Source organism: Euwallacea fornicatus, chromosome 24 (assembly GCF_040115645.1).
Source record: "Euwallacea fornicatus isolate EFF26 chromosome 24, ASM4011564v1, whole genome shotgun sequence".
NCBI classification, from domain to species: Eukaryota; Metazoa; Arthropoda; class Insecta; order Coleoptera; family Curculionidae; genus Euwallacea; species Euwallacea fornicatus.
Window position 1 is genome coordinate 2,701,668 of NC_089564.1, and position 210,568 is coordinate 2,912,235.

The window sequence follows — 210,568 nt, forward strand, 5'->3', positions numbered from 1 at the left end:
GTTAAAACTATTTAACAACTTCTATTCAACTTTAACTTAAAAACAAAGATATTTCACTCAGTTCTTTCCTAATTTAATGGCATATTAAAACAACAACAATTGTTATTACTAATTCCATTTCATAACCGAGTTGCGAAATAAAGTAAGGTGCTTTCGTTAAGTAACCAGTTGCGAAATTAAACCCGTTTAGTCGTCGGTTTAGCTTCCAAAAACTGTCATTTTACTTGTCTGTGGGACTACGTGAAATTGTCAGAATAGTAAAAATTACGCGTTTATATCGAAAACGGCAAATATCGACCTGTTGCTTAAGTATAACTCAAAGGGAAAAGGTCGGAATTTTTTCTATCTCTCCACTAAAATTGCTCTAAAAAGGAGATCGAGAATATCCTATCAATTTTCCTCTTTGATATTTACTGAGATTCCCTATATACACATCGAAAATTTCTGTCTCTATACTTACTTACCTAAATATTCCTGCAAAAAAGGTTCCCAATATTTTTTTGGTAAAAAGTCTTTTTTCAATCAGTTTGAACAAAGAGCTTTTCTGAACTTCCAAACATTGTACCCGTCCATTGATGGGTTCCAACTCAACATGGTTTCTAGTCTTGTAATTTATATATTATGCAATCGAAATACATTGTAATACTTGTAAAGCCTTGTTAATCTCTACTATTGATGCTTTCAGTAGCTCTTAAATGTGATTTGCTGACAACTTGACCTGTAAACTATTGGACTATAAAACTTGGTCGTTTGATAATATTCCTTTCCTGCCATATTCTTTAAATTTCTTCTTGACTGAATCTATAAGAAAGTATTCACGAAATAATTGACCTTAAAATCCTATTCCTGAATATGGGGCTCATATCTTGCAAATTTGGAGCAATTCTTCAGTTTCATTTTTCTCACACACATTTTAATCGTTCCTACACTACTGTTACAAAATGAACGAATGCTTATTGTATAAGTTATATTACTAGAGAGCAACTATAAGTAAATGAAATATATCGCTTTTTTCTCCTTCAAACATGCTCCTTCATTTTATAATCAACATTTTTTTCCAGGGTACGCAATTCCACATCAAATACTCCATCAGTTTCAGTTATTTGATCCTAAAAAGACACAGAAGTTCGGCTTAAAATATTCTACACGAAGAATTCTGTTAACGTACCGGGGAAAGAATCTTCTCTTGTTCCAATTTATCCTTATAAATTCTATCGAAAAAATGGCACTAAAATAATTTTATTACATTAGAAAAATAGGAACTCAAACCAGTTCTGTCTCAAATTACCCTGTAAAGGCCGCAAATTAATAAGATCAAAAGTATAACTCCAATAATAGGGGCCACCAGGTAGACCCAAAGGGAAACATATTGTACACCGTGGACAAATATTATAAACATGTTTTGTGTATGAACTCTGAAATTAGATCTCGAACAAAGGTATCTTACCACAAATTATTGGAAGAAACTTACGTTTTATGTTTACTTATTTCACGTGCCCTTACCACATATCCAATCAAGTCTTTAGTAACGAACGTGCTCTTATATTTTAAAGCTAAAAGTTTTTTTTAAAATAATATAAAAACTATAATTTAAAAAATGAATTACCTAATAAATTCGAGTCTATACGAGTGTGCACTGATATTTCTGCTAACTGTGATGAAGTGAACAAATATTCCCCTTTGCATATTATTTTGATACATTCCTGACCAACTTGGCACCTTAGCATGATAGTTCTGTTGAGGAATATTTTTGAAGATTCGATCACAAACTCGTCTTCCATATCTTCGTCTATAAAGACCACATCATGAGAACATTCTATTTGTATGTTTTCGATTATAGCCTAAAATGTTTTAATCTCAATAAAGCTTCTGTAATAAGGAGAACTTAAACCATACCGCCACTTGAGTGACTATCACAATACTTTTATCATCCTGTTTCTCAATAGGAACTAGTATTTCCACTTCGATGGGCAAAGGAGAGGGTCCGATTTTGCTTATCGAGAACTGGTGGACAACATTTATATCCTCAATGTAATTTCTCAATTCCATTTCTGAGTATTCCGGTATTGATTTTCTGAAATATGAAAATGTATATTTGCTGACTCTGTTTTGAATCTACAACGTACCGAGTAATATAAGGAGTGCTATCTAAAACCACAGGAAGTTGCAGCTCCTTAGTATTCTCACTCTCTGGCAAATTCATCCCTAACCAACTTACTTGAGCTCTAAATTTAATTTCATCAACATTGGGCTTGATTCCGATTATATCAAACACAAAATGGGTCTAAAAATAAACATAACTAAACGATTTTATAAATAAAAAATATATACTTACCTCAACAGACCCAACGAGTAATTCACTAATTAAGCACGTATAATTTCCTTCGAATTTGACGCAATCTTTGATATTTCTGAGCTCTAATCCACTGGGAACTACAAGTTTGACTTTACACTGATATGCAGGTTCTCCATTGTTGTTGGTAATAATTTTTAAGTCCATCTGCTTGTCTAATCCCAGAGTTAATTTTTCACTGGAGTAAGAAGAAATCATAAAAATACATTATAACTCGTCGAAATTAGGAGAATGTGATAAGTTTTAAATTTTTTGGAGCAGGGAACTGTGATATCAACTATGATTCCGTAATAGAGACATTGTATAGCAAGGGAATTCCAATTCGTGTATAAATTTAGTTGAATCTCCCATCTTTAGTTCGCTGAATTATTTAATAATAAAAAGCGAAGAAAAAAGGAGAAAAGGGCAATCAGCTGTCCTCAGTAACTCTTATAATAATTATCTGATTATAAGAGCCACTTTTTAATTTTCAGTAACATTGTCAAAGTTCTGTAGCCCGACTAAGGACTTGTATAAGGAGTTCATTCGACGAATACTAGATCCCCCCCCCCCCCTTAAACTTGGAAAATAACAACTTTTCTAGCTGTTTTTTTCAAAAACCAATGAATAAATTTTAAATCTCATTACTTCATCGAATTAACTACCTCAACCAACCTGAATTTTGAAAAACCTTTAATTTAAGGTGTATAAATCCTTGTATTATTTAACATTTTTACATTTTTGACGGGGTTGCTGTAACGCGTATAAGAGTAAAGTTTGGGGATGAAATTTTATACAAAAATCTGTCGGCCTCAAAACTGTTTGACGTATCTGGGAATTTTTCCAAAAAATCCATATTTTTCAAGATTAAGGGTGGGTCAAGTTTTCGTTGGATGGCTACAACTCTGAGAATTTTACCAACATCCGATTTTCTCCATATACTGGGAAGAAATATACTTTGATAGGTGATTGTAGAGATTAAAATAATAAAAGAAATTCCTATAAACATATCCGAAAAAGTACTTCTCAGAAAAGCTGGAACCCCTTAAAGGGGGAACTTTAAAGATGGTTTTTTCGCAATATTTTTAAAATAGTTTGCGTTAAAATTGTGAAATTCACCACATTTTAATAGGTTGGAATGGGAAAACTTTTTTTTGTGAAGAATTGAAAATTTTAGTCGTCACCGACGGGGGTCACACACAGATGTTCTCCAACGTAAACGTTGCCCTAACTTTTTATTTGTGACATTTTTTAATATTTTTAATCACATTACCGAATGGCAAATGTTCTTTAGTAAAAAAGATCTTATTTCATCTGGTTAACATGGGCCGTTTTCCAGAAATATTAATTTATAAATCGATGTGACAAAAATATTTGTTTATTAATCAGTAATAACAAGACTAATATTATTTAGCTAGCTAAAGCAAATGTCGAAAATAGTCTTTGTTCGTCTCAATGCATCCAAAAATTCGTTTTGAAAATATTGCAAAAAAACATCTCCAGGATGTCTCCTTTAAGGGGTGTTAGTCTTTAAAAAGTAATTTTAGGGATACATTCATAACAAGTTTTTTTAATATTTTAATCTCTAAAATCGCCTATCCAAATATTTCTACGTTACTTCCGGACATCCGTAAATGGAAAATGCTCAATTTCTCCAATCTTTACTCTGAATTCGTCGTATGTCTACAAATCAGCTTGTTGGTAAATTTATCAGAAATTTGACACATTGGCCCTAAGTCGTGTGAATACTCGAATTTGAAAAGCCAATCGATTTTCGGAACTAGTTCAAAAATGTTTTGTTTTGTATTATTTAAATTAACCTCATTAAAAGTGATTTATATCTTTATTTTTTACTGGCTTTAAATAATTTTTACTTAGCTATCCAGATGCTTATAGCTGTTTAAGAAAGTTGTTATTATGTAGACGACAAAAGGGACAGGGAAAGTCCGTTAGAATACACTAACTACACAATAAATCACCTTTCTAGAAATTTCTGAAATAAATTCTTAGCGTAGTGTATGATGAGCAATGAGAATATGTGCAGCAAATGATTATTTTCATTTGTTTATTTATTTATTTATTTTTTCTAACCAGAGACTGTTTGTGAACACAAAATGTAAAACAAATCAATTTTCTGGTTGAGTGATGATTTTGCTCTACATGGAGTGTGCATCTTTAAGGAAGTACTCTTTATTTTCCAGTGAAGCATTCCAATAAAGTCTATATGTACAATGCACCTATTTCTTTTCAAGAGTTTCCCTAAATTTGATTTTTCTTCTTTTCCCGATAAGAAATTTTCGTAAAGAATCGTTGTGCATGACTGATCTAAAAGTTAATATTATCTGCCAGTATAAGTCCAGAGGAAAACTTCTTAAGGACCGTATACCTACGTAATATTTTATTTATTTTAAACTTTGTATTTTATAAATTCCAAAAATACAAACTATTACGTAACTTTTTCTAATCAATCTCTCACCTGTCTGTTTGTAACTGGATCGACAACTCAGTATCACTTTTATTGTCAACACTGTATTCATAAGAATATGGAATTTGAAAAGCCAAATATCTTTCACCATGAGAAACAATGTCCTTTCTCAATGTACTCACATGAAAATTAATTGCAAAATTGGTAATATCCGCCGACATTTTCTATAACCCAAATTTTTTTAAAGCTTATAATTAGTGAGGGTATATCAGATTCCATATGTACCCTCAATGTAACTGGGTAAGTCTTGCACTCTCTACGACCTAAGATCACAACCATTTCATCGTTAATAGTTCCTTGCGGTGATCTATAGTCCAACTGAATGGAAATATTAAATACAAGTCGGGACAATTTTTTTTTCTCACTTCTTTGAGTACAGAGTAGACAAAGTTCAATATTGAAGCTTTTGGTGGTATTTGTAATAGTATGAACATCTTGACTCCCGAACAACCTGTAGTCAACAATACTGTAACTTTTGACAATAAACACCTGATCTGTTTTGTAAGCCCCAATAGCAATATCTGTAATTCGGAAATTATACATAAACTTGTAACTCAAAGGGAGGTAAATATACCATTATGACCATTTCCATCAATATCATTACCCCTTGATATGCCACGCCCAAACCCTTTTATTGTGATCCCCCCGATATTGAAATCGGAAGGAGAGATTCTTTGGCTATATTTATCGGTTAAACCTTCACTACTCCCTCTATAAATATAAACGGCACCAGTACCACTGTCTTCATACGGAGCCGATATTGCTACATCTACAGACGAAGGTTATACTATAGCATCTTCATGGAACAAAGCTTGGGAGAACTTACCGTTATACCCATCTAAGTCAAAATCGCCTAGGGAAACTATAGAAGACCCGAATCTGCTTCCATTTTTTGAGGAACCAGTTAGTTTCACAGCGTTGAGGTAGGACTGAAATACGAACAAGTAGCAAAGAAGATAAAAGAAATTATTGAATATTAATCATTACCCTTTCGTTGACACCTTTAAAAAAGTAGACGCATCCTTCATCCCAAGTTTTTCCTGCTGACATTGGTGCCCCAATGAGTAAATCAACAAATCCATCGTTGGTAACATCAGAGGCTGCCAGAGATGCTCCGAAATAACCTCCAACTTCGTTTCCTTCAAAGATCGCTACATTATACATCTTTTCTCTAGCGTTGACATCGTAATAGAAAATTGTGACCTAAAATCCAACATCTGAGATATCACGTGAATATCATTCTATTCAGTGTGGGAAATTGAAGTCATTCAAAGTTATCACAATTAATGGTTCCGTTTATAAGGATTATAGACATATATCAAGTGGAACAGCGTGCTCAAAAAGAATGGAGACGATCAGTTATTATCTCAGAAATCGTTGGAGTAATGTGAATAATATTTTGTAATTGAGGGCAAAACAGTAGTTGTTGAGACGCACCTTAATGAAAGAAAATAAAATTAAAATTAAATATTGTATATATGTTGATGTATAGCAAATAGGATTTCAATATCAATAATAATATACACGGTGATTCAAAACTCACAGTTGGTATTCCAGGAAAAAAATATAGAATAAAACTTTTGCTGGTAGGCCTTCGTTTCCGAAAAATTACATTTCAAAGTTTTTACATGTTATTATTTTTTATCATTTTAATAAATAATGGCAAACCATGAAACAAATAATAATTATGTTATACGTGAGAAATGAAATAATTTTTGAGATTTTCAAAACTTTTTTGCTGCTTGTTTTGTTAAATATGCAGTTTTATTGCCATCTGATTAAACGAAATTTTTAATTGGAGATGATTTGGTCGGCGTTTTCAAGTCCTATGGCCTGCGAGATCACCTGACGTGAGTCCTTTCGATTATTTAAATAGGGGCATTTAAAACAATTGGTTTATGCAGTACATTAATAATCGTGCAGTAAATGAGAGCCATAACCAATTAATGCAAAAAATAATTAAAGTAATCGAATACATTCAAAATAGACAAAATATACGTATAATTGATATATAAGTCGCTCATTTTACGCTGCCAAACTTGTATCCGCTCTAGTGGTGATATTTCTGAACACTTGTTATAATGATTTCATAATTTTTATTGTTTAATTATTAATAATAAAATATTATTATTTTTTTTATCTAATTATTATTAATAATGAAAAGTAATAACATGCACAAACTTTGAAGTGTAAAAACTCGGAAACAAAAACCTGCCGGTAAAAACTTTACTTAGAATTTTTTAACCAGAATGTCGAACTGTAAAAATTCCTTAATTTTTCGTCTGAAATTTTGAATCATCCGGTAGATACATATCCATATACTTATAGCCTTGGAAATTGAATATTTGAGCCAAGAACCAAGAACCAATAATGCATTTAAGTTTTAAGGGTTAGAGGCTGAAAAATTGCAGCAATTCAGTTTTGCATGAAAATAGTTTGTTTTTATTCTACAGGATGTCAACTTTTTTTTTTTTAGTTATGTAAATTGGAAATAAATATCACATTTTTTTACCTCTTAAAGCAACCGGTCATTCAATTGCTGATTGTTCATAGATTCTTAGCAATATATTGAAAGAGTTCATTGAGAATACGTAGGAAACGTTTAGAATATATACAGGGTGAGTCGGGAGGATCGTGCCAAACTTCAGGAGCGTGTTGTACATGAAAAATAAATGTAAAAAAACTCAAATGTTGTTATCCGATTTTCGTTTGTTTACAAGTTATAGCGTAAACGAAATTAAAACATAAAATTTAAAAAAATTATAAATTTCATAAGAAATTCCATAAATGAACGTTTGGATATCATAGTAAATGTTCAAAAATATTGTCATTAACTTCTAAACATTTTCAGCTTCATCTATGAAGAGCATTCGTTGCGCTCCTGATTGTCTCATCTCTTTTTTTAATAGCAGCTGCAGCATTAGAAATGCTGCAGCTGCAGTGCATCTTGAGTGTCCACCTTTACTCTGTACACTTCAGTTTTAAACCAACCCCACAAACAATAGTCTAGTGGTGTGAGGTCTGGAGACCTTGGAGGCCAACTAATAGGACCACCACGACCAATCCAACGTATTAATTTATGGAATTTCTTATGAAATTTATATATTTTTAAAATTTTATGTTTTAATTTTATTTACGCTATAACTTGTAAACAAACGAAAATCGGATAACAACATTTGAGTTTTTTTACATTTATTTTTGATATACAACACGCTCCTGAAGTTTGGCACGATCCTCCCGACTCACCCTGTATATAATACGAGTTTTTTATGAAATATCTTTTTAATGCAGAAGGATTGGTATTATGAGAATTCAGAGAAAAATTAAAATTATTTGAATAATAAAAGAAAATTAAGTACTTTTTTTACCACCGTAAGGCGCCGGATGAAGAATTTTAAGTCTCTAAATTACAACAGATTAATTCACGATTCATAGAATAAAAAAAAACATTCCCAACAAAACCCCTGTAGAATGAAATAAGCAACTTTTATATAGAGCTACTTTAAGTAAATGGTTTTATTTTTTAGTCCTCATGGTCCAATCGTCATTTTGACTATTATTTTTGGGACACCGTGTTTACCAATTAGAAAACCTACACCTACTCTAAATAAAAATAGTCTAAATACTTAATTTATAAAATTATTGTAATTTTTGGCATTTCTAGTTCTCAAATGATGGACCGGAAAAAAGGAGAATAATGTGGCTGTTCATTGTGGTATTTATTAGATTTAACATAATGAAACATTGATGATTAAATCGTAAAAAAATCAAGGTACTCTCTTAAACCTAGTTAAACGTACCTTTCCTCTTAAATTATTCGTACGGGGGGCTCCAGCAATGTACCAGACATCTTCCCGATTTCTAAGAAATTTGGCTGTGGCAACGGCATAACCTATTAAAACAATGCATTGTGATATCTTCATAAGGGGCCAATTTATTATGCAAAAAATTTGTTTATGTCTGGTAATATAAACATCTTCTTCTCACCCAAATAGGAGTTTTGCTCATTTGCAAATGGCATTATGTTGTTAGATCGCGATGGTAAAACGTTTACTATTCTTGGTTCATCCAACGAATATTGAACTGCGGCACCTAAATTAGATGTTGAATGAATATTTAGTATCATATTTAACATTTGCATAAGTAAACTACTCATGAACAAGATAGTCAAAGTAAAATTTTTCATCTTTTTGTAACTGGTGTCTCGGAAATGCCCCAACTGAAATTCATAAATTTAAGAGATTTTGATAAATCGTTTCTTCTACCATCAGAGACGATGATTGATCTTGAATGTAAGCTATTTCTTCAAGGATATACTAGCCAAAAAAAGGTTCTGTAAAATGGGTACGTTTTAACCCATTGCTAATAGTAGCTATTGTAATTTTAGCCTTTCGTTATTAGGACAACTAATTGTTTTAGTTGAAATCTCGAAACGGCACCCGTGTTTTCAGTTTTGTAATTTGTAAAAAAATTACAAGGTGTTTCCGAAAGTTTGCACTTCCCTATGAGTTCTACTGTAGCGTGAGCACACCGTGGCCTTATGTTATGAAATTCTGCTGCTACATTCTCATAAAATCACTTCTCAAAAAGCGAGCATTTTAAAAATATGTAGTCTATAATTATTAGGTGTATACCTATGACTCCGCGTTGTTATTTCTGGTTCTATTTTCTTTGAAAAAATATTTTTTTATTTAAGGAATTTTATTTCATTTTTTGCTCCGTATTACCAGCTTTCTATTTATATATTATATGATAATTGCTATAAGACCTTTTAAAACTTTTCAATTAAGGTTTAAATATGTCCAATTTTGTGCCGAATAAACATCATTTGCGGGAAGCTTTGCTCTTCCTTTCCCATCTTAAGAAAAACGCCACTGCCACTCACCAAATGCTCGTTGAGGCTTATGGCAATGATGCTGCATCTATAAGAACTTGCCAACAATGGTTTCAGCGCTTCAAATCAGGTGATTTCGACCTCAACGACAAGGAGCATGGTAAGCCATCGAAAAAATTTGAAGACGAAGAACTGCAGGCTTCGTTGGACGAAGACGCCGCGCAAACGCAAGAACAGCTCGCATCTTCCCTTAACGTCACGCAGAAAACGCTTTCGGTTCGTCTTCACGCTATGGGAAAAATTCAAAAGGAAGGAAAATGGATGCCTTATGAATTGACGGAAAGGAACAAGGAGCATCGAAAAACGACGTGTGAGATCTTGCTTGAACGTTTTCAAAGAAAGTCTTTTCTACATCGTATCGTGACCGGAGATGAAAAATGGCTTCACTTCGACAATCCAAAGAGGAAAAAATCATGGGTGAGCCCGGGTGAGCCGACAACCTCGACCGCAAAGCCAAATATCCACAGGAAGAAGGTATTGCTCTGCATTTGGTGGGACCATCGCAACATACTGTATTACGAGCTTCTCCAACCTGGCGAAACAGTCACTGTCAATCGTTACGTCCAACAACTAGTGCAGTTGCGTAACCAACTCGCAGTAAAGAGGCCAGAATGGGCGGATCGACACGACAAAGTCATACTGCTTCATGACAACGCAAAGCCTCATGTCGCTCAACCAGTCAAGGACACCTTGAAGGATTTCAAATGGGAAGTCTTTCGCACCCGCCATACTCGCCAGATATCGCCCCGTCGGATTATCACCTTTTCCGTTCAATTTTTGCTCACGGTTTGGCAGAGCAGCGCTTCCAGAATCGCCAAGAAGTCCAAGAATGGCTTGATGAATGGATCGCTTCAAAACCGACGAGTTTTTTTTACGATGGAATCCATAAACTGCCTAATCTCTGGGAAAATGTTGTCATTAACGATGGAAATTATTTATAATAAACATTGTTAATAAATTTATATATAGTTTCAAGCAGTTGAAAATGCGTAAAAAAAACGCGGAGTCATAGGTATACACCTAATAAGATCGACTTTCGATCCTGATTGCAGAAGAAACGGCCTTTGAAAATCTGTCAGTTTACGAACTTCGACAAACAAAGTTCCGAGATACAAACTCCCAAAAATTTAGACCAATTTAGCAATTTTATTTATTGGAAATAAATAGGAAGATTAGTATTGTGACAGAGCGCGAATTTCCAATGGGAAAACGAAACATTTTTAGGTACTTTCAAGGAATATTTCAAGTTTAATGATGACCTTCAGAAATAGTAAGAAAAATGAACTTTTAGGTGGGTTGCTCATGCTCTTATAAATAATTCAAAAAACGGAAAAGTTTTTGAAAAATCGCGACCGATAATAGTTATTTGTTTTAAAAATCGAAAATGTAGCGAGCTTACTACCGTGGCGAACTTCACATCTGAATTGAGATAACCAGTCTATGAAGTCAGCTAGATTTCTTTTAGATTTTTGCTGCCTAGACAGTAAAATAGTTACTTTACAGGCTAAGTATTAAAAGTGGCAATTTACTGACTGTTTTGCGACATTAAGGTCGCTTTTTTGCCAATCGGGGAAAAATTGCTTGAACGAAGGATTTTAAATAAAAATTAGTGAATGTCATCAGTTAGTTATGTACCAATAATAATAGAAAAAGGAGATGTCATAAAATGGGGATTCATTTCGAAAAAAATTCACCCAGCAAATTCTATAGAACTATAGAAAAGTTGTAATCAGCAAATAGAAAGTATAAAAAACCAAAAAGTTCTACTTGAAAATTATCCATTGAAAGTTTAAAGTGTTAACACTTTAATAGGAATCAATTATTAGTATACGATTGAAATAATTATGCTCATATGTTGATTTAATAAATTATATTTAATTAATAAGAAATAGTTATATCGAAATCTATGGAACTCCGCAGTAGATTAATTAAAAACTTCGAAATTAATATTCTTACCCATAAAACTCCGGACCCCTGGTGCACCCAATAGCACTTCCCTCTAATAAAATAAAAAATAATTAAATTGAAAACCACTAAAATTATTATCCAGGAATAGTTGAAATATACCTGAGAAAGGTATGAAATATCGAAACCTGCGATAGCATATGCAAACTCATAATAACTTGTCCCTTTGTAAGACCGAATATCTAAAAAACCTAAAAATAATAGTTAAAAATAGAATAAATGTTTGATTAATAACTAAAAATATTTCTTGCCATTATTTTCATGAAAGGGAACAATGGCAAGTGACTGGATTCTAATATCTGAGCTGTTCTGCACGAAAACACAATATCCTCTGAGATAGAAAACATCTGCATTTGATTTAGATGATGGGAGACTCCGAGGAGCACATACCTAAAAAACGATATTTGTTTTAGAAATATCATAAAAAGAATAGTTGACACTATTATAACTATACTATTAGTAGATATACAAAAACATTAATATACATTATCGCGCTTTAAAAGTGCCTATGTATACCATTTCGTCTTCAATCAATGTACAAAAAAAATATCTTAACATAGCGTACAGTTATAAATTGATCCCCCCCCCCCCCCCCCCCACCAAAATTTTTAACAAATTATTATTTTTTAATTCAAAACTAGCAATCAATGGACAAAAAATGCCATTTTTTTATATTTCTTTATTTTTTAAAGTTACTATAGTCACCAATAGCGCAACCTGACCGATTTTTCCAACTGAAATATGGGTCAAGTGAAAACTCAAATTAAACATCTATCAAAATCACATTCAATGGTGTGGTGCGATTCAATATTTATCGATTGGTTTGGGAGAAAAACAGCTATAAATTTCGTAAAAAATACAACACTATTTCAGTTAAATAGTAAGTAATGAATGGAAAAACGTGTTTGTTAATAGGAAATTGCTTTATTTCGGATTTTGTGCTCACAAAGAGTATTTGGTTACTTTTATTATTATTTTTTTTTATTTTTAACCAAATACTTTTTGTGAGCACAAAAACAAAAAAAAATTAATTTCCTATCAATGCAAAAGCTTTTTCATTGTTCAAATATTATTTAACTAGAGTAAGAGTGTATATTGTAAGTATGAGTATTATTTACTACATTTATAGTTGTTTTTCCCAAAAACGAATCGATAGATTTTGAATCACAATACACCGTTGAATTTAGATTTGAAAAGCTTTAATTTGAGGTGTAACATGACCCATGTTTTAATTTTTTTAAATCAGCAATTTTGTATTACCGGTGACACAAGTAACATTTTAAAAAATAAACAAATGTCAAAATATAATATAGTATTTTTTGTCCTATTTAATAATGTTTTGAATTTTTCTTTAAATCGTTAAAAAGTTTACAAAGGGGGGTTACAATTTAGAGCCGCACGGTATAATCACGTGTAATACAACAAGTGTATCAAACGTATGATTACGCCTTACCACTAGAGGTCCATTAACCTTGTCATCTCCATCTAGACTCATACCGAAAAAATTCCCATTTGGTGTTTTCGTATCTATGGTTCTTCCTACAAAGCAAACACAGAAATAGAAAAGATATCTGAAAGATTAATTGCCTCTTAACAATCATTTACATATATCATAATATTACATGCGTTAATTTTTATGATGGAGTAGGTAGATAATTTAAAATAGATTTTTAATGGTATTATGTAATTGCAAAATTTGCTGGTTATTGCCGAAGTGAGAAGATCTATGTTCTTTTTTTATTTTGTGCATTTTTTTTAATAAACATGAAGTACCACAATACAATTTTCTTTAGAGTTTTTGAATGTTTTAAAACATTTTTTGATCTTAAAAATATTTCGAATAGATATCTTTTATGTAAACTACAAATAAATAGAAATAAATAGAATTCTTTATGACAAAGAAATGTTTTGAAAATTTTGTTAGACTATTACTCTTTAATTTTTTTTTATCACAAGGTAAATTTTGCAAAATATTTTACAATAATTCTAAATATAAATGAAAGTAAATATTTTAGACATTTCAAAATATATTTTTGAAATATGCGGTCTGCTGGAGAACTAGTTCTTGAGGGACTCCATAACATTAAGACATGAGGCATGGTAAATATACGCGTAAATAAGTAGAATAGAAACGTTTTTTTTTATTTTAATATACAACACCATTTTGAAAAAGAACTTAAAATTTCGTTATTTTTCTGAGCAAATACCAAAATTGGTTAACGTAGCTTTAGCGGTTTTACAACAATGTAGTGTAAATCAAATTTTTAAACGGCAGTAACTGGTAGTACCGAACACATTTGTCGATTAAAGTTAACAGGAACTTTTTATTAAGCAATTCTTTCTAATTCATAAATAATTTGAACTGAACTAGTAAAAAGAAATTAAATAAAATCTTTTAACATCTAAGTGTTACTTATACTTGTAAACTATATAAAAGGTTCTAAATCATCACACTATTCTCTTAAACCAACAACAGCTTTCAATTTAAATTAACTTGTAAATTTGTTTATCCTTTGGTACTAAAAAATATATTTAAGATAAAGGTGAGAGCCGATCGAAACTAAAATCGTGTAAAATTTTAAAAGTTGAATACACCTAATATTTTAGCTTCTTCAGCAAACCTATATTTTGATCCAATATCGAGATCGCAAACTCTCCTTTCGAAAAAAACTTTCTAAAAAATCTCAGTTATCGCTAAGGTAATTTTTCTTTTTAATATTTTTAAAAGGGAAATTAATCACGTATTAGAGATTTTTTTTACGTTTGTTAAATTAACTGATCGCTCTAATTAAATAATCTAAATAAAACAAAATTATGTTTTAAGTGGAAGAATCGACCCTTAAAAGCCCAGCTATCTGGAACGAATTGAATGTAGCTTTCAGAAATTAAAGAATATTAGGAAATAAGCACCACAAAAGTAGCGTCAACGCTGAATATTTTCCATTTTTTTGGTATGTAAAATTCTCAATGTCAATATGTTGTATCCATACCATATTCAAAAAGTCCAAACTCGTCTCCCTCGTGAGTTCTCATTGCGCATTAACTTTTATGTACGGATTCGTCAAAAGCTCATTCAAGATCCTTTATTTGGCACTAAAATTTTGTTTACCGATGAAGCAATTTTTTTATGCATTGCTATACACATGTAACTTCCACAATATTAATTTAGAGTCGCAAGAAAACCCAAATTCACTAAAGAAAACAAATTTTCAAGAATAAATCTCCATAAACGTCCGGGCGGGAATCCTTAAGGATTATTTGTTATGTCCATACTTCCTGGAAGACTCAATGGTCAAAATTATTGTCGGTTTTTAAACCAAAATCTGGCAGGAATTGTGCTTCTTACATGACGGAACCACCGGCACCCTTTAGCGGTCAAGCACGAGAATTTTAAATAAAAATTTCAATAATCGGCGAATCGGTCGGGGAGAATCCCGAATGTGGCCGCCTAAAGCACCAGATCTCAACAATTTGGATTTTTTTTTGGAGGAGACATCTAAAGACTTTAGTGTACCAATTATTCATTCGAAACGAACAAGATGTCATAAATAGGATAATAGAATTATATCAAGCGATTCAAAATACTCCTGAAATTTATCAGAGGGTTGAGAATTCAAGTTAGGAATTCAATGAGAAGATTGAATACGTGCATAGCACAAGGAGGAGGACATTTACAACACTTATTGTAATTTTGTTTATATATCTAGCTTTATTTGTTAATATTGTAAAACAAATTTAAATTAAAAAAATTGACTAAACACAAATAGTACTTAATTTTTCAAATGTTATTTACTTGTTTTTATGGATAAAAAGCAAGGTGATAAGTTATTTTAGCACTTTTGCATAATTAGCATGCTTTATCAGCTTTAGTTGGGTTTTTCTCAGAAACCGTTGCTCCTAGCGATGGCAAGCAGGTGCACCTATTTTAAACAGACAATGTACAAAGAAAGATTTTTCTACTAGAAAGTGGCATAAAGAGCGGCACAAAAAAGTTGTAGCAGTTTAAAAGTTGTCGCTTGAAGCGCCTCCTGAAAGATACAACTAAATGATTGAAAAATTTGAATTTCTCATCTCAAAAAAACCCCGAATACGAAGTTTCGTAAAATTAGCTGGAAGAAATCAAAATATATCGAAGAGTATGTAATTTATTTTTTCAAATTTAGTACCCTGTATGTTGAAAATTAAAAGAGGTGGGACACATGTTCATGAGAATGTCCCGTCTTAAAACTGCTCGAAAAATCTCTCTGAGAGATATCGACCACTTATTCAATGACACCCTGTGTTAGGTGATGCATTAAAAATTTACTGTTATTTCGTATTTTTTTAATATCACTACCAACTTGCTTTGATTCATGGAATAATATTCCCTGGCAATTTCTGAGAAATTGTTTATCGTTAGTATTTAAAGTTATTTTCTCCCTCTTGTAATAAAATCACCAGGAGCGGTCTAAATATAAGGAATCCCCTAATACATTTACTGGTTGTTAATACCTACCAATTGGAAACTGACTACAAGATGACCCCTCATCACCTAAATCACATTTATAGATATTTCCCCCAGCATTCGAATCTATGGCACTCTTAGGGGCTGCCACTATCAAACTAAAAAATTCCTGTTTGCCCCAAATTCTTTACATCTCCCTCTCCCCTCATATTTCCCATAAAATTACACTTACGTCGAGGAAGATTCGCCGCTCTGCAACAACAAATTGTACGAAAAATGCGTATTTTTCACACTGTTCTCACTAATCACTTGCACAGAATCTATATTGAAACTGTAGCAACTTGTATATTTTAGATTCACCATCACGAAAATCCCAATGAAAGTCCAGGAATTTCTCATATTGAACTCTTTGCCATGGGTGGTATTGACTGACTTAAAGAATTACATCTACATGCAACCGGTACCGATATTAGTAATTTCACAAATGATACCACAATAGGTTATTAAGTGGTTCGTTAGTAATTTGAGAAATATATTGGCGTATGACTCAACATTCCTTTATTTGCTTACAAAACATATTGTTCCGGCAAATAACAAATGTACAACTTGAAGCAATCAGATAAAGCAAAAGCGGAAACAAACTTATGATAAACTAAAGCTAATCGGTTAATTTTATTAATGTGATATTTTGCTATGGGTTGAGTTTATACAAAGTGTCCTAAAAATATACCGATAAACTCTAAGTGGCGGTGGGGGGCACGAACATAAGCTTTTTTCTTCAACGAACATATGCCCGCAAATCAACCGTTTCGACAGGAAAAAGGAAATATGCTTTTGGTCATTATAATCCCTTTGTGTTGGTGTTACACTTTATTTTAATGATAAATAAATGATGATTTACAATAATTGTTCAAAACGTTGATCATTTGCTGCAATACACAGAATGCATCGTCGATTTATTGACTCGCGGACCCTATGGAATATTCCGGTAATAACTACTATAGATTTTTACAATTGGCAATTATTCTTGCTTCAAGACAGATCTTCCTCGTTACGAACAGGCGTTTCGTAGATGAAAGAATTGAAATTACCCCAAAGGGAAAATTCAATGGATCCAGATGAGGAGAACGCGCGGGCCAGGCTACAGGACCTGCTCTTCCAACTTATTGGTGGGGAAATCGCTGTTCCAGGTACTGGCGCCCGTTTTAGCCTAAACGTAGAGATGTTCCGTCATGTTCAAACCACATGTTAACTCTAACGTCTAAAGGGATATTTTCTAACAGTTAAAGCGAAAGATTTTGTATATTTTGATATGTGCATTTATACGATCAGCAACTCAACTATTAAATAGTCTCCAATAATACCAGCTTACATGTTCACGGAAAATTGTTACTGATGTCTCGTAGAGACCAATGCGGGAGGATTCTCATAGTGCCAAATGTGGCTCTTTCAATTACTAAAAGAACGATCCCACGAGAATCATGCCTCATCAGTAAACAAAACTATTCTCCTGAAAGGAGGTTCTATTATGACGTGTCTCAAGCACTATTGGCTAAAAGCAAATCGATGTGGATAATCGTCAGGATTAATAGTTTGTGCATACTCTAAACGGTAGAGGCATAGGAGTTGTTCCTACATGACATGCTGTCGACTTGGAGGGGCCCACATGGTATGCACTTTCGATAACACTTGTGGATTGATTTCCCTCCACACAGTGTAAACTCCTTCAAATTCAACGGTATGAGTTGTTCTTGGTCGACCATCACCACCGGGACACTTCAGGTTCCCACTTTCTCTGAAGGAACAGTGGATTGAAGCAAAGGTTGTATGATGAGGTTGTCGGCGTCATGAATATCTTTGCTTTTGAAAGCATGAAACTTTTCTTCCATTACAATTTGCTGCACCATAAGCAAGGTGAATATCGATAATTTGTTCAAATGAGAAATTTACGTCCATTTTCAATACAAATTTCGAATTAACACCCAACAAAATTATTGTTACTATGCCAACTGAATAATCATAATCTACAATTAATATTTCTCACCATATTAAAATTGGCTTCTGTGGAGTTTCTAATTGGCTCAACGAAATATTGGTTCTCCATAGCAACAAACGTTTTTAAAATTAAAAAAATGTCCAACAAAAGGTAGTAATGTCCAGCTAAATTAAGTATTAATTTAGTTTTTTGATATGACTTAAAATATTTTATTTACTCTATAGTCCAAAGGACTTATTTGCGGCATATGTTTATTAAAGAAACAAGTTTGTATCAATGCCGCCTCCCACCCCTTAAAGTTTTAGGATATATTTTCGGGACACCCTGTATGCTCAGAATGTTTGTTTGTATTGCTCATTTCCTTTTTAAAGCTCATCAGACGCCGAATTAGATGGGAAATCCATCGGCAATAAAAATGTTATCTGCTTCCGTGCTGATATATACTGCATACACATATACGCATAAGAAATATACACAGATCTATGTACATGTATGTATGCTTCTAATTAGGCATGACAATTATAGCACAATTTGGTGTTCGACAGAAATATACTCATTCCCAAATAGAATGAATGCGTTAGGAAGTTCTGTAGAGACAGGTACTACTACAGATTTTCCTAAAACACACGAATTCCAGATAACGAAATTTCGTGGTACGTTACCTATTGGTAAATTCCACCTAGATTTACTTAACGCAGTATTTCCAAGAACTACAAATATTGGAAAAGTCTAACGGTATTTTGACAAATAGATAAAGTTTTTCTGAAATTAATTAGAAAATAAAGTTATGCATTTATGGTGTTTAATATGCAATAAAACTAGGCTTTTATTGATAGATTTCTAAATTATATTGATTTATTCATAAGTTGTAAATATAACTAAAAACGCCCATCTTTTAACTTAACAAAACATTCTCAGCAAAGCAAAAAGGATTAAATTTAACACAAAATATAGCGCCCACGGTTAGTAATTACAGCCCTAATTCTGCCGTCTATATTCAAAATGATATTGTTAATTTCCGCTTGTGGAAGGATCCTTCCCTATTCTTCTGACAGTAACTCCCGAAATTGAACAGCACCACGAATGTTGATCATATGCGGCGTAACTCTTTGTTGAAGCATGTCCCAAACAGGCTCAATTGGGTTCAGATCTGGCGATTGTGCTGGCCATGGCAACGCGACGATTCATTCATTAGTCAACAAGTCTGTCACAATAACGCCGACATATGGACGAGAATTATCTTGCACGAGGCGAAACTTTTGGCCAACAGCACCAGCAAATAATCGGACTGAAGGATCAGGAACGGTATCAATGTAGTGTTGAGTCAATAAGAATCGATTTGGAAAAACCAGATCGGTTCTGCCGTCAATCGTACCGGCCCAAATCTTTGTAAATATCTAGCTATCTATCTATATAAATAGACTTTCTAGTCGTGTCGGAAACGTTCAACATTTCCAGACAATCTCCACACTTTTATTCTACGAAAATCTGGGAAAAATCCAAATCTGGATTTAGTGAATGAAACTGTAGCCCAATCAATTTCATTCCAAATTCGATATTTTTGATACCACTCGAATTTTCCAGTGCGATCGCCACTGGAAAGAGGTAGATACCACAGCGGTCTTCGATAATGAAGATTTACAATACACGCGATGCGCCAGATGTAAATTTGCAACCTATTCAGGTACCGTAATTATAGTTTGCGTTCTAGTTGTTAAAACTCAAAATCGATCTTGAACCACAGTTGTAGTGCGTCCACGTCCTGAGTGTTGTTCGGCCAGAATTCCAGTTATCCCAAAGGGCCGCCTTAATCGACTGATAACCCTTTGGGAAACACCCATGCACTCAGCTATGTCGATTTATCTCAAACTAGCTTGAAGATCTCCCGCTCGACTCATCTCGTTCAGAATTAAATGTTGTTCCACGGTAAAACACAATATGTTCTATACACCTGATAAAGACCGGCTAGTATCGAAGGGTGGAAATTGAATCAATCTGATAATGTAGCAGAATACAAAATTCTAACTTTTCCGTAACTACAAGAAAACTGTTTATTTACTTTTAGATTTTATTTTTTATTCATGATCTCATTTACATTCTCTAACTTAACATGGGACACTTAAGATTTATGAAGTTAAACATAAGGATAACACATTAGTTGTTCAGGTTCGGTTTATGCTCACTATTATTCTATTATCTAAAACCCGCTACTTATGGAAGTGACCTAGTAGTTGAAATGACTCGATACCTTGGCTTAACTCGATTAACCGGGTACGTCTCCTATCATATCAGAATTGTCATATGACTTACATGTATAATTCACTCAATTCGTGCGCTGAATGTGAAATGTGTTAAGTCGAGTTTCGGGCCGAAGTTTCTTAGGACATGCGTGTGGTAAAGAATATTTATTTCAAATCACTCTTGGGAATAACACGTGAAATCAAATCGCATTTTTCAACTCTTGATTAATGAGTAACATACGTTTAGTGACAACACATTGTTGATAATTATTAAATCATATCAGATTTTACGTTGTCTGTTTTCGTGGTTTTTCCATTTTTGCGCTCTGGTCATGTTTGATGATCACACTGTGTGATTGGGCCAATATTTAGAAACATACAGCGTATTCAGTATAAGAATCTCCAGTAAATGAAGACATTTTGTTAAAAAATTACGCAATTGAATTAAGTAGCTGCACGATGAAACAGATCTACAAAATGATGTTCGGTTTTTCAATTATTTTGAAATACCAAATTTTCAATTTTTTTTTCTCCCGAGTTCTGGTGACATACAAATGAAAACCAAAACCATTTTTTCCTTGTAGTTTTTTACAAGCTTAAGCGCAACAGTTTTCGATCAATGGCATTTCATTCATCGATAATAATCATTAACTTTTTTCCTAAATACGACCCTGGTAACACAGTACTTCTGCTTGCGTAAAGGAAAGCCAGATATTGATGTTGGAATACACGTTGTATATTCAACTCCGAAATTTTCAGTAATCGATAAGTCATTCATTAGTGTTTGTTGCGGCTTGTCCTTCGACCATATTCTTTCGGGATAAATATCTTCATATATACGTTCTGTTGCATAGCATCACAATAACACAAAATGTGCAGACTTCACAATATCGAACTTTCCTTAAATGAAAAATATTGAATAATTTTATATATAACAACCGAAAACTAAATGATCTGTCAAGATTTTAAAAAGTTTAACGAGTATTATATTTAACACGAAGATCGTAATCCATACTCGTACAAAACTCGTATATTTTTTTCATAAGAATATTCAAAAAACAACCACATTTTTTAAGACAATTGAAATCTATTGAAATATTTTTAAAGTTTTTGAGTGAAATACATCGATGAAAGTGAAATTTCAACAGCAGAACGTTTCTAGGCCATCGCCACGACAAAAATGTAATTTGACGATTCGGAATTTCGGTGTACGAATGAAATCAAATTTTCGACATTTGAACTCGTTTCAATTTAGCTTTGTGTTGATTTACCCTCACAAATTGAAAACTAAACGAGGTCGATCTTGCAGGTATTGGGGCTTTTCTAGTTACAATACGAATTGAAGTTATAACTTACAGTATCATGAATTTAAAAAATATTTTTATTTTTTTTAGTTTAGTCACTGAATGCGAGGTACTCAGTAACTGGACGTAAATTCAGTTTGGTGGAAAGTAAAAAATTCAATAAAGATGCAGCCACCTTTAACTGTAAAAATCGCATTTTCTCTGAAGCGGTGAAGTTTGCCTGCATTCACCTAGGTATTAAGAAAAGTTGCAAAGCAAACCGATTCTCTGTTTACCTATTTCTACTACTCAATGAAAATTATATTTACCCAGATTATTGAACAATAACTTGCACATCTGCTCGTTCCCCTTAGTGACTGAGCCAGGAATTTGACATTTATAAACGACATTTCTCTGAATACCTAGACCATTTATGATTTTCTGTTTTGGAGCTCCTACTATAACTCTAAAAATGGACATAATCGCAATTATTGTTCATTTATATTTTTTTAGAATAAATCACTTCAAAAGAGAGAAAAATAGCTAATTAAAATGAAAAAAATTATTAAGGTCTTACGCAGAATTTTCTTTTTCACCCCTCTGAAGCAGCAAAGAATATGAAAAGTAACTGTTGGCTCCATTTTTCAAAGTAATCATAGACACGTTCTTAATATTAAAACACTCACTGCATGTTTCACTAAAACATAAAAAGCATACTGACATGAAACCAAATCCAAATTTTGTCATTTTAACGCTTAAAACTAAACGAAGAACTTATTACCACTTTGTTAGTTACCACATATTGATTCTTTATGCAATGCAATTCATAATGTATGTACCTTTAACGTTTTAGTGATATGGCCACATCCGCAAATTTCGATAAGCTTTCTATGAGTAGCATACATTTTACTATTATAGATATTTTACAGGCTACAAGGAAACATACTTTTTTGTAGTGAATATTTTTCATTAACATTTCTTAAAAAACAAGTGGTTATGAAACAATTTTTCGATAGTGAGCAAAAATTTCATCAATTTAGCAAATTCGTAGATTTAGAACGTATAAAAAAAATCTGTATTCAGTTTCACGCAATCAACATGTAGTCTATTGGTAAAATGCCTCTAGGTCGTTTTAAACTACTAAAACCTTAAGAGTTCAACGTAAAAGATAATGCATTTTTTTATTTAGACTGGGCCAAAGTAATTGGTGTTTTAGTAACTTTGAAAGTAATACGTGTCAAGCCATTAATTTAAAGAACATGTTGTTTCATACACAAACCGATGGGAAGGCACCAATTAAGTTTTAATTAATTGGATATTAACTTTATTCAAAGGGACAGGATAATATTAAATTTCGGGGCTTTAGTTCGGCGCAAACTTTATCTTTTAAACGTCATTGTGCTTGCAAATTACGTACCTCTACATACTAAAGGATTTAATTTGAAGTAAAATTTTAATTGCGTTGATAAGTCCACCTCCATTTGATTTTAGTTCCGTATTAATTCTGTAAATTGCTGAATAAACAAATGATAAAAAACTTGTACACTTCGCACAACAGTGAAAAAATTTAATTTTAATTTGTGAAATTTCACCTAGATACTTCAAGGTTTATAAATAATATTTACTACAATGTGGAAACCTAGAAACATCAGTCTGATTTTTTATCTGAAAATAAAATTAATCACGAAATAAATACTTAAAACGAGACCACACCTTTTGAAAACCAAACATTAACACTAGCACAAACACTAACCAAAACATTTGAAAACACCAAAACCTGAACTATGAATAACTTTGAAACAACAATCCTAAACCTAACAAGTTAAACCTAATATGGAATAAGTATTAGGAATTTATTCTAAGTAAATTGAGTATTTTCCAACATTAGGTTGAGTCAATAATGGAGTATATATGACGCATACCTGGAATGATATACAATACCAAGTGACAACTGTAAATTAAATTTAAATGTTAATAAGTGGCAGTATGAGCTTCATTGAGATGGAATCCCCAAAATTTAGGACCAAACTTCCTAACCAATTTTTATTTAATCATCGTCTTCCTCTTCGTTGGCACTTTTGCTATTTTCTTCATCAGAACTTTCTTTTTTCTTTTCCTCTTTCTTCTTTCTGCCGCGTCGACCCTTAGTTTCGGATTTAGAAGTAACTGAAAGACAAATGATAATTAATATTCCAATTCAATAAATGAGAAATTTTAAATTGCTAGTTTTGAGCTAACAATGAAAAATCATTTTAGGATTTAGGAAACAAAATTAATATAATAGCAAGTTTTATTTTACAAGTTTTTCTCAAAGCTAATATACAAAGTTGTAATAATGATGTTGGTATTAAGTAGCTTTTCAAATTGTTACATTTTTGAGAGGGTTCGCCTCTCGTAAGTTGAACCAGCATTGGGGATACTTCACTACCTTAGCGAAAGTGGAACACCCGAGATTGGGACAAGATGGAATTCCAGGATCAACCTTCTTTAGTGAAGCAATTCTATTAAATATTTGCTCCTATTAAACCATCAGAAAACTACTACGGGACTACACTCATTTATTATGTGCTCCATTATAATGAACACTCGAATATAGTGGATAACTTTTGATTCCCCATTTTCAAGTGCATTTTAATCAATATAATTTAATTCAAATATAATGAACATAAAATATAATCAAATCTATTATGAACGAGGTGTGTCTTAGTGAAAATCCGGATTTTAGAATCTATCCACATTTATATTTTGCGTGTATTTAAATGCTAGTTTATGCTAGGAATTTAACCAACAGAACGTTTTATCGTTTGTATTTTTTGTGTTGTATGTGTAAAAACAATAATGGAAAAAGGCATCATGCAATTTCACTCAGTGAAAAACTATCAATTATCAACGAAATTGAAAATGGAAGTCCGCAGGTCGAATTGTCTAAAAAATCATCTTTAAATAAACAATTTCAAATATCTGGTGGCACCGGGATGATAAAATTAAAAATCATCTAAAAAATAATTGTCAAATAAAGGAAGGTGCGAGGAAGGACATATTAAAAAATTGGTCAAATGCTTTGTAAATGGTTTCTTTAAAAACACGCAAATAAAATTCTTATATCAGGCTAATGACATTAAAAGTCAACAGTTGTAGATACTATGAACATTTTAATTTGTCTTGGAGTTAGTTTCTTTAAAAATAATTCAAAATTGTTTTCGACATGCTTGATTGATAAAAAGAGCAACTGTAGTAGTAGTACAAAGAGAACAAGACGAAAATTGGTCTCCAAAAAATGAAATTCAATTAGATGAATGGATGGAAATTCAAAATCTATTGGTTTTTAACAATTCTGATCATCAGTTTTTAGAACTACTCAAGAATTAGCTGATGAAGAAATTGTTGAAAATATTTGTTCCAATGAAAATAGATATGAACGAAATAGAAGTACGTGATGATAAAATTAAGTGAATGAATTAGAGGCTTTGGAATTACTTCAAACCTTACGAAAATACATTAAGCAAAGAGATTTTCAAGAAGTTTTTAAATAAGTTGGAATTACCTTTGATAGAAAAATATTTCAAAAACAAATTGAAGCAAACGAAAATAATAACGTATTTCATTCAGAATTAACTTTATGTCTTACATATACAGAGTGCGGCATGGGGATCGAGTGTTTTTGAAATAATCATAGAATCGTTATAGTTCTTGATATATAATTTGTGTTTTTATTATAACAGCATGGTCGAAAACAGCACTTTATAATCATGAACAGAAAATTACATCTGGCATGTGCTGTCCGTTCTTGTTGACGCAATGTTGAAGACGTTCAAAAAAATTGGCTCTCACCCTTTTCAGGTCTCCGTTGATTTCGTAATTCTTCATGCAAAATCCGTCTTACAGTACGATCACTTATTCGAAGAGCAGTTGAATGTTTCCGAGCAGAGCGAAATGGGCTTCTCTGTATCGCTTGCCTCACCCTTTCAATGTTTTCTGGAGTGCGCACAGTACGTTGAGGGCCGGGAGGCTTTTTTTTCATTATTGAACCTCCTGTTCGTAGATTGTTAACCCAACGTAAGATTGTGTCACGCGTGGGAACAGAATCATTTCGATTAATATCGAATCTACGACGAAACTCACGCTGAACAACAGTCACAGACTCACCACTCCTAACAAAACAATCATAAACGAATATTCGATGTTCTAATGTCCACGACGGTTCCATGGTGACAACTGAAAGATAATAATAAAATGCTATGAGCCAAGAATGAAATGCCTGTTGAGGCACAACCCTTCCATTTGTGAACAGTCGAGTACTACTCGTTCGAAAAACTCTTGGTTCCCACGCCACGCCCTGTATATGTATGTTTTTGTTTTTGTATGTACATAGATAGTACATATATAAACTTAATAAATGTATATGTACTTTTATGTATCTATGTATAATTGGTTTGTTTTGTTATATTGTATAATACATTATTACAAATTACTCTAGGTACATACTACAATTTTTTTTAGTATTTGGATTACTTAGTAAAATAAAGTTTTTAACTTTTTAGCATGCATTTATCTATTTTTTTAGCACATTTCAAAATTTTTTGGCTTCTACAATAATGGACTTGTTTTGGTGGATCCTTAAGGTCCATTATTACTGAATTCAACTGTATGCCAAAAAGCAAAGAACCTTATTAATTTCAGTTAATTAATTACGTACGGCAAATGGCATTTGACTTAAGTAAGAGATATCCCACACGACACCCAGCAATTTTGTTATCAATCCATGATACAGAGGAAATTTCCATGGGTACAGGGGAACAAAAAAATTTATTGTCAGCAGATTTTGGTCGCACGGTAAAAGCAGATAGGTTCATTACATAATTCAGTTACAGTGAATTATTTATATTCATTTTAGATTTCATTTTATTCTTGAAGTCGGAATTGTCACGGCCCTTGTCTATTGGGTATATTCTTTTCTATCAGTAATTAATAACAGTCTAAGATGGAATAAATTCATCAGATTGTTATTTGTTACATTTATAGTTTGCTATATGTATTTGGATGGGCAACGTAGACCTGAATTGAGTTCTGCTACAGAGATACATCAAAATCTCAACACAATGTATGTACATACATTAAATGTCATAGCTTCAGAACAAATTCTCCTCTAAGATGGTAAAAACTGCGAAATACGTTATTATTGATATATTTTAGAATTGTTTGCACGTTTTTGCATACCTCCATTGGATTTGGCTGCAGCAGCCTTCTTTGGTGCAGCCTTTTGAGGACGTCCACGTCCACGCTTCGCTGGCGGAGCATCTTCTTCATCAGCATTTTTCGCCTATTGAAAAACAATACATAGGTAGGTAAAAACGGATATATAATTAAGATAACTGCAAAACACATAATCAGTACATATGTATCATCTTCAAAATGAAATCTATTAGAGTTACGTTTATGATTAATTGGAAGATCTATACTGAATAACCATGAATCTACTGAAACATGTTTGATTTGTTCAAATATTGGTGGAATACAAGGTTATAAAAGTTTGCAATTTGAGGACATAAAATGAAAGACCGACCCCGTGTTTCTCGAAATACACTTTCCCAAAAAATTAACGCACCACTGAAAAATAACCAAAAGTTTCAAATAATTTTTTTTCTAAACTACTTGTCCGATTTGAACGACTTTTTTTAATGATAGGTTATCGCTTCCAAAACGTTGATGTATTAACTGCATTCACAAAGAATGCCTATTTTTTATAAATACCGGGTGATGCAATTATAGCGGTTTTTTTTTTATTTATAATATCCTTTAAAGTTTAACAGTCGCATTATCGGGTTAGAATGGTATTCACATTTTAGCCCTATGTTTTTTTAACATTTTTTAAAATTTATTCCATTATCTTTCCTATTGCACGAAAAACACCATTTCATAGCATAAAATGAATTTATTGATTTTATTTATCATTATAAACATTAAAGTAAGTAGGAGGCCATTAAAAACCTAACAATGACACTAATTGTTAAATATAGATGCAGTGTTAGTCATGTCATTTTTAGCAAGTTCTCCTGATCAATATGCAAAGTGAAACACTAAATCTCACTCGCGAAGAATGTGCTCAAATGCCAATATTGTTTGAAGAAGGTTGGAGTTACCGAAGAATTGGAGAAAGATTTAATGTAAGTCTCACAACCGTTTCACGAGCCATACGAAGATATAGAGACTGGAAGTTACGGTCGGAGGCCAGGACAAAGAAGGAATCGAATAACAACTCCAATTAAGGACCGATTTTTAAGAATCTTAGCATTAAGACAACGTTTTGTAACAGCTCGAACCCTTCAAATTCAGCTTCGAGATGCTAATGGTTTATAAATTTCTACAGAAAATCTTCGTCAGTGACTAAGAGAACATAATTTGAGACCTAGAATTGCTGCGTGAGGTCCAGCTTTAACTGGAGTTCATCGGAGAGCATGGTTAAATTTTGTCAGGGAGCATCATGATTAGAGGTTCAATGGCAACAAGTATTATTTACGGATGAGTCTCGATTTTGTTTGTACAAAAATGACAGGCGTATCCGTGTAACCCAAGGTAATATATTGGCGAAATCTCTTTGAAAAAACACGTTTAGAAAAATCAAATTTTCATAGAACACTGTATGCCAAAAATATTTTTATGGGATGTGCTTAAAAATTTTGTGTAGCATACAATAATTTCCTAATCTTAAAACATGTCTAAATAAAAAAGTCTTAGTTTCAAAGTTATCAAAACACTAATACGAAAATGGAATTAGAATTATCAAAGACGCCTAACTTAACAACGCAACAGTCAAAAGTAAAAAATGCGGTACCAAAATGTACCGAATGAAAAACCCTTTAAAAAATATATATTACTTAATCTCTTTTATCATGTACAATATTTAGAAAATGGCTCTCGAGTGATAAGGGACGAGAGAAGAGCAATAAATTTTACATAAAATTGTTCCACCTTGATAACAAAATCGACATGTTCGGGTGATTTTTTAAAAATATACCTTATTTCAAAAATAATAAGGATAAAAAGTTTTCAAATTGACACCCTGTATATTTAAATGCAATCAAACTATATCAAAGTAATGGAACAGCCTAAATGTCTATGATCAATTACTATAAACATTTGTATTATGTGTAATGATTAAAATGCGGTGATAGTAATTTTACGGTTAAACTGAAGTCAAGCGAAAATTTGAATAAAAACGTATTTATATGAGCAGTCACAACTTCTTTATCCTACCTTTTATCACACATTATTAAATATTTGCAAGGTTCTTGTCAATTTAAGAAATTTCTACAGTGTCACTTGTATGATTTCATTTTCAACTTTATCTTCATTAAAAAAAAAACGCAGATTTTAATGATAAAAAATTGGGTACATGTACGTCAAAATTGACGATTAACGTGCTTATAACCACTTACAGCAAGAAATTTTAAAGTGCTGTTAAAACTAGAGAAGAAATATAAAATGCAACTGGGCCTCAATCCATTCCTTACCATTCTCTGCAATTTCATCATAATACTAAGATACTAACAATTCATAAAATGTTCAAGAAAAAATAACTAAACATACATCTCTGACTTAAAAAATATAAGATGATCTCACAAATTTTGAACACATGTATGTCTTTAAACCTATTAGAAAACGTCTTATAAAAGCACATACCAAATTAAATATAATATTTGCAAAACTACTATAATAGTGTAACTGCCAAAAAACAAGAAATGAAAATTACTGATAAACTTGAGTTGATAGTTATATGAATTTCAATATATCTCAGATCTCAGATCAATGCATATTAATTAAAATTTCTTGAACTGATCAAAAAAGAAAAATTATAACAAAAACAAAATGATTACCACTTCTTTCTTGGGAGCTGGTTTTTCGGGATTGGGCTTGCGCCCCCTCTTTACTGGTGCCTTAGTTTGAACCTCTTCGTCAGACATACTTGATTATTTCTTGTACTGTCATGGGAAAGAAAGAAAACATATATATAAATATCCAGAATATCTTTTTCTTTAATCAGAATTTTCATAAATTTCATGTTGGTAATATTGATTGTAAGACTACACCTTTACTATTATTTATGAAAACAATTAATAAAAAAGTTATGGGGCATTTGCGCCAAACATATGATTAAAAGATTCCTAGTCAAGTATTAGTAACTTCTTACAATTTCAAATTAATAACTTAAACATGTTGTCTGTTTATAGTCCGAATTATTTAAAATAAGGACAAAACAATTCTAGTGGAAAACAGAACAATGCTGTATGTCTCATCTGACGCTTAAAAAAACATTGAAAAAGTCTTTTCAAGTAACACTTGAGACAATTCTTTTACTGCTGCTATAAAAAGTAAAATTAGTGTTAGCTCAATATTTTAACTTGATGCAAAGAAAATTGGACCATCTATAATTTTTTGTGATATAAAAGAAATTTTTGAAAATTTAATCATTTTAGATTCTGCATTACATGTCAATCATTTATTAAATTCATAAAAATTACACAGAAACACTTAAATTTTTTATAAAGTTGTCAGTTTTCAAGATATTAAATGAAATCTTTTTTTGTCCAAAGTGAGACACCTTATATATTTCTCTATCATTAAATAGCATTTTTTTTTCTTTTTTCAGTGATATATTAAATTTATTTATCAGAAAAATATTTATAATTTAAAAACATATATGTATATCTTTTTCATCTATAAGTTTTTCAAAAAACTTCTATATATTTGACCTAGTTAAACAACAGAAAATATATAAATCAATATTTAGATAAATCAGCTTAAATACATGAAAAAAGAAAAATAAATGCTTTTTAATGATGTAAAAATATTTAGTGTCCCATTGACCAAAATATTTTTATTTGTTAATTTTTTTAACCTAATAACTTGAAAAGGAACAACTTAAAAAAAATCTAAATACACCACTAGATTTGATGCAAAAAAATGACTATATTAATTAACAGTTTATGTTCTTTAGGTGTCTATTTATTATCATTCAGTTAAAGCCATGTTTTGGAAAATAAATAGATGTAATAATAGCACATTTGGACTGATAACAATGTTGGTTTCTTGACACATTAGTTTTTATCGATATAGTTAATTGTTTATTCTTAAAAATTAAAAAAGTAATTACAGGTCCATATTTTTTTATTAAGACTGAAAAAAAAACTAAAACCCAATTAATTAAGTGTTATAAATCATTGAAATCAGAAAAAAGAGTTTTCAGAATGTGATATCAGTACCTCCATATTGTATTTAAAAAAAACGAAGTTAATGATTCTGCCAAGACAAAATATTAATTTAAAAAACTGATAAAAAATTTTGGTATAGTTCCAATACTAACGCTAGATCAAAATTATATATAATATTGAAAAATAATTTTTTTTTTAAATATCTTAAAAACCAAAATATATTTTGTTGATTTTTAAATTCCACTTTCTTAAACTTTAGTTTATGCAACTTTACCCCCATTTAACCATATCTATACCTCTCACTATTTCCAAGATCCTCACAGTAACAACAAATTCATATTGCCTATCCCTATTCTAATTTATCTCCAAGCTGACCAAAATCAATTTTCGGTCTGTGAATATTATTGAATATTTGGAAAATATTTATTTTCCTGACAAATGTACAAAGTATCTTTTAATATCTCTGAAATGGTGAAAGAGTAAAATCGGTTAAATCGGAGAGAAAACGACATTTTTCACAAAATCCTGTTCAATATATAAAAAGGAAAACAAATATTCAAAGAAATCTCGACAAACGAAACGCAACAAAAAGGTGATGGCGATTGACAATTGGCGCCAAAATTCAGCATCCTGTATGAAGTCGTTATTTGAGAAACCCACATTTATGAAAAACATTAAATTCAGTCCTCAATTACACGTAATTAATTAACTTGGAATAAGAAAAAATTAAAAACGGCAAATCAATACAGAATTCAACGAAAAGAGCAGGGTGGATTTTAGGAACGTCCATTTTGCATGATTTTACCGAAATTTGCAAGAAAAGTTCTATGAGTCTAGGTAGCAAGTTATCAAATACTGTACAAACAAACTATAACAAATTTCCTAAAAAAATTAAAATAAGTTTATACTTACACAAATCAACCGGGTAAGATAAAGAACTAAAACGTTCCTTGTAGAAAGTCGGCGTCCAGGTAACACCTCTGCTCGTAGTGGAATGAGACCTCAATATAGGTGGGGGATTGCTACACTATAGAGATGGGCAAGATTCGGTATGCGGTGAATCGATAATCGATAAAGTAATCCGATTCCCTATTCGATTATTTCTATTTCAGTGTGGACTCCTACATTGGCAGTTACGACAGTTGCGAGGAAGCTGGAAGTGAAGTAGAGAGTTGAATATAGAAGAAGGGTAATTTTTGTAGGGTACACTTGTTATTTGGCATGTTTTATATTTTTATTCGTGTAAATCATAATGGTAGCTATAGCTATATATCTGGCTTGGCTGTTTTATTATCTTATTTACACCAAGAATAACTTAAATCAGAATTCGGAAACGCAGTACAGGTAAAGCGGGCTAAAAATTTCGATTTTAACGCATGGAATTATTAAATTTTGATATTTTTTCATTTATTATACATTGTTATTTTTGGTTCCAATATTTTCAAAAAAATTCATCGCCGCGAAAGCAATAAAATCGATACTAATCTAAACATCGAGTTAAGACGTCGGCCGAATTAACTCCGATGACTTCCACTGTACCCTCTCAACGCGCTTCGTTAGTCTCTGTCGTAGTCATATCAAAACTTATGCGATCCTTCTCCCACTTGCAGAATCCCTATATGCCGACATGAACTGATGATATCGATATATTAAATTCAATGGTTCAGCAATGATGCTACATCTTTTCAAAATGAATATGTAGCAGGAATTTATCAGGTATTAGTTCAACGCTATGAGTATTTAGCAGTATTTAACTGTATTAATTGGTAACAAGGGACCATCACTTTCCAATTCCAATATTGAGATTTTATTTCAATGTCTTTGTTGTTATTACAGTAAATGTTGACAGCATACTAATAATTTGGCCCTTAAGTTTAATTAAGTAAAGTAAGTAAAGTAATAAATGTTAATTCAAGTTAACCAGGCGACGTGCTAACAAAGTTAATAATGAATAAACATTATGCACAATTGAACAAAGAATATCCATTTTATTACAAAACTTCTTATTCTTGTATATCTTAGTGCTAACTATGCACACTTCAATCACTACATATACTATTATGATTATTCTAGTCGCAAGAGTTAATCGTACATTTTTATTCCATTCTATATATCTTAATCAGAATATTATGTCTTAGATCTAATCAATCAATATCTAGTTAGGATGTTGGAATATAAAAAACAACACTACTCTGAAATTCACAGCAACTTGATGGTCTGTCCCTCAATAGAGTATGTAGAGTACTCTATCCGGTGTAGATCGAACTCTAAACAAATTAGAAGCGCCTAATGTTGCAGCTTTAAAATTTAATATTTTACTACCATTTAGGGATTTTCTCACTTGTCAATGTCATTGTCGACTGACCGCACTGTTCCAAATTAATTTTTTTCGTTTTACGTTTTTTTGCTCTGGCTGCGATTTCGTGATTTGGTTTTTAATCGAAAAACGGCAAATGTCTTGATCTTTGATGGCGCAAGATGTGTTTAGCAAAATGCCTGAAGAACCGTGGTTGCTGAACGAGGACGGTTACTTAAAAGTGGACACCGATGTGAAGGAAATTATTTATCACCCATCCCTCAATGTTATCCTGATTTCCACCAACAATGGACTAGTGCGAGTTTTGGATGTTAATTCTGGAGTTATTTTACAGTCTACAGATCTCTCAGGTAATGACAAGGATAATGAGAATGCCTAGATTCGATTTAGATTGACGATGTTGAACATTTGGTTTATAATTCAAGCATATCCTCATTTCTTCAGAAGTTCATCACTTTTCTGAAGTTATGTTACATTTGTTCATTTTGTTCTATTCTAAAGAGAAAAAACTGGATTTCTTGTAATCAGTGTGGCCACTTGAAATCTTGCCAAATTGGCGAAAACAATAATAATCATTGTTTGGTTTCTTTTATCTCTTCTGCAACTGACCAAACCATTTTCCTAAACTAATTTCCTTTCTTCCTACTTTCACTCTCTTACACAAATTTCTAGCTGGGATTTGGATAAAAGTTCATTCCTCAATTGTCTGTTTTTCAGTACTTAAGTTCATAAGTCAGGTAGACCAGACTTATAGATATAAATACCATTTTTTTAACGCAATAAAATCGAAATGGTATTAAAATGTCTTTATAAAAATTAACTTTGCTATAAATGACAGAATAAGAATGCAGACAAGTAATGTACCTACTGAAGTAGCTGCATATTTTACAAAATTTTAAAAGCATTGACATTAGTAAGAAAGTGCCACAGTTAGGGCCTTGCTAGATAGAGAAGTCTCATTTTAGTAACAAGTCTGCAAGTAACTAGTTACTAAGGTTTCACTTTTACTCATTATCACAGAAAGAGTAAGATGACAGAAATATTAAATAACATTTCTATCATCAGATACGCAACTTGATTTTTGTCATATTTTGGAATAATTGACAAGTGAAATCGACATGAAAAATCTAAATACTTCTTTTTTCATATCTCATAGTTAATTTTATTCTTCATTTTACATTCATCATGAATAAATTTGTTTCAAAAAGAGGTATAATTACCATGCCAACTTAGGATTGCAAGTAGTAAAGTACAGGCCCTTTCTTTGATTCAGCTTGGTACAGGTTGTACATAATATGTAATAAATAATAGAAAATGGATAATTTTTTATTCCCTTTTAAGCAAATGATTGAAGTAAAATGGTTTTAATCATTGTTCTGTGTCAGTTTGTCAAAATAACTTTATAGTTTTATATCAGCTGCCAAATTCAGTAACCAAACCAAATTGAAGATTGTAAATACCACAAATATAGTGAAGAAAAATGTGATGATGTCAATATTGGTGATTTCTTAAATACCTTGATCTGCAATTTTAATTTTGATTATTTAATTTTGTTGTCAACTAATAAATGTTAAAAGTAATATTTTCTTCGAAAAATTAAATGCCTGATATATTTAACAGTCAATAATATGTAAATATATACTTGTTCTGGAATTTAAAAGCACTCATATTTCCTTTGCCATTGAAATGCAAGATAGCATTTTACACCTTATCTGAAACTTTTTTAACATATTTTAAGTTTAAACTTTTCAATGTTCAAATTTCTCCTGTTAGTAATAATATGGAAATAAAACAAGTTTAGGTTAAAAGCATGAAATCTCAGTGATCACTTTGATATTTTATATATCTGCAATTCTCTAATCACCGTCTCTATAAAGTTTCAGTTAAAAGTTGTCAAAACTCCATTGCCTATAATCACTTAATTATTATTGATAGGAAATTAAGGGTTCAAAGATATACATTTAAAATCTGTTCTTCAAAAAACTATTTGTAGTGAACAGAAGAAAAGTGCAAAGGACCATTAAATAAGTACATAATTAAAGTTGAGAACAGTTATATATTTTTAATAAGCTTTAGGCAATAGACCAATACAGATGCACTGTGAGAAATACTAGTTCTAACATTTAATGGTTGAAATTAAGGAAATACCCAAGATTAAAATTAAAAACGACGTCACCATCCTCACAAGTATTGATGGTATTAGACGTTTCCACACGATAACCGCAGTCGCTACTAACTTTGATTAGGACACATATTTAAAATCAAATAAAAACAAATTTTTTACAAGTTTTGTTAGCAAATCTTAAGAAAGTTAAGTATTGATATAAAATAATGACAATGCACCATTTAAATTTAGGTTTATTCTCACTCATTGCGTTATTGGTCGCTGGGTCAATAGTTGATTGACAGCATATCAACAAACATATAATATCTGTGTTTAGGTACGATTGCTAGCGCCTAATTTTTTTTTTGAGAACCGTGTTAACAATACGATTTTCTTAAGAAATTCAGGTTCACGACTACAGTTTATAATTTTTGAAAATATATAGGGGTTCTCAAAATTCACTATTTATTTTCTGATAAAAAAACTAAGCTGGTAACACCATACGTTACCTTTATTTTTAATAGGACGCCTGCTTTTATTATCTGGGCTATTTCATTAAGAATTTTATGATCATAAAAGTTAAAGTATATTTATACTCAATTAATACCTATCACTGAAAGAGTGAGGGGTTAATTAAGGGTACAGGGAATAAACAATTGAAGTATTTTTTATTAATTTTTATTAATAAGTTTAGTTCAATCTTCTTAAATAATCATTTGAAACAATAAAAAGTTTGGTCTGACGACGCACTGGCGCGACATGTATCTTATATGATTCTTTCTATTGAAGCTGGAAAATAATAATACAGGTCATAAAAAGCGTAAAACCAAATATGCACACTTCTTTAATATTTATTTTTCATTCTCCAGTATTACTAAATGTACGTACGTAATCCTCACAGGTTTAAGACATATGTTCATAGGTTGGGTGGTTCGGGAGCATATCATAAAAACTTGGTGTAAAATAATATGATGTAATTAAAGTTCCCATCAGAATATTCTGAGTTGTTTATACATATATAACTTAGGAGTGTTGCATGTCGGCAATATCCAGGTTGAACAAAGTTTCAGTTTCCACTTTGAAAAGATTTGCGACTCAAGTAGAGTTTGTAGAGGGACAAGCTTGATATGCCTTGCACTTTTGGTCTGCAAGTAAACGTCTTGTCTATTGGTATCCTATTCTAGCAAAGCAAGGTTTTTGGCTCATGTTCTTTACTTATGAACTAGTTTTTATTATATGATAAGTATAACAAGAGGAAAGTATGCGAAAATTTATCCCTACTCACATTGTGCCTTTCTTAATCCTGTTACATTATGAATGTAATTTTTCTATTACATGCAATGTATATAAAATCTCTGATACGACATGATAAGATAGATGTTTGTAGGTAACTATAAGTTTAGGTGGTATAATTGATACGTAAATAAGCAACGGGTTATCATTAAGAAAAACCTTGCAGTAGATTATGAATCATAAAGGTTGGGCATTGATTAAACCATTTTCTACTACCATTTAGCATCTGAAACATTAATAGTAACAGATCAATATTTTGAAGAAATACCTCTGGTCTTTCAACGTCTACCTACAACTGTTTTTTTTAATGATCACTCTTTATTTATTTTCATTATAATTTCTTAATTGACTAATTGCAAATAATTACAATATATTTGGTTTTTAATGTTATTCTGGGTGTTTTAATAGTACTTTCATTATGAGAATAGTAAGAAGCGTATTACGAGCGAGCCGAAAGTGTGCGACTGAGACTTAGGCAAGGTTAGTAATTTCGTCTCGCAAAGTAATATGTTTCGCTTTCAAATAATGTACAATTCCTTTTCTATAACTTTCAAATTCAATCACTTTAATAAAATAAGAACTGTACAGGCCATTTGACTATCAACTTAATAAAGTGTCAATAGTTCTACGAATCTTTAGGAATGACGTTTATTCGTTTTTACTCTGAAATCAACGACATGTATACACACGCATCGTGACGTGATTGTCATGGTTATGTTAATCTTTCAGTTTGTCCCAATTGCATCCTGTTATGTAATAATATTATGCATCATTTGAAGCTCCATTATTACACACTTACTTGGAAATGCTGATTTTCCGTTATAGGTTATTCTTATGTTATTTGCAATTCATTAGTATTAAAAAAAAGAAATCTATCTTTAACTTCCAAAATAAAATTGTATTTTCTTTATCTTTCTTTATTTCACCACCCTTAACATGCTTAAATAGTATTCAAAATATGTGTGATTTTCTATTTATTTCTGCCAAGGTTCAAATCATTTAGTATATTCAGGAAAAATGAGAATTATTTTATTAATTCTAAGAAATTTCTTTAATTGTGCCTTATTCGTAGATATGCCTTATTTAATAATGTATTAATAAAATATTTAATTACTGTTATAATTTATAAGGGGAATTACTTACTATAAAATGTTCAACGTAAATGATTGATTATTTAAGTCAATAGGTATTCATTCAGAGGAAATTTAAATTATGTATAATTATATTAATAAAATGTTATATAATTGTAACGTTGTCAAAGAACTTTTGACTTGTAGATCTTGACAGAGATTTTAGTGCAATGTAATATATTTATGCAGGGTGCGTCCTAAGTACATATAATTATTCCAGGGGGTGATTTTAAAATAAAAAACGAGACTTTTTCCTATACATGTATGGTCTAAATTCACCCCCCACCCAGTAATGTTCACTTAAATTTAAGGAGAAAATTTATGTTTTTTTCCTGAAAATGGAAAAGTATCACGAAAGCTAAACTTGCTACAATGTATTGTCAGTCAGAGACGATTCTCTTCCATATTTTATTAGATTTTTTTTTGTCTAGAAATAAATAAATGATCATAAAAACATTTTTCATCCAAAAAATTACAGTTTTTGTGTTTTTTTTGTTATAAAAAAGTATTCAATGGAAAGCCTGTTTATTTTGGAAACTTTCTTACCTCTTGTTTTTTTACTTAAAATCTAATAGTTTTCGAACAAAAACAATGGTCGCGCCTAAAGTAAATGTTGAAAACATGCACTAAGTGCATCAGTACAGGTTCGACTTCTCCTGAGTAACAATTTGCGAATTAAATATTCCTAATTATTCCGAATTCCTTCATTATCTAATTTTTAAGTTCATCTTCTGTCTCTATGGGTGTACGATACACTAAAGACTTTAAGTATCTCCAAACGAAGAATTTTATTGGGTTTAATTCGGGTGACCTGGAAGGCGGGGTGGGGGGTTGATTTAGACCTTACATGTATAGAAGAAATTTTTTTTTTTGCCTTAAAATCACCTTCTGGAATAAGTACATGTACTTAGGAAACACCTTATATATATATCGCAAATAAAAATATATATGTCTTAGTGTCTTATTACTGCAACAAGGATTGTTACTTAATAATTTAATACTTAATTTTTAGTGTAAGTGGAGAATGAATTTATTTTATTAATGACACTTCTTGGAAGTTCAGATTTAGACATATTCTTCTTTATTGTTATTGCAACCATGTAATACATTTTCTCCCTTTTCTTGGCTTTTCATTACCTTTTTTAAGAAGAAAACTAAATTAGTTGAAGGACGAGGTCAAAAACACGTCAACAGAGAAAAAAGGCGATTTAAAACGAGTATCCTTTAGTAAGATGGTTTTACTCTTCATAGAACCTCTTATCCCCCAGCTAACTTACACAAATACGTTGAGAGGCACAGATACATACATATATGATATTTTAATTTTTTTATTTGCGCTGCTAATAGGAAAATGGATCATTTAATATTAATTTTGATTATATGCTTGACATCATACATATTACACCCGGATCTTTAAGACCAGAAATCAGACATAAAACTTAAGGTGATAGTGAAGTTGGAGGGGGAGAACCAGATTACAAGGGGTTTAGAGTCAATTTTCTTTGCGTAAAGAAATATATAGTTTATGTAACTAAGTTTAAAATAAAAGCACTGACATCTGGAAATTTGGTGGTGCTGTAATTATTATGTCACAGTAATTTAAAATATAATTTGTCGCATTTTAACAGGCATATCTAATTATTTATAGCCGAATTAACTTTGTGATTAATTTGTAATGCAGATAAATTGTCATGCAAGTTTCTGTAAAATTTCTTAAATTATACACCAAAAAGAATTTTTAAAAATTATTCACTAAGTAAACAGGTATTCTTACACAACGGAACTTTTTAATTTTCAGCCATTCTCTAAAAAAGATTATTTTAGCACATAAATTTAGATTAGTTACTGATTTAGTTAGTATTACACATGGCTAAAATCAAATTGTCAAAGCTGGAGCAAACATCGAACTAGGTTTTTATTATTAGAAATTATACTGACAATGTGTATTTAACCCAAACTAATAATGCTCAATCATTCTTACTTAAAAAATGAACATCACTGCACATCATGTACCCTACTTACATTAAAACATTTAACGATTTTTTATTGTAAAATAATTGCTTGCTTATTTCTTAATAATGTATATAAGTGCAACAGATGAGTACAGGAGATTTCTACGAGAATAAAGAGATCTTCTGCCTTGTTATTATTCAGAGTATTTCATCTACGATTGGTACGCATAAATTTGTTTCTGAGAGGGCCAATATTTAGTGCAAAATTTATAGTTTAAATTACCTTTGCACCCAACAGTGGGGGTGTTCCATAAAATGACTTAAATAAGGATGAGGGTCTGGTGATACCTAATTGAAAAGTATAGTGATGTTTAGTGTTTGATATGTGCCAACTCACTTAGAAAATATGGAGAGTCCAGAAATTTCAGTAATTTCTAAAAAAATGCTAACATTTAATCTATTTTGCCCAAAAATTTAACCACATCCGCGAGTTAACTGTTGTCCTATTGTCCACCAATCTCCTTAAACAAACTTGTTATGTTTCATTAAGATCTTTTCTGGATGGTACGTACTCGACGTTACATAAATTTTATATTGCGTAATGTATGAATTAATGATTTATTGCTAATTTTTAATGTTGTTTCAGCGAAAAACGGGAGTGAGGTAAAATGCAAATACATTCCAATCGAAGATAGGGTTTTGTTCTGTGATGGACAAGCCATTGGGGTCAGGACTGACTATAATGGTGTCTTGTTATTGGACAGCGTCTTACAGAAGATTTTGACTGACTCCAAAGAAAATGTGAAGATTGAACTGCTTCTGTCCGAGGTAACTAAATCTGCTAATTGATAAAAAAAAGGAAAACAGTTTTTTTAGCCTTGATACTTTCAATGCTATTCATTTGTAGGCTGTTATCCTGAAACAGAGCTTAAGCAACGCGTCAGTCACCAATGGCGAGCAAATTGTTAATGAACTTCAGAATGTTATTGCAGCCGCTCAACAGTCCCATAAAAAGGGTATCAAGGCACAAAAGGTGGAAAGTTTCAATTTTGAATGTGATTTAAGTTTACGAAGTCAATTTAACTTTTAGTGGAATACTGCCTGTGTTACACTGCCCGTGGGTGACATAAAATCAATAACATCCTCGATCGTTTCGGACTTCGTTACCAAGAAAATCCATAACCCAGAATTGCAAGTTGCATCGGCGGTGAAGGAACGGATTTCCGAACTGCTTGGTGACCCCACAAATGCCACCGATAGGAAGATGATGGCCAGCGAAGTGCGAAGGAGGGAGACGTTTTCACAGTGGCCACATATGGATTACAAGTAAATGCAAATAATAAAAAAAAATATTTTTAAATTATTGAACATTCATGACATGATATTAGAATTAACTTTGAGACACGAATGCTAGTAATATTTAATGCAAACATAATTTATTGTAAGCTGCTAATTTACTTCTAATTGTTACTGGAGTATTCGTTTCTCATAATGTTGTTTGTCCGTCTCTCATAATCTTATTTGGCCCTTTTTCAATCTTCTTGTTACAATTTTACTCAGTCCAAAACGAAAGATAGAGAGAATATGAGTATTCAAACTTGGTCTTACAAAATTAAACAGAAAATGATCTCATTTAGGTACATACAGGTTTATTTAGTGAGGTCTGAATATTTCGCATGTTGGTGCTTCCCTGTAATCAACGAAAAAACTAAAATAGTCATTACGTATATTAATATTCCGACAATTAAAAAATACTGCTAAAAAGTTAATTTTATATAAGAGCTACAATGTAATATTTTAAATTTTGTAATGAAATAACCTATATTATTATTTTTGCATTAGATGAGTTTCTTTATGCTGATTTCAAAAATAGAGGGTTTTCTGTTATTGTCTGTTTGTGGACTTACTGATAATAAAGAGATTATTAATTTTGTGTTGAAATCCCATTTGACGATTCTAATTCACATGTCAAAACTTCAAATTTGATTAGAGAGCCATATTACTGCAAAAGCAGCACAACGTATAAAAAGCTGGAAGCGAACTGTCGCCGTTGTTTAAATATAGACATCGAAACTAATCTGTAGTAGTCTTTACTAGTGTACAAAAGTACAGTTTTTTAATTCCTTATCAATGAAATAGGTATTTGTCAGTTAAGCATGTTGTATTATCAAGTGATAGACAAATTGTGTGTCTGAAGGGGAAGCATTGGTTCAATACGTTTTTCATTTATTTATTAGATGGGCTCTCCCTGAGCAAATGGCCCAAGCTGGATTCTATCATCAACCAAACGCCTCAGGAGATGACAGAGCCATGTGTTTCACTTGTACGGTTTGCTTGGTCAGCTGGGAACGCACTGATGAACCTTGGAGCGAGCATGAAAGACATTCCCCTTCCTGTCCATTTGTAATTGGTGAATACACACAAAATGTGCCAATATCCGTTACCAATGCTACAGGTAAAAGAACGGCCTTATATATTTTTTCAAAACCCCCTGGTTACTATAATTCTTATAATTTCACTTAGTAAGTTGCTAATAAATTTAAGTTGATATAAAAGCAGGTAAAAGATTATTAAAATTTTATTGGTAATCTTTTTAAGATCAAATGAACATATATAAGACTATCGACATAATAGTTATGATCACATTAGTTGATAGATAATAACTGTATGAGCATGGTGTACTGCATAGAGGAATCTGAACGAAGCAACCCAGGAAAAAAATATATTTTTATGAATGTATTTCGCGATTGAGCGAAATTTTATACTATTAGGGGTACAAATAAGTTTCCGCCGTTTAACAAAGCATGGTCCCACCAGAAGGTTATGCTGAAATTGCTAGATGTAAATCTTACTATCGCAAGTTTGATCAACTAGTAACAACATAACCTAGAAGTATTAGTGGTTTCGTATCAGCATCACATTTTTTTTTCTTGCAAAAATGTCAAGTTTTGTGCCGAATAAGCGTCATTTGCGGGAACTTTTGATTTACTTCTTTAATTTGAAGAAATCTGCAGCTGAGGCGCATCGATTGCTTGTAGAAGCATATGGTGAGGCTGCTTTGAGTGAGAGAAGTTGTCGTGAGTGGTTTCACAAGTTTAAAAACGGTGAGTTTAACGTGGAAGACAAAGGACGCAGTGGAAGGCCGAAAACGTACGAAGATACGGAATTGGAAGTGTTATTGGAGGAAGATTCGTCTCAAACACAAAAAGAACTTGCACTTACATTAGAAGTGACGCAACAAGCAATTTCACATCGTTTAAAAATGTTGGGAATGATTCAAAAACAAGGGAATTGGGTTCCTTATGAACTGAAACCCAGAGACGTCGAACGCCGATTTTGCATGAGTGAAATGCTGCTTGCCAGGCATAAAACAAAGGGTTTTTTGCATCGTGTAGTCACTGGGGATGAAAAATGGATCCATTATGATAACCCAAAGAAGAAGAAATCATGGGGTCCACCTGGCCATGTTTCAACATCAGTAGCCAAATCAAATATTCATGGAAAAAAACTCATGTTGTGTATTTGGTGGGATCAACTTGGTGTTGTATATTATGAGTTGCTCAAATCGAACGAAACTATTACTGGAACTCTCTACCGAACACAATTAATGAGATTGAGCCGAGCACTCATGGAAAAACGCGCTCATTACTACTCTAGACATGACAAGATTATTCTCCTACATGATAATGCTCGTCCGCATGTTGCGGCACCGGTTAAAACCTATTTGGAAACACTTAATTGGGAAGTCCTACCCCACCCGCCATATTCACCAGACCTTGCCCCATCCGACTACCACTTGTTTCGATCAATCGATCAATGGCACACGGTCTGTCTGAGCAGCGCTTTACATCATATGAAGATACCAAAAATTGGGTCGATTCATGGATAGCTTCAAAAGATGAAGAGTTTTTTCGCCGTGGTATCCGAATGCTGCCAGAAAGATGGGAAAAAGTAGTGGCCGTTGATGGGCAATACTTTGAATAAAACGTAATATCCCGTTCTTTCACAATTAATTCCAATTTTTTTATAGAAAACGGCGGAAACTTATTTGTACCCCTAATATTTCTAACAAAGATACCAAAAATACACCTTTCCATTCAAAATTTTCAAAAAACTCATAAAATATGAGTGTCTTTTTAAAGTGTCCTCGAGTGGGATCTTACTTTTGAATATCCGATTATTTGTTCCAGAGATATTCAAGTATATCTCGGGGAACATTGGGAGTGCTACTTAATGAAAATTTTGGATGATATAAATAAAAAATGTTATACAAAAATAATCCAGAATTTCTGTACCAACCCAACTATAACATTTTTCCGTCTCCTTTTCAAACATTTTCTTCATTTATAAAAAAAAATCGTAGTCTCTATGAGTTGTATCACCTTACGGTGGAGTTGGGAATTAAAAACCTATTTGCAGCATTTTCTATTGGCTGCTTTATCTTCCGTAGTTTTAGAGATATTGTCTAATGACCTTCGTTAATAGAACACCTTATTGACTTAATGTTAAATTTATTCAATAATTAAGTCGTTTGCTCCGGTGCCCATCTATTCATGCATGTCCTTTTAATGCAGTAAAAATAAAATCTTTGTCAATTCTAGATGCTTTTATCTTTTGGATTAGAATCTGTATCTATCTGTTTTAAGATTAAGAAATTATTTCTCTTAATCGTTATTTTAAGATATTTTTTGTGGAAACTTAAACGAAAACATCATAAACTTGGTACGATATATTCAAGATTGTTAGTTTAAGCTAACGATCTTGAACTACTCTTTATTTCAGCTCCTGCTATAGACGCAACATTTCGTGGCTCAAACATTACCATCTTAGGAACGAGTAGTATTCCCAAATTACTTCCGACTTCCACTAGCGACGGTTTAGTATCAGTATTTGACGTATCTGGAAAAATAAAACGAACGCATTCCTTCTTTGTAACACAATTCGATTCGCACATTCTAGAGAGATTCACCCAAGATTTCGGTGTTCCCGGATTCTGGAATGATGAAAGTATGTATTTTTTAAAACTCTTAATTATTGAATCAATTGCTTTTGTTTTTGCAGAAAAAAGTTCTGTGGACAAAAAAGTTACGGCTTTGTCTGTAGTGAGCGATAAAAGTGTCAAAGATAAACCTGGTTCTAAAATAGTTCGACCAACGATTGTGTGCGGTATTACCATCGGACAAGTGAGTGACAACGTAATTAACGGTATGACTTTAGGTAATGATTTTACAATAAAACTATCGTTCAATCTCCTTTAAGTTGGTATTGAGCCATCATCCCCACCAAGTGAAAACTTGGCAAGTAGCATCGTAGATTCGGGAATTGACAATTCGAACCACAATAAGCGCGCTTATTTGGTCGTCTATGATTTCATGTATAACAAGGAACAAGAAAAATCATTTCAAGATAAAAGTCACGACAGTAAAAAGAGTGAACTGGATTTCGACAATCAATTTGTTGAGGATCCTGTGATCTATGATCAGTTGACAAACATCATAGATATGGTACAGCCCGATGAAGTCTCAAATAGCGAGGAGTATTCGTTGCTGAAGGAGCTGACTTCATTTTATAAAACTTTAATACCAGGTAAGTGTTTGTTATTATCTGTATTCTATATTAAGCAAGAATAACAGCGCTGATTGATGTTGTTGAGAAGTAGTTTCTATTCTTATACAGTTATCTGTTTCCGAAACTCAACCATGGGGATCTCAATAACTATAAATGATCCGAGGTCGATTAAATTAGGGCAAAGTTACGCAAATTGAACTTTCCGAATATGTTGCTTTAAAATTTGAAAAATTCCAGTGACATTCTGAGACTTTTTATTTTTTTATTATCTTCACGTTTTTTAATTCACCTTTTTTTTTATGGTTACGAGAATGTATCACACGTTAAGGACAGTTTTGCAATTTAACAGAACTATCAAAAATCCAATTCTTGTCAAGAGTGCTTGGCAATAACAGAATAAGAAAAATGTAAATAAAAGAATATATAAGATATGTTTGAAAGGTTCCATCTCCACATCCAAGTATTGCTCTTCGTTTTCTTAAATTCTGCATTAACCTTAAAATATCCCTTCTAATTTTGGTCCTTAAAGGTGAGATGATTTTTTTTCGCAGCTCATTAATATCACTGGATACAAAATTATAAATAAAGTATTTCATATTTTTTTTCCATAGTATTATAGTTCAAAGAGAAGTAAAAGAGCTCTTTATAACATACATTTCTAGGCTGAAGGAAGTTTTGTCAGCTCATCATATTTTGAACAAAAATCAACAGTACAGTTTTGAACAGATCATTTCGGAACACGTTGTATAAATCATGTAAAATGATTCTCTTGATAACGATACCACCAGTTACGGTTTTGCGTTTTAACTGTATGTTGTTTCAGGTGAAAGTGACTCAGTTTTTCTACCACCGGTAGTGCCACTTCCAGTCAATAACATAACTAAAAAAACACATTCAGGACCTCGCCTTGTAGCTGTCGATGTTCATACTAGCGAAGCGGATTCATCCTCAGCCAGCGACATTCTCGGCTATTTGCCCAACGGCCCTTTTATAACTGAACCAAATGAATCCAGCATATCTGATCATATAGTTGATTTGAAAAAAAATCAGTCTAACAAAAAACTTAACTACTCCAGAGCCGTTCAATGCATTCCTCTGCCAGATGAGTGTAAACCATACACAGACTTGGAGGTTACCAGCATTTTGTCCACGCAAGATGAAAATCATGTTTTAGTAACTGTTTGCAGTCAAGCTGACACCAAAAGCTTTCTTTTGGTGTACAGTTTAGATTTCTCGAGTAAAATGGTTAGAATTAATCAAGAGTCTGTGGTTGTAAGAGAATTAAAACCACACGAAAAGCCCTTAGAAGTAGATGTATTGCCCGTTTTGGATAAGCTTAAAACTCCATTCCCCAAGGTTTCTAATGGAGTTGACGGAAATGCTGTGATGGTGTGTGCTGACGGTGTAGTTAGAATTGTCGATTTATCAACTTTAAAGACGGCTTGTTTCGCCACAATCGAAACAGAGAAATTTGTTTCAGCTGCCTATTGCAATAGTAAGTTTTGTGTTAATGCAATGACTACGTATGTTTCTGGAAATATATTTTCTTTTCTCAAACATCAGGTGTAAAAGTTAATAAAGTAGTGCTTATTCAGCCACTGAATGAATAAATTGATGCAAACCTGGATGTTTCTAACAAATTGACTCCTATCACAAAGTAGTGTTGCACTTAATACAATTTAAGATATTGTATAATCAGTTAAAGGGAAATTTTGGAAAAAAGAAAGGGGGGAATTGTTTGTCGGGAACACCAAGTATAACATACAGAAATATGGTCATTTTATGTCGGTGTTCTTTATATACGAGGGTGTATCAAATATAAACGAAATTGACTTTTTCTTTAATTATGGAGAGGTTCGTGACTTTAAAAGAGTTGATGCGTAGATGGTCTGCACTATTGGGGAGAGGTGATAATCAACTGCAATTCGCTTGTTTGGTTTTAGTAAACAAGGAAATCATGAGCGTGTTAAAAGTGTTTTCAGAAAGCAATGGATTATAATTAAATTTTTGGCCAAGAAGGGGATAAATCTAACCGAAATTTTACGACGATTACAAGTACAGTTCGGCAATAATACCCTGTTAAAAACCCATGTGTTTGCATGCCGCAAAGAATTTTTCTGGAAGGCGTGGAAATGTCAAGAACGAAAGCTACCTTCGTCACCGACTAGAGACCAACATTAAAGCGGTCAGAAATCTTATGGAGGGAAATCGATGTACAACTCTCTGAGAAATCCTTAAGAAACCGAACAGTAGTTATGGAAGTGTCCATCGTAACGTGACAGATGACTTGAAAATGCACAGTGTGTGCTAGGTGGATTCTCGACCTGTTATTGAAGCATCACAAGCAACATCAATTGGAAATTTTGCAGCGATTTCTCAGTCGATTCCAGCAAGAGGGGGTGAAACCTTTTAGAATAGAATCGTAACCTGTGACGAAAGTTAGGTACATCACTATATGCCCGAGTCGAAACAGGCGAGTATGGTGTAGAGAAGCGACGAGAAGGGACGGATGAAGGCAAAGATGCGCTCGTCGACCGGAAAAGTAATGGCAACAATTTTTCTTGATCTGCAAGGTGCTTTTCATGTTAATTTTCTTCATGATTAATGCGCAATATTATTATGAGTTATTGGATGCAGTGAAGTTGTTATACCGAAAAAAAAGGAAGAAACAAGCGGTCAGAAGTGTTATTCTTTTATATGACAACGTCAGGCCTCATACGGCCAATGTCATAAGGAAAAAATTGGATGCATTAGGTTGGGAAAGCGTGGAACGTTCACAATACAGTCCCGACTTGTCCCCTTGTCACTTCTATCTTTTTGGATCATTTAAAGAAGCGCTTGGGAGCTAACGTTTCAACGACAACGATGTGGTGGAAGCATTTGTGCTCCAATGGCTGCAGGAACATCAGAAGAGTTTCTATGATAATGGAATAAAGAAGCTCTCAATCCGATGGGAAAAATGTATTTCTAGCGCGAGAGACTATGTAGAAAAGTAATATATGTTTCTCACTTTAATTAAATGAAATCGGAATTTGTTACAAAACAAATCTCATTTATATTTGATACACTGTCATATATGAAAGTTTTCATTCAGAAAACTTCTGTTCCATAAATATTGAAATTTTTATTTAGGTCTAGACCGGCTATGTACTTCTACGAAAGAAGGTTCTTTGCATTTCTTCGCCTTAAATGACAGTGATAATGAGTCAGTGGACGACCACGAAGAAGACGATCTCTTCGGTCTCAATGTAGATAATTCTATGAAGGAAATTTTGTCTCTGGACAAACTGGACACTATCAGGTGCTTTAGGGAACCGCCGATTGAGATATCGTTAAATGATTTAAGGACTCTGCAGAAGTTGACTCTCTTTAGCCCAGTTCGGTAAGTAGACAATAATAAGTTCATAGATGACGCCATATTAATTTAAATATATATTCGCAAATTTTACATATTTTTGCAAAATTTTGAATTCCAATAGCTTATTTCTTTTTTTATGACTTACTTTATTACAATAAGCCCTTCATTTGAATGTTTTGGTCGTAATTGATTCAATTACTGTTTTTCTTCCATTGATATCTATTCATTGGAGTACGTGATCGCAAAAAGATTTTTTTTTAGTTTCTAATTTTGTTTCTTTGGTGCAATTTATACAATTTTCAATACAAGTTTCAATTACTATTTGTTAAAGTATTCTCAACTGCCAATAATTAGTAATTATTTTATGTTTTAAAATTTGTATAAACATCACAAATTTACAGGTTCTTTTTATTTCAACAATCTAAGAAGTGCTAAAAATTATACAGTAAAAGCAACTTATTTGTGATTAACTCTAGTGGCCTAGATACATAGAAGTGATGTCATGTAAGCGGAGGAAAAGTTAGTACTAAATTGAGAGGTTAGCTGATAACGGAGAAATAAAACGATTATCTAAATTTTAAACTTTGTTTCTGTTAAACAGCTACACGGTCGTCTATTTTTTTTCCCATTTAATTCGTCTATTTTAGATTTCAACCAAATTACAACGGTATTTTTACCAATATTTTTTCAATTTCTCACATATTGCGTGTTTACAATGAATATTTCGTGTATGCTATATTCTGGAACACTTACAGTTATAGATTATTTTTCAGGTTTGCTTACAATGTTGTTGTACCTCCTTGCTGGAGTGAATTCCAACAGGCAATGAGGCAAAGACGAAATTCCTCGATAGTTAATACAGAGGCTTTTACGAAAACTTGGAGGCTTCAGACTGACACGACGACTTGGGAAGAACATATTTTTGAAATCACTCTTCCATCTGCGGTGGTAAGCATTTGAATATATCCTTAATAGCAATATTTCAACTAGAGGTTTTTTAAGACCACTTGAATGAAAGGTGAATTGGATGATATTAAATGTATCTAGAATTTCGTGTAAATTAAATTTGTTAATTAATTTTATTGGGTTATATTGTTAATTAGTTAGTTAATTGTATGTTAAAATAATAGTTGTTAGTTAATTGTTAATTAAGACAATTTGGCTTCATGTTTGAAAAAGTACTTAATTGAAAATAACTTAACCGTTATTTTTGGTGTGCATATAAATTTTGCACACTAAAATCTTACGTATCTGAAATATTATATTCCGCATTGTCTTTAATTTTGCATTGCTTTTTATTATTGTATTGAAATTTTCGATCATTTTTCTTTTAGGTTTTGGGACATGTAGACGTCCATTTTACCCTTCAAAGTGGATGTACCAAACCTTGCGTTGAAATATCTTTGCTGCGTCAAACGAAAAGTGGCATAGGTCACAACAAAGACGTCAAATTTTCAGTAGACGATACAGTCACCATAGACATGTTAAGGCGAGTTGAAAATCCAGTGGTTTCCGAAGAGTATTTGCGAGCGCATAATGCAGATATTCTGGCGGGGCCTGTTAACATAGCTCATTACTTAGATTTGGCTGAGCAGGGCGGTACCGTGACATTAACCAGTCCTCGAATGTTTAAAGTTAAAGTATGTCATTGTTTTTTCATTTATAATTGAAACTTAAATATGTTTTTTTTTCTGCTGGACAGGTACGAAATTTGCTCCTTCACGTTCGAGCAGTATACGACAAAGATGACAAGAAACCTAAACACGACAGTAAAGGGAACCCGTCTTCTGACAAATCCGGGTTACCTAATCGTAAAAGTGAACAATACTTGGGATGCGATAGTATTCACGAATTAAGTATCGCAGTATACACATCCACAAACAACATGCAAAACGCTCATGAAAAAACTTTGAGAAACTTAATGTTAGACTCGAATTCGTTCGTCCAATCTCTTATTACTACAGCTATTAAGAACAACAATCGAGAAGTGCTTAAGCATGTGCTGGACATTTTAAATTGGATCGCCGCTATCCGCTTGATTCCTAATAGAGGTAATAACGGGGAAGCGCCTAGCGATCAGCTGGAGTTCATGTTTATCAATGGAATAGAGGAGAATATGTCTGGATTGTTCCGACAATGTCTTTTGTTGGGGAGCCGCAGTGTTGCGCATAAGTGTATGAATTATGTGATGATTTGTTGTCGGTAAGTTACAGTTAGATCATATAGTTTGTAATACACACACACACACACACACACACAAATTCATATATGGATATTTTAAGTAATCCAACATTCTTTCGACCTGCAAAAGGCCTAAAGTAAATATAACATTTAAAAAGAATAAATTCCAACATTTCCGACCTTATCTTTAAATGAATAATCTTATAAGTTCATCTAATTTCCGGACAGGCAAAACTGTCCTCAATGATTACATTTTCCTTTGCACTATTTCACAAGTTATTGTTTTTAACTGATTTCACAAACTCAAATATTTCAAAATAATGGACGATGAGCATTTTGAGGCAGATTTTCAATTAGGGGAGCAAAGGACAATATTTATATTAGTTAAAATCAAATCATACTATATGTATAGTGTGTGTATAATGTATAAGATCGCTATTAATATATTTTTGGCCATCTTTAAAGCAATGACAATTCAAAAAAAGTAGTAAAACTCAAGTAAACTAGCATAATTGAAATTTTGATCACTTGAGATTGTGGTAAAGAGTAGAAAAAAGTAAGACAAAATTGTTCATACTCAGAAGTTCATTCAAAAGGGGATTCTGATTGCAGTCAACAATTAAATATTCAACAGCCAGTAAACACGGGGTACGGAATTTGTTGTTGAAGATGATTTATTTAAACACAACATTTTTCGTCAATTGTCTATATATTTTATTTTATTATGTTTCAGGCAGCTTTATGATCAATATTATATTATTTTAGGGGCGCTAAAAACATCAACAAATCATTAGGTGATCACTTCAATAGCAGTGTTTTAAATTCATTATTGTCAATCATGTGCCAGATTAAACAAATTAAATCAGCTGCTGGACTACACTGGCTTCTTTGTCTACTTCTTAAAGTTACCAAGAAAGATAACGAACAGCTTGTTACTAATAAATGTGTGGAATTACTTACAGAGGTGAATTTACTTTATTTGCAATTACTGTTTAATTCATCAGCTAATTAAAATGGACAGGTTTCTAACGATCTGATTCAACGATCAAATCCATATCATCTTCTGTTACGCAGCCGGTATGGGTTATACGGGGTTCCGACTGAGCCGGAATTATTTGACGTTGATCCACCTCAATTCGCCAAAGGTTCAAGTACTTCGTCTACCCCTTCCCCTTATATTATTTCTAGTAATGTGATTCCCGCTAATGATGCTTCTTCATCGATTACAATGGGGCCTGAAATTTCTCAACCAGTGATTCCCAACAAAGAGAGTAAGCTTTGCGAACACTTTTGTTTGGGTCATTATTCTGCTCCTATTTTTAGCATTCGGTTCAGGGGAACCTTCCTCGGAAAATAAACTAAAATATAAGTCAGCCGCATTTCCAAAGTTGGTCAAGGGTCTAATCGAAGCAGAGCCGTTACATTTTACGTGTATAAATTCTAGTGAAGGTACACGCCTGGAAATGGCAGATTCAGTATCCTGGAGTGTCCAAACTAAGAACAACGTGTTTCCCGTTGTATTTGCTGGGGCGCCGGAAATTAATACATTGACGGATGTGCAGCAGCTATTTCAAAAAAATCATACTTTCACAGCTGATGCAGTTAATCGTTTTGAAAAATTGGGGTTGAGTAAAATGCTGGAGGAGGCAGAACAGGCTTTGGATCAAAAAATGGGTAAGTTTTGGAGAATTGAAATAATTTAACTGATAGTCTCTGCAAGTGAAATGGAAGCAACTTTCTGAAATGTGATTTAATAGCCCACCCTGAAATGCGAATCAATAACTCTCTAATTTCAGAAATCGTTTACAAAAACTTGTTGGACTATGAAGAATCAATCACGTCTAAAAGTTCTAACAGTCAGAATAGCCAAGTAGCTTCTGGTTCCGTTTCCAACCAACCGCCTGTTGGAAATCGACCAAACCAAAACTCTCACCTCAATCACAGTCACAACCAAAGTTTGCCTTGGCAACAGCTTTTGATTGCTCCTCCAAAACAAGTAATCGCTGTTGATAGAATGCATTCAGGAGCCAGACGTCATGTGACATTAGATTTCGGAGATTCCGTTTTGTTGACCGATATTCTGATTCCTGCCTGTCCAGACTTGGTGACTTTGACCATCGATGTATGGTTGTTCGGTGAGGAAATCGACTCAGTTAGATTGGTATCCGCAGGCGATATTGGAACGAAAAATTTGGTATTAAACGATTTGCAACCGCCGCCACTATGCCAATACATGAAAGTGAGTTGATTCTCATGTATTTATTATTTTTTGTTGTTTGTTAACTTGATCATTAACTACAGTGCGTTTATTTCAAAAAACTAAAGTGATGTCAAGTAGAACAAGACGAAACTGATTTTTAGCAAAATATTAGGGGAATTGAACTGTAGTATACTGCATTGCAGGTACAATGCATATTTTAGATACTAATAATTGTACAGGAATATTTTAGGCTCATATTCGAGAAGTAATTTTAATTAACATCCATTTGTGGCCTCAATTATAATCAAAATATATAAGTTTTACACTTTTTTGGTTTTTGTAGTTTTTCTGAGAAATTGTCTGTTTCTGTAAAAACTGTGATTTTCTGATAGGGGATCAAAATACTAAATTGAACAAAAACAAAATAATATGCTTTAAAGGTGTTCCAAATATTACTGTTCAGATCTTCCATGTAAATTACTAGAAACAATAGCAATTCTACAATTAATGCTTAGCGTCTAGTAGTGTTATCAATCAAATTTTTCACAATGATAAAATTAATAGAAGCGTCAAATTTATGATCGATTTAATTTTTATTTGAATTTTTCAACCTTGATGGAAAAAAAACAGCATAAGCTACAATTTCTTCAGTTTATATTTACATATTTTTTCTACAAATCTATTTTACAGATTACATTAGTTGGCCGCTATGGAATGTCAACAACCAGATGTCGTATACCCCTGGGCTACTTTTATGGTCACGTAGTTGTGCTGCCCGAAGAAATACCTCGAGACCTAATTGTTATAATTCCAACCGATTGTGATAAACAATTAGCCATTCTGTCCAAACTATTGGAAGACATAAGCTGCAGATACAGCCTTGCATGTTCGAAACTGAAAGACTATCTTCAGCCTTTTCTTATTGCTGATATGAAGAACACTCTGCACTTGTCCTCATATATTAGTATTCTGAAGGATAAGAGTCAGAATATTACAAATGCCGAGTATAACAAAATTTATACAGCTTATCAGGTATGTGGAGTCGTATGTATTGATATATTTTCTGGGGTTTTCAATTTTTTTTAAGTGTTCAAATGCATCGTGAACGGACTTTTATTAGCAGTGGTGGGAGTAATATTTTTTTAGGAAACATTGACGTATCAACACCAATTGAACACCGTAAGAAATGTGATGTCGAGGATCGAATCTTCAGTACCTGAATCTGAAACCAATTCTCCCTCCACCCTTTCTCAGTCGGTTTCAACAGATAAATTAACTTCAATTGCCGAAGGTCTCCTTGAAGTATTACTATCCATCGACGGCAACCCGGATATAAACCAAGAATTGTGCCAACACTTCTTCCAGGGTTTGTGCGTTTCCCAGACTTCCCGACTGCAACTCCTTGCCGCAGTATTCCTGGAAAAATCATGTGGCAGTGGCAGTTTTTGGGGAAACTTTCTGGCCGACACTTTCGTTAATCTATTTTCTACCTCCTGCACAGAGATTTTCCCTCAAGACCGTCTGTTTGTGCTCTTAATCTATTTGAGCCGGAAAAGTCCTGAAAGGAGCGCAGTGATAGATGCCGCCATGCGAGTGGTGCACAACACGTTGAAGCCAATAGAAACCAATAGATCTTTGTTGCTGGCCGTGAACGTTGACTTGTCACTTTTGTCTTGGCTGTTAATGTATTTGTCTCTGCAATTGACAGGCGATAAGAGTGAGAATGATCGGTGGGATTGGGTGTTGGGAGAGATGGTGGGAAAAGTGAATGAAGATAATGCCAAAAATAATGCGAGGAAGAAAACTGTTAAAAGAGTAGCCCCGACGTTTGGGACTACTGGAATATTTTGTCATTACCCATCTGTAAGTATATGTTTTGATTTTTTTAGTGTTTATGTAGAGTTCTTTAATTTTGGTTAGCGTTATAGTTTCTATTTCTCCGATTATTTATACATGTGAATATCCAGGTATAATACAGGAATTTTATTATACATATTTAATTCTGGAATGCAATTTTATTTCTTATTGTCAGTGGTGTCAGTGAATTACATTTTTTGAAACCGCTAGTTTAATAAGTGCATAAAATGATATGTTTAACTATTTTCTAGGATTGAGAGAAATTAGCATAAAACAGTTACTAAAGGAGCTTTAATATTATTTATTTGTCTACTATATATACAACATATTAGCATTTTATTATATAAAAAGCTTTGATAATCCATTAGAAGGATTTATTGGAAAATTATCATTGACTACATTAAAGGGTTGTATTTTGATGAAATCATATTTTCATAATTCAAAAGTGTTAGGAAAGTCGTTAAGATGTTAATAGTAATTGACTTGGCCTTTATTAAAAATCGCTTGCCTTTTTAGACTTCACCTTATTTATACAATAAAATACGGGCTTTTTGTCATAATGTCCAAGACCAATTTGTGACACTACCAGTTATATCTACTACATATTTAAAATTGAAAATGACTTGAAATTGTTATATTTTGATTTAGAGCCGCCTCCCTGTTGCAGGCAATTTTGGTCCAATTTTTAAGCAATTTAAAAAAACTAAAATCCGACTGTAGGAGGTGCCATAAATATAGACATTACATCCTACTACTAAACATCTTTTTGTGATCAAGATCTCAAGGAAATATGTTCTCTAGGTTAAAATCGGTTTCATATATAAATTATTTAGTATACTCTTTAGTGTTGGATGTTTTGAGTTGCGCCAGGAATCTTGATGTCACTTCGGGATGGCAGCGTAGCCTACATAAGATTTACCGTTAATTATAAACTTTATGCTATATGCGTTGTGCTTTAGATTGTATTTTCACTAGAGGTAGTTTCATTTTTCATTCATAGCAAAATTTAACTGGTGTTTGAAAGCAACGTTTCTTTCCAAGAATTTTTTTCTGTAATGTACTAATAATTTTACCGGCATTATACAACAGAATAATATTTCTGAAAACTTCACTGTCAAGTTTTTTTAGACCTTTAAAATAATTTTTTTACGTTAACTAGACAAATTTACTTTATATCATACATACACTGGCTGAGAAAATAAATATATTGCATCCAAATTGTGAGTGAGACCATTTACATAAATATCCATTTATTAAACTTCACTGATAAATAGGTTAAATATACATGCATAATAAACATTTTAAAGCATAAATAATGAAGAAAACACAAGTTTATTCATAATTTGTAATTATTCTGATTGAGATCTAGTTTTTATCTAGTATAATTAATTAATTTTTTTTAGCCTTATACTGTGTCAGATACTCAGGCCAAATCTAAATTACTGGCCTGGAAAAAGCATCAGTGGTCAACAAAAGATTTCAAACCTAGCAAATCGTCCAACGTTTTAAAGCGCTCTTTGATTGTGGATATGTATAAAACATGCGAAGGGCAGGGAGACCCTACATGTCTTAGGGATTTAATTACTATAGCTCAAAAACCACCACAGTTTGTTGACACTGCTCATTGTATAGCAGTTTCGAAAGTTTTGCTGACATTTATTAGGACTATGGATCATTCAGGGAGTGCTGACATGGTCCTCCTCTCATTTAAGGTAAGATAATTTTTATTATAATTATTGAAAATGTGTTTTTTTTCGGGCCGAGTACATTAGGTTTATTGAAGTTGATGTTATTTTTATACATTTCTTTTTACTTTCTCATAGTTTTTTTTGAATTCAAAATGTTAAAAACTCTTCGCTCTATCTAAGAAACATGAAAGTTTTGTTTCATTCAATTTATATAAAATTTAATATTCTGAGGTCCAGTTGTGTATTTTTATTTTAAAATTTCCCTCTTATTAAAATAATGATTTGTCAAAAAAAACTGATATATACTTATAGTCTTCGACCTAATCTCCAGGTGATATTTAAACTTAGGATATATAATTAGGCCTTAGAAGGTAACATAAAACTTAATCTCATAATATTGCTAGAAAATGTCGTTTTTAGATCATATCAAGATTAGTAACGATGGCGAAGCTCCAACTTTGTCAGCTACTGAAAGCAGATGAACTGTTGGATTTAATCAATTTCTCGTTAGCATGTAAGGTCCCGTGGGCTCCCTTTGCGTTATCCTGTTTTCTGCAAGATGCATTAGATTTGTATAAGGACAATCAACCTAATGTGACAGAAATGGATACAGATGTCCCTACTTCATCAACGTGGCCATCCGAGAATGTTGGTAAGTTCTAAAAATATTATTGCCCTTTTTCTGTGTACTTTATGGGAATATCTAGAGCTAGCTAAATACTTTTAGAAAGTTTATTCCTGAAATCTGAAGAAATAGTAAATTATATAACATAAACACAACTAGGCATTTTAAATATTTTATAGGTTATTTTTCAGTGAATTTTATCTTTTGTACTAGAAATTTATACTCTTAGGAAAAGTAAGTAATATTATAAAAGAACTTCATACGGTTCTGGGTAAAGTTCCGCGCACTTTACTTTTTCGTTACTCTATCTTTGAATACATATGACTTCTAATCTTCAAAAATATAAATTTCTCACGTGCCAGTTATTTCCTCAATTAGTTTACATGTCATAGAAGTTTTTATTAATCAAATTATGTGTTATTGTTTAATTTACCTGTAAATTCAGAAAAACGGTCTATATAAAACACACAGTTCGTAAGAATACCAAAAATGATCATTTACACCAAACAGTCTACTGACCCAAGTTTGAGCATATCTTTTTCTATAATATGTAAAAAACATTAATTCAAGTAAGACAATTTACGTTTGGGTGCGTAGGAGTAGCAACTTATTACGAAGGTCCTAATCCATTCGGTTTTTAGTGTGTTATGTCCTTAATTAAATTTTGTAAACTGCAATATCGATTGAATAAATGCAGCTATAACAGTACGTACATATGTTGGTGTGCCATTTAAATAATTTGACTGAATAAGTATTGCAAATGAATAAGTATACACAAAAATTTATACCGCTGTATAAGCTCTCGATAACTTTAACGAAATATGTCATAGCTGAAACCAAATTTCACACATAATGATTTAAAATTAGGTTTTACTTTAAATGTTTAGAAAAAACGATACATTTTTTTCTAATTTATGACGTAAATAGCAAAGTACTACAATAATGGGAGAAAAATCGTTTCTTTCTGAAAAATAAATATACTTTTATTCATAACATATTAAATATTTAAATGCAGTCACTATGTTATTTTTGAGAAACAATATATGTTACAATAATTGCCAGAAACGAGTAAATTATTCTTAAATTACGTAGTACGCTCAAAGCGAAGCATTAGTATTAAAATTAGACTTAATTGAATTCAATGAATCTATTGATGTTTCTTGTCATTTTTACACATAATATTATATGGAACTCAATTCAAAAAACTGAAGGAACTGTGAAATAAAACGTTTTAAAAAATCTGAAAGTTTAACACTCTGTATGTCGGGAACAATTTTTTTTATTACAATAGTGCTAAGGCATTACAGAGCGAGCTACGCTCCTCCCCTCGATACGCCTGACTGGTCCCAGTAGTGGTATAAATAGAGTGCGTTAACGTCTCCTAATCATTTCACGCAAGTTCGCTTAACTGCAAACATGTATAAATTATTGCCATTAGTAAGTGTTTATGCCAGTGTCCTCCCAACAATTCCAGTTGAACTATGGTGCCTAATATTGAGGATGTTAGATGGTAAATCACTTATATCGACGTATAAAAACTCTACATTCTTTAAAAACATCGTTGAAGGAGATCCAGTTTTAAAGAAGAACGTCAAGGATGCTGCGAAGAAGGAACGGCAGGAAATTATGAACCAACTGATGAAACCAGGAATGTCCGCTACGGTGACCCGAGAAGAACGTGCCAGACTATTCGGATCTAATATTAGAAAAAAAGTGAAAATTTCAAAATGTCCGTCGATCATTGAAGCTGCGCGAGTTGGCATAGTGGCAACCAGACGAGGATTAAAAGCTGAAAAAATGACTAAACCATCCAGGTATGCTCCTTATAGAATTTAAAATATGAATAAATGTTGTAAATTTTTTTTATAACAATGAATTATTTAAGTTTGTACTTCATTTCTTTAATATAGCTCATATTATATAAAATAAAATATTTAGATTAATTTTACTAATTAATTGTTACCCTAGTGTCTACATAAAATTGAACACCAAAAATTATGACCTGGAACTCAAATTAATATTTATTACTAGTAATAGAAATATAATATCCCTGAGGGAATTTCGATTGCAAGTGTTGTAGCAATAAATTCTAACAAATACGATATTTTTAAATGAAATTCGAATACCAACGACTGGAGAATAAGACTGAAAATGATACTTATGGATAAATCGATTGTCAATAAATCTAAACGAATAAAGAAAAGCAAAAATTAGTTTTACGTTTTATAAGCTTAATCCGCTGTGTAGGAAATAGTATTTACTGTAGTAATCTTGGTAACCATTTTAAACCATACCAAATTAAAGCGAAATAATGCTTTTTAGTGGAGGTGAATATTCAGTTTTAAGATGTTTTTATTCAATTTAATTAATTAATCAATTTGCAATTAAGAACTATAATATAATTAACTCGTTTTGAGAATACGATTTTATAGAGTCTTCAAGAGTTTAATATCAACTTTGAAAATCGAACACGACATCATGGTATTATAGTTCTTGATTGAAAATTGACAAGGCAAATTTTTCCCTATAGAAACAGTCCAATCAATGCAGTAAAGGTCCCTTTGTGTGCGGAAAATAGTTTAACTGCACGAATGGCAAGTACCCTCAAAATTATTGATGTCTCCACATTTCACGTTGATTAGTATGCTTCGCGTTCCACTTTCGATTCACATATACGCTGGTAGGAAATAGTACATTTGCATGGCAAATGCGGAAGAACTACAATAATTCGATGCTAACTTTTATTATTGTAGGTTAGGGCTTATTACATTAGGTCTTAAAATCTAAAGAACTTTTTGTTTGACTATTTTTGCCCTTCTCCATTTTTTTGTCGGTTTATCTTTTGAACATGTGAGAACATTTTGCGGTGACTACTTTTCTGGCATTAGATCTAAACAGCATTTCTCTGCTCAGGGCAGTAGGTATTTCTTCTTCGGGGCCTTCTTGACATTTTTCTTCACAGCGGGACTTCTTTAGCGATACTTTTAAAATAGATGAATCTAACAGCTTAAGCTCATAAAAAGAGAAAATTTCCATATTTGAGATAATCAGTACAATCATCGTTAAAGAAAGCAAATTTATTTAAGCAGTTTTTGTATCTTTGACTTTCGAACATTAGCATATAGAATTCTAGGTGAATTAAATTATGTTTTAGTCTCGTGATACCTGTTTTTCTGTTGCTTAATAATTTGAGGGTCTGAACACAATTTCTGTTTTTAAATATATTATATTACCTTTTATCAATAATTGTACGAAAATTGAGCACATTTGAAATACAAACTTGAGTAAATTTATTGTCATATATCTTAAATTCTATAAGGAGCGTATCTAGAAGGTTTAGTCATTTTCTCAGCTTTTAGGCTTTGTCTGCTTACCAATTTGCCAACTCGTGTAGGTTCTAACATTGAACCAAATTTTAAAATTGTCACTTTTTTCCTGATATTAGATCCAAACAGTCTGGCACGTTCTTCTCGGGTCACCGTAGCAGCCATTCCTGGTCTGGTTAAACGGTTCATAATTTCCTCCTGTTCGTTCTTCAGATCATTCTTAAATTTCTCTCTTAAAACCGGATCTCCCTTAACAATAGTTTTAAAGAAGGTACAGCTTTTATATGTCGATATAAGTGATTTACCATCTAATATCCTTAATATTAGGCACCATAGTTCAACTGGAATTGTTGGGAGGACACTGGCATAAACACTTACTAATGGCAGTAACTTATACATGTTTTCAGTTAAGCGAACTTGCGTGAAATGATTAGGAGACGTTCACGCGCTCTATTTATACCACCATCGGGTTCAGTCAGGCGCATCGAGGGGAGGGGCGTAATTTTACCTCTTGATGCGCCTAACTGGCGACAGCTCGATGAGCCATTCTCCGTAATTATCTTAGATGCAGTTCTGGGTACCACTGGTGCGTGAATGTTGAACTGACTTTTCGTATCGCCTAAAAAGTTTTACTTTTAAAACAGTCCTTAATATTATTTTATTTATCATCTTAAAAATAAAACCTTTGATAAAAATTAATGTTTAATAACTTACCCAATCGTCTCTTATTAGTAACTTTAGCAAAAATGAATGTAAGATTTTTGTTGTTTTTTTACATCCTTTAAAAAAAATTCCCTGGAAAGAAACGACTTATTTTTACATGTTGTCTTTTCGTCAAGATATTCATACCTAAAATTGTTATTGAATTTATTCAGTAATTTGTTTTTGTTTGGCTTTTTAGTTAAATTAGTCTATGTTGTATAATCTTTCTCCTTGAGATAGTGGAGTTCAATGTCAGTAAGAGTATTAGCCCTTTTTGTTTCCGTTTGTTTCCTTTTCACTTTATTTTCTACCACAGCTTTTATTACAATCTCTGGAATAATGGCGAAAGGAATTTGCTTACAAATTTCTATTTTGTAATTTTTACTCGTTTCATATTAATTTCCGTCCTATTTCTTCTATGACACTTTTAATAGTTTTTTAAGAGGATTCAAAGTCGAACATAATTTATTTTTTTTTTGTTCAAATTTAAAACCATTGATATTGCAGGCGTAATTATGCACCTGCAGTGATTTTACAACCACTTTGTCCAAAAACTGGTAAGTTTTTTATCTATTTGTTTTATATGTGGACTTTGACTCACATTTAAAAACTAAATCTAATGTTTTGTTTTATTTCTTCAATTATTTTTTTTGTGGTCAATTATATTCAATTTTATTCCTTATCTATCTGTAATAATGGATTTTAATCAATGAATTAACCGCCAAGCACACGTGTTTGCAAATTTTCACTTTGTAATTTTATTATTTACGCTATAGTCCATGCAAATAATTTTCTGTAGACGTTAAAAACTCGTAACTTAAATGAAGGACTAAGTTTTATTTTTTTGAAATGCCATTATGTTAAGTCGCGTTCGTATCCTTTAAATAAAAAAAATTGATTGGATAGAAATAACACTCTGGGCCAGAAGATAAATTTATAAATGTTACGATGGATATAGTATCTGTAATAATCAACTTCGTGCGTGTACTGGATATCATTATCCTGGGAATTTACTAGGATTTTTTTCTCATGTTATTCATATGTCAAATTTCCATGGCCAGCAAGACAATCATTGTTAAATGACATAAACTTTACCAACAATTTTGTATAAATTCCTTTAAACGTTTTTCATATCGTATATTTCCCTCACTTTTTGAAGATCCCTCTTTAAGCCGAATTCATGATAAATCTCTGTGTATTTATTACTGAATGTTTTCCATAGTCATTAATTTGACTGCAATTTTTGAAAATTGATTAGTTAGTTTCCATGATCTGAAATTATTTCCATTGTTAAACCTTACGTCGCCATTTCAGAAGTACCAAACGTCGAGGGAACCAACGACAAATTAATGAACTCCGTAGTATTCATCAATTTAGAAGAGAACGATCACACTACTCACAAAACAATGAACAATATGCCATTTTCGTTCCCGCCTCTACCATCCGTCTTCGAAACCGATTCTAATGATTCTGACATCGACGACGTTCTCGAAGCTTTTGAAAAAGTCAGATGTACAGCAGGCAAAAATAGTAAAACTTCCATTCCTTCTGCATCCCCCCTCTCAACAACCATCGATGCTAGACTAGAAACCGGTGTATGCGCAGCATCTGAAATTGCTTTGCGGAAACTCACTGCAAGAAATGCTCAAAAGCTAATGCAAAACATGGGAAATGACAAATATAAGCATAATGAGAATCCTCTAACTGCATGGCCGGACAGCGTAGGACCTTTTTCAGCCGAAAGTACCCTTGGAAATTTGAAAATGCTGTCCTATTGCTTCGACGAGTTGTTTAAGAATTTGCAAACAGTTAGCCCTAATAGAATTGAGAACATTTTAAATTTGTGGTTGACTTTGAATTGTGCGAGAAGAAATGAGAAGTTTGACTCTTCTGCAATGCCGGTGGTATTTATTAAAGTAGAGTCTGTTAAATCGTTAATTTCAGCCTTGGCGTGGACGCAAGGGATGTCGCTGACCACTTGGTGCCTTGGGCTACAGGTAAGCTTCTAAATTAAGGAAAAAAGGCACCTATTATTACAGGGAATTGTTTTACAGGCCCTTACATTGGTGTGCAATACAAACAATAGTGGAAAAATATGGTTCGATCTTTCCGGCATGGCAGACGTAATAGTTAGCCATCGTGACTTTGTCCAGATGTTCGTTAGTCTCTTATCCGGTAGTGGAATAGCTTTCACAGAAAAGGGGGTGGTAAATATTATAATTTAATCCAATTTAGAAGGTATTAAAATATATTTTATATTTTAGGCAGGGCCTAATTTATGCAAGGCCCTACATGATTTTCTTGTTAGATTACAAGTGAGATGTGATATAGTTAGTCAATCCAGTAGAGTAGGCAACCTATTCAAAACTCTTCTACTTAATGTTGTTTACCAAATGGCGAAGCCTGGAGGTCCTATTTCTACAAGAATGGGACCCTTGGATGCGCAATGTAAATTGCTGCAATCAATACTGTTTCTAGATTTCACCAATATTGACATTAGTATTGGGATGAGCACTTTGGAAAGTACAGGTAAACGACTTTAAAGCCTCAGCTATGCTGTAGCCCAATTCATAATTTGTTGTTTTAGCATCTCTTTTAAGCGCTTATTTTTTGAACATAGACAATATCAAATGTGTAACAATGGGTGATAAGCAATATGTGTTATCGAATACGTTCGGTGATATATTTGCGAGCGTGTTAGGTACAGATTCTAATAAGCAAGATCGTCCAGTGTCCTATGAAGATTTGCTTATTAGCTTGTTAAAGTTATTGGGCAAACTGGTGCAAACGCCTATTATGTGCAGCAATAACAGCGTAAGTACTTTGCTTGTAGTTTTAAATTTGTCATATTTATTCTTTTAAATTTGTCATATTTATTCTTTTAAATATGCTAAAACATACAATGTGTTTTTTTTCGCAATGGAATCTTATAAATGCAAGGAAGATACAGAGTTGATTAAATTATAAACGAAAACTGAAATTTTGAAAGAAAACGATTTTAAATTTATAATAAGAACTATTTTGAATGAAATTGGAAATATTTCAATATTAAATAATTTTATACGATGAAACACATGAATTCAATTTGGCTAGAACTTGGACCACTTAATTTTTTTTTAATTAAGGCTCTATATAACGATAATAGCTACGGCGCTTTGTCACACCATCTTGTTTTATTATATAGCCGAGAGTGCTCTGACGATACAAATATGTTCAGGACCAGAATTTGATAGTTACCTTCTGTTCACTTTTGACACCTATTGTTTTATTTTAATAGGTGTTCAATAAAAATAGTATTGTTGGTTATGGTTTAATTCTGTGTTGCATTCAAAATAACCTAAACAGTATGATGTTTTGCAGAGTTTCCAAAAAAAATCATGTTTTCATATCTGTGGAAAAAAATTCTGCAGATTTTAAAAACAGCATACAAAGCAACCTTCTTTTTCTCAATTTTTCATTAGATCTAGTGTCTCCCACATATATTTTTCGCTTTTAGTTACTTCTACGTTTGAATTCAACAATTTCACTAATAGATACCGTTGAAATTAGCTCGGTGTCCGCCCTGTTACTCATACAGCTATTACCAGTGTCAAAACAATGTTTTATGTGTAGATATCCGACATTCATGAAATAGCTATCGTAGAAACTATTATGAGATTATACTTTGTATATTTAATATTGTTAACTTTGGAACATCTTAAACGATGTAAAAAGTTACCACTTTGTATAAAAATCGAAATTTAGGTAACGTAATGATTGCAAAACGTCATGCCGTCCACAGTTATTGTATAAAATAGAGAGTCGGGTTATACTTAATGTCACTTTTTTATTACATAATAGTTAAAACAAAACAATATGGATGAAAAATAAATACAGAAGAATCGTCATGTTGTCGGTCTTGTGCACGATTACAGTAAACTAGATAGTTTTCATAACTATTTTAAAAGTATTCTCAAATATCTAATCAAACGAGATCGTTTGACGGTACAGTCGCGGCAGTTTGACAATTTTCGTGTTGCCTATACATTGATACCTTTTTGAGGTAGTTGACATTACGGTAGTAGCTATAATAAAAACTTTTATCGTGAAAACGAGCCTAATATTGCGACGATAGCCAAATAAGGATGACTCTAGGCGTTATTTCCTATGTTACCGATAATGTATCTTTGGAAAAAGGATCGCTAAGTAAAAAATGGTCTGTAACAATCACTAAACATTAGTTGAGTAAGGTTTCGATACAGGTAAAGAAAATTCTTCGAAATAAATTAAATAAATCCAAAAAATGTTTTTTTTCAGTACTTTTCATTTAATTACTACTTCCAATAGTTTTTTAAGAGAACTGGAAAATATTTGTAAGAAATTTATCATGACCGATTTACTTGTTTTTTTCCGATACTTCACGTTGCTTAGTTTGAAGAAATATAATCATCGTTTTTTCTTGGTGGCTCACTTGGTACAAAACAAATAATTTATCATGTAATATAAATTTAGCATAATTATGTTTTAAATTCTACAAAGTGAATATTGAGGTGGTTTAAAAATTTTGAGAACCAGACTTCATATGCATTGTGTTCGTCAATTACGAACAAAAATTAAAAACAATTAAGTACCAATTAAAATAAATTTATTGTCGAATAAGAATTTACATTTTAAATTTTATAAGGTATATATCTATAAGCTTTAGTCATATTGTGAGATTTCGCGCCTTTAAACTTTGTTTTCGATTTGTCAACTTTCGTATATTCAAGCATCGACGGACATTTCGTAATAGTCACTCTCTTCTTCGCATTAGCTCCAAACAGTCTGGCACGTTCTTCTCGAGTCACTGTAGCAGCCATTCCTGGTCTGGTTAGTCGGTCCATAATTTCCTGCTGTTCTATCTTTACAGCTTTCTTGATGTTATTTCTCAAAGTTGGATCTCCTTTAATAACACTCTTTAAAAAAATGGATCCTTTGTACGCTGCTAGTAGTGATTTTCCATCTAGCAGCCTCAGTACTAGACACCAGACCTCAACTGGAAGTGTTGGCAACACCACGGTATAAGCGTGTACGAAAGGAAGTAATTGATACATATTGGCAGTTAAACGACTTAACGCATAATGAATTCAAAATGCTAAGCACTCTCTCTTTATACTAGCCTCGAGTGCTATCAGGCGGAACGATCGCGTGACATAACACGTCTCGCCATCCTTCTCGATGACCTTCACTCTGGCCAGATTCTGGTGGACAGAGCGCAAGTACCTATTTGCAACTTAACTGATATCTTGTACCTGATGAGCCACCAGAGAGTTTTTAAGCCGCTTTTTCCACATTAACCTTATACCCACATATTTTTGATTTTGTCGTTAACGTTAACCTAATTAGTGTTAACGATGTCCGATATATACTGACTAATGTCGATTACCTTAAGCAATCCTTTAACATTATGAATGATTTTGTTATTTCTATATTATATTTATATATTTATATTTTTTTATATTTTTTCACAGGAAAATAGGGGTTATTGTTAGAAAATTCATTTTTTTCAAAAAGTAATGGTTCGGTGAGTTTTAGTAATAAAAATAAAGGAATGGATCATTTTTAAAGGGATTTAGAAATGTAACATTTACGTGTTGTCATAAATATAGACATAGCGATGTACGACTATAGTTTAGATGTAATTAAAAGTTACCCCTAACTGAAAAAATAATTGTAAGATTAATCGTGACATTCCATTTGAACCGGATGTTTCATTACAACATTTGAAATTAAGTGTCATAGCTTTTTTTGTGAAATCATTTATTTAACAGTTTTTTAAATATAACTTATATAAATAGAAAAATTATTCATTATAGTGTTTTTCCTTAAATACAGAAATTAAATACGCTCTCTGTGACTACAGATTTGTTTAGGTTAGTTGAAGTTACTTTGTGAAGAGTAAAGAATTGAGTTTCAAATTCTTTATTTTCAGCTACTGTTATGGCTTAAATTTAAAATAGCTATTATATTGGCATCTCAGACGAAAAATATTGTAGTAGAACTTTACACTTACTTTATAGTAGAACATTTCGTACGAAATAAAATATTGAAGTGGTTGAAATTTGCTCAAATCGGTAGCATTAGTGGTTGGTAAATAAGCTGCTTTTAAAAAGTTTGGCGTTTCAATTACCTATTTCAAAACAATGATTTCAATACTTTAAATTATTTTTTTCGAAGGATATGATTCCGAAATTCAACATTGATAGAGAAGCGCAGTAAATCTTCACAGTAATTAATCACAACCCCTGGATTTTCTTTCTGAACGCCTAATTCTACTTTTAATTCTTTTATTGTATAGTTTTATTTACTACTTTTTTTGGGAGTGTTTAGTTCGATTTAAATTTCAAATGTTATAATATGGCGTTGCAATTTGGAAAGAAAGGGCTATGTTTCTACCCCGTGTCTACCTGTTTCAGGCGGGACGTTCAGCAATGGAAGTTGATGAACCTGCAGTGTCAGTATCCCAAACAGACGAATCTAAAGCTGAGCAAATACATCAGACTCAAACCGACAACTTTGTAAATCCACCAAGTACACCCTTCTTTGCCGACACAGTCCTACAGCACCATCCTACAATTGTTTCCTTATGCAGGTGTCTAGCAGTCTGTAAATCATCATCGCTATGTATGTTGACAAATTTATCTCAAAAGGTACACTTTTCATCAAGTCACATAACAATTTGAAAGCATCCTTATATTTGATTGTAGACTTTCACAAATTTCGCTGAACCTAATTCAGTCGGAGACGCAATCTTTCATATTTTAAGTTGTTTGTCTAAAAAAGCAGCTCGGAAAGAATTGATAATGGAACCTCTATTGATGTTCCTTTCACAGACACCTCAATTAAGCGAGCCCCTCATTTGGTTCGTTCTGCAAGTTTTAGATAATGAGGAAGCCATTAAGACGTTTTATACTGCGGGTAAGTTAATGATTCCAATAAATGGATCAATATGAAAAAGATTTTAAATGAGAACTAATGGCCAAACTTAATTTTAATATTGTTTCAAGTATAAAATCTTAGAAAAACTAATTTTGTAGTTCGTCTTACTTACTATTTTTTAAAAAGCGCTTCTTGAAACGCGCGACATGAAAATTATCATCATATTTTAGGAGGAATTAAAATACTGTCTTCAAGTATAGTAAATAGCAGCAACACGCCTAGTACAATTTCAAGAAACGGTACCATTTCAACTGTGATGCAGCACTTCAACGGATTTATGTGTCAAAATGATTCGCATTCACATCTTGCACCCTCGTTAGCCAATAAGTTGTTACAGGCCTCCATGGAGAATAGTTCTCTGATTAATTTTGCTCCGTATTCTACTATAACGTGTCAGTCAGTCACGTCTCAACCTCCTGATATTCTAATTCAGGTAAGTAAATAATTTTATTTTCATATTTCACTTTGATGCCAATAAACGAGCGTGTAAAAAGTTATTTTATTCATAGAACAGTACAGTTATTTATAATAATTCTCATCATAGTTTATGATTTCCCAAGGGTTTTTTGTCCTCCAAACAGGGCCTAACTGGAGTGACTCACCGGAGAGCACGTACTCCACTATGGTCTTACAATTATTACCAAGAGGAGACTCATACGGAACTCTTATTACAACTACCAAGTGCTGTGCTATTAAAAGAAGTTCAACTTCAACCTCATGCTGGTGGACTCGCTACTTGTCCATCATTTGTAGCAATAGAGGTAAGCCAGTAGCAAATGTTGTTTTTTTTTCATGCAGCAGTTAAGGAAGTTCGACAGTTTCGAATATTGACTGCAGGTGAATCTGTGTTCGATTTATTTCAAATATATTTTTAAAACATTAAAAATCTTATAATAAATTGCTGCTTAATTTACCCATTATTATGTTATAGACTTCAGCCAATGGGCCTTCCAGATTAGTTCCCGCATGCAATCCGCTACCAACTAGTGGCCTTACGTATATAAGGCTACATTTACCCACTGCCAAAGTGGTGAATTGTGTGCTAATTAGACTGTATAAGCCTAGGGTAGGAAACAGCATAGGGCTCTTACAGATTAGACTACTAGGCACTTACGCGTTCGGGAAAAATGCATCCACTTCCAGTATCGAGAATGAAGACGACGTTTACTGTAATCACAGTCTTGGTAAGTTATCTTTGTGAAATACAGTATTGTGGTTTGCCATTCGATTTTCCTTAATAATATCTAACACTAAACGGTCGACATGGCATAGTTTTTCTTCAAATTTAAGCGCTAGGATCTCTAAATCGAACTAGTAGATTTTCGTAAACTTAAAAGGTTTTTTTTATTTCCTTGGATATCAACGAGAGTCATTAAATATTTTGGGGATGATGAAAATGAATTTAAAAAATTGAAAAAGTGTAAACTTAGCAATTTTCCAGTATTACTTTTTACTTAATTCTCTATCCCATATTTAAATAAACAGCAATCGCTTATATTAATAGTTTTTATATTTCTTATATTTTTTTAAATTTTCACGCCAATCGTTTTAATAAAAGTTTCGTGTTAAACATTTTCCCAGGTTGGCTAAGAATACTTCACCATTGTTTCACCATATCCATCGACTCAGAACTTCGTCGTCAACTAGTGGAATCTGCATCGCAAGTTTCAAACCTCCTAAATACGTGCTGTGGCCTTCTTCTAGTGCCCTCATACATCTTGCCAGTTTATTTACCATGTCTAGAGAAGGTGTTGCGTGAATTGGCTCTGCTCACCCCAGAGAATGGGGTAGCTACTATCAGAATACTGCTTGATAATCGATTAAGCATTGTAGAGCCTATGATGTCGTTGGATAATACATGGCAAGAGAGATTAACTGTTAACGTGTCTGGGTATCAGTCAGCTTGCGAGTTACTGTACCAGATATGCGAGCATCAGGCAAGCAAAAACAAATGTTACATTGTTTTAATATTTAAGAGAATCTTACCAGTTATTGGCCATATCAACAGAATTTTGTGATTTTTTAACTTAAATTTAATCATAATTTGGATAAGGAAAAATGTGAAAAAAATTGAAAATTGAATGTGAGAGTCAAGCTTTGTTAAGCTTGGTGTTTATATAACTCTGTTATTCATATGGAATTTGTCAGTCATATTAATTTCAGTGCATACAAGGTTGGTGCTTAGCAAACTGTAAACTTAATTCATAATAGGCCAATGGGCTTGAGCCCTACAATATAAGTTTGAAGTAATACGTGCCACATATAGGGTGGTTTAAAATATCCTACGAATTTTTCGAAAATTTAACCATGCCTTTTACAATACTGAGTTTAATGTTTTCGCATTAAATACATTTAAAAAATCGAAAAATGCGAACTATTAAGTAATTTCAGCGATTTTTGATAATTTCGTACTTATTCGATCAACAAGACTAAAATTTTATTATTCTTTTTTGACACAAATGTATTAAAGTTGGCAAAGAAACATTTAATTTTCGATTTTTTTGATAAATCCTAATTCTTATATTGATAAATACTAATTTCATAACTAGGTATGACATATTTTTGTGATAAAATAGCCCTTATTGAGGAAATTTATTGAAATCTAAATTTTTAATACAATGGCATGACATACTGTGAAATCTAATTGCCCCGGATTTATCTATTTGGAATTTATATTATTTTTCACTAACATTTCCAAAAGAAACTCCAATTGAGAAACTACCTTGGATAAATACTGAGAATACATTTTGTAAACGCAAAGATTTTAGAATTATAATGAGCGTCATCCTTTCAGGAGAATTACAACACGGGCAAGTGAATTTCTCCTTTGGGGATGATAGTCTGTACTATACAGTGAGGCCCATAAGTGTTTCATTATACTTCAAGGGATGATAGTACATTGAACAATTATGTGGTTCCCCATATAAATAATTTTTCAATAATACCTCATTAGGAAGATATAGGGTGTTAAAGTTTTATTAATAAATCGAAAAAACAAATTTTATTGATATTTTTAAACCTCGTAATATATGTAAATGAAGATTGGCATGTTTTGACAGTTAATGTAGACATATTTGTTAATACAAAAAGGTTATTTTTAATTTAATCAGTGGCTTGTGGATGGACACATCTTCGTACATTTTTAAAGAAAAAATTGGTACGCTACTGATTTTTCTCAACATAAAAATTATTTTTTAAAGATTCATTTCATTTTGAAGAAAAATGCTCGCTAGACTCTTTTTATCCTACGCTTCGTTTGCACGTAAAAAAATAAAAACAGTCTATATGCACGATATTCTTTAAATGGTCTTAATAATATTGAATATGTTCGAAGAATTATTTATTTGCCATAAAACTATAGAAATTTTGTAAGTTGGAGATCATCTTGGTCAAGACATAATTAGGCTCGCCTGGTCATCGATGCCCTCATACGTTAAAATATTCCAGGTGTGTTGGATTTGTGTGCAGACGACCATCGCCCTTATTCGCAACCCTTCTACATGTTTAATATTTTTCCTGATAAAAGATGCGTCCGATGAAAAGTGATCGAGAAAGCATTTTTCTCTTAAATGAAATGAAATTACCAAACATAATTTTTATTTTAAAAAAGCAATGACATACCATTTTTTCCTTTAAAAATATGCTGAGATGTGTCCTTCCACACACCACTTTTAAAATTAAGAACAATTTTTTTGTATAAACAAATGCGTTTATATTAATTGTCAAAACATGTAAGATTTCATTTACATATCTAATGCCGTGTTGAAGATATCAGTAGGCATATAAGTTTTTAATAAAACTTTAACACCCTATATATGCCTAATAAAGCATTATTGTAATATAGTTTATATGTGAAATCGCAATATTTTTCAATGTATAACCACCTGAAACAATGAAACAGCTATGGGACATTCCGTATATGCTTGTCCAATAATATACTATTTACTGCAGGATTCTAACACCGGATATCGAGTCCAGATGATTTTAGAATGGCTAAAAACCACCGCCGAAGAATGTCTTCAAACGGAGAACACCAGCAAATGTAGTGCCGCCTATGTATCGAGCATAGCTTCAATATTATGGTTCGGCAATCAAACTTCAGTGTTGTATGACCTAAAATCGCTTGTTACGTTGGGATTATTCGAAATAATCTACAATTTAAAAATGCGGACTACCAACAACAGCCTAAAGTACGCGTTGGATTCGTTACTCTGTTCATTGTGTTATACGCGATCGGAATTATTCCCAATTTTGTTGCAAAAGATCGGCGTTTTAGTGCCAAATTTGTCAACTGACCGCGCGGCCTCTATAAGCGATGATAGGAAAGATACGAAAGGAATGACTGATGATGGGAAACAGGATTACTTTAATTCTGAGTGGTATAACCACTTGATAATTGGAGAATTATCTGAATTGAATTTATCGAAAGAACAATTGGAGACAGTAGCTCTAGCCAGTCGGTCTCCGACAGCTATTCGCCAGCTTTTAGATTCAGGATTACCAAAGTTGCTCAATAGTGCAATTTACGAATTTTGCAACAGTAACGACCAAAATACCGCATTTCCTATGGCTAAACTAGAGAAAGTCACTTCAATCCTGCAATTCTTTACTGACGTCTGCGATGAAAAGATGTTGCGCGACTGGTTGGGCTCGCCCGATGGTTCTTCTTTCTGGCCACATCTTTTGCATTGGCTCTGCAAGAAGCCCTTCAGCAGTTCCAATATACAATCTGAAGCTCACGTGCATTTGGAGGAAGTCTGTGTGAAGTTTTTGGCAAAATGTTGTCTGTGTCACTCGACGAACCAAGCACGATTGGCAGCGGTCTTATGTGAAGTAATTTCACAACAGCAGAACGGAATTTCCGGGTTTTTGAGACGACTCATTCTGCAGTTGCTGCTTGAGAATGAGAAGGTTCCAGTAAGCATCGAAGCTGATGAAACTCTATATAAAACTTCAAGGTAAGTTTTGAGCAAAAATTACATAAATTTGCTATTACTTTAATGCTGGTGGAAGCTCGTCAGTAAAATAATAATATATGTGGTGTTTCTATTGCAAAAATTCAAGTTTCGTATAGTAGCATTTTTGGTTTACATGTATTAGCTTTTTTAACGATATGCAGATAAAAATATTAAGGATATTGATACACAGCAGAGATATTTTTAATTTTTAAAATAAATACGAGTTAACTTACAAGAAATTCAGTTCTCTCTATTTATCAGTCTATTTGGAATACTTTGTAATAAAAATGCATTAAAAGGTCTTTTCTGCAATCAGTAAACAGTAACTTTTATTCAGTAATTCTAAAAAGTGGAGCTTCAAATGTTCAATATAAAAGAAACTACTTTTACCACTATAAAAAGAAGTGAATTGAGTCTATTGATAGTATCACATTATTACAGAATGGCTCAAGCTTACGTTCCAGCCCATCCTGCCTTCAAGCAAACGTACAATCGCACCATGTTGTATTTAAGTACTACGACCACTCTGGGGGAAATCTTGGAGCAGCATTTATTTTTCAGCACCACATACAAATCAGACTCTGTTACGGACAAAAAATCTTCCAACTCTAGCAAAAAAGACATGCTACAATTCAAAGTGATTAATGACTTGTCAGATTTGAGTGTTGCAGCTGGTGTTACTGCTAAAGATAAACGAGCTAAGGATCTTCAAAATGGTAAGCAATGCAAGATTCTACTTCAAGAAAGTACACAAAGTTTCTGTGGCAACTTTAAACTGAACTAAAGATTTTCTGGATAGTACCTAGGGTAATTGTTCTAGCTTGGACTGGTAGTTTAAGAAAACCCTCCGCTACTTCCCCTCAATCGAAAAAAAAGCGGTATACTCCAGTGTCAGCAGTAATGAACGATGTGATGCAAGGAAGATTGATCAAATGTTTGGCTTTTCCCGATGAATCTCTGCCTTTGAATTTAAATTTGGGCCAACTTTTAAAATTGATGGAGTCGAAGAACTCTACAAACAATTGGCCGTATATCCACCTGACTATTTGCCAAAGCAAGGGTAAGTACTTTATTTTTGATGTTGCCTAGTGTAAAAGGAATGGCCAATTCAGGCAGTGTTATGTGAGAATATAGGGTATCCCCAAAATAATAGTACCAATAAATATTGGACGCTAGCGGATGTTAATTTTTTAAATAATATATAACCGGTAATAAAATATAACCGACCTAACTTTTTTTAACAGTGCTGATAACTTTTCTAACAGTCTTTAATATATTTTCAATTAGTTTACTCCGTGCATAGTATATCTTTTGTTAATATTATTTTGTTGATGTGCTCCTTCCGCCAGGTAAAACGTGAAAAAAATGTGTAAATTTTCAAAGTGTTTAATGTTTCGTACCAATGCATTTCCTAAATCTTAAAAAAATTGTATCGTATCTTCAACAAATTTTCTTGTTGTTGTTCCTGATTGTATTTGCGCTTTTTTTAATTTTATTCTATAATTACACTCTACTCTGTGGTACAGAATTACATAAAGTTAACTTCAAACTCTCCCACAAAAAAAAAATTAATAGATGTAAATTGGTATTTCGCGGCGGGTACAGGTGTTTATTAATTGGCCCAAGTCATCTATGTAGAAAATTCATATTCCAGAGGTCATTTCTATAAATAAGGTAATGAGTAATAGTGCCATCTTACATAAACCAAAAACATTATCTTGAGATTGGAAACCCATCCACCAAAACTACAGGTAAGTGTTTTCTCAAAAACCGTAATTACCATTCTCCAATCTGTTTTGTCGGAAGTTCAATTGGTACCAAAATCGTATCTCCGAAAATTCCACACCCCACATTAATTGAACCTTCATGTTGTAAGGGATGTTCTTTCATTAAGTGAAGATATCGTGTGTTGTAAGAATTGCTTTTTTCATACCCCATTCATAACATTAATCGAAAATGAAACTACACGGGCCAGTTACCGCCATTTTTACTCTTTTGTAAGTTCTTCCACAGCATATAATGGCTCAATTACCTACTCCCCTAAAGTAACTCTAGTTTGTTTCTTAAGGTTAAATTGCATTGTTCATTATGATCTAAATCAGTATAGATTTCAACATTCATTTTTACATAGTAAAAATTAAACATTCGTATTATATTTTATGCATTTAAGTTGTAAATACGGTAATATCAATGATCTTTTAGCTAAATTCAAATTAAAATAAATATTTTTGAGGTTATGATGATACGAACGAGAGAGACATTTGGGGGAAAGTCACCAAAATGATCATCTTGCCCCTTTCTGGGTAGTATGACCTGGAAATTCAAGACAATGATAGGTATATGGTTTAAATTGTTCAACTCTGACGATCGAAGCTGAACAATTAATCGTAGGATCAATGTTACACATATGCCATCGTTATCTGGCATTCGTCTCGACATTTTCGTATTCTCTCTTACCTCCGGTGATACATACATTAACCTATTTTCTTTAGAACTTTTCCTCTATCAAAATAGATCATCCCCTTTAGCTTACACCAAAACAATTTGTAGTGGAATATGTAAAATGTGGATATAACCGATTCTTGGAATTAGCATCTTTTTACCCTTTAACTGACAATTGATATTCACCTTGAACTGACCTTCGTAATAGAACATGGAAGTAACGCGAGCATTTCAATATTAAAAGAATTAATTAAATTAAAAAAAAAATTGGTTTCGTTTTAATAATTTACAACACGTATCATACAGTTTTATTTAAATTTTTAGCTGTTTAGAAAGGGTATACAAGGTGTTTCTCAAATTGAATATACCTCTCGTTGTAAATATTGCGTCGTCGGTGAACAATGTTCTATTTAAGAATAAATAGTCATTACGTTAATTTTGAAGTAACAAATACAGAAATCAATTCATGGTGGAAAATACCTTAGTAGCTTGTGCTAAAGTCGTTTCAAAAATTCAATGATCTGGTTGTTTATTATTGGAATCAGCTTTCAGATACCCTTCTGCAAAACAATTTCTAAAATTTGTTTACCCATGAATGCAAACTATACTTCTCATTTTAATATTAGGGAATTTATTGTGTACAGGCACTCGTGAAAGTATGACACAAGTTACTAATCACAGTAATGAAGCAAGCTCTTCGTCGGTATACATATGTATATTTATTTATCTATATTGCAAACCTAAATAAAAATGAAATAAATGGTGTCCGTGTAACATTCTGTTGTTTTCATGGCTTACCTCGTAATGCAAGTAGTTAATGAATCAATGATATTCATAAATCCTAGGCAGTGCACCGAAGAACTTAATTGAAAATATCTCGAATACTGATAAAAATTAATAATAAAAATCATTGATTGGTTTTTTGTACCTTGTTATCAACTAGTTTGAAACTGAGAGTTTTATTAACAATTTAAAAATGGAAAAAACTTAAACATCCTGTAGAATAACAAAATAAACAACGTTTTCATAATACATATTTAACTGAATACTTTTGTCATTAAGCACGTTATAATAATTTGTACCAATGTTCTTAGGGCGTCCTGTAAAAGCAAATATTTTACTGCCAAATCAATCAAGAATTGTAAGGACTGGCGTTTATTTCCATCTGAAGAGAAATACATCCTAACGGCTTAGACATAATTGTAAATGAGGAATGAATAACAAAAGTGATCCACATGCATCTTTTCTATGTTTTTTTATCAACGACTTTAAAAACGAACAGAATTCTATATTATCTTCAAACGTCCACCATTAAATTGCACTAGTGCAATAAAGTAAGTGGTCACATTCCAAAACAATCGAAACACCGTGCTCCGGTTCAAGTTTATAAAGTTTGCGGCTGTAAACTTAATTATGTTCCTTGATATTTTTGACTCAAATATTTCCAAAGCTAAGTGCTCTTCAGTCGAGGAACCGAAACGCTCCTGAACAGTTTCACACTCCATTAGTAATTTCTCAGCTGCCCTCTCCACTAAGTCGCAGCTATAACTTAAGAAAAAATGTATAATCTGAAATGAAAAAATGAAGTTTCTTTTACTTTTTCCAAAAAATTACTTACAAATACAATGACAATCCATGATATTGTCATGTAATATACACCTGAAAGTGTACTGTAGGATTGGTAAATAAACCACCATAAAATCAAACTTTGTGTTGAAGAGAGCACCATAAAAACGCAAAGTTGCTTGCCGATTAGGATTTGGAATAGTTGAATGGCTTTGATAAGATGCAAGTACTGTTGTAGTGAAATTGTTATAATTTCCATTGCCGGTCCATGTTCATTAACAGTGGAAATAATCTTAATTATGTTGGTAATGACAACTGTGAAGTACCGTAATACGGTAATGCTGAAGAAAATCATGAATATCTCTTGACACATATATATCCATTGAGATATGAAAATCGGATAGTGAACATGAAGAAATTTTCTATAAACTATATAATCTAAAAGAAGGTAGCCTAGGAGAAGCATCTCGATTGTGACAAACAAGACCGATCTGTTAAAAATGAAAAGAGATTTTTTATTCTCGTTTTTTCCAATTATTTTAAAGTTATCGATTTCCAAAGTAGTTTTGAAAAACTCTTCCCATGTACTTGAATAAACCCAAGATGAGTACACAGTGAATAAGTAGAAAAAGAACTGTAAGACCGATTCGCAAATCAAAGCTATTTTAACAGGGTACGTTGCAGCCGATTGTAAATACAGCTTACTGGTTTCCGTGGTAGAGTAACAATTTACCCCGCTGATCAAAAATCCCATAATTAAGAACCAATGTTGTTTTTCCGTCTTTTTCCGATCGAAACTGTAATTTGGAACCAAGTTTAAGAATCTTAACTGCTTAAAAATTTGCGATACATTAGTTATTCGATCAATATGGTTATCTCGAAGAAGTACATCAGAAAACATACTTTGAAACATTTTAGGTTAGTGTCTGGACAGTTTTTATGTTTCTATCTAATGTACGAATAACTATGAACAAATTTCTGAATTAGTCATCATTGCCATCAAATGTATTGGATATTGACATTTGAAATTAACGAAATTACCATTCGTTTTAATTAAACCAAATGATTACTTGTATTCCAGGGAAATGCTTATGAAAGACCAACTTTTTCTATCTCATATCGGTTTTACCCGAAAAATGAAGTTCAAAGGGTCGGTTATTATAGTACCGCATGTTCCTGAAGATTACTAATTGTGTAGTTAGTTATTGCATAAGATGCCTTACGTGATAAAAGAATGTACGGAAATTACCATTGGGATTAATTGAATGGAATGAATGTTTGTGTACACGGGGAGGACATCAATTTGTTAATATATTTTATTGGTTTCCCTAGGGAAATTAAGTTCAAACTGTTGATGATTATTATTGTAGTGTTGATATATTATAGAGTAGCATCCTTCCTAAAAATTACTAATTGTGTAATTAGTAATTATGCAGTGTGTCTTTTTTACTTACGTTCATTTTTGAAGTAATGAAATTACAAAATTGATTAATTTAGACAAATTTCTCGTTTGCGGAACTCGCTTAACAAACGTTTTCAATGTTGCTGCATATTGGGAGATTTCATACATATTTGGAGAAATACACTGATGGACGAAATTAGCGCACCATTTATAAATTTCAATGGAATTTTCACAAAACTCACATACCGAACAAAAATTAATTTTATTTAATGGAAAAATGAATAAAGGACTTAAATCAATTCTTCTTCCCTGCGTTAAATTGGGTAACTTTAGATAGTTTAATTTTTTTTAGTGTTTCAGATTTTTAGTAAAAATTTAGGGATAACAAAAACTGAATTTACCGGTTTCAATATCGTATATTGTCGTCTCCTCTTGTTCGAACAAATTCCCTCAAACGTATTGGAATGTTATTAAAAAGTTTTGTGATAAATTCTTGGGGCCTGTTGTGGCATTCTTGAAGAACCGCGTGTTCCAGCTCGGCCAAGTTGTAGGAAGTAGGATTTCGTCGTTGAATATGTCATTTGGTATAATCCTAAATATGTTTAATCACGTTCAAGTCAGGTATACTCGCTGATCACACCAAACGTTCAATACCAACCACGTTCGGATATTCGCGCACGATCAGAGCTCGGTGCGGTCTCGCATTATCGTCCATAAGCAAAACATTGTCGCTAATGTCAGGTGCAAAAGGTACGACATGTTCTTTTAAAATGTCTTGAATATAAATCTGAGAGGATAATGCTATTCCTACAATACAGATCACTGCAAGGTCGATACGGGCCTCCAAAGAATTGCCACCCCAAGATTTGGTATCTTCCGAAAAGCCACTTGTAGAACAAACAAAGAATATACATGCTTGGCTGTATCTTTCATCTGGCCTTCTCCAGATAAAAGTGCATTCATCGGAAGATTTTAAGTCCAGTCTGACTTCATCAGTAAGCAAGGTTCTTCCACTCATCCAAATCCCAATCGACGTGTACCCGAGGACATTCAAGCTTCATTCATAGACTATGAAACATTTGCGAGTCATCACTAGAACTTTGGAAAATTCAACACAGCTTTGAGAATTGAGCAACTCCCCTGCTTTCGTGGGTTATGAAAGCTCATCTGGATTGTTTTAAAAAACTTGTGGCGTGTTCGGGCATTCCCACCAATACACATTTAGTGCTGGAATATAGTCTGGCTCCTTTAAACTATTCTAGTTCCGTGATGGTTCATATTGACATATTGGACAGATACAAATAGCGTCTGATAATGTCCAAAAAGCACAAACTTGACCAACACACCTAAATAACAAATGATTGAAACGTAGGATTTGGTGTTTCGATAAAAAAAAAACCTTCTTTCACTTTTTTTCGGTGAATTGAATCATAAACATGTTCAAAGAAGCAGTCGTCAAGTCGAATTTTCGGAGATTGTGCCACGTGAATTGTCAACGGCATAATTTCACATACAATCACATTCTGAAATTGTAAAATAAGACTACTCGTTTGGTAATGTCGTCGGTATAACTGATACCAAACTCAAATTTAGTTTTGGGAAAAAACTGTCTTCATTACACATCCAAACAATACAAGGTCTGCAATAGTTATTTACATTCGAATTGCAAGGGGAGTTAAGTGGATTCCAGAACAAACCTAGAGCCGTAGACCTAAAGCTTGCATAGCCCCGTAAAACACACTTTTGGTCCCGTGATTTGTTTTTTTTTAACAATTACATTTTTCAAATTTTGCATCATTATTTTACAGGCTGAAAAATGGAAGATAAAAAATAACATGGATTGGGAAATAGTATTGTTGATTTCTTATGTAAACTTTCTAGTCTTCGCCAGCAATGCGTTACGTTCAGGCAGAAAATTTAACTGTATTGAACAAAATAGGCCTATCAGAAAGATTCACTCTCCCGTGTTTTATTGTACTTGTCCATATGGATTTAAGACTTCAACAAAAAGCCTGTTTCTCGTTCATGTAGAAGCAACCGCACCCAATTTTAATTTTGAAGAAACTAAATTTAATTTGCGCAAGCAGAATACTTTTTAATTAGACTTTGACTTTGAGAAGAAAAATTACTGTACTGTTAAGCGATCGTGTTATTATAGCCATTATTCCCTATTTCTCTTGGAAAATCGTTCGCAAATCCCCCGATGGAATAATAGCTCTAAAATCAAATACAATACCATGCTTTTTGCATGGCATTATCTGCTGCCAGCGATTAGATCTGTCACGTAACCACCGCCCATAACACGTAAATATAATATTAATATAATAATAATATTTAAAACTAAAAATGATCGCTATGTCAAATTGGTGTTTGCCTTGCGTCGCCTGCACAATTAAGCAACGGTAGCTGATATCGCGTCATTGTGCCGCATAATGAGCGACAGGGTTGCTGGCAACATTTGCAACTTAGATTGCCAGAGGGAAGATTTTACATCCCACAGGCCCATTATTATTCCCACTGACGCTATACGACCCTTATTTGATTTCAGTCTACAGCCTGAGCGTTGATTTATTATTGAGAGGTGGTGGATAAAAGAGGTTTAATTTACATTGGCGTTAACGAAAACAAATACGTTATAAAAAATATAGAATATGTTTATTATATAGGACATTAATCAACACTAACTTAATCCTAAAAATTGTGAGGATGTGTATGAGGTATTTTGGGTATTATTTTGAAAACGTCCATTTCCATTATTAAACTGTACCAGTGCTATAAAGTAAGTAGTGATATTAAAAATCAATCCAAATACAGTTGTTCGATTTAAGTCGATAAAGTTAGCTGCAGTAAACTTGATTTTCTTGTTAGTGATCTTCGTGGCCAACATTTCCAGTTGTTGATATTCATCCGAATGAAAACTGAAGTACTCCTGAGCCATGTAACATGCCATTAGCGAATTCTCGGTTGCCCTCTCTACGAGGTCACAATAGTAAGTAAGAAGGAAATAGGCGATCTAGAAGTCAAAATCCAGAAACTTAAATTATATTGATTGATGTGATTTTTTTATTATACTTGCATAGATTCCTATTATCCCAGAAAACCCCATATTGAAAGAATTATATTCCTTCTCTGTTAATCGAGAATAGTACGTATACCACCACATTAGCAGACTCTCAATCGCAGAAGTTATAATTGAATATAGGAAATATTTTCCAAATAGACCGTTAAACAGCTCAGTGGCTTTAGATAATTTTATAAATGCCTGTATTGAACTGGATATAGTTTTTAGCGTCACTCCCCGTCCTTTGTTATTGGAAATAGATTCACTTATCCCATCGACAGTAGCTTTGAAATAAAGTAGTATAATAACAGCAAAGTAAATAATACATATTTCTTGATAAAAATAAGTCCAAAGAGGTATCACAATTATAATATAGCTCAACATAATTTTTGGGGTCATCGCAATGTTTATCAATATACAGTTTATAAACAGAACCTGCCACACAACCAGCAGAAATATTCTATTGTATATAATAAACGATTTTTTAGCTTCATTGTTTACCCATTTAAGACTGTCAATTTCTAAGGCACAATTGAAAAGTTCTTCCCAAGCATAAGAATTTTTCCATGACAAACAGACCGTCAACAAGTAGAAGTTTAGCTCAAGAACTGTTACAAGAATCAAACCCATTTGCATACAATGAGGCAAGTCCGCTATCAGATAAACTCGGATCAATACGTATACTAGAAAGCAGTGAATTAAATAAACCAAAATGCCCATAGAAAAAAATCGATGTTGATTTATAACCCGTTTTTCACTGAAGCTGTAATTCGGTACCAAATGGAAGAATCGAAGATACTTTACAATAGGTGATATGTGTATAATACGACTTGCTGGATAATCTGTGAAGAGCCATTTGAACGCTCTTGGAGACATGATAAATGTGCCGTAGAGAAACTAACTTTCAACTTACTTTCCAGACTGGCACAAGAAATGTATGCTCTTCTAGTGAAATACTTTCCGGTAATAAGCATTTTAATTTAGATTACTAATGACGCAAACAAAATAATTTTAAGTGAATTATCGTACATGTATTATCACGATGTTATTTTGCTTGATGACCAATATCAAGAATTAACATAATTAAAAGTGGGTATCATTTAGGCAGCACCAATATCTCATAAAGTTAATCGAAATAAATCAGTAGCTTTCCATAAATAAGTCTTTCTTCAATTAAACTTGAAAAATAAATAATATAAATCACACTCTGCCTTCGAATGATCGTCAAAATGCAAAAAGACCTCAAAGTTAACAAGCCTTCTTTAACAGCGTGTAGGGGAAGTAGAGAATATTGATAACTAGAAATACATTAAATTAGTTTCACTTTTTTCATAAGAGTTCGGAGGGGAGAAGGGAGAACTACTTTATTATTTTAAGAAAATTGTTCAACGAACTTAAATTTATTCTTTTTTCTCAAACGTCCAGTATAAAATTGAGAAGAAAAAAACTGCATCTTATAAATATCTGAATGGTGTTTTTGGGCATTACTTTAAGAATGTCTCTGTTTATTATTAAACTGTACGAGCGCTATAAAGAAGTTTGTGGTGTTTAAAAAATAACTAAAAAGCAGTAGTTTTATAGTCAATAAAATCAGTTGCAGTAAACTTGATTTTCTTGTCAGCGATTTTTGTGACCGACATTTGCAGTCCTGGATATTCATTTGAAGAAAAGCTGAAGTAAGCTGCGAATCAAAATTTTACAAGAATGAAGAATCTAGACAACTACATTGACTTTCAAAAAAACCGCAACACCAAGAAGAACGCATTGTATGTATTTGAAATTTTGGTATGATTTTAGACTTGTAAAGAGAAAAAAATGGTAAAAATTTCAAGTTCGCATTTTAATGCGATATGAAGTTTTTCTTTACTTTTTTATCTGTGACGATCGTTTTTTTTGCAAATTTTTTTACAGGCGGATAGCGATAAAGGTATCATTGTTAGCACCATATTGAATGTGTGGTAGTGCAAAATTCCTCGTGTACGCCAAAATGCAGTTTATCGGCAGTTAACTTCCTTTGAAAAGGGAACAATTGTTGGTATGTATGAGGCAGGTTTACCTTTCCGCGAAATTGCACGTAGATTGGATCGAAACGCATCAACAGTGCTAAGAGCTCGGAGAGATTGGTCTAACGAAGGGTCAGTAAATCGTTATCGTGGTAGTGGCCGTCCAAGAATGACGAACCAACGAGAAGACCGGGGACTTCGTCGTTCAGCGACAGGTGCCCCGTTTGGAACAATTCCGTCTCTTGGTGCTAACTGGGCAGCCACCCTTAATCGAAGGGTCTCCCTTAGTACGATGTATCGCAGAATTCGAAGTTTTGGACTACATTCATATCGTCCTATGCATCGGCTCCATTATCACGAAACCACAGGGTGGCCCGACTGGAGTGGTGTCGTCTGAGAGTGCAATGGGTAGATGAGTGGAGAAGAATCGTGTTCAGTGATGAGAGCCGATTTTGTTTATGGCGATCTGATGGACGGTTACGTGTTAGAAGGCGCAGAGGAGAGCGATTGAATTTGGACTTTTTGGAAAGGCGTTATTCTGGTTTAATACCAGGTGTCATGGTTTGGGGTGACATTCAGTATGGTAGTCGGTCTCCTCTTGTTTTCATTTATGATAGATTAAATGCTCAGAGGTACATTAATAGCGTCTTAGAACCGGTTCTTGTACCATACATGCACGACCATCCTGGAAGCACATTTCAACAGGATAATGCGCGACCACACGTAGCCAACGATACTTTGAGGTATTTGGAAGCTGAAAATTTGGATACTTTGTCTTGGCCAGCTCGGTCTCCAGATTTGTCCCCAATAGAGCTTGTATGAGATATAATGGGTCGGAGACTTCAACGTTTGGCTAGCCCTCCAGAGACCATAGATGAACTCCGCGAGCAGGTGCAGATTGCCTGAGATGCAATACCACAGGAAGATATTGACAATTTAATTTTAAGCATGCCACGTCGCTTACAGGAATGTATTAATTTAAGAAGAGATACCGCCCATTATTAAATTATTATTAAATTTTTTCACTTATTCACAATAATTTTCTTTTTATATTTTGATCGTTTTTATCTATTACCCGACCCAACGTGATGCCAGAATTTCAAACGTGTACGATGTGTTCTTCTTGGTGTTGCGGTTTTTTTGAAAATCAGTGTATGTTAAACTGCAACTATAACTAATTTAAATAACTAAGCAAATGGACCATTAGTGTGCGCAAAAAAAGTTGAGAGGAAAACATACATAACCACCCATTTTCCCCATTGTTTCTTCAATTTTTTTCACTAAAATCACAGAAAGTGTGCACCTAATACATCATTAAAATTTCGTTAAAATATGCGAAGAAACGCCCAAGTTATTAACAAAAGTTTCTTTTTACCAACTCTAACACCCTGTGTGAAGAGTATAAAGCGCCAAAGGAAAAAGTGCCATAAAGAGAGTCTAATTATTTTCGCATAAGAAACCTCCGATTAGCAGATAAGCCTAGCAATACGAGACACCCTATATATATTCTTCAATACAAAAAAATTATGTTGTTATATGCCAACAAGTAGAAAATGGGAATTTAAGTTATTTAATTGAATTTCTCGAAAACCGTTGCTCCTAGCGGCACCAATAAGGTATAACTTTTTTAACTAGAAAAGGTAGGGGAACAAATTTTATGAGGACAAAATGATGTACGCCGTGGCACAAAAAAGTTTAAATGACTTAAATGACTCCTAATTGTCGATTGTGGCACCCTCTAGAAGATACACCGAAATCGTCGATAAATTTGAATTGATCATCTCCAAAAACCCCTATATAAGAAATTTCGTGAAATTAGCCCGAACTGTTCCAGAGATATTAAAGAAAATTTGATTTAATTTTTCAACTTTGGCACCCTGTATCTCGGTTATTTTCAACTTTTGGTATAACATAAATTTAGCTATATTGCATTATTTTTATGTCATAAATCCATCGTTACTCTGTGTCCCATTACTTAAGACTCACCCTGTATAATGGTAACAGTTCCGTATCGTAAACGGCATAGAACCGAAGGCCATAATCCTCAAGTGAAACTGTTCGTGTCCGTTAACAGACGGTGGTGGCCGGCCGCACCTATCAATCCGATCATGGACGGTCGTTCGACTGTACGTGTATGGGTACCTTAAGAAAATAATTTTTTTCCTTCGCTCACAATAGAAATGCGGCATATGGAAAAGTAGCCAAATGTGACAACTTGGCCTCGTCTTTTTGTGCGTTTTGTATGATTGTATTAGGCGCCATGAATTAACGTATGGCGTTTGTGTAGTTCACGTAGTCAAACTTTGAATATTTTGATTATAAAAATGTAACTGCAAGATACTCCCGTAAAATTTTTCTTTAACTTGCACCATGGCTTTAATAGTTTATTTTAAAAAATATTGGGACACTTTCGTACACTGCAGCATGTTGACACCAGTTACCTTTTCCTTCAAATTTAGTATTAGGGGTACAAATAAGTTTCCGCCGTTTTCTATAAAAAAATTGGAATTAATTGTGAAAGAACGGGATATTACGTTTTATTCAAAGTATTGCCCATCAACGGCCACTACTTTTTCCCATCTTTCTGGCAGCATTCGGATACCACGGCGAAAAAACTCTTCATCTTTTGAAGCTATCCATGAATCGACCCAATTTTTGGTATCTTCATATGATGTAAAGCGCTGCTCAGACAGACCGTGTGCCATTGATCGAAACAAGTGGTAGTCGGATGGGGCAAGGTCTGGTGAATATGGCGGGTGGGGTAGGACTTCCCAATTAAGTGTTTCCAAATAGGTTTTAACCGGTGCCGCAACATGCGGACGAGCATTATCATGTAGGAGAATAATCTTGTCATGTCTAGAGTAGTAATGAGCGCGTTTTTCCTTGAGTGCTCGGCTCAATCTCATTAATTGTGTTCGGTAGAGAGTTCCAGTAATAGTTTCGTTCGATTTGAGCAACTCATAATATACAACACCAAGTTGATCCCACCAAATACACAACATGAGTTTTTTTCCATGAATATTTGATTTGGCTACTGATGTTGAAACATGGCCAGGTGGACCCCATGATTTCTTCTTCTTTGGGTTATCATAATGGATCCATTTTTCATCCCCAGTGACTACACGATGCAAAAAACCCTTTGTTTTATGCCTGGCAAGCAGCATTTCACTCATGCAAAATCGGCGTTCGACGTCTCTGGGTTTCAGTTCATAAGGAACCCAATTCCCTTGTTTTTGAATCATTCCCAACATTTTTAAACGATGTGAAATTGCTTGTTGCGTCACTTCTAATGTAAGTGCAAGTTCTTTTTGTGTTTGAGACGAATCTTCCTCCAATAACACTTCCAATTCCGTATCTTCGTACGTTTTCGGCCTTCCACTGCGTCATTTGTCTTCCACGTTAAACTCACCGTTTTTAAACTTGTGAAACCACTCACGACAACTTCTCTCACTCAAGGCAGCCTCACCATATGCTTCTACAAGCAATCGATGCGCCTCAGCTGCAGATTTCTTCAAATTAAAGAAGTAAATCAAAAGTTCCCGCAAATGACGCTTATTCGGCACAAAACTTGACATTTTTGCAAGAAAAAAAAATGTGATGCTGATACGAAACCACTAATACTTCTAGGTTATGTTGTTACTAGTTGATCAAACTTGCGATAGTAAGATTTACATCTAGCAATTTCAGCATAACCTTCTGGTGGGACCATGCTTTGTTAAACGGCGGAAACTTATTTGTACCCCTAATACTTTCTAAATGCAAATATAGAGTCGCATTTTCTTGATAATGGATATTAAGTATTTAGAGCACAAATAGTAGTTTTATGACTTACATTTACATAGCGATTATCAACTTCTCTAATCATCGCAATTATGTCTATATACCTTAACAAACGACACACGTTAGAATCCAATTGCATTATCGTTTCTTCAATTGTTCACGACAATTTTCATTCTTTTTAATTAAATATTAGTATTAAAATAGTCCATACTGTTATTAGACTTCAGTATCAATCACAATACAGTACACGATGTTAAGAAGAATATCTAAAAGTCTCTATGTAGAAAACAATGCTCATCTCATCACGCAACTTTCACCAATTATCAGGTACCTCAAATATTTCAGTTTGATACCCAATTACAGTTTCAAGAGCAAAAAAATAAAAAGTGAATATCGGTTATTATTAATTAATATTTCAGTGCTCGTTCTCAATTGTTACATAACAACCATGAGGTTGCAAACATATTTAAATAATCCAGTCCACAGCTCGACTCTTCTTCACATAATTACATTGGCATTGATGTTGTGTGAGCTCCTCCTTAATGGATTTAGTTTGTTCTTCAGATTTAATGCTCACATTTGGGAAGAGTTCTTTGAATGTGCTTTGGAGATCGATGATCTTAACTCCATCAATAATGAATCTGGACAAACTCTATTCATTTTTAACAGATTCTCGTTGATGGTAATGATGCAGGTACTCATTATAGCAAGTAGCCTGCTTGACATTTTCGAATATCCTTCTGAAGAAACGATGAGTTGGATATATCTTCATCAAGCATTGTTCCTTATTTATTTGGCAGTTATTATCCTTATCTATTTCAAGATTGTTCTTGACAGCATAGGAAAATCTCTCTCAAATGGAGAAAGTAATTCCGTAACATCGAAAAATATATCCACTCTTGTCAAGATGTACTTAAAACTAAGTAAAACCATCGATTTGTTTAACATCTTATTTGGGACTCATCTCCTTATGATGTTGACAATTTCTTACTTGGACTGTTTGTCGCTGTGCAACTATAAGCATACGATGCGTAGCTCAGCGAATAGTGATCAATCGCTTGTTACGTTGATATTTTGGTTTTTATTTATATTCGTAAGTTTACTTTTTGTGTACTATTTCGGAATGATTCTCAATAATTATTCGCCTTTTAGGGCTTCTATGTTTTGTTGACTTACTCTTGCGATCAAGTTCAAATGGCAAGGGGGCGTTTGTTGTTGGCATGTGACATAGCTGAAGAGAATTTTAGTTCATCGTCGGAGCAAGCTGGAGCAATTTTCAGGGAAAATTGCAAGCAGAAAAATCAAATTTAGTGCTGTTAATATTGTTACTTTGAATAGGGGTACTGCGGTTCGCATGTTTTGGAGAGTTACAACTTATTTTATTGCGCTTGCGCAGTTTCCTATTGGAGACTAAAATAAATCAGGTGTAACTGCATTCTATTTATTTATTTATTTTTTCAAATGTGCATTCAAAGTTGCCTTATGTAGCTCCTATCCTGTAATAAACAATAATACTGTTGTCAAATTTTTAAACGCCTTTTCGCAATTTTTCGAATATACTAAATTAAGCAGATACGGACACATCATTGCCTTCCATGGCGACCTTAAAAAGATGTTTCTGCTCAGACCCGTGTACAATTTATAGAACTTGTTACCTGCTTTGCCCCCCTTTTTTAATATGGGCGAGTTTTTGGCCCACGTAGCCCCCGACCAAGTCATTTTTCGCCTTCTCTCTTATTTAAAAAAGCTGAAAATCACGATGGTCGTTCGAACAGTCGTGTGATATAGTCTCTGAATTGGATATGTATGCCCAAATGACGTAGGTGCGGCTATTTTAGGAGTTTAAATATGAAGTAACGATCCAATTGCTCATTTGACAAAAGATTGGGTGTTGATAACGATTACTCGGTTATTAAGCGTCGTATGTTTCCATTCTTACTAAAAGTATTACCAAGGAAAAGAACCGCGAAGAGAAGAGCCATACAAAGATGTTAGTGGTAGAAAGGTCCATTAATGAGAATCCGGGTAGAGGTATCATCCTAAATTGCTTTAGTCTAAAATTGAGGTTAAATATGGAAAGTAAAACATTCCCCAGGAGATATCTCTAAGGGGTTTATAATGGTAAAAGAGCAGATATGATCGTAACTCAATGATTCAATGAGGGAATAACATTAACTAGAAATTAAGACCAAAACAATTACAATGCATTTATTAGATTGAAGCAGTAGCGCACTCAGATAAGATACCTCGTAACTGTCCACAGGGCATGTATAGAAAAATAAGCGGAATTAGCCAGTTCCGGGTTCCAATGCAGTTACAAAATAAAATTTAAATTGTCCAAAATCTCGTTGTTTCACACTTTATTGATCAAGATGTACATCACTTTTTACTGATTGGTGTTGGAATTAAAGCAACAAAATCTATTTTAAGTGCGGCACTGGTGAAATTAAAAATAACCTTTTTGCATAATTAAAATGCGTCTACATTAACTCTCAAAACGTGCCAAATTTCACTTACATATCTCAAGCTGTTTTGAATATATCAATAAAAGTTGGATTTTTTAAGTAAAATTTAACACCCTGTATCTTCTCAATGAAGTATTATTGGAATATGGTTTATATGGGGAGTCAGATTATTTTTCAACGTACTATTACCCACTAAAACATAATGAAACACTTATAGGACACCCTGTATATTACCGAACATGTTTGGTGATTGAACCGTCTAAGATATGAAAAGGATTTAAACTAGAATAGTTTTTAGTCTGAAAGCTCACACGTATCGATTCTGTTACTTTGATTATATTTTTAATCAGGAATTCCTAGTAAAGTTATTTTGACGTTGGACGCAAAGGAATGAGACGTTTCTGGTAATAACGTTGACTTTCACTTTATAGAGGGGCACAGACCTTCGTTTCCCAAATATACGAATCTCAATTCTAGGTGTATCCTAGAGTTTCCAGAATATTCTGATTTATCGCCCAGTATCAAATTGTATTAGTGCGATAAAATAAGTGGTTAAATTCCAAAATAGGCTAAACACAGTTCTCCTGTTCAAATCAATAAAATGAACAGCGCTAAATTTTAACTTCTTATTAACAATTTTTTCCGTAAGCGCTTCCAGTTCTTTCTGTTCCTCCGAAGAAGAACTAAGTTTCTCACCAAGCGTGAAACAAGTCATTATCAAACGCTCGCTGCTGTTTTCAACGAGGTCGCAGCAATAAGTTAAGACAAAATAGATGCTCTGGAAAGTAAATAATGTTGATAATTGAGAAAGTGTGACTTATCGCTATTAAAAAAGTATGCTTACGAATAATAGTGCAATCCAAAGCAGCGAAATTCCGATTACTACTTTCTCTTGATTCGTATGATAATTGGTTTCCAAATACACATAGCTGTACATCAGCAAACATTCAATCGATGAATTTGTTATCAAAAAGAGGAAATGTTTCCCAAATAAGGAGTTGAACAAGTTTGCAGCCTTAACTACTTTTAAATACTTTGCACCTGCATTGTACACATCTTTCGTTGTTATACTACGTTCCTTACAATGTGAGAGAGACGCCGTGATGTCCTCCATGGTAACTTTGAAGTAGAAGAGTATGTTTATTGCCAGAAATATGAGGAACATTTCTTGGTGAATATATATCAGTTCCGGTATTACTATCTCGTAAGTACAAAAATAAAAATCGCTCGCGTTTACAATTATCAGAAATACTTGAGCCACTGCGAGTAAGAATATTTTGTTGAAAACGAACAAGACTTTTTCGGGTTCTTTAGTCAAGTACTTGAGGTTGTCCATTTCCATGGCCAGTTTGAAAAATTCCTCCCAAACATACACGTTGTTCCAAGAAAAGAATATGCTGTAACCATAAAAGAGTAGCTGAAAAACTGCCATTGTCGCTGAAGCGAACTCAAGAGTAGACCTGTCGTCGTGTTCAAGTTCTCTTCGAATCTTTTGGTAGGTTAAGTAAGAATTCCCGAGGAATAGTACAATGCCCAGTACCAAGAGCCTGTGTCGATATTTCGTGTTTCTCTCTTTAAAATTGTAATTTGGGACCAAATTGTAGAAGCTCAGGTATCGAATAACTGGGGACAAATTGGTAAATCGCCCCGGCGAGTGATGTATGTAAAATTTCGTAGAAATCCTTCGAAACATTTTTTTGGTAATATTTGCTAATTGGTAGTTTCCTCTAAACCAAACGCCACGTGTGGAGAGAGCTTAAAGCTTCAAAGCCTGTAACTCGATATTACAGTTACAGTGCAGTAAAACTAGTAGATTACAAGGGACGGTAGATTATCTTCTGTGAAACTAAACAAATAATAATGTCAATTGACCTATTGTATTTATAACACGGCGTTGGTTTATTTGTTTTTGTGTATAGTGAAATTCGTGAAAGGTGATTAATCTAAACATGAATTCTATTAATTTTTCAATGTGTTATTGCCATAGTAAGAGATATGCATCGTATTATCGCCAACACTTTATTTTTATTGAATATTTTTAGACCCTTGTCGGGCAACACTCATGGTTGGATAACTCACATTTTCGAATGCATTATTTACAATACGATTTTCGAAATCCTTTTTTTTTGCAAAAATAATAATCGCCCGCTGCACACCATTAGTTCCCATTAAACTAACTGGCCATTAATGTGGAACAATGAACGGAGAAATTGCTCTCTCAAGGGACTCTCTAAAATGGCCCTTTATCGAACTGAAAGCCTTAACCCACAACTCGTCGTAAAATGAGGGATATTCAGATAATTAGTTCATCATGTGTATTCACGAAAAGTTTACCCGTTTTTATTCGACACTCAATCTCATAATTATTTTTTTAATTAACGACTTAATGAGCGCCTAAAAAATTCAACATTTTGGTGAACGCCCTGTATATGGTCTACGTGTCCCAGTTTCATGAATTATGTTTTTATGGTATTATCTCCAATCGTGTTCCCTGAAGCACGATAGGCTGTATTACTCGTTAATTTTCCGGGATCAATTTTCCTCATTTATAAGTGTGCATTATTCAAATAGAAAGATAATTCCGATCAAAAAGCGAGTAATGCGTAGAATGTTCCATTAGAAGAAAAAAATCCTGCAAATAGCCAAATTTCGAGATGCAATCACAAATTTCCGCCACATACATAGTTCGCTGTATTAAATAAATAAATTGATTAATTCTAGGCCCCAAATAGAGGCTAAAACTCAGTAAAATATGAAATTTTCATCTTATTTTGGGGCGTACAAGACGTTAATTTGTTTTATTTATTTTTTTTTGTTAATTTGTTTGTCGCATTATTTTTAAACACCCTATATAATGAGATTAAAACATCTAACGAGGGTATGAAGAATATGTGAATGCGATTTACTTTTAAAACTTATTGTACTGTTTTAGGATAGGTTCTTTTGTTTTTCCGGTTGGTTGAGATTTTAATTCTAAAATTCAGAAAGGTACATAAATGCATGTATATTATACAGGGTGTCCAATGAATATGGGCCACTATCCGTACATTGAAAACTATGACTAGGAATAAGTTGACACTTGAGTATCATAATAAAGTAAAGGTGATCTATTGATTAAAAATATTTAAATGAAAATACCACTTCCGGTTATAGCGGAAATGAATGTCAACTTGCTTATTTTAAATGGAACACCCTATATATTAAAACACATTTCGATTCTGTGGAACATCATGAATATTCCTCGGGTATAGTGTTCTATTCTAGTTTTTACGGTTTTCGAGATATTTAAAATTTTCTAAAAAAAATTGAGTTTCAGTCATGAATGTATTTTCCAATAATTCGCAAATGGCGTAGTATTTTGCAGTGAAATTCTGCGCTATTGTACAAAATGCTTTACAGTATTTGGATCAGTGAGTTAAATCAAATTTTTTCATACAGGGTGTTCAAAACGAGAGTTCAAAATTATCATTCAAGAATTGTAAAAAACTTAAATTTTTTAAATATGAACCCCCTGTTTTTTCAACAAACACATATTTAACACCAAAAATAAGTGCTACTTTCAATTCAATTCTCTATGTCTAAATCTAACTGCTTTCATTTTATTTTGAAAAAAAAAACACTTTTCAACGTTCAATACTTAACAATTAATTTTATTAGAAATCAAGCTGCTGGTGGCCCTAATCGGCAAGTTTCGTTTTCCACATGTCATCTCACATTGAACTCAAAAGTGACAAAGAGTATACGTAGGACGTTCTGAAATCACCGATTCAATTATAATTTATCACTAGTACACGAAAATAGTTGAAGATACGTATTTTTCTAATTTCTAAAAGTAGAATGACGAACGTGCCACAGTTTCTGTACTCGACAGTGATTATTAAACGAATTTCATTTCACAACTAGTTGTGTAACGAAAGCAATTACCTTCATTTCGGAACAATCGGCACCAGTAACAGCAACGGTAGCTGCAATTGCAGACACAGCTCGAACGCAATTTTCTGTTTGTCTCATCGTACAGCAAAATTTGAAAAAAAGTCATGTATGAAGCTCTTTTGGAAATGTAATTCTGTGCAACCCGGATCATATTGCGGGAACTGGTACCTGCGTTACGTACAATTCCTCGATTTGTACATAAAATATGCATTTCCTAAACAGTCACATAAATATGTGTAGTACCACATTTTGATACTGCCGTAGATACACATATCTATGAAAGAAATCGCAGGTCACGAAGAAAGATTATAATTGTGAGTTTATTAATGCGAAATGACGACACAGCGGAGGACAGAGCGCGGACACAGCTTCTGAGTCACTAGAGCCCGACGGGAAGAAAAAGCTCTTGTGCATACTCTGCGACTCCCTTAAATATGAAAAGCTTATGGTGATAAACCATGGACGTATCCTGGACAGAGTGCCGCTAACGCAATCTACGCTAACCGCCGCATTAAGCTGTGGCACTTAAGCTTCTCCACCAATTTCGCCAAACGGAATTGGGCCTGCAATTCTAGGGCTGAGAAAGTTTGTTGCGGGGAAGTCCGACCTCGACAAAGCAAATGGTTGGAAATTCTCATCTATCACCTACTACCTACCACGGGCGTACCCTTAGGGGGATATTAATGCCCGCGTGCCCTTTCATTAATGCCACTTAAAATTAATAAGTATTATCTATAGCTAATCACTGCCCTAGACAGGTATTTTATTTGAAGCACTTACGTGCTTTCAGATTGTGCGTGACCAAACTGCACCAATGCTATAAAATAGGTGGTAAGATTGAAAAACAAACAGAACACGGTACGCCTATTCAAATCAAAATAATTGGATGCTGTAAACTGTATCCTCTTATTGGTAATCCTTGCAGCAAATACCTCCAAATCCCTGTGTTCCTCGGATGAAGAACTGAACCCTTCTTGAACTGTATAACAAGCCGACAGCAAACTGTCTGTAGTCCTTTCTACTCGATCGCAATTGTAGGTTAACCAAAAATGTATAGTCTACAATTAACATTGTTACAAGTAAGTTGTAAATATCAGGTAACAAATCAACTTACCAGTATCGAGATTATCCAAAAAACCGTAGTACCATAAACTTGTTCATTCTGGAACTTAGAATTCATATTCGTATACACCAAGTACCACAATAGCAAGCTTTCGGTGAGAGATATTATTAGCAAAATCAAAAAGTGTTTCCCAAACAGGGCGTTAAACAAATCTACGGCACGTGTTAATTTTAAGTAAGTTTGTGTTGCAGTTGAGATCATTTTCATTGAAATCATCTGATTGTTTAAAAGAGTTGCTTTAATGTCCTCAAGCACAGCTTTGAAGTAGCGCAGAATAGTAATGGCTAAGAAAACCGTAAAAGCTTCTTGATAAAAGTATATCCAAGTAGGAATCAGAACCGGCCAACGGTTTTCAACTATCGCGTGAGATATTGCAAAGTCCAGAACAGTGAAGCCAATAAGAATTGTCTGTACCACCACCAACAGGAACACTCTGTCGAAAATAAACAATGATTTTTTGGACTCGTTGTTCACCCACTTGGCACCGTCAATTTCCATTGTGCACTGGAAGAATTCCTTCCAAGTTCCGGAGCAGATCGATGATGAGATCACTGTGTATATGTAAAATAGTAACTGACTCCAAGTTAGGACCAGCACAGCTTTTTTCAAGATATATGAGCTATTAGTTCTAAAGTATATTTCATTGCACGACTGGTCCGTCAAGTAGCAGTTCATGAAGAATACCCCGACACCCAAGAACAGAAAACAAGGCTGAAATGTTATCTGGTTAGTTTCGAAACTGTAATTTGGTACCAGGTTAAAGAATCTCAGGTACTTTAAGATGGGGGACAATTGCGTGATTCGAGTTACCATACCCTCAGTGTAAAACAGTTTTTGAAACATTGCAGAGCAAAATAATTACAGCACTTTACAACCAAGTACAAAAAGACACTATGCTTGATTACAAAGGGGAATTAGAAATATGCCAGGTAGATATCGCGATTGTTGACCGACTATTAATAGGCGTGTTAATTGTATCAGTAACACATCAAGGCTAGAAGGTTCCCTGTGGAATTGCAGATAATGTTTGTTAAAACAATGTATTTTTTTATTTTCCACATAACAGTAAAACGTTGGTTAATCAGAAATTGTAATTAAGAAAGAATGCAGCAATTTTTGATGCGAGTGTTTATGCAACTGCCGAATAAAAATAATATCTACTACAAGAAAACAGTAATTTTCCAATTAGCGCTAACCGTAGCAGGTCAATTAGTGGAAAGTGTAAATTTTAACCTTAGCAATTCATTTACGTGTTTCAATTCCAACTGCAAACCTCCCAGGCCTCTCGAAATCCATTAAATACAGACTCTATCGAATGGAGGCAAAGTTGACCTTTTCTGAGAAGAATAAGAAGGCTAAAGGCAAAAGGTGAATAACCCATTTCTCACGAAAAACGCGTGAGTAAACGAAATTACAAGCGTTAATTACTTGGTGTAATTAGGAATTGATTCAAATAACGTAGTATTTCAGAGGTTTTGCCTCTTCAATGCCGTCAACACTTATTTGCTTGAATCTTAGAAGCGCATATACAGGGCGTCTCTAAAAGGTGCGGAAAAAATGCTGCCACAAATTCCTGAGGCTAAAATATGACGATCTAACCCGACTTACCTCGATCCAAAAGTGGATGATTTCGGAGATACAGAGTGTCAAAAGTTCAATTCAAATTTTTTACGACGTTTTAATCTTTGCACGCACGAAAATGGAGGTTATTTTGAACATTTGTTAAAAGCGTTTATTATTAATTGACTTTTCGTTAATAAACCTTTTGTTGACTATTTTTACTAGAGAATAAAATTAACGACAAATTTACTTGTTTTTGTAATTTTCGGTGTTACTCTTGTGGCAATGAAATACGATGGTGAGTTTGTGTAAGAATCAAGTTAATTTTCGCTTCAAATTGTGTTCAATTATTAAAATTAATTTAGACCTGCTCATACACGAAATGAGCCGTTTAAATCCAGATATCTCAGAAACGATTGCTCAAACCAACTCTTACCGGGTATACTTTTTTAAGTTAAAGACGTTGGAGAATAAGAAATTTTATTTAGAAGTAAAATACAGTGTGGCCCAAAAGAGTTATTTCGTTTTAAATGTGTGCAAAGTACCGCGGGTGGCGCCCCTTACATTTTACAATGAAAATGAAAGCAGATTTCAATTTGTCACCCCAAAAAACCCCCCTAGTCGAATATTGTGATTATACACCGGTTATTAAAAAAATATTTATGAAAAACTAAAACCAAATTGAACTTTTGACACTTTGTATCTCCGAAATCATCCAATTTTGAACTGAAGTAAGTTGAGTTAGATCATCGTATTTTAGCCTCAGGAATTTGTGGTAGCATTTTTTTCGCACCTTTTAGAGACACCCTGTATATAAACTAACTTTTTACAAAGCTCAAATACTAGACCTAGAATGGCGATGACACTCAGTAGAGTACCCTTAACAAATAAAAGATGATCGGTATGCCGACTATCTATCGTATTAAAGGGTAACATTTGGATAAGTAGCCGATGGGTCTTTCATTGATCAATGTCGGTGAGGCAGCGCACAAATTAGGCGCAGGCTTTAAGCCCGACAAAAAATATTGCTGGGAATTCCCGTCCCGAACTGCCCTTAATGACTGGGAAAACCCAGTGATGATAAAAAAAACGGTACTGCAGGCTACACCATGCATAGGCGTAACCCCAGAGTGCATTGAACTATATTAAAATAAAATTAAATTAAATATTAAACAACAAGTTTAATGTGTATTCTATTGGTATTACTTTCGATACCTGACAAAAACAAATAAGATCTTCTATATTTCAATGCTTCAAATCACCGATCACCTTGGATGGATGGAAGGTTGGTGAAGCCCTGAGTCAGTGTTTTGCCATTTTTTTTCGAAATCAACGTAAACTGGATTTTATGTGTTTTGCTTGAAATTCCCTCGGATATTATGGATTTTTAATATTTAGAAATTTCCGTTTACATCTAAACCATTAATTTTGAAAAACGTTTGCAATATGTTACATGCTTTATCTATATACTGGTTATGTTTCGATTCGCTAATAGCTTTTCGGCAGAGATTTTATTAGTAGCGATTGTTACTCCTATAATGTTACAATTTGTTGAAATCCGTAAAGGCACGTTTTCTCTGACCGTCATATAATTTCCAAAGGAACCCACTATTGACCCATTCAAGCGGCTTTTGCGAATTGCACTCAAGAACAGATGTCTACCTTATGTGTTTTTTACAATAACTAACTCCAGATTTCGATACCAATAAATGGTTCCTCCCACCTTTTTACGGATAAGATTCCCAAATTGTCTCAAGTAGAACTCACTTCTCAACAAACATCCTTACGGTACACATCGCAACCGGGCATTCACAGTACTTTAACACACTCACCAATTATCTTAAGGTACACTACCTTATAGTGATATAATAATATATATATATATATACCTTGTATTTAGATCCACTATTTTCAATAACTAACAATTAATAAATAAGGTTAACCGACATTGTGAGTTAATTGAGCAACTAATATCATTTCGTTTTGTGTCACGTACAGAATTTTTGCAGATTTATTCATATTATTTTCTCGTTTCAGGCAACGAAGAAAAGAATCAGAACAAAGAAGCACTTCAGCTCATCAAAGAGCAGCAACCCGTCTGCAGCGCCCTACAGGTCTTTAGCTCCATAGGTGGTTTAGCTTTACTGGCCCAGAACTTACCGACGATATATCCGGAGGCGGTGCGAGTTGCTAACCAAGAGAAATCGGTTTCCGACCAGTCAGATTCGGAATGGATTAAGTTAGAAGGTGAGTGATGTCATAGATATATAGCGATCAACAGCTGTTTTATCACCAGACTCCGTCACAAATCTTGATGCAAAGGCGACAACCCGCAAATAAAAACAAAGTGCAAGATTTTCTGAAATTCTTATTCTATAAAATAATTTAAAAAGCTACAATGGGGAGGGGAGGGGGGGGATAACGCCTCACACTCCAGGAAGAGTTATTGAAGCGGTGATATTACACACTATTTTGAATTAAAACCGACTTTGAAAGTCTAAAATAGGCCATATTTATATATATATTTTTTTTAATTTTGCCGTATAGAATCTGACGACATTTACGAAGACATGGAAGAAGCAGTTAGTAGCAGCTCTCCTTCAAAATCATCGGGAACCATTTCACATATACCTCCTCACTCACTAACCGCCTTCGGTCTATTTCTACGTCTACCGGGTTATGCAGAAGTCTTGTTGAAGGACACCAAGAAAGCACTCTGCCTCTTACGGCTAATGTTAGGAGTGACAGACGATGGAGAGGGTAATAATCTTCTTGCATTTAAGTATCAAATGATTATCAAATCCGGTTAATAGGTGGAGACATATTTCAATCCCCAGTGGCTTCTTCACTACCCACGCTCCCATTCGAAGTGCTCCAAAAACTTTACGATTCGTCCCCGTTGTGTTCAGATGATGGCTGCCTTTTGAGACGGATCAGTATAACCACTGGAGTGGTTCAGTTGCTGTTAGCATGTTTGGGTATACTGACTCATCATGCCGGAAATGGCGGTGATAAGGACAGTCAAAAAGATGCGAAGACAAAAGAGGACAGGCAGCTTTATTGGGCGAAGGGTAATTCATATTATGCTGCAAAACTTGTAAAAATTTAATCGTGTGATAATTTAGGAACTGGTTTTGGTACCGGATCCACTCAACAAAGTTGGAATGTCGAGCAGGCTCTTATGAAGCAGAAGAATGAGGAGGAACACGTGACTGTGTTACTTCAGGTACTGGCGAGCTATATTAATCCGAATGATGAGTCTGGTGAATTGCTGAGCTGCAACGTGCTGCCTTCTCAGTTTGTCGAGTTTCTCGCTAAGAGGTGAGATTAACTGTAGTCTTATTTGCTGCGGTAGTTGAAGTCATCAGTCCAGTTTTCGTTAAAAGGAGTTTAATGTATTTATTTGTTTCAGTTCGCTGCTGCCAGCCATAAGTTCCTACTTAAGAAACGACTCAGTATTAGACATGGCACGACATATTCCTTTATACAAGGCCGTGTTGAAAATTCTGAGGGCGCTTGCACTCAGCGCCCAATTAGTGAAATTACTGTTACCTCAAAAAGCCAAATTCAATGACCCTTCAGTCAGCTCTTTGCTTAAAAACATGAAAACTTGTGTTGATACCTACGCCAATAAGTTACGGTAAGCTAAAAAACGTAATACGAGGTCTGCTCATTTGATACGCGAACTGTTTGAATAACACTGGCTCAATTAGTTCCAGGGAAATGTGTTTGGTTTCGTTCGTACATATCTAGCTTATAAGGCTGTCCCGATTGCAGATATTTTCATTGTGCTGAATAGCTATTGAGTCTTTAGTGAAGTGCAATTTTTTCGCTTCTTTGATTTCAAAATTAATATCAATATCATATCAATGTTCCAATGGCAGTAATTTGCGTGCTTACGCTGATATTGTGAAGCATACATGTTTCAAGTGGCAGGAACGTTTTAGAGATTATCAACAGTCGTTTGAAAACGATGAAAGGCCTGGACGTCCTTCCTCCTCAACTGACGTCCCACACCTCGCCAAAATCAACATTCTGATACAGGCAAATCGTTGTCTGACCACCAGGGAACTTGCTGAAAAATGTGAGATATTAGATGAACTTTATCGCAAAATTTTGACCAAAAAATTGGAGATACACCACGTTGCTGCGAAATTTGTACCACGCCTGATGGACGACCAAAAAACCCATCGCATCCAGCTTCGTCAAAAACTACTTGATCGTTCAGAAGATTAACGCTTCTTATCAAGAATCATAACTGGTGACGAATCGTCGGCTTACGGTTATGGCATTGAAACAACAATCCAATCGCCACAGTGGGTGAAAACTTCCTCTAGATCCAAAAAAAGCTCACCAAGTTCGATCCAATGTTAAGATAATGCTAAGAGTGTTCACCACGAGCACCTCCCCCACAGCTCCACAGTAAATCAAACTAACTACACTGAATTACTGAAATGTCCAAGGAACGTCATTCATCGCAAAAGGCCAGAAACGTGGAGAAGTGGCGGCTGGTTTTTCCATCACGACACCACTCCAGCTCATTCAGCAATAAGAACTCGTCAGTTTTTGGCTAAAAACTCGATAAATATTCTTTTCCACCCCTCCCACTCACCTGACCTTGCTCCTTGCGACTTTTTCTTGTTCCTCAAATTCAAAAGATCCTTGAAAAGAAAAAGGTTTGGGACAATTCTCAAGATTAAGGTAAATACGATGAAGAAGTTGAAGAATATTTCAAGAGAAACATACCTAGACTGTTTCAGCTAGTGGAAACATCGTTTAGATAACTGTATGCGTCGAAGGGGACCCAAACATGCAACTTCAATATAAAGCACATTTTGTTTTAGGACGTCAGTCCGCGTATTTTTTGAAGCGACCTCGAAGCATACAAGCATCATAAAGTCGTAACTGCCTATCTTTTATTGAAAACTATTATATGAATTTCAGCATTCAAAACACAAAATCCGAGAAAAACGGCAAGGCTTCCAAGGGACTTCTGATAGATAAAATTGATGATCTGGAACAGGGTGAAGGTTTGGCGACTTTAATGCCAGACATTCAGAACACTGCAAGTCTGGTGGCTAAGGTGACATTTGGCATGGTAGAAGAGACTGACTCCGATAGGGACAATTCTGTAGAACGACGACTTGTGATCTCGGCAGAAGAAGAATACATAAGAGTTATGAAAGATCTACAATTCGGCAAGTGTCATATTTATAGACATTATTACTCTTTTTGTGTTACATCTTTTTGCGTAAATTATGTTAGATAAAAATGAGTTTATTTGTCCTTTTGGACATTATTACCTATTTATCTAATATTTAATCTATTGCGCCGTTGAATTTACAAGAACGATCAAATTTTCAAATCAATTGATTTTAAAAGTCAATTCCAGCTTCTCACGATATGATAGAAGAGCAAATCGACGGAAGCATCAAATTTGTGGTGTCCTACCATTTTGAGTCGATGGCCAAAGCAACTTCCGATCAATCGCATCCCGCTAGAGTAAAGCGAATAGCTCAAGAAACTGTGACGCTTTCCACTAGTTTACCGTTAAGTTATAGCAGTTCAGTTTTCGTCCGATACGATTCGTCTAGGCTGGATGTTATGAAGGTAAGAATAAGTTGGTTTTACATTACTTTTCATTGATATTTTGTTTAAAATGGTCAGTTTATTCCTAATAATTTTGGTTTGATAATATCTGTATTAAATACCAAGACTTGTCGCAAATGAAATTATTTTTATGATATTTCACTATACACAGGATGTTTCATAATGAAAGACAAAGCAGAACTACATACAATGGGTCCCATAATCAGTTTTGTGAATGGAGATCTAACAAATTATCAAGTTTCGATGACAATTGCGACAAAATGTTTGGAATTTCTATTTGCACCTTTTTAGACTCTACGAAGTGAAAGTGATAAAAAAAGCCCCAAGGTTTAGTTTTTTATTTTTATCAAATTGTCGATTATTTTTAGAAATTCTACTAATTCCAATGAATGGCAAATTAGATTTTATTTTACTTCGTGCTGAGACACATTCTACATTGCATTCAGAGAATTCCAGGCCAATTCGTTGCCGGTTTCATGTTCTCAACAGCCACTATTCACTTTATCAATGAGTTTACATTTTGGGACAAGAAAATACATTTGAACTTTGACTATGATATAACAGCGAACACAATTAATTAAAAAATTGTTTCTGAATTCCGCATTTTTTCGTAGGTTTTAATAACCGGACCAGCAGACACTCCATACGCTAATGGGTGTTTCCAATTAGATGTATTTTTCCCACCAGACTATCCGTTGTCACCCATGCAAATTAACTTGGAAACCACCGGTCATCACACAGTTAGGTTTAATCCTAATTTGTATAACGACGGGAAAGTATGTTTATCGGTAAGTAAGTGACTCACAAATGCAGTACTGATAGGTTCTCAATTGTCGGAAACAATGCAATCGTACGTTTTGATCGCATCGTTAAATGTTTTTATTTTTTAGGTGTTAAATACATGGCACGGCAGACCAGAAGAGAAATGGAATGCCCAAACATCTAGTTTTCTACAAGTTTTAGTTTCTATTCAAAGCTTAATCTTAGTACCCGAACCGTATTTCAATGAACCAGGATATGAGAGAGCTAGAGGTGAGTTCTTATATAGCTTCCACTGGTTTTGTAGCTTTCTCGATGTATTTGTCACAGGTACACCTGCCGGGACGGTAAATTCGAAGGACTACAACCAAAATATTTGCCAAGCTACAGTGCGGTGGGCAATGTTGGAACAAATTCTAAATCCATGCCCCTGCTTTAAAGATGTGATAAACACCCACTTCTACCTAAAGAGGCATGAGGTCCTGGCCCAAGTGGCAAAGTGGATTGAGGAATTGGAAGTCGAAGCGAAAAAAGAAAAAAAAGGCGCCAGAGTGAATAAGAAGAATAGGAGTTCATCGTTGGATAGTTTTAAAAAAGTAAGTTTAAGGCGGAGTTTAATTTCAATGCAATTATATTTCGAGTTTTTACCATTTTCCTCTCTGTAGACATTCAAGCAATTGCAAGAACAACTAGCCAAATTGAAACCTCCAGCAGGGGATTATGAGGACTGTTCTGCAGAGGCTCTGGAAGAAGATGATGAGGAAGAGAGTCCCACAACACCGACAAATAGTATGGAAGTAAGTGTGAACCAAGAACAACCATTAGATCCAGAACAAGAAATGGAGATATTACCCTTCAGCGAAGAAGAGTAACAGTAAAATTTGACTTGTTAAGTAAAATAATACAACTTAATTTTTTGTGTAAAATCTCAATTCTTCGTAAATATATTCTTCCGTTGACGTAAATTAACGTTCGTAATTTTTACCGTTAATTCAAGAAATATTTTGTACACTCTGTTTGATTGACGAGTTAGTTACCATGGTGGTTCTTCCTGTGTCATAAAGGAGCTTGTTTTTGAATGGAAATGAATGATTTTAAAACTAATGTAAATTATTCTTATTTAAATCTGTTCATAACAGAATGTGATTTAAAGTAATAAAAGTTTTTGTTTTTCAATTGTTTGGACTTTTTATTAACGACAACGCAAAATTAGATTAAAATAATTTCTATGTGAATGTTATTTACAATCATATAAAATACTTTACTTGGTGGAAACACGAGTGCGTTTATTCCAGGCGAAGTTAATCGCATAAGACTTAGGTTTGAAGTCTTTCTCCAGCTTACTCTCTTGAACATACCAGTCCCAACCATTTTTCTCACAAAACTCTATGGCGTCCTCCTTGGTTGCAAATTGCACTTTCATGTTGGAAAGTGGATCACCGCTGAAAAAAAGTAATCAGTGTGATGATAAAAAAAAATATTCATTTAAGGGGTTGGTTCTGGTGGTGTGGTCCTTTGCGAAAAAAGAGACGAAGGCTTTGAGACCTATCAATTGTTGCTGAAAACTTCGTTTATTAGTGTGCAAAGGGTGACACCGTCACACCACAAAAATATAATAGGGGTTCAACAATGTCGCAACGTTTCCAATTTATAAGTGCTTACGGTCCCGCACTTAATGGAACAGTATAGACCTTTTTTTTTAGAGAAAATGGATGTGAAAATTTGGTGAAAACCAGAGAATGAACATTTTCTACATTTCTAGAATATTTTTAAAGATATGATATTGCCACTTCTATGGTGAAGTAAAACCAACATTAAAATAATTTGAACACGCCGTATATATTTTTAGATTTGTCATCAAATTCTAAAATTTTCTTATGTAGTATGCACTATCCCGAATTTCAACGGTATTCAGAACGTGACAGTTCTTGTATTTTTCAAGGTCATAACTTCAAAACGGATTAAGTTTAGAAGAAATAGTTATTCCTATTTTTTCTTCCACTCCAATCTTAATTTTTCAAAATCTGTGTGATGGCATATTTTTGCAATTTGTCATCTGTCAAAATACGACATTTTTGGCATCTGTCAAATTAAGATATTTAAATTTTTTTTGAAAAGTTAATATAGGAATGTAAACATTGTTTCATTCAAAATTAAACCATTTTGAAGTTCCATCCTACACAAGTTTCAATACTGTCATATTTTAAATGTCAATAATCCGAAAACATTTACAAATCGAGCCAATTTCATTTAAAATAAAAGAATTTTCAATTAAACGTTTACAACAAAATTGGTAACACTACATCTTTTAAAGTATATTAAAAGTCTAGAGCACTTTCAATGGTTTTCGAAAAACCTCTATCGAGTGTGGGACACCCTGCAAATCTCAAGAAAACTTAAGTGCAAACCATCACGATCATTGAATCTATTTGATTACAATTTTAAATCTTATCGAAATAAATTAAGAGAGAGTTGTACGGTGTCATAAGACAACCCAAGGTTTTCAGAATAAACCCCTGATAATATGTGTAATTGAGCAAGACGTCAATTTTCACAATTGCGAAAATGCAACTCTATTCTTCTATAATGATTCGACTTAAAAAATTGGAATGTGCCTACTGAAATTAAATCTCATATACTTATACTAATTCAACAATTTATGACCGAAATTAGTCTATTTTGAGAACCTGCAAACTTACGTGGAGCTCCATCCCATAAGTGGATTTTCCCAACGTTCCTTGGTATCAAAATCCATTTCCCAGTGACCAATATTATTTGTACCGCTTTGCATACAATTTTTCGGAGGTTCATAAATCCTCACTTTACGATTTTTAAGTTGTTCTTCAGGAATGTCGTTCACTGGCGATAAGTCGGTCTGGGAAAAAATTACTATTATTATAAAACAATGTTTAGAAAACTCCAAAAAATAAAATAAATAAGCATCGCATTGGTGAATATTCTTTCGAAAGGGTTGATTATGTGGAAGATTTCATAGAGATTGTTGATAACGCTTTAAGATTCGTCCAGCAGATGATTTTAGCAAGGAAGAAGGCTATGAATTGATTGGGTTTAAGAACCGTACCTTGAATGATTTCTATATCGTATTACTTTCAACACTCTCCATACTTTCTGTATAAGATCTGAATTTATACATATTTTAATGTTTTTTCAATTATCCAACTTTTGAAAGAATTTAACCATGGATCTTTAAAAATGATAAACCATAAATTTGATATTCTTTGCGTGGGGCTCGACCATGGTCAAGTAAATGATTTATTGCCGCTATTGCAGGCTAGAGCACAATTTTTTTATATTAAGTTCTTATAGCAGTAGTTGAATAATCTAGTAGAGCCCTAAGCTGCTTTGTTGGTTTCTTCACATTTTTTTATTGCCCAAAGAACAACCAAAAAGTGTAAACTTTTTCCTAAACAGTTTCGTAAAACTAATTATAACATAAACTACCTGGCAATAAGGATGTGTACTTCCTAACTTATACTGTCTAGATATTGATACATTTAGTGTGGAATTTACATGGTTTAGAAAAAGCTGTTGCTTAAAATCAGGCATAGTTTTTTGTGATCTTTTTTTTAATTCGATTTTTAATTTAATCGTAACTTTACACAGTATACTTAAAATAACAACAATTAAGAGAAATAAAAGAAAGAAAGAACAAAAATACAAGAATATTAAAAAAAAGTTGCGCTAAGTATAGGAGGTACATTCTGTTTGTACAAATAAATTATGTACACTTTTTTATTAATTATTTGAAAAACTCACTTTTTGGAATATTGAGTATATATAACATATATTTTTTACGTAATTTCAGGGAATAACCAAAAACAGAATACCTCCTCGTTGCATACTTACTTATACTACTTGCATACTGCATTATTTGCAAATGTATTAAAGAAATGAGAATTCCGCCAAAACTAAAGGGAATGCGTATAATGTTACCTTAACAAAAGTTGAAGAGGATTCAAATCTCAACAATATAGGATTCGTAAATACAGGGTGTCCCATTTAAAAATTCCAAGAAAAATGAATTTGAATATTCCCAAGTTGCAGGGCCTGTAGAAAGTATTCTGAATAAGAAACCGACTTATTCGTTGAACAAGGCACTTGAGCATCCCTTTGTCTTCTGTTGTGTCAATTTTTGTTAAAATAATTAACGTGCTTTGAAAGTTATAGCGCATGTTATGGAACCATGTTTTGCTTCAAATTTAAACATTTTTCGACATAAGCAAACAACGTTCCAATTTAATTTAAAACTAATTATCCTACCATGGAGAGAATTTTACCAGGAATCCGAATATACAATAATATATAGGGGGTTCCGTTAAATAAAATGAATAAATATTTTGACCTGTCTTTATGCAACACCCTATATGATAAAACATATTTTCAAAATGTAGGCTGTATGTTCACGTATAACTTTTATACGAACAGTTTTTTTTAATCTTGTAAAATAAGGAAGATATGGTACTTTGTCACACTATTGCGCCACCCTGTATGTCTACTATTGCTAGCGGGTGAGAGTTACATTAATAATTAAGTAGAACAAAGTTACCATTTTTGGATACTATTAATATGCTGCTGATAACATTTACAAATTGTTTTTGAGATTTCACCAAAAACATAAAATTTGACAAAACCTTCAATAGTAAAATATTTCAAAACTTGTCAGTTCGACTAAAAAATGTTCAATATATTTTTTGTTAATACCTTCCTCTCTAGAACACAATCATATTATTATTCCAATTTTAAGATATCATGTAGCTTTTAAGGTATTGAAATCAACTTATTTTTTGCAAATATGAACCTTCTGTTTTATTCCATATTGCAAAGGAATATTTTATTTTTAAAAGATTAATATGGCATTTTCATAGTGATGAAGCATTCTTTTTACAAGTGGCTACAAAGTTCTCCTGATAGGATTACAATGGATTTTTCTATCTGAAGAAGAGACTGAGACTAGTCTATGTGCTATGTACTTTAAGATAATTAAAAATAAAGCTCAGCTTACTTTATTTATAATAAGCCAAATTATGAACCATAGCAAGAAATTGTCCTCTCTGGATGTCAACCGAATCAGAGCCATTGCTATCATACCCCCTAAACCAACATTGCTATTTTGATATTTCATTCCTTTTAGGCAAACACTATTCAAATGTACCTAGAAATTGGTCTGAAAACTACTTACGGTTTCAACTGTTATATAACCTTGCAACTTCTTCCGATATTCAGATTCTTCTGGCCTCAACAGTGTTAAATCATTACTCTTTCGGGGGGCATCCTTTAGTAGGGTAGCTGAAGTTGAGAGACATGGGACAGAAACGTTTCTGTTATAAAATACTTTTAATTAATTGTTTTAAAATCCGTGCGAAATACTCTTACTTTACACCTGAAAAACTTTGACGTATAAAGAGAGATTTGGTTAATAGGGATGCCATGATAAATGAACTTGCTTCCAGATTCCACTAACACTAGTGAATATGTTTCAGCTTAAAATGAAATCAAATTGTCTTTCTATAAAATAATTTCAAATGAATTTACTTTCGTCTTTTTGTTTACATATGTGCGTATGACAGATGTCAGCTGTTAAATGTCTTTTTGACATTATACGTCCATTACTAAACAGTCAGTAAAGGAGCGTAATGGGGGTCTCCTAATTTCCAGTTTGATTTCTTCAGATGGGTGCTGCAGCCACGATCAAACTTTCCAGAAGTGAGATTTTTTTATTGGATATCTGGGTTTTCTAAGGTAATTTCAAAATATTTTCTATAGTGTCTAGAACATTGAAGAGTTAAAATGAGACCCCGAATACCAAGTTACTTCATGGAGAAAACATTTTTAACAAATAACCAGTTTTGAGGAAACGTAGTAACAGGTAGATGTAAAAGTTTTTAAGTAAACCAAAACTCCATCACCCTAACGTTTCTTCCAGTCTCAGCAACAGATCCATCATGAGTACTAACAATGAATATGCTTCAAGGCTTCTTCCACCAGCAAAAGAAACTATCCGTGCGGCCTGTAAGAAGTGTGGATACACAGGACATTTAACATATCAGTGCAGAAACTTCCTAAAGGTGGACCCTAATAAAGATATTGTGCTAGATGTAAGCAGTACTAGTAGTGATTCAGAAGTTGACTATGTAACACCTTTGACTGAAATACGAAAAGATGAGTTGAAGGAAAAGTTGAGAAAAGAAAAGATGAAAAAGAAAAAGAGAAAGAAAACGTCAAAAAAACGAAAAAGAAAGTATTCTTCTAGTGAAGAGGAAGTGCAGAAAAAAAAATATGATACTAAATCTCATGGAAGTGATAGTTCTACAGAGAAGAAACATAAAAAAAAAAGGAAGAAACATAAGAAAAGTCAGAGACACTCCAGTGAAAGTGATTAATTAAAGAATAAAAATATGATCCAAATCGTTCATATATTGTATTATATAGAATAGGTACTTACATTTAGAAATATAAATTGAATAAAGAAAAAAATACATTTTTTTATACCTCTTTAATATAAATAGAATATTTCACTAATTCACTGCAATAGTTGCATACCTAATTCAAAATTGTGATTTTTTAGGAGTAATTAAATCTTTATGTACAACAACTTATGGCATTTTGGTTAAAATAACTCCCCAGGGAGTTTTAGGATTAATCTTAGCTCAATATCATTTTTGGTTTTGTGGGCATTGCTGTAAATAAGTGGTTTGTTAACAGACATATAAGAAAGTTGCTAAATATTTAAACATATGAAGTAAAACAACTCCTAATGGGTAGATAAAAATTCTAAATTTCTAAGCCAAAGCATATAATATTATATATATTAATGTGAAAATTGGGAACAGTTTTATTTACTAAACTGCTAAGCCCGCCTTTTGTCGACATTTCTGCATTAAGGCACGCAACATGAATTGTTTCCTTGACAAAGCCCTAACTTGTCTAAGAAATACATCTAAATCAATTACTCTACACCTTAGAGCTTCACCCATGTAGTAAATTGCATCTTCATGAGCTGCCTCTTCAGCAAATGCATTTAAAAGCCTACAAAAGAGAATTTACATTTACGGGGTGTTTCATACCAGCATATAATTATTTTCTAAGTCGTGAATATGTGCAATTTCAAGCAAAAAAGTCATGTACCTAATTGCAGATGATAAACGACAGATACACAGGGTATTAAAATTTAAAAAAAGATGGCAAATAACAAGTTCATATCCTGAGTTACACATACACACATTAGACATACAGTTGCATTTCTGAGCCTGTGTTAGTTTTGATTGAAGTTGCGTTAAATTTTACATATTCAGAGAAAACAAAATAGTAAAAAATAGAACTAATTCATTGTTGAACACACGATATAATATATAAAAATGTTGAAATTGTTTATTAAAATATCAATTAATATTGAAGGTGTTTCCTAAACATACGGCAAAATTTTAAGGAAATAATTCTTTGGTCAAAATAAAAAGACTTATAAACATACGTTCGCAATTTCTTTACATTCTACATTTTTTTTGTAAAAAAAGTTTGGCCTAATTTGATCTAATTTTTTGTCGTTTAATAACAATAATGTGGTGTGTCTTTTAAACGTAGAGCTTGCCCGGAAGCAGTAACGCCATGGTTATTTTTGCAATTTGACCAAACTATTTAAAATAGAGCACCAAAAAAATAGAGCTATTTCTTTGAATGGAATCACTAAAAAACCTTAATATTTTTTTTATTTCCCTTCGTTTTGGAGATTTAAATTAAATGTCAAACTCTAGCACATGTCTGAAGAAACTTACTATGGATGAAAAAATTAAAATATATGGAAGCAACGCCTTAAAAACTACAAGAATGCTTTAAAAGGACTATCACCAACTAGAATGCAATCCAACTTCCTCCTAAATGACTGCCAAACTCTTTCAAAAACAGAATTATTTTTTTAATATATATATAAACTCAAGCAACATTCCCTTAAAGGTGTTCTTTCTATTTAGAAAATTCTTTATATTTGTGGCTCATTTAAAAATAATAAATTTTGCGTTAAAATTTCAATATTGGTTTAATTTTTGACTACAATACAAATTTTTTTGAAAAAAGTGAAAATCACTTAAAGTTCCTTGTTTCCACTTAGCTTCTAGCTCCCATAATAAATAAATTAAGAATTTGGGGCATTAAGTTGAGATGTCCGGTAAATGAAAAAATAACTAAAAAATTCTTGTAAACTCAACATACAAACAAATTTCGAAAGACAATTAGCATTCTCGAATTATACTGCGTTCTTGGGAACCACCCGTACCGTATTTTTCTGACTTACTGTTTATATAAAGGAGATGTTGTAGTTACAGCATCATCAACGTCGATTGATTCCTGATTACCAACTTTCTCAATGGCAGAATTCAATTCCTGCTCCTTGTCTTTCAGCAGTGTGATATTCTTGTCCAAATCCTTCTGCTCTTTTTCCAGTTTACTTAACATAGCATCTAACTTTATCTTGCCTTGTTTCAACTCATCTTGTGTCTTCTTCAATGTTTCTAGCTCGGCCTGATTCTGCATGTATTGTTCTTTCATTCTCCTAACCAGTTTCTCTTCAATTGCTGTTAATAAAGATTCCCGAATGTGCTCATCCTATTAACAAATATTGCAGTATACTATGCATACTTGTTATGAAAAGAAAATACGTGTCTTACTTTTATAGTTCCCCCAGACACCGCTGGAAGGGTTGGTTGTCCAAAATTACCACCTGGTGGAAATGGAGGAAAGGGGCTGTTAGGATATGGAGGAAAACTAGGGAAGGTATTGCCAGTGGAAACTGCATATGGAGGATATCCCCCAGAGTAGCTACCTGAGACAGGGTAAGGTGGGTTTGAATATGGTAGGACACCAAAGGAAGGTTTCGCCACATTAAATGCTGAAATGGAATACGTCTCTATAAAACTATATAGTTACAGGGTGATGCAGGAATGACTAGTAAATAATTACTACACTTAAAAACAATTAAAATTTTCAATTTTTTAAATTTGAAATTAATACTTGGTACTCACAAACTCTGCAAGGCTTTCTATCGGTACCCTGTTGCTAGTTAAACTGTTGTTACTTTCTACTGTGTTGTGTGTAGTTCACCAAAGTATGTAAGTCATTCGAATGTACATCGGCTTTTTTAAAAGCTCTGCCAGCTTTAATGGTCATGAATGTATATCATTATGGGGGAAAATAAATACAATTAGATACACAATTTGATTTTCAGCGGTTTCTGAAGATGCAAAGTGAGTATGTGCAGTCAATCTATATTAGGAATTAGCTGCACAATGCACTTTATCAGATGCAGCTTTCGTTATACGGTAAAATGTGTGCTTTTCTGGCGCAGAAGAGACCATAGTAGCACTACCATCAGCCTTACCAGCGTGACCTTGTTCATGCAAGGTCCCAAGTCACTCTTTTATCCAGCTCCAGCCTCCAGAAATTTTCTCAGAAGAAAAGGAACAGTACGTTTTAATACAGTGCTCGAAATAATATAAAGAACACAGATAACTGTTGACAAATACTCACATGTGGTACACGTGTGATAGAAAAAATTGTCAATGCTTCATTTTGGATGTCTTACACATTTTCTTAGCAAAAAATATTTTAAATTTTATTTTGGTTAATAATGCTTCAAGCTTAATTCCAAGTTTCGAAAGGAAGGATAGTTCAAATTGTAATTACTGTAGTAACGAGTAATAACAAAAACAAGTAAAGTTATGGAGCGAAGGTATTTGACAAGGGCAGAAATGCTGTAAGCACTAGGGATGGTTCAAGAAGGTTAGTCTTAAATTAATGTTGCTCTGCGTGTCGTTGGTCTCGGTCAGTTAGTCGATTAGGTGCACGATACCAAGAAACTGAAGACGTGGTACACATATTACTCCAGTAACACAAGGTGATTTTCTGATCCTTCCAGCTAGGCGTACAAGAACGGCTACAGCTAGGGATCTGATTGGAAACCTACCCAAGATATATGGGATGCTAATTTTGGATAGGCCTACTGGAAAGAGATTACATGAATCTGGTCTACAATACGGGTCCCTACACTGAGTCGAAGAAATCGCCCTCTATATTTGGCCTGGGAAGAGGAACACCAACATTGGGCCTGGAAGAATGAACCAATGTGTCATTCACAGATGAGTCTCGGTTTGGATTTCGGCCCATTTGAACTAGGTATTGGAGAATTTTATGTGAATTTGTCGTAAATGAATGTCATTATATAAAGATTATAGCCTCAAGTATGCTTATTCTTTAGATTCTTTTGAGCAGTGTATTTTTTTGTAAATGTAATTTCTTAAGATTATCATAATTGGTATTGAAAGTCACACTTTGCACAATTTTAAATACCAAGTTCTTGTTGTCACTCTTAAAATTTCAATATCGTAAGTAATTTTATGTAAAAGAAAGTAATTGGGTAGCTAGTAATTCCTGTGTTACTCAGTATAGATTCATAAAATTTGTATATAACTTACAATTAGGTTGATAAGGAAGGTTGCTCTGACTTTTTGGTTTGGCAAATACAGGGGGTTGATCACCAAAAGTTACTATCATCACTTGTATCAGACCAATTAAATCTGAAGAGCTCTTTAAAGATCATCTTAAAGGTAATTAAATTCTTCCAAATTGAAAAACGGAACTTACTGGAACCCAGTCATGCAAGTATGGCAAATAAATCTTCCCATTCTGATCAACAAACATGGAAACTTTAATGGACATATCTGCAGTTGGCTTAACATAACAAATAGGTGCATTTTTTGGATGAGTATTAATGAGCCATATGCAAATTGGAATGTTGTAACTAGAGCACTTGTATGTGACTGGAATAGTTCCATTTAAATTTACCAATTCCATTGTTGTGCCATCCATGAAAGCTGTAAATTGAGACGGTATAGAGTAAAATCAACTAGGAGATTGATACCATTGAAGTACAAGTTAAATTTTAAGTTTGGTTTATAGATTTATCTAACTTATCATTAATGTATCATTAAGAAGTTTAGTTATGTTAACTTCTTGAACCCAGATTATACATATAAGTGTCATACATCTTTTTTATCTTATTTTTCCTATAACGTCAAACTGTATGTAAAAAAAATTAATTAAAAGCATGTTTCAAATAGATACCTACCTTGCATCTAAGGCAACAATGAGTTTAAAAAAAACCTCAAATGCTTCATAACTATTTTGCAACTGCAGTATGTATACAAATTGTTTTCCACTACAAGATTTATCTATATTTTATAGAATTTCAATGAACTTACCTAAATTAAGGATAAATTGAGTTCTAAAGATAAAAAGATAACTTGTTTTAAATCACAATATCAATGGTAATGTTTCAGGTGACATTCATTTCCACGGCGCTTATAAAAAAAAACAAGGGAGATGATGATATTACAGCTGATTAATATGCAAGGAAAACAATAAACCATATATGTATGTTATTATTACACTATTATTCAACCATTTTACAAGAAAAGAAGACAAAAGATTTTTTACAATCATTCGAGACATTCATTAGTGATATCTCTTAAAGCTAGTGGTAGAAAAAAATTAATTAATTAATTGAAAAATCAAAATTAATGCCAAACCTATTAGTTTTTTCTGTTTTATACATCCAATTTTGAACCAGATTTCTGAAATGTCAGAATTCTCAACTGTTCTCAACAATAATTGAGAATATAGTTAATTAAACAAATGGTCCCTAAACAACACTAACTTGGAAAGCTCTGTCAAACTTCTACTTTCAAAATATTTTGGTACTTTCAATTTGATGTAATTTTTCAACTTTTTAGAGAATTTATGATCTTCATTACTTTCTATTTCGATATAGATCCCATGGCCTGAATAAAACTGAAGCAAACCCATGCTAGACCAACAAAGAAATATTGTTTTTTTACAATATGGTCAGAATCAAAGGTCTCCTATCCTTTATTGTTTAAACCTTATAACATAGGAGGTTGAAACTTATTATGATGCAACTGCTATACAAATGCTATATTTTAACATTAACTTAAAAATTGTCTTCAGTTTTACCAGTTACTATTGCACTGTATACAATTATAGCACATAAAGCATCTTAGGGAAAAGTGCTTACCCTAAATATCTCTTCAGTTGTTTGTTAAAAAAAAAAAAAACTATAAACATACTACTATACATCATTTGGTGAAAAAGTTGTATTCAAAATGTCATCCTTGTACCCATGAAAATCACCCCTTTAAAATTTTCAAATTTCAAAAAGAGAGGGTTGTGTCATACCTTGTTTGAAAGGTAATTTTCTCTACACAGTTAAACTTTTTTTTTATGTCAATCTTGCAAAAATAACAAAAATCAAACTTGATTTTAACCATTTTTATTGATATTTATTTTATTTTAAGAAATGTTGAAAAGTTAACTCCAAAGACTTCTGTGTACATGTACAGCATATCCTCAAAACGTTGTCGCATACTACTTAACATTTCTAGTATTATTTATCTTTTAAAATTCTGTAAATGATACTTTTTGAAACACCAGATTCCTTAGCAATATTTCTTAAAGTGGTTTTGTTATCCATTTAAATATATCTCAAAACCACAATTTGGATGTCATCACCTCTCACTGGGCAGTCAACTTCATGTTTTTTATTTCAGATGAAATCAGTCTCATTAAATTTTATTAGCAACTTAGATACATAAGAATAGCAGATCATTTTGTCACGTTGATCTAAATTAAAAACATAAGCTACTGTTCTTACAGAATTATTATGTTTCTCATACAGGCTCACAATCTTGAGTCTGTTGTAATGTATAAACTATTTTAATGGAAGTAAAAATTGAACAAATCGCAAAGTGATGTCTTGCCACAAACTATTAAAACCAAAGTGCAGAAAAAAATATAAATAAATTATCCTACCAAAAAAATTAAGATTTATCAAGTTTAAATAGAATGCTAGAAATGTCATTGTTATTAATATATTTGGGATGTTAAGACATGTTGAGTCAAACGGTAGGCTTTTAGCGTTCATTGTTTAATTTATACAAGACTAACACACAAAAATAAAAAATAAAAGCATCACCATGTAAAGACTAAAATTATATTTCAAGTGAGATATAACATAACTCTGCTTTGATTTTTAAAATTTCAAAAAAATGGTTTCCAGGGATAGAAGATGACATTTTGAAAAACAACTTTCTCACTAAATGATGTCCCTCTCCCTACCAAAGTTGATGTGTTTTGGCACTTATTTTAAGTAAACAATAAAAAATATCTTTTGGATGGACACTTTTCCCTGAGACACCTTGTATACATAGCAAATAAGAGAGAAAGTTAATATTTTTTTAACTTTCTTCGTAATTCTCATGCATGATGTTATGTGCTATGAACTGTATAATCGTAACATTACTGTTTTTTATGTACTAAATGAAATCTCCACTTTTTTGCTCGCATGTGATATTAGTATACTTATAAGCATGCATATGAACTTCTTAACATGTAATGATATGTTAAGTGAATCTATAAACCAGACTTCAAATAGATACATACTGTACGAATCTTGTTGGGGCTGCAAACCTTGATAATGTGTCACTACATTTGTAATGTCTCTGTAAGTGGCCTCAGGATTTTGGTACTGTAGATATAAAAGGCAAAAGATAATAAAAACTATTAGGAAATTGTGACGTAAGTGGAGGAGTAAGCTTACCTTTGCAAGCCATTGTCTTAGTCTGGAAGGGTCAAACATATTAAAGTTGTAAGCTCCAGCAGAGACGATTTCAAAATCCAGCAAATGGTAATTAATTTACGAAGAATGAATGAGTATTTTAACTATAAAATTCAAAAATTTTATGTTTCACAAATATATCCCTGCAACTTATTGTAAATAACAAATTAGTGATAATTTTAAAGAGAAATATACAACTAGACAATAAATAAATGTAAATAATGAATCATGACGTTCTTCCTTTCCAATCAGACGGCGTCAACGCTGTTTCATATCGTCATCAATGATCTTGAAATATTCCCTCGTCCCCGAGAACGCGTAATAAATCAGAGGCGTCTCGTCATCAAAACTAATAAATTTGTCCATTATTATTTTTTAATCGTTGTTAAAAAGTAAATTTAATGGCATTTAAGTTTTTATTTTTAAAGGTGAACCCTAAAAAATGCAAATTTGGAAAAGTTCATGTTGACATTATTATGTGTTTATAAATTATAATGTGCGTGTGATGTGTGAAAATTCATTTGTTACCAGCTGAAAACGTTGGAGATGCTAAAATAAAATAATTCAAAATTCTAAATAGAATGGTTTTAAAACGTAAAATATCTTTTGCAATTTTGATTCGAATTTTAATGCATAAAATCAACATAATAATGATAATGCCGGCACCAATGAATTATCGCAGGCTAAAAGAGCTGAAGACCAATCACAGCTAATTAGCTTAAGCTTCAATACAATGAAAATATTATTAAACACTAAAGCTGATGTTAGCTGAATTTCAATTATGATCTCTCTCTCTCTCTGTCCTCCTATTTATGAAATTAATATAATGAACCTTGGGCTAATAGAAGTACAGTAAAAGATAAAAAAATGTTCAGTTTATGTACCCTTGCCATCTGGTAGAAAATTAGCGACATGTCCTTCTTTAAAACATCCTTTTTATACGCACGGAAAACTGCTTAACGGTGTTGAATGTCAATACGTGTATATTAGTATCGCCAAACTGCAAACTGTGTTTCAGAAAAATGAAATCCTCAAAACAACCCAATCACAATTATGCCTTTGCAACATTATACAATTTCATGCAGGAATATTTAGAATTTTATAAAATCGTCCTGCAACAATTCATTACTCCCTCCACAAAGTACCACATAACTAATGAGGAGGACACGATAGCCAATGAAGAATGTTATTCGTTCGCACCTGAGAAAAAAAAGATCATTGATAAATAAGTTTTGGAAATACTTAGGGCCGATGAGGTATTAATCCTTAGAAGTAGCTATTGACAGACCACTTTGGACAAAAAAAACATAATATAACAACAAAAAGAGCCATTAATTCACAGTAATATCTTTTAAATCAGAAAATATCTCTAACACTTTGTATAAATTGATTATCGGACTGATCCTAGAAGGATATATTTAGAATTTCAATACAGTATATTTGGATGCGGCAAGTTATTTAAAACATTTACTCAGAATTTTTGAAAACCTTTTTAATTACTATTTCTGTAAGCGGTTAGTTGGTACCCTGGTGAGTGCAAACCCGAAGTACACTAGTTTGGCCAATAAAAACACTATTGAACAATTGACACTATTGACATTGACAGATCCTTGGCAGTTGCCACATTTCAGAAATTCGTTGAGTTGAATTTGAACGCCAGTATTTTTAGCCTTTTTGGGTTCTTGCTGGTGCTTTTTGTGAATTTACAGTTAACAGTTTAGTGAATGAACATTTTTTGAAGATTGAAACGCCTTTTTACATCTTTAAACAATGAATCGAGAGGAACTCCAACGGAAAATTTTCTATTCCGACAAATATTACGACGATAAATATGAATACCGGTAAGTTTACCGTCAGACAAAAGTTTCAAATCCTTTCATTTGTGTATGCATTCCATGTCTGCGAAATCCCGCCAGTTGATTCTTTGAGTGCTTTGATTCTTATCAGATTTGTCTCTTAGTTATAGGTAATAAATGCTTCATTAAAATAAATACCCTTCATAATAAGAGTATGCAGATTTTGGATATCCTTTGTAAATTGAACCTACTATCCTTGACACCCATAATTAAAACAGGTACATAAATCATAAGTATTTATTTATGTACCTGTTTTAAGTAAGCATAGTACAAAAAGTTTTTTATTCTTGTTCTCTTAAATGAATAAGAAGTATAAAATTCAATAGTTTTACAGGGTATTTCATTTATCGAAGTTAGAGACAGGGCTTTTACAACTCTGCGATTCATTTTTATGAAACAGAAATGGACTGTCACAGAAAAATTGTCACCAGCTTGCTTTTGAAGGTACAGGATATTTTTGAAAACCCTGCATTTTAAGATTCCGTCTGCATTTCACTTATTAAGTGTGATTTCAGGAAAACAAAAATGAATACTTATGCAAGTTTTTGCTATAAAATTCCATGTCATACTTGGTTTTTTCTGTAGCATATGGTCTAATTGTCATTAACTATAATTATAACTTTTTACATGCAACACTTTATATAGTGAATATTTTGAATTGTCTCTTCAATAGTTTTTAAAAGAAAAAATAAAATTGATTTATTTTTTTTGTAAAAATTAAATAGGAAATTTGTTGTATAAATAATGTCTCATTTAAAAAAATCATAATCATATTTAGTTGGAGCTAACCCGTATGGTTCAGAAACAAAGTAAACTAGTAGGGTCTACTGCAAAATGTTGATCAAAATCTCTATCAGATAAATGAAATATAGAAAGGATCTCAAAATCCAGACTTTAAACATATATTCTTTGCCTATAAAACTTAGATGGTGATAAGCTTTCTATCACTGCCCATTTCATTTTATAAAAAGAGGCATAGAATTACAAAAACCATATCTCCCTAATTTGAATGATAACTGAATACCCTCTAAAGTAATTGAATTTCAGACATTTTCAACAAGAAGCAAAATTTTTAGTTTGTTAGAGTTATGTACTATACTAATGTTTTTGACACATTCAGCCTCAGCTATATTTTATGGTTTCTAAGATACTACTATCCAGATACATTATTTACTTAAAACAGACACAGAATGTAAATCCAATATAACATTTTTAGAGGCCATAGCAGATATGATAGAACCTGCAACATCTTAAAACTTTGTTATGATTGTATCTGCCATGGCTCTGTAATTTAATTTAATTTTTAAAAAAGTTGCAGCAAGGAATGGTAGACATGACAAAAAGATGCATATCTATAATAATATACACAAGATGTTTTTAACATGAACTAAAGATTTCAATACAGTGCATTTTTTTTTACAAGATGATAAACTTCTAATTATTTTTTGCTTCCCTCATTTATAGCTCTTATAGTTTATGAGTTATTTTACTGAAATTCTTTGTATACAAAGATCCTTACAATCTATAGGGTGATAATATTCTAAGGGTAGGATTCCTTTTTATAATTTTTTTTTGTGGCAAGTTGTCACTATTTTAAGAACTGGAAGAGATCAACTAACTATGGATTAATAGCAATTTTTATTTTATATCACAGAATTCATCATTTGTGTAATTAATTTAATTTATGTAATTGACTAAGGTAAATACAATTTTTTTCCAGTCATGTGGTAATACCAGTAGAGATGGTCAAATATATTCCAAAGACGCATTTAATGTCAGAAGAAGAGTGGAGGAGTATTGGTATTCAGCAGAGCAAAGGATGGGAGCATTATATGGCCCACAAGCCTGGTAAGAAAATTTACATTACTTCTAATAATTAATTTTTATTTTACTGTTATGTTTTTTACTACTTAGAAGTCAATTATTACTTTCACTAGAATCAGTATATTCTGAATTAGTTAAAAAAAACAGTCACACAGACATTACAGATGAAACAGGACACATTTTAAGTACTTTCAATGGCGTTGTTTACTGTTTCTTTATGTAAGTATTACAAATTTAATGCATTATTTAGTGCTCAGCAACAAGTATCTAATAAAATAAGTAAAGTTTGTATAGTTTACTCAAAGAACTATTAAGGAACCATCGACGTTCCATGAGTAAAAATTTATCAACTCCATTGTCAATATTCTATGTTCCAGTTCCTTATGCCAGATTCAGAAAGACTCTTCACACATCTGGTAACCATAGGTGCTACAGACCAGTAGTAGTCGCAGTTTTGAGGAAAAGATTTAGGATATTTCTCAATATACATCATCAATAATAAAAAATATAGAAGTGGGGCCGTCAGAAATTTAACAGCTTGTTAGTACATCAATTCGAAATATGGCCATAATTGATTTCTGCACTCCAAAAACCTTAACTGTACTGGAAAACTGGAAATCTAATACATTCTCATGACGTCCCAAGGAAACACCACAATGCACATCCAACTCAGACAATAATTAAGATACATTCACAAAAATGTTAGAAACTTGGCCACAGCAATCAGCCGGATCATAAAGCGAATAATGTAATGTAATTTCTTAAAATACACAAGACTGATGTTATTAGCGTTTAAAGTAAGATCGTTCGGATCACACCAGCTTCTTATTTTATTCAGTTCAGTCGCCCACTACAGAGACAATGCGTTTATGAAGACGCACATTAGAATAACGTGATTTATCGTCAACGTATTGGCCTGCTGGATCAGTATTGATCTCATCCATTAAACAATTTATATGACTTCTCGGTAGCCCTTGATTAAAATTGGTTGTGCCTGATCAGCAACGTTTTACATTCAAATCTAGGCAAATAGCCTGTCTTTTTTCCTTCAACTACAACGTATTAACGGTAAAGTATCTATGTGTTGTCCCATGGAAGTCCATTGTCCAGTCTATGGTAACAATTGTTAGTTTGTTATGTCAAAAACTCTAGTTAGATTAAAAAAAACAGTGACCACCTCATTATCACGATCAATGCTTTGAAGCGCACATAAATGGCCAGATCCGTAGGTCGTTTGTATACAAAACCAAATTCGTTTTCCGCTTGCATAGAGATCGATTTTTTAATATGCGATAGTTGTAATCCTGCAAATCATCCATTGTAGAATGGGTTTGTTAACATATTTGATGTTTCAGAAAAATCGCCCGAACCTACTTGAGATAGTTCAAACAAAAGCACTGTAATATTTGATATTTTGATTTTGCTCAAAATTTTCAATATATTTCATATATCGTATTATCTATCGAACATTGATACTTTAAAATATTTATTATTCTTTACCAAATTATGAAAAGTCGATATATTTTATCTCATGTCAGTGTTAGTGTGTGTTATTCCGTAATTATTACTGTATACATTATATTTTTATACAGGGAGTTTTGAGTATTTACGAAATGAAAACTGAGCAATATTTAAACCTTATATTAGAAATGGAAATGGCTAGATAAAATCCGCTCTGAATATGCAATGTAAATATATCGAACTAAAAGATTTTAATCAAGTCATAAACAAGGAATTGAGGTGAATTTTCACTTGACCGATGAGCAAGGAAACATTTTCCATTAGACAGTTTTTGTTTGGAATATCCTAACGCGTCCTACGGCTGTTCTGAAACGCTCGATATATAAAAAAACTCATCCTACAATAACTTATTTGGGTGGTAAAAAGTCAACGGCTAATGATATAAGGATATGATGAAATTTAATCGATTATCTTGTACATATTAGAGAAACTTAAGTTTCTTCTACCTTTTCAATATACTGAACAAAATTATTTGCCCATCTCTTTTCCTTGTTGTGTCTCGGACATACGTTTTTGATTTTATCACAGCAAATTTTTGCATCAACTCAAACTATAGAAGAACCATAAAAATACTTATTAGTCATCGTTATTGTGTAATTGACTAAAGAAATTTTAAAACTGCTTTTAAGTTTTTTGATTCTCACCAGTTTGACTCATTTTCAAACAATCACACACAAAAAGAAAAAAAAAATCTGAAAAATTGTATAATAGGAAGTAACATTCACTAAATTATACTTTTACTAGTAATTTATAAATCTTGAAAGTAATCTTTTTTTTTCAGAACCACATGTTTTGCTGTTTAAAAGGCCCCTTACAGAAGCGCCTCCAGAAAACTAATCTCCACCGTTTTCAAAGCAAGAACGTTACTGTCGATTGTTTGTAAATAGGGGATAGGGTAGTTTCTTTGTTTCATTTCCAGATGGGGTCTTCAAGTCGTCCAGATTTAATCGGTTTTAATAAAAATTATTTTCATCTAATCACTACTTCTGTCTGTCAGTCCGAAAGTCTCGTTGCAACGATAAAAACAGAAATAATGACTTGAATAAGTTGTTTTATGATTAAAACGACTTATTTTAGTCTTGTTTCAAATAAAGTTTTTCGTGAATATTATGAGAAAACTACATTTTTTAGAGTTGTAAGGGACCTTATTTTATGTAAAGGGGGACTTTTGAGATATGCAGCTATTTGATACCTACTTAAACTTGCTCAGTCAAGTAATGTATTTTTTGCAACTAAAATGTCAGTTAATGTTTCCATACAGGGGGTAATAAGAAATTTTATTTCAAACTCTTTTAACTAGGCTGTTACTAATGTTTAAAGATTTCTCCTTTAACCTTTTTATGCTTACATTAGTGTTACGTATTGTAGTTCCGTTTTTTACCTTAGTATAGTTGTTACTACGTTAAGTTAGTTTTATATATTTGTTACTTTCGAAATAGAGAAACTGCATATTAAATGTTAGTTTGCTTGAAATTAACAAAAAATTAGAAAGTCATCAAGGCAAACAACTCGAATTATTGCACGAAAAACGACCAGTAGAAGTAATAATATCTTTAAATAAGCGTTTTTATATAAATTTATGTGTATTGAAAAATTAGATCAAAATATCAAAGCAATAATAAACCTGTAATGTAAGTATTTTCGTAATAAATGGTTTAAATTTCGTTTTTTTTTTAATATTATGTTCGTATGGTACAGTAATAGTTATTTCGCTAGCCAATGTGGAACATGATACTTTCACTACTTGACTGCTTACCTCAACTACCACACTGCCCGCAGTTTAAATAGCAGCATCGTACTGGTATTTATTTACTTTAAAAGATGTGCCTCTAGATCTATTTTACGCTCTTCAATTTCCATAAAAATGTTTATTGCCTGAACGGACTTTTTAGGAAAAAATAAAATAATTTTTTATCACCCACACAGGAAGCGAACAGGAACCCATGTTCATATAAACTTTTTTCTTATTTCGATCACGTTAACTTGTAACAAGCAGACTTATTCTGAAACACCCTGTATATTTTATACTTTTTTTAATTTCAATAGGAATGATTACATAAGATACACGTTTTATAAGGCAAAGATCTACCTTGGTGCATTTATCTATTGTTAATATGTCGGTTCGCTTCTCGTTTTACAAATTTGGATTTATGCATCAATGTATTTTCTTACGATACTCATACCTTGAACATTTTTGCCGCACACAAAACAAGGTGGTACGTATATCTCAGTGTCAAAAAGGTGTGTGGGCATTAATGATTATTGTTGCAATGGACGTGTGCATATACACTTAACCGCACACCGATCATACACAAGATAACTTAAAATTAACGTACATACGTATGCATTTGCGTTCGTAAGAAAAATATTGTATCTAACACTTGTGAAAACATGTTTAAAATAAATGTCATTTTATGGAACTAAAACTTGATGTGCGATGGAAAACAAAATTCGATAAAATAATTTTTGGGAGAGTTATCAGTTTTCTTTGGGTATTGAATTTTTTCGAATAGTATACGGAGATGGGTTGAGATAAATGACGCATAAATGAAGAACACCGTCATTTATGTTCAGACTTAATTTTTTTGAGCCCCGTGAAAATTCTGTCCCTGTTGGTGAATCTTTCAACACGAATTTCCGCAACACATCACCAGCTAATACCATATTTCCAATTGTGTCGATTGAAATAGAATTTAGCTGAATGAAGTTCACTTTAAAAACGACGATTGGCACTAAATTGATGATAATGTCAACACTCAAGTATAAGAAAATGCTGAAACAGGCTTATTTAATAGGTATTCATCTACACCCGTGCGGTACGTACATATAATTTACAACATTTACTCGAGTGCCGTAAAATAATTTTACCGCACTCGAGCCAATGTTGTAAATTATTTTACCGCACGTCATTTTATGTTTGAGTTTTACGTGATGAAGATAAGGGTTTTAATATATTAAGGTGGTTGGAGATAAATTTTTATGTATACAATAAAGCGTGTGGCACTTGGTTATTAGAATCTTCTAGTTATTACAATCCGAGCCTCACGACTTGTTTTGTGACATTTCACTCTAGTGCTTCAATAAACTACTTACTACAATTATTATTTAATACTATTGCCTACCAAGTGCACAAAGTTATGTTTTACTGCACGTTGCTTACGGACGAACAATTGTCGCTAAGCGGAGTTTAGTAAGCAATGTGGAATTGCGTTAAGCATGTCTTCTATTTAAATTACTGTAAACGTACATGAACAAAATTTTAACATTATGTTTATACTAGTTGGTTTAGTGATTCTAAATAGAAACATTTGAAAGGAACCCGCGCAAACAGAACATCCTAGACAAATCCGATATATCCTCGTTTATAAAATAAACTAGTCGCCAGTCATTTTTTGAAACAATCAGGATGAAATTCATGACATAATGGCGACGTTAGTTCGATAAACCTCAAGTGATCCTAATCTGCACTCAGTTATGCAATAAGGAACCAATCGAAATTTTTTTTTAATATGAGATTGCTATACCAGGCGTAATTAATTTTGTATATTAAATGATTTGCAATAAAGAATTACAGATTCAGATCAATCGTAATGAACCGTGCGCCATAGATCTGTCTTGAAAAATTTATAAAATAGTGAAAAAGTTTTTCAATAAAGAATCAAAAACATTTAGATCTATATTGCGTAATTGTTTGAACTGGTTATTAATATTTAACACGAATTAAAGTTGTCTGGGTATTTTATGCAAATTTCTCTATTGAATTTTTGACACAGATAACATAATTACATTGTTGTAGATTTCAAATTTGTTATCCACGCTTTTGGAAAGAAAAAAATGACATCAAATTTTGCATTTATGTTATCAAGTGAATTGTATTTTTGATTTTGATATTCATATTTTTATTTTTTTATTATACGGGTATAATAAGTAGGTACTTATTTTTTAACATTGTATGTATTTCTAAGAATGGAAAATGTTACTATCGTCACAATAGATAAAGAAGCAGAACAAAAAGTACTGAAAAATAGCACTGTTTATGATGAAGATTCCGATGGTTCCATTGGGGACAAAATCTACCAGCCTGATTCCGGAGATGTTTCATCAGACCCAGATGCGGAAGATAATTTTTTCAAAAGGCGACCTAGGATAGGAAGAAAGGGAAATATTTGGAACAAGATAGAAGAAAAAGAAAAGCCAATATTAAAAACAATAAGGAATATTACTCAACAAAAGGAAAACTTGTGAAGCCAAAAGAATTTGTTGAATTTGCATATAAATGTGCTTAAAATGCCATGAAAGAGTATCTGTGGAAGATCGGCGAAACTTTTTCCATCATTACTGGAACTTGGCAGATTATAATGTGCAAACTACATTCATGACAACATGTGTAAAAGAAAAACCAGTAAAAAGAGAAGTTGTTCATGCAGTTAACTCTCAAAAGCGACAAGTCTCAACACAATTTAATATAAAACAAATAGTAGTTTGCGGGGACATGTTCAGAACTTTGCAAGTGTCAACAACACGAATCAATACTGCCCTTATGAAAACAAGAAACTTAACAGTACTCAATTATCGTGGTGTAAGTGGTGGCCACAATTAAATGCCAATGGAGCAGAAAGATGTTATTACGCATATAGACAAATTTCCACGGTACAAGTCTCATTACTGTAAGTCACAGAAAGATCAAGAATATTTAGAAGAAGGTACTACATTACCAATGATGTATGATTTGTATAAAAATGAAAATGAGAATACCGTTAGTTTTTCATCATACAAAAGGATCTTTTTAAAAGAGTTTAATTTAAGAATTAAAAAAAGCTTGAAAAGGACACATACAACAAATGCAACGCTTACAAGGTGAAAATTGATGCTTTAGCTGAAGGAGAAGAGAAGAACCAAGCTTTCGATGAGCATAATACGTACTTAGAGGAAGCAGAAATGGCTAGAAAAATTATGAATGATGAAATCAAGACAGCAGCAGGGGATGAAAAAATCAAAACGATCACTTTTAACATGCAGAAAACATTTACATTGTCTAGATTAAGTGCAAATATTATTTTCTAAAAAAACAGTTATGGTTGTATAATTGTGAAATTTATACAGGAAGTGCAAAAAAATCTACTTTTCACGTAAGAATTGAAGGAAAAGCAGGCAGGAGTGTCCAGGAAGTAGGTTCCTATTTAAAAAAGTACATTGTTGAAGGGAATATTCTTGAAACTGTAAAAACTTTGATTCTGTGGAGTGATTCATGCGGCGGTCAGAATCTTAATATTAAAATGATTCTGTTTTTTAAATGTATTCTAGAGAAATTGACATACATGAAAACCATTATTGTAAAATTTGCAGCATCCGGACATAGTTTTTTTTAAATCTAATGATAATGATTTCGGTGACGTCGAATGTGCTATCAAGAAACAAAATAACGTTTTTTCTCTTCGAGATTACATACATTTTATGAAAACTTGCAGAAAAAGGCGCCCTATTAATGTTACTAAAATGGAAAAAGAAGACTGTTAGCACCCACAAACTAGAAAAAGAAATGGTCAATAGAAAAAAGTTGCTTTCAGGAAAAATTAACTGGCTACATCTTGAAGTTATCAAGATTATTAAAAAAAAATCATTGAATTTATGTAAAGACAATCCATAAGGACATTGAATAATGCAAAGAAATTAACATATAAAAAGGAAGAGGAAGACAACCAGATGCAAATAGGTATTATTTTTCTAACTTTTTAGAACAATTGTGGCCAGACGGTAAACCAGTTGTTGAATTAAAATTAAAGGATACTAAAAGCTATTTACATCTGATTCTGGTAGCAGACCGTCCATTTTATACAAATCTTATTAGCGACGGAACGATAGAAGCAGATATCGATGGGTACAAAGGAAATATTGACTTTGAACTGCAGCGACAAGAAATATCTTAAATTCTGATTAAGCAACAAAGAATCAATTGTTTATTTTCAGAGATTCATTTAATTCAATTTAATTCCATGTTTTTTTTGTTAAAATATTAGTTTTGTTAATATAATTTATCAAAAAATTAATTTCATTCATATGTAAGTTTTATCTTAAAATAAATTCTTACTGGTATATGGAAGTTTCATTTTCTGCAATAGTAAAATTTTCAACAATTTGTAATAAAAAATTATGCTAAATTGACAAAAGTACTAGGACCGTATCTAGAGAAAAACGTTGATTATCATTCTTAACAAATGATACGTCATAAAATGTAATTAAGATTGTCATTGAAGCTTATAAAAAAACTATCATGGAAAAGCCGTTTGAATTTTCATTTAAATTCGAATTAAGAAAATTTCGAAAACTTCGTTTTTTTGCAAAGAGTCCGAAAACAAATAGCATTTTAATAAAATTGTTTTGAAAAAATAAAAAAGCAAAATTTGAAAATTTTGACTTTTTCCGTTTCAATCGTGAGACTACTCCCTTGAGTGCGCAACCAAATTTGTATCTATTGGCGTTTACGAGATCCTTATGCTGGACATCCTTCACTTGGATACACTCTGTAGAATGCGTTGAAGATTGTCTGAACTTCCATTTCATACATTCAAGCATTTATTTTGCTAGTAATTTCCATTTCCGGCCAAGTCGAGCATTTCATAATAAGCTCGTATTACTTGTTTTACCGAATCCCTAATCATTCATTAATCTCAATTTGCCGTTCTATTCGAATTGATGTTATGCCGTTATGGCACAATCTCACGTGGTATTTCTCTTGCCCTAAACCGATTATTTTTTCGTGTACAGTTCGCTGGACTAAAACACATACATCTTTCACAATGACCAGCCCCAATCGCATTTTTGAGTAATAAAATTCAAGTGAACGCCCATCGGCCATGTTTTTTGCTTAATTATGAGATATTTACAAACTTGGAAAGTATCGGCGGTGGAACCGTGGTTGAAACACTCTCAAAACAGTGGAACCACTACGAGGTGCATTTTTCATATTTTCGGTTTAACGCTATTAAAATTTTCGATGCGTGTTTAAGTGAGAGCTTCTAAAACGTCTTCGCTACATTAAACTTGTAACCTGCAATTTAAAATTACCGAAGAAGGTTCGTGGTATTATACCCGGAAAGACAGGAAGCAGATTTAAAATCACTTCTCAAAGTACTCATACCATAAACATTGAATAAGTTTCAAAGGGCCATTGTGCGACTTAATGATAGGTTCAGTTCTTGCCCTATTGAAAAGTCACAATAGGCACCTGATTGCTTCGGACTTTGAGGAGTTGCAATTTCAGGCAATTACCATCAACGGAAGAGGGTGTAGTTCCTGTTTTGTCGGACTTGAATACTCTTATAGCGGACACCCTTTTGTTTTGTGGGTGCATATGTCGGAGATTTAGTAGTTTATAAGTTTTAGTATTATAGTATTAGAGTCATCAATAAGATGTCGAACGCGGTTACTACTAGCGCCGTTACTAAATGGCCTAGTGGCGGGGAATCCCATTTTTAGATTAGGACATCTCTCAGAGAACGAGGGAGGAAATGAAAGGGTAGGAGCACACAGTCGAGATATAGAAAGGTAGAGGTGTGGCGGAAAAGTAGTAAATTTGTTAGTTTGCCGTTTTAGATATATTGCGACAATACATTAACATTTCTCAACCGTGGGAAATGTTCGTGATGTTGTTCTGATATACAGTGAATCTCAAAAACATTCGGACGCGCCCTTTTTACAGATTTCACGAGTCCTAATTAAATGTATTAGTTATTATTTTATTTTTTTATATCATAAATGTCTTTATCAATCACCTATTTAAGGTTCTGTGTAAAAAAGAACACGAAATCATAATAGTTCATATTTCAATTTCAAGAAAATCTAGAGAACCAGTAAATGCTTCACAAAAATATTCGGACGTTAATAACTAATATATAACTACTATATCTATATAATTAATTTAAAGATAAATAATTAACCTAATTTATTAAATTAGTATTTTGTATGGCCACCTTTCGCTTCAACTACACTTTTCAAACGTTTAGGCACAGAAGATACAATTTTTCTCAAATAATTTAAATAAATTTTAGACTATTCTTCCTGTAACCTGGTTTTCAATACTGTTTTTAATGTTATTACGTGTTTTTAAAGTTGTTTTTCCAAATAATGCTATACATTTTCTATCGGGTTTAAGTCTGGAGATTGAGGAGGGGTTTTAAGGATTTCAGGACAATTGTACAACAGCCATTCACGAACAACATTGGCGCTATGTTTTCGATCATTGTCTTGGTATAGTTTGAACGAATTTAATATTCCCACGTTTTCCTCACTTTTCCGTAAATTTTGTTTTAGAATGTTTAAATATGCACTTTTGTTCATAATGCCGTCAATGAAAACTAATTCACCGACTCCCAGTGATAATATGCACCCACAAACCAAAATTGAACTTCCTCCATGTTTTACCGTTGGACGAAGATGTTGTTTCTGTAGTTCTTCATTTGCTTTCTCCATACCATTTAACGTCCGTCTGAGCCAAAAATATTAAATTTTGACTCATCACAAAAAATTACATTATTTCAATAATTATCTGGTTTGGAAATGAATTCTTTAGCAAAATTGAATCGCACTTTAACATTTTTACTGCTAAGCCATGGTTTTTTCCAGCATACCCTGCCGTGATATCCATGGCTTCTGATACTCCAATGAATGGTTTCAGTACTAACTACTTAAATAAGCTTTGTCGCACTGAGGTAATTCCGGTCGAATATCATACTTAGTACTTAAGCTCACTAAGTGACAACTCCTTGATTGACAAGTGTTCAGAACCCTCACAAGATGAATACGGTGATGAAGATTAAGAATTTGGAACTAGTTAATGGTGCTTATTTTAAGTATAATATTTTTTAATTTTTAATACATACTCTAGGAAATACATTATTCATAGAAATCATTATAAACCAACCTGATGTACATGAACTGATTTTATAATCACAAGCAAATTGCTCAAATATTAATAAGTCAAAATTACTATCGGTAAACTTGGTCACCTGCGTTTGTATAGCGACGATATACCGAGTGGCCCAGAAAAGAGAACACTCCGTAAAAATAGTTTTATTTAAATAATTTTTGGTACCCATATTTGTATATGGAAACACAAAAAACGATTAAACTGTCAGCCATATTTATCAATTTATTTGCGAGTTATCAGGAATTTTAGTTTCATTTTTACTATAAAAGCTGCAATAAAATATCAACAATATGACTGCAAAATATCATTTATTGGTGTACAGTGCGCTTAGAAAGTGCTTCTAGATTAAGCAAATATGCCTAGACCCAGAATGCAGAATGCAAATTTTCATCCATTGAGCGAGTTGAGAGAGGTCGAATGATGGGTCTACGAGAGGCTGGTTGGTCATTTAGGGAAATCGCTACTATATTGAACCGTAGTGTAAACACTATAGTGAGATCCGACACGGTTCTAAAAAGAGCAAACAAGCAGAAGGAGAGATACTGGACGATCCCGAAGAACTTCAGAACGCCAAGATCATCGCTTTCGAATTGTGGCCCTAAGAGATAAGGTTCGTCTCGTCCAGGACGCTGGTGGATCAGTGATTTGCTGAGTATCGAAAACTCACTGGAATTGCGATCATTTATCGCCGGATAAGATGTTTTGGCCTGATTTCCTATCATTCTCATCTTGTGTCATCCCTCACTTTAAATCATCATCAAAATCGACTGCAGTGATATAGGGAACGGATACATTAAAATCTAGAATCGGATAATATCATGTTTAATGAAGAATCCAGATTCTGTTCGGGTATGCACGATGGTCGAACAAGAATAAGAAGACGGGGTGCAAGATGGGATCCTCAGTTTACAATACAGAAGCGGGTCCGTTAGATTGTTGAGGTAATGGTTTGGGGTGCTATTGCGTATGGTAGCAGGTCAGATTTATTTTTCGTTGAAGACAGTAAGGCAGCCGAATGGTACATCCAAGAAGTCCTGAAGCCTTATTTCGTGTCTTACCTAGAAACTCTTGTTAACCCAGTTTTTCAGCATGATAATGCACGACCACAAGTGCGTAGAGTGACTAAAGACTTCTTTCATCAAAGTGCAATAAATTTGCTACCTCAGCGACCTAGATCTTCAGACCTCTTGCTGGTTGACCATGCACGGGGTATTGTAGGTAGAAGATTGCATAATTTACCCCATCTTCCACAAACCCTAGGCGCACTGCCCTGCTTTCCAGTTAGCCTGGAATGAGATCCCCCAGGAGGACATCAATCTCTTTATTAGATCCATGCCTAGACGAATACAGGAATGTACAAGATACCACGGAGGACCGTCAAATTAAAATTTTTGTTTGGTTTTTAACATTTAAGTTTGTTCGATTTTTTAATGGAGTATTTGCTTCAGCGCAAGAAACATGCGCACCAAAAATTACTTAAATAAAAACACTTTTACGGGGTGTTCTCTGTTCAATGTCACGCAGTATACTGCGGCAGTTCTGATGAGAGCGTATATGGAAAAAATCTTTTAACAGATATGATCATGCAGGCTTTCCACTCCAAATGCTTCTTAACATCTAGTAGGTAATTGGCACTTCTCACCACCATTCTTGCCACAACCCACCGACGCTAACACTAATAATAAAATACCACTAGAGAATTATAAAAAAAGATTTAAAATCTAAGTTTAACGAGGCGAAAACACACACCAAAAACCAACCGACCAGTTTTTCATTAATGTTCATTCATAATCCTCAATCTAACTTACCTGGTCGGCTTCAAATGTATCGTTACAGGAGCACACTCGATGGGTTCACAAAAGAAAGCACCATCCATTGTGTTCACGATCTACTGAATTAAAAAGGAATCATTTTTGTTAACAAAACTAATCTGTTCAGACAGGCGATGTGTAAATAGGGCTTAATAGAGATTTAGATAAATCGTTTCACGAGAGGCATCACGACAAACGAAAGAGCGAGAGATCGAGCGATATGGTACTCAAAATTCCTTTGATGTGGAGTTTGTATCTACAGCTTAAACGCCGAATGTATTTCAATTGATTTTTAAATGCTGGCCATGTATGGTATACGTTATTCCATTATTCCTACAAGGTGTTTCTTGATGAATGGTCAAAAATGAAATAGGTGAATAACAAGTTTATTTTAAGATAGAATCTTCAATATAAAAGCATGTCCTAAATTGCTTCTTTTTTGATTTACGCGGTGTTGAAATTCCTTTTTTTTCGATTTTCATTAATTTTTCTGTCATTTGTAAAGAAAATTAACTCAAAATTAGCAGTAACAACCATTTGGGAATATAGCATTATGACTAAACTGAAATGATAATTATTTAAAACCCCCCACGGGGCGTTACTATTTTTGTGGTCTTCCTCAATATTTAACATCAGGACTTTATATGGCATTTTTAGATTTTATTCTCTAACATCATCTAATCCTCTATGTTTTTTATTGACTTTTTTGGTTTTTTATTAGGAACAATAGTTTAAGAGATATTTGCAAAAATCTCTAGCCACGTTCACCCTGACTGACCTAAGGATATGATAAAACGGTAAATCAAAATGGAAGCAATTTAGGACACGTCTTTATACGAAGTTTTTCTTTTAAAATAAGCTCATGATTCACCCATTTCATTTTTTACCATCGATTAAGGAACACCTCGTATACTGCACGAGTATGTTTTATAAATGATTAGAAAGTAGAGAGACATGGGTGAAATATTGATTTTATTTTTCTTTAAATAACGGTTTAGATGCCAATAATGGTTATTGGATTGATAAAATTGCACACTATTTTAAGCTTAAATTAAATACGAATTGTATTTACCCCTTATTAAGGGCTTGGAGGAACACCCTTGCTAACGTTTCGGTGACGACTCTGTCACCGTCAAAAGCTCAGAGATGATTGATTTTACGCTTAAGATAGTGCCTCCTTGGTAACAATGGAAGCATCACTTCATTTAAATTTGCCATTACTATCAACGTTGTGAAAAGCATATATTTGACCTATGAAAAAGTGACCTAAAATCAATCTTTTCTACAAAGGACATCTCAAAGTAAAAGTTGAAAAAAAGTTATAGTGGCGATTGATAAGAGTAATTTCAGAGTGTTTCGCACATTTTAAATACTCCTCCCTCATATATTTATTTCACTGTTCATTTTAGTTCTACTCTTTTGTCCTAGATTCTGAAGAGAGTTAGTAATTTGTCGCGCAAACGTTTATAAAGGTGTTTGTAGAAACTCTTAGTAAAAGATTAAAATTATTTTCACTTGGTTTCAACGCAGAATGGTGGGCAGTTTGACCAATCCATTTTGAACTTATAGAGCATATTTACAACAAATAAGTTAAAACCTGTTGAAAAAGTGGAAATTTCGCACAACTTTTGTTCCACGAGATTGCCAGAGACTTGATTTTCTCAGGTCTTATTATTATCTAAATCATATGATGTAAGCTTGCTAAGTGTTTGGCGAAACATACTACCACTTTTCCATAGTAATTCTTTGGTATAACTCTTTTATCTACATATATTGAGAATTTAAATTAGTTATTCAGTTATGGTGCGCTCGATTTCAGCACTCAGTCGATGAGCAATGAGAAAAATATAATCCGCCTATTTGCTTTTTTATTAGTTCTTCATTCATTTTTATATTATATTATAGATTTCTCCATTCATAATTGTTGACATTACACAATTCAACGATTTATCTTGATTTTTTCATCTTATGACTTTGTTCTCTAACGAAGATATTTTCATCGGCTATAACACAAGACTTTCGTACTTATGAGATCTCTTCCTGAAGTCAAATCCGGCATGCTGACCGAGTCATTCATTAAATAATTATTACATATCCGAAGTGCTATTCGAGAGTGTTAAGTTATAAAAATTTTGTAGAAATGAAAGTGAAACCCCTTAAAGAACTTGTTATAAACAATAACGATAGATTCCTAGAAAACCTTGACTCATTTTATTTTAAAATTAATTTAATTTTATCTTTACATTATACTTATGATTGAATTACATTTTCGTTTTTTCATTAAAAATAGTATACGAACCTATATATACATAATAATTTAACTTTGAACTCTTTTAATAATGTAAAATTGGTTGTAAAAATTATCACTTTTAATGGATGGACGGTAAAGTACCACATTTAATGGCTAGGGAATAAAGGTGAAGCGTCACAACTCGTGTGTTGAGTCATTAGTCACTTTTTCACTCTATCTCTTTTTTTTTAATCACAGAAAAATGAAACATCTGGTATCAATGGGAGAAAAGTTGTATGCTTACTTGGAAAAAATGTAAAATTACCTTAGGCTCATTAAAAATAACTATTTGTGCATGATGGTATTTTATAATTTAAGCGTATAAGAAGGTTTTTACGGTAGAGGTGGATTTGTAAGGCGTAAATGCTTTAGTGGCTTTAAAAAATATGAAACCCATTTAGTCCCCATTTTCCATCACAAAAGTTGTCGCTTACTTTGTCAAAATTTGGAAAAAATATTTTCTCTAATTTTCGCAAATAAAACAGTGATAGTTTTTTGATTAACCAGTGATTAAGCTGGGTACATTTCGCAACTAATTACATAACGAATGCAGATGCCTATGTTTCAGCAATACCAATAATGGTTGCAGCAGTTCTACATCCAGTTCGAATATATTCAAATGTATGCCTTTTTTACGATTCTTTCACTTTGCAGTGCAACGAGAAATAAGCACATACAACCACAATTGAAACTCATTAGGAAATAGTATTTTATGTAACTCTATCACGATACGGAACCGCGTGTCACTAGTTCCGCTAAATTTCTTACATGTCACTTTCAACTAATTTTTCATGGTAAAAAATAACCACCTTTAGTATTAATGTACAGTCCAGCACACGACGAACAGATTTTTTTAAGGAAAATAATTTAAAAAATTAACTTCGTAACTATGGCGAACTAGACATAGTTTTTAAGGCATCTTTTGCTTAAATTAACCTTAGAGATGCTTAAATTACTACCTTAACGCATGCGCAATCCCCGCGGTATCGGAACCAATGGAAGTCAAGCCGCAAGTTACACTGAATATTATTTGATTTTGGTAGATGATATCAACAGAATGGGTTTTGCATGCTTCCTCGGTGAAAGACTAAAGTTTTTAATCGGCTTCAGTAATTTAAAGCTACGGCCGACAACAAAATCAAGAAATTGAGCAGAGATAATTGAGGTGAATATAATTTTGAAATTATATTTTCTTCAGCTTTTCTAGGCCAACATGGAATTTACCAGACAACAAGTTTCGATAAGCCAGAATAAAATGGTTCCGCTGAAATAAAGAGCAGGAAAGTTGATAACAAATGAGAGCTGTTTATTTTTTGGTTTACTTTAGCTTGCTAAGTCCAATTTACTGTACAAACAAATCCATTCCCTTGGTCTTGAAAATAACGTTCTTATAGAGGTGTAGACAAAAAAGAGAACGGCATTGCGCAATTTCAGAATCTTTTGAAATTAGAGTTCAGGTTCCAAACGAGAGAAAATTTAAATGGGGCAAAAAGTCCAAAGAAATTATCTTCGTTGGCTGCATTGGCTCAACAAAGGAATTTCAATTGTTTTGGGATAACGAGGTAATATAAAAATTAGTGGAAGTGTTTTAGATTGACGATAACTTAGAAGCAACCGTAAGAATGCTTTAAATCCATTTTGATCGAGGGATTATCCTGTTGTCGAAAACAAACTTTTCGGGGTAACACCTATTTAAGTATTAAATGACAAAGGACAGTGACAAATTTGCTGAATGACAATCAACAACCGACTTTTATTTTGTAAAATGACAAGAGAAATGTCCAGCTGCCAATTTCACTTATCAAAAACGTTGCCTGTCGTCTGCCAGAGACATCTAAATTACCATTCTGAAGTCTAACATTGTGATTTTGACTGTAGCCACCGCGCCGCCGGTGTTTCCCGGGCTGCAAAGGGGCGAAAATGGGTAGTGATGAATTAAAATTTGCAAATCGAAATGTAACTATCTCAAAATTCCACAAAATAAATAGGTATAAAAGATTCATAAAACATATTAAATTCCAAATAAAACCCCTAGCCTGTATCATACTCTGTTTTACAACCGCTTTCAAGTGCTGGCAAGAGGACCACGACAAGTGGGTCAGAAGTGTTGTTGATAGTAGTCCTTGCATCATGTTCTTGTAGTACTCTCAAAGGCGTTAAAACCCATCGGAATGAGTTTGTAGGGGTTGATCACTTGGGCTGATTTGTAATCTAGATAAGACCCAATTTTAATAAGGAGAGAAATGCTGATGCGCACACGAAAGTTGCATATGCATGTAGTCAATTTTTTGTACTTTATATATTTTTTCGTTTGAGGTGTGAGGAGAGGTTGTGTTTGAAAATTAGATGAAACATATTCGTAGCGGTAGTATAACAAGCGCAACGAACAATTTATATAATTTTGGAAAGTTTGCATGAAGTGATTAAAATAAAAAAAAAACGCGAATGCTTGTTTTTTGTAAGTTGTAAAAGTGTAAAATTATATATTACATGTGTATATGTTCTATACGCCTGAAACAGATTAATAATTTAATATTTTATTTCACAGAAACAACGCATTACACACCAGTAGGAGTTGTTGGACCGGTAGAATTGCACTATTGCATTTAAGAGTGTAGGCACAGGAAAACGGAAGCTATGAAGCTGGATATATGGTGCATAATTGTGCCCTTAGTGTCCTGATAATTTCCAGCAGGGCCTAGATAAATTTACAGTGAGGGACAGAATTTTTTCCTGTTACTTCAAATCATTTATCTAATTTATACGCCTCTTTGTGGCTTTGCATCCAGGGTGCACATAAAGCTGATGTTATTACGAATAGTCAATAGTCGTTTACTGAACGAGCAAAGAATGTAAAGCTTATCGCACGTGTCGTAGGTGAGGGCAGCAGTCTCGTAAGTGTCATAAGTAATTTTTTTTTAGGGTTATGTGCATTGTTTTTTCCACGGTTAGGGACCATTTATTAAGAAAATAAAATTAAATAAAAGACGGTAAGGCTTCGAACCCGAAGAAGTAATTCGACATGATTGCAAATTGACACAATACTGCGCATGATTACTTTCACAATAATCGACTAGGCGATGCTTTTGACATTTTAACCAGAGTAGCTCACTGCACGGACTCCATCGTTCATTTGTTTTTCCCAACACACTCGTATGCTAGCATATGTTTGCGCATTTTTGAATAAAATTTTAATGTTGAAACTACGTACATAAAAATATTTTGTATGAAAACAATTATCCTAGTAAAATTTTAGAGAAATATTTTTACAATTTCGAACGACATGAGGCAAAATCAAAATAGCCCTATCATAAACCTTTTTACACGATACATTCCAGGTATATCGGACTAAATTAAACGATTAGAAAATAAATTCAATGTTACAGCAGCTTTTAGAGGCGAGAACACTGTTGGTTTAACTCGGAATGGTATGCAATTTCCCAGGGGTAGAGAAAAAATAAATGAAAAGTTAGTAAAAAATTCTAGATTAATTTAGAGTTAATTAAAAAAAAATTAGAATTTTCGATCAAAACGATGGCAAAATTTAAATATTTTAGTCTGTTACAACACTGCTAAGGCGGCTAGGTCAATTATCGTGATAATTGCGCTAGTGCAAACTTCCGCTGCACTGTGCTAGTGATTGGTTCAACGTAACAATGAGAACTCAGTTTTGCATTGTTGAAATATCATATTTGACACATGAATGAAATTCTCGATAAAATGTTTCACGACTTTGTATTTCCAAAATATTGAAAATATAGTCACCGTCACAAAACCCTGTTTCACAGTTACTCCGTTTCATTCTGAGTAGAATACAAAAGGTTTAGTATATATGATCAATAGGTATTTATCGATGTATTTGGAAGTGTTTACATTTGTGGCCTCTAAGAGAAGTATTTTTTGAGTGTGTTAAGTGCGCACTCAATGCGGTGACTTGACCGGTGAAAGTTATCTGCGTCTGTCTAATATGTTACCAAACTTTACAATAAAACAAGGACTATTGAAACAGAAAAAACATATTGTTGCGCCGAGTGCGCACTAGCGCTGATCCCCAAATTCCCCATAAGAGTGAAAGAAACAAGGATTTTATTGTGGATTATGTGAATTGCATTAGTTGATTGAAAAAGCGGGAAATAAGGGGTGTTAGATGAATCGACGCGTGTAAAATGTTGGGATAAATAAAAGCGATAAATATAAAATATTGTCGTTCCATGTGCATACGTGAAGTTCGGGTATATCATAACATAATATTGCCACACTAGTTAGAAGAGCCTGTTTATTTGTGTTTCAATTTAAGATTTAATAAAAGGTAAAAGAGAAGGAAGCCCATCATGGGCACAAAAGAATGAGCCTGCTCTGCAAAACTCCTAAAAATGTAATTACATCACGATGATATTTTCATGATAATTTACGACCCACTCCAGCTTTTACCGTAGGTATAGAAATGCACATTAAAATCGAAAGATTCATAGGAGTCAAAGAGAGTGCTCCAGCCTGCTCAAATCAATGTGCCCAATAAAACCATAAAACATACAATATCAGTGTGAAGTTCGTCCCATTTTGCCTCTCCACAAGGACCCTATCTTTTTTTCTGGAGCGCAATCGACCATCCGCCCCTCGAGCTTTAAGGTCGATTCACCATTCAGCACAGCACAGAAACTGCGTCCTAAAGCTTGCGTTGCTAAGTAGCGGATTCCTATACGCCGGCGGCACCGCCTCAACGAAAGTTGGAAAGTCGCTATTGGCGGAGAGCGGGTAAAAGCCCGCCCATTTTAAATTTCGAGTACCCAGAATGCAGCGGAGTGCCATGTACACTTGGAGGGCACTCTAAGAGTACGCTTAGCCGAGTTAAGCGCTCTTCGCAGCTAAAGAGTCTTACATCAAGAGTGCTCTATAAAGAGTGCTATAGCCCGATCGCTGATTTATTTATATAGTTAGTCAGTTTGTTTATTGAATTCGGATATCGGTTCGAGTGGTTCTGAGTAGCGCGTTTCGGGTTCTTGATTTTGAGTGGGTGGCTTTATTTCCGACAAGTTTTCGTGTTGAGTCGCGTTGTGCCGCACTTTAATGGATTAAGAATTGGACAGCAGTGGTTTTGCAACGAGGGGATCGTTTTTCGCGGTCCTGGAGTCCATGTCTGCAGGTAGGTTCGCTTTATCGTCAGCAGTTGCTTTAAAATTAGAAAAAAAGAGCTCGAAATTGACCAAAACTCGCAGCTAAAGTAAAACAATGTCTCCATATGATACCGTAATAAAGGCTGGTCATTTAAAAAGAGCCTCAAGGAAACGTGAAATTATTAAAGATATGTCTGGGGTCAATCGATTTGTTAGTGACATGTTTGATGGTAAATGGTAAATTGTGGAATCGACGCCCTACGTCTAAGAATATTCCGTTTATTGCCAGGTTTTTAAAAATAATTTTTAATATTTGGCAATGAAATTTCAAATTATCACTAAAGAAAAAAATATTAAATGTCGTCAATATAAGACGTATCTATGTCGTGCTCAAAACAAGTACAGGCTTATGTCCTCTAACCGTAAAATTCTTTGAGCGCTCGCAAACCCTTCCTCTTCCTCCCTTTAGTCCAGGTTGTTTTTAAAGGTTTAGGATTCTTTTTCGTTTTCGTTTTTATTCGACCATTAAATTTTTTGGAAATTAAATTCACATCTAGTATACTTGTTATTGTGCCTCACATCAAGTAAATAAGAATTTAAAAGCAGTTTAATGAATGATTATTAAATTTTGATTTTACCACCAAATTTGTTCATATTAAAATCAGAAATGAAGAGAAAGAAAATGTTCGTATTTCTTCTCGTGTGACCAGCAAGTCTACATTTATATTTCCCGTTATATTTTTTTAGTTTTGACAGTTTCTAATGGAAAATTGTGTTCTGTACTATCCTGTTTTTATTGGATTAAAATTAATGTTTTCGCAATTGCAGGGGACTTTTATGATATACATTATACAAATCACGTCATTAGTGTGTTAGAATGATATTTAATCCAGTACCTTTTTAAAGCAATTCTGTCCACTTTCACTTTTTTCGCCCAGCACGCCTCAGTCTTTACTGCACTTGTCTAAAGTACAATTTCTCAAATGAGAAAGGACCATTACATCACTCAATATACGCTTAATAATTAGATTTGTATTGGAACGTCTTAAAATCCAGCAATTTTGCGAATTTATTACTCCTATTTCGTTTTTTTTAGTGGTTGGTGTTACTTAAAATTTGTGTTTCACTCTTTTATTCGCTTAAAATACATGTTTTTTCAAATTATAGATAATTTTTGCATGTGCTTAATAAATAATATATTAATGGCGTTTCAATTCCCATGAGAACCTGTGGTGTATTCTTGATTTCGCAGTTTCCATAAATTTTAGAAGTTTAGCGACAAACGAGAAGTTTGTCTTTGACATTTTGACTTGTTAAAATTCCACATACGTCTGCCTTTGATTTTTTCAAATCGAATAATAAAACTAGAAATTATGATATTTCAGCTTTGTTTATGAAAATCAATGGTGTAGTTAGTTCGTTTTCTCAGAATTTCCATAAATATTACAAATTTAGGGTTTCGTCAAAGCTCTTTCTTCTGGGTGCGTCACTACATTTCACAGCTGCCAATTTTATGAAGAGATTATAGCAATGGGAGTCGTGTTTCTAAAAGTGATGTAAAAATGAAAAAGTATACATATTTGTCTTCGAGTTTCTGTTTTTAAAAGTTGTTAAAGTTCACCATTGTTAAATCTACATTTAAATTATACCAAATTTACTCTTACATACATCATATAATTAAATATTTAATATACCGGAGGCAATGCTCAGAAAAATATTGAGTCTTCTTTCCCGTGAAATCCAATAGCAATGACGCTCAATTATTTCGTCTTCTCCAACTTAAATCCTTTCTGCCTCTTCCTTTTTAATACGTTTATTTTCTAGTTACGATTGTTTTTTTTATACATGTATAATATTCGAAACATTTTCTTCACATTGTACTTTAAGACTATTTCAATCGCAAAATTTTGTATTTATTTTGATAAAAAGTGCGCGAAATGTTGCTTTTTGCACGTGAACGGAGTTGATTAAATAACGCATGACATTTTCTCATTTGATTTGAAAGTTGTATCTGTACTAACTACAGAGTTATTGCATGGGCAAGAAAATTTCGGATACTCTGTATACTGCTTCAACACGCCTCATATAGGCAAATTGTAGTAGGATGTCTTCGAAATAATTTGTTCATGTTTACTACCAGAATCCTCGCACAGGACTTTCCTTTCCATATCGTTGTGTATATTGAATTGTTGGACATTCCACTTTTTATTCCACCTCTTCCACCCACCGTGTGATGCGCTGGTGTATGAGTCTGTACAAATGTTATTACTCCATAAGAGATTTTCTTAGAGTCAGTTTGTATATAAAACGTTTTAATTTCTATTTCTGTTGTGAAAGTAGTTTCACTGCTTTTCACTTTGTTCACCCGCTTCTAGCTAATCTATTTTTACGCCATTTACCTATTTCATCACGACCCTGATTGTGAATTCTTGCAGACAGCACCATAGCTTACGAGAGCTACATTGTTCGAATATCTTAATCTGATATACAGGGTCATTCAAGTTTTATTTCATTACAATTTTATTCTTTTATTGTTATTATATTGGACTACAAATTTAATTTAATTTTAGGAGACTATTTTTGAGGTCAAACGGTTTCTAAGACTGCTTCTTCCTATAAACCTGTGTTCTAAAATGGACTTCATTGGAATTGGAGTCATTGAAAGTTGGGTGAAAAAAAATTTATTATTCAGATCGTGACCACAATCATCAATCAAATTGCATGAAAATACGCAGGCCCTTGCTTTTTAGGCGTTCTATTCATTTTTTACTTAAAAAATGATGTAAACCTAATTTCAAAAGGGGTCCATTTTAGGTCACAGATTTACAGAACGAAACAGTCTTATTTTGACCTTAAAAGTACTCTCTTAACATATTTGCATTCAATTTTGAGTCACCGTGTGTATTTCAGAGGTTTTTCGAACTATTTCTTGGCATGTTTGGTACAAAAGAGAGATTGGTTGTATTTTCCAAGCTAGCAATAATGTGTGTTATATGTGTTGTAAGTTGATGCGGTTTTAGGGGAACTCGAAATGGTAGACTTCAATGTAATTCAGTATTTTCTCTGGCCCAATAAGAGGTTTTTAGTGTGATTTCATAAATAAAAGATTCAATCTATCCAAATAACTGGGCTTACTCTTCAATGATCACTCTGAATAACTCTTTAGATTTCTGAATGATTATGTCATAGTTCGCTATCAACAACTATTATATCACAGGTTTGGGAAGATAGTGTTTCCTATGCTTACCAACTGGACCTTGTACGTAAGCTGAAGTAATAGTAGATATACAATTTTTTTTAAGAGTACTTTTGCGCGAACCAAAATTTCGTGAAGGTTACTCCAACCACAAGTTTCGTTATATATAAAAACTAATTAACCCAGGGTTGATGATTAGGAATAATGAACGTGCGAGTGATTTTTCGGATTCATGCAAATTTAGTGTCGAAATTAAAAAAAAAATCCGATCATTTTTAGATGTATTCGAAAAAAATTGAAAATTTTGGAAAAACATTTTTATTTTTTCTCAGCTTGCGGAGACATAAATTGGCTGGCAGGCTCGCCAGATCTTTCACAACTAAGTTATTCTTTATTGGGAACTATCAAAAGATCTCATTTATGTATGTTTGTAAGTGAGCGAAGGAAAATCATCACAATTTTACAATTTTCTTTATTAACTTGTTGCTTATTGTGTCATTTGCAAGATACGCATTGCAAAAAACGATTTTTAATACTTCCACTGAACTGCAAAATTGAATATATTACCGTATCAAGAAAAATAAATTTAATTTCAATAAGAAAAAATCCAGTTTGGATTAATTTAATTCAATTTAATTTGGAAAAATCTAACAGCTGCAGCCAAATATGGTACATAATAAGCCCAATTGTGGGGAGTTTATATTTCAAAATTTTATTAAAATTTTGTTCATTCAGGTGGCAACTACGGGGAAGGTCCCGTGCTGCCGGTGGACCGGGGCACCGGAGGAGCAAGCGATCTCCATGGGTTACTGCCCGAACTCAATGGAGTTGAGCTGGCAATGAGCTTAAGCCCTAAAGGTCACTTAGGCCAGGGCTCCTTAAGTCACTTGCAACACTTGCACCACTCCACTCCATTTAGCGTCACGGACATATTAAGTCCCATCGAAGAGTCTTACAGAAAGTTGGAATTGGCTGCCAACCCACCGTCCCCATACAGGTGAGTTATCTCAAAATTTGAATAATATTATAATATGACAACATCGATGTGTTCTTTATAGATCCACTTCAAGTGGAAGTAGCATAAATTCACCTGGTGCCACTTCAGGTGCAGGAGCTTGCAGCATGAACGGTGGCTATCCAGTGATGGGGCAGTTTGGCGGGGGCCAGTACTGCCCAGTTTCAGAGAACCTAGGCCTGCCTCCTCACTACTCTTCAGGATGGTACCAAAGTTCAGCGGCAGATCCTCGATTTGCAAGTGAGTGTTTTAATTTTAATGTCGTGAAGGGAACAAAAAGGGGATTAATCCGTCTGATTGCTTGTGTCATCAAACGATACATCCCATTAAACGGTTACAATATATCAAAGACACGCCACTTACACGGCCAATATACCCGGAACAAAAACCAGAAGCTTCTCGAATTACATTTTACAACCGGGGTAATATCGAGATAACGAGTTCAAACGCATAGACTCAAGCTAGAATGATAGATCATTAGGGTTTTAAAATACTTATTATTTACCACATATTGTAACACAATAAGTGGACAATTTTTTCAAGATAAACAAATTGAGGTTTGGACATATCGGACAATATTTGAAAAACGCATTCGCCATATGGATTTAGGAAATCGAAAATTCTGCAAATTAAACTGAGAGCTGATGTCAAGACACTATTTATGAAACTCAAAAAAATTCATGTTTTTGAATCAGAAAATAATCAAATTTGTTAGTTTTTTAAGTTCCAAAGATAAAAATGTTGGTTTTTCGCGAGTATCTAATTTTTTTTCAGATTCCAAGTTATAAAGTATTTTCATATGTAATACTCGAGCATAAAATGTTTTATTAACTTTAGGGTAAATCACATGAATACAAAGTGTGATGAAAAAAGAGTGTTTTTTTCTAATCCAGACTGCGTCAATGCATATTGTAAGATAATCTATAATTTTTGGTATCCGAGATATTTGGAGGAAAAATTCAACGATCGAATGGCACATATTCATCACACATTTGAATAATTCCTGACTTGTAGACATTGACAATTTAATCGAATAAACTTTCATCATATAACGAATATCTCATAAAAATACTTTATCAAGAATTGTTTGATTTGAGATAGGTTATTTAATTTTTTACCGTAATTTGGGAATGAAAGTCACAGTTTTGAATTGAAATGACTAATGGAAGAAGGGGTAGAATTCGATAGATTCATTCAACATCCCCTTTTCAAGCTAGAAAACAGGTGCCACCACCTGAGTCTAAACCGACGAACAAAAATCAACGTCATTTTTTTAACATTGGTAATAAATTTTTTATATATCATGATACACGAAAGTTTTCTACATCAAAAAGGTATTTGAAGAAAAATAGTTTCTTTAACCGTTTTCAAGATATTTTACGACATGCGATTAGGGCATTAACTGCTTATTGCGAGGTAGACCATGAAAGCAAATGTCGCACGGACATTATTTTTAATATTTTTATAGAGATTTGCAATATTAATAATTAATGATAATTTATACTTACGAATGCCTGGTTTCATTATTGTGATAAGGTTAAGATGCGCGAAAATAGTGAATTTTTTAGAACTTTCAAAGTGTTCATATGTAGGTAACGGTGGTAGTTCAGGTTAGCTTTGAGGAAGGAATACAGCCGAGAGTACCAACAGCATAAGCGTCACCACTTCCACTTTCACTAAACAAGAAGAAAACGTTTTTCGCCACACCCACTTTCACTCACTAAATGTCAGCTATTCTAGTGACGTATCTCACGCGTCTTTGAAGTAAGAGATTATTTCAATTATTATTTTATTCCGTACGACAAACATCTTTGCCGCTGAGCTTACACTCGACTGAATCATCTAAGAAATCGATATCCCTTGGAAGCATACAAAAAATTTTACAGCCTTTCTTTTGTAAATGTGTAGCTCATAGGTTTGATAAACGATACTGGTTAACTTTACTTAATGGGAAATCAGGTATTCAAAAAATTTTTATTTCTCCTGATTTCAAACATTATTTTGAGTGCACTGCGCTTTTTTTCCATTACAGAGTTGTGTAAGGAATTGTGTTTCACCTTTAGAAGCATATATAACGGAAACTATTGCTCGTATGAGAAAAATCCATTGGGTTTTTTTGTAGCAAAATTCATTGGATACGACTTTAGTTGTGGTAACTTTTTTTGTAAATGTAGTGGTTTCTGAGATATTCACGGACAATAGAATATTAGTGTATGCGTTTGCTACGCTCTCCTTTTATTTTTTTTATTCATCGTTCATTTATTTTCTTTATTCATTGTAGCTCCGAATCTTTTTTTACGTGGCATCCCTTATTAGAACGAATCTAAAAACTTAAATATTACCGTGGAACCTGCGCAACAAAATTTTTGACACAAATGATATGTTACCCTTTGGAAAAATAAAAATATATTCAAAAACCACGTTTTGTTTACCCCATCCAGCACCCCCTTTTCACTACACAATCCCTTACGTTAGTTGGATTTAAAAATACATTGTTGAAACACATTATTGTTTGAACACGCTGAGTGCTATGTGACGCATTTTTGGATTTTTTTCAACCCGGAAACTTTCATAAGAAAATTCTTGTTTTTGGATTATTTTTATGAAGTGAAAGTCAATGTTTTAAGAGGGTTAAATAAATTATCAATATTTGATTTATATATATTTTTTGCGTAAAATTACGTTTTTTGTGAATATCTAGGAAACCACTACATTTACGAGAAAAAAGTTATAAGAATTGACTTTGTAGACAATCAAGTTTCCTATAAAAAAGTTTAATGCATTTTTTTCATATATATGGTTATAAATATTTCTAAAGTTGAAATGGAAATCCTTACATAACTCTAATGGAAAAAAGCACAGCGAAAAATGCATATTTTTACACTCACACTAACGTGTGAAATCAAGGGAAATTAAAATTTTTTGAATATCTGATTTCCCGGAAAATAAACTGGTTTCAACGATACATGGCACAAAATGATATATGCACATACATACATACGTATGTATTTGAATTTCAATATTTCTACCCATTGGAGGTATGCAAATTTAATTTGGCGAATGAGACTAAACTGGAAAAGGAACCAAAGACAATAATTGCGGTTTACAGGTTAAGCAGAATAAGGACTTAAGATCATAGTAATTAATTTTTGTTCATCTATAATAACTAAATATTAAAAACATTCCAATTTGAAAATACCGAAAGCCAAAATCTTTAAAATATGAGAAACTAAACGTTCCCCCTATCGTCATTAGCGAAACAATTTTAATTTATTTCTAAAATACAATTTCAAAAAAAATTATTTTCAATTTTAATTAAATGTTTAATTAATTTTTTTATAAACTGAATTGTTCACGATTTCTAAACTACTGGAAGTAGCATAAATATTATTTCTAACCACAAAAACTTTCCAGATATTCAAAATATCCAAATCTTTAATTCTGTGGACGATTCTAAATCTCAGATCTCTAGAGTGCGTCCTGCCTCAGGGGTGGCACGTCGCATTTATCGTCCTTAATACGTTTTGGGGTTCTGCCGACACGCCGATGGTATTTAGTTACCAAAGAACAGTCTCACATTCGCTCACACATTCTTACTAAGTGCCTGGATATCGATTACGTGCCAAGGGAATCTTTTGGGGCCACAGAGGGCACAAGAACTATTCGAAGTTGGTCTATGGGGTGTAACTTAAGACGATTGGTTGAAAATAGCCGAATTAAGTGTTAAGTGGTTTTATTTGAGTCAAGTGTTCAACAATTAACACCCAACCTTAGTCCCTTAGCTATTTTGAATAACTATGAGATTTGCGATGCTCCTTATAAGTTATTACAAGGGAGTTTAATTGCCTTTAATGCAGTACTTTTGCGCACTAATACAGTTAAGGTGAGTCACATTACTGACTTACACGTTGTATTTACTTACAGTGCGAATCCCAATTCTCATCTATCTCCGTAAATCGACAAGTTTTTGGGATTAAAACTATTACGTTTTTCCATTAATTTGTTTGATATTATTTATACAGGGTTCGCCATTACTCCGGCCTTGGTTCCTAGTGTCCTTGTATAAATATCAATTTGAACGCTGCAACCAATTTAAAAAATATTTAATGTATTTTCCTTCTAAATTAAGGGCTCATCAAACGGCATAAAAAAATTATGGGTTGCTATTTAAAAAATTATAGCTTTATGTTGCCCAGCGAAAACGGAACGCTCTGTATGAACAAAAATATTATTAAATCATGCAGCTTTCCAATATAAATGAGTACTGTACTAAACATTTCATATTGATATTTATAAAAAGACACCAGGAACCAAGGCCGGAGTAATGGCGAACCCTGTATATTTGAGTTTTAACTACAGAACGTCGAAAGGGCCTGAATGTTGCAAACTTTTTAATAAATTAAACACGTAAATAAGTTTTTGTAAATATACGCTATGAGCAACAAGCAAAAACAATTTTCTCAGTTTAAATTTGAAACAAAGAAGATATAACTGAAATTGAGATTAAGAATAATTATTCCGTTTTAAATAAGAAAGACGCGACGAAACCTTAGAAACGAACATGGCAAACAATTATCCCCTTTCGACTACAATTGGTTCCATTCTTTGGAAAATCGCCATTACTTGACGTACCTATCGGCAAGTTGCGCATGCGGGACGTTAAAAGATCATGGCGACACCACGTCCATTAATTTTGCTACCATGGATTGTTGTCTCGTCTGCGGGATACAAAACTATGATACGTACATTTCTTCTAAGTCGTTGGGAAGATGACTTTTCTCGTGACTCATCTCGTGTATAATCGCATAAAATGCTTCTCCATCACGTGATACATATGCATAACTAATTATGAAATGGCAAGCAGAATTCAAAAATATTATACAGGGTATTCGAGTATTATGTAGCAAAACCTTCGTAGTAAATTCAATTTTATGGGACAATGTCATTATAAATTTATAGAGTACATCCTTAGTTTTTGAAATACATAAAATTTTTATTACTTTGTCATTACCTGGTCTGCAGCTCCTTCAATTTTTGAAATATTTGTTTTAGGTTTCGACTGAGAGATAGTACAAATCAATTTGTGATGTTTTAGCTAAACAGCCAACTTGAGGAGGATGAAATTCTATAGAAACTTTCATCCCGTAGATGCAATCTGTCTAGATTCGAACTAGATTTTATCTACAGGATGAAAAGCAAATTTCTATTTCCCTCATCGCAATTGAAATATATAAATATATCAAAACCTGTCGGCGGTTTAAATAAAATTTTGAATAGCTAATTGAATCTTCGACACAGAGGTATCTCGAAAACAGGCCTTGTGCAACAATTTTGAAATACTCGCGATATTCCAGATTTTTTTGTCACTGTGAAAGAAAGTATATTACGTTATGTTCTCTACATTATTATTTACAATTTTGAATTTTTGTTTGCAGGTGATATTTTTCAAAAAAAAGTGATATCTAGTGCAAACTGAGTTGTTCTATTTTAAACCGCTGACAAGGTAAAAACTATAAATCTATTAAAAAAATAAATTTTTTTACGTCATTATCTCGAAAACTGCTCCAGATAAACCATAAGACCATTGTTTCAGACCAGATAATTAGGACTTCCAGCATATCCTACCATTGGGCCCAAATTGGGCATAAATGTACGGGCACTTTGAAAACTATAAGAGCTACAAAAACGGTTAAATAGAAAGAGGAAGTAGAACGGTATGATCAGTGGAACGCTGTTATAAAAATATTTTAAGACTTTCGTTTTGGAAACTCAAAATACTCACAATTTTATTAATTATACTATAATAAAATAATTAAAAAATATATATATAATAATAAAAAATATATAATATAATAATAAAAAAAAATATATAATAAAATAATAATCATAAAATTGTTATATTTAAAGCGATATCGAATTGGCCATTTAATTCCCATCAATTTTTTTCAATTTAACTATTTTTCTATCCTCTTATAGTTCTCAACATGCTCATATTTGCAAGCCCAAATCTGGACCACACCGTATAGCATTAAAAATAAATTAATAACTTCGTCGGTTTTCGAGGGTTTATGAGGTATACATATTTAAAGCTAAAATGAGCTGACTCGGTTTTGGAATTGAGGTAGCATATTAACTAAGACAGCAATGTGCCACGAATGGTAACAGTTCCGGTGAAATTTCAAATTTTCCTAATATCGTTGTTTATAATCGGAAAGCTCGAACTACTATGAATATACCATCCAAGGCCGAAATTTTCTTCAAAACTATAACGTTTTTAAAAATCGAGAAAATGTGGCCATTTTTAGCTATTAAAAATTAAAGTCAATAGTCATCATAGATCAACAATTGTTTCAGCGACAAGGTCAAATTACTAACATCCTGTTACCTTTAACTGCGACCTATTTTCAATCGAACCGCTGAAGTAAAGGTTGGGTATCGATCAGAATTGTGGTTTCTCCGAAAATAACCTTGATTAAAAATATAACAACACATTAATAATATGGCCCTAAGTCGAACCTGTATTCGTATTGGGTTCTGAAAGATCACTAAGCTATTAGATATAGTTAAATGTCGAATAAGAGCTAAGAAAGAAAAAAATGAGGTTACTCATACTTGATACAAGGGCAATGGAATGAAAACAAGACTACGACTTGGGAAATGACTGTTAATATCTAATCGCTATTAATAATCACAATTACAGTGATAGACAAATAATCAAGAACTTTCAGTTCTTCAAAAGTAACCTCGCTATTCTTTTATTTTTTCTCGAAAAATTCGAGTTATACAATTCTTCAGAGATTAACGGAGGGAGATTGCGCAAACGGTCAGTGTACAGATATCCAGGTGACTAAATGCTGCTGATGACCATCGTAAACTACAGACTTTAGGCCGGAACACAGTTTAGTCACTTACTTAATTGGCATAAAGACATACGTGTGGGTTAACATTTACCGATTCTAAATCGGCGGATAAATGCATGCATATGATGATGCATACCTATTCGACTAATATATCTGTGAAGTGTTAGTCTGTAGTTTGCCGGGACACCTAGCGAATATTTATTGCTTTGGGACGACGCCCCCTTTCCCCACCACCCACACTACCGACTACAGATTAAATAGACGGTGAATGGGGGCACACACCTATATCTCTATGACACTTCAGCAAACAATCGACTGAATTGTCGACTGATTAAAAGTCTGCAATCGTCGATGGCCCTAAATCCTGCTTGAAATTATATTCTTGATGAACATCTCCATATACATACACCTAAAAATGTCATGTCTCGAGCTCGAAAAAGGAAATTGAAACGTTATTGTTACAGTGGCTTCAGACATCTTGCGAATTAAATACTTCTAGATGTCTTCTCTCAAAGCTTATCATAGCCCTATTCCCTCCTTCTTTACCTTTATATACAGGGTGTCCCATTCAAAGCTGGGATTAAAGATTACTCAAAAGCAGTACTTTGTATGAAAAAAAGTTTCAAATAAACATTGTGTGATAAAGAGGGGGACATATCATGAAGATAGTGACTTTTACCCAAAACGTTATTTGAAGGGCAACTTGTTTCTTCAAATGGCAACCCGTATTTTTTTACAGATCCTTGTAGACTTTCAAAAAATGAATGTTTTTCATTTGAATAATTTTTTTATTTGAGGTTTTTCTGCAGAGTTATTTTTGATTTTTATCGAATTTTTGAGATAGTCGAAATTATTGCATGTTTTTTTCTAAAAAAGATTTGGAATTCATGTTCTGTTTAAAACTCATACCCAACCTTCTATCTAATGAAAAAAAAAAATATTTCTATGAAAAAGTGTTTTTCTTAAATTTCCTCTTGTTAGTGCCTTCGTTATGACAAGGTCTACAGTAAATCGATATTCTTTTTTCGACAATCAATGTAATTGTTTTATGTGAAATTATTCAAAAATAATTTTTTTCATTTCAAAATTCAATAATTGAAATGGATCGCTTCACTTTGAACAAAAAATTAGAAAAAGTTTTTTATTTATGGAGAGGCTGGAAGGAATGTTAATCGAGCAGTAGAAGTTTATGCTAAAACGTTTCCCGATGAATGAGTTTCTTGTTAGACGACTTTCAACAGTGTCATTAAAAATTGCATAGAAACAAAAACGTTAGAAATAGAAAAAACCGCGATTGCTCCAGAAGTGCAACACATCAAGGCGATCAAATAGAAGTTCTTGCAGCTGTTACCTTCGATTCCCATGTAAGTTGTTGCCAAATTGCTGCTGATTCAGAAATATCAAAGACAAACGTCCGAAGAATTTTGAAAGTGACTAAATACCATCTTTACCACATTTCTTTACATCAGGAACTCCATGTAACTGATTTTGAAAACCGAGTCAATTTTTGTGTAATACTTGAGCAAGGCAGCAATTAAATCAAAATGCAAAGTGTAGCGATTCATTTTAATTACTGAATTTTGAAATGAAAAGAATAATTTTTTAACAATTTCACACAAAACAATTAGTTTGTCGAAAAAAAAAATCGATTTCCTGTACGCCTTATAGGAAGGAAAACTCTAATAAGAGGAAATTAAAAATGTTTTTTCATAGAAATAATGTTTTTTTGAATAGATAGAAGAATTGTTACCAGTTTTAAACCGAATATTCATTGCAAAACTTTTCTAAAAAAACAAAAGCAGTAATTTCGACTATCTCAAAAAATTTAACAAAAATCAAGGATAACTCTGCAGCAAAATGTCTAATAAAAAAATTGTTCAAATTAAAGATTTAAATTTTTTGAAGCTCTACAAGGATCTGTAAAAATACGGGGTTGCCGTTAAAAAAAAAGTAGCGCTAGAAATTACCTTACAATTACGCTTTAGCTAAAAGTCACTATCTTCATGATATGCCCCCCTCTTTACCGGACAACTTTTATTTGAAACTTTTTTTCACACATCGTACTATTTTTGAGTGATCTTCAATCACAGCTTTAAAGGGGACACCCTGTATATGTGTACATCTCAATATTACTAACACAAAATAATCGAAACTTAGAAAAACTTTTCAAATTTCAACAGTTGCGAATGGTAATTGCTATTGATATAAAATCATCGAAAAAGCAATTTGTAACTAGAAAAGCTTTTTTGATGCGAAATTTATTTATACAAATTGGCAGATTGTTACTACTCGTATTTTTTGAAAACATCCGTTCACCAGATAATCGAAGAGATTCGTGCCATCAAGGTAATTATTTTTATTGTCATCGGAGATTTTTGCGATATAAAAATGTTATTTAAGAAACATCATTGACAGTTAACCGTAATGGATACGACTATGTGTATAAAGCATTGAAAAAAACTGAAACTGGTTTAAACCTGGTAGGCCAATCTGCTAACCGGAGATTCTTTATGCGAAAATAATTAGACTTTCTTTATGAAATTTTTTTCTTTGCCTCTTTATACGCATACTTAGGGTGTTAAAGTTAATAAAAAAATACTTTTGTTAATAGCTGGAGTGTTTCTTAGCATATTTTAATTGAATTTTGCAGTATCGTAGCATTTGATTAGGCGCACGTTTCCTATGATTTGGGGAAAAAATTTGGAGAAACAATAGGAAAAATGGCGGATTGTGTACACGTTTTCCTCCCCGCTTTTTTTGCGGACGACAATGGTAAATTTTCTTACTTATTCAAATGAGTTTTTTCTTTATGTGAATTTCTTCATTTTTGTGAAATTTAGATTTACGCCGTACTTTAGAAGATATTTCAGCTTATTGCCCTCCAAAACACACATGGTTGCCGTTACTAGTACTTAGTGTACGTTGCACTTATTAATGCCTTAATTTCCATTTGAAAAACAATTATTCCCGTGGTAATACGCCGATTATTATGATTTTTTTTTTAATTTCGTGTTCCTGATGTGGCTATGTTTTGCGAAGATGTTTTGCCTTTTTTATTGTAATTCAAGTAGAATTATTCCAGCAATAACTTTTAAATATGAAATTAAATTTATCTCACTCACAACATGATATTTAAGAGAGTTACGTGACAATGGAGAGTTTTGGAATTAGATTTTCGATATAAATAAAAAATGGAAGCCAGGTATTGAAGGGCAATCAGCTGGAATTTCATCGACACTAAGCTGTCGAACAAAACTTTGCTAGAATGAAGAAATCCAGATAAAGAAACAAGTAGTTCGAATAACTAAACAGTGCACCATGGGCGTGCGCAAAAAAAGTGGAGGGAAAACGTGTACACGATCCGTTATTTTCTCCATTGTTTCTCCCTATTTGTTTACCCAAACGATAGGAAATATGCGTGTGATTTCACTATACATCACTGAAAAATTTCATTAAAATATGTTAAGAAACTCCCTAGTTACTAACGAAAGTAATTTTTTTACTAATTTCCACTCCTTAATTAATGAGTATAAAGCGCCAGAGAAAAAAGCGCCATAGGGAAAGCCTAATTATTTTCGTATAAGAAACCTCCGATTACCAGATAAGCTTAGTGATACGAGACACCCTGTATAGTAAAACATTTCTATTTCTTAAATATTTTATGAAAAAGCGTTACTGTAGCTCTTATAAAGCAATAAAAAGTGACTAGTTGGCTTCTTACAAATAATAACCGTTTCAATGACTTTAACCCTACAACTCTAGATGAACTTGCAGTTTTATAGTGTGAACAGGGGGACATGGCTAAGAGCTAGAAAATCGATCCAACTGGAGCAAAGGTGAATGCGTATTTGATTTTTAGAATATCTTTCGAAGTTGGCAAAACTTTGGAAGATATTTTTCCGGAGGTATTCGATCATATTAATATATAACTAGTTAATCGTCAAATTGTTCAGTGTTCATTTCCCAAGAAATCCTTCGAGCAAAGAATCTGATCAGATTTTACTGACAAAATTTGAAAGCCTAGAAATATAACTTATGAAAAGTCATGAATTAGCATAAATCCAATTGGGTATGCTTGAACTGGTTGAGACAAAGTCGTGAGCACCAAGTCACTGTCGAATCGCAATACGTTAATGGAAACGCATACAATTTCCTGCCGAAATTCTAATACCAATAACAATTTAATCTTAATCTGAAGCCAAAGTTTGTTTAATACACACGGCGTACAATGGAAAGTCATTACGGCTAAGCAATTACGCATTCCTTGTATTTACCAAATGCTTAAAGCATGGCGGCGAGGGGGGTCCCACCGTTCGCTAGCTACTGTATTGTCGTAGGAATTCGAGTGCTGGGCAAACAAACGGGGCTCTCTCGGTGCTGTGTATTTACGAGCCTGTCTGTCATGTCGAGGGCCCAGGACAGAAACGGATCTGCAGCCTGTTGGGGTATCTCGTCTCAGCCCCCGACGATGCCTCGGATTTTATTACACTTTGGGTTCTAATGTGGGCGAAACCGCATCTGAAAAACTAATTTATGCAGAAAATAATATAAATTTTACAAATAATTCACACAAATTAAATAAATTTAATCAATCAACAATTCAGCAGTTTTAAATTCAGCAACAGCACATCAGGTATTTGCGTTTGCGCGTACTTTACATATTAATATGAATGTGTAAAGTGAACTTTTCACACGCTAATCAATGTGATAGTGTTGTTTCTTATATATAAAATTTGCTAAAGGATATTCCAGTCCTCTTTCAGTTTTGTTAGGTAAATTTCCATCATATCTAAATATTATCATATTTTTGACAATATTGAATTTCACTTCTGTCAAATTTCGACATCTGTCTAGTTCAATACAAACACTAAATAAATGACAAAAAACTGCGATTTGACTATGAACTATGTGGAAATAACTACAATCAGTCGAAAAATATTCTTACGACTGTAAAAAAATTCTGAAACCGTAATTTTCGATTAATTTTCTTCTAGTTTTGCATAATAAAAGTTCAAACCTAAACTCAGTTTGTGTGTTTGAGTAACTTTTGAGAATTTAATTTTTAGAATGCTTTTCAGTGTCTGCATTTTGGAAGCTTCTTGTGTGGTGGAAATTTTTCAATATGGTTTTAATAATCTTCTTGAGAGGTTTTTCTATATACATCTGTCAAAAAGTGACGGTTTTCACGCAGAGTGGTTAAATTTAGACGTTTTTGACGATTTTAAAGGGCTCCAATTCCCGTATTTATAGTTCAACTTTGATAAAATTTTCAAGATATATGTAGAAAAATCTCCTCTACAAGATTATTAAAACCATATTGGAAAACTTCCACTGCACAAGAAGTTTCCAAAATGGAGATTTTTTATGACCTTGAAAAGCAGTCTAAAAATGAAATGTTCAAAAGTTGCTCGAACACGTAAGCTGAGTTTAGGTTTCAATTTTCATTATACAAAATTTGAAAAACATCAGTCGAAAATTACTATTTACAGAATTTTCATTGCGGCTGTACGAATACTTTTTTGAGCTGTACATAGAACTGTCATGGCTGTTTCTCTGTCGTGTTAGCTACGGTTTAACGCATATAATTTAAATGGCAAATTCAGGCAGCCCGAATCCCACACTACCCGGCTTTGTTAGACCGGGTGTCTTTTGAAGATCTCCACCTCCTCGGGCACAAAAAAAATGGCGAATTCATGAAAATGGTGCTCAAAAATTTCAAGGAATCATCAACAGTATTGGCAACCTATTTCTTGACAATCTTAATCTATGATTCAAATTTGTGATTATCGACGCCAAGAGAAGAAGTGGCATAAGATAAAGGTATTCATTCATTGCCGACTTGTTGCTTCGCTCCTTGTTTTGCAATCTTTATTCGTGCGCCAATGAGAGCCTTATGCAACCTCTTCTTAATGTACTATTCTAACACTTGTGCATTGTGCGATTCGCCCTCGGCTCCAGTTACCGAACTATGTTACTCGTTTGAAGGGGGCTATTTCGGTATTAAACTCCTAATATAGATGTTATCAGGTAGTTACACCAAATTCTGGGATCAGCGATTTGAAAAAAAAATTGTTTAATTCAATTAAAATGAATTCCTACGGTTGTTAACGAAACGATTACATAAATTTTATTGAAACACCCGGATCTCTTTCCATTCTTGTTGATGGTATTAACTGCGAAAAGGGGTCAAAACGGCTTAGAATAGGGAATCGAAAACAATTGTTAAGCCATCTATTCAGTTTCTTCAAAATTAAACGATCACACATTTTGATAAAATGGTGCCAGAAGATACATTGAAAAATTCGTATCACCTCTTACAATAAAATATGAAAGAAAATATGTAGTCATCCTCAAAATAATTCGAATGCTCCGTGTCTTTCGATTATAATGAACTTGGCGAATGTTCTCACATCGTCAACTTGTGAACATGGTATGATCTCATTATCTCAATTCGAAAATTTTGAAGACAAATCAGGTTGCAGTGCAATTAAAGCGACTTTGAGGTACAACGAGATTCGGAAGCTTCATCAGAAAGCAAATATCTCGGTTTTGCGTTATTGCAAGTAATTTTTTTTCCAAAAAGGTCCTAGAATTGCGGAAAAGAGGACATTTTGTACAGACCTTTAAACCTGCAGTAGCTCGGACACAGCTATTTTTAAGTTAAGACCTTTAAATGAAACTGCAATTTTAATCAATGTGAGACGCATTTCACATGGAAACATAATCGTCTACACACGTGTCACGTTTATAAAGCGGAGAGATCTATTTTGATATTGCTGGACTTCAGAGATAACATTGGCTCTGACTTGATATGACTACGATAATAGCCTCATGTTAGACTATTATCATCATCATTATTATGATTATTATACAGGGTTCGCCATTACTCCGGCTTTGGTTCCTGGTGTCTTTGTATAAATATCAATATGAAATGTTTAGTACAGTACTCATTTATATTGGAAAGCTGCATGATTTAATAATATTTTTGTTTATACAGAGTGTTCCGTTTTCGCTGGGCAGCATAAAATTATAATTTTTTAAATAGTAACCCATAATTTTTTTTATACCATTTGATGAAACCTTAATTTAGAAGGAAAATACATTAAAAAATTTTTAAATTGGTTGCGACGTTGCCGTATTAGAGAAATTTCTTTAAAAATGCAGCATCAGAAAAAAATCATCACAAAACTGGTGTTTTTTGAAATTTTGAAATTTGTTTTTGTAAAGTAGTAAATGAAAGTCAAAGGTACTCAAAAACTTTAAAACATTTTTTTAATGCACCATACTTTTTTTGTATAAGAGCGCTAATTTGCAAATTTTACAAATTGCTGAAACTCGTTTTTTTTAAATGGTACCCATGATTTTTTTCAAGTCCTTCTAATGTAGTTTTTAATTTTCTATTAATTTGCAATAACATCTTTTCATTTAACATTTACAGTTATGGAGATATTCACAAAATTTAAATGAAAAGATGTTATTGCAAATTAATAGAGAATTAAAAACTATATTAGAAGGACTTGAAAAAAATCATGGGTACCATTTAAAAAAAAACGAGTTTCAGCAATTTGTAAAATTTGCAAATTAGCGCTCTTATACAAAAAAAGTATGGTTACTATTTAAAAAATTATAATTTTATGCTGCCCAGCGAAAACGGAACACTCTGTATAAACAAAAATATTATTAAATCATGCAGCTTTCCAATATAAATGATTACTGTACTAAACATTTCATATTGATATTTATACAAAGACACCAGGAACCAAGGCCGGAGTAATGGCGAACCCTGTATATATCAAGTACTATTATCATTATCATCTCATTTGCTATAATTTCCAAAGCTTATGTTCTAAGATTATCATTTTACGGTACGTAAATAAACCAATTTCAGTTATTCACGATTCATCTTAAGCTTTAATTTTGCAGCTTATGACCCTCACATCACACATATCTTTCACCATCTCTGGTTCACCATAATTATTCCAGCTAATCCCTAAGTCTGGTCTTGAGTTCCGTTTTCCTTCGTATATCTTCCGTTCCAATTTTGCTTTTTGATCTGAGCCAAATGTGGTCCCTTCTATGATATTATTTTTACAGAGACGTGCGAGGATAGTCCCAGGGACGTAGATGGCATTTTTTTGTTAACAATTTGCCTATATAACAGAAACTTAACCTTAAAATTACGTCTAATGTTTGAGGGTGCTACGTTGATTTGTGTTTGTTTTGGGGCCATTTTCAATAAACGCTTTTAGAGATTTTGAGAGCGTGGAAGGAATACTTTCATTTGAAAGGTTTTAGTCGCTCCAACATCAAAGCGGAGTTAGACTCTGCTCTGGGGGAATCTGGTTCTTCGTTAACAACCGTCAAATGTTGGGTGGCAGACTTTCAGCGGGGTCGTACCAGCTGCAAAGAGGAACTCCGCAGTGGTCGACCCAATCACACTCCAGATCTGACCATTCCAGATATTGTGCAGAAATTCGACGAAACTATACTGGAAGACCGGCGACTGTAATTGCACGAGTTAGCAGTCATTTGAAAAAGTAGTGTACATCGCATTTTGACCGAATAAAAGGGTATGAAAAAGCTCTCCGCAAGATGAACAAAAACAGCACCGTGAGGATGTTTCCATGATGTATTTGGCAAAGTTTCGCAGCAATGGAGCTGAGTTTTTGCGTTGATTCATAATCATGAATAAAAAATAGGTCTATCATTTCACATATGAGACGAAAAAACAGTCAAAACAATGAACTTAAAGGGGAGCATCAGGTCCAAAGAAAACGAAAACCATTCCGTCTTCCGGAAAGGTGATACTGTCAGTTTTTTGTGATGAATGTGGGATAGTTTCTATTGAGTATCTCCCTAAAAGAAAAACAATAAACGAAGAATATTATACAAATTTATTGCAGTATTTGAGCGAAGAAATTAGGAAAAAGCGACCGCATTTGGCGAAAAAGAAAGTCTTGTTTCATCGAGACAATGCACTAGTTTACCTTCCATCATCGTGATGGCTAAAATCAATCATCAACTTGGTTTCCAACCTGTTCCTCACCCTCCCTGTTCGTTAGATTTAACCCGCTCAGATTATTTTCTGTTTTCAAATTTCAAAAAATGGCTCGATGGAAAGAAGTTTGCCAATAACGAAGAGGTGGAGTCCGGGGTTGATAGATATTTTTAAAGGTTGCTGTTATATAAACAGGGTATAGCAACCATAAATGATCGCTGAGGAAAATGTATCAGTCTCAAAAAAGACCATGTTGAGAAATAATGTAATATTTTCCAATTTTTTTTTCAGTTTTAGGTCGGGCACTTCTGAGTCTCTCGTCGTACTTGCTTCATTTACACATAGTCGTTTTAATTTCAAGTTAATGTAATTTCTTCCCAACAAAAAGCCATACAGAAATCCATCTGAAATAATCAGATTTCACATTCATGGTTTATTTACATCTAAGTACTGGCATGTTGATTTAAGAAAAGATGCCTTTCAAACAATTTAATCTCTGGGCCCTGCCACCCTGTTTAATATGCGTTCCTAAACGTACCTGAATAGGCCTTTTGTTCCCCGTTGTTTTCGTTTGGGGCTCAGCTTCCTCTGACGATGGGGGCGACCGATATTATTGTTATTTCGTGAGGTTATTCCTAACAAAAGATAATAAATGGGGAACACCAGGTTTAATTAGCAGAGAAAAAATGAGTTCATTCTGGAAGAATCTCCATTCACTGATAGCACGTTTGTATACTGCAGAAAGATATATTGCAGACTTTTAGACGAATGGTTCATGTTTCCTTTTAATTTTTTTTTTTTTTTTTTGGTTGGCCCACAGAATTTCTGGGTGTAGTGAAATTGCGCACGTCCAGAGTTTTAGATTCAGAAGAGTTTTATTTGATATTCCAAAGAATACAGGAATCGCGTTTTTCATACCATAAAACGCAAACGAGGAGTTGAATTATGTAATTTCAGCGCGAAAAATGTTACAACACTGAGCCCGCATTTCCTTGAGGTGGAAATTGAGATCGTGCGACGGGAAGCGGTTTCCCTCCATCAATCATCTTCCGCTTCCTGTTTGCATACCGATATTCGTGTATAACGTCATTTATGCGTGTTACAGCATATTATGCCTTGTTATCCGATGATAAATCGTCCAATAAATCGTCCAATAAATCCTCCTCTTTATAAGCAAGAAGCCAGTGTCTTCGCGTTCCCGTTTACATGCAAGAAAGTGCTCCGCTTTCTCCTCCGCTTTACTCTGCCATTTCATTAATTTTTGTTTCTAAAATTTTTTTCTTCGATCGCTACCGTTGGAACAATAATAGAAATGAGGGTGACGAGGGTTTAAGTGCTATCACAAACCATTTATTTATACAAGAGGATCTCGTTTTTAGTGCGCGGACATAGGGTGGAAAGGGCATCGGCAAAACAAATATTTGCTTTCAATATATGGGTGTATTAAAGGTTCATTTTTCTTTTCTGAAGGTGGCCATTCATCCTGTTATTTAATTTTGCGTAAATTGTGTGACCGCAATTGGAGTTTTTCGATTTAAAATTTTAAGTAAATCATATATATTTCGAAAACCCTGTTCGTTCTCGTGAAGATTTTACCGCACGCCAATAAAGAGTGTTACAGTAAGAACGCAAAATTTGAATTATGCGTCACTGTGGCTGGAATCTCTTAACAAGTGGATACGCGTGCCTGGCCGAAAGAAGACAGATGGGAGTTAGTAAACATGGAGCGATATACGGTGTAAGATTGTTAAATCTTACCATCGAAAGGACGAAAACTTGTTTGCCACAACAAACTGCAAAACGCGTCCAATTTTCGTCATAAACGTTGTTCTTCGTTAACTTTAAAAAGAATCATAGATAAATTTGAAAGTACTGGTTTAGTTATTCGTTCAAAAGAAAAAATCACGGCAGTTCACCAGAGTGTAGGCGAGAATCCAGGGACCTCGATTCGTCGACGTGCACAAGAATTAAACATTTCAAGAGCCTCTCTACATCGCATTCTCACTAAAGATTAACATCTCCTTCCTTACAAAATCCAACTGACTCAACAACTTTTACTTGTACACAGCAAAGAGAGTTTACCTATTAGATCATTGAACGGCATCGAATCATCGCGGAATCATCTCCCGTCACGGTGACAAGAATTGGCCTCCACGATCGTGGGACCTAACACCTCTTGACTTTTTTTTAAGGTTTTTTTTGTTCTCTCATGTTTACGTCAATAAATCTAAGACCACCCAAACATTGAAGATATAAATTGATCGCCATATCAGACAAATATCACCACATTTATACGAAACAGTCGTTCAAAAGTTCGTCAAAAGAGTACATTTGTACCGCGGCAGCAAGTTATCGAATGTGTTATATCATACTTAATTCTTAAATGTCTATATTCTAAATCAATAAAGATTTCAGCATTTTGCTATAAAAAACGGTGTTTTATTTAAAATTCAATTCTTGCATCCTTATTGTAACATCCTTTATTTAAATGGGCTTACAGAAGACAACCAACTTAACACACATGCGCTCGTAGAAAAAGTATTGTACCTAACACGTGTGAAAGTCTTTTTACCATTTTTATCAACCAAGTGATATTTTTAAAGACATCGAGCATTTATTTGTAGAAAATCTTGAAAACTAAATGCACCTGCGGGGTTTTCGAAAAGTAATCCAAATTGTAATAGAATTATATTTTAGTGTCTATATTTGGAGCTTATGTATCCAACATATAGGGAAGCAAGTATGATAGAGAAAGTTGCTTGTAGGAAATCACTACATAAGTAATTAAAATATTTCTGTTGAATGATGTTGAAGAGTAATGGTTCCGAGACCACGATAGAACAGAATATATATCAATTTAGAGATTTGAATTAAAAAAATTTGATTCATCAGATAAACCAATTCAAATTGTACCTATTTGAACGTATTTCTAGAAGATGTCCATACTCTTTTCTATGTAGTTAGAGATGAATGTCAAATATGCCAACTTTAAACTTCGCAACTCGTACCTTTTTAGTGGATACTTTGTTCTTTGTTGCAAGTTTGATCCTCATATAAATTTCACGTTGGGATCATAACGGTGCACTTTACACCTTTGAAGTATAATAAAATATTATAACATTTCAGCAAACTTCCTATCTTAACTTTTTCGCTTATGACTTTGTTAACGACTGTTTTTTCGGACAATAAAGTTCTTTTTTTATTGATTGGTTTAATCAACACCTACTAATTTGCGCCTTTTCGGATATAGACTAAAACACCCTGTATAATAAAAACGAAGCCGTTTAAGACCTATACTTACACACATCCTAGAAAGATTGATACGCATGATTACATGGTGTTTTAGAACAATAAATACAGCCCTTGAACTAAAAATATGTACACATATATGATATGCAAAAATTATTTGTTTTCATTCCACAGAGTGTTTAAGTACACCTGTAATTTATATTACACTGTAAATTCTAAATAAATCTCATAGTACGACAAATTCAGCTCAAATTTCTGTTTCTAGCTAGGTAGTAAGCTCCAACTGTATCTTAGTAAAGCATAATAAATTCACCTAGCGTTTCTATTATTTCCGACAACTTTAATGTTTTCACGAATTCATAAATAATATCTAAAAAGATGTAATGCATAAAAAGTTGTATGTTTAACAGTTTTAGAAAATTTTTGCATATTTTCCGTACAGGTTCAGTCTGATGAGTTCTTGTACCATTACGGTACCATCACCGCTGCGAGGACTAATTAGAACTGAGATTAAAGATGAATTTCTTGTATTTAAAAAAACCCATGGATGAAAGCTAAAAATGAAAACTTGTCGAAATTTAAGAATTACCAAAAAAATCCTATAAAATGACACTAAGTCACTCTTGTGTGGGACATGTTTACCTCAATCGTTTTATTTTTTGACATCTTAGCACACTGTATTTGTATCGATGTTTCTCAAACAGCCTGTAAAATTTTTTAATCTAAATTATGCAAAAAAAATACCACCAAGTTTCGCTACATATTTAATTAACATTCTGTATTTTTTCACAAAAATAAATTTTGAGATCACCAATCTGTCGCTTTCTAGTTACGCAAAACAAGTCTTAACAAAATGAATAGTTTTGTATCAGTATTTAAAATAATAAGTAAAAGGAAGTAGTTGTTTTAAAAAATAATGATACATGCCAATTTTTCAAATTCTCTTTCGGGAATTAAAAGACTTTTGTAGCAATTGATTTTCATTCTCAAGCGTACATTATCCACATATCTCCCATTGACGGAGGTTCACTGTCCAGAATACCTTTCACATAACTCTTAATAAATAAATCCAGGGGTATAAGATCAGATGCTTTTATCGGTCGTTTTATTACCATAATTAAGAGGAGTTCAAAAACAAAATTTTTCCAATTTCTCAAACTTCAACTAAACAAGTGTGGTCAGATTTATTTACCTAACGAGTAAGGAAAGTAGTTTTCCACAAATTGACTGCACTCTGAATAGCAATTCAACAGAATTGTGAGCGATAAAAATATTTTCGCACGTGTTAGGGGCAATATTTTTATTACTAGCGCGCATTTGTTATATCGTATAACATTCAATCTTCTCTAAGTTTATTTAAATATTGGCGTGCGGTTGAGTCTTTATGGACATACGCCCGGTAAAAAGTTTTACCGCACGCATATTGATATAAGATACGGTTAAAAAGTATTGTCACTGACACGTGCCACTTTGATTTGTTTGCAGTAAAACTTTTTCCCGTACACGTGCGCTAAAGTGATGTTTTTCACTTGCAAATACGTGCAGTAAAGCAACTAAAACATAAAATGACAAAAAAGGACACATATGTCAATGACTAAATCTTGGCATTGTGTACAAATATTTTTCACACTGACAGATACCGCTTTCTCTCGCATGAGGCAAAATGCTACTGTCAGTTAATAAATGTGCGTGGTACACGCAATTGATCACACACGCGTAAGAATAAGAACTAAATTCCAGCACTAGGACTTATTGGAGATTATAAGAATACTTTACATGTTTATTTATGTGTTTTTCTTTTTTAGTTTCCAGATTAATGGGAACGACATCGTCGGCCAATATGGGTCATGGGCTGAACGCCGCAGGGATGCCCGGTTTGGGACCTTGCGCAGGCGTCGCAGACACGAAACCAATGCAGTTTCCGTTGGCGCAGCGGCGTAAAAGGCGGGTCCTGTTCACGCAAGCCCAGGTAAGAGGTGCTCGGCCCCTTTTTCCGATCTTGGCCCCTCGCCCCTCGTTGCCTAGGAACAACAGTAATGGTCACGTAATAAACGAAAGTTCTGCCGGATACTTGCCGACGGTAAACGTCGATCGCCCGGGCGAGATCTCAAAATATCTTATTTAATTTTTTAAATAACGTGCGGGGACTTTTTCCATTACTAATAAGTAATTATAAATATTTGTTAGTGGCTTTGAAATTACTGGTTACCGACTTGCCGGTGCATTATTTTAATTTGCTTAGAGTGAGTCGCAAATTCGATAGAGTGCGAGTGCGTTAAATCTAGCCATGGGAGCTAAGCGCCTTTTCTTTCATACTGGGTTCTCCATTAGTGGTCACAACTGACCATGTGAAAATATCTACATTACTCGAAACAATTGAGGGATATTATTTTATTTATGAATATTATTTTTTATTCAATTTTATTCGTCTATTTCCTTTAGGAGAATAATAATTTTACAGGACTAAACAGGAAAATAATGCATACGGTAGGTCTCTGTCGATTTTACAGGTTTTAACTTGAATTCTCACAAAGAGTATAAAAGCGCGTTTAAGCGCTACTTAGGTATCAGTAAAATTTTTGTACTCAGGAATAAGTGGTGGGCAATTGTTTTATTTCTCTATTCCTCCAATGAACGAGCAACATGATTTGCTGGAAAGAGAGGCATGGCGGGCCATAAGGCGACTAGAACCTGAGCGAACACAGGCACATAATACTTAAGTGTTTAATGTCAGCCAGAGTGTAGCTTCAAGATTTTAGAATCGATTTCTTGCAACAGGAAATGTTAGAAGACCAAGACAAGGTCGACCATCAACAACAGCACCGAGGGAAGACCGATTTCTCCGATTGCTTACGAGAAGTCGTAATGTCAATACAACACTTCTAAGAAGCGAGTTTGCCTGTGGTTCCGGAAGACTCGCGTCCACTCAAACCATAAGAAATAGACTCCACAATGTCGGATTGTATGATGAATGTATTGATGAATGATTGTATTGTCGAAAACCAATTATGTGTATTCCACTGATTGTGGAACACAAAAGAGCAAAATAAGAATTGGCTGAGCTTCATCGAAATCGGACCCATAATGACCGGGGTCGGCTACTCTTCAGTGATGAGTCTAGGTTCAGTTTAGAATCTGATAATCGATATGTTCTAATTTGGCGTGATCGCGGAACACGAAACAATAATCAGTTTATCAGAGAAAGATCTCACTTCCAAGATGGCGGTATGATGGTATGGGTTGGTAGTAGTGTTAGCGGGCATACAGGTCTTTATTTCATTGACAACGGTCTCTTAAACCCTAACAGGTATCTTAATGAAATTCTTCAACCTATTATAATGTCTTGTGCTGGAGCAATAGGTAATCAATTCACATTTATGAACGACAATAGTCGTCTACGTCGCGCTAGTATCGTCAACAACTGGTTGGATGAAATTAATATCGAGAGAATGATATGGCCTGCCAATTCTTCAAATGGAAATCCAATTGAACATGCTTGGAATACTTTGGGAAGACATGTTACAAGCAGAAATTTACCACCTCGAATTATTCCAGATTTTCGAATCGCCCTAATGGAAGAATGGAATTCCCAAGACGTCTTTGATAACTTGATTAAATTAATGCCATCACGATTTCAAGCCTTTTTAGCAGCAAGAGGGGGTCACACACATTATTAAAAATTAATTTTTGTACCAAAATAATAAATCACGAATTTGCACAATTTTAAACAGGATTGTCACAACTGGTCAAATCAAGTTTGAACAACAAGAAGGGCTTTATTTTATCAATAAAAAACTTCAAACTACAAATATAATTTATTTTGGCACGTTTTATGTGGCATAAAAAACTTTTAAGATAATATTTTGAAATATCCTCTAATTGTTTTGACCAGTGTATTTATAAATAAATTCGTAATCCGGTAATTAATAATTAAGTAATATTAGTAAGATTTATTACTTACGCGGAATGTGTGACATGACAAATGACATTGGACATATGTAAACTTTTTGACTATTTTTAAAAAATGTTAATTTTCAAAAATAAATTGTTTCCTCGTTGTAGTCTTTAACTGTCATAATGCGTGTTACTAACGATTAATAATTAACACCACATAATTACATATTAAACTTATAACTTTATTTATTTCGATAAAAACGCATCCGTTTATTCTAGATTTTAATCACTTTTCATTCATTGCTATTGTACTCACATTTAAAAAACCAAAATTCTCTTCACAGTTATTTCTTATTATCAATAAAATTTCCGTTTTAATATACGATGTGGTTGTGTTGTTATATCAGCATTCAGTAAAGTTACTTTTCGGCACGCATTTGCAAGCTCACACATGTACCGCTTTACTGCATGTGCGCGTCTTTACAAAAAAAATATATTTCTCTATTTCGCTAGAAAAATGGTTTTTCTACATTGTCAGATCAAAACATAATTGAATCAAATTCCGTTCGGTAACGTATTCTACTTTGTTTATCAAATGCCTCTTTTGAAAAATTTGTAGAAACTGTTAATTTTGCAATAGCGAAACCTCTATTCATGTTAATTTTTTTAATATATATGTATATTGTTAGTATTCAGGACATAAACCATTTGTCATATCTGCCATACCAGTATTGAATGCCACACCCAATTTGAATTTTCCTTGATGTACCTTTGTACCTTGATTTCCAAACACTCTGTGTAACCTATTAGTTTTAAACATCATTATCGAGTGTGATAGATGACTGTGAAGTCCGTTTTTTCGCCTTTTTTTCCTAAAACAGCGAGATAATTATTAATCTAGCGGGTAAATCGGCCGCAATGTCTTCTTCAGCTTATTGTTCTTTTTATTGTATTTATGATTGTCATGGAAATGAATGCGAAATAAAACATTCCGTTAATGTTATGGTTCAGTTGCCTTTTTGTGTTTCGAAGTTAATATAAATTTAAATTTTGGTAAATGTAATTTTATCCAACATCTCTCTATTTTACATCTCTCAGTTCTAGGCGGTTTGGGATTTAAACTTGACATACGGTGGCAATAATGCATTTCACAGCCTTGATGTAATATTATTTTATTTATTTAATTGTTATATTTTAGAAGTAAATTAGTCAATACTGGATTGGAAAAAAACAATCAACTGACAGGCCTGATGCAATACAATAAAAATTCTTGATTTTTTCCAAAATCCGGAGTTATAGAAATTTCATTACTATTTTTTGATCACAATTTGTTCACCATTCAATAAAACCGTTGTATAAAACTTGTGACTTAAAACTTAGAAAATCTTGATCTTCTTGCTAATGCCCATACATCGAATTACTGTTGTGATGTAATTTTCACGAATAAACAATGGTTTAATTCACTTGTTGCATTATATTATTATTCTCGTCCCTTCTTGTTGCTACCTCGCGGTGACTCAAGACTGAATTTATATCTGTTTCGTCAATATAATATACACATAGGAGAAAGTATTGGATGTAATAAATAATATTGAACTTAATAACTTTTTCAAACATCTTGACAAAGGAAGGCGCTGTTTTTGAAATTGCGCCCGGTGAGTAATCAGGTCTTATTTCGCAGTTGATTATGAAATGAGGGTAAATACTTACCTTTATTTTATAACTCACTTAATATACGAGACCTAATCCCACCGGTACACGGGGCGCGGCTTGAACGCGTCCAAACTTCTGCATCTGTTCTTGCGATCTTTTCTAGATCTAAAATCGAAAAAAGTAAAATAACACGTATGAAAGTCATTTAAAAATGTTGTTTTGTGTAACTCGTGCGATATTGCTGAACTTCGCACCGTCACTAGCAAACTCCCGAATTCTACACAACATTATAAATACATTTCTTAACTATATTTAAATAAATCGCTATAAATGCGTGATAATGAATTTTTAACTAGCTACGTATTAAGCTAACTTTGGACAAATGTATGTTAACTTCAAACTCGTACTTTTCAGGTGTACGAGCTGGAACGACGATTTAAGCAACAAAAGTATCTGTCGGCTCCTGAGAGAGAGCATTTAGCATCTTTAATTCATTTAACACCAACACAGGTAAGTTTATGGGATTAAAGTACCTTGGCATTCCGATTTATTTAGATGCTCGGCAATTTACTTCCAACTTACTACTTTACCTAATAGCATAATGAATATACAAGTACATAAACGATATAAGTACATATCTATTGTAATATAATTTGAATTGCATAAACGGTATATATATCCTTCAATCTTCGATATACCAAAAGGGTAAGGGACTAGTGTAATTACCATAATCCCGGCTTGATAAGGATTTGCAACGTCAGCCAAAGGTAAAGCCTCAGATTTAATCCGTTTTTAATGGCAAATAATGGCGATGAAGTGTGACGTTAAGCCTCAATCACAATATTTTCTCTGTCAATCATAACAGTTTAAATTATGAGAAAGAATCGGATTTTAGTCTGTACAATATACCTAAAGGGAAAGTAAAGAACTAAAAATTCGGATTCCACTGTTTGCTAGGAAAGAGCTTTTGAAGCTATCTCAGGGAGCATAATTAAAATAAGAGATTAGCTCTGGTTGGTTCAGGTTATTATGACACCACAGCGTTGATGCTCTTGAAATCTTGAATTATGTGTAATTGAGGTGAACTTCATGCTGATGCAATTCATAAAACAACGAAATTTGCTTATTTCCGATTAGTTAAATCGTTTTCAAGCCATTTCAGAAAACATTATTCAGATGAGATATTAGCTCATATATTAATATCAGAGGTGTTACAACAACATGAACTATTATTTTTTAAGTTATGTTCCCCAAATTTTGAATTACGTCGTCGATATAAGAATTTCATATATATATATATATATATATATAAATTTTTGAAAAAATTACGAATCTAAGTCCTAAAATACAGAACTGATTGTACTAGAAATGAGGTTTATTTTCGTTTCGCTCGAACAGACCTTTGAGTGGTTATTGTTCTGTTAAAAACCAGCTGCACGAGTGGTATGGATATAGGGGGCCACCCCTGTTTTATTCCGAGAAAATGGCGTCCATCATATGTAGGTTTTTTGTAACGAAAGTAACTCTTTTTCTTAAATTTATGTTCATCCGCACAAACCTTTATATAATATAAGCAAATATTAAGTCTAACGATTTTTTAAAATACTTTTGCAAAATTATTATTAATACTATTGAGAGCATTGTCGAAGCTGAAGCACTGGGATCCGGACAACCATAAAAGATAAGAGGTCGGTGCAATTAGGGCAAAGTTACACTGGAAAAACTTAGGATAATTCCACAGATATTCGCGAAAAACCACATCGTTGAGATGCTATTTAACGGGGAATTTAAGTATGTTAGACATTTTTCCCAAAATGTGAGATGCAAATGTTACAAAACATTTTTTTATGGGACCTATAGGTTATATATGTGATCAAGTAGTTGCATGAATAAAACAATGAACACTTATAACGTAATACATATTATAATATTTATAGAAGTCTGCTTTGAAGGCAAATAAAAAAATTAATAACCCAAGAAAGATATAATTTTTGGCGAGCGATTTGCAAAACTCCTTAATTGGCAATTTGTTTCTAATGAAATGTGCGTCGATATTTGAAAATTGCACTTCCAAACGATGAAATTTCTACGCAACGTCCATAAGGAAAAAACAATTTTTCCTCTAACTTTTGCACCTCGCATGTTGGAAAAAATTCCGTAGCGTATTAAGATTTTGCATTAAAAAGTACGTAACCAATGTCCAAAGTTGTATCTTTCTACATCCACTAGTTCTTATAATATTAAAGTAAATCAAAATTTGAAGCTTTTGACTTTTAGATTTTTTCAATCTTAAAATAGATTCTAGAAAATGCAACTTTGCCACGACTGTAATCGAACTTTTATCTATTAGTCACAGGGATCCCCATGTTTGAGCTCCAAACACGGACGTCTCATATGATTTATTAACAATGAATTGACTCCATTAATTTGACGATATTTCTACTGTTTTAAAACACCTACACACACACATAAACCTCCTCTAATAACGTTTCAATCTCCAAATGCAGTAGAATTCCATTTCATTTCAATCAAATCTTGGTAACTTTTTTACAATAATTTCAAACGATTATTCTCCAATTTGCGATGTGTGGTATTGTGTAAAGTTTACAAGAGTTTTTAGGCATTTGTACTACATTTTTGAATATTTCCGAATCCTTCTCTAAAGTGTCAGGCCCATGATTAGTTTCTCAAAAACCTTTAAAATTTTCTGAAAATTCTTCAAAATTCTATAGAAATTTTTAAGCAATTCTGCGTTGCTTTTTTAACGATTTTTTCCTGATTTTTTAGTTTTTGCGATCAGATCATCTAGTAATAAATTTAATCAAAAAAGGTAACAGCCTTTTTAACCAGACCTATAGCAACTGTATAATTTCCCCTTCTAACTCTCTCTTTTTCTCTCTTTCTCTCTCTCTCTCTCTCCGTAATTTAATTTGGTGAACTGGCTTCCGAAAGTGTAGGTAACAGGCAACCCCTGAGGCAATAACGATCGAGGCCGATTCTAACGCAATCGTGTAGCTAATAATCTGACCTACGGGGGTGCTTTGTGCGGCTTAATAGGGGTTGGTTTATAAATTGACAGTCTGCAAATTATTATTGAGGCCGTTTTGACGCCTATAGCAAGGGGAAATCGTTCACTAGCTTGACAGACCTTTTGGATTTGGAAATTAAACCGTACAAAAGAGTTTTAACGTAAAAAATTGGTACAAAGAATCGTCGTAGGGCGTATCCAAGTAGCTGCAGAGCTGTAGCGCTTTATTGCAGCGGTTTCATTTCGCTCTAGCACTAATTCTAACCGGCAAAGCGTATTACACTAGAAAGGTGGAATTGTTAATTTTCATTTTTTATAAGACCAGAGTTCGCAGTTGCTTGTAAAATCAGATATATCATCAGATAAAAAGCGTTCAGTGAATTTAAACTTTAAGTGGTGCGGCGTTCGACCGTTGCAAATTCCGTGAATGCGCCCAATATTTCTAAAGTAAAATTCCTGCATCTTAAAACTGTTTTTAGCAAGTTACGTTGAACATAGTGGTATTCAGATAGAAACATTTCATCTGTAATAGAACGAGAGAAACTAATAAAACAACTTTGCCTGGAAAACTTAAAAAGACTGTTTGGAGAGATAAAGAAAAAGTCTTTCATTAGAACGATGTGACATAACTGGATTTGCTGACCGGGCTGTCTTCAGAATTTTTCTTCTCAGTCGCAAAACTGTTGTAATGATTTCATGATTTAAGGGATAATCGTGGCAACTTCACAAAATATCGGCCCTACTGGCCAAGTCCAAACTCATAGTTGTGAGCAGTTCAACTGAATTTCACTTAGCGTCACTTACAGTTACCGGATCAGTATAAATTTATTTACAAAATGCTAAAAACCTCCGCAAAAATAGTAAACGACAATGAACTTAACTATCCATTAGTTTCAAGATCATGGCACTGTTGGAGCAAGATCGCCATTTTCTTTCCAAGGTGATATTGACGGAGGGGTACACGTTTACCAATTCAAACATGTTCGATCGTCACAATGAATATGTCTGGCCAGCTGAAAATCCACCCAACAACTAAAGACGTCGAACACAGGCACTTTTCGAGCTAAATGTATGGGTTGGTTTATTTGGCGATATGATCATCAGCCCATACATTTACGAAGGCAATTTGACCGTCGATGGGTATTTGCACTGTTTAAGGTCCTACCTTTCGGAATACATTGAAAATAACATTTGCCTTAAACGCTTGAACAACTTTTGATTCCAACAAGATAGTGCTCCGACATGGGAGAGTGACTGATTATTGGCCGAAATACTTCCCGGCAGATTCAATTCAAACAATGGAGGCACACGCCGGCCGACGCGTTCACCAGATCTCTCCCCATTAGATTATTATTGACGGGGAACTATAAAAGATCCCATTTCTAAATGAGCGAAGGAAAATCATCACAACTTCAATGACCAAAATAACAAGAAGGGACGCTTTGAGATCATTGCAGAATTTAAGCAGACTCGTGTTTGGAGATGAACGGCGAATCTTTCCCTTTTCTCTTCCAACTTTCTTTTTTTACTTACATTTTCACCAAACTGCAAGACTGACTCTTAACATGCGGAACATCGTCATAACCAAAAATGAAGCGGAATTCCTACATGTGGAAATCCAAACCGCCGCCTATGAGAAAATAAAGCTGATGATGGCCGTTGGAATCCGAAACGCTGGATTTAAAATATGGCATCGCCACGTCACGCAAGAGGAAAAGTTGCAACAATGAACCATTTTAAATTAGTTCGCCAAATAAGCTGATCAAAAATAAAAACTTTTCTTTTCAGTTACAGTTTTTTCCAACTCCCTTTGAATGCAGTCGGATTTTTTTTTTTTATTTTAAAACGGCATATTATCGAACTCTAATTTGCGCAACTTTGCCGAAATTCCTAGAGGTTTCCACGATTGAACCTCAGAGAGGTACAAGATGTATGTGCTCCTCAAAGCACGTACGTGAATGCTTTGAGGAGTGAAGTGGCACATAAATTATGTTAAGTAACTTCTCTTTAATTTAAATATTCATATCTTGATGATAACACACTCTCTCGGTCTTTTCAATTTTTTATTTTCACCCTGACACACGATCGTCAGTGGGTTTGGCGGTTTGCGAAAAAACCCAGGATTCAGGCAGAGATATTGCACTTAACGCTCGGGACCGAAATGGTTAAGTAGCTTTGCATACAGGGTGTCCCGCAAACCTTCGACAATACTTCGTCTGATGGAAAGTCCATCGTTTAGAAGTCAGAAAATGAAAAAATGGCCTAAATAAAAATATCACGGATTTCGAGATGTGTATGACTTTTTTCAAAATCGACAAAAACTAACATCACTTGATATTTCGTACTGTCACTGTTAGACCAAGTAGAGAAGCAAAATTTCTGTATTAGTTTCGTCAATGGTCATTGTTCAAAACCACATCGATAGAGTTTACATGTATGCTTTGGATTTTTAAAAAACATTTTTATTTTAACGGATTCCTGACAACTCCATATCTATCATGTAACTTTTGCTCCCTCCTGTAGCAATGGATGTACAGCTATCTTGATGCCCATAGGCTCAAAAACTAGCAATGTTCTAATAGGTTCTGAAAGGTACAATAAGTATGTGTTTCTTAAATAGAAAATATTTGTTTGGCCCGTTAGATGAAACAAGTACAATTATATATTTATTATTTATTTATTATTTATTTATTATTTATTTATTATTTATTTATAAAATACAACTTTTAAAATGTCCGCAAACCTTTCAAGATTCCTCGACATCAAGATCTGTTTCCCTGTGGGTTCTCTTGGTGCAGCAGGAATACATTCCAATCTTGTTAAATTTTAATTATTTTTTAGGACTTACGTTATATTTTCTTGTTTCTAATTTTTGGGCAAGACTTTCATACCAACATTTGCTCCACGCGCATGTCCTCATTTATTGTAGGAAAGTTACAAGGACAATGATAAACGATTGAACAACAAATTAGTAATTGAGTTCAATACTTTTACGGGCAATTTCTCTTCGACCGCTGCAACCATGAGGGTTGGTTTCTAATTCTATCGATACCCGGTTCTTTTCTTAGAGCACTCGTAATTCCTCTCTCTGTAAAGTCCCAAAATTATCATTTCACTATCTCCTAAGGGTCTAAGGGCAAGTTAGCATGTCAAACACCATAAAAAGTAATGATGTGGGTGGATGTGCATTTGCCTGAGTGGCTTCATTCACCCCCGATCGACAAGTGGGGGGCCCCGCGTAATTGGGAAATAATTTACTCTCTTTGGGGTTGTTATTTTTCGACTGGCATCTGAAAGGGTCGGTGGAATCACGCTGTGTGATTTATCTCAATAGAATTATTTCTATAACTGCGTTTATAAGCGGATTGCGGTCGGATTTTCCCCCCGGATTCCACATCCCGTTGATATTTGGTTCGAAAGCGCATACCTACAAATAGTCAACATCCGCGATACTTTTTCAACTAATCACACTTCTATTTTAGTATTCTACGACCATCTACAGTAGCCAAAAGAAAAACCCATACAGTGGTTAAATCGTACTATGCAAATGTGCACGTAAATCTATACAAACACCATATTCACTCGGTGAAATCTAGGTACTTCGAGGACAAATACACTTAAGAATGGTCAATAATGAAAAACAAACATAACGTTTCCATTTATGTCTTGTATGTACGTACTTGCAGTGCCGGATTGAGACACTAAGCTCATTAGGTATAATCATTCGAGATTTTAAAAATATTTGTTTTGCCCATGTTCGTTTCACGTTAATGATCATCGAGAGGTGACGATTGATAATTAGATGTAATGAGTCTAATAATAGTAGATAAGGATTTTTGCATATGGCATCCTACGGTGTCCGCAGGAGAATAATTAAATACCGCCAAGAGCTATTTCTTCTCCAAAGTGTTGCTGCTACATGTCATTCCGTTGTTTCTTGGAGACACTCCAATTATAGCAAAGATTAGGGTAACAGAAGTTCAATTCTCACGTGAAAGTACAGTTAAGTCTGCACCTAACTGATACTTTTGCTTCTGCTCTTTACTGCATCGGACTTGCGGGATTTAGTACGTAAAAAAACAACGCTAAGCGCACTGAAACGCAACGTCCTGTACATATCATTGTGTTAATTGGTTAAATGTGTGCTTCGCTTTTCGTCATCATCGATCCGAGTTACGAAATAAAAATGAATCATCCTCATCATCCTTGTTGCTTTCCCATGCATTTTGTGGCGTATCTTTTGAGAGGTGTGATGGCTTTGAAATCTTAATTAAGCAAAGTGAGCGTATACATTTCCATCGGATACGACACCTATTTCGTCACGATTAGACTCGAACACATAATAAGTTGGAGAATGTTTACACTCTGGCAATTACGAGATTACGAGGCTCTCTGTTGTAACTGAAATGTAAAATAATTAATACAAAAAATGCGCCGAGTGTCCTCGTGGAGCTCTTTAAAAACCAACAGCGCTTAAAAGCAGCATACTAATAGGACCATGTGAAAAAGCTAGCACATATTGCTATAAATAGGTAGCAGCGTGGACAAAGCCGAGTGGTCAACTTTCCTCGCAAGAAGTAATTAATGTCTATAAACACTCGTAAAGCTGAACGCAGAGCTTCATCCTACTAATCAAGAGTTCTTTAAACTGTTGACACAATCCTGCTGCGGTCGCTACCGGCCATTGCAGTGCTGTCGTTGCTGCACTTGCAAGATGACCGTTTTTATAAAAACGAAACGTCCAGGGATGGACTTTTACAAATTCGATCCTGTGGCGCAGCAAGGACTAAACAATCAGTCAAATTTAGCGACGCTTGCATTATAAACATAAAAAAGCGAAATATTTATAGTTTATATATATATATATATATATATATATATATATATATATATATATATATATAACTTAACAATTGCGAAATGTAGTACTTTTCGGTGCAAGACTGGAGATGACCGCAGAACCGCCCGGAGTGCGATCATTTGGTGAAAGCGGGAAAAATGCCACACTTCATTTTACACATTTCCTTTGTAATGGCTAATTTGAATTATTAACGCAATGCTGCGGTCTCCAGTGGCCATTGCAGCGTAGTCGTTGCTGCATTTGCGAGATGACCGCTTTTATGAAGACTAAATGCCCAGGTATGGACTATTACAAGTTTTATGTCACATAATATTAAGTGACAGGATTTTGAAGCGTAGAATGAATTGAGCAATCGTTAAATCACGCCAATTGCATGTGAAACGTACTAGAAACGTAAAACACGAATGATCGAGAGGTTTGTACGTACTGACCGGGCCATTTGCGGACTTTACCGCACACGACTGCAGATGACCGAACGCGAACGTAAAATGTGGATATTTAGCGAACACGGAAAAAATTGATTTTTTTTCGAAATTCTTCACCTACATACCACAGGTATACCTGTGTGAAATAAATTCAAACTTTTGAATTCGAATCTGTAGCATTGTGGTATTGAAATTCACACCCTTCCCCAGTTCAGTTTAGGATGGGAAATTTATAAGCGTTAGTTTTTGACCAATTTTCCATTCTCCCTCGCAGCTCTCTATTAAATTTACTCAGAGCCTCGTTATTACAGAAATAACTAAACGATCCTTTTAAAGCAAACGGGAATAAACTACTGAAACCAGCCTGAGCCTAAATATCTCTTAACGCACCTAAGCTCATCAGCTGCACACTAAAGTTGACCTAGATGTGATAGAAACATCTATGGAACTAACGCACAATCACTATTGGGTTTTGCATATACAGCGCTTGTAAAAAGTATTGCAACACGTTGAAAACTTTCATAAACTTCGTATTTTTTCAAAATGCTTCAACAGCAATAATTTTACTCAAAAAAAGGCATCTAATGCATTATTTTCCATGTTAGAATTTTTCACTTCTATTCAGCTGCTTCTGCTAATTTCTTATTTTCAAACGGAAAAGTACCCATTGTAGTACATCAAATGAAAGGTAAGTTAATAAGGGACATAACGGTATACTCAAAACTAAAATTGAATTTATAGTTTCCTTGTTATTATTCCTTTTTTATTGATGTGTGTTTAACCATTTTCTTAAATATCGGATTGATGAAAGTTATACAGCACTAAAGGTGGTGCAATACTTTTTACAACTGCTGTACAGGGTGTCCCAAATAAGAAGTAATATTCCCTTATGTGCAAAAAAGTACAAGTTACGTCAAAAATTTTTCTACAAAAGTTCGATGATTTTTGAAGGGCTTTTGTTATATAACGATTTGGCATATACAGGGTGTATGACTTTTACGGCGTAAACACCAATTTCGTTATTTTAAATTGAACTCCCTATTTTTTGGGGATTTTCGGATTCCTCATTAAATTGTAAGGCCACTTTACGTAAAGCATCGTATATCTAAAATTTGCCATGTCCCAGTTATTTGGGAAAATTTGAAAATTTTGACATTTGCAGAATCCTACGAAGTTGAATGCCTTGCCCTCACCGTTACGAATTTCCGAATCAGTCTTCGGTGGCTACAAGACCACTTAATAAGCGACATTTTGGCTTATTTTAATTTGAGAAAAAGCCTTTCGCAACCCCCGAAATATCCCCTCAAAACTGCATCATTTCAAATGTCAATAACTTGTTGATTTTCGTTAGAATGCCCCATATATTTTTCCGTGAAACGATCCCCAATTTAATTACCTGTAACTTTGCTATAGATGTCCCTATATCAAAAAGCAATAATTTACTGTAAAAATAATTTTTTATTAAAAATTATTGGGTTTTTGTTTTTTTTATCAGATAAGTGATTGACAATTTTGAAATGTGTGCAACCCAAGTAAGATTAGACCTTCACAATTGTTATTTAATATGCATTTAAAGTATTGCTCTTGGGTCACTCATGTATCAGCAAAAGTTTCTCAATAGAAGAGTTCGGGCAAGATTAATATTCGTTAGGATTTCTCAAAGTTTAAGCGAATATGGAGTCTTGGGACGTTCTCAACGAAGTAAATCTAGGAATGTTCTGACTCGAGAAGGTCTAATAAATGATTGCTCTATGCTTCGCAGAGACTCCAGAAAATTCTTTATGACATTATAGTGGACAAATGCAAATACCTAAATCGACAACACACAACTTAACAACGCGGCTTAACAAATATAAGTTCAAATTTGCAAAATTGCAATATCTTCACCCAAGCGACAATAACAGACGCTAGGAATTTTGTCGAAATATACAAGGTGTTCTAGAATTATGGGGACAAATCGATAGAGGTAACAGATTATCGAAAAATAAATATAGTTTACTTAATAAAAGATCGTCTTAAGACCCGTCATTCCTGAGATGCAGGGTATTGAAATTCTACTTTTTTTCTTTTTTTTAGTTTATTTTAAAACTACTGGGACTATTGAAATGAAAATTGGTGTATCTTTGTTTCGTAATTCGATAAATTTGATGGGCATAATTAAAATTTTGTACATAATAGGGGGCGCTAGTTATACGTGCATCATTACATGTATTCATCCTAAATTTTTTTAATTTTAGATTTATCGGTAAAAAGACTCAAGAATATCAAATAACTATCAATTCTGCATAAAAAAGTTACTCTTAGTAAAATACTCTAAAGTGAACGGTTGTCCAGAAAAATGACAATTATTGTCGACGAAGACATGGATTTTTTGAATAAATTCGAAGAAACACCTTCTCTCTCTCGAATCATGGGTGTTCACGTAGATGATCTATAGTTCAGCCCCTATAATTTGATTCGCCCAAGCTACTGTGAAATTTGTTTCTTAGATTCACACATCTGAGTTTAAATGTATGTTTATCGGCCTAGTATGATTAAACTCGGCTCATGATATCGCAGTAAATTCGCCAAAGCTTTTTATTCAAATTGGATTAAAAGAACCTTAAAATTTTATCCCTTTAAATTAATCGTGTAAAAAAATCGTATTAAATCATACGAATTAAGCTATCAAATTTAACCACCAACGAAATCAATTCTGAAATTAGGGTTTCTTCAATTTCTGTTGGCTGCTTTTATTTCACCCTAAAAACGTTTTAAGCAGTTTTGCGTGTTTTACGCCTATGTGACTATTTAATCTGTTTTACACCCATAAGTACCACTAAATAATGTAATATTGATCTGATCGTGAAAGTGCCCCTCTTGGGAGAAATGGCGTCAGTAGCGGCGTGTGTGTTTGTCTGGAAGTCAAAAATGTCGAAATTCTTAGAGAATCAATATGGAGACCTTGTAGCGCCCGTAATAAAATATTTAGAAGGAGATAGAATAACATTAACTCTTTGTAGCCAGAAAATGCCGTTAGAGAAGTGAAAATACATCTACCTGCCTAACCTGACCTAACCCAATGCACTACATTTTGCAGCTCCAAATTTCACGTTTCCTACAGGCGATAAGACTTCTATGATGCTATTGCCACCCTCCTTTTAATCTAGATCTGATTGCTCCCAGACTTATCAATCAATTCTAATAGACGCGTCCTGACCAAACAAATTTCTGTTGTTACAGGTGAAAATTTGGTTCCAGAACCACAGGTACAAGTGCAAGAGGCAGGCCAAAGAAAAGGCGATGGCCGAACAAAACCAACACAACCAGGTAACATACCTTTCGATTTCTTTCAGTCCTACAATAACAAAAATCCCATTCATTAAGGCGGAGAATGGAATTACTGTAGCAAGATAACGCTTTTAAAAGTAATGCTTCTTAAAAGATTTTAAGCCTATTTAAACTTTGACTTTGTGGAAGCTTCACAAATTTATGGTCCTGATGGTTTAATATAAAAAAACCTAGGAGAAAATCTTGGATCGAGGTGATTAGCTTTGTCTAACTTTAAAAGGGTTCTCCTCCGCCAATGCGAATTCGCACTTGAAAGGTCATTTTATTTGCTTTTCCATACTTTGAAGGGTTTGGCACTGAAAATGGAATTTGAGGGGTCCAGAGGTAATCTCGTCAATGCGCCGAGAATTTCGAACCTCGAACAAAAGAATAAGTTATAATAATATCGTCAGCAGACAACCGTGTTTATACAAGGTACTCTGTTGACAGAAGACCAAAGGAAAATAAAATGTCTTGCTTAACCCATGTAGGTTTCCGAACGTATGTTTACTCAACAGCGGACCCCATATTCGTTGAATCGACGAAACGTTATTTGAATTTCGGCTTAGTGAAGAAGAAATTTCTTGGTACACTCTGTGTGTATCTAGTTTTCACCTCAATTGTTGTTTCAGACATTTAACTATGTGTCACGCAAGTAATAATCTGATTTCCATATTAGATTTATTCCGTTCGCTAACCAAACGGTTAAAAAAAAATCAGTGTGTCGATGCTAATCCCTCTTTTAGCTTTACATTCCTTCAAGATTGGGTCTTTTAAAACTTCATTGGTTACAAGGTCTTTTTGGCCTTATAAGAAAATGAAGTAATAATCGCATTTGTTTAGTGGTAAATAAATGCTAATGATCGCATCCGTCGGAAGATGCATCATCAGGGGAGGATGGTAATTTATTGTCCTGATTCAATTAGGCATGCGACAGCAGAGTACTGTTATTTAAAATGGAAGAGCTCTTGATGGGCATTGAAGAGATGGCAGAGTATACACTGTTATTGAATTGTTATGTCAATGAGAAAAGCACAACCACAAGTTTGGAAATTCCTCCGGGAGGAAAACTTCCAATTCTCCATTAAAAATAGGATCTAATGGACTGGCGGGAATTTGAGGAATTCAAATGCGTTATTTAATAACAATCGATGTATGGCCTTTTAACGTAATCTGTAGTTGACTACCTATGTTTGGACAAAAGGCCAACCTCGGATACATAAAAAGAAATTAAACGCTAGCAAATTGCACGCGGAGTAATGACCAACACAGAAAAAGAAATAAAATAAGACAAGAGTAATTAGGTATAATGGTCAAACAGCAGCTACTTGCCTGAAATCAACCTTTTTTGATAGATGTGTATGGGTTGAAGAAGGATTTTAGACGGCTTTCAATATTTGCCTCTTATACATTTTAATTTATCGTTCATTTTCCTTCTTCTATTCGTTTTTTCTAGGTTTTTCTAGGTTCTGAAAGTTAATAAAGATGTTTATCCGACCGCTTACTAAAGGGCAAATATTATTCGCAGTTAATTTTAGCTCGGAACAGTGCGCGAATTCACTGCTTCAACAACCCCTGCTGCAATTTGGCAAGCTCATAGGTTATTCTTTTCCCATCTGCAAACGAAGATCTTCAAATCACCTCGTTCATCCGATTTTCGCTGACGAACCTTCTGAGTATGCCTTTCTATCCAGTGCTTTCTTCTCTAGTTTCTTCGCACATTTTAACATAAAAGCCATACCCAGAATGTCTCAAGTAGGGACAGATCTTTTGGGCACTATTTTAAACAGATTAGAGAATATGCTCTGCAATGAGGTGCGGTAAGTTGACATTTGGGTGCATCGCATACGTTACAAAACTTCAAACTCTGCACTTATTACGTATTTAAACGGTCAAGTTTTTATTCAAAAAAACATTCTAAAAATTAGGGGTTGGACCACCTACTAGAAACTCGTTTGTCGTGCAGTTCAAATGACACATTATTTCTTCGTTCTAGTCATCGAGCTCTCCCAGAAGAGTAGCAGTCCCAGTTCTAGTCAAAGACGGCAAACCGTGTTCGGGCAGCAGCAATCAAACGACTTCGACATCGTCGAGCAGCCAATCAAATAGTGACCAAACGCGGTCGCAACAGGCCACCGCCTGTCAGTCGAGCCAAGCTCAGGCCCAGTGCATGGCCAATAGCGGCCTGGCAATGGCATATGGCAGGCAACAAACGAATTACCAGCAACAGTGTAGTGCGTACTTACCGCTGCAAGCGAGGGCATGGTAGTGCCACGAGCAGTACGGGTTGGTCTATAATAGTGACATGTAATTTTGTTTTCGGTTAAGTTGAATTTGAGTTGAACTTAAAAATTCATTTTGGAACGGAAGATTTGGAACTTTTGAAAGGACTACCCGTGCTTTTTTAGTTGAAATTGGTAACATTTCATTGGTGGCAATTATTTGTTGTAATACGTAGTGGTTGGGACTCTAAAAGTAAATGAAAATTGTGTCAATGGATATATGCGAAGTAGTATTTTCAGGTGGTTGGCAGATTTTAAACTTACATTTTTGCAAATGTGTACTTCCTTCTACTCAGTGGCCCTTTTCATGATAAACTTATTCTTGAAAGTGTTAGATACTTCATGGATGAAATAATAGCTTGCCGAAGCCAAGGCATCCTTTACTGATTTTTTTTTTTTTTTTACTTGAAAGCTTTAATATTTTGAAATTTGAACACGTGTACAAATATAGGTGAATAATGTTTTAAACAATTATATGTAAACGATATGCGAACAGATATAACTTAGTATTTGCAATTTGCAATATAGTTCGTAATTATGTAATAATTAGTGTAAATGATATTATGATCTCCTAGAATATTAAAGCGTTAGAAAAACAGGGTTGAAATGTACATAATTGAATAAATACAGAATATCTCAACAGCGTGTAATCTATTGATTGCTGGGCATTGCGAAGGATTGAAGGAAAATACCCAAGGTGTCTCAAACCGGAATGAAATTTTTCAAATTTTTAACAGGATTTATGGGTAATTGTTAGCGTTCGAACCTATTTTTGCAGTGCTTGATGATGAATTCAACGTTTCCTCTTTTGTACCTTAGTCTTTCATGACTTATTACACCATAATTTTAATGTTTCAAAAATAAGAATGTTTTCAGCTTTTTTTGTGTTAAATTAGCTCTTTCCCATCTAATGCGGACTCAAACAGTTTGCAAAGTATAAACCTAGACACTTAAACCCAAAAATATGGTTCATAGGAACAACTATGAATATCTTCAAAGAAAACACCAGGATAATGGTATTCTATATCCCTTAAAAAATATAATTTAGAAATATCGCACTTTTTTGAGACACCCCGAATTCCTTCCACAATTTCTTACTTCTCAGCTCACATGCTTAACGTGCTCACTCATGGTAACACAGATATCGAAGGATTACAAGTTATTGAGACATCCTGTATATTTTACGAGAATAAGAGTTGACAAACTTGTTGGAAAATATCATGGTTTCAATGCAAAATTTCAACGAGATATAGAGTAGGTACGTGCGTTCTTTATTGAAACGTTATCAGTTAATGAAATTTTATTCAAAAGCTGATGACCCTCATCACACATAATGGCAGTTTAAATTAATTATATATTTAAAATTCATTAATCGTGCAATCTGAAATATGGTCCCAAAGGCCGTCAATAGAGAGTAATGATTTGCTAATAAGAATCTATAATTTTTATGAATGTTACGGAATAACTGGGGTTTTGATTAAATAAAGGAGTCAATTCGGGTAACTCAAAAATACAGAAAAACATTCAGTAATGTTAGTTCAGGTTACTTAATTATTTTTGAGGCCTGACAAAGATGCCCGAAAATTCCGGACTGGCCTCAATGTTAGTTAGTACACATAAATAGATTTCAGAGTATTTTTCATTTTAAAAAATACAAAAACTCCCCCAAAACTCAGTACCAGTAAATTTTAAATTTCTCTTATCCGGTTTAGACAAAATAACTATTAGTAAAGTCAGTTTTCACACATAAATCTGTATAGGTACTTGGAAACTTATCAATTTTTTTTGTAAAGTAAAACGATTATAGAAAATAATGACAATTTTCGCTGTTCTGAAATGCTGAAAACTTATCAATAAAAAATATCTCAGCAACCATCCGGAAAAATTTGTATCATGCAGGAAAAACATAAGCAGAATTCTTCTTTTCATATATTTTTTGTTTTGATTTCCGTTGCTGTTGTTTTGTAAAGTTGAAATTGGAGATTTTTGAATAACCTACTCGACTTGACTAGAACAGAATTAAGTCAAATTCATATTACGCTTTAGGCATTGAATGCACGAGCACTTGCACAGTAGCGTACCTGAAATTTCAAACGAGGACAAAATGTATAAATGGGATGTTACTTCACATTTGTGCAAAATAGCTGAATAAGAACTCTAACATCTGGAATGAACAACATCAACGGCCACGAGACCGCGAGCAACACAACCCTCCCTGTTTCTCGATAATGACTAATAGGTAAACTGAATTGTCCGTTGTATTTATACTGTGCGCAGGCATGCGCTCACGCTTGCTCATGAGTAGAAATATCTTTGACGCACGATGGGCTAGGTCACACACGATCCTAATTCGGATACGGGGTTTTAACTTGTTCCTTCCCATTGAAGTTATTTTCATGTTTGAATATTTGAAAGTCGAACTTCAAGGTTTCGTGGAGTCTCTCAATTCAACAGATTCATAAATCTAATTCAGTAAAGAAATAGGGAAGGACGAATAGCACATAAAACCATCATCCCAGCCAAAAAACCGGAGTTATAGAAAATAGAAATTCAATTTCGACGAGCCAAAAAATATATAAAGGTTTAGGAAAAGCCTTTGATTGGAACAGATGTAACATGCAAAGGTTCAATTGAACAATTCTCCCAAGAAAGTAGTGGAGGTTATTGATCAGAAAAAGAAATTGCGAATGAAAAACGGAGTTAGATTTCTCTCCTAATCATCCGCATAGTTACAGATTAGCTTGGCAGGGTACTAGAAAAATACAATCCATTTTTAAGCCGATACTGACAATCCAGAAGATCATGATATCGGATCAAAACTAAGGATATCTTTTGTCCAAAACCACGGGTTTACAGTGCCGTGAACATAAGTAATATCTGCAGATTCTTTTCAGCGAGAAAAGAATTACTCTAACAAGATTTACATTGATCTTGCCAGTACTATCATAAATTAAACAGAGAAAACATCGGGATCTGCAATTTCTTAACCTTCATTGGAAGCATATGCTCCGTCATATAGCGTGTGCGCAGAAGCCAGTCCCACCAATGAGTACGTTTGAACACATGCTTGCACACAGTATAAATACGACTGCCGATGCAATTTCGGCCTCAGTTATCGTCCAATGGTATGGGTTATTACTTCTTGTTCGTTACCTTGCCGTTTTTGATAGTGCTCATTCTAAGTGTGAACAAAAAGCCAACAAGAAATACCGTTGAACCACCGATTCGAGGACCAAAAGACATTTTAGAATACTATTATGAGATAGTTCAGTGGTTCATGAGCAAATCACTTTCACTTGTCTTGGACTAAGTATCAGAATTAAAAAAAAAAAAAAACAGAGCAGCTCTTATACCTTTCAGAAACTTTCAGCATATAAAATTGAAGTATTTTCTCTAATTTCTAAGTTTTTTTCATCTCGTCATACACGTCATAATAAGATAGGGTGATCCTGATTGCTCAAATTCAGTTTCAGATAAATAATTTTGTGTGATTTCTAGATTCAACGATAACAAACGTTTTAACTTTTATTGTTATATTTATATTATTATTATTTATTTATTTGTCGAAAAGATGTGAAATCTTCCCTTTCTTTCCAAAATTAGGTAAATCAGACTAATTCTATGTGTTCTTCAAGACCCAAATTTTTAAGTTTTTCCTCGGGTTCGATAACATTACAATATTAATAATAAAGATTGCAATGCTAGGGTTCACCATGAATCCAGAGAAGATTCAGGAATATTATTAAGACAATCGAAAAAAGGACCCTCATTTTAATATTTCTCAATTAAATGTTAATTTTCAATTAACTGTAAATTAATTCAAATGAAATCGACTAAAATCAAAAAGTTATTTTTCAAGTAATTTGATGTTCAAGCGATCGAACTTCTTAAACCCAATTTCAACTACGCTTCAAAAAATATTATTTTACCAAATTAACCATTTTCAGGAAAACTGAATTTTTTGGTATGGTTGAGGACTAGACTAGGTATCCAAAATCCTAATTTTAATGCAGGAACAGGAATAACAACCAGAGATCCGCCACACTAAGAAGTTTAGTTTAAAATGGTTCTTATGTAAACATTTATGCATAAATAGTTATAATTGAAAAAAATCGAAAACTTGCGTGACACTCAGTTATTAAATTTGTATTTAATTGACATCGATATGTCTGTAAATAATTACAGAATCATATACTTATGTTATTTAATAATAATTAATAGCTACGCATACAATGTTTTGTATATAGTATAGATATGAAGAATGTTAACGTATAAGTTTGTATTTAATTTTGCAAATAAATTGTACAGTATAATTGTTAGATATCGATGGTATGGCGCAATGTAATGTATCTGTGTTTTTAATTTAATTTACTATACTTAACAATAAATTGAATAAATTATGTTTTGTGGAGTTTAATTTGCTTTTCATCAACGTTATATGTGGTGTTATGAATTCAATAAGAAATGTCTAATTTATTTAGACATTGGTTTATATTTTTTTTTCAAAAACACTAAGAGTTATCTATTATAAATTAATATTATTATTATACATATGTAATACGTGTATATAAGGATTTGTGAATTGTGATAATGGTGACAACCTTTACTACAGGTGCTCGCCCGGTCAGCATCAGATTTAATTTTCGCATCAAAGTTATCCATATTTCCACAATGATGTACCATAATTAAATCATATTTTTTAGCATTTACGCAGAAGTAGACACAATAAATATGAAGTGAATAATAAATTTATAAAATGGAATTTGGCAAACAAATCTGCTTTGCGGCCCTTCCTTTGCAATTAATTACTGCCGATATGTGTATAGAGAATGAAATTTAGCACAAAATAAAGCAGATAACTGAAGAACTCGAGAAAAATATGAAATTGGTTTAAAATAGCTCTCAAGGAAAATATAAAAGGAAAGAAAGTATGTAGTGAAAATTTTAATCCCTAAATCCATTTTACAGCATTAGATTTCGTAAAGAACTTCTTGAACTTTCAAATACGATGGAAGTGAGAAGGATAAATCATTTGTAAAGAGTTATCAAAATTTTGGAAAATATTAGATAACAATGGAGTTTCATCCCCTTCAGAAAGACTCTTCATTCACTTTTTAATCTTTGAATATTCAAATTCATTTTTGAAACACAGAACAAAAAGCAATGGCTTTAAATTTCTTTGGCATTTCGTTTTGATTCATTCCCTCACATAAAGAACTCAATCTTGGTTCAGTCGTTGAGTACTGTGGAATGTCATTTGAGGTTTTTGATAAAATTCTTCAAATTATTGATTAAAAAATAGACATAGTTTATTCGAGAATTATAAGTGCTTTAAGATGTAATAAGAGCCATTGTTGTATATACCATTTTTCAAAATTGCTAAAATCTTATTACTCAAGTCTGGTAAATCACATGAATATAAGGAACGGTCTTATTAAAGAACTAATGTAGTTTTTTAATGGAATGACATAGTAGATACTGCCTCAAGCCCTTAAATTCTTCACAGACTCTTGAGATTTCAGTACCTGCATTCATTAGGAGGCACCAATTGAGGGCAATTGATATTTCCCTCAAGTACAATACCTAAGTACCACGTCAGTTTGAGAATACTTAATTGATATTAAGTCAATGCTATATTTAAAATTATGTCCAGTAAAGCTTTAATCTTCGAGTAATTCAATTTTTTATTTACATTTCTTCTTGACTATAGATGACTCTACGAACTATTTAACACATCACTGTGGTACGATATACAGGGTGTGTCGAAGTATTTTTTTTTAATTTTGTAAATTGGCAAAAAATATTACAGTTGTCGATGAGCACTCCAATATTTTAATGAATTTTGACACTCTGCACTCTCTCTTTACATCACAGAGGAATTCTGCAAGAAAATTTCGTATTTCTAACCGTTTTTAAAGTATTTTAATAAAGTGATTTTGTGCATTCTCAATGTTTTGTTAATATTACTTTTTGATGCGCCCTGCGCGCTAACGAATATTTCATCTTGTTCATGTAAGATAAATTTTTCCGAATCGCTTTATTTTTTCATTCGTAATCATTATATACTCATTTATATGAATATTTCTGGTACACCCTGTATAAGCGAAAATTATTTGATATTTCTGGCACTTCAGATTCAAAATATAGATGTAACAAGATAAGGCGTAGCTCATCGACACCTTTATGATCCTTGGTGATCAGAAGGATGTGCTGAATTAAATAAAATAGAGCGTCTACAAAAACATGAAGAGCTGTGTCTCAACTTTTCTAACAGTATCTTAAATCTTATAACCAACAAAACAGAATATACATTAGGAATCGATGATCACATTTCTTTAATCTTAATTGTCCCGTAATTTGCTAAAGCTCTAGTCCAACGGAGATATCTCATACTACAGGGGGTGTAAAATACCCAAATCTCATAAATAATTATATGAATAAAACAAAATTGAAAACCAAATTACATTCATTGCGATTGTAATTGGGCGAATTAAATCTGAAATATATCCCCGCAATTTACAATATTCAGAGTAGAATGCCAGTGACATTCCCTACCCTTTATTCTTCCCCGCAACATCTTAAGGAAATGTAAGACATCACCCCGTTTGTTATGAATATCTTATTTAAGCTTTTGAATACAATTTGCTCATCAGAGCGTCAAGAAAATGTTTGCAATTTTAACTATTACAATAAAATGAAAATATTACAAAAAAGTATACAATTAAATTTCCCAAAAATGAGAAAAGTTAAATTTTAAGGCGATTTCGAGAAAAATCTGAACGGTTTTCTAAACTTTGAACCAAACAACTTTTGGAGAAAAACTTTTAATAAAAAAATATTTTTCACTATACAAATTGTCACGATTGCCATATTCATAACTAGTCATAACCATGTATATTTATGAATAACTTGTTTCTCGTTAGTATGATAACTTCATGATATGACAAAATCTTAGTTTAAAATCTGGAAAATGTATTAATGTAGGATGTCGATATTATGAATATTTAGTTTAGTTAATTTTTTTGTAAGTTTCCAAATGTAAGTAAAGATTTTCATTCAACTAAGGATATTTTTTATTTCGTTAGATAAAGTACATGTTAACTGCAGATATTGTAAATTTGGTTACTTCAAATAATAGTAAGTTATAATTTTTTCATTCTACTAAACACATATTGATTTGACAGTTTAACTGGCAGGTTAGACCCATCAAGAAAGTATTAACAAAAATGTAGAATTGCATAGATTAATTTAATTCAAGATATCGCGAAAACTCTTACAGTACTAGTTTTATTGTCGAATTATTTTTACTCTATTTTTTTTTATATATGTTATATTATATTTGGTATAAAAGGCCAGCATCATTATCCATAAAAATAATGAAGTTGTCGACACTGATGAAACAGTTAGGTTGATTTTTTACATCGGTAAGGTATCGGAGCACTATTTATCAGCTACCTTGAAACAGATACTTTAAATAATAATTATTGTATCCAAAAATCTCCTTAGAATCAATTCCAAGCCTGGAAATGAAAAACTATGAGGTTTATTCTCAGTTAATAGAAGTGAAAAAGTCTACACTCGGTAAAAAGAAAACAAGTCACATTTGTATGACGTAAGCTTAGCTGTATCGCCCTATTTTTACCTCTCTCTTTCTCTAGTACCTAATTTTTTTAGTGCCATTATTTCCATGACACCCTGTGTACTTTCGTAGGCCATTTGAAGTTGTTCGTTAATTTGGAAAATATTTCGAACAGTTTAGTTTGAGTTACTCCGAAATTTGGCTATTAAACCAAGTCAGTTTATGTTAGTCATGAATTTGGACATTTCTCAGCATTCAGTAAACATTTAATTCAGTTAATCATCAATAAATTATCGACAGGCCAGTCTAAACAAGTACTTTTTTATATTAATCGAATCATATCAGACTAGACAGCATGTTTCCTTGGAAGCCAACAGATTTAAAAATAATTTTAAAGTAGACGCTAACGCTTTACTATTGACTTAAAAAATCAAATGTCATGTAGTTTTTTACATTTCTTACATAAATTATTATACCGCTCTGCACGAAAATCCGAAAATTTACTATTTTCCACATAGTATCACGAGTAATCGATTCAGCTGTGTATACTTAATATCAAACTCACCCCCTCAATAAATCCATCAACCCGGGGTTCAAAATGTCGATAGGCCGCAACTTCCACCCCGTACATCACATAAAAGTATCAAACTGCTACCGACACTGTAGCGAATATTTATTGATAGCAGGACCATAAAACGTTGCCCGGTCCTGCTTCTGACATTGTAGATTTATCAGACTTTATATGCTGGCCACACCAACGCCCAGAAAAACACTATGAAGAAGGGCGAGTGTGAAGAGGGTGAGAATTATGAGACCCCAAATCTAAGATAAACAGGAGAGTTTAATTAATTTAGTTTTCGCTTGTCGGTGTTGTTAGATCAGTGTCTTCCCTATAGGATTGACGTGATGGAAAAGTTTTCAATTTTCATAATATTATCTAAAACCGTTTTTCCAAAATTCTAAACTTTTAACCGTCTTTTCCATCACCAACTTATTACTACAACTAAAATCGACAATAGCATCATATCAAACGATTGCCTTAAAAATGACTTATCAAGTACCTATTGAAGCCCTAAAATCGGTTGGCAAAAACCACTGACCGGGAACAATACAGATTGCAAGTGTCCAACTAAACTGCATGGGAATGCTGTACGTTGCAATATTTCCTTCTGGTTGCGTCGTGTGGGAGCAAGGGCCCACAGTGTAGGGCCACCCTAAAACGCACGCGGGGAGCCCCCCGGGAGTCCTTTTTCTTTGCTCATCCGGCCCTGCCTATTCGGGACTCCGCGGAGATTCGAGTACCTCGTTAGCGATTTAGATTTTCTTCGATTCTGACTTATGCCGAAAGAAGTTGATTGGAAATAATACGGTGTGAGAACTTGGGAAATGTCAAAAATGTTAATACGCATGTATTCATATAATGGAATTGTTGAGCTATACAAAAATCAGTTGGCAATTCATTAATTAAATGATCAAATTGTAAATAAATTAAACAGGTAAATGTCGTTTTTACCGAATGTGATATCTAGTCTCTCAGGAATTTCGATATATGTAAGTACTAACATTTTTACCTACAGAGGATCGCCTTTATCTTATATGTATATAAGGTGTTCTGGAGACATTGATGTAAGTGAGTACAACGTGTTAGCGGATAAACAAATAGAGCGATTCAGCTCAACTTGATTTATACAAAAATTGCTCGTCTTCATTCCACAGGGCGTTAAAGTAACTTCTTTATGTCTGAAAATGGAGAAAAAATGTGACATTCTCTGATATACAGACTTAAAATTGCTTTTGGGCAGGTTTCTGAGTACGATAAATTCATTTAAACTATCCACTTCAAGCGCGCTAATAAGTGACGCCATCTCAACTTTACTCAGATAACAGAATCGACTCAATTTTTCAAGTGCCAATAATTTCCACATTTTTACAAATTCTAATATTCTGAGCTATTTTACATCAAAAAGGTAATTTAAAAAAGTTAAATTAATTAAAAAATAAATAAATAAAAATTTTAAAAGTAAAAAACATCGTACCTCTATCACCTTTCGAGATATTTTCGATTAAATGAATCCGTGGATTTTCAATCTTTTATTAATCGTTTTTTCGCAATGTGCTTCGCTCGTTAGGTAAAATGTGAAAACAATAAGATGTTTATTTAATTAAATACAAAATATTGAGTCAGTTATTTAACGCAGTCTAGTTCACAACATGTTACAAAACAATCTAACTATTTGTCGTTAACGCTCACTCTATTGACTGAAACCAATAAAATCCTTAGTTGAACGAACATCTTTACATACATTCTAGAGTTAAACAAAAATTGTTTAAAGTAAATATTCGAAATGTAGACCGTCTACACTAACACATTTTCGAAATCTTGAGCCAAAACTTTGTCGCTCCTGGAGCAGAGTTTGATTTTCATGTCTTATTGTATTTACACCTTCTTGAATATTATCCAATAATTTCTCTCTATTTTTGGATATGGATTTGTATACCAATGACTTAAAAAAATTTTTAAAAATCTAATGGGTTTAAGGAAGAACTCTGTGGCATCCAGAGATGTTCACTATTTCCCTCAATTATGAATGTGTAAAATTATACAAGAACTCTTTTATACAAATACAGAAATGGGTAGCAGCGCCATTTTGCATAAACCAAAAACATCGTGTTAAAGTCGGAAGAAGCTTTTTACCGGTTTTTCACGGTTTCCCAATGAGTCTTGCTGGATGCTCAGCTTTTCCCAACATCATCACTCCCAAAACCTTGCAGCTCACGTTAATTAAATTTTAACTGAAGTTTTATGTTAGAAGCGATGTTCTCCCATTGGATAATCGTTTCTTTGCTTTTTTATAGTATTTGTTTTAGCTCACTCGCAATACTAATTGAAAATGCACCTACGCGACTCAGTTACCACTATTTCTTGGGTTTTGTAACCTCTTCCACTGCATATAATAATGCAGTTGTTCACACCCTTAAAGTAATTTAGTTTGTTTATTATGTTGTAAAACAGTATTGATTCCAACATTCATTAGTACACGGTAAAAAGTAAATGTTTTACTTACATGTCACAGATTTAAGTTGTAAATTACGTAATATCAACGGTCATCGAACTAAACTCAAATGACACCAACTATTTTTGAGGTTATGATGGAACAAATAAGAGAGACAACTGTAAGAAGTTCCCCAATATTATCATCCTCTCTTTCTATCGCATGACCTAGAAACCCGAGATAAGGATAGATATATGGTTTAAATTGTTCAACTCTGACAATCATCGAATTTATGTTATACCTACGCCATCCTTATCTGGCATTCATCATGATATTTTGGTACACTGTCTTACTATGATACATTAATCCACTTTCTTCCAAGCTATTTTTCTATTAAATTGACCATCCCTTTAACTTGTGCTAAACCACTTTCAATGGAATGTGTAGAATCCAGATTTAACCGGTTCTTGAAAGTTGCATTTTTTTTGCTCTTTAATTGGCAATATATGTTGACCGTAGACTGACCTTTGCGGTAGAATGTGGAAGTAACGCGAGTATTTAAATGTTATGGGGGTTCATTTTTTTATTTTGTTTGTTTTATTTTAATGACCTACAAATCGTGTCATGTAGTCATATATAATTGTTTTCAAGGGGTATACAGGGTGTTTGTCAAATTAAATATATTTTTCCTTGGAAATTTTATCTCATTGGTAAACAATAGTTTATTAAAAACGGAAATACGATTCACATAACTATGATATCAAACTGCAGAAATTAATTCTCGGTTAAAAATTCCTTAGCAAAAACTATGAATAGACGTAAAAAAGATATGTAAATGATGTGTGGAAATCCAGAAATAGATAATTTGCTGGCCCCGTCTATTTTAGGGATCCGTTAAGTACCAGTATCTGAATAATCTGGTATTTAGATGAAGTTTTCTTCTTTTTTATCTAGAAGGAGACTTTTTGATCTTCCATTATTTGGTTTTGAGCTGAATCAATTTCATCCAGTTTGTCGTAAAGTCAGTTAAAAATTTGATGATCTGGTTGTGTATTATTTAGATAAAATTTCAGGAATTTTAAACATCCTGACGTCTTGCAAAATTTATTTGTATATAACCAAAAACCATATTTATCACGTCAAGGATTGAATCAATTATATCGAGAATTTTTTCTGGAACATCTTATATGTGTAATAATATAACATATAATAATATACGGGGTTGTCCAACTGAGCGCGCGTCGGACGGTTACGACCTTATTAATAGCTTCAATTCAAAATTGTTTTTACATTTATATGTTTTACCTCATAAGCTACGTTTCAAAAATATTCTCATTTATACAGGGCATGTCAAAAAAAAAATAAAAAATTAAAACTGTTTTTTTAAAAGAACACCCTAATTATCACTGTAATTTTGGATTCTGCGTTCAATTTTTGTATAAGTTTATTAATAATATTGGTATTCTTAAAATTAATAGTTTTCAAGATATGTGCAATTGAATGTTGAAAATCAAAGTTGCAGATACCTGCGAATTTGCAAATAGTTAACAAACGAAAAGGTATTTTGGAACTGTTTGTTTTTTGACAGAATACAGTAGAAATTTCATATTTTAGTGTAGTGCCAAGTTTTAATTAATATTTTCCATAGTGTGTTCATAAAAATATAACCAATTTGAATATCGATAAATGATCAAAACTTAAAAATTTTAAAATGTAACCATGGTATGATTTTGATGGTTTATGAAACTACGTTGAAAATTGACGATTATACTTAATTACCTATACTAAAGTTGCATGATTTTTGAGCAATTTTATTTTACACGTTTATGCAAGAATAGTACATCACTAATTCTAATTTTTAATGCAAATATGACGGACGTATCTATAGAAACAGAAAACTACAGACAATACATTTTGTAGCAAACTTGAACGAAAGAATAAGAGAGGCACTTAATTTAATTACTTTCTTACTACTACAAAATGTAATGTCAGTATTTATCTGTTTCCATGAATACATCTATCATTATCGCATTATATATTAGAATTAGAGATGTATTATCCTTGTATAAACTTGTGAAACTACATTACACAAAAACCATTCAATTTTAATATAGGTAATTAAGTGTAATCGTAGGTTGTATTTCAACGTAGTATCATAAAAAATCAAAATAATAATAGCGTTCCATTTGACCATTTATTGACGTTCAAGTTGGCTCTATTTTTGTGGACACACTGTAGAAAATATTAAGCGAAGCTTGGTACCACACTAAAATATGACCTTCTACTGTATTGTGGCAGAAAAAGGGTTCCAATCTTTCTTTTCGTTTTTCGTTTAACAATTTGTAATTATGCAGATATCTGCAACTGTCACTTGCATCATTCAGATGCATTTATCTTGAAAACTATTCATTCTAAGAATAGCAACGTATCAATAAACTTGAATTAAAATTAAATCTAGAATTCAAAAATGATATAATAAATAGCCTAAAAATGGTATAATAAAAAAGCTAAAAAAAAAGTTTGCATTGTGTCTCATTTTGACATACCCTATATAAATGAGAATATTTTTAAAGCATATCTCGTAAGGTCCTATATATAACTGTAAAAACAATTTTCGATAAAAGCCATCAATAAGGCCGTAATCGTTCAACGAGTGTTTAGTTCCCAACCCTTATATAAACATAACCCATAATAGAAACTAATAAAATCATATGATTTTTCATTACCCGGTATATGCCTGAAAAGGAGTATGAGAATATGTATTTGAAATACATATTGTAAAAAATGCTAATTATTTCTAATTAAAGAATAGATATTCAAGGTTTGGAGAATATTTCTGAACTCAATTTATGATTTTTGGAAATTTCGATGCACCCTCTGTATTGGAACATTTCATTTCAGAAATACTTACATTTCGACAAATTTCATTGCTTTTATCTTTCTCGTATTTTTTTCGTAATAGGTATCCCCGTACAATACCAGTTTTTAATTTCAATTTGTGTTTGTTTTCTCATTTTCGTTAACTGGTTAAAAATTTACTTCGAAATTTTTCATCATGTGCGAAGCTGTACTTTTAGCGTAACTCAGTCTCGCTATACTGAATCCATTTTGACACTTCTACAAACAAAAACAACAACTCATATCATTCGTTGCTTGAAGAAAATCTTACCAAATAAGCCCCCATTGATAAATCAAAATTCATCAACGTGTATGACCTGTCCACACATCTATTACACTCGGACAGTTCAACAAAGCCGCATTTTCAACTCGATGAGCATACGTTGCCGTTGACATCTTAATGAGACCTGATGAGGCCCCAACTGCAAATTCTTGAACATCGTCCCGTAATAGCGCCACCATTTACTACTCGTGTAATTATGTCTGTTGGGTTCTACCACCCAGTTTCGACTGTCTGTTTTGGGTACCACCCACGGTGATGGTGACTGGCATATTTCGTAAAGAACAAATGAATAGGTTCGGGTTAAAAAGGTATATGTTATGATGACATTTTGTTAAATAAATATACTCTGAGGTATTTGCTGTTTCGTCGTATTAGAAAGAGATTAAATTGGTTGAAATTAGATACTTATTTGATTGTGTGAAGTGCGTTAAAGAAGTTGCTTTTATTTTATTATTATTAGTTTTAACCTGGAATTAGAATCGATAAATGAGAAAGAAACGAAATCATTGTTCAAACAGTGCTAGAACCTTGAGAAATATAAAGAAAGTTTTCTGGAATTGAAGTTAAATACCTCGCGAAATATTATAGATATTTGGAATACGATTTGAAATATAAGGCATGCCAAGTATGTCTAAGTTGTTTTAGAATCAACTACTATCGAGTACTTTCGCTACAGTTCCTCTCAAGCAAGAAACGGTCTTGAGAAAGTTCGTCAGCTTAATTGGACTATTTCCAATTGACTCTAAAAATTCGGCAAACGTAAACATATATAAATATTTATTTCAAGATCAAGGTCAGATTAACAATTTACGTCATTACATCAGGCTATCGATGAGAGGAGTCGAGAGGTACGTGGGATCACAGCTTATCGTATTTATGTGAAAATGAATGACGATTTTCAGAAGCTAATTAATCCGCACTACGAGAGTGCCGTGGCTGAATCACCTGCAAAGCCGCTTTATAAGTTCTCCTTCGACTGCCACGATCTCCTTTTGCATTTCAAACTGCACGTCCTGGAAGTACGTGGAATCACGACTTAATCATGACAATCGAAGAATGAACTGAGATTAGAAAGGGATAGAGGAAAATACAATCTTCACAGTGACATGATACGCTAATTTGACTAAAAATAATGAAAGGAAAGTCAAATTGAGGACTCTGCCAGCAGAACAGGGGCAGCTCCAACTCATGGAATTGCCGAGGAGGTGAAGATCGTTTTACTTTACTAAACGATTAAGTTTGTAATAAAAGAAGATACCATTGGATATTTTGCTATCTACGTTTTATGCAGATTATATCTCAGATTAACGAAAAAATATTAAATTACCTTCGTCTTGAACAAAAAAAAATTTTTGTTGGAAATTAAACAAATTTTTATTAAAGTGGTTTATTGAATTTTAAAAAAATACTAAAACGGGTTACTACAGTGCTTCGTGCAAATAAGAACAGCTCTGGTAGCTTTTGCGGAACATTTAAAGGCACAGCTCCAAAAGAGTATTTTACTTGTATTTTCATTATCCTATCTGTCCTTATTTCTGCACCAAATGATTCTTTTCTTCGCAATTCTTTTTTTAAATAAATAATTTTTAAATTTTAAATTAAATAAATTACATCGAAATATTGACAAAAAATGGAGTCCTTCTTACGGCCAGGTTCATAATTGAGAATTCAGTTTTTAATCGAATTAAACCTGGGGCCCTATTGGACAAATTTAACAATTTCGTATTCGAACAGTATATACATGCATATGAAAATGTATGAAGATGTAGGTATCAGGCGAAATTGTTATTAACTAAAATAACCAACATGAATTGGATTCTACGAACGAGAAGATTTTTTTATCTGGATCTGATTTGGATTCTGTAACAGGTTCTCAACACAATTCGTGCCACTCATGTCACACTGATATTGAACAAATTTAAGAACGCTCTCGCATGGAAATTTGAGGAAATTGTTCCTCTGGTGTCTCGACTCACGGGTTTTTACCGGACCAAGATCGCGTTACTGTCGCGTTCATTTTGATACTAGAGCTCATAGATTTTCCATTAAAAAAAAATAATAATGTAATAATCAATATAAATGTTTGAAAACAAATGGAACATAACGTCATAAACACGGACCACACTGAACATATCGCACCGAATGATGAATAAACTGAGGTTGGCTGGCACTGCTTTATTGGGAAACGAAATTGTGCAACTCACGCAGCCTTTCAAGAGGTACAATTAACTATTTTTATTCTTTCGAAAGCCCATCAAATAAAATTAATTCAGTTGTGACAGCATATTCGATGCTGGACAAATAGAAAAATTAAAGGACTTAACGATGCCGTGATACTGAATATGTAATTTAAGTAACGATGTTGACTGGCATGCCTGGTTTCTTTCTTATTTATTCGATGAATGAAATGTAAACGTAAATTGTGTGGAGAGGAATTTGATGCATAGAATTGTTGCCAACTGCCACATCGTTTTATTCATTTTCTACTAAGCAATAGGAGAAAGGATTCGATGTGGATTTAAGACGCAGGAGCGAATGCAGTTTTCTGGAAAAGTAAATAAACAGAACCTGTGAAAGTGATAAATTGTGAAATATTCTCAGATAGGACAAGCCGGTAGTCATTAAATGATTGGTGACGCGAAGGGGAAGCCGGGAGCCAACCTTAACGTACAGTGGGTCAAAAAAGTATTCGTACGCCCAATATGTTTAATGAATTCTGCTATGCAGCTGGATTTATTACAATCCAAACCCATTACAATAAATAATATGGCATTAAAATTTAATCGAAGCTATAAAATACTAAACACATTCCTTCGGCTTCAGTTTACTGAATAAAAACTGATTTTAGGACAAAAAAGTATTCGTACACCTACTTGCTTCCTTCGAGATATTGTTTCCTAAAGAACGCAAGCATGTTTATACAAGTTCTTGACGTTGGTTTATACAAACACAAATATGTTTATCACTTTATTCGAAATTTTATCAGAAATAGTCCGCACGTCCAGCAAAAAGGGGCGAAAATCCAAAAGAATTAACTGATGTTCAAGAAGATCGAATTGTAACGTTATTTAAGCGAAATTTAAGTTATCGACGCATTGGGCAGATGCTTGAAATCTCTCACACAACTGTCCAGTACATTGTGTCAAAATTCAAAAAGGACTCGACAGATAATATTAAGCGCAGTGGTCGTCCAAAGAAAGTAACCGCACGAGAAACCCGCAGTATTCTCAAACTTGTGAAAAACAAACCTAAAATCAGTGCTCCGGAGATTGCAAAAGACATTGAGACAGATTTTGGCAAAACCGTCCGTGCTCAAACTGTGAGAAATCGACTTCACGAATTTGAGTTCAAAGGAAGAACTGCTCGAAAAAAGCCGTTCATAAGTGAAATTAATAGAAAAAAACGTCTAGATTTTGCTGAGACACGTCAAATAAGCCTTTATCGTTTTGGGAGAACGTAATATTCTCAGATTAAAGCAAATTTAATATAATATATATATATAATAAATAAATATAATATAATAAATAAAAATGTATATTCGGGTCAGATTGAAGGAATTTTGTATGGCGAAAACCCAATAAAGAATTAGATCCAAAGAATCTAATTCCAACTACCAAACATGGAGGAGGCGGCGTCCTAGTGTGGGGATGCACGAGTGCTGCGGGAGTTGGCGAACTTGTCGTCATCGATGGTATCATGAATGCTGCGAAGTATGTGGAGATACTCCGAGGCAATTTGAACCGAAGTGCAACCAAATTGGGAATACGGGATTCATATTTGTTTCAACAGGACAATGATCCCAAACACACTGCCAGAGTAACCAAGGAATGGTTGTTGTATAATGCACGACAGTTATTTCCAAATCCTCCCCAGTCACCGGACGTAAACCCAATCGAAAATTTGTGGGCTTATTTGGAATCACAATTAAAGAGGGATGAAATTCGATCTCGTCCACAGTTAATCACGAAACTACAAGAATTTTGGCAACAAATTAGCCCTGAAGTGACCCTAAAATTAGTTGAATCAATGCCCAGAAGACTCCAGGCAATAGTGAATGCATACAAAGTATTAGTCTTTTCACTTTTTTCAAATGTGACATGCGATACGGTGTACGGTCGGGTGTACGAATACTTTTTGTGCCTACAAAAACGGCCTATTTGTCAAATATTCTTTGTTACCTAATTAAAAATGTTTGTTATATGATATTATATTAGTATGCATAAGGAAATTTACATTAAACAATAATTATAAATAAAAATACAGAAAAGCATTGTGTACGAATACTTTTTTGATCCACTGTATGATGAACGAAGACCGAGACCATTCATTTGGGAACTCAAACCTCATACTTTGATATTTCAAATACCGGGAACGCTGTTTAATTCATAACCGAAACATTGATATTATACAGGGTCATTCACGGTGAGTGTCCTATTAAAAGTTTACGGGGTCCTGATATAGTTAAAGATCTGAAATTTTGGATACTGATGTAATGGAGTTTGATCTGTTGAATTAAAAAATTGGTATCGTTGACAGATCTATGTGTAACTGACAACAACTTTGTTATTTTAAATGCCACGCCCTGTATTTTATTACATTTTCGAATTTCCCGGAAGATTTAAACTCCAGTTTATCTATCATGTGCCATAGCTATGATGAACCGTTTTCGAAATAAATTCTTTTTTTTGACTGATTTGGAAACAAACAGCTCTAAATTGAAAAGCGCGTATATTTTCAGCTATCACAGCTCGAGAGTTGAAATTTGAGCTACAGACTCTTATTGGTTATCTGTATCTTTTAATATTTTACATTTTTTGGATTTACAATTTATACGTTTTTGTGCATCGCCAGGAAGAAGCTGCTGTACTGTGATGAATTTATAATTATCAAAATTTGTTTTTTCTTAACATGCGTTGGATTGGTGAGTAGGAAATTCCCAAATTTAAGGCTACTTGAACTTATTCTCCTCAGGCGATTTAAGCATTCAATTAGTAAGCATCTGACACCTCATATACGTAAATTTTTTCCTCGTTCATGGGGTTAAATAAATATAAAATTTAAGTATCAACATGAGGTAACAATCACATTTCACTCACCAGTCGACGTCGCCTCTTTTTATCACAACTGTTCGAATTTGTTAATATCTTTATAAGTTTGTGTCATGGAATGAAGGATTTCTTTATGGCATTTAATCAGCTTGGTTCTTCTAAAATTTATTGCTTCCAGTGTGGAATTTTGCCCACTTCACCTTATACCATCGTGTGCCCTTCGGTTCCTCAAATTCGTTGTCATTCTGCAAGTCAATATTCTCACCAGAATATTATTCTATGTTTCTCTTTTAATTATGTAATTGTTGACATAATTTCACACTAAATTTTGATTGATTTCATTTTTTGTCGTCTGTAGTAGGTATGCTCTGAATTGGCTCCTTTCATTGACGTTGCTGTGAAGATTTTCTTTCTCAACTCTTTGTTCTTGTCCTATATCATTCCTTCATCTTTCCTCATTCTCCCGTGCTTCTCCATTAAATAGCTCTTCTAGGTTCTGAACCGTATAGTAATTCTCTTCAGTTCACACCTCATTGGACGCTTCATGTTTTCTCCAGAATGTTATATATTTGAAAATATTCCAGGGACTTCTAGGTTATTTAGGTTCCTTGGGAAGAATATTCTAGACTAGAGTAAAAACCCCAAATTCTATTCTGACGAATCAAACATTTGAATTAATCTCAAGATATTTTTCATATAGTCGAAATGTTTTAAGAAAACGCTTTCAAGCGATTTGCAGTTTGGCAGGAGTTCTTGTGATTTTTTATATTATCGAATATTCAGAATAGAATATGGAAATCTTAAAGGAAGTGTAGGATCACAAAATTATCTATAACTGTCTTTCCACGGCATGTTGTTAATCTCGTAACAGTGCCTGAGTTCTCAAAAATGCTTACCTGAGGAGCTCCTATTAGGTTATAGGAGTGTTTTGGAAAAAACATTTCATTGATTCTGGGAAACGAGAGTCATCAAAAATTCTTCTGCGACCCCACACCTCATTGAAAATCAAAAGCCATCTCGAATGAAACAAACCCAAAGTATGTAGTTTTTCAAACATTTTTAAGAATGAGCTTCTAGAGTGCTCTGGAAAAAGAGAATTTCATTCTACTGTAGATTGTCAATGTTTCTTCGAAAGGAATATTCAGACTAATAAAAAAGTAGATTGTGGAGGTATTTTTCTTTATCCTAATTATCCACAGTGAAGTCCAAAGTTTCCAACGAGGTCTCAAAAGCTTGAAAATATTTAAGTGGTTTTTCTAGTTTGGCGAACTTCATTAGTAAGTACGTTCTGGACAATTTTGGAAAACTAATATACTGTTCTTTAATACATTTTCCTACAGATCTGGCCATTTTTAAAGAATCCCAATTACACTTCTATGAAATAAAAATTTTGAAAGTATCTCTATAACTCTTACTAGATCGTCAAAATATTTTTAAAGCAAGGTTCTAGATTCTTCTTTGGTATTATAACATCCTCGCAAGACCAAAATTCTCCTCTAAGGGATGAAACTTTTTCAAAAATGCTTTCTAGAACGTCCAAATGTTTTACGAAGAAATTTCTAGGCGAATCTAGAAAACGGTAATCTCCAACAATTTTTTGAGATTACTGTACCTGACCATTATTATCTCACATATTGTCTAGCTACACTATTGTATTATACAGGGTAGAACAGCGAAATGGAATAAAGTTCATATCTTCATATTTCAACACATGTGAAAAAATACCGAAACATGTCAATTTTAAATTCTGAAATTGCATCTTGTAAAGTAAAAATTTCACTCCTAAACTCAACCCTCTTTGCGTGACAATTGAAACCCTCAAATTTTTAAAACGGGCTTGTGATACCTCATCTCAAAAATATTTTCGTTCTTACCCAAAACTGCTATGGTTTCAAACTATGTTTGAAAGAATAATAGGAAAAAATCATGGAATTGACGAAATTCTCTTAAACAAACTGAACACTTATCAACTAATACCAGTTCGTTATTAACAATGTAAAAAACAATAACAAAACAAATCAATTTCATTGTGCGTCGGCTTGTACCCAAGTGGTATTAGTAATTAACTTCTAAGTTCATTGCGGAGAACGTCGTCAATTACATGAATTTACTTTTTCTATTATTCTTTGTAATAAAGTTTAAAAACACAGCAGTTTTGAGTGAAGAATGAGAAAACCTTTCAAATGAGGTATCACAAGCCCTTGCTTCGAATTCAAAATTATGGAAATTACATTATCACGCAAGAGGGTTTAAATTCAGTGATAACATTTTTACGTTACATGATGTTATTTCATAATCGAAACTTGAGGTCTTTCGATATTTTTTCCGCATGTGTCTTAATATGCAGATATTGAATTTTTTCCATTTAGATGTTTCACCCTGTACATAGCTTCGTCATTTCCTAGGCCATCTAAGCGTCACTCCATTGAACGTTCACATCACTGCTCTATTGACGAATTAAACTTATTTTCATAATTTTCAATTAGGGTACTATTCACTCTAAGTTTGTTCACTCCGTGTCAAAGTACCACTTCAAAACTTAAAAACATCTGTTTATATTTTCTTTATCTACGATCAAGATGAAATTAACTTTGGCAGAAGAATATTTTTTACAACTTTTAAATTCTGTCTTCCAGCTAAATTTATCAGCAACCTTGTCGACTCTTAGACTTTCGCTCCGCTGGGAATTTTAACCATCTAGAATATCTTTCAAACTGCTAGATATAATAATGTCTACCTATTACTCACTCATTATTATGCATCTTCGAACCCGATTTTTTTTTCTTATTCTAAGAGACCCATCTTTTTCATTATTTGTTTCATTGAGACTTTTGTATATCTTTATCCATGATAGACACATCATTCTTTCCTTGATGGTGAGGGACAGTTTTTTCAACTTCAATTTTGGTTCGACCCTCTATTATTTTTGCTTCATTCTCAGAAATTTTTGCTACATTTACAAAAACTATTCGCCTTACTATGTAATAGGTGTACAAAAAGAAACTGAGCATTTTTTGGTGAAATTAAGCTTCATTAAAAACATAGTTATTGAAAATATTAGTAATCAAAATAATTTCCATAACTGTCTATGGTCCTTTGCCATTTACTGGGTAGATGATGGATGCCCTCGTGATAGAAGCTTAGTGGTTTCGACGAAAAATAGTAATCGAGCCATTTTCGAATATCTTCAACGTTAAAGAATCGTTGGTCAGCTAAATGAGATTGCATGGATCTGAACAAGTGGAAGTCGGAAGGAGCCAAGTCTGGAGAATACGCCGGATGCTGGAGCATTTCCCAGCCTAACGAGAAGACGAGTTCCTGGGTCGGTTTAGCTGCATGCGGCCGAGCATTATCATGCAGCAATATCACTTTCCGACTTCCTTGGCTCGTAAATGGTCTTTTTTCCTCCAGAGCATCGCTTAATTTGATCATTTGGGCCTGATAACGGTCAGCCGTAACAGTTCAACCGGGTTCCAGAAGCTCATAGTAAATGACTCCTTTACAATCCCACCAGACACACAGTAAGATTTTCTTTGCATGAATGTTTGGTTTTGCAACTGATGTGGATGGCTGGCCTGGGTCAACCCACGTTTTTCTGCGCTTAGGATTGTCATACAAAATCCACTTTTCATCTCCCCTAATAATATTGTGCAGAATATTCTTTCTTTTATACTGAGAAAGCAAGTTCGTGCAGATGTCAACTCTTCGAATTTTATTGTCTTCGGTTAGCTCATGAGGAACCCATTCTCCTGCTTTTTGAATTTTTCCCATTCCATGCAATCGAACTGAAACTGCTTGTTGAGTTACTCCTAATTGCTCTGCAAGCTGTTTTTCAGTTTGGCATGGATTTTCCAACCTCCCCAAGCCGAATTAACCATTTCTGTTGTTTGAGCAGCATTTTTTTTTTCAGTTTAAAACAGAACAACATTGATATTCTCAAATATTGCTTGGAAATGTCCATGTCTCTATTCACGTTTTGTGCGCTGAACTACAGCCCCTAAGCAACTGAAACTTTTATCATATGAAAAGTCATAAATAAACATCACCTGCTTACAATTGCAGGCGAATTGAACGTGTCTAAGTATGTTTTTTTATTGCATATAACTTCATTGCTCAGTTTCTTTTTGTACACCTATTATATCTACGTCTCTATGATAACACTCCTACTGCTTCTACTGTACTAGTTCACCTTCAGCAAGTGAAACGCAAATTCTCCATTTTCAATATGCTCAACGAGCATAAGACAAAATCCGGTTAATACCATTATTCCAGTAAATATCAACTGTATTGGGAGTTAAAACGGGCTTATTCCATATTAAAACAACCCCCAGGAACTTTGCCAAGTTACGAGATCGAGTTTCCCCCTATAATCCTCCATAATTTGTCGAACGAACGCCTGACTCAGGTATTTTCGAATTTCAATCTGTAAGTCAGATTTAATTGATAATACTTACGAAGGGAAAGGAGGGTGAAGCGCTTGTCTGTTTACAGTCAGATTTTATACTGAGGGATAAAGTTCAATCCAGAATTGTTTTTTCTACTATTAAGCGGATAACACAATTCGGCAGTTATCAATGGGCCTGTAAAATAGCCGCTTTAGAAGGAATTTAATTTTGGTCGCTTAGCGAGCAAAAAAATAAAGAATACAACTGAATCAATCGCTACCCATAAGAATAACTACAGTATACAGGGTGTCGCACGAACAAGAGCCTCTATCCGTATTTCGAAAAATATTACTAGAAAAAGGTTGATATTTAGGTATCACACTAAAGTGAAGGTGATCCATTGATTTAAAATATTCGTACGAAAATATTACTTCCGGTTATACCGAAAATGGTTATCAACTCGGTTATTTTAAGTAGAACACCCTGTAAATTATAACAAATTCTGATTTTATGGAACATTATAAACATTTTACAAATATAATGTTCCATATCTAAATTCTACGGTTTTTGCGATATTTTGAAAAAAAAATTGCAGCCGTTGATGGACTTTTTAATAATTCGCATATGTCTAAGGATTTTGCAGTGAAATTTTGCACTGTTGTACAAAATGCTTTAATACGCTTGAATCAGTGAGTTAAATCATGCTTTTTCACACATTAAATAATACAAATTATTGTCAGGTTATGCCTTGGTAAATTTAAATTTTTTTTGAGAATCTGTTAAACTGTAATAAATACTTATAAAATTCGTCCTCTATAATTAGCTTTCTTTAATAACCATAGCAACCAATCCAAGGCATAACCTGACAATAATTTGTATTATTTAATGTTATTACTGAAAATTAAATAAAATTTCATATTATGGGAAAACGGTAAAAGATAGGTATAGAACACTATAGTATCAATTGAAGGGAATTAATTAGTGATTCTAAGTAATACATACAAATGTATATATTCCATTTGAAATAAGAAAGTTATGCTAAATTATAAGGGAGTAAAATTTGACCACTCTTTTTGCTTACCCTGTATATCAGTTTAGTAAAAAAATAATAGCCCAGTAACTCATTTCACCTAGCAAAAAAAAAATTTTCTCAACTCTTGCATTATTATATTTTCTAAAATTTCTCGAGAGGCGATTGTTTTAGACCTAATGTGTGTTATACAAACTTGTACTATTTTCTTCTTATAATTCCAAATTTGTAATAAAATATAGGGTGTTCGATTAAAAAAAACATGTTTGAGATGTATCTTTTTTTATATACACCCTGTATAAATGAAAATATTTTTAAAACGTACCTTGTAAGGTCCTACATACACCTCTAAAAACAATTTTCAATCAAATTATTAATAAGGACGTAATACCCCGAGGCGCTCTTGGTGCCCCACCCTGTATAATAATTAATTTTAAAATTAGTGGACGTGTCAAAACACTTTCCAAAAGAAACCAGTCTGCTGTTGTTGACGAAATAACAGTTCAAACTACCAATATCAAAAACAATCACTTCAATAAATGTAAAATGTGGGTACAGAACACTATTCAAAGAAAACGTTCATAGTGTTCCTTAGAATCAAAATTTAATATACATAATATACAGGGTGTTCCATGTAAAACAAGCAAGTTGACATTCATTTCCAGTATAGCCGGAAGTGGATTTTAGAACTTTTTCCTAGTCATAGTTTTTAAAATACGGATAAATATTCATGGGACACCCTATGTAAAATTGAAACTTGTACATCTTAAAATTTTCTAGGCTTATCAGATATTTACCAAGGACACTTGTTTGATGTTTTATTAAGAGTAGAACTCTACTCTGCTCTCTATTCTCCAGCATATTCCGGAGGTAACAATTACTAATATTTGTTATCCCAACAAGTTGTCCCAATTTTTAGAATAAAAAATGCAAATAAGGACAGAATTCGAATCATCTTTACAAATAGCACTCGGACTCTGATACCATTTCATTTACATGCTTTTACTTCTGCTTTTATGATACATTAAAGTGCGACACGCATTAAATGTGGTAAATACTTAAACACGTGTGCACTATTTTTTTGGTAAATTTAAGTAATGAAAAAAACATCTACGATGTGTCAATCCATGTTATTTTGACGTTTACCAAAGTCGGTTTGACACTGTGCCCAGTTATGAACGGCCCTAGTAAATAAATTTTTGAAATATTTTACAAATAACAATAACTGTTAGGAGTTTCCAGATATCAGATAGCACTGGAGAACTAGGAGTAAATTAAGTTATATGTGTATCAAAGTCATAGCATTTCCACCATTAATCATTACGTTACCCATCTATTGCATGTCAACGTGCACTATTCAGGTACAGAGGCTGACGAATTTCTTCTTTACTTGTTCATACTTTATTAATTTTAAATTCCACCATTATAGTCGGAATTATATCGAAGAAACCTGTATCAGAATATCAGAGGTATATTTACCGTTTCAAAATGGACCTACATTGATCTGTTAGATATACACGGTGACTTATAATGATTGCAAAACCTTTAACCACAAATTCTTAATCGTATAATGACGCTTGTTTACTATACAGGGGGTTTGAAGGTACGTGAAATGCGTGATACCGAAGATCTTTCAAACCGTGTTATACCAGCTGCAACGGCAATTCGAAAACAAGGTTTAAGTCTTACATTACGATTCTTGGATGCTACGAGGGATATTTTGCATTCAGCAACAGGTTCAAATTTGTTATTATGCAACTTTTAATACAGTGTTTTTGGTTTAATCGGCTTCTGGTGAGGTGATTAATCACCCCTTAAAAATAAATGATTAAAAACGAGTCAACACACGATTTCAAACATCCCGCATAAAGCATATTTCAAAAACGCTTCGTTAAGGAAATACTTAACTTCCGTAAGAAGAGTGCAGTTACTTGCAAAAAATTGCCTACCAAAAATGCTTTAGTAAATAGAGTTTTTCCCTTCTAAATAAAGCTCTATTTAACGACTACTAAATAGAGCTTTTCCCTTTACAAATAACAGGGCATTCAAGAATAATTTTTATTTCGTAGAACTCAGTGGCGCATCATTTTTTCCTTCAAAAATATCCCAATGTGCGTACACTTAAGACAAATAATTATTTTATTCGAATGATTTTTGCCACGATTTCCTCGATTTTTCCAACCCCAACTTTTTCCCTCCCCGATTTAGACCTGCAGGATGCGACGACAGGCGGCGACGGTGCATGCTCTATCAGCCCGAAAACTGTGAGCCGAGGGCGAAGGGAGTGCTTTGAGAGCCACTCGAGTTGGGCCCCATACGTGACCCAACAAAGCCCATCTCGGCAGCGCTGCTGATTTAATGATGTCTTGTTTTAATTGCTGACAAATTGCCAATTCCCGCTGTCACGTCTTTGCTGTTGGCCCCGTCGCTCTGTTTCGCTTTTCCATTTCCTTTTCGGTTATTGTTGTTGTTTGTTTTGTTCTAACTGAAGATAGAACAAGAATCAAGATTGGCGGTTGCCGGGGTGGCATATGAATGGAGTACGGATGTCTTTCTGTATCCTGATGGTATACACCTTTGGTCACTTCAGTAGTATTCATTATTGGTAATTTTCTATTAAAATTTAACGAAAACCTAAACATAAAACGTTGGCATAAGAGGAAAGGTTAAGATTAATTTTGAAATTGATTAAGGCGAATGAATATCATAATAATCGTTGACGACATACAGAGGGCGGACAGTGGTATTTTTTTGGACGAGGCTCTGGGCGTTAACGATTTCTTAGAAGCATGTTCACCTAAACTATTATAAAGTTTTAGAGTTTCCAAAAAGGAAACCATAACTAAACTGTTCACAAAAATACTCGAAATGGTGCATTTTTTCAGTAATTTTTGAGAGCTTCTATTTCGGAAACGTCATGGGCGATTTCAATGAACAAATAAGATTATGAAAGTCCGTTTTTTCGATCCATTGTTAAAAAATTATTGCGAAAAAAAAATTCTAAATTCTAAGCAAGTAAAGAACAATTTCGTGCATAATTAATATCATTTAAGGAATCTATGAATCAGGAAATAAGGCAAAAATTATAAAAAATTGTAAACAAAAACGAATTTAGGGCCAATAAATCAGATATTATTTTCGTTGATCATCAAAATTGCTCCATTTTTGTTGCCAATCGCTCAGCAAGTCTTGAAATTGTCGTAAATACTATTGCCCCTTTCCTGCAACAATTTGCGATCATATTTCGCCAGTAATCCTGTTACAGGATTAACAAGAACTATCCACCTGGAAGTTAAATTCGTCAGGCAGTTATCCAATATTACAATCCAGCCCTCCTATAAGCTGATGCTAACGATAGGTCGCTGATTAATAGTTGCCAAGTAACCGAAGCAACGACGCGGGTCAAGTGGCATCACGACGCTCTAAGTCCGATCCTTGAAAGGATTTCTTCCCTCCGCCCTTGGGTATTACATTCCATGTGCAATTTGAAAAATAATTCGGGAATTAACGGTAATTCCCGTTCTTTTATTGCTCAGTCAAGGTTTACTACCCTATGGAAGTGTCATGTGGGAAATCTCTGTAAAGCTGCTTGTAATCCTTTGGTGTAAATAGTGAAACTGGTTTTGTATTAAAATACGTAATAGCTGAGACAATATGATCATAAATATTCGCAAGGAGAAACGCAAAATCAGATGACAACGTAAATGGCTAAAAACGGCCAAAGGTAGGAACAAACATTTTTCTCAAAATAAATACAAAGCGAGTTATAAAAT

The 210,568-nt window shown here is 33.4% G+C and overlaps 12 protein-coding genes and 1 long non-coding RNA gene across 17 annotated transcripts; 6 read left to right on the forward strand and 7 right to left on the reverse strand.

The window, feature by feature from the left end:
• Nucleotides 1-596: 596 nt before the first annotated feature.
• On the reverse strand, nucleotides 597-16,689 carry LOC136346639 (integrin alpha-PS5-like). Of its 2 annotated transcripts, XM_066295956.1 has the most exons (21): nucleotides 16,353-16,689; nucleotides 16,172-16,278; nucleotides 13,130-13,215; nucleotides 11,928-12,066; nucleotides 11,779-11,867; nucleotides 11,668-11,710; nucleotides 8,805-8,909; nucleotides 8,618-8,709; nucleotides 5,805-6,020; nucleotides 5,644-5,746; nucleotides 5,392-5,586; nucleotides 5,043-5,338; nucleotides 4,809-4,981; nucleotides 2,336-2,531; nucleotides 2,127-2,284; nucleotides 1,897-2,074; nucleotides 1,607-1,841; nucleotides 1,472-1,553; nucleotides 1,289-1,415; nucleotides 1,169-1,228; nucleotides 597-1,109 (listed from the first exon to the last, which is right to left on the reverse strand). In XM_066295956.1, exons 1-21 carry the CDS (start codon nucleotides 16,517-16,519, stop codon nucleotides 1,020-1,022), a joined length of 2,937 nt encoding a protein of 978 aa, XP_066152053.1. In that variant the 5' UTR covers nucleotides 16,520-16,689; the 3' UTR covers nucleotides 597-1,019. The 2 variants fall into 2 exon arrangements, with proteins under 2 accessions (XP_066152053.1, XP_066152054.1); XM_066295957.1 differs by lacking the exon at nucleotides 16,172-16,278 and having other exon boundaries at nucleotides 16,353-16,478.
• Nucleotides 16,690-23,185: 6,496 nt separating this feature from the next.
• Nucleotides 23,186-31,897, reverse strand: LOC136346643 (non-histone chromosomal protein HMG-14A-like). Its single transcript, XM_066295960.1, has 4 exons — nucleotides 31,761-31,897; nucleotides 29,514-29,618; nucleotides 26,857-26,959; nucleotides 23,186-23,805 (listed from the first exon to the last, which is right to left on the reverse strand). The coding sequence occupies exons 2-4, from the start codon at nucleotides 29,598-29,600 to the stop codon at nucleotides 23,687-23,689; spliced, it is 309 nt and encodes a 102-aa protein (XP_066152057.1). The 5' UTR covers nucleotides 29,601-29,618; nucleotides 31,761-31,897; the 3' UTR covers nucleotides 23,186-23,686.
• LOC136346641 (uncharacterized) lies at nucleotides 23,822-26,847 on the reverse strand. Its single transcript, XM_066295958.1, has 2 exons — nucleotides 25,786-26,847; nucleotides 23,822-25,671 (listed from the first exon to the last, which is right to left on the reverse strand). The coding sequence occupies exons 1-2, from the start codon at nucleotides 26,018-26,020 to the stop codon at nucleotides 25,451-25,453; spliced, it is 456 nt and encodes a 151-aa protein (XP_066152055.1). The 5' UTR covers nucleotides 26,021-26,847; the 3' UTR covers nucleotides 23,822-25,450.
• Nucleotides 31,898-33,301: 1,404 nt separating the features above from the next.
• On the forward strand, nucleotides 33,302-103,944 carry Bruce (BIR repeat containing ubiquitin-conjugating enzyme). The gene is given in 45 exon segments (XM_066296107.1): nucleotides 33,302-33,515; nucleotides 40,291-40,472; nucleotides 40,552-40,677; nucleotides 40,735-40,970; nucleotides 41,882-42,099; nucleotides 44,427-44,651; nucleotides 44,706-44,849; nucleotides 44,904-45,230; nucleotides 46,036-46,707; nucleotides 48,345-48,594; nucleotides 49,344-49,518; nucleotides 49,905-50,210; nucleotides 50,273-50,772; nucleotides 51,517-51,715; nucleotides 51,773-52,022; nucleotides 52,075-52,425; nucleotides 52,548-52,990; nucleotides 53,642-53,983; nucleotides 54,098-54,814; nucleotides 56,212-56,520; nucleotides 56,917-57,148; nucleotides 62,464-63,146; nucleotides 63,204-63,356; nucleotides 63,414-63,678; nucleotides 63,737-63,963; nucleotides 67,584-67,817; nucleotides 67,875-68,085; nucleotides 68,277-68,539; nucleotides 68,667-68,867; nucleotides 69,038-69,290; nucleotides 69,688-70,043; nucleotides 72,058-73,064; nucleotides 73,506-73,780; nucleotides 73,885-74,124; nucleotides 98,437-98,646; nucleotides 98,947-99,159; nucleotides 99,213-99,470; nucleotides 99,525-99,720; nucleotides 99,812-100,039; nucleotides 101,344-101,597; nucleotides 101,792-102,009; nucleotides 102,624-102,797; nucleotides 102,900-103,041; nucleotides 103,099-103,364; nucleotides 103,434-103,944. Coding segments are annotated over 45 exon segments (13,152 nt in total). The 3' UTR covers nucleotides 103,641-103,944.
• Nucleotides 58,506-59,274, forward strand: LOC136346786 (uncharacterized). The gene is made up of 2 exons (XM_066296227.1): nucleotides 58,506-58,631; nucleotides 58,689-59,274. Exons 1-2 carry the CDS (start codon nucleotides 58,538-58,540, stop codon nucleotides 58,955-58,957), a joined length of 363 nt encoding a protein of 120 aa, XP_066152324.1. The 5' UTR covers nucleotides 58,506-58,537; the 3' UTR covers nucleotides 58,958-59,274.
• Nucleotides 87,517-88,629, forward strand: LOC136346657 (uncharacterized). Its single transcript, XM_066295980.1, has 3 exons — nucleotides 87,517-87,645; nucleotides 87,738-88,411; nucleotides 88,471-88,629. The coding sequence occupies exons 1-3, from the start codon at nucleotides 87,609-87,611 to the stop codon at nucleotides 88,627-88,629; spliced, it is 870 nt and encodes a 289-aa protein (XP_066152077.1). The 5' UTR covers nucleotides 87,517-87,608.
• LOC136346658 (uncharacterized) lies at nucleotides 93,864-95,514 on the reverse strand. Its single transcript, XM_066295982.1, has 2 exons — nucleotides 94,831-95,514; nucleotides 93,864-94,774 (listed from the first exon to the last, which is right to left on the reverse strand). Exons 1-2 carry the CDS (start codon nucleotides 95,512-95,514, stop codon nucleotides 94,493-94,495), a joined length of 966 nt encoding a protein of 321 aa, XP_066152079.1. The 3' UTR covers nucleotides 93,864-94,492.
• Nucleotides 103,931-108,350, reverse strand: ND-18 (NADH:ubiquinone oxidoreductase subunit 18). Its single transcript, XM_066296206.1, has 4 exons — nucleotides 108,163-108,350; nucleotides 107,969-108,107; nucleotides 105,468-105,643; nucleotides 103,931-104,210 (listed from the first exon to the last, which is right to left on the reverse strand). The coding sequence occupies exons 1-4, from the start codon at nucleotides 108,216-108,218 to the stop codon at nucleotides 104,030-104,032; spliced, it is 552 nt and encodes a 183-aa protein (XP_066152303.1). The 5' UTR covers nucleotides 108,219-108,350; the 3' UTR covers nucleotides 103,931-104,029.
• A 24-nt stretch (nucleotides 108,351-108,374) lies between these two features.
• Nucleotides 108,375-109,381, forward strand: LOC136346780 (protein SREK1IP1-like). 3 transcript variants are annotated; one of them, XM_066296216.1, is made up of 3 exons: nucleotides 108,376-108,492; nucleotides 108,553-108,661; nucleotides 108,713-109,381. In XM_066296216.1, the coding sequence occupies exon 3, from the start codon at nucleotides 108,732-108,734 to the stop codon at nucleotides 109,167-109,169; it is 438 nt and encodes a 145-aa protein (XP_066152313.1). In that variant the 5' UTR covers nucleotides 108,376-108,492; nucleotides 108,553-108,661; nucleotides 108,713-108,731; the 3' UTR covers nucleotides 109,170-109,381. The 3 variants fall into 3 exon arrangements, with proteins under 3 accessions (XP_066152314.1, XP_066152313.1, XP_066152315.1); XM_066296218.1 differs by having other exon boundaries at nucleotides 108,553-108,655; XM_066296217.1 differs by having other exon boundaries at nucleotides 108,375-108,492; nucleotides 108,553-109,381.
• TSG101 (tumor susceptibility gene 101) lies at nucleotides 109,184-116,724 on the reverse strand. The gene is made up of 7 exons (XM_066296186.1): nucleotides 116,450-116,724; nucleotides 116,293-116,377; nucleotides 113,419-113,648; nucleotides 113,250-113,361; nucleotides 111,447-111,667; nucleotides 111,074-111,384; nucleotides 109,184-109,815 (listed from the first exon to the last, which is right to left on the reverse strand). The coding sequence occupies exons 1-7, from the start codon at nucleotides 116,486-116,488 to the stop codon at nucleotides 109,629-109,631; spliced, it is 1,185 nt and encodes a 394-aa protein (XP_066152283.1). The 5' UTR covers nucleotides 116,489-116,724; the 3' UTR covers nucleotides 109,184-109,628.
• Nucleotides 116,725-118,079: 1,355 nt separating this feature from the next.
• LOC136346788 (cyclin-dependent kinases regulatory subunit-like) lies at nucleotides 118,080-123,332 on the forward strand. 2 transcript variants are annotated; one of them, XR_010733356.1, is made up of 4 exons: nucleotides 118,080-118,308; nucleotides 120,044-120,171; nucleotides 120,525-120,895; nucleotides 122,450-123,332. XR_010733356.1 is itself a non-coding variant. In XM_066296230.1 (3 exons), exons 1-3 carry the CDS (start codon nucleotides 118,238-118,240, stop codon nucleotides 122,503-122,505), a joined length of 255 nt encoding a protein of 84 aa, XP_066152327.1. In that variant the 5' UTR covers nucleotides 118,090-118,237; the 3' UTR covers nucleotides 122,506-123,332. The 2 variants fall into 2 exon arrangements, 1 of the variants encoding a protein (XP_066152327.1); XM_066296230.1 differs by lacking the exon at nucleotides 120,525-120,895 and having other exon boundaries at nucleotides 118,090-118,308.
• Nucleotides 123,333-139,538: 16,206 nt separating this feature from the next.
• LOC136346769 (homeobox protein Nkx-2.1-like) lies at nucleotides 139,539-186,981 on the forward strand. Its single transcript, XM_066296189.1, has 7 exons — nucleotides 139,539-139,838; nucleotides 143,741-144,002; nucleotides 144,064-144,260; nucleotides 164,933-165,096; nucleotides 169,089-169,184; nucleotides 180,211-180,297; nucleotides 182,294-186,981. Exons 1-7 carry the CDS (start codon nucleotides 139,829-139,831, stop codon nucleotides 182,564-182,566), a joined length of 1,089 nt encoding a protein of 362 aa, XP_066152286.1. The 5' UTR covers nucleotides 139,539-139,828; the 3' UTR covers nucleotides 182,567-186,981.
• On the reverse strand, nucleotides 155,084-193,287 carry LOC136346792 (uncharacterized). The gene is made up of 3 exons (XR_010733360.1): nucleotides 193,224-193,287; nucleotides 168,732-168,839; nucleotides 155,084-155,406 (listed from the first exon to the last, which is right to left on the reverse strand). It is a non-coding gene; the product is annotated as an uncharacterized lncRNA (long non-coding RNA).
• Nucleotides 193,288-210,568: the final 17,281 nt, after the last annotated feature.

Coding starts and splice junctions, on each gene's coding strand:
- LOC136346639 (XM_066295956.1), bottom strand. CDS start 16,519: ATGAGAAATTCCTGGACTTTCATTGGGATTTTCGTGATGGTGAATCTA. Junction 8,710..8,804: donor TGAGCAAAACTCCTATTTGG/GTGAGAAGAAGA, acceptor TTGTTTTAATAG/GTTATGCCGTTGCCACAGCC. Junction 2,285..2,335: donor TACTCGTTGGGTCTGTTGAG/GTAAGTATATAT, acceptor GTTTATTTTTAG/ACCCATTTTGTGTTTGATAT.
- LOC136346641 (XM_066295958.1), bottom strand. CDS start 26,020: ATGTACTATCTATGTACATACAAAAACAAAAACATACATATACAGGGC. Junction 25,672..25,785: donor TGATTGTTTTGTTAGGAGTG/GTGAGTCTGTGA, acceptor ATCTACGAACAG/GAGGTTCAATAATGAAAAAA.
- LOC136346643 (XM_066295960.1), bottom strand. CDS start 29,600: ATGTCTGACGAAGAGGTTCAAACTAAGGCACCAGTAAAGAGGGGGCGC. Junction 26,960..29,513: donor CAGCTCCCAAGAAAGAAGTG/GTAATCATTTTG, acceptor GTTTTTCAATAG/GCGAAAAATGCTGATGAAGA. Junction 23,806..26,856: donor TGCAGCCAAATCCAATGGAG/GTATGCAAAAAC, acceptor TTTGTCTTTCAG/TTACTTCTAAATCCGAAACT.
- LOC136346786 (XM_066296227.1), top strand. CDS start 58,538: ATGTATAAATTATTGCCATTAGTAAGTGTTTATGCCAGTGTCCTCCCA. Junction 58,632..58,688: donor AATATTGAGGATGTTAGATG/GTAAATCACTTA, acceptor ACATCGTTGAAG/GAGATCCAGTTTTAAAGAAG.
- LOC136346657 (XM_066295980.1), top strand. CDS start 87,609: ATGCTCATCTCATCACGCAACTTTCACCAATTATCAG. Junction 87,646..87,737: donor CAACTTTCACCAATTATCAG/GTACCTCAAATA, acceptor TTAATATTTCAG/TGCTCGTTCTCAATTGTTAC. Junction 88,412..88,470: donor TTTGGTTTTTATTTATATTC/GTAAGTTTACTT, acceptor TTCGCCTTTTAG/GGCTTCTATGTTTTGTTGAC.
- LOC136346658 (XM_066295982.1), bottom strand. CDS start 95,514: ATGAACTGCTACTTGACGGACCAGTCGTGCAATGAAATATACTTTAGA. Junction 94,775..94,830: donor TTTGGATAATCTCGATACTG/GTAAGTTGATTT, acceptor TGTTAATTGTAG/ACTATACATTTTTGGTTAAC.
- ND-18 (XM_066296206.1), bottom strand. CDS start 108,218: ATGGCATCCCTATTAACCAAATCTCTCTTTATACGTCAAAGTTTTTCA. Junction 105,644..107,968: donor GTTATATAACAGTTGAAACC/GTAAGTAGTTTT, acceptor ATTTTTTCCCAG/ACCGACTTATCGCCAGTGAA. Junction 104,211..105,467: donor CTTATGGGATGGAGCTCCAC/GTAAGTTTGCAG, acceptor ACTTTTTTTCAG/CGGTGATCCACTTTCCAACA.
- LOC136346780 (XM_066296217.1), top strand. CDS start 108,732: ATGAGTACTAACAATGAATATGCTTCAAGGCTTCTTCCACCAGCAAAA.
- TSG101 (XM_066296186.1), bottom strand. CDS start 116,488: ATGTTTGACCCTTCCAGACTAAGACAATGGCTTGCAAAG. Junction 116,378..116,449: donor TAAGACAATGGCTTGCAAAG/GTAAGCTTACTC, acceptor TTATATCTACAG/TACCAAAATCCTGAGGCCAC. Junction 113,362..113,418: donor ACTTGCATGACTGGGTTCCA/GTAAGTTCCGTT, acceptor TGATCTTTAAAG/AGCTCTTCAGATTTAATTGG.
- LOC136346788 (XM_066296230.1), top strand. CDS start 118,238: ATGAATCGAGAGGAACTCCAACGGAAAATTTTCTATTCCGACAAATAT. Junction 118,309..120,043: donor GACGATAAATATGAATACCG/GTAAGTTTACCG, acceptor ATTTTTTTCCAG/TCATGTGGTAATACCAGTAG. Junction 120,172..122,449: donor TTATATGGCCCACAAGCCTG/GTAAGAAAATTT, acceptor TTTTTTTTTCAG/AACCACATGTTTTGCTGTTT.
- LOC136346769 (XM_066296189.1), top strand. Junction 144,003..144,063: donor AACCCACCGTCCCCATACAG/GTGAGTTATCTC, acceptor TGTTCTTTATAG/ATCCACTTCAAGTGGAAGTA. Junction 180,298..182,293: donor AACAAAACCAACACAACCAG/GTAACATACCTT, acceptor TCTTCGTTCTAG/TCATCGAGCTCTCCCAGAAG.